This window comes from Dasypus novemcinctus, chromosome 20 (assembly GCF_030445035.2).
Source record: "Dasypus novemcinctus isolate mDasNov1 chromosome 20, mDasNov1.1.hap2, whole genome shotgun sequence".
Taxonomy (NCBI): domain Eukaryota; kingdom Metazoa; phylum Chordata; class Mammalia; order Cingulata; family Dasypodidae; genus Dasypus; species Dasypus novemcinctus.
Window position 1 is genome coordinate 20,203,132 of NC_080692.1, and position 236,268 is coordinate 20,439,399.

Genomic DNA, 236,268 nt, shown 5'->3' on the forward strand with positions numbered 1-236,268 from the left:
TTTAAAATTTTGAACCATTTTTGCATACCTGGGATAAAGCCCACTTGGTCATAGTGTGTACTTCTTTTAATGTGCTGTTGGATTCTATTTGCAAGTATTTATTGAGGACTTTTACATATATATTCAGAAGAATAATATAGGTCTATAATTTAATTTTCTTGTAGTATCTTTATCTGGTTTTGATATTAAGAGTGATGGCTCATAGAATGAGTTAGGTGGTGGTCCCGCCTCTTCATTGTTTGGAAGAGTTTGAGCAGGATTGGTATTAATTCTTCTTGGAATAGTTGGTAGAATTCACCTGTGAAGTCATCTGGTCCTGGGCTTTTCTTTCTTGGCATGTTTTTTGATTACTGATTCAATTTCTTTACTAGTGATTGGTCTATTGAAGTCTTCTAGTTCTTCTAGAGTCAGTATAGCCTATTTGTGTGTTTCTAGAAATTTGTCCATTTCATCTAGGTTGTCTAGTTTGGTGGCATACAGTTGTTCATAGTATCTTCTTATGATCCTTTTTATTTCTATGGGGTTAGTACTAATATTCCCATTGTTATTTCTGATTTTATTTATTTGCATCATCACTTTTTTGTCAAAAAACTGTAGCTAAGGGTTTGCCAATTTTATTGCTCTTCTCAAAGAACCAAATTTTTGTTTTGTTAATTCTATTGTTTTTCTATTCTCAATTTCATTTATTCCTCTTCTGATTCTTATTATTTCTTTCCTTCTCCTTACTTTGGAACTAGTTTGCTGTTCTTTTTTTTTAGCTCTTTCTTCTTTTCAAACGTTGGCATATAGGGCTATAAAGTTCCCTCTCAGCACTGATTTTGCTGTGTTCCCTAAGTTTTGATGTGTTGTGTCCTCATTTTCATTCATCTCAAGATATTTACTGATTCTCTTGTAATTTTTTCTTTGACCCAATGTTTAAGAGTGTTGTTTAACTTCCATATATTTGTGAATTTTCCAGTTCTCCAATTATTGCTTTCCAGTTTTCATTTCATTATGATCAGACAAAGTACTTTGCATAATTTGTCTTTTTAAATTTATTAAGACTTGTTTTGTGACCCAACATGTAGTCTATCCTGGAGGATGCACTTGAGAAAAACTTATATCCTGATGTTCTGAGGTGCAATGTTCTGTAAATGTCTGCTAGGTCTAGTTCCTTTATCATATTCAAGTTCTCTGTTTCCTTATTGATCTAGATGATCTACTTACTGCTGAGTGTGTTGTATTGAAGTCTCTATTATTTTAGCGATATCTATTTCTCCCTTCAGTTTTGCCAGTTTTCTTCAGGTATTTTGGGGCATTGTGGCTAGGTGCATAAATATTTGTGATTGTTATTTCTTCTTGGTGTATTGCCCCATTTATTAATATATAGTGTTGTTTTTGTGACTTATAGCAGCTTTTGACCTAAAGTCTATTTTGTCCAATATTAATATACCTACCTGAGCTTTTTTCCTTCTTCTTTTTTTTTTTACTATGTGGGTGGAATATCTTTTCCAACCCTTCACTTTCAGCTTATTTGTGTCTTTGAGTCTAAGGTGAGTCTGAACAACATATAGTTGGATCATGCTTTTTTAAAATCCATTCTGACACTTTGTGTCTTTTGGTTGGGGAGTAAATACATTAATATTCAGTGATTTCACTGTAAAGGCAGTACTTAATTTATTCATTTTGTCCTTTTTTTAAAAAAAAGAAAAGTTTCATTGAGATATATTTACACACTAAAAAATCTATCCAAAGTGCACAATCAATGACCTTCAGTACAATCACAGTGCTGTGCATTCCTCACCACAAGAAACTTTAGAACAATTTCATTACTACAAAGAGAAAAACTCCACATTCCTTAGCAGTCACCTCTCAATCTCTCTATCCTTCCCCAGCCCTACATAAACACTAATCTAATTCCATCTCTATAAATTGATTTATATTTACATTTTATATAAATAGAGTCACACAATATGTAGTACTTTGTGTCTGGTTTCTTTCACTTAGTATACAGTTGTGCAGGGTTTTTTTGTGTGTGTGTGTTTTTTTTCCCCCTTTTCTTAACATCTTGTAACATTAAATTACTTAGTCCAATTTCAAAGAAAAACAGTCTTATATATGCAGTATTATCCATATTCATATTTCACATGACATTTTAGTATGCTGTCAGTCCCGTTACATTTTTTAGCTTTCCTTTTAGTAATATACATGACCTTAGACTTTCCCTTTCATTCACTATCATACCCATATAATAGCACTGCTAGTTATAAACATTATGCTGTGCTTTCACCTTTTGTATTCATTTCCAAAGATTAACGCACAATTTTTTTTTAAACCAATTCTGCACAAGGTAACTCTCAGCTTTCCATTCTCTAAACTCATTCTACTTTCTGGTGCTCCATATTCTAGTTATTAACTCCATGTTTTTACCCAGTACATTTAGTTCACAATAGCCCAATCAAACCATATTTGTCCTTTTGTGTTTGGTTTGTTTCACCCAACATAATGCCCAGGTTCATCCATGTTGTTATATACTTCATGACTTCATTTTTTCTTACAGCTGCCTAATAGTCCATTGTGCATATACACCACAGTGTGTATACCCATTTATCAGCTGATGGACACCTGGGTTGTTTCCTTTTTTTTTTTTACGATTTACTTTTTCTCTCCCCTTCTACCCCAGTTGTCTGCTTTCTGTATCCATTCATTGTGTGTTCTTCTGTGATCGCGTCTATCCTTATCAGTGGCATGGGGAATCTGTTTCTTTTTGTTGCGTCATCTTGCTGTGTCAGCTCTCGGTATGTGTGGCGCCACTCCTGGGCAGGCTGCACTTTCTTTCATGCTGGGCAGCTCTCCTTATGGGGCACACTCCTTGTGCATGGGGCTCCCCTACATGGGGGACACCCCTGCGTGGCACGGCACTCGTGTGCATCAGCACTGCACATGAGCCAGCTCCACACGGGTCAAGGAGGCCCAGAGTTTGAACCGCGGACCTCCCATGTGGTAGGTGGACACCCTATCTATTGGGCCAAGTCTTCTTCCCTGTTTCCATCTTTTGGCAATCATGAATAATGCCGCTATGAACATCAATATGTAGATATCTGTTCGTGTTACTGCTCTCAGTTCTTCTGGGTATATACACAGTAGTGGTATTGCTGGGTCATGTGGCAAATGTATGTTCAACTTCTTTAGGACCTGCCAAATAGTCCTCCACAGTGGTTGTTCCATTCTGCATTCCCACCAACAGTGAAGAAGTGTTTCTATCTTTACATCTTCTCTAACACTTGTAGTTCTCTGTCTTTTTAATAGTGGCCATTCTGATAGGTGTGAAATGATATCTCATTGTAGCTTTGATTTGCATTTCCATAATTGCTAGTGATATTTAACATATTTTCAGTTTTTTTTCATTATTTGTATTTCTTCTTTGGACAAATGTCTAATCAAGTCTTGATCATGCTTTGGGTATAAGATCCAAGAAACCACCAATGACCACAAGATCTTTAATATGTTTCCCTACATTTTCTTCTAGTAGTTTTATGGTCCTGACTTTTATATTTAGGTCTTTGATCCATGTTGATTTGATTCTTGTATAGGGAGTGAGATGGGGTCCTTTTTCATTCTTTTGGTTATGGATAGCCAGTTCTCTCAGCACCATTTGTTGAAGAGACTGTTTTGTTCCATTAACATGGACTTGATAGGTTTTTTAAAAACCAGTTGGTTGTAGAGGTGAGGGTTTTCTTCTAGACCCTCAATTCTATTCCACTGATTGATGTGTCTATCTTTATGCCAATACCATGCTGTTTTGACCACTGTAGCCTTGTAATATGTTTCAAAGTCAGGCAGTGAAAGTCCTCTCACATCGCTTTTCTTATTAGAATGCATTTGGCTATTAGGGTGCACGTTCCCTTCCAAATGATAATTGTCTTTTCTATTTTCTGTAAAGTTAGGCTGTTGGAAATTTGACTAGTGTTGCATTGAATCTATAAATCATTTTAGGTAGGATTGACATCTTCACAGTATTTAGTCTTCCAATCCAAAAACATGGAATGTCTTTCCATATGTTTGTCTTCTTTGATTTTTTTAGCATTGTTTTGTAGTTTTCTGAATATAGTCCAAGCTTCATTGGGACCAAGTGAGGGAGAAGGAAGTAGAATGGTGGGTATGGGATGGTGCTGGTTTCCTGCCTGTCGTTTTTTTCTTCAATTCAGCATTTGTGAACTCCTTGTCAATCTCTACCATCCTCCAGAGTTCTAAGCAAGTGGGTTCTGTCCTCTTAGTCACAGAATCTCTGGGGAGTTTTTTTCCAGGGGATGTCTCATGTCACCATGTTGATGATGTCACTCCAACCCTAATTTTTAAGAGAGTTTGCATTTCAAATTCTGATTTTTCTTGCAAGAATTGACATTACTAAATATTTCAGATTTTGGCTATTATATTTTCTCCATTTTAAGCTAAATCCAAAAGTTTGTATTTGATGTAAAAGGTCTTGTTATATTTTCCAATGAGTTTGTATAATTATATTAAATGAAATTTCACACTACTTTTTGTTTCTGGTGTGTTTCTTAGTTAAAATTTTTTGTTACAGCAGGCATAAGTTTACAGAAAAATCATGCAGAAAATATAGAATTCCTATATACCACCACCTTTGACAGTTTCCCCTATTTTTAACATTTTTCGTTAGTGTGGTTCCTTTGTTACAATTGATGAACCAATATTGTGATAATTAATATTATCATGGACCATAGGTTACATTAGAGATCCCTCTGTGTGTTGTACAATTTTTGGATTTTCAAAAGTTTTTATTCTGATAACATATAAAACCTAAAATTTCCCATTTAATCACTTTCAATTGCACAATTCAGTGGTTTTAATTACATTCACCATGTTGTTCTACCATCACTACCATCCATACCAAAACTTTTCCATCACCTCAAATAGAAACACTGTTCCAATTAAGCCTTTTTTTAAAAAGATTTATTTTTCTCCCTGCCCCCCTACCCAGTTGTCTGCTCTCTGTGTCCATTCACTGTGTGTTCTTCTGTGTCTGCCTGTATCTTGTCAGTGGCACTGGGAAACTGTGTCTCTTTTTTGTTGTGTCATCTTGTTTTATCAGCTCTCTGTGTGTGCAGCACCACTCCTGGGCAGACTGCACTTTTGTGCTGGGCGGCTCTCCTTACAGGGTACACTCCTTGCACGTGGGACCCCCCTACGCAGGGGACACCCTTGCGTGGCACAGCACTCCTTGTGTACATCAGCACTGCCATGGGCCAGCTCACCACATGGGTCAGGAGGCCCTGGGTTTGAACCCTGGACCTCCCATTGGTAGACAGACACTCTATCCATTGAGCCAAATCCGCTTCCCCCAATTAAGCCTTAACTCCCCAGTTCCCATCACATATCACTATATTCTCATTTTTTACTATATTCTATATTCTATATACCTATATTCTAATGTTTTACTATAAATTTGCATATCCTAATTATTTCATATAAATGAAACAATCCAGTATTTGTCCTTTTGAATTTGGGTTATTTCAATCAGCATAATGTCTTCAAAATTCACCTAGTTGTAGCATTCCTTTCCTTTTTATGGCTGACTAGTATTCTATTGTATTCCTTCCTTTCTTCATTCCTTTTTATGGCTGACTAGTATTCTATTGTATGTTGTATTAGCTATCAAGGCTGCTGAATACAGATACCATGAGATGGGTTGGCTTAACAATGGTAGTTTATTAACTTACAGTTTTGAGGATTAGGAAAAAAGGTCCAAATTCAGTCATCATCAAGGCAATGCTTTCTTCCTGAAGACTGGCTTGCGGGCGATCCTTGACTCCTCTGCCACATGGCAAGGCACAAGGCAGCTTCTGCTGGTCTTTTCTCTCAGGTTTGATTTCAGCATCTTACCTCTGTGGCTTTCTCTCTCTCTCTCTCTGTATTCATCCTGCTTATAAAGGACTCCAGTAAGAGGATTAAGTACCACACCGGGCCATGCCTTCACTGAAATAATCTCATCAAGAGGTTTATACCTACAAGAAAGGGTTTTTGTTTTGTTTTTTTTTTAAGATTTATTTATTTATTTAATTCCCCCCCCTCCCCTGGTTATCTGTTCTTGGTGTCTATTTGCTGCGTCTTGTTTCTTTGTCCGCTTCTGTTGTCAGTGGCACGGGAAGTGTGGGCGGCGCCATTCCTGGGCAGGCTGCTCTTTCTTTTCACGCTGGGCGGCTTTCCTCACGGGCGCACTCCTTGCGCGTGGGGCTCCCTCACGCGGGGGACACCCTTGCGTGGCACGGCACTCCTTGCGCGACGCATGGCCAGCTCCACACGGGTCAAGGAGGCCCGGGGTTTGAACCGCGGACCTCCCATGTGGTAGACGGACGCCCTAACCACTGGGGCAAAGTCCGTTTCCCTACGATTAGTTTTAAGAACCTGATTTTCTTGTTCATACAGTTCCATATCAGCATGCGTTCTGTTTAGCCATTCATCCGTTGATGGACTCTTGGGTTGTTCCCATCTTTTGACAATTGTTTTTTTTTTAATTTTTATTTTTTTAAAGACATTTATCCATTTAATTCCTCCCCCTCCCCCGGTTGTCTGTTCTCTGTGTCTATTTGCTGCGTCTTGTTTCTTTGTCCGCTTCTGTTGTCGTCAGTGGCACGGGAAGTGTGGGCGGCGCCATTCCTGGGCAGGCTGCACTTTCTTTCGCACTGGGCAGCTCTCCCCACGGGGCGCACTCCTTGCGCGTGGGACTCCCCTATGCGTGGGACACCCCTGCATGGCAGGGCACTCCTGCGCGCATCAGCACCGCGCATGGGCCAGCTCCACACCGGTCAAGGAGGCCCGGGGTTTGAACCGTGGACCTCCCAGGTGGTAGACGGACACCCTAACCACTGGGCCAAGTCCACTTCCCTCTTTTGACAATTGTGAATAATGCTATGAACATCAGAGGGCAAATATCTTTTCAAGGTCCTGCTTTCAATTCCTTGGGGGTATATACCTAGAAAGGGTTTGCAAGGTCATATGGCAATTCTATCCTTGTTTTTGATGAATCACCAAACTTTTCCAAAGTGGCAACCCCATTTTATGTTCCCAACCAATGTCTGAAGCTTTCTTATTTCTCCACAACCTCACCAATGCTTGTTATTTTCCATGGGTGTGAAGTGGTATCTCATTATGATTTTCATTTTCATTTCCCTAATGACTAATAATATTGAGCATCTTTTCATGTGCTTATTGGCCATTTGTATATCTTCTTTGGAGAATTATCTTTTCAAATTGTTTGCCCATTTTTAAATTTGGTCGTCTTTTTACAGTTGCGTTTTAAGACTACTTTATATATTCTGAATACTAAATTTTCTTTCTTAACTCATAATAATCCTGCTGAAGTTGGTAATTTATCCCCCATTTATAGATGAATAAACTAGAGGCCAGAGAGTCTTAATAACTGCTTGTTTTCATTGTTGTAAGAGGCAGGATTTGAATCTAGATCTGTGATTCTCCAAAGCCCATTCTCTTTCCATTATTCTGTGCTGCTTCTAGGTGATGGAATACTTTGAAGTTTGGAGAGTGGCCAAACCAGTGGGTGGTTAATATGATGAATGTCATTGGAATCGAGGCCAGCATGTTAGAAACGTTACTGCTGAACTATCAATGGTCGTAGGCCTCAGAGTTATATATAAAATAAGCTGGATCATATGATCTCTTAAGGTTCCTTCTTACTCTAAAATTCTATGATTAACTAAGAGTTTTTGTTTAGCCAGCATCAAAAAAAGCTAATGTTACCAAAAGTCATTTCCTTAATAGGACAAAGGGAAGAACCACCCACTTAATGCAAATTCCCTTAAGAACTAGGACTGATCTCTCTGAAAGTATCCATGTCAAGTTATCAATTGAAAAACTGATCTGCTACCATAGGCTTTTTTTAAAAAAAGATTTATTTTATTTATTCCTCACTCCCCTTGTTGTTTGCGCTCGCTCTCTGCTCTCTGTGTCCATTTGTTGTGTGGCTGTCTTTTCAGAAGGCACTGGGAACTGAACCAAGGATCTCCCGTGTGGGAGGGAGGCGCAGAATGGCTTGAGCAGCCTCTGCTCCCCACTTGCTCTCTCATTGTGTTTCTCTGTTATATCTCTCCATTGCATCATCTTGTTGCATCAGCTCAGTGTCTGGCTTGTCTTCTTTAGGAGGCACTGGGAAATGAACCCAGGACCTCCGATGTGGGAGGTGGGCACCTGTGTTAGTCAGCCAAAGGGGTGCTGATGCAAAATACCAGAAATGGGTTGTTTTTTATAAAGGGTATTTATTTGGGATAGGAGCTTACAGATACCAGGCCATAAAGCACAAGTTCTTCCCTCACCAAAGTCTATCTGGAGCAAGATGTCGGCCAACGACTACGAGGGTTCAGGCTTCCTGGGTTCCTACGTTCCTGGGGCTTGCTTTACTCTGGCTTCAAGGTTCCTTCCTTCTTGGTGCTGGCTTCTCTTTCCTCTGGGTGCTGACTCCCCTGGTCTTCAGCATCAAACTCTAACATCAGAAATCTCCAACCCTGTTCTTCACCATGCCTTTCATCTGTGAGTCTCCACCCACCAAGGGGTGGGGACTGGGTGTGGACTCCATGCCCTAATGATAACTCAATCATGCCCAGGTACAGATCAGATTACAAACATAATCCAATATTTCTTTTTGGAATTCATCAATTTTATCAAACTCCTACAGCAACTACAGCAACAGCAACTGCTTGAGCCATGCCACATCAGCTTTCCTATCACAGGCTTTTAAAAAAAAGGTAATATCTTTTTACTAGCAGTTCAATCTGCACTTTCCCCAATACAAATATGAAAACCTGAGTTCTTTTCTTTGTCCTGGGTAAATCAGGATGATGCTAAACTAAGCTAAGACCAACTTACTTCTCAGAGGCTGTCCAAAAACACAAACAATTATTATGTCCCAAATGTACAGTAATTTGTCTAAAGGAAACATTCAGAGATTCACAAAAAGGATAAAGTTTTAGTAACATCACTATTGTACTATTCCTGCTAACTCCAATGCCAGAAGATTTGAAGGGAATCGTTTAGGAAAACTTTCACACTTGTATAGAACTGCACAGACCATGGAACAAGAGAGTGAACTGGGATGAATGAGTCAGCAAAAAGGTATAAATGTGATTTTAATAAGAAATTATAGAAAACTCAGAATATTTCCTACTATATATTTTATTGAAAAATAATTTAAAATATAAAAATTAAAAAAAAAATAACATGTTATTGGTAAAATGTCCAGCTTCTTAAACAAGGATCATTTAAGTTTCATTCACTCTTGCCAAAGGATTACTTTTATTTTTCTAGATGAAAAACTTTTTTGAAATGGGTTTCTAGTGCCCTCTGGTGAAACTTCCTGGGACTGGATGCTCCAAAAAGGTGATTCAGGCCTTATACTCGAATGTGACTGAACAATGTGAAATAGCAGAATTACTGCCTATTCTAATTTGGCAAGTTGTGATTTGCTGCCTTTTCCACTCTTCCTAGGAGAAAGACAACCTTAGTGGGTATCTTCATCTCCTGAGAAAAGGTAAGGTGTCCCTCTCACTGACACCTTGCCACGCCCACAGCAAAAATACTTTCACCATCATCATCTTTTTAAAAACACAAACAAAAGTATCCATATAAATGGGAGAAATAATATGGGAAAGCCTGTAAGTAATCCAGACTCCTCCCCTCCCCCCAAAAAAGGTTAAGAGGACGGCAAAAACTGCAAGAAAAGGTTTCTTAGTCATCCCTGATTCTTCACCCTGTCTTCATAATTATGGATACCATTACTCTACTCAATTCCATCCACACCTTTTCAGGAAGCATCTTCCAGATGGAGGCCATTTCCAAAATCAGACCTCAACAGAGTCTAAGTTCATTCTCCAAACCAAACACTTTGGACTTCAGGTTCTTCAGTTCTCCTTGTATCTTCTGTGCCCTTCTGTTGCCCTCACGGACCTCATGCAGAATGGCAAGGTCCTGGTCTCCCCGGGCATTAAGTGTTGTCTGGAGATTTGAAAAAAAAGAAGAAATGATTAAGGCATAGGCCAGATGGAGAGAAATCAGTCATAAAGCCCAAGCAATGCTGGCCCCTTTTTATGGGGCTTCTAGCATGTAGGGTAAATTCAGTTATTTTTTTGTTGCTATTTTTTACCCAAAAATGCTCTCATGTTGCATCTATTCTTCCCTCTCTCTCCCCTCAGAACTTCTGGTGGCTACTGCCTTTATATCAATGATGCAAGTTCTTCCATTGCTAGAATAATAAGAAGTCTTAATTTGAAAGGAGAATTTAGAATTTAAGCAATAAAAGGCATGGAACTCTTTGTTTTCTCATACAATAGTAAAGGAGCCTTGGTAAGGAGCTCAATAAACAAGTAATGATGGGTAAAAAGAAGATACCATATGAAAAACGTTATTAGTAAATTCGTTAAAGAAGAAAAGAAAGCATCTCTCTCTTTTTTTAATAAACTTTGGAACATAGTGATCATTAGGATATGAGGATGGCTGGCTAAATCACTTTAAGAAGACTCTTGAGGCAAATTGGATTCTAAATAAAGCTGGATCTGATTGGGAAAATTACTTTATTACCTCAATTACTCACTTTCCCCATTTGTAAAACAGACATATTTCTTTTAATCTACTTCTTAAATTGGGAGAGATGATAATTTCTCTCAGATTTATCTTAGATGGAAGTACAGTGATGTAGTCATTCAAGTATATCGGTCTATTTTTGTTTTCCTGCTAGTGTGTGCTTGTTGAACTGATTTTTAGTGAGGCCTAAAGTATGGTGACCCATAGTATCTACCATCAGGGAAAGCACACTCCCTTCTTTTGAGCGGCCCTCGTGACCTCGTTTCCTCACTTTCATCCCTTTCTCCATTTTTCATAAGGATCAGCAATTACCTTATACAACATTTGCTCCAAGTCTTTCAGTTTCTGCCGGAGAGCCTTAACATCTGTCTTAAAGCCTTCTACTTCTAAGACACGTCGATTTTCCAGGGCCTCATAGCGTTTTGTCATTACCTGTAAACGCTTTCCCATCTTGGTAGTACGATCCTAAACATGGAGAAAGGGGAAGCCATTTCTAAGACAAGGGAAGCAGTCCCCCGAGCCTCTGCACCTCTCCACCATAACTGGCAGGGAATATTCTACCTTGAAGATCTCTCTTCTTACTCCTTCTTCCTCACGAATTCGGGAAAGCTCTTCTTCTAGGGAAATGCACTGCTCTTGGTACATGTTAGACAGCTTTTTCTCTTGTGCTAACTTATCCTTAAGTGACTGCAGGTCAAAAAGGGGGAAAAAAACCAAGCCATTAATACCTGGTTCTATAATTTAGGTAATTCAAATAGCACTTAGGTAAAGAATGAAAGAAAAGGAAAGGGGATTTCCAGAAGTACAAAATGAGTTAAGGAGCAAGAAAGCAAGGAATTTTATCTGGAGGAAAACTTGGAAAACTCCTATTTCTAGAGGTTTCTTGTAGCCTTTTTTCTTATATATATATATATATATATATATATATTCTTTAAAATAAAATATATATATATATAATATATATATATTTTAAATATGTATATATATTTATATAAAAATATATATATATTTTAAAATAAAATATATATATATACTCATATATATATATATACACTTTAAAATAAAACAATTACTTTTGGCTCTGTGAATAGTTAAATAATGGAGCCTAAAATTTGTCCTAAGATGTTGTAATATGTGTTTTGGGGGCACATTTCTGAAGAAACATCAACAACAGCAACACTTATTATCCATGTTCCACTGAGCAGCCAGAGTGATTTTTTAAAATACATATACAACCTAAAATTTCCTCCCTTTAACCACATTCAAATATATAATTAAGTACAGAACTATCTTTTAAAAATCTAGGGGAGCCAAGTGGTTGAGTGCTGGCTTCCCACATATGAGGTCCTAAGTTTAACCCCCGGCTCTGGTACGTCAAAACAAAATGAAAAAACAAAAACAAAAACAAAAACAAAAAAACCCCAAAAAACAACAAACACAAAGTCATCATAAAAAAAAATTGAAATCAGATCATGTCATTTCTTTGCAAACAATCCTTCAAAGATGCATCGATGTTTAGACCTAACTTCACATTCTTTACCATGAGCTAAAAGGTCCCTCCTAATTGGAGGTGCCTACCTCTCCAACCTCCTTCTTGCTTGTTCCTCCACAACCACACGGTGTCCTTCCTGCTCCCTGAATGTTCCAGGGCCTTAAAACCTGCTCTTCTCTTTGCCCAGAACGCTGTTCCCTCAGATCTGCATGGCAAGTTTAAGTTCCCTGTCCTCCCTTTCCTAAAGCAGATTTCCAGCAATGACTTTTCTTCATACAATCCTATTTGTTCCCTTAATGTCACTTTTAAAAATAATCTGTAATTTTCTTTATTGTTAATGTTTCTGTCCTTTCTACTCTATTAAAATTAAAGCTCCATAAGAGTAGAACTTGTCTGGCTTATTTAATGCTGTAGCCCTCGGGTCTAACCCATAAGAGGAATACAATGTTTGTTGATTGAATGATAAATTGTCTGCTTTTCTAAATCCCCAAAAATATGATGAGCTACTCCTTGAGGCCTATCTCTTGAGGTTGCTGCTAAAACAGCTTAGACCAAATAAATCTGTGACATCTACTCTTTTCCTTTTCATTAATTATCAGAGTTCTTTCAAATCTTCTAGAAAAATAAGCAATTTTTGTAAGATGCGAAGAAACTACCTTAATATATTCATTTTGGTTATGATTACTTTCATGTACAGTGGGCCAAATTCTTCCAATTTTATCTTCTTTTTTCTTATGTTGCATCTTGCATTGCTTAATCTTTGATACCAAACAATCCTTTTCAAGCATCCATGCCTTTTCTTTATGTTGGTTTTCAAATCTGAGTTGCAAAAAATCTTTGGTGCTCTCATAGAGCAGTTCTTGAGTCTGATGGAGACTATGAAACAAGCACAAATATAGGCATAAAGATGCGTACACGGCACTGACAAAGGATTATGACAAACAAAGGGAAAATACAGGCTCTTCTAAAATTGTGTGATATATGAATTCTATAAAATATTAATAGCACCTTTAAAAAATATATTTAGTCTGATCATGTATAATCTTTCATGTTTTATTGGACAAAGTGTAATATACCCCCCATGCTCACTGGTTCTCAGACTGGTCTTTGCAGATATTTTCCTAAGTGCTAATTTCAGGTTATATAATTAGAAGGGCTACCAAAATAGTTGTACACACCCTGCACAGACAGGTAGGGACTATTCCTAGGAATTGGAACTAGACTGTTCCAATGAAGAACTAAATCATGGTCTTCTGACTGTGGGATAATACAAGTTCTAAAAACTTTGCCTTTGTTTGTGCTGTGCTCTTGGTGTGAATGCCCACTACCAAATCTCTTTTTTTTTTAAGACCAATATCCTCTATGAAGTCATCCCATACAACTTCAGCCATTTTAATTCCTCATTCTCCGACATTCCATATCAGTTTTAATGCACAATACATAGTTCAACACTTAGGCACATACTATAATATGTTTTAACTGTCAACACACGTGTATTCCCAAACTGACTGAAGGCATATATCTTATTTTCCATTGATTTTTGCCCCACTACCACCAGACTGTCAAGGATAGTACCAACTACTGGACATACAGAAGGCACTAAACAGATTCCTACTATTTCATGAGATTTAAGTATAGACAAATGATGTTTCTATCTTTAAAAAAGAATACCCCTAGAAGTTAGAAATTCAGTTTAACATCAACACCTAGAAAAATACTATGTCAAATGATCAAATTGCTTGTAAGAATATTAAATGCCACAAAGCAATCACTAGTTTTCCACTGAATAAATGATGTCAGAGTCACTTAGTTCTTTTTACAAGTAAAAGAGTACACAAGGAAAATGAGCATAGTGCCTGACACCAAGGTGATGAAAATATATATTTATTCAGGTATATGTTTGTGTGTGTATATATATAAAGAGGGTGAAACAGTTTCTTCAACAAATGGTGCTGGGAGAACTGGATCTCTATTACCAAAAGCATGAGAAAGGACCTCTATCTCACTCCCTATATAAGAATCAACTGAAAAATGGACCAAAGACCTAAATATAAAAGTCAGGACCATAAAACTACTAGAAGATAATGTAGGGAAACACCTACAAGACCTTGCAGTAGGTGGGGGTCTCTTAAGCCTTACACCCAAAGCACAAGCAACAAAAGAAAAAATAGATAAATGGGACCTCCTGAAAATTAGACACTTCTACAACACAATTGACTTTGAGTTGAAGGTTTAAAATACCGATTACTCAATTGGAGAAAATATTTGGAAATCACACATCTGACATATAGAGATATGATACATAAAGAGATCCTAAACTGAACAATAAAAAGACAAATAACCCAATTTAAAAATGGGCAAGGAAGCAGATGTAGCTCAGCGGTTGAGAGCCTGACTCTCCCATGGGAGGTCCCAGGTTTAGTTTCCACCCAGTTCCTCCTGAAAACAAAAAAACAAAAACAAACAACAAGCAAAACAAATGAAAACAAACAACTCAGGGAAGCCAATGTGGCTCAGCGGTTGAGTGCTAGCTTCCTACATCTGAAGTTCCAGGTTCAATTCCCAGCCCCCAGTACCTCAAAAAAAAAAAAAAAAAAAAAAAAGGTGCAAAAGATCTGAATAGACATCTTTCTAAAGAAGAGATACAAATGGAAAAAAAACTCACATGAAAAATGTTTAACATCACTGGCTAAATGCAAATAAAAACTAAAATGAGATAACATTTCACGCCTACTAGAATGGCCACTATTAACAAAACAGAAAACTACAAGTGTTGGAGAGGATGTAAAGAGATAGGAATGCTTATTCACTGTTGGTGGGAACGCAGAATGGTACAGCCACTGTGGAATTCTGTTTGGCAGTTCCCAAGGAAGTTAGATACAGATCTACCATGTGATCTGTTACGAGATTATACCCAGAAGAACTGAGAGCAGTGACACGAACAAACATCTGCACGGCCATGTTCATAGTGACATTATTGCAACTACCAAAATATGGAAACAAACCTGGTGCCTGCCCATCAACTGAAGAATGGATAAGCAAACTGTGGTACAGACACACAATGCAATATTATTCAGCTTTAAGAAGAAACGAAGTCATGAAGTATATGAGAACATGGAAGAACCTGGAGGAAATTATGTTGAGTGAAGTAAGCCAGGTACAAAAGGAAAAATATTGTATGACCTTGCTATTATAAACTAAATATAATGAGCAAACCCATGGAGTTAATTCCTCGAATATAAGTCACCACAGAAAAGAATGTGGTTAGAGAATGGAAAGCTGAGAATTGGTAAAAAGTTGTTTGTAAATGTTTGGAATAGAATAGAAATGGTGAAAGAACATCAAAGGATTTGTAATTAGTAGTGTTAACATATGGGTATGATAGAAGTTTGTTTTTGTTGTTTTTCTTTTCTTTTTTTTTTTTGGAGTAATGAAAATGTGCTAATACTGATTAAAGTAATGAATTGATGAATGTACAACTTGGTGATTTTACCAAATGCCACTGATTATACACTTTAAATTATATGGGGAAGCGGTTGTGGCTCAACAGATAGAGCATTCGCCTACCATACAGGAGGTCCAGGGTTCGATACCCAAGACACCTCCTGACCCATGTGGTGAGAAGGCCCACATGCAGTGCTGCCGTGTGCACAGAGTGCCATGCCATGCAGGGGTGTCCCCTGCGTAGGGGAGTCCCACGTGCAAGGAGAGCCGCCCCATACGAAAAAAGCACAGCCTGCCCAGGAGTGGCACCACACACGGAGAGCTGACACAGCATGATGATGCAACAAAAAAAGCGACATAGTTTCCTGGTGCCACATGACAAGAATGAAAGCGGACATAGAAGAGTGCACAGTGAATGGACACAGAGAGCAAACAACAGGGGATGGGGGAGAGGAATAAATAAAATAAATCTTAAAAAAAAAATCATATGGTTTATGAACAAAAAAATAATAGGGTAGGTTTGGGAAAAAATACACCAAATATAAGATACAGACTATGGTTAGTAGTAATAGTTTGATGATGCTTTTTCATAATTTGCTACAAATGTTTCACAACAATGCAAAGTATGTGTGATAGGGTGATGTATGGGAGCCTAGTATGAACTTATGCATATGTAAGTTCACGTGTGAATGATACATTTCAATAAATTGTTTTTTTTCCCTTCTATATGGTTGCATCATTGTCTTTTTGATGCTTTGCTTCGCCGTGCGGGGGCCTGCACCTCACCACGTAGGTCTGGGATGCCTTTTTTTTTTTTTTTTACCCAGGAAGTCCTGGGGATCGAACCTGGGTCTTCCATATGGTAAATGGGAGCTCAATTACTTGAACTACAGCCACTTTCCAATAAATCATTTTCAAAATGAAAAAAAAAAAAAGAGTGGGAACTGATTCAGTTACCATGAGGGTCCCTCCTGCCTTAAATAGTTATTTTGTTCTTTCTCACATTGTTTTTAAATACAAACTGGGAAAGTACGATCCTGTTAATGTACCAAATGGTTTGCAAGTGACGCCCAAAGGACAGTCATTCAAAGCCTTAAATATTGTGCCATTCAGAATCCTTAAACTACCTAATGGAAGGCTCTGATCATGTGCTCAGGTCTGCAGATAATATAATGGTAAACAGGATTGCTACTGATATTCTGGAAGACAGAAACGAGTTACAAATTATTATGACAATGTAATATATTAGTCCCCTAAAAGACAGCTAAAATCTGATGAGACGAGGGGCAAGAAGGTGGCAGAGTAAGGATCTCCAAGAGTCAGCTCATCCCACAGGGCCATTAGTAATCACCCAGAGCTACCTAAATCACCTGTCTGAGAGGCCCAGGAGACCATAAGAGCATCTTGCAACATCTTTGGAAGAATGGAAAGAAAAGACTGCCCACTTGCAGTGAAGATTCATGAGTATAGTACCACATGCCTCAGAGACTGGTGTCCATGTCCAGCTGACGGCTCAGGACACCTCAGGAGCTATTCCCTGGCTGGAACTGGAAGTTCCATTTCCCAAAAATGGGGTAGGAAGAGACAGTTGGGCACTGACTTCAGCTACTGATAAGTAAAATTCGACTGCCTGAAGTCCAATCCTAAGAAGAGCTTAAGTTTGAACCTGTCCCAGCTGGAAAGAGGCCAGGAGCCTCGTTTAAGTACAGCGCCAGCATGAAGGGAAGAGGGAATAACTGAAAATCACAGTGACGGTAGAGACTGGATTCTTTTCACCCAGGTCAGACTGCTGCCCTAGCCTAGGCTTCAGCCCCACCTCTGGCAGGGAGGAAGCTGAGGAGATCTGCACCAGCCTCTCTGGGCAACTGTACTCACTTGTGGCCCATACAGAGATTTTAGGGTACCCATGTGGCTACATCTCCGCCCCCAATAGGCTAGGAGGGAGAGGGGTGTTTCCTCAGGGTCTCCAGACAACTGTAGGCACTTTTGGCCTGCATGGACTGGGCTATTACACACACCTGTGGGCTCCATCCCCACTCCTGGAAGGAGGGAGGGGGCTGGTCCTTTGTCAGTCTATCTGGGAAACTATGGTCAGTTTGACTAGCTTAGCTTAGATTGCTGCCCACATCTGCATCTCCATCCCCAGTCCCAGGTAGGGGAGGAAGGGGCTTGGAGCTTCAGCAGTCTCGCCAGGCAACTACAAATGGTCTTGACCTACACAACTTGGGTTACTGGACATAACTGCAGCTCTGTCCCTACCCTGGCAGGGAGGAAAGGTGGGAGAAGCTTCACTGGTTCCTGGGGCAAGGCTGGCAGCTTCAGCCTCCATGGCTAACAGTACCAACGGCATCCTCGGCTCCTACTCCACAAGCAGCAAGGAAGAAAGGGCAAGAAATAGGGATGGAAAAGAGCTGGAAAAATTCAGATTGGCTAAATATGAACCACTATGAAGTTCCAAATTAAGTTGAACAAGGTATCAAAGAAGGGCTGCAGCACAAATTCAATCTACTAGAAGGCCCTAGACTAAAGAAAGACACTGAGCCCAGAATAAATACATCTAGTAAATCAGATGCAGAGACACCAACAAAAAATTACAATCCATACCAAGAAACGGGAAGACATGGCTCAGTCAATGGAACAAACTAAGCCTCCAGATGACATAATGGAGTTGAAATAACGAATCATAAGTGTTCAAATAAACCTCCTTATTAAATTCATTGAAATGGCTGAAGAGATTAAGGACATTAAGAAGACATTAGTGGGAAGAGGATATGACTCAAGTGATAGGGCCTACCATATGGGAGGACCCGGGTTCAATTCCTGGGGCCTCCTGGTGAAAAAGAAGAAGAGAAATTATGCCTGCACAGCAAGCCAGTGCCCGCACAAGTGAGTCATGCAGCAATATGATGATGCAACAAAAGAGAGATGAAGGGGAGAGTCAGGGTAAAGCACAGCAGAGATCTGAACTTAGGCGGTGCAGCTAACAGGGACCCTCTCTCCACATCAGAGGTCCCCAGAATCAAATCCTAATAAATCTTAGAGGAGAAAAAATGAGATGACCAAAAAGAAATAGATACAGAAGATCACACAGTGAATGGATACAGACAGTAAAAACAGCAGGACAGGGAGAAGGGGAGGGGAATAAAAGCAATCAATCAATCAATCTTAAAAACAAAAAAAGAGAAGACATTAGGACTTCCATGAAGACAGAGGATTAGAGAAGCAAAGGGATATTTTGCTCCCAGAAAAAAAAAGTTAGAGGACAGGCGGAACTTTCTGGAGGGCTGATCTGGGGCTCAGTACACCAGCAGGTGAGACACCACCCAGAAGAGAGAGGGGTGAAGGAAAGGAGTCTCAGCTGGCTGAAAAATCCCATGAGTAAAGCTTCAGAAGCAGCAGTTAGTGCCCATACCCCACCCTAGGAGCAACTACAGCAGCTGCGGACCAAGGGTGCTGCCAGGGTCCTCTTCTCTGAGAGAGGGGAAAGGGTGGGGAACAACCTACAGCAAATTCGGATTTTGACCAGCAAACTTGGTCTGCTGTATTGGAGTGGTTGCACACTTCCAGACTGGGGGGACACTGCCCTCAGAGCAGGCAGGGAGCTAAAGATAATTTGCTTTCTCAAACACCCTCCCCACTGCCCTAGGCTGGATGCTGAGGGGGCAGAGGGAGGGAGGGTGCAGCCAGCCAAGGGAGAACAGCTTCTGAGAAAATCTGTGAGGCTTGGCTGGCCCTGACAACATTGCTTCTGTACCACCCTCCTGTGGATTATGCCAAACGAATTTCCCCCTAACATCTGGAATCTCAGCTTAGAGGTCTGCCAAAGAGTACCGTCTGATGGCAGACCAGAAAACTGCATGAAAAGAAGGGAAGAATAATAAATAAAAGAGGCAATCAGGTACCTTTGCTGACCCCTCTCCAAGGCCCATGGAAACTGGCCTGCATCCCATTACAAGTCCTTAGCCCTGGTCTGAGCAGTTAAAGAGGGGCAATCCTAAATATATGGAACAAGTTGAACCAAGAGTCGAAAAACAGTGGTAGCATACAGCTACTTAACAGTAAATCCCTAGGTAAGAAAGAGAAATTGAGCATCAGAGTAAACTCAGTATCATAATAAGATGCCTAGATATGAGCAAAAAATTACGTTTTACCAAGAAAAAGGAAGATATGATTCAGGCAAAGGATCAAATCAAAGCTCTAGATGAGACACAGGACTTGACACAGCTGATCAATGAGGTCTGTACAAATCTCCTAAATCAAATCATGGAATTGAAAGACCATGGCTACGGAAAAAGAAGACATAAAGAGGACACTAAGTGAGCACACAGAAAAATCTGAAACTTTGGATAGAAAAAAAAAAGCTTATGAGAATGAAAGACACAATAAGTGAGATTAAAAATACAACAGAGGCACATAGTAGCAGATTTGAAATCATCGAAGAAAGAATCAGTGACAGAGAGGACAGAACAGCTGAAATTTAAAATAGGTAAGAACCAAGAGGGAAAAGAATGGAAAAAATTGAGCAGGGTATGAGGGAGCTGAATGATAGCATGAAGCACAGCAATATTTGTGTTATGGGAGTTTCAGAAGGAAAAGAGAAGGGAAAGCAGGCAGAAAGAGTATTTGAGGAAATAATGGCCGAAAATTTCCCAACTCTCAAGAAAGACGTGAATATATGTCTAGGAAAAGCACAGTGAATTCTACTTAAACTAAATCCAACTAGGCCTACCACAGGACATAATATTCAGAATGCCAAGTGCCAAAGATAAAAAGAAATTTCTGAAAGCAGCAAGAGAAAAGTGAAACATCACAATACAAGGGATGGTCAATAAGACTTAGAAACCATGTAGGCAAGAAGGCAGTGGTATGATATAATTAAGATACTGAGAAAGAAAAACCGACAGGCAAAAATTCTTTTATTGGGCAAAACTGTCATTCAGATATGTCAGTGAGTTTAAAATATTCACAGAGAAACAGAAGCTAAGAGAGTTCATAAACAAGAATCCACCTCTGCAGGAAACACTAAAGGGAGTTCTACAGCCGGAAAAGAAAAGACAAGAGAGAGAGGCTTGGAGGAGAGGGTATCAGAAAGGGTAACTAAAAAGGTAAAAAGAACAAAAATAGGATATGACATATGAAAGCCAAAGGATAAAATGGTTGAAGTAATGCCTTTACAGTAATAACATTGAATGTTAATGTATTAAATTTTCCAATCAAAAGATATAGGCTGAAGGGAGCAGACGTAGTCCAAATGGTTGAGCACCAGCTTCCCATGTAAAAGATATAATCTGTGATGTTTAGGCTATTGTGTCAACTTGGCCAGGTAATTGTGGTCAATTGTTTTGTCAATTAAGCACTGGGCTAACTGTAATACAAGGGCATTTATGGGCTTTAGTCACCACTGACTTTACTGCAGTGGTAAATCATAGATAGCTGATTACAATGACATCAATCAGGGAGATTGCCATCAGCAATGAGTGACGCTTTATCCAATCAGTTAAATGCCTTAAAAGGGGAAGTGATTCCAGCAATGAGTGAGAATTTCCCAGCTCATCTTTGGACAGTTAACATCTCCCAGAACTTTTCAAGAACCTTCACTGGACTTTCATTGGAGCTCCTGGTTGTAGCCTGCCTGCAGAACCTGGACTTGTGCATCCCCATGGCAGCATGAGAGACTTATAATCTGACACAAAACATAAGCCATCCGTATGCTCTCTGCAGATGACTCACCACAGACCCAAGGATGCAAACAGACTGAAAGTGAAAGGTTGGAAAGATAGTCCCTGCAAATAGTAACCACAAAAGAGAAGGGGTAGCTATACTAATATCAGACAAAAGGGACTTTAAATGCAAAAAAAGTGTTAAGAGATGCAGAAGGCCATTATATACAAATAAAAGGGACAATCCGCCAGGAAGATATAACAGTGATAAATATCTATGTACACAGCCAGGCTATCCCAAAATACATTAGGCAAATACTGGTAAAACTGAACAGAGAAATAGATGTCTCTACAATAATAGAGATTTCAACACGTCACTCACATCAATAGATAGATCAATTAGACAGAAGATCAAGAGTGCAGGGAACATATGTCTTCTGAAAACAAGAAATTGCCTGGCACAATGTGTCTCAATATTTCATGTGTCTGTGTCTTCACAGACTGAATACTGTAGGGGCTGCTTAGAAGAAATTATTCAGCCTATTACAGGTAACAGACATTCCACTCCATAATCAGGCAATTGTTTTTTCCTTGTTAATCTCATACTGCTTTAGTTACCTCAAGTATTTGTACTATTACAAAAACAGAAACACCTCATTTGTCTTTTTCGGCTCGACTTTTGGAGTTGGGATTTAAATATTTGAGGGGAAAGAAGTATCCAAGGGTAGACAAATAATATGGACTATTTGAGAAATGGCCATATCTACATTCAGAACTGTGAGGTCCTTCCTCATTGGGAGTGGAGGTATACATTGTGTTTTTTTTTTTTTGTTTACAAATGTAAAATAAAATAATCATGCTAAAAAAACAAACAAACAAAACAAGAAAAAACCCCAAGGAAATAGAGAATTTGAACAATATGATAAATGAGCTGGATCTGAATACATATATAGAACACTGTACCCCAAATCAGGAGGTTATACATTCTGCTCGAATGCTCATGGATCTTTCTCTAGCTTGTTTATCACATAAAACGGACAGATTCCTAGAAACGTACTGATAACCTATTCTGATTCTACAAGAGATATAGAAACTCAACAAACCAATCACAAATAAAGAGACTAAATCAGTTATCAAAAATCATCCAGTTGGGGGAACAGATGTGGCTCAAGCAGTTGAATAGCCTGCTTACCACATGTGAGATTCCAGGTTCAGTTCCCGGTGCCTCCTAAAAACAAAACACAAAAACAAACAAGAAGCAAGCAAACAAGCAAACAAAAAACACCAACTCAGGGAAGCTGATGTTGCTCAGTGGTTGAGCACTGGCTTCCCAAATACAAGGTCCTGGGTTCAATCCCCGGCCCTGATACCTTAAAAAAAAAATCTTCCAGCAAAGTAAAGTCCAGAATCAGATGTCTTCACAGTGAATTCTACCAAACATTTTGACAAAAATTAGTACCAATCCTGTTTAAACACTTCCAAAAAAAAACTGAAGAGGAGAAAAAACTTCCCAACACATTTTATGAAGCCAACATCATCTAATACCAAAGCCAGATAAAGATACAAGAGAAGAAAATTACAGACCAATCTCTCTACTTAACAAAGATGCAAAAATTCTCAACATAATACCTGCAAATAGACTCCAACAGCATATTAAAAGAATTATACAGCATGACCAAGTGGGTTTTATTCCTGGTATGCAAGGGTGGTTCAACATAAGAAAAACAATTAATGTAATACATCATATTTAAAAATCAAAGAGAAAAAAACCATAAGATCCTCTCCCTTGATGCAGAAAAGGCATGACAAAATGCAACATGCATTCTTTTTTTTTTTTTTTAAAAGATTTATTTATTTATTTAATTTCCCCCCCTTCCCCTGGTTGTCTGTTCTTGGTGTCTGTTTGCTGCGTCTTGTTTCTTGTCTGCTTCTGTTGTCGTCAGCGGCACGGGAAGTGTGGGCGGCGCCATTCCTGGGCAGGCTGCTCTTTCTTTTCACGCTGGGCGGCTCTCCTCACAGGCGCACTCCTTGCGCGTGGGGCTCCCCCACGTGGGGGACACCCTTGCGTGGCACGGCACTCCTTGCGCGCATCAGCACTGCGCACGGCCAGCTCCACACGGGTCAAGGAGGCCCGGGATTTGAACCGCGGACCTCCCATATGGTAGACGGACGCCCTAACCACTGGGCCAAAGTCCGTTTCCCGCAACATGCATTCTTAATAAAAACACTTCAAAAGATAAGTATAGAAGAGAAGTTCCTCAACATAATAAAGGGCATGTAAGAAAATCCCACAGCCAACATCATAGTCAATGGAGAGAGATTGAAACCGTTCCCTCTAAGATAAGGAACAAGACAACGATGTCCACTGTCACCAGTGTTATTCAACATTGTGCTAGAAGTTCTAGCTAGAGCAATTAGGCAAGAAAAGGAAATAAAAGGCATCCAAATTGGAAAAGAGGAAGTAAACTCTCACTATTCGCAGATGACATGATCCTATATTTAGAAAATCCTGAAATATCTACAACAAAGCTATTAACACTAATCTATGAGTTCAGTAAAGTGGCAGGATACAAGATCAACATGCAAAAAGCAGGAGCGCTTCTATATACTAGTAATGAGCAAGCTGAGGAGGACATAAGAAAAAAAAATTCCATTTACAATAGCAACAAAAAGACTTAAAATATTAGGAATTAATTTGACCAGGAATGAAAAGGATCTGTATTCAGAAAACTACAAAACACTGCTAAAAGAAATTAAAGAACACCTAAACTAATGGAAGGACATTCCATGTTCATGGATTGAAAGACTACAAACATCATGAAGATCTCAATTCTCCCCAAATTGACTAACAGATTTAATACAACACCAATCAGAATTCCAAAAGCCTACTTTACAGAAATATTATCAATGGGGGTGTATGGAAAAAGAGTGCCAAATGTATGCTATGGGCCATGACTGGTGGTAATAGTCTGATGATATTATGTCATAATCTGTAACAAATGTTCCACCATGGTGTGGTGTTGTATGGGAAATCTACACATCTGTATGATTGTTTTGCAATTTTACAATATCTGTAACAAAAATATATATTTATAAAAAATAATCTGGGTTCGGAGAAAATACACCAAATATAAGATAAGGACTATAGTTGGTAGTAATATTTTGACAATGCTCTTGCATAGTTTGTAACAAATGTTTTACAACAACGCAAAATGTTGGTGGATAGGTGATGTATGAGATCCCTGTGTGATGTTATGTATGTTTATTTTGTAAGTTCACGATCTTTACTACACACTTAGTGTTTATGCGTGTTCATGTATAAATGATATACTTTGATAAAAAATATATTTAAAAAAACAGAAAAACAAAAAACAAAACAAAGTCAATTACCAAATTTATTTGGAAGGGAAAGGGGTTCCAAATAGCTAAAAACATCCTAAAAAAGAAGAGCTAAGTCAGAGGACCCAAACTTCCTGATCTTAAGTGCATTATAAAGCTACAATAGTCAAAAGAGCATGGTATTAGCATAAGGATAGATACACTGATCAATGGAATTGAATTAAGAATTCAGAAAATGACCCTCACCTCTATGGTCAACTGATTCTTTATAAGCCTACCAAGTCCACTTCTCTGGGATAGAACCGTCTCTTCAACAAATAGTGCTGCGAGAAACGGATATCCATAACCAAAATAATGAACAAGGACCTCTATTCCTAACTCATTCCCTGTTCAAGAATCAACTCAAAATGGATCAAAGACCTAAACATAAGAGCCAGGACCATAAGACTCCTAGAAGACAAAGTAGGGAAACACCAGAGTTCCCAGATTTGGCTCTGGCTCCAGGTGCCTTCTAAAGAAACAAGGAAGATGAACAGACACAGCAAGTACAAAAACAAGGGGGATGGGGAGAAATAAATAAAATGTTTAAAACAAACAAACAAAAAACCTGCATGGTACTGTCATAAAGATAGGCAAATCACACTGAATAGTGGAATAGAATTGACAGTCCAGAAATAAACACTCACCTCTATGGCCAACTGGTTTTTGTCAAACCTACCAAATCCAAGTTAATGGGACAAAATAGCCTCTTCAACAAATGGTACTGGGAGAATCTATATGCAGAAGAAAGAGGACCCCTATCTTACTCCATATATAAGAATCAACTCAAAATGGATCATAGACCTAAATACAAAAGCAGGACCTTAAAACTAGTAGGGGAGCTGATGTGGCTCAGTGGTTGAGCACTGGCTTCTCACATATGAGGTCCCGGGTTCAATCCCCAGTCCCGCTACCTCAAAAAAAATAAAACAAAACAAAATCCTTTCAGGGAAGTGGACTTGGCCCAATGGACAGGGCGTCTGCCTACCACATGGGAGGTCCAGGGTTCAAACCCAGGGCCTCCTGACCCGTGTGCTAAGCTGGCTCACGCACAGTGCTGATGCACCCAAGGAGTGTGTCATGCCATGCAGTGGTGTCCCTCGCCCAGGGGAGCCCCACGTGCAAGGAGCACGCCCTGTAAGGAGAGCCACCCGGTGCAAACAAAGCGCAGCCTGCCCAGGAGTGGCACTGCATGCACAGAGAGCTGACACAGCAAGATGATGCAACAAAAAGAGACACAGATTCCCGGTGCCGCTGATAAGAATACAAACAGACACAGAAGAACACACAGTGAATACACACAGAGAGCAGACAACTGGGGAGGGGGGAATAAATAAATAATAATAATAATAAATCTTAAAAAAAAAAAACAACTAGTAGAAGAAAAGGCAGGAAAGCAACTTAAAGACCTTGTGGTAGGTGGTGGTTTTTTGTTGCTTACACCCAAAGCATACGCAACAAAAGAAAAAATAGATAAATAAGACCTCCTCAGAATTAAAAACTTTTGCAACTCACAGGACTTTGTCAAAAGGGTAAAAAGGCTGCTGACCCAGCCAGAAGCTATTGGAAATCACATGTCTGATAAGGGTTTAATATTCAGGATATAAAAAGAGATGTTACAACTCAATAATAAAAAGAATGGCCCAATTAAAAAATGGAGAAAATACTTGAATAGACATTTGTCCAAAAAAATACAAATGCAAAAAAACACATGAAAAAATGTTCAAAATCACTCATGATTAGGGAAATGCAAATCAAAACTACAGTAAGGTATCATTTCACACCTATGAGAATGGCTGCTATTAAAAAGACAGTGAATTACAAGTGTTGGAGAGGATGTGGAGAGATAGGAACACTTATTCACTATTGGTGGGAATGCAGAATGGTACAGCCACTGTGGAGGACTGTTTGGCAGGTTCTAAAGAAGATGAATATAGATTTGCCACATGACTCGGCAATACCACTACTGGAAATATACCAAGAACTGAGGAGCAGTAGTGACACAGACATCTGCACACCAATATTCATAGTAGCATTATTGACAACTGTCTTAACTTGGAAACAACTCAGGGGTCTCGCAACCACTGAATGGATAAACAAATTGTGGTACATCCACATGATGGAATACTATGCAGCTGTAAGAAGAAATGAAGTTGGAAAACATTGACAACATGGATAAATCTGGAGGACATTATGTTGAGTAAAGTAAGCCAGACACAAAAGGACAAATACTGTATGATTGCGTTACTATGAACTAAATATACTGCATAACATATTATATAATTCCATTCACATAAAATGTAAATATAAATCAATTCATAATGATGAAATTAGATTAATGGTTAGACAGGGCTGGGGAAGGCATGCTAAAAGCTGTGGGGTTTTCCTTTTTGGAGTAATGAAATGGTTCTAAAATTTTTTGTGGTGATGACTATACAACATTGCGATTATACTAAAAGCCATTGATATACACTTTGGATAGATTGTATGGTATGTGAATATATCTCAATAAAACTGCTTAATAAATACATATTTGTGCAGGAACAGCTAGGAATAGCAGCTATGTACAGCAGGAGAAACAGAGAGATTGAGAGGTGAAGAATTTTCTCCTTTATTTGTTTGCTTTTCGTTTGTTACTATTATTATTGAAATAGTGAAAATGCACTAATAATGATTGAAGTGATGAATGCAGAACTAGGCGATTACACTGAATATCATTGGTTGTATACTCTGGATGAATTGTATGTATTATTAAAATGTAGCAATAAAATTGATTTGTTAAAAAATTTTTCAAAAAGGTGAAATTAAAAAAAAAGAATACACAAAAAATCAGTAGTGTTTCTATACATTAGTAATGAGCCATCTGAGGAGGAAGTTAGGAAAAAAATTCCGTTTGCAATAGTGAATACAAGAATCAAATATTTAGGAATAAACTTAACCAAGGATGTAAAGCTCTTGGATTCAGAAAACTAAAATTCATTGCTAAAATAAATAAAAGCACTAAATAAATGGAAGAACCTTCTGTGTTCATGGATTGGGAAGATGTGAATTCTACCCAAATTGATATACAGATTCAATGCAATCTCAATAAAAATTCCAACAGCCTTTTTTAAAGAAAAGGAAAACACAATTATCAAATTTATTCAGAAGGGTAAAGGACCCTGAATAGTCAGAAACACCTTAAAAAGGAAGAATGAAGTTGGAGGACTCTTACTTCTGGACTTCAAATCCTATTACTTACTCTAGTGATGAAAACAGCATGGTACTGGCATGAAGATGGACATATAGACCAAATTAATCAAATTGATTGTTCAGAAGCAGACCTTCACATCTATGATCAATTCATTTTTGACAAGGCTGTCTGGGGCAGAACAGTCTGTTCCAAAAACAGTCCTTGGAGAACAAAGAAAGAGGATCCTATCTCATACCTTACATAGAAATTAACCCAAAATGAATCAAAGACCTAAATATAGAAGGTAGAACCATAAAACTCCTAGAAGAAAAATGTAGGGAAACATCTTCAACTCCAGGTGGTAGGTGGTGGTTTCTTAAACCTTACACTGAAATTACAAGCACCAAGAGAAAAAATGGATAAATGGTACCTCCTCAAACTTAAACACGTTTGTGCTTAAAAGGACTTTGTCAAGAAGGTGAAAAGGCAGTCCATTCTATGGCAGAAAATATTTAGAAACCACATATCTGCTAAAGGTTTGATTTCTGTGCTATAAAGAAATCATACTACTCAACAACAAAAGAGCAAGCAATCCAATTAAAAAATGGGTAAGAGACTTAAAGAGCTATTTCTCCAAAGAGGAAATACAAATGGTGAAAAAAGCACATGAAAAAATGTTCAACATCACTAGCTGTTAGGGAAAGGCAAATCAAAACTACAATGAGGTATCACCTCATACCTCATAGAATATCCATTATTAAAAAACAGAAAACAGTTAAGTGCTGGAAAGCATGCAGGGAAAATAGAAACAGTCATTCACTGTTGGTAGGAATGTAGAATGGTGCAGCCTCTGTGGTATACTGTTGGTGATTCCTCAGGAAGCTAAATATAGAATTGTCATATGGTCCGGCAATCCCTTTACTAGGAATATATCCAGAAGAACTGCAAACAGTGACGTAAAAAGACACTTACACACCGATGTTCATAGTGATGTTATTCACAATTGCCAAAAGATGGAAAAAACCCAAGTGTCCATCAACCGATGAATGGATAAACAAAATGTGGTTTATATATATCACAGAGGGGAAGCGAACTTGGCCAATGGATAGGGCGTCCGTCTACCAGATGGGAGGTCCGTGGTTCAAACCCCAGGCCTCCTTGACCCGTGTGGAGCTGGCCCATGCGCAGTGCTGATGCGCGCAAGGAGTGCCCTGCCATGCAGGGGTGCCCCCTGCGTAGGGGAGCCCCACACGCAAGAAGTGCACCCCATAAGGAGAGCTGCCCAGCGCAAAAGAAAGTGCAGCTTGCCCAGGAATGGTGCCGCACACACAGAGATCTGATGCAGCAAGATGACACAACAAAAAGAAACATGGATTCCCGTGCTGCTGGCAACAAAAGAAGCAAAAAGAAGAACACGCACCAAATGGACACAGAGAACAGACAACTGGGGCGAGGGGTGGGGGAAGGGGGTAAAAATAAATAAAATAAATCTTAAAAAAAAAAAAAAATATATATATATATATATGATAGAATACTATGCTGCAGTAAGAAGAAATGAAATTGGGACACATATGACAACGTGGATGAACCCTGGGGACATTATGCTAAGTGAAATAAGCCAGACACAAAAGGACAAATATTGCATGGTCTCACTAATTATGAACTAAATACAAAGAATAAGAACATAAGAGTTAAAAACTGGAGTATAGGTTACTGGGCGATAGGATGAGGCCTGAGAAGGAGGACTGATGCTTAATGTTATGTAGAATTTTTAATTAGCTTGATTGTAAAAGTGTGGGAATGGAGAGAGTTGATGGTAACACATTACAGTGAGTATAACTAACATGGCTGGTTTAAAAATACATTGTGGCTGAAAGGAGTAGTCTAGGGATGTAAATGTCAATTAAAAGAAATCTAGAGAATAATGTAGGAACTGATTAAAATAGTGAACCTGGAGATGGATGAAGATTGTGGTTGATAGCACAAATACAAGACTATTATTCTATGAACTAGAACAAATGTACAGCAGTTACAAGGTGGTAAGAATATGGTGATACATGGGAAAAATACAATTAATGTAACTTATGGGCTATAATTAACAGCAATATGATAATATTCTTGCATCAATGTCAAAGAAAGTACTATATCAACGCTAAGGGTTAATAAAGGAAGTTATGGGATTTCTTCTTTTGGACTAAGGAAGATGTTCAAAAATTTACTGAGGTGATGACTGCACAACTCTGTGATGAAAGTGAGAGCCACTGAGTGTAGACTTTGGATAGACTGACAAGGCATGGGACTGCATAACACAGTGAACCATGTGGTGGAAGATGGACTGTGGTTAACAGTAAAAATATGAGAGTTTTGTTACAGCTCTTTCATGAGCTGTAACAAATGTACAATAGTAATACATGGTTTTAATAGGGGGTGTATGGAAAAAATACACCAAATGTAAGCTATGGACCAGTTAGTGATAAGAGCCTGATGATGTTCTTTCATAATCTATAATAAATATTCCACAACAATGTAAGGTGTTGGTGGAGGGATGATGTATGAGAATCAAAAAATGATTGTTTCGTGAGCTATAAACTTCTCTAATTAAAAACTATATATTTTAAAAAAAAACAATGAAAAGTCAGGATGTTATGCTAACGTACAAAATACCAAAAATAAAAATCAAGATGGAGAAGTACTGGCCAAATACAACTATATCACACTATGTTAAAAGAAAATATTTTCTACCCTGCATTGGTCAGAGATCCTAATTTGAGTATCATGTGCAGTTTTAATCACCACACTTTAAAATGGAGGAAGACAAACTAAGGAAGTTTGAGAAGACAATTAATAAAATAATAAAGGGATAAAGAAAGTAACATGAAAACACTATTTTAAGTTTAGAGTGTTTAGTGCAACAAAGAGGTAGTGAGATATAACTTCATAAAGATCAAGTACTCCACAAATATTTATTGTGTCTATTACACAAAGGGCAGGGCAGAGGATACAGCAAGAACCTGGTAAACAACAACATAAATACAACATGTGGTAACAAGTGTCATCTCAGAGACATGCCAATCATTGTAAGAATTTAGAGGAGGAAGAACTAAAGTCAGCCTGGGAAGGTGATCAGAGAAGAGGTGACAGTACTTAGCATAGTGCCTGTCACAAAGCAAGTGTCCCATAAGTCATAGTTTTTGGTCTAGCTGAAGCATAAAGTGAACTATAGCAAGTGGGGTTGAGTTGAGGCTGAAAAGGTACATGTGGTGCCAGATGAAGACGTTCACAGAAATTCATGTTAAGGTATCAGACTTCATCATAAAGGCTAATGGGGAGTTATCAAATATTTTTAAACAGTTGATAATGCCTAACAGAGGAGCTAACTCACAGCAATGAGGAAGACTATAGAAAACAAAGGGACCAGTGGTAGGAAGAACAATTAGATTACTGCAGTAAATTAAACAAAGAAGAAAGTTTGAACCAATGTAGCAAGAATGGATGAGCAAAGAATAGATTTGAGAGGCTTTTCAGGCATACACTGGTAGGATTTTAGAATTAAGATAAGTGACAGTGGTGAGTTGAGGATGACCTTGAAGTTTCAATCAAGTCTAGGAAGCAGGATGGATATGATGCCATTAAACTAAATGGAAAAAGGAAATAGTAGGTTTGAGATGGGGGGAGGAGTGTTTGTTGTGGAGATAAACAGTTTATGTTTATTCACAGTAAGTTTGAGGGATTCAAACATATTCAACTGAGGCAAAGGTCTGGTCACTGGAACCAGGTGGAAGGTTGAGGAGGGTTAGACAGGGAGAAGAACCAAGAAAGATCTGCGATGCAGAAATCAAGGTAGATTAATTTCAAGGAGAGGGTGATCAATGGAACCAAATATGCAGACAGACTAAAAGAGGGAAATGGTCTCATAATTGAAAAAGTCAATAATGACCTTAGAAAGGGCATGTTTCTAAGTAAAATGGCGGGGATAAAATCAGGCCACAAAAAGGAAAGGAGTGGCAGGCATATCAGGAAGAAAAACAGTGAGTAGAAAAGAGTTTGTGCTTCCTTATTTTTAGTACAAATATGTAAAGTCATATTTTTCCATATTCATGATGGGTCAAGCAAGAAGAAAAAGTGCCTAGTGTATTCATTCAAATAATGTATTAGTGGATGAAAGAACATTCTTTAAACACTAGAATCAAGGTAAAACACTAAACTAGGTTCAAAGGAAGTATAGAATACAAGTTTAGCTATTTGATACGGTTATGAATTCCAAAAATAGATATTGGATTATGTTTGTAATCTGGTCTGTAACTGGGTGTGATTAAGTTATGATTAGTTAGGGCTTTGATTGGGCCATGTTATTAGGACATTGAGTTCCCATCCTTTGGTGGGTGGGGACTCACAGATAAAAGACATGGTAAAGGACAGAATTGAGTGTTTTTGATGTTGGAGTTTTGATGCTGGAGTTTGATGCTGAAGCCTTATGCTAGAGCCCCAGGAAGTAAGCTCACAGAGGAAAGAGAGGCCAGCCCCAGGAAGAGAGGAACCCTGAGCCCAGGAAGAAGCAAGTCCTGGGAAGACAGGAACCCAGGAAGCCTGAACTCTTGCAGATGTCTGTAGCCATCTTGCTCTAACATGTGAAAATAGACTTTGGTGAGGGAAGTAACTTATGCTTGTGGTCTGGTATTTGTAAGCTCATATCCTAAATAAATGCCCTTTATGAAAACCAACCAATTTCTGGTATTCTGCATCAGCACCCCTTGGGCTGATTAATACAACAAGTGTGTGGAATACAAAGACAGAAGTAACAGCACTCCTGGATAAAGCCTGGTCACTCACCAAATAGAGGCAAGGGGGTCTAAAGAAGACAACTTTTCAAGGTCCCTTTCAGTTCTATGGTTCTGTGCTGCTAACAGGACTCTTAACTTTTAAGCAACTAAGAAAAAAATAAGAAGTATGTTAGGTATAGCCTTCTAAGAACACTTACTTTTTAGTTAGCTCTTTGATTTTGTCCTGATTTCTCTGGTGTTGAACTTGTATTTCCTCAATGCGGATCCGTCTATCCTCCATGAGTCCTTCCACCTGTTCCTTAGAAAGCTTGGTCTGTTCTTCCAGCTGCGCCTGAAGTGCCTCCACCTAGGACAGGTCAACAAGGGCTGAAATTACTTCTTACCTGTAGCAATTTTGCAGATGTAACCTCTACAAGTGAGCTGTTCTTCAGAAAAAAATTTAACACAATGGCAAAATAAATACAGAAAAATCTCAGCTGTACTTTTCTTTAGTTAATGTCTTACAGGGCTAGGCTACACAAAAGCAAACTCTTTGTCCACACTAAGCCCAGGAGCCACATCACACAGAAAACTAGATTATCCAATTGTCCCTTAACCTAGGATTCTCCCTTTTCACTGTCTCCCTTCTAGGACTTCTAGGACTGTCTCTCTGTTAAGGCTCTTTAGTTGCAGAGAACACAATAACTCTTTTCATAGGTTTAGTTTCTAAAAAGTGGTACAAAATGAATATAATGTAATTTCCTTCTTGGAGGCTGGCAATACAACAATTGGCAATAATGACCAAAGGGAGAAACCATGATTTAAATCAGTGGGCTCCTTTGATAAGGACAGGACCTTTAGTACAAAATTGTGGCTCCAAACGACACACAATTAGCAGGTGGCAAGAGGATGATTCATCACTTTCCTAGATTTTAGAAACACCTACTAAATAAGTGGACATGCTCCCAGATGACGATCCCTCAGAATAGACAAGCTTCCCTCTGCAACTCTCTGTGTATCCCCTAGGCCAGTAACAAAGAGATTTCTTATTTATAATGGTTTTGTGGGGTAGGGCTTCATATATAACTGATGAACTCAAGGTTCAGATTAGTGCTTCTAGAATGGCCAAATGGAAAAAATAGTTTTAAAATATAAACTCTTGGAAATTAGGAACAACCTCAATTTTATTAATTTCATGATATGCAAGGAGATACTTATCAGATGATAGTGAAGGTATGTTCTACAAAGCTAAGCCTGTACAGAAAACCATCCTGGTTTGCCACAGTAAATGCTTTACCTGTAAGGTAAGTGTCTGTATGTCTCTTTGGTATTTCTCAGGACTGTCTTCTTTCTCTCTCATTGCTGATCTTCTTTTACTTACTTTAGGGTATAAAATAGAAAACAAAAACTAGTCAAGAAAAAACTTTACTTGGCTTTTCTTTCTGCCGTACAGGTATGAGCATTACCATTGTAGAAAGGTTTGGTTTCATTCATCTATAAGAGAAGGAAAGGAAGGAAAAAGAAAATAGATAAAAATGCTAGGAATCTCTATAAGGGAACTCTGCAGGATTCCACCTGGATAATATTCATCCCTTTCTTCACAATGAACTCTGGGACTGTGTTTATTTTCTTACCACAATCTTACTTTTTCAGAAAGGATAAGGAATGAGAAAAATTAAAAATCTAAACATTTGGTTATAATGTTATCACCTAATTTTCAAAAGGTAAAATTATTTTAAAATAAGCAACACTAAAATTGTGCTGAATAAAATTAACTCCTTGGATGATCAAGCAGCTCGGTAGGATCTTAGACTACCAGATTCATCCTTATGAGCATTAATTATCGTTATATAGGAGGGAAAAAATTCTAATTATTTGAACTAGGATTTTGAATTCTAGATCAACGAGAATTTAAAATAAGATGGCTGTTACCTGCTTTGAAAGTTGAGGATTCATTCTGTTCACATACATTTACAGCCTGAATAGTTTTTTGGGGAATGCTCACCTGAAGAAACAAAAAGGTATAGAAGTCCCCCTCTAATATTCATAATAAAGCCCTCTGACAAGGGCTTTTAGGAAAGTATCTAATGGAATACATATGCTAATTGAGTCACTATTTATAAAAGTGAAAAAATGAAAACAGTATACACACACACACAATACTGCTATATGAATGGAAAAGAGCTGGAACTATATATTCCAAACTACTAATAATGGCTTATCTCTGGGGCACAGGATTATGGGGGATTGACACTTGTATATGACACACTTTGTACTTGGTATTTGTTTCTGATATTTATCAGTATAAACAAAGATTTAAAAAGAAACTTAAGTACTCAAACTTGCTCCCACATTATGTCTGCTCCTGCTTTGCTCTCTAATCTCAGCCAAAACATCAATCCCTCTGTGTTTCAGGCTTCTATGGGAAATGCAATAAATGATGCTACTTCCTAAGGTTCTTGAAGACAAGGAATAAAATCATAAAGCTCTCTGTAATTAGAGATAACACTGTGAAAACTCAGGTAAATTTGGGACTTTGATGGCCGATTCTCCATTTGTCTTCTTTAACAAGGACCAAAGTTGTTCTGATTATGGATTCTAGCCTATATTTGTAAAAGCCACACCTACCATGCTATAACAAAGATTACTTACTTTGTGGGGAGGTTCCTTATAAAAATAAGTTACTTCTCCAGTGTCTGTTCCCACAAGAGCCAAGAGATTTTGAATCTTTTTCTTATCTTCTACCTCCCTGAAATTGTCATAGAAAGTAAGCACAATTATTTGCCGAGAATAAGCTCTATTTTCTATTTACAGAATCTCCCTTCTATTTTTTTAAAACAATAATAACCTCAAATTAATATTTTATAGCTTTGTCTAGGGCTTAGGTCTAAATTTAAAAATGTCAGTTACTTACATTCAAGAAATCAGAGAGAAGAGGCCAGGAAATTATTTCTTTGCTGGTTCTAGAAGGGAACTGTAGTGGATGCTGGGGCACTGCCTAGAGCCCACTTTTCAGGACTGATGGGTTCATTCACTCAACTGCCAGGAGAGCTGCCACTGATGGCTCACAGTGGAGTCTCCTCCCAAATTGCCCCAGCTGAGGGTGACTACCTCACCTGAGTTTATGCTTCCTGACTTTAAAGCATATTAAGGGAAGCAGATGTGGCTCAGATGATAAGGCCTCCACCTACCATATGGGGCCTCTTAGTGAAAAAGAAGAGAAAGCATGCCTGTGCGGTGAGCCAGTGCCTGCGCAGTGAGCCAAGTACCCGTGCAGCGAGCCAAGTACACATGCGGGTGCCCATGTGGCGAGCAGAGTGCCCACATGGTGAGCCAGTGCCCGTGTGGTGAGCCAGTGCCTGCAAGGTGAGCCCAGTGCCCACACAGGAAGCTGAGTGCCCGCACGGTGAGCCAGTGCTTGTGCAAGTGAGTCACGAAGCAAGATGATGACACAACAAAAGAGAGGCGAAGGAGAGAATCAAGATGAACTGTAGTGGAGACCAGGAACTGAGGTGGTATAATTGATAGGGAACCTCTCTCCACATCAAAGGTCCCCAGGATCAAATCCTGGTGAATCCTAGAGGAGAAAGACAATAAGAGAAGACAAAAAGAGAAACAGATACTGAAGGTCACACAGCAAATAGACAAAGACAGCAAAAACAGCAGGGTGGGGAAAGGGGAGGAGAAGGAAAAAAAGTATGTGTTAAAATTTGGTGTTTAAAAAAAATAAAGGTAAGAAAAGGCAAAAAAAAAAATAAGGCATATTAAAAATCTACAGTGGTCAAAACAGCATGGAACTGGCGTAAGAACAGATACATTGATCAAAGGAATCAAACTGAGAGTTCAGAAACAGATCCTCACATTTATGGCCAATTGATAAGATAAGGCTGCCAAGTCTATGCAACTGGAAAAAATAGTCTCTTCAACAAATGGTGCTAGAACCGGATATCCATATGCAAAAGAATGAAAAAGGACCCCTATCTCACACCATATACAAAAATTAACTCAAAATGGATCAAAGACCTAAATTTATGAAATCAGTCCTATAAAACTCCTAGAAGAAAATGTAGGTTAGCACCTTCAAATCATGTGGTAGGCAATGGTTTCTTAGACTTTACACCCAAAGCAAAAGCAACAAATGAAAAAAAAGATAAATGGGACCTCCTCAAATTTAAAAACTTCTTTCTATCAAAGGACTTTGTTAAAGTGAAAAGACCACCTACTCACTGGGAGAAAATATGTGGGAACCACATATCCAATATGGATTTAACATCCAGATTATATAAGAAATGCTACAACTCAACAATAAACAGCCCAATTAAAAAATGGGTGAAAGACTGAAAGACAATTCTCCAAAGAGGAAATAGAAATAGCTAAAGAGCACATGAAAAGATGCTCAACATCACTAGCTATTAGGGAAATACAAATCAAGACCACAACAAGAGGGAAGTGGGTATATCTCAGTGATTGAGCACCTGCTTCTCATATATTAGTTCCCTGGTTCAATCCCTAGTACCTCCTTAAAAAAACAAAACAAAACAAAAAACAGTGAGATATTATTTCACACCAATTAGAATGGCTACTATTAAAAAAAAAAAACAAGAAAACTCTAAGTGTTGGAGAGGATGTGGAGAAATACAAACTCATTCATTGCTGGCAGGCATGTAATATGGTACAGTGGCTGTGGAAGACAGTTTGGCAGTTTCTCAGGAAGTTAAGTATAGAATTACCTTATGATCCAGCAATCCTGCTACTAGGTACATATCCAGAAGAACTAAAAGCAGGGATTCAAACAGATATTTGTACACTGATGCTCACAGCAGCATTATTCACAACTGCCAAAAGATGGAAGCAGCCCAAGTGTTCATTAACCAATTGAAGGATAAGCAAAATGTGGTCTCTACATATGATGCAATATTATTCAGCTGTAAAAAGAAATGAAGTCCAGATGCATGCAATAAAATGAATGAATCTTGAGGACATTATGTTGTGTGAAATAAGCCGGAAACAAGAGGACAAATATTATATGATATCACTCTTATGAACTAATTAGAAAAGACAGACTCATAGAGTTAGAGTCTAGAATATGGGTTACCAGGAGCTAGATGGGGGTTAGAGAATGGGGAGTTGAGATGATGGTAAAGGTTTAGAAATGGATGGTGGTGAGGGTAGCACATTATTCTGAGTGTACTCAACAGCACTGAACTGTATAGGTGAATGTGGGTAAAAGGGGAAACTTTAAGATGTATATGTTACTAGAATAAAAATTTAAGGATGAAACAGGACTGTACAACACAGTGACCCGTATGGTAGGTGAAAGACTATAGTCAACAGTACAAGTATCTTGACTAGCGTATTAGTCAGCCAAAGGGGTGCTAATGCAAAATACCAGAAACTGGTTGATTTCTATAAAGGGTACTTATTTGGGGTAAGAGCTTACAGATACCAGGCCATAAAGCATAAGTTACTTCCCTCAACAATGTCTATTTCCATATGTTGGAGCAAGATGACAGGCAACGTCTGCTAGGGTTCCTCTTTTCCCAGGTCTTGCTTCTCTCTGGGCTCAGGTCCTCTGTTTTCACAAAGCCAGCTATAGACTATGTAGACTATGAGGCTCTCTAGGCTTTCCCTTCTCCACAAGGTCAGCTGTAAACAGCTTAGTATCTCTCCCCAGTGTTTCTGCCGTGTCTCAGGAGTCATCTCTACGTCCTCTCTCCCTGGGGCTCCCGTTCAAGACTCCAGCATCAAACTCCAACATCAAAACTCCAACAGTAAAATGCCCTCAACTGTCCTTTGACATAGACCAATCAAAGCCCTAATCATAACTTAATCATGCCCAGGTTCAGAATAGTTTACAAACATAACTCAATATCTATTTTTGGAATTCGTATCTATGTCAAACTGCTACAACTAGTGTAATTTAGAACTGTAACTCCATCAGTTACTTTCTTCTGTTGGTACCTGATTCTCAGTCGGTCATTTTCTGAGTAGAGGAGTAAAACATGTTCCCGCTCCTGGAAGAGGCAGATCTGCATATCACTAAGAGCTTTCTGCAATTCAGCAATCTCTTCTTCCCTCTGCTGCAAATCCCAATCTAGTTTATGCTGGAAAAAATTAAAAAGTTAAGGTAGTTGAAAATATATCGGACCTCACCTGAGTATCTCTTACTGGATATGGAAGAGTCAGTTTATGTAGAAATATTCCAAAGTGAAATGTTTCACTAATATAGAATTCAAATGACAGCAACAGTCTGCGTATAGATAGGATAAGCTTGAAGTTTGCATATAATGCCAAAGCTTTCATATCTTCCTTCTAGAGACTTTAGACCCCAAAATGCCATCTGATTCACTTATTCTACTTATATTTTTAAAATGCTTTCTATATAATAAGTATTATTATATATAGGAAAACAAAGAAAAAAATATGATTTCTGCCTACAAAGAGCTTTAGAATTTCATGGGGATATAGAAACTGCAGTTAATTAAAATAAAACAATTATTTAATGGGGGAACATGCTTGGTAAAATGATTTAAGGGAAAAGTGTGGCAGAATTAAAATCTCTGAGGCCTGTTTGGGAAGTCAGAGTACATCCCCAAGAGCTGAAACCTGAAAGATGATTTGAAGACTTCTAGAGGGACAAGCAAAGGGTGGGTATTCTCAGAAAAGAGCAGTAAATACAGAACCATGAAAGAGCCTCATATGTTTGGACAACTGCAGACATTTCAACATTGCCAGAGTGAAAAGTATAACGTGGACCAGAGAATTATGAGACTGGAGATCAGAGAGTGGTTAGGAGGGTAAGTTCAGTGAAGTATTTAAAGGTCTGAAGTAGTGTTACAGCAATAGTAACAGAGATATGGGACTGGATTAAGTAATATTTAGGAATCAATAGGACTTGCCAAATGACTGAATGTAGGGCAATGGGCAGAATTGTAGATAGTTTACTGTGTATGTCAGAACTTAGAAGAAAGAAAAATCAAGGAAAAGGAATGTGGGTGTGGGCATGGCACCAGTGGTATATATGTATGTGTAAAGGGTCAGGAAGTTAAAAGGGAGATAAGTTCAGAAACAGATTTAAGTCCATATAATAACTTATTAACTTTCAGAAGAAAAGTCTGAGTTGCGGTGATTTATAAGATTGTCTATGCTATAATCTGGAGGAACTTCTACATTTAAGACTATGGAAGTTTACCCTTCCCTGGTCTTAAATGGAAACAGAAAAGGTGAGAGAGGAGAAATAGAAACCTGGAGGGAAATGGACTTGGCCCAGTGGTGAGGGTGTCCGTCTACCACACGGGAGGTTCGCGGTTCAAACCCCAGGCCTCCTTGACCGGTGTGGAGCTGGCCCATGCGCAGTGCTGATGCGCGCAAGGAGTGCCGTGCCATGCAGGGGTGTTCCCCATGTAGGGGAGCCACACGCGCAAGGAATGTGTCCCATAAGGAGAGCTGCCCAGGGCCAAAGAAAGTGTTGCCTGCCTAAGAATGGTGCCACCCACAACAAGATGATGCAACAAAAAGAAACACAGATTCCCGTGCCGCTGACAACAACAGGAGCGGACAAAGAAGAAGATGCAGCAAATAGACACAGAGAACAGAGAACTGGGGTGGGGCGGGGCGGGGGGTGAGAAATAAATAAATAAATCTTAAAAAAAAAAAAAAAAAGAAGAAGAAGAAAGAAACCTGGAAAGAAAAATAGCAGAGAAATCAAGAAAGGAAGAGAGTTTTAGGAAAGGAAAAGTCAGTAGTGGCAAACACTGCATAGGTCAAAAAGGGAAGGGCTGACTTTGGCAAGTAGGCACTTGGAAATCACAGGAGATGCATTTTTAGTGGAGAGGTGAGGACAGAAACCAAACTGCAGTCAAGGAGCTTTGAGTGGGAAGCAGACTTGGCTCAGTGGTTAGGGCGTCCGTCTACCACATGGGAGATCTGCGGTTCAAACCCCGGGCCTCCTTGACCCAGTGGAGCTGGCCCACGTGCAGTGCTGATGCGCGCAAGGAGTGCCGCCCCATGCAGGGGTGTCTCCCACGTAGGAGAGCCCCACGCTCAAGGAGTGCACCCCATTAGGAGAGCTGCCCAGCACAGAAAAAATTTCAGCCTGCCCAGGGGCGGCGCCACACACACGGAGAGCTGACACAGCAAGATGACGTTAACAGAGAGACACGGATTCCAGTGCCACTGACAACAACAGAAGTGGACAAAAAGAAGAACACGCAGCAAATGGACACAGAGAACAGACAACCGGGGCGGGGAAGGAAGGGGAAATAAAAAAATACATCTTTAAAAAAAATAAAAAATAAAAAAGAGCTTTGAGTGAGTGACAAAGTCAAAGTCAAACTACTCTGGAAGTGTGGTTGGGAAAACCAGGGCCATCTATACAAGGGAGGGAAGCACAACCAAGGAAGGGTGGTTTCTGGGATGTTTTTTTTTTAACTTTAAAGTTGGGAGAGACTTCAGTATGTTTATTTACTGAGGGGAAAAAGTCAATGTTAAGCAAGAGGTTAAAATTACAAGAAAGTGAGGAAAGAAATGATGAAGCAGGGTTCTTAGGAGCAAGGGATGGCGGCCAGAGTAAGTGTTGGATCAATTCAGCTGAAGCGATGAGGAAGGAGAGATGGCTGTAGATGCAAGTAACCATGTGAGGAAGGCAGTTCATCCATGATAACCTCTACTTCCTCTGCGAACTAGGAAGCAAGGCTGGAGGAGAGCAGTGAAGGTATGGCACAGAGGTAGAAAGGAAGGAGCATGGGAGAGGGTACTGGTTATGGGGAAGTAGGAAAACTGGAGTGATTATACTAAAAGCCATTGATTGTATACTTTGCATGAGTACAGCTGAATTCATTTATCATTAATTTATTCTTTAATGACTTTTGACATTTCTAGGACCATGGAGACATTTTTGATTCTCACAGCTGAGGGAGTATGCTCCTGGCATCTAGTGGGTGGAGGTCAGGGATGCTGCTAAACATCCTACGAGGTACAAGACAGTCCCTACAACAAAGAATTACCCAGGCCAAAATTTCAGCCATAACTTTGTTGAGAAATCCTGCTCTAAGAGCATCGTTGGTGGACAGCTGGATTAAGTCATGGCTAGGGTTTTGGCTATGCAGGTGGAGCAGAAGAATAACTGAGTAAGAGGTCATGTGCAGGCAGTACAGTTACTAAAGTTAGGCAAGATGGAGTTTAGGCTAGAAGGGAAGGACATGATGTCAGAAGCTGATATACACCACATAGAAAAAAGTCAAGGAGTTATGGAGGTACCAATAAAGTTATAGTAGTCAGGTATATCAGGGGTAGAGGGACTGGAAATATGAGGGAGACCAAGATGTCAGAGTTTAAGATGTTAGAGCAGTTGTGGGGATTCTGGTCCAGGGAATCAAAAAGGAATATTTTAAAATAAAATACTTGCTTGTGATACAAGCTGACACTTCTAGACCTATTTTCATTAATAAAAAGACTTAATCAGAGACTTAAATGGGCACGCATCATTTCCTTTTTACCTGTCCTTCACAAGCTTCTTTGTATTGCTCCAGTTTCTTCAATAGCTCCTCATTTTCTGTCTCACACTCTGCCATCTTCTTTTGATAATATTCCAGAAGCTCCTGAGAAGGGCATAGGACAGCCAGACGATCTTCAACGGAAGGCAAAGGAGTTGATTCCACTGAGTCTGAGAAAGATACTCCCCGCCACCGCATGGAACCAATGGACCTGGAGGAGACACTGTGTTTGGAAAGAGTTGTAAGCCTATGTGAAATTACAAAGGATACACTCATTAAAGTGTCTGAACAATTCTGATACATCATTTTTTAAAAATAAAGGAATGTTTTAAAAATGTTTATAATTAAGTGCTCATAAATCTTCAAAATTTGATATTGCAAGTTAGTGAATTAGCTTATTAAATCCTTCCAAATACTAAGAGTTTAACGCTGGATTCAAAATACATGTTAGAGACTAAAAAGGTCATTCAAAAAATAGGATATAAACTAGGTAAGAGCAGATACTTATATTAAAATATTTAATACTATAAGGCACACAGCAATGGAAACGTTTATATGCTGCTGGTAGAATGTAAATTGGTAAAACTACAGACAGCAAATTGGCAGAATCTAGTAAAACTCCTAAAGGAACTCATTGCATGTAAGTACAAGGCAGCATATATGAAAATGTTCACAGTAATACTATATGTTATAACAAAAACAATAAATTACCCAAATGTCCATGCTATTAGGGCAATGGCTAAATAAACCATGCTATATCCATTCAATGGAAAATTATTCAGTTATTAGAAACTATGAATTAGAGTTATGTATATGAATATGAATCAGACAATATTAAATGGGAAAATGTATGTAGATGCATATAAAAGATTCTACCATTTACTTAAGATTAAAATGGTAAAATTACTAAGGAGGGGAGTGATAAATATAAAATTCAGGATTGGAAAATATGGCCTACTTAGCAACCACACAACTATATCAGATTCTACTTAATTTCTAGTATCTGGGACATTAGAATTTCACAGACTAGGACTGGATGTTACAAATAGTAAAAGACTGATCAAAGGCTGGACAGTATGTTTTTTGGCTTTTTGTTTGTTTTTAGCAAACAAGAGACAAGCTAATACAATGAAAGAAAACAAATGATGTCAAAGTAGAGAAAAACCTCATGTAAAAATTAATCCAATTTGGCTGTCTACAATTTACAACACAGGAAAATAGTTAACAGAGTAGAGAAACTTTATACCGGGTGCCCGGAATTACAGTTAATGAAGGTTATGGTCAGCACTTTAATAAGGGAGCATGTATAGAAGAGATATTACAATTTACTTTTAGCCAGCATTAAGGAAAATACCCTCACATTTTATCAGTCATTAAAAGCTTAAGATTAAAAAAAAGGTTTAAGATGGAAATATTTTACTTAATGATTCATATTTTAAAAGGGGGCTGCCTTATAACAACTGTGGGAAGTAGATTAATATTAGAGGTATTTCTAATATTTTGCAGATGAGAGCTATGGAAATGAGGATGAGGATGATGTGTCATGCAGTAGACTGATAGCAGAACCAGAATTAAAAGACCCCTGTGGTTGTATGCTGGTTGTTTCTTCTGTGATCCATTATCCACTGGCACTGGCCTAGGCCTGCCCAAACTGCCTGAATGCTGGTATTACTTTTAATACACACTATTTTTTAATTCAAATTCTGCATCATAAGAATACAGATATGAGGTCCAATACAGTTCAAATAAAGATTGAGGAAACAGATTTCTAAAACTTTTTTAGCTGTTATGCTAATTTTGGATTAAGATGACAAAAGTCTTGACTCCTTCTAAGAACTCAAAAATAAGCAAATGTCTTACGTTCGGCAGACAGGGGAATATGTGGGAGTAAAGTTCATGTTGTCTTTTCCACACCTGTGAAATACACAAAATTTCAGAATGAGAGGTCAGGAACAGAAAAAAACAAAACAAAACACTATAGAATATACAGACTGGTTGCTTCTCCATCATATTTGCCTGCAAGTCAGAATGTGATATTTTAACATTCACAATCATTTCACTGAAATTACAGGAGAGGGAGATAATATGCAAGAGATAGTAAATGGAGATAGAGGTAGAATATCCCTCTCTGCCAAAAAAAATCTTTTCCCCGAGGTATTTGCGGCTGGTGATTGAACCCGGCACCTCACATATGGGAAGCCAGCGCTTAACCACTGAGCTGCATTGGCTTCCCGGACTTGTTTTTTTCATTTGTTCTGCTTTTGTTTTTTTTCAGGAGGCATTGGGAATCCAACTCAGGACCTCTCATGTGGGAGGTGGGCGCTCAACCACTTGAACCACATCCACTCCCTCTGTCGAATTTAAGATGAATACAATGCCACTTAGGGCTGGGGAAGGATAGAGGGCTTGAGAGGTGACTGCTAAGGGGTATGGAGTTTTTCTTTTTGGAATAATTAAATTGTTCTAAAATTTTTTGTGGTGATGAATGCACAACACTGTGATTATAGTAAAAGTCATTGACTGCATACTTTGCATAGACTGTATGCAACATATCTGAATAAAACTGCTTTAAAAAAATAAAAAAGCTTTAACATCTACTTAGTCCTCGAAAAAAATAAAAAGCCACTATTACCTTTTATTTGGTGTGCTGCCTCTCTTGTTTTATCATAGCAAAAGAAGATATTTGGGAAGCAGATGTGGCTCAAGTGATAAGAGCTTCCGCCTACCAGGGATCTAACCTGGGGCCTCCTGGTGAAAAAGGAGAGAAAGCGTGCCCATGCAGCAAGCCAGTGACCAAGTGAGTGCCCATGTGGTGAGCCAGTGCCCGTGCCAAGTGAGTCACACGGCAAGATGATGACACATCAAAAAGAGAGACAAGGGGAGAGTCAAGGTGAAGTGCAGTAGAAACCTGGAACTGAGGTGGCGCAATTGACAGGGAACCTCTCTCCACATCAGAGGTCCCCAGGATCAAAACCTAGTGAATCCTAGAGAAGAGAAAATAAGAGAAGACAACACAGACAGCAAAAACAATAGGGCGAGAGGAGGGGAAGGGGGAAAATTAATCTTTTTTAAAAAATGTACCTATAAGCTTTAAATAGTTCATTCACAATCTCAAGCTCCATTCATAACATAAGATGTTGAGTTCCTCTACCTTGAACAATCTTATCATAGAAATTTCCAGGAAGATAAACCTCACAGCTGGGGAGGGAATACCATGTTATCAGCAAGAGACAGAGACAGAGAGAGAAGGAGGGAGGAGGAGCGAGAGAATAGTGTTTTCTATTAAGTTTCTTTTTAAAGATTTATTTATCACCCCCCCTTCCCGCCCCATTGTCTGCTCTCTGTGTCCATTTGCTGTGTGTTCTTCTGTGTTTGCTTGTATTCTCGTTAGGCAGCTCCAGGAATAGATCCTGGGACATTCCACAGAGGGAGAGGGGCAGTCATTCTCTTGTGCCAACTTAGGTCCCTGTTCTGCTACGTCTCTTATTATTTCTCCTGTGTCTCTTGTTGCATCATCTTGCTGTGCCAGCTTTCCACGTAGGCTGGCACTCCATGCGGGCCAGCTCGCTGCGCGGGCCAGCTTGCCTTTACCAGGAGGCCCTGGGCATTGAATCCTGGACCTCCTATATGGTAGACGGGAGCCTAACTGCTTAAGCCATATCCATTTCTCTTCTATTAGTTTTGATGAAGGCTTTTTTTTGGTTTTGTTTTAAGGAGATACTGGAGATTGAATCCAGGACCTTGTACATGGGAAGCAGGCACTCAACCACTTGAGCTACATCTGTTCCCTGAAAGCTTTCTTATCAAGCATGCTTTGTCAATCCATTCTGATTTTGAGCAAGAGAAGAGATGATGTAATGCTCTGGTCTTTTTTCTACATGGTGTATGTGTTTGTGTGTGTATCTGCTTACCATCTTCAGTCCTTTAAGGAAACATTTTGTGAAAAAGAGTTAAGAGATAACCACTACTGTTAATTCCATATTCCATTTTCCTGCTCAGAACCCCATAGTGCCTTTCCTGCCTTTTTTTTTTTTAAGGATGTACCTGTGCTTGAACACAGGATGTCTTATGTGGGAGGCAGGCACCCAACCACTGAGCTACATTTGCTCCCTCTCCTTTTTTATTTAATTAGAGAAGTTGTAAGACAACAGGAAAATCATGCTAACAATAGAGTTCCCATATACCCATCCCTATTAACATTTTGTTTTAGGGTGGTATCTTTGTTACAATTGATGAGAATATTAATTACACTCACAATGTTATGCCACCATCACCACTACCATCCATTACTAAAACTTTTGCATCACCCCAAACAGAAACTCTGTACCAATTAAGTATTAACCCCCTATTCCCTACATCCACTCCAGCCCCTGGTACCTGTAGACTTAGTTTCCGACTCTATGAATATGCTGATTCTAAGTATTTCATATCTGTGAGATCACAGAGTATTTGTTCGGTTGTGTTTGACTTATTTCACTCAACATAATGTCTTTAAGGGGATGTCACATGTATTAGAACTTTGTTCCTTTTCACAGCTGAATAATATTTTATATGTACACCAGATTTTTTTTATCCACTCATCTGATGGACACTAGGGTTACTTCCATCCATGGGCAGCTGAGAATAATGCCATTATGAACATCGGTGTGCAAGTATCTGTTCAAGCTCCTGCTTTCAAATCTTTTGAGAATATATGTAGAAGGAGGATTGCTGGGTCACAAGGTAATTGTGGCATATATGACTTTGGATTTTCTCCCCCAAACCTTCCAGTTCTTTTCCTCTCCAGTCACAGCAACATTCCATTCCTATATAACTAGGCTTAGGAAATGATCACTTGCTAACTTGCAAATGATTAGTAAAGCTTGTAACACTGCATTCTTTAGAAGTCCTGCTATCCCTAACTCATGTGCCTTCCCAATCTATTCATAGACATTCATTATAAAAGATCCCTCTATGGTTTGTGGTGAGAATAGACGATTGAGTTCGGAAAATGCTGTCTCTCCTCCTGCCACCAAATATGAGGACCCCACATAAGCCCCCTAAATAAATGCTCATTACTTGCCAAGCTGGACTTGTCTAAGTCTTTTTTTGTTCTGACATATTCATTCTCAGTTTGGCAGGAAGCTGTCATTTCACAGAGCTCCTCACCATACTCAAGACAGTAAACCTATACTTAACTTTCTGAGACTCAATAACTTTTCCACAGCAACCATTACACGTTCTGTACCCCACTAGGAACAAGTGTTTCTATTTTTCCATATCCTCTCCCATCCTCTCCAACACTTGCTATTTTTCATTTGTTTTTTTTTAATTTTTAAATAATAGCCATTCTAGTGGGGGTAAAATTGTTATCTCCTTATGGCTTTGATTTGCACTTTCCTAATCACTAATGAGGTTGAGCATATTTTCATAAGCTTTTTTAGCCATCTGTATCTCCTCTTTGGAGAAATGGCTATTCACGTCTTCTGTCCATTCTTAAATCGCGTTGTCTTTTTTTTGTTGAGTTGTAGGGCATCTTTATATGTTTTAGATATTAAGCCTTTATCAGGTATTTGGTCTCCAAATATTTTCTCCCATTCTGTAGGTTGTCTTTTTATTTTCATGATAAAGCCTTTTGATGCACAAAAGTTTTAAATTTTGATGAAGTCCCACATACCTATTTTTTCTTTCATTGCTCATACTTTTTTTTTTAATTTATTTCTCTCCCCTTCCCGCCCCCCCCCCCCCCCACCCCGGTTGTCTGTTCTCTGTGTCTATTTGCTGCATCTTCTTTGTCCACTTCTGTTGTTGTCAGCGGCACGGGAATCTGTGTTTCTTTTTGTTGCATCATCTTGTTGTGTCAGTTCTGTGTGTATGTGGCACCATTGCTGGGCAGGCTGCACTTTCTTTTGCGCTGGGCAGCTCTCCTTACAGGGTGCACTCCTTGCGCTGGGGACACCCCTGCGTGGCAGGGCACTCCTTGCGTGCATCAGCACTGCGCATGGGCCAGCTCCACACGGGTCAAGGAGGCCCAGGGTTTGAACCGTGGACCTCCCATGTAGTAGATGGACGCCCTAACCACTGGGCCAAGTCCACTGCCATTGCTCATACTTTTGGTGTAAAGTCTCAGAAACTGTTGCCTAACCCCAGGTCCTGAAGATGCTTCTCTGTTTTCTTCTAGTTTTTATAGTCCTGGTTCTTATATTTCAGTTTTTGATCCATTCTTAATTTTATCTGGTATGAGGTAGGGGACCTCCTTATTCTTTTGCATATGGATATCCAGTTTACACAGCATGACTTGGTAAAGGCTTATTCTTTCTCAATTCAGGGACTTGGCACCCTTATCAACTGGTCATAGATATGAGGATCTATTTCAGAACTCTCAATTTGATTCCACTGATCTATATGTCTGTCCTTTCCCCAGTATCACTGTTTTGATTACTGTAGCTCTGCAGTCAGTTTTGAAATTGGGAAGTGTAAGTCCTTCAATTTCATTCTTTATCAAAATGGTTAAAGGCTCCTTATCCCTCCATATAAATTTGATGATTGGCATTTCAATTTCTGCAAAGGTTTTTGGAATTTTGATTGGAATTGTGTTAAATATTTGTAAATCGCTTTGGGTAGAACTGATATTTTGACAGTATTAAGTCATCCAACCCATGAGCACGAAATGTCCCTCTACTTATTTAGGTATTCTTTGATTTCCTTTAGTCATGTTTTGTAGTTTTCCATGTATAAGTCCTTTATATCTCTGGTTAGATTTATTCCTATACATTTGATTCTTTTAGTTGCTGGTGTAAATAGATTTTTCCCTTAATTTCCTCTACAGATTTTTCATTACTTATGTATAGAAACACTACTGAGTTTTGTTTTTTTTTAACAAATCAATTTTGCTGATACATATTAATAAAGCATGCAATTCATCCAATAGGGACAGTCAATGGTATTTGGTATAATCACATAATTGTGCATTTATCACTTTAATCATTATTAGAGCCTTTAATTATTTCAATAATAATAAACAAAAAAGACAAGAAAAGTCTTCACTTCTCTAGCTATGCTTCCCCTGATGTACACAGCTGCTATTTCTGGATATTCTTGCATATTTTTAAAGCAGTTTTACTGAGATATACCCATATATATGAGTTTTACATGCTGATCATGTATGCTACCAGTGTGCTCAATTAGATCTAGTAGCTCTAATGTGAACTTTTCAGGATTTTCTCTACATAGGGTCATGTAATCTGCAAAATGGGGAAGTTTTGTTTCTTACTTTCCAATTTGGATGCCTTTTGTTTCTTGCCTAATTGCTCTGGCTAGAACTTCCAGCACAATGCTGAATAACACTGGTGATAGCAGGCATCATTGTCTTATTCCAGATCTCAGAGGGAAAGCTTTCTGTTTTCACCATTGAGCAGGATATTAACTGTGGGTTTTTCAAATATGCCCTATATACCATGTTGATGAAGTTTCCTTCTGTTCCTGTTTTTCTGTTTTTATTATTAAGAATGGATGCTGTATTTTGTCAAATGCCTTTTCTGCATCAAGGTGATCATGTGTGTTTTCCTCCCTTTGTTCTATTAATATGGTGTATTAAATTAACTGATTTTCTTATGTTGAACCATCTTTACATGCCTGAGATAAATACCACTTGATTATATTGTATAATTTGTGTAGCGTGCTACAGGATTCAATTTGCTAGCATTTTGTTGAGGATTTTTGCATCTATATTTGTTAGGGATATTGGCCTGTAATTTTCTTTTCTTATGGTTTCTTTACCTGGCATTGGTGTTAGGGTGATGTTGGCCTCATAATATTAGTTAGGGAGTGTTCCTTACTCTTCAATTTCTTGCAAGTAGTTACCATTCAAATCCTCCATTTCCTTACTGATCTATCTAGATGTTCTTTCCATTATTGAAATTGCTATATTGAAGTCTCTTACTATTAATACAGGACCATGTTTTCTCCCTTCATATGTTAAAATTTGTTTCATATTCTTTGGGGCTCTGCCATTAGGTTCATACATATTTATAATCATTATGTCTTCCTGTTGAATTGACCCATTATTTTCTTTGTCCCTTGTAACAGTTTTTTGACATTCCATTTTATGTGATCTTACTATAGCTACCCCAGCTTTCTTTTAGGTACTATTTGCATGGTATATATTTTTTCCATCCTTTCAGTTTCAGCCTTACTTGTGTTTTTGAATTTAAGATGAGCCTCCTGTCACAGCTAATAGTTCATGCTTTTTAAAATCCATTCTGCCCATCTCTGCCTTTTGACTGGTTAAACCATTTACACTTAAAGTAACTACTGATAATACAGGACTTTCTTCTGTCATTTTGCTATATGGTCTTTGTAAATCTTATACCTTTATTGTCCCTCAATTTTTCCATTAATGCCTACTTTCATATTTATTTGATTTTTTTGTATTGCTCCATTTTGAGTTCCTGCTCATTTCTTTGATATAGTTTCTTTGTGGTGACCATGGAGCTACAATTTTAAATCCTAATTCTATAACAATGATGTTTGATTAATACCAACTTAACTTCATTAGTACACACATACACTGTTTCTATTCCCCTTCTTCCTTGCAACATTTTATTGTACTTGTTACAGATTATATCTTTATATACTATGGGTCTCAAACCATAGATTTATCATTATTTTTTATGCATTTGCATTTTAGAACCTGTAAGAATTAAAAAGTAAAGTTACATTAAATATACATATATATAGTACAATAGCTTACTGTGTCTGTATGTGTTTCTCTTTGAGTTATACTGTTTGGGGTTTGTTGAGCTTCTAGAATGTACATATTTATGTCTTTTGTTAAATTTTTTCTGCCATTATTTCTTTGAATATTCCTTTTGCCCTTTATCTTTCTTCTCCCTTAAGACATATATTGGTATGCTTGCTGCTGTCCAACAGGTATCTCAGTTTATGTTCATTCTAATTCTTTTTTTCTTTCTGCTCCAAAGTCTGACTCATTTCCATTGTCTTGTCTTTGAGTTTACTGATTCTTTCTTCTGCCACCTCCAATCTGCTGTTGAAACCCTTTAGGGAATTTTAAATTTTAGTTATTGTGGTCTTTAACTCTATTATTTGGTTCCTTTTTAAAAACTTCTCTTTATTGAGATTCTCATATTGATCCTTGTTTTCCTGATATCCTTCAGTTCTTTCTCTGTTTTCCTTTAGCACCTTGAGCATATTGAGGATCATTCTTTTAAAAGTTTTTTCCAGTATGTCCAAAGTCTGGAATTCTTTGTTGATGTTTTCTGAATTTTCATACTGTTCTTTTGGATGGGCCATTATTTTCTGTATCTTTGTCTTGTACTCTTTTGTTGCATTTTACATCTTATTATTTTAAAACACTAATTCTGGGACTTAGTCCCTGAGCAATTTGTTCCTTAAGTTTGTAGGTAGCTAGTGATATGATACAGATTACCTTGAATACCAGGAATTAATAAAACCAAACAAACCAAGTAAAAAATACCTTTTACAGTCTTTGCAAAGATTCTGAAAGACTGCCTTGGACTGGTGCTCTCCTTCAGAATTTAGCCTCCCATCAAGATCAGCAATGACTGAAGTAATGAATGCACAACTTTGTGTGATTATACCAAATATCACTGATTGTACACTTTTAAATTTTTGTCTTGGGAAACAGACTTTGGCCCAGTGGTTAGGGCGTCCATCTACCATATGGGAGGTCCGCAGTTCAAACCCCGGGCCTCCTTGACCCGTGTGGAGCTGGCCACAAGCAGCGCTGATGCGCGCAAGGAGTGCCGTGCCACGCAAGGGTGTCCCCTGCGTGGGGGAGCCCCACGCGCAAGGAGTGCACCCGTGAGGAAAGCCGCCCAGCGTGAAAAGAAAGAGCAGCCTGCCCAGGAATGGCGCTGCCCACACTTCCCGTGCCGCTGACGACAACAGAAGCGGACAAAGAAACAAGACGCAGCAAACAGACACCAAGAACAGACAACCAGGGGAGGGGGGGGAAATTAAATAAATAAATCTTAAAAAAAAAATTTTTTTTTGTCTTTATTCATTTCTCCAATATTATTAAAAAAACACGAGGTCCCCACACACCCTCCCCCCACCCCTCCCCTCACAGCACCCCCCCCCATCATCATGAGACACCCACTGCACCCGGTGAACACATCTCTGAGAACCGCTGCACTTTGTACACTTTGGATGAATTGTATGTTTTATTAATATGCATCAAAAAATTTGATTTGTTTAAAAAAGATCAGTCTGAGATGAATGCAAAGTATACAGGGTCCTCTCCATCTTTCGGTGAAAACCTATGTCTTGTCCTGGGTTTGTGCTTGCTAGTACTTCAGGAATTACCCCATTTAAGGAATTCAAATGCCTCCTCTACCCCCCATGATATTGACTTTCTCCCCTCCTTGTTGCTCTAGTATATCACTTAAAGCAGGAAATCCTTTGCCTCAGACTGCTTTGACTGATTTCTTACCCTGCTTTAGCTATCTGCAAGCCGCTTCTGTCTGTAGGGCAAGTTATGGGAGAGGGAGCTACAGAGGAGTTTCTTGAGTACAGGCTGGCTCCACAAGGTAGAGGGAAGAGGGTTGCAGGGGGCTAGCAAGGGTGCCAGGGGCTTTTCCCTCTGCTTTGATAGCTGTATTTTCTTGCTTTGCTCCTCTCCCAGTTGCTACAACCCTTTAAACTATTTTCTGTAATTTCAAGGACGGGTACTATCTTTGAGGCTCCTCTTCTGCCTGAAGGGGTGTTGGAACAATGGCCACCCTCAGAGCTGGCCCGCAGCAGGTCAAAAGCAGTGATCTGTGATCAGACCACACATAACCGCATTTTGGAAGACTAGGTTCTCATAGCCCACTCTGGCACCAGAAAGCTGCACCAAAAGCTGGGGCTGCAGTCCCCATTGCTGCCTGCCACGATGCTGGGGGATGGTAGTTGCTGCATGGCGGGTGAAATTCACTGGTATTTACTGCAATTTACCAGTCTCTTCCTCCAGCTAGTTGATTCAAACAGTTCCTGCCAGTCAATAGTTGTTTTTGTGGATCACCTGAGTCCTGGGAGCTTCCTACCCTGCCATCTTCCCACAATCCTTCCTTTCCCTCCTTCCTGAAACCGTTCTTCATTTGGTTTCTAAGACACTACACATTCCTGGTTTTCCTCTTTTCAGTCATGACTACTTCTTCCTTATCTCTATCTAAACTCACTGCCTTCCTGATCTCATGAAGTCTCATGATTTCAAATACCACATTCGCAATACTGGTTTTCAAATTATGCCTCCAGTCCTAACTCCGATCTAGATTCAGGTCTGACCTCCCACTCTGATCTCTACTGATAAGTCCAACAGGTCTTGCAAACTTAACAAGTTCAAAACTGAGCTCCTGGTATATACCTCCCATCATCAAAACCTCCTCTCAGAATTCTACATTCTAGTAATTATTAATTTATCCTGTCAGTTGCTTAAGACAAAAAAAAAACAACAAAAAAGTAGAATCTGATGACTTCTTAGCACCTGGTCATTACTATTCTGTTCTGCCCACTATTATCTCTTGTGGGGATGACTACAAGTCTCTCAACTGATATCCCTCCTCAACTTATCTTCTGCCCTCAATCCCATCCCCTGCTTTTTTTTTTTTTTAAAGATTTATTTATTTATACCCCCCCTTTGTGGCTTATTTTTGCTGTCTGTTCTGTGTCCATTTGCTGTGAGTTTTTTCTGTGCGTGCTTGTCTCCCTTTGTTTGCTTCATCTTGCTGCATCAGCTCTCCATAGCGTAGGCCGTCAGCTCTCGGCAGTGTGGAAAAGCTTGCCTTCACTAGGAGGCTCTGGGATGCGAACCCAGGGCCTCCCACATGGTAGATGGGGGTCCAACTGAGCCACAGCTGCTTCGCTCCCTGCTCTTACCACAGCAAATAGAGGGATTCCTTATAAGTCAAAATAGGAAACTCCTTTGCTCAAAAGTCTCAGAAGGGGAAGCAGACTTGGCCCAATGGATAGGGCGTCCAAATACCACATGGGAGGTCCACGGTTCAAACCCTGGGCCTCCTTGACCCGTGTGGAGCTGGCCCATGTGCAGTGCTGATGCACGCAAAGAGTGCCGTGCCACGCAGGGGTATCCTCCTGCATAGGGGAGCCCCATGCACAAGGAGTGCGCCCCATAAGGAGAGCTGCCCAGCACAAAGGAAAGTGCAGCCTGCCCAAGAATGGCGCTGTGCACACGGAGAGCTGACACAACAAGATGACACAACAAAAAGAAACACAGATTCCAGGTACTGCTAATAAGGACAGAAGTGGTCACAGAAGAACACACAGCGAATGGACACAGAGACAGACAACTGGGCGGGGGAAGGGGAGAGAGAGAAAAAAAAAAGTCTCAGATGATTTTTCCTCTTACTCAGAATGTCAGTCTTCATAATGGCCTACAAGATCCTGCATGATCTGGCTGCCTCATTACTTCTGGGCCCTCATCTACTACTCTCTTCTTGCTCGCTACTCCAATAACACTGTCCTCCTTGTTGTTCCTCAAATATGCCAGGCAAACTTCTACTTCAGTGCTATTGCTTTTGCAGTTTGCTTTGCCTATATGTTCTCCCATTTATGTGTCTTGCTTCCTCTCCTCCTTCTGGACTCAAATGATACCTTCTTGGTGAAGTCTCCCCTGACCACTCTGGCATTCACTTATCCACTTTCTCTGCTTAGTTTTTACCTATTACCATCTGATACACTATCTATTTTATTTATTTGTTCTCTGTCTGCTCCATTGGAATGAGGAAACTCCCTAAGGGCAAAGATTTTTATCTATTGCAAAGATTTTTATCTATTGCATCCACAGTGGTATCCCTAGTACCTGAAATAATACCTGGCTCACAGTAGATGACTGATAAATATTTACTGAATATTTTTTAAAATTCCTCAGTAAGAATTTGACTCTGTTAAACATCTTTTTCTTTCAATGGTCAGTCTATCCAATCTAGCTAGAAAATGTGTTCCTGCTTTCTACTTGCTTTCTCCCACAGTCATCCCTTCATATATGCCATCTCTTTTCTTCTAGAGTGCCATCCCTAATTCGCTCCTTTAAAATGATTAATCTCCTTCAAACTTCCTCCCTTCCACAAAGCTTCTCGAAACTGGGCCAATTTGCCTCCTGCCAAAAAGAACCTATAAAATAAAAGCAGTTATTGGATTGGTATGGTAGGATCATGGGTGACATCTTAAAGATAAATTCCAATGTTCTCAAACTACTAACTAGGAACTTTAAGATAGTCTTCCTTGTAACAACCTGTAACCTCTCTTCTCCTTCAAAGTGACTATTCTTACTCCTCCTTCCTGACTACATTCACCTTTTATTTCGTTTCATAATCCCTAATGATCTGGCTTCTACTACAACATGAGAACTGATGTACTTCTAGGACAGCTAACAAGCAAATTAAAAAATCCAATTGTTCTTTTCAGTTCCCATATTCCTTCATTCGGTAAGTCACTTCCTGACTTGTATGCTTAATTTGACAGGGGGCTACCACCCTTTTTAAAAAATATTCCTTTCAGTTGACAGTGTAGACTCTGCAATCAAACAGACTTGGGTCTGAGTCAAATTTCTGTCCCTTATTAGCTGTATGACCTCAAGCAAGTTATTTAACCTCTCTAAGCCTCGGTTACTTACTAGAAAATGAAGAGAATAATAGTATGTCTGTCATAGGTTGTTATCAAGATCAAAAAAGCTCAGTGTCTGACACATACAAGATTCAGTAAATACAGGCAATTATTATTACTGAAAAGTTTACTCCCGTGGCTCAAAAGGTTGTTTCAACTTTCTTTAGCACTCCCTCTAGCCATCATTTTTCCCACTGCTTTTATGATTATCTCTACCATCTAAAACACTATATGGCATAGTGTTTTAGATGAATTATTCACAACTTTTTATTTCCTAATTTTCCTAATTTTATCTCCAAATTTCCAAGGGCAAACTAGACATTTTCACCTATTCATCCCAGTGAACTTCTAATGTCTAACTTAAAAAAAAACATCCAAGTACACATGATGCTTTAGCATCTCAAATACAATAGTACCCAAACATGACAAATCATCTTTTTCACCCACACATGCTCCTTCTGACTTCCCTGTTTTAGTGTAATTCACTATCTTCTGAGCAACCTGGGCTTGAAAAACTTAAATTCATATTCTTCCTGACCCAACCACTCAGTCATATGGAAGTCCTATATGGGAAGGGGACTTGGCCCAGTGGTTAGGGCATCCGCCTACCACATGGGAGGTCCATGGTTCAAACCCCAGGCCTCCTTGACCCGTGTGCAGCTGGCCCATGCACAGTGCTGATGCACACAAGGAGTGCCCTGCCAAGCAGGGGTGTCCCCGTGTAAGGGAGCCCCATGTGCAAGGAGTGTGCCCCGTAAGGATAGCCGCCCAGCACGAAAGAAAGTGCAGCCTGCCCAGGAATGGCGCCGCCCACACGGAGAGTTGACACAGCAAGATGACGCAACAAAAAGAAACACAGATTCCCAGTGCTGCTGACAACAGAAGCAGACAAAGAAGAACACACAGCAAATAGAGAGAGCAGACAACTGTGGTGGTGGTGGTGGTGGTGGGGGGAATAAATAAATAAATAAATGTTTGTTTGTTTTTTTAAAAAGAAAGTCCTATATATTCTCTCTCCAAAACTACCATGTTAATTCAAGATCTCAATACCTTCTTACACAAACTATTAAAATAGCTTAACTGTTCTACCCACCACTTGGCTTCCCTGGACCATCTTCCCCAAAATCATAAAATTCAATTGATACATTATAAACTCCTTAGCTTAGAATTCACAACTTTCTATACAAGAGCCAAACCCATCTCCTCTCCTACCTAAATTTCCCCTAAATGTATCCTGTGTTTCCGGATAATTTTCTTACCTCAATGACTTGGTTCATATGCTTCCCTTCAGCTGGAAGACAGCTGCACCCAATCCCCAACCCTCAGGATCTCACTTATTGAAATCCAGTCCGTACATGAAAACTCATCTGAAATGCTACCTCTTTCATCTCTTCATCCAAAACGATGTCGAAATGATCTAACCGCCAAAGAAATGCAGCATTTTTAATTCTCCAAAAGATAGTAACATATTAGAATTCTTTGCTATTATTTTTCCACGATAGTGTATTTTTCTTGCAGTCAGATATTGTGTCTTATTCATCATTCTATCTTCCAGAGGGCCAAGCACAATCGTCTTGTTTATAGATAAACTTTCAGCTAGCTCCTGCTCCTCCATCTCTATGCTATCCTCCTTTAGGTACATTCCTTTATAGCTGGTCTACTTACAATTAGCACTTGCTTAGTTAGCATTTTGACGCTTAGTCTCTTATTTACCCTTCACAACTCTGTTACATATTTTTATTACCCCTTATTTTACCAACGAGAAAACAGGTTTAGAGAGGCCTGAAGTGAGGGAATACAGCACCCAGATCCAGGACGCCCAAATGCTATACTACTTTTTTCACTTTACCTCTTCTATAGTCCCTCATTGCTACAGCTCCCCAGCCCTCCGGCACCTCCGAGGTCTCTTTCCAAAATCTAATTTCACACTTCCCGTCCCAACCGCTCTTACTAGCCCATATTTCAGGCTGACGTCCCTCTCTTCCGCATTGCTTACGCAGTTTCTTCTTCACCAGGTTTTCTTTTCAAGGGCCCATTCCCTACCCCTTCACAGTTAACCCGAAACTTTATACTCACGCCAAGCGAAGCCTCGGAGTCAGAGTAGCCAACGGAAAAACAAAAATTAAATCCGCGACAGCCGCGGCGCCATCGAGGATCCACGAACCCGACCAATCGCTCACGAGGTTACACGACCCTTTGAATTGCACACCAATAGGAGAGCGGCGCACACAGAGGCACGCCCTCCTTCCCGTGCCTCGCCAGGAGCCCTGCAAAGCAGAGATTGCCGGGAAATGTAGTTTTTCTTCTGCAGGCTGCACTCGGAGCGGAGTGGAAACGTGCTGTTTGGAATCAGAAGGCCCTAGTTCTGGGCACCCCAAGAGTAATCTTGTTCAACTACTCTGTTTTCATGAAAAACGACGCAGAAATGCGATGTATAGTCATGGAATGGATCGCAGGAGTACTTCAGCGATCCGAAGTACTTGTATGTGGTGTAATTGAAAAGATGTCTCAAGAAGGTAAAGATTCCAAGAGAACGGTTCTCCTTCACTGACTTTGTGGCCTGGAGCTACGGTAGGACCTGAGATTCAATTTCTACAATCAGGGGATTATGAATTTAAATGATCCTGTTTTTGACAGCAGATGCTGCTTCCTTTTCCTGAGGGGTATGAGAAACCGGCTTCAATCATAAAAGCTATTTTAAAATTGAACTTTCTTTTCAGAAAAGCAAGGTGATGTGTTTCTGGCATTTCACACTGTAGCCAATTTTTTCCTTGAAATTTTAATTCTCTTGAATTTTGTGACAACATTCTCACATCTCTCCACCATTCTTAGTATCATGTGCTGGTTTTTCTTTTTCTACTGGTGAAGGAACTAGTATTTTTCTGGGAAACTTAATTAGCTCAGTACCAATAACTGAATAGAAAACTTTTGCTTTTCCTGCTTGTACAGGAGAAATCATAGGTTTCACAGCCATAGTAGAACATATGTAGCCATCTCAGAACAAAAATTAATATACTGGCAGGAGCATGTATTTATCATGCTCCCACCTTCTGTTAATGCTAAATTTAAGAAGTAACAGCTCTTGCCCTCTGAGAGAAAACAGGCAATACACATGCAAATACATTATAGGAAATATGAGCACTCAGAAAGTACATACCTGTCCAGGGAGCTTATACCAAGAACACAAGTAAATAATTAGTACCATATTTTCATTTTGTAAAACTACAGGGCAGAGAGAGAGTAGAAGACTGATATTTATTATCCTCCTCTCTATTATTATAATTTGGGGTTTTAATGTCACGTCTAGGATGGTATAAAATAGAGAATAAGGACTGTGCCATCTGTCACCTGTGAAGGCATATGTGGTATATAAGATTATTGAGAAAGACTTTACAATAAATTTGGACTAATCCAAACCAATTATGAGAGAATAATTGACTCTTGTTTTTTATTTAGACAGTTCAGGAAATACAAACTTCCTTCAAAAGGCAACTGTGATGATTAGATTCATATGTCAACTTAGCCAGGTAATGGTGTCCAGTTGTTTGGTCAAGCAACCACTGGCCTAATTGGTATTGTGAGGACATTTTGTGGATTTAAATCATCAGTAAGTTGATTGCATCTATGGCTAATTACCTCTGTAGTCAGCTGAGTAGATTGCCTTCAGCAATGAGAAATGCACCCATCAGCTGAAGGCCTTAAAAGGCAAAGTGATTATTTCAGCAGTCAGAAGAGAGAATTTCCATCTCTACTTCAGCCAGCCAGCTTCTCCTGGGGAATTCATTGATGATCTTCATCAGAGTTCCTAGCTTGCAGCCTGCCCTACAGAATTTGGACTTGTGCATCCCCTCAGTCATGTGAGACAATTTTATGAAATCTCATAATATTTACAGATCTTTCCTGTAATAGAGAATCCTAATATAGCAACTGAATAGTGTTTTCAGTCAAGCCATGTAAACTGGCTTATTACAAATTATACAAATATTTTGGTAAACAGAGGTTTAGAGAGTCAAATGATATGTTTCGCCTGCTAAATACTTTAATTTTTTTGAGGTACAGGGGTCAGAGATTGAACCCGTGACCTTATATGTGGGAAGCCAGTGCTCAACCACTGAGCCACATCGGCTTCTTTGAGTTGGTCTTTCATTTGTTTTGCTTTTTTGTTTTTGTTTTTTCTGAAGGCACTGGGAACTGAACCCAGGACCTCCCATATGGTAGGTGGGAGCTCAGTCGCTTGAGCCACATCTGCTTCCCCCTAAATACTTTCTTTTTTTAAAAATTTTTAAAAAAATTTTAGTTAGTTATTTTTATTGTCTTTTTAAAAAAGATAAATAGATCACATAAAACGTTATATTAAAAAACAAGAGGGAAGCGGACGGGGCTCAACTGATAGAGCGTCCGCCTACCATATGGGAGGTCCGTCCAGGGTTCAAACCCAGGGCCTCCTGGCCCATGTGGTGAGCTGGCCCACATGCAGTGCTGATGCGCGCAAGGAGTGCCATGCCACGCAGGATGTCCCCTGCATAGGGGAACCCCACGCACGAGAGTGCACCCCGCATTAAGCTGCTCCACACGAAAAAGTGCAGCCCGCCCAGGAGTGGCGCCACACACGCGGAGAGCTGATGCAGGAAGATGACACAACAAAAAGAGACACAGATTTCCAAGTGCTGCTGAGAATGCAAGCAGACACAGAAGAACACACAACAAATGGACACAAGAGAGCAGACCACTTGGGGGGGGGGAGGAAGAGGGGAGAGAAATAAATTAAAAAAAAAAAAAAGCAAACCCTAATTTGTTTAAAAAAAACAAAAAATCAGAAGAGGTTCCCATATACCCCACTCCCCCCGCCTCCCACTCCTCCCATATCAACATCTGCTTTCATCAGTGAGGCACATTCATTGCATTTGGTGAACACACCCTGGAGCACTGCCACACTGCATGGACCATAGTTTATATTGCAGTTCACACTCTCCCCCAGTCCATCCAGTGGGTTATGTCAGGATATACAATGTCCTGCATCTGTCCCTGCAATATCATTCAAGACAACTCCAAGTCCTGAAAATGCCCCATATCTTAGCGCTTCTTCCCTCTCCCTGCCCTCAGGAACTCCTGTGACCACTGTCTCCACATCAATGATACAATTTCTTCCATTGCTAGAATCACAACAGTTCTATAGTAGAATACCAGCAAGTCCACTCCAATCCATATTATATTCCTCCATCCTGTGGACCCTGGGATGGCAATGTCCACTCCACCTCTAAATCGAGAAGGGGCTTAGATTCCACATGGCTGATGGATGCGATTCTCCTGCTTGCAGTTGTAGGCACTCTTGGTTCCCTGTTACGGTGGTTGACCACCCTAAATACTTTCTAAAAGTACACTTTGAGGGGAGCCATGTGGTTCAGTGGTTGAATGCTGGTTTCCCACATATGAGGTTCTGGCTTTAATCCCTGACCCTGATAACGCAAAAAAATTAAATAAATAATTAAAAAATAAATAAAGGTACACTTTTAAGGGTCAACTAGTTATTCTAAGAAATACATGCAATTTGTCATTTAACTCTCCCCTTTGGAATAGAGGATATCAAATTAAAACCCAGAACTAATTCATAATCTAGGAAAGATGGCAGAGGATAAACTGATAAACTGAAAAATACCTGATACTTTCATAGAAGCAATAACAAGGTGTTCATTTCCATAACATCATATATTTGGTCTTGTTGCTGAAGAGAACAATTTACAATGCACTTAAATTCACTGATAATGTTATACCTTGCCTTACAACAATTCTTTATCTGTCAATAGAAAAGAACAGGTGATTAGGAATCCATAAAAATTCAGATAAACGCAAATCATGTTCAAGGAAATAGTACTAATATCTTGGGTAAAATAAAAGCTGTGGTTACTTTGAGTGAATGTAGAGAGGACTGAGTATGTGTGTTCAAATAATCTGACTGGAAGGTAGTTGTCAATACTTTAATTATGGGAAGACAATAGAGAGGGGTAATTAGTTTCTGTTGACCTCAATTTTTAGGTACAAATATTTTCACCAAAGATCTCCAAGAAGAGATAAAATAAAACTACCAGTTACATGTTAAGAATATGTCAAGGCTGCTTTTTTATTTTTTATTTATTTTTTGTATTCACAGACCTTTAAGGACATAGTGACCATCTAATAATAAAATTCAATTAGTGTGGGGTAATATTCCAGGAGAAGAAAAAATGCACATATGGAAGAGCTTTTGCTTAAAAGATTATTTTACACCAGGATTTCAAACATGGTAACCAAAAGGTCTTTCATTTAAACATCAAGAAACATAAAAGAAAGTTATAAAGGAAAGAGTAAATTGAATAACACATGGCAGCATTTCATAAGAATTTGGAGACGTAGATCTCAGGGCAACCTTGGGTTCAATGACTCCGGTAGGTAAAGTGATCTAAAAATTTTTAAATGTGACATTTCAAATGATCATTTCATTAAAATAATGACAAAGGAAGAAGGAATTATTTAAAATATATTTTTATTAAAGAAGTTAATATATAAAACAATCATACATTTGTGTAGAATTTATATACAACCCCCTTCAGCAACACACCACACCATTGTGGAAACTTTGTTACAGATTATGAGATATTATCAGACTATTACTGCTAACTATGGTCCGTAGCATACATTTAGTATTTTTTTTTTCAGATTTATTTATTTTACTTTACTTATTTATTCCCTCCCCCTTGTTGTTTGCGCTTGCTGTCTGCTGTCAGCTCTCAGCAGTGGTGCAGGCCAGCTTACCTTCACCAGAAGGCCCCAGGAACTGAACCTGGTGCCTCCTATATGGTAGACAGGAGCCCAGTCGCTTGAGTCATATCTGCTTCCCTGGCATATTTTTCTATACCACCTTACTTAATTAATACAGTACGTCTTTGGCATTGATGCAAGAATATTACAGTGCTGCTGTTAACAATAGTCCATAGGTTATATTCATTGTGTTTTCCCCATGCTTCTCCACATTCCCATCACCCTGCAATAGTGACGTACGTCTGTTCTACTTCACAGAAAGACATTCTTGCCTTTGTACTATTAGCCACAATTCTCATCCACCTCTGGTACACTGTGTTATTCAGTCCTTAGATTTCAGTCTCTAGCTTTCTTTCAATTGACATTTACATCCCTAGACTACCCTTTTCCATCACAATCCCATTTATAAACCAGCTGCTGCTCACTATAATGTGTCACCATTATTCTATCCATTTCCACAATTTTTTAAAAAAAGATTTTTAAAAATGTATTTCTCTCCCCTTCCCCCCCCCCCTTGTCTGCTCTCTGTGTCCATTGGCTGTGTGTTCTGTGTCTGCTTATATTCTTGTCTGTGGCACCAGGAATCTGTGTCTCTTTTTGTTGCGTCATCTTGCTGTGTCAGCTCTCTGTGTGTGCAGCGCCATCCCTGGGCAGGCTGCGCTTTTTTTCACGCAGGGCGGCTTTCCTTACAGGGCTCACTCCTTGCGCGTGGGGCTCCCCTACGTGGGGGACACCCCTGTGTGGCACGGCTCTCCTTATGCACATCAGCACTGCCATGGGCCAGCTCACCATGCGGATCAGGAAGCCCTGGGCTTGAACCCTGGATCTCCCATATGGCAGGTGGATGCTCTATCAGTCGACCCAAGTCTGCTTCCCTATTTCCACACTTTTACAGTCAAATTAATTAAAACTTCTACATACATTAAGCATAAATTCCCCTTCACAGCCCTCCTCTTATCTCCTAATACCCTGTACTCTAAGTTTTAACTCCATGTGTTTATTCTTCATATTTAGTTCATTTTAGTGAGGCAGTATGATATTTGTCCTTTTGTATCTGGTTTATTTCACTTAGCATAATGTCTTCAAGATTCATCCATGTTTTTATCATATGTGTCCCAATTTCATTTCCTCTTACTGTAGAGAGTATTCCATCATATGTATATACCACATTTTGTTTATCCATTCATTGGTTAAGGGACATTTGGGTTTTTTCCATCTTTGGCAATTTTACATAACACCACTATGAACATTGGTGTGCAAATGTCTTTTTACATCACTTTTCAATTCTTCTGCATATATTCCTAGTAGAGGAATTGCTGGATCGTATGGCAGTTTTATATTTAGCTTCCTGAGGAATCACCAAACTGTCTTCCATAGAGGCTGTACCATTTTACAATCCCACCAACAGAGGAGTGTTCCTGTTTCTCCATATCATCTCCAGCATGTATTGTTTTCTGTTTTTCAATAATGGCCATTCTGTGTGGTATGAGATGATACCTCATTGTTTTGATTTGCATTTCCCTAATAGCTAGTGATACTGAACATTTTTTCATATGCTTTTTGGCCATTTGTATTTCCTCTTTGGAGAAATGTCTGAGTCTTTTACCCATTTTTTAATTGGATTGCTTGCTCTTTTAATGTTGAGTTGTATAAGAAGAAATATTTTAAGTCATAGTTTTTCAACCTTTATATCATAAAAATTTAATCTCTCCTTTCTATTCTGATTTGCCCCTATGAAATATTTGAAGACTATCTTCCCCAACTCTTCATAAAAATGCATCTTAAGTGTATTGTATATGCATCCCTATTAATTGAATCTGTTGACTTTTATTTTCTGTAGTTTGAAGTATGAACAACAAATCTTGTCTGTTTTTTAAATACTGAATATTGTTTTTTCAAACTATACATCCCTCTTGCAACCCCAATCTGAAACACTAAAAAGCACTGGTTTATAGTGATGTTCAGGCGCAGCACTGGGTGGAAGCTCAATAGAAATGTCTCCTCAGTTAAATTGTTGACCTTAATTTTTTAAAAAAAGATTTATTTATTTATTTATTTTTCTCCCCTCCCCTCCCCCACCCTGGTTGTCTGTTTTCTTTGTCTATTTGCTGCATCGTCATCTTTTGTCTGCTTCTGTTGTTGTCAGTGGCACGGGAATCTGTTTCTTTTTGTTGTGTCATCTTGTTGTGTCAGCTCTCCATGTGGGTGGCACCATTCCTGGGCAGGCTGCACTTTCTTTCGCGCTGGGCGGCTCTCCTAATGGGGCGCACTCCTTGCACGTGGGGCTCCCCTATGTGGTGGACACCCCTGCGTGGCAGGGCACTCCTTGCACGCATCAGCACTGCGCATGGGCCAGCTGCACACGGGTGTTGACCTTAATTGAATTCAATTACAGATTACCAGATACAGAAGAAACTACTATCATTTTGGCCGACATGAATTTAGGGGTGTTTTTAACTATATCTTATTTCCTGTAATGTTAAAATATTTAAGAGAACCATGGACCTCAGGGAAGATGGCAGACTAGAAAGACACAGGACTCTCCTCAGAAAAATAGCTAGGGGACAGACAGAAAAAATGTTATAGTTTGGGACACCATGGGAAGGCTGGCCACCACCCGGAAGAGAGAGGGGGATAGGAAAAGAATCTTGAAAGCAAAACTGAGTTAATGCTGCAGCTGTAGCTGCAGGCATCCTCCTCCACCCTATAGACAATTTTGAATGCTCAAGTGTTGGGCTGGCGGCTACAGACAAAGGGAGCTGCAGGGATCCATCTCCCCAGGATGGGACAGAGAGGGACACAGCATACGGCTGACTCAGCTTTTGATCCACAAATTTGGTCAGCTGTGTTCCATGACAGTTCAGGCTGGGAGGGGCCATGCTGTTGTTTGCCCCGGCCAGCACTGGTTGTTGAGGACATAGAGGGGAGAGGAATTATTTCCTACCTAGGAAAGAGAGGCTGCTGCCAGCAAGACTGGAGAACAACCCCTGGGAAAGTTTGAATTATGAGGCTCTTTGCCTGTAGGCACGATCTTTTATCACATTGATCTTGTCCAACTTGCAGCTAACACGCGCTGACCAAGCTTTGAACTGAGAGGGCTTTTGAAGAGTGCCATCTGCTGGCAGACCAAGCGAGTGCATGAGAGAAAATGAAAAGTAAATAATTTAGAGAGGCTTTTTCCAGCCTTTACAACCTCCTTCCCCAAGGCCCTTGCAAGTGGAACTGCAACCCATTACTGGGTCCAGGACCCAGATTTGAGCAACTAACAAGGACAATCTTAAAGACCCAGAAGAGGTTGAACGAAGAATGAAAGAATGGCAGTAACACACAGCCTCCCAACCAACACTCAATCCTTACGAAACAGAGAAATTGAGCATCAGTGTAAACTCACCACCAAAATCAGATGCCTAGACATCGGCAAAAAATTACAAGCCATACTAAGAAAATGGAAGAGATAGTTCAAGTAAAGGATTATATCAAAGCCTCAGATGAGACCCAGGACTTGAGAAAACTTCCAAAATCAAATTTATGAGTTGAAAGACAATATGGCTAAAGAGATAAAGGACATCAAGAAGACACCAGGTAAGCACAAAGAAGAATTTGAAAACCTAAATAGAAAAATAACAGAGCTCTTGGGAATGAAAGACATGATGGGTGAGATAAAAAACACATTAAAGGAAGTGGATGTGGCTCAGGCAGTTGGGCGCCTAGCCTCTCACATGGGAGGTCCAAACGTCTGATTCTTGGTGACTCCTAAAGAAGACAAACAAACAATGAGCAGACATTGAGCAAAAAACAAAACAAAAAAAGACCAAAAAAACACCAATGAGCAGACAAGAAAAAAACAATGAGCAAAGAATGAGCAGACAGTGAGCAAAAACAAAACGAGCATGGACAGAAGTAGCTAAAGCAGTTGGGTACCCACCTCCCATATGGGAGATCCCAGTTCGATTACCAGTGCCTCCTAAAGCAGAAACAAACAGACTATGACCATACAACAAGCAAAAACAATGAGCAAAGGGACAAGGGAGCCATGTCAGGGGAGAAGGGGGGAATTTAAAAAAACACATTAGAGGGAGTGGATGTAGCTCTGTTGAGTGCCTGCTTTCCACATCCCAATGTCCCAGGCTCAATCCCTGGTACCTCCTAAAAACAGAAACAAAACAAGCAAGCAAGAAAATGAAAAAACCAACTTGGAGGAGCTGGTGTTGCTCAGTGGTTAAGCATCAGCTTCCCACATATGAGATCCTGGGTTCAATCCCCGGCCCTGGTGCCACAAAACAACCAACCAACCACACTAGAGGCATACAACAGCAGACTTGAAATGATAGAAGAAAGAATAATGATACAGAAGGCAGAACAGCTGAAAGCAAAGAGAGAACAGAGAGAGAAAAGATTGGAAGATACTGAGTAGGGGCTTAGGGTGTTGAATATTAACACGAAGTATCTTGACATACATGTCATTGGAGCTCCAGAAGGAGAAGAGAAGGAAAAGGGGAAGAAAGGGTATTTGAGGAAATAATTGCTGAAAATTTCCCAACTCTCAAGAAGGAACTTAATTTACATGTCCCAGAGGTGTAGCAAACGCTAATCAGAATAAATCTGACAGATTCTACTCAGAATGTCAAACGTCAAAGACAAAGAGAAAATTCTGAGAGCAGCAAGGGAGAAGCAAATCATCACATACAAGGGATGCCCAGTAACAGTTAGTGCAGATTTCTCATCAGAAACCATGGAGGTGAGAAGACAGTAGTAGGATACAGTTAGATACTGAAAGAGAAAAACTGCCACTGAGAATGCTTTACTGGTAAAATTGTCCTTCAAATATGAGGGTGAGTTTAAAATATTCACAAACAGAAACTAAGATCATCAAAAAGGATCTGCCTTTGTAGGAAGTATTAAGGGAGCCTTATATCCTGAAAGAAAAGGGAGAGAGAGACTTAGAGGAGTGTGTAGAAGGGAAGAATAGCAGAACGGATAACGAAAAGAGTAAAAAGAGAGAAGAAAATATGATAAGACATATGGAAACCAAAGAATAAAATGGTGGAAGTAAATAATGAATTTACAATAATATCATTGAATGAGAATGGATTAAACTCCCCAATCAAAAGATACAGGTTGACAGAATGGATAAAAAAACATGAGCCAGGGAGAGGATTTGGCTCAAGGAGTTGAGCGCCAGCTTCCCACATACAAAATCACAGGTTCAGGCCCTAGCCCCCTGTACCTCAAACAAACGAACAAAAAAACCTAAGCCATCCATACGCTGCCTACAAGAGACTCACCATAGACCCAGGGATACAAACAGGATACTCCATGCAAACAATAACCAAAAAAAGTGCAGGGATAGCTATACTAATATTAGACAAAAAAGATGTAAATGCAATAAAGTTATAAGAGATACAGAAGGCCATTACATACTAATAAAAGGGACAATCGACCAGGAATAAGTAATAGTCATAAATATCTCTGCACCAAATCAGGGTGCCCCAAAATACATGAGGCAACCTCTGACAAAACTGAAGGGAGAAATAGATATCTCTACAATAATCTTTGGAGATGTCAACATACCACTCACATCATTAGATAGAACAGCTAGACAGAAGATAACAAGGAAACAGAGAACATGAACAATATGATAAAGGAGCAAGACCTAATAGAAATATATAGAACATTGCATCCCAAATCAGTGGGTTATACATTCTCAAGTGCTAATAGATCTTTCTCCATAATAGACCACAAGTTAGGTCACAAGGCAGGTCTCGATAAATATTAAAAGACTGAAATTACACAAAGCACTTTCTCATATCATAATGGAATAAAACTAATTCAGCTAGAAAGGGGAAATTTTGCAAATGTATGGGGGCTAAACAACACACTCCTAAACAATCAGTGGGTGAAAGATGAAATTGTAAGTGAAATTAGTAAACATAATGAGAGGAGTGAAAACAAGAACACAACATCAAAATTCATGGGGTACAGTGAAGCAGTGCTGGGAGAGAAATTTATAGCCCTAAACAACTATATTTAAAAAAAAGAGCTAAAATCAAAGATCACACTGAACAACTGGAGAGAATTAAAAAAACAGCAAACTATTCCCAAAGCAAGCAGAAGGAAAGAAATAGATTAGAGCAGAAGTAAATGAAACTGAGAAGAAGAAAAAAAAAATAGAGAAAATCAACAAAACCAAATGCTGGTTCTTGGAGAAGATAAATAAAATCGATAAACCCCTAGCAAGACTAAGAAAGAAAAAAAAGAAAATGCAAATAAATACTATCACTAATGAAAGACTGCACAGAAATAAAAAAGGATCATAAGAGGATATTATGAGAAACTATATGCCAACAAACTAGAACCTAGATGAAATGGACAAATACCTAGAAATGCATAACAACCTACACTGACGCTACAAGAAATACAATAACGTAACAAACCAATTATATTTAAAGAGATTGAATCCATCATCAAAGATCTCCCAGCAAGGAGCAGATGTGGCTCAAGCAGTTGAGTGCCTGCTTCTCCCCTGGGAGCTCCCAGGTTCAGTTCTGATGCCTCCTAAAAATAAAACAAAACCAAAAAACAGAAAGTGAACAACAAGCAAAACAAACAGAAGAAAACACAAAACCCAATTCTGGGAAGCCAATGTGGCTTGGGTTGAAGTGCCAACCTCACACATACAAGGTCCTGGTTTTACTAATCCCTGGCCCCTGTTACCTCAAAAAAAAAAAAAAAAAAAAATTAAATAACTAATTCCCCAAAAAAGAAAAGTCCAGGACCAGATGGCTTAACAGGTGAATTCTACCTAGCATTTTGAGAAGAATTAACACCAGTTCTATTTAAACTCTTCCAAAGAATTGAAATGGAGGGAAAATTGCCCAACATATTCTGTGAAGTCAACATCACCATAATACCAAAGCCAGATAAAGATACTGCAAGAAAAGAAAATTACAGACCAATCTCTCTAATGAACGTAGATGCAAAAATTCTCAATAAAATAATTGCAAATAGAATCCAATAGGATATCAAAAGAATTATACACTACAACCGGTGTGGGATTTATTTCTGGTATGCAAGTGTGGTTCAACAGAGAAATTCAATTAATGTATTATGCCACATTAAAAAATTCAAGGGAAAAAATACATGATTATTTCTATAGATGCAGAAAAGGCATTTGAAAAAATCCTTTCTTGATTAAAAACAGCTTTGAGGGAAGTGGATTTGGCTCAGCTGATAGAGCGTCCACCTACCACATGGAAGGTCCAGGGTTCAAACCCAGGGCTTCCTGACCCATGTGGTGAGCTGGCCTGTGTGCAGTGCTGACATGCACAAGGAGTGCTGTGCCATGCAGGGAGCCCCACGCACAAGGAGTGCACTCCGTAAGGAGAGCTGCCCTGCATGAAAGTGCAGCCTGCCCAGGAGTGGCGCTGCACACACGGAGAGCTGCAGCAAGATAATGCAGCAAAAAGAGACACAGATTCCCGGTGCTGCTAACAAGAATGCAAGCGGACACAGAAGAACACACAGCGAATGGACACAGGGAGCAGACAATGGGGGGGGGGGGGGGAGGAAAAAAATCAAAACAACTTAGATAGGACTAGAACAAAAGTTCCTCAATATGATAAAGGGCGTATATGAAAAACTCACAGGGAACATCCTACTCAATGGGGAAAGTAGAAACTTTCCCTCTCATCAGGAACAGGACAAGGATGTTCACTGTCACCACTGTGACTCAACATTGTGCTAGAAGTTCTAGCTAAACCAATTAGACGAGAAAAAAAAAAGACATCCAAATAGGAAAACAAGAAGTAAAACTCTCACTATTTGCAGGTGACATGATCCTGTTTTTAGAAAATTGTGAAATGTCTTCCACAAAGCTACTTGAGCTAATAAACGAGTTCAGCAAAGTGGCAGGATACAAGATCAACATGCAAAAATCAATAATGTTTTTGTACACTAGTACTGAACAATCTGAGGAGGTAATCACGGAAAAAAATTCGTTTACAATAGCAACAAAAGACTCAGATACCTAGGAATCAATGTAACCGAAGAAGTAGAACCTATATGCAGAAAACTACAAAATTGCTAAAGGAAATCAATGAAGACCTAATGGAAAGCCATTCTATGTTCTTGGACTTGAAGACTAAATATCATGAAGATGTCAATCCTACCCAAACTCCTGTATAGATTCAATGCAATCCCAATCAAAATTCCAAAAGCCTACTTTACAGAAATAGAAAAGGCAATTACTGAATGTATTTGGAAGGGAAAGTGCACCCGAATAGCCAAAAGCATTCTAAAAAAGAATAGTGATGAAGGAGGAGTCTTGCTGCCTGACCTTGAAGCATATTAGAAAGCTTCAGTGGTCAAAACAGCATGGTCTTTTATAAAGATAGATACATTGATAAGTGGAATAGAATTGAGGGTCCAGAAAGAAACACTCACCTCTACCAAATCTACCAAGTCCATGTTAATGGATCAAAACAGTCTCTTCAACAAATGGTGCTGGGGCAACTGGATATCCTTAACCAAAAGAATAAAAGAGGACCCCTATCTCACTTCCTATATAAGAATCAACTCAAAATGGATCAAAGACCTAAATATAAAAGCCAGTACCATAAAGCTACTAGAAGAAAATGTAGGGAAACTTCTTAAAAACCTTGTGGTAGGTGGTGGCTTTTTTGGACCTTACCCCCAAAGCAGGAGCAACAAAAGAAAAAAAAAACAGGTAAATGGAACCTCCTCAAAGTTAAACACTTTTGCATCTCAAAGGTCTTTGTCAAAAGGGTGAAAAAGCAGCTAATTCAATGGGAGAAAATATTTGAAAATCACATGTCAGATAAAGATCTACTATCCATGATATATAAAGAGATGCTACAACTCAACAATAAAAAGACAAACAACACAATTAAAAAGTGGGCAAAAGACTTGAATAGCCATTTGTTTAAAGAAAATAAATACAAATGGCAAAAAAAAAAACCACTTATGAAAAATGTTCAAAAACACTAGTGATTATGGAAATACAAATCAAAGCTGCAATGAGATATCACTTCACACCTATTACAATGGCCATTATTAAAAAGACAGAGATCTACAAGTGTTGGAGAGGATGAAGAGAGATAGGAACACTTGTTCACTGTTGGGAATGTTGAATGGTACAGCCACTGTGGGGAGGACTGTTTGGCAGTTTCTAAAGAAGCTGAACATAGATTTGCCACATGACCTGGCAATACCACTTCTAGGTATATACCCAGAAGAACTGAGAGCAATGATATGAACAGACAACTGCACACCAAGTGTTAACAGTTTGATTTGGTTATGAATTCCAAAAATAGATATTGGATTATGTTCATAATCTGGTCTGTACCTGGGTGTGATTGAGTTATGATTGGGACTTTGATTGGGCTACATCATTAGGGCATTGAGTCCCCACCCCTTGGTAAGTGGGGACTCACAGATAAAAGGCATGGCGAAAGACAGAGTTGGAGGGTTTATTGATGTTGGAGTTTTGATGTTGGAGTTTGATGCTGAAGCCTTAAGCAGGAGCCCTGGAAACTAAGCTCACAGAAGAAAGAGAAGCAAGCCAGGAAAAAGAAGCAAGCCCCAGGAAGACAGGAACTCTGAACCCAGAGAGAAGCAAGATGCTGGAAGGGAGGAACCCAGGAAGTCTGAACCCTCACAGACATCAGCAGCCATGTTATGCCAACCTGTGAAAATAGACTTTGGTGAGGGAAGTAACATGCTTTATGGCCTGATATCTGTAAGCTCCTACCCCAAATAAATACCCTTTATAAAAACCAAGCAATTTCTGGTATTTTGCATCAGCATGTCTTTGGCTGACTAATACACGAATATTCATAGTGGCGTTATTCACAGTTGCCAAAAGATAGAAACAACTTAGGTGTCCATTGACCAATGAATGGATAAACAAACTGTGGTGTAGTCCCACAGTAGAATATTATGCAGCTATGAGAAGAGAGGATGTCATGAAACACATGACATCCATGATGAACCTGGAGGACATTATGTTGAGTGAAACAAGACAGACACAAAAGGACAAATAGGGTATGACTGTGCTATTATGAACTAAATATATTGTATAATTTCATGGAGTTACTAACTTGACTATGAGTCACCAAAAAAATAGAATGAGATTAGAGAATGGAAACCTGAGGGTTACCTTGTGTAGAATTGGTAAAAAAAGTTGTGTGTTAATCTTCGGAAATGAATAGAAAAGGTGAAAGCACAACATAATGTTTGTAACTAGCAGTGTGATTATATGGATATGACAGTGGTTGATAGGGAAAGTCTAAGGTCATGTATGTTACAAAAAGGAAAGATAAATATAACATGGGACTGTATAGCATAATAAAGCCTCTTGTGAAATATGAGTAATATTGCCTATATAAGACTTTTTCTTTGAAACTTAACAAATGTATGTTAATGTTACAAGATGGCAATATCAAAACAAAGAAAAACATTATCCTAAGTGAAAGAAACCAGACACAAAGTACTATATATTGTATGATTCCGTTTGTATAAATTGTAAATATAAATTAATTTATAAAGATGAGATTAGATTAGGGCTTATGTAGGGATGGGGAAGGATAGAGGGATTGAGAGGTGACTGCTAAGGGGTATAGAGTTTTTTCTTTTGAAATAAAGAAATTGTTCTAAAGTTTTTGTGGTGATGAGTGCACAATGTGATCATACTAAAAGCCATTGATTGCACTCAATGGATGGACTGTATGGTATGTAACTATATCTCAATAAAACTGCTTTGAAAAAACAACAAAAATATTTAAGAGAACCAAACCATTTTATAGCATTTTAGAAGAACCTAGTAACATACATTGTTAAACCTTAAATAATTAGCTAATGCCTCTTTTTTTTTTTTTAATATTTATTTATTTCTCTCCCCTTCTCCCCCCACCCAGTTGTCCATTCTCTGTGTCTATTTGCTGAGTCTTCTTATTTGTCTGCTTCTGTTGTCAGCGGCACGGGAATCTGTGTTTCTTTTTGTTGTGTCATCTTGTTGTGTCAGCTTTCTGTGTGTGCAGTGGCATTCTTAGGCTGCACTTTCTTTCGCACTGGGCAGCTCTCCTTATGGGGCGCACTCCTTGCGCATGGAGCTCCCCTACGCGGGGGACACCCTTGCGTGGCAGGGCACTATTTGTGTGCATCAGCACTGCACATGGGCCAGCTACACATGGGTCAAGGAGGCCCGGGGTTTGAACTGCGGACCTCCCATGTGGTAGGCAGATGCCCTATCCATTGGGCCAGGTCCACTTCCCCTGAAAAATTCTTAATTCTTAATTTTAATAAAACTTGTCTCTTGAAATCATCTGAATAATGAGGTTGGAAGTACACGTAAAACACTTCTGCTACATACTGAAGTAACAGGATTTTCTTAAGGAGAATCACTTGTGAGGTAAACTAGCCAATGTTTTCTTGGAACACCATTTTACTTGAAAGAAGAACTATTAGACGAACTATGATTATTCATATTTGGTATTTGACAGGCAATTTCTTGAAAATGAGTGAAGTATGCCTGTCTTTTCAATGGAAATAACTGACAGCATTTGTTGGCAATGATACAACCTAGGCTTTCAAGTGAAAAATTATAATTTTGGAAAACTTGTATCTGCCAATGTGATTGACAGTTTCACAATACTTAGACTCTTCTGATGAGATTGGTGGTAATATTTTTGTGATTTAAAAATGTCATGTAATGATATGTGCTAACATTTGGAAGATATGTCTAACTCAGTGAACAAATACATTCCAAATGACCAACATGTGATGTTACAAAGTAATGAATACCCCAAGGGATTACTACCAATCACTAACTGGAGAAGCAACTAGAAAGAGACCTTGAATAAAAGGGTCAACTCAGACCAGCAGAATATCTCAGCCTACATGTTGGATCAAGTGTTAAAAACTGCTCTTTGACCTTGAATAAAAGGGGGAAACGGCTAAGACAAATGAGTTGATATGGCTAAGAGTCTTCCAAAAAGAGTCAGGAGGTCATCAGAGGGGTCGCGCTTATGCACACCTCAGCAGGACCCCAGAAAAAGCCAAAATAGATAAAACCCTAGGTCCTGGTTCTCCTGAAGGCTATGGAGATCCACAGGGTATATAGTCATGGCAGATGGATTTGGAGCTCTGTGCCATGTCAGAGGGCCCTACTTTGGAATTTGTGCTCCTGAGTGTGACAGAGTTGGACTCAGATGTGACTTTTCTACACATGCCTCTTCTGTCACTTTTACTGAACCTGTGCTTGGTGCTAGGGATGGTCCATACTCAGGAGACTTGAATCCCTGGACTGCCCATGTGCCAGCTGGGCCCTGAACCTCAGCAGAGTGGTGACTCCTACTCTCTGGTTTGTTGGTCTTACCTAGGTCAGCTAACAGGGAGGTGAAGATGGTCAACCACCACATCAGGGAATCAAGAGTGCCTACAACTGCAAGCAGAGGAACTGCATCCATCATCCATGTGGAATCTAAGCCCCCTCTTGATCTAGAGGTGGAGAGGACATCGCCATCCCAGGTCCACAGAATGGAGGAATAAAATATGGACTAGAGTGGACTTACTGATATTCTACTATAAACCTATTGTGACAAGTAATAGAAGAAATTTTAGCAACGAGGTGGAGAAAGTGGCCACAATAGTTGCTGAGGGCAGGGGGAGGGAAGAAGAGATGTGATGTGGGGGCTTTCTTGGGATTTTGAGTTGTCCTTAATGATATTGCAGGGTCAGTTGCTGGGCTTTATATATCCTGCCATAACCCACTGAATGTACTGGGGAAGAGTGAGAACTACAGGGTAAACTATTATCTGTGTAGTGCAGCAGTGCCCCCAAATGTGTTCACCGAGTGCGATGAGGGTGCCGCAATGATGAGGGAGGTTGTTGGTGTCGGAGGAGTGGGGTGGTGGTGGGGGTGGGAGGTATACAGGAACCTCTTACATTTTTTAGTGTAACTTTTTTTGTGTGATATATATATCTTCAAAAAATAGAATTTACAAATTGATGTGAGGCGTGGGTTATATGGGAAACTTTTATGTTTTTTGTTTTTTTTAATGTTTTTTAATGTAACATTCCTTATGATCTATTAACTTTAATTTTTTAAAAAAGCTAAAAAAACCACAAAGTAATGAATAGGTAAAAATCTGTTCAAGGACAAGGCTGACTACCATTTCAAAATAAGGGTACAAAAATTTAATTGACATAATTTTAGATACCACATTGCTATTCTTTAAGAAACTAATTATCTGAAATGGCTATTAAAATACTTCTCTTTCTTTTCCAACTATGTACCTATGTGATGCTGGATTTTCTTCATATATTGCAGCCCAAACACTGTATTATAAAAGAATTTATGCATTAGCAGATATGGTCATCCAACTAGATCCTACTATGCCAAATGTTAAAGAAATTTTTAAAAAATGTAAATTAATGCCATTCTTCTCACAAAATTCTGATTAGGAAAATGTAGTTATTATTCATAAAAGGCATTTACATTAAAATTAATTGGTTTATTATTTTTATTTTTAAATTGATAAATATCTTAAACATTTCTTTGTTTTAATATCTAATGTGATAAATATCAAATATATAATCCACATAGATAAGTAGTTTTGAGGGTTCTCATAATTTTTTTTTTCTTCCTGAGGTACCAGCTGCTGGGGAAAGAAACCTGGGACCTCATATGTGGGAAGCTGACGCTCAACCACATAGCCATATCAGCTTCCCCAAGTTGGTTTTTTGTTTTTTGTTTATTGTTTGTTTTTGTTTTTTCAGGAGGCATTGGGACTTGAACCTAGGAGGCAGGCACTCAACTGCTTGAGCCACGTAATTTTTTTATGATTATAATGTGGTTCTGTAAAGTGGTACTAAAATCACTGCTAAAAACTATACTTGAAATAAATGTTAGTTATTTACAAAATTCAGTAATTTTGAATTTTCACTATCTGAAATTAGCCAGGCCTCAATTTATCTGAATTTGTGAGGTTTTATTGAATTTAAAGAAAATTTGGATATCACAGCTAGCCATTTAATTGCCAGAGATAAGTATTCATTTTAATGTATTCTAGCACTTAGGGTAGTAAATTTTTGATAAATACACAATACTATAATATTTAATAGTGTTTTCCTGAGAAACTATTTTCAAGGAATATTTAATGAAAAACAACAACTACAGCAACAAAAAACAAAACCTATAACTATGGTCTCATTCGTTTTGCCCAGAAACTCACATACTATTGTTGTAACTGTCAATTTAACATCCTGTGTGTAGAATGGTGTCATAGGAACTGATAAAACACACGTTTCAGATCTTTACAATAATAATCCCTAAAGGGATTGGTATGGAGGGGCTCACTTTCCCTTAGGGAAGCATCAGAATCTGGCATTCGTAAAACTGGACTTTTTTTTCACCCTCACCACAGATTGATTCACTGCCCTTCTCTTACAGACTCACTGCTAGAGGGACTGTTACAGATTTCTCATGAGTATTGAGGCAGATAAAAATAAGTTTGAGATATGACCTGGCAGTTCCAAGTCTAGGGTATGTACCCCAAATAATTGAAAGCTGGGTTCCAAAAAGATATTTGCACACCAATGTTCATAGCAGCATTTTTCTCACTAGCCAAAAGATGGAAGCAACCCAAGTGTCCTGTCCATCAACAGATGAATGCATAAACAAAATGTGGTAGGTAGACACAATGGATTATTATTCATCAATGAAAAGGAATGAAGTTCTGATACATGCAACAACATGGATGAACCTTGAAGACAACATCCTGAGTGAAATAAGATGCAAAAGGATAAGTAATATTGTATGATTTCCTTGATATGAAGCAATTAGAATAAATTCATAGAATCAGAAACTAGAATATGGGTTACCAGAGGCTTGGGTGGGAATGAAGAATTCATGTCTTACTGGCAGTTTTTCTGTTTGGGGTGATGGTAAAGTTTTGGTAATGGATGTGGTGATGGTAGCACAACATTGTAAATGTAATTAACAGCACTGAGTTATATATTTGAATGTGGTTAAAAGTGGAATTGTTTGTTACAAGAATAAAAAATATTTAAATTGATTGAGAGGCATTATCCAGTGAATATTTTTAACTTACTAGTTACTTTATTTTATTATTATTATTATTATTATTTTTTTTTTAAGATTTATTTATTTATTTAATTTCCCCCCCTCCCCTGGTTGTCTGTTCTTGGTGTCTATTTGCTGCGTCTTGTTTCTTTGTCCGCTTCTGTTGTCGTCAGCGGCACGGGAAGTGTGGGCGGCGCCATTCCTGGGCAGGCTGCTCTTTCTTTTCACGCTGGGCGGCTTTCCTCACGGGCGCACTCCTTGCGCGTGGGGCTCCCCCACGCAGGGGACACCCTTGCGTGGCACGGCACTCCTTGCGCGCATCAGCACTGCGCATGGCCAGCTCCACACCAGTCAAGGAGGCCCGGGGTTTGAACCGTGGACCTCCCATATGGTAGACGGACGCCCTAACCACTGGGCCAAAGTCCGTTTCCCGTTATTTTTTAATGTTACATTCAAATCCAGTGACTTTATATTCTACCAGTGTTCTGCTTACAATAAATAGGTAAATATACCTTGAAAGAATAACAGGGAAAAAATAGGGATGGTCAAAGCTTTTAGGGGTTTGCACTATACTGAGGGTCTATCAGGATCTCACTGCTCTATTAATAATTTTAAAGCAAAACCATTATATTTTAACTGAAAGTTTAATCAAATGAATTATTTATTTTTTTATTTAAAATTCCGATATTATTCCTTTTTTTTTTTTTTGGTGAATAATATGACTTTCCAAGTTTAAGTAGTATAAATCTCAGACTTTTTTTTTTTTAAATTTATTTCTCTTCCCTTCTGCCCCCCAGTTGTCTGCTCTCTGTGTGCATTCATTGTGTGTTCTTCTGTGACCGCTTCTATCCTTAGCAGCAGCACTGGGAATCTGTGTTTCTTTTTGTTGCATCATCTTGTTGTGTCAGCTCTCCGTGTGTGTGGCGCCATTCCTGGGCAGGCTGAACTTTCTTTTGTGCTGGGTGGCTCTCCTTACGGGGTGCACTCCTTGCGCATGGGACTCCCCTGCGTGGCACAGCACTCCTTGTGCGCATCAGCGGGTGCACTCCTTGCGCGTGGGACTCCCCTGCGTGGCACAGCACTCCTTGTGTGCATCAGCAGTGCACATGGGCCAGCTCCACACGGGTCAAGGAGGCCCGGGGTTTGAACCGCGGACCTCCCATGTGGTAGGCGGACGCCCTCACCACTGGGCCAACTCCACTTCCCCAGAACTTTTGCTTTAAATCATTCTAATTGTATGTATTCAATCACACTTCCCTGGGTCCATATCTCTTTTCAATGGGATATTGTTGCTTTTCTCATCAAGAAATGGAGTTTATTTCATAGTCTTCTGAACCTGGACTAGACTTATGACTTGCTTTGGTCAAGAAAATGTGGCAGAAGTGAACTTGTTCATTTTGAAATCAAGGCCTTAGGCCTAGGCTTCCACTCTTATTCTCTTGGAACCCTGAACCATAATGCTGTAAAAAAGCACAGGCTAACTGTAATGGTTAATTTCCTGTGTCAACTTGTCTAGGTTATGATATCCAGTTGTTTGGTCAAATGAACACTGGCCTGATTGTTACTGTGAGGGTATTTCATGGATTTAAATAATTAGTCAGTTGAGTGCATGTACAGCTGACTACATCTACAATCAATAAAAGAGATTGCTTTCTGCAATGAGAGAAGTCTCATTCAATCAGTTGAAGGCCTCCAAGGGAGAACTGATGATTTCAGCAGTCAGCAAGGAAAATTTCTATCTCTACTTCATCAAGCCAACTTCTACTGGGGAATTCATGTTGAAATCTTTGTCAGAGTTTCCAACTTGTGTTCTGTCATACAGAATTTGGACTTGTCAATCCTCAGTTTTATGTCAATTCCTATATAATAAATCTGGTACATATTTACTAACACACACCTATACATATATAGTAGTATATTATATCTACTCTCAAAGGAGCTTGCTTATAGGAGATAAATGAGAGGAATCTCCTCATCCTGTCAGTTGGAGACAGTGGCAGTTTGGCATTGTTAATGAATTCCAAAAATAGATATTGGATTATACTAGTAAACTGGCCTGTTTCTCTGGGCGTGATTAAATTATGGTTAGGGCTTTGACTGGGCCACATCAGTAGGATATTGAGTCCCCGCCCCCTCAGAGAAACCCCACAGCAGAGATGGGAGGTTATAGAGTTTTGAGGTACAGTCTGAGAGGTAAACACACGGGAGAGAGCAGAGCAGCTGAGCCTGGAGAGAATCGAGCCCCAGGAAAGAGATGTGACTTATCCCAGCCTACAGCTGATACTGGAAGAAGTTGGGACCATGGTGCCTTAAAAGGAAGAGGCAGGCTGAATGTCGGCAGCCATCTTGCTCTAACATGTGGCAACAGACTTTGGTGAAGGAAATAACTTACGCTTTATGGCCTGGTAACTGGAAGCTTCTACACCAAACACCCTTTATAAAAGCCAAAAGATTTCTGGTATTTTGTATCAGCACCCTTTTGGCTGATTAATACAGAGAACTTAAAGGGAGACCTGAGGATTTTAGGAGTCAGAAAGTTTTTATTTCTACTTAAGCCAGCCCTCTTCCTCTTCATCAGAGTTCTCAACTTACAGCTTCTCCTGGGGAATTTCAACATTACCATCAAGTTCCCAACTTTTGGGCTGCCCTACAGAATCCAGACTTGTCAATTCCCATGGTTGGTATTGTGAGCCGGTTCCTATACTAATTCTCTTAACATTTGGATATATATATACACACATATACATAGACATATACATATATGTCCTGTCAGTTCTGTTTCTCTGGTGAACCTTGATGAATCCACTATCTTTCTGAGGATGAGTGGCTATATGGAAAACTGAGGTTTCCCAGCCAACGGTCACTACCACCTGGCAGACATGTGAGTGAGACCATCATACCCTCCAACCCCAGTCAAGCCGTCAGGTGACTATAGCTGCATGAGTGATTCTAGACAAGACCACGAGAATATCAGAAAGCCAATTCATAGAGCTGTGATGACAGTTTATTTCAGTCACTAAGTTCTGAGATGGTTTGTTATACAACGAACAGAAATATCCCCTGTAAGTGTTTGTGTATGGGATTTAGGTTGGTGGGTATGGTAACTGGTATTAAGTGTTTTCTGGAGACGTTAATCAAATGGAGGGATATTATGTATTCCTGGTATAGGCTTAAATATAATTTGGTATATGTAAACCTAGGATGAGGCAATGAAACTCAAGGCAGGTTATTGGGTGAATCTATTTATTTATTTAACATATTTATTGCACTCCTTCTATGCACCAAGCACTATTCCAGGAGCTGGGGATACACTTTCCAGAGATATTGGTATTTAAGCTGATGTATGAAGGATGAATAGGAATTTAGCGAGGAAAGGGATATATCAGACTGTGGGATGAAGTGGGGTCAGCAGAGTACAAAAATGTTCCAGAGAGAGGAAACATTACCTGTGAAGGCTTGAAGGTAAGAGAAAGCATGGTGCATTAAAGCTATCATAGAAACTTCTGTGGTGTACATGGAGAAGCATGAGACATGAAGGTGGAAGGTAAAACAGCAAATAATATAGAAGGAGTTTGAAGTTGTTAAGTTTGGATATGAAAGTGACAAGACCAATTCTGAATTTTAGACAAAGCAATCTAGAGACTGAATTTGAGAGGGATTTGAGAAGGGACAAAAACTGAACAGTTAAAAGTTCAGGGTAGAGAAAACATAAATTAGGATAGTGGTAATGACGATGGAGACACATGGGTGGATTTAAGATTTTGGGGTGATAGAATCTTCAGCCTTCACATACCATTGAACATGAGGCAGAAGGTAGGATGAGGAGTTAAGGATTATTTCTAGATTTCTGACTCAAGCAATTGGGTAAATGGATGAAGTCATTCACAGAAACCAGAAATACTGAAGAAATGGTGGGGAACTGAGTACAAGGGACCTTTGAGTTACCCAAGTGGACTTGTCTAACGGGTAGCTGAAGGTCCTGGCTTGAAACTCGGGAGAGGAGTCTTAGGCTGGAAAGCAGATTTGGGAGCTTATAATTGGCAATTGAGGTTTAGGGAGTAGCTGAGACTGCATGGGAAGTATGCATATCTGAGAAGGATCTAGGGAGGAAATTTGCCTTCCAGTAAGTATTTAATAATAAGAACTTACCCTTTAACGGTTTTTCCATATGTCTTTTCTACTTTACTCTCTACAATTTGGAGAAAGTGGGAGATAGACAGTGACACAGAGGTTTTTGACAAGATGGGTCACAAAAGTTGCCACGGCTTTTACAGCAAATTGAGGAGGCTTAACGCGGCTCCTGGTGTCAGACGGAAGCAGTTGCTGTTAGGTGCGAAGACTTGGGGCACTACGGACAGTTACTGGAAAAACAATGAAAAGAACTGTTGCTTCTACGTGGGACAAAAAGCAATTCCTGGATGGTGGCGAAAGCCATGCGGCATGATTTGCGGGATGAATTCGATCACAAGTTACCATGGAGAAGGGGCGGGGAGAAAGTGGCCGAGTGAGATTACACGAAAGAGATACTAGCAATCAAAGGAACAAAAAAGAGATGCTGGAAAGGCTAGATATTTGGTAAAAGGAAAACAAATAGGTTAAAAAAAAAAAGCCGCAAAATACAAAGACAGGGTGGGGAAACTGGTTAGATACAGCTGGCTTTCCTGCCCTTATAATACACAAAGGGGAACTGGACCCTCCACACCGGAAGCAGAACCTCTGCCCTCTGGGACATTACACATTCCTCCGCGCCGGAAGAACGCGTCTCGCCTCCGCCCCGACAGCTCCCCGCCACTCCTACCTCTTCTAGAGGATTGATCGTAGAGGCATCGAGGGTGGGCCGTCTGGACTTAATCGGACTGCGCGGAACTTTCGCCAGCGAGGAGAGAAAGAGCGACACTGAGTTTCTAGGCAAGGGAGGAGGAAGAAAGGGTCGCATCGCGAGGCGTCACGGCGGAGGGATTTGCCAGTACGCTGACTTCCGGAAAAGCCCTGGCTCTGAGAGGAAAAGCCCCGAAGGAAACAATAACAAACGAGAGGAGGAAGCGGTTCTGGTGTTCCTCTATTGAGCTGTTCGTGTCCGAGAAGATGCGCTTCGGCCCCTGTCAGGGGACGTGAGAAGCTTGGTGGGCTTCAAACGGTTTTTCTCCACGTGTTCGCCCACGGGGTCCCCTGGGTATTGCCATGGCGGGTGTGGGGCCGGGGGGCTACGCGGCGGAGTTCGTGCCACCCCCGGAGTGCCCAGTATTTGAGCCCAGCTGGGAGGAGTTCACAGACCCACTCAGCTTTATCGGTCGCATCCGTCCTCTGGCCGAGAAAACCGGCATCTGCAAGATCCGACCGCCTAAGGTACTAGAGTCTGTGAGGACACTTGATTTAGCTTTGCTTTTCCGGTCTTTCAGTCCTCACGTATTTACTCTCTTTCATTTCTCAGCAGTTCCAGGCCAAGTTTCTTGATATTTTTATCTTGGTTTCTTTTGCGGTGATATGTGGTGTCCTTGGGAGCTTTTCCTCCACTACTTGTGAACTGATACTTTTCTCCTTTGGATTAAGGACATGGGTAACAAAAGACTTTAGGCCTTTCGTTGCTAGAAGTATTAAAAGTATGGCCTTAGAAGTATTGGAAGTATTTGGTTTTAGAAGTATTATGACAGGAAATGCCCTGTAAAATCCTCGCCATGAGATTGTAAAAACTGCCCTCTGCTAATTTTTTTTTTCAATCCACGTCCCATTAGTGCTTGGTTTATTAAATATTCGTGGACTTCATTTCTGGGTTTGGTTCTTAAAAGGTAATCTGAGCTCTAGTTGCACCTTAGAATGGTATCATGACACTAGAACCCCAGACTGAATTGTTCTGTATTGAACAAGTCTTCCCGGGGGAGGAGAAGGAGCAGCATATATTTTTAAAATTTAGAGACTTTGGAAGAACTGGTTGTGTCAATAATGGAGGTGGAAGAAAATGTTGAAATTTCTTCATAGAAGGAACTAAGGGTCAAAGATTTACGAATCGCATTAATTACAAATGACTAGTCTTGTTTCAGGTTTATTTCCATTATTAATCTCTAATGTAAGTTAAGGAAAGCAGATACTTCCTCTTGTTTGGGGGAATTAGAGTCCCAAGAGGTTAAGTGATTTGCTCAAGGTCACAAGGTTTTTTTGGTGGCTTGAGTCGTACTGGAGCTCAGGTGTTCCAGGTCTTGTCTTTACCCTATTAGACCAGTGCTTTCCAAATGGTCTTCCTGGACCACCTACACCAGAATCAACTGGATGTTTGCTAAAATACAGATCCCTAGGCCTCATTCCAGACTAGGATGAATCAGTTTCTGAAGTGTAATTTCTGGAATCTGCTTTTCTAGCCGATGCACTCAAATGATTCTTAATGCACCCACATAGAGAGATCATTATAGTTAAATTCTTCTGCCCTCACTGTAGACCACCACAGGGAATAAAGGAGCTTAGATGGGGAGAAAGGGAATGATGGGCAGGCAGGAGGAACTAATTTAGCCTTACTATATGGCAACTGCTTTGTATAGATTGTTTTATTTAACGGTCTGTGAAGCCTTTTTAGGTAAATGAAGTTCTCATATTGTAGATGAGGCAAGTTCAGATAAGTTAAATCACTTATTAAATGTGTGGTCTTGGGTAAATTGCAAAGTAGATTTTTGAGTCTAGATCTATCTATCTGATTCTAAAGTCCGTGCATGCTACTCCTACTACGCTGAATGAATTTGATTTATGATCTTGGACTATCAGTTTTAAGCAAATGATTAAAAGGTAATTGCTCTGATGATAATGCACTGCCATCTTCCAAAAGCTTCTTATGTGTGAATTTCCTAATATTGACAAAATCTTCAGCTTTAACATTTTTATCATTTTTGTTTTATTTAGGGTTCCTTTTGGTAAAAAAGTTAGGTTTTTAAAATTATTTTTTTTTAAATGTTGAAATAGTGTACCTTCTCTAGTATATTACATTATTATTATAGAAAATCTTGTTTACAAGAATTTAATTTTAATAAATATAGTTTTCAAGGCAAGTAGCTTTTTAAGCTAATATCTTTTAAGTGGATTTACGGTTATTTAGGTCAAATCAAACCATGTTCTCTAGAACTCCATTTGAAATATGCTGCCTTATTTCAGTTATTCCACAGTTTCTACCTAGAGATTTTCCTTGTTCTGTGGGTTTGCTTTACTTTTGGGGGGTAGAGGGGGAAAGGGGTGCCCAGAAGCTGGCTTTGATTTGAACAAAGTATTTACATAACATGCACTGTAAAGTGCTGTGTCACATTACACATAAATGAAAAAGCTTATTTACAAATATATATTAAGTACTTTAAAAGTTAGTTTTTAACCTTTAATTTTACTCTTCAGTTTCTTTCAAATTGTTTTATTTTTCATTTGGCAAACTTGGATATTTAGTGGTACATGAGCTCATTGCATTCCGCTTGAAAAATTAGGGAAAGCATAATTGTGGGAAGTAAACAGACTGGTAAAATTTGAAGAGGATTGCTTCCTTCACATTAAAATTATTTTGTCTAAAAAATACACCTCTTTCTGCCTCTATAATAAAGAGGGTTTGTAAGTTGATCTCTTGTCATGATTTGTGACAACTCACCCCTTAAAATAAGGGAATGGATAATGTATTTCTTGCTTATATACCACTGTGTTAAAAAAAACAATTTTGTCTTTTTAGGATTGGCAGCCTCCTTTCGCATGTGAAGTAAAAAGCTTTCGCTTCACTCCCCGAGTCCAGCGCCTAAATGAACTTGAGGTGAGTGTTATGTCACCATTTCTTTCTCCTGATTCATTCATTATGTGAGAGCTCCAGAAAGAGAAATTTGAGAAGCTCATATACTAGGACCCAGAGTTAGTGTTAATTGGAATTGAGGTTTAGTGGAAGTATCTGATATTTATTTTTTACTTTCTACTTTTTAATTATTTATTTATTTTTAGGCAGTATCAGAGATTGAACCCAGGACCTTGTATATGAGAAGCAGGCACTCAATCACTGAGCTACATCCAGTCCCCTCATTTTTTTAAATTATATAAAGTTATTCTTATATTTTTCCCACTTTACTGGGATTATGGAAAATTATCTCTAGCCATGTTTTTCGTAATGGGAATAGTCAGTGCTTAGCTTTCTGAGACCTTGAATTCTTAAGTTCCAATTTTCTCTGCTAAAAATTTTTGTGAATCTTGAAATCTCTGTCTCCCATGGTCTTTGGAAATAGGTTTTTAAATTCTGTGAAAATGCTACTTAAAAACCTATTTTTCATAGCTTTTTGGCTTTAACAGAGCTTTTCCAGGACTGTTAAATCAGATTTATTACGACCTCTCTGTAAATATTGCAACTATCTCAGGCATTTTATTAATTGAAATCTATTTAAATATTGCTGTTCTTCATATTTGTCTGATTTGCAAAAGATTCTTCAGTGAGTTCCAAAACTGTTTTACAATACAAAGGAAAATCTTCCATAGCTAAGGTTTGATGTGTCATGCTGTTTTTCTCTTGGATGATTCTAAAACATTTACCTTCTGAGATTTTAATACTTATTTTTTTTCCTTTAGTCCATTGTAATTAGATACTGAGTGAAGAATCTTAATATCAGTGAGGTAGAGAGTTGGTGCACTTGAAGTAAGGATATTATCTACCCATGAAATTACAGAATTAGAATTTTTTGAAACTGGGAATAATCTGATTAAATTTTCTGGGTAGCTTAGAGTTAAGTCAACTTTTTAAAAAATTGCTTTGTTGATATGAGAACTTTTTACATACATTAGAATAACTTACTGTCTTAATCTTGTCGAAGAATTTTTTTCTCTTTATTGTTGGTTTATTTTTTAGGGTTGAAATAAACTAATGAAAAGTCTTTGGGTTTCTTTATAGAAATGAAGTTTTTTGTTGTTTTTTAAATTTGAGGATTTAATACCAATGGGGGGAACAAGATTTTTTAAAAAGTCAGTGAAGGGAGGGCTCATGGATACCTTTGCTTCAGCAATTCCGACAACTACACGTCTTCAGTTAGGCTGACTGCATCAGTGTGCTGATACTTTCTGCTCTCTTTGAGAGCTTCAGAAGTTTGTTGACCTTGACCTCATCCAGTTCTAAACAGAGAAATTTCAGATTCTTGTCCACTTTTCCCTAATTCCACTATGGCAAATGGGTTATGTATTTGAGCTGAGTGCTTTGACTGTGACTTGCCATTGACTCTCCAGCTCAGACCTCAAAACCTGTTGTCCCAACAGCTCTGGTTCATGACACTCTCTCAGATTTTTGTCTTGTGGTTCTTCCAGAATTTGGCCAGATGCGTTCCCACCTTGCTTTTTGGTTTAAGCAGTCAAGAATGCCTCCAGGTGGTTGAAGTTCATGTCTCTAGATGCAACAGACTCAAGAATCTCCCTCATCTTTGCCAGGAAGGGGCGGAATTACTTGGGTGGCTCCTCTAAGTAGAGCTGGCTGTATAGCATCTCCTCTGTGATTCCTGGGTATCTGTGGAAGACAGCCTGGGTTAGGGTGCTCAGCAGTCTGCCCAGAGGCTTGCAGTTCTCATGCTTGCCTTAGAAATGAGTGCTTTTTAATGCAAAACTAAATATTTATTTTCAGTCATAACTTATTTCGTGTTTTTGATTTCTATGCTTAAATAATCTTAGGCAATGACCAGAGTGAGGCTGGACTTCTTGGATCAATTAGCAAAGTTTTGGGAACTTCAGGGATCTACTTTGAAGATCCCCGTGGTGGAGAGAAAAATCCTGGATCTGTATGCTTTGAGCAAGGTGAGTCTTGTACTTGGTTTAGAAATTGGAGAAGAGGCTGGTGAATATATAAAATTAGGAATTTCAGATAAACTTGGTGGGTTTCCTCTGTAGGATTTGTTTGGTAATTAAATGCAAGCATGAATAAATGGAAATGCCAGATCTCAAATCTGTTTTTAAAAGCTATTTTATATTTTCGGATGTGATTAAAATTTAATGACTCAGATAAGTAGGCTGTGTGATCTACACTATGCAAGGAAATGACAATCTGGTAATAATACCTTGTATTTAGTGTATGAGGGCCTATGTTGAGTTCATCATCTGTTATTTTACTACTTAATTGAAAATCTGGCATATTAAAAGACCCATTTCTTTCATTCATCCCTCTCTGTGTGGTACATGAAAGTTTTATTAATATCTTTTAAGAAGTGTTATGCCTGAGTCAGGCCTACGTTATCCAGTAGAAAGGACAATAGGTTGAAAACTTAAGGGTGAAGAGAGTGACTCTTTTTGCCCAAGCTTATGTTAACTTTGTAACATTACATTCCCTAGTGTGAAAAAAACCACTGACCTGCAGTAGAGATGATTATAATAATTACCTTGAAAACATGTTTTGTTAATACAGTAATTAAAATCTATGGTGGTAACAATCAAAAACAAAAACAAACAAACACAAAAAAATCTATGGTGGGTGGAGAGGGTATAAGCTCAGTGGTTGAGCACCTGTTTCACACATATAGGGTCCTGTGTTTAATCCCCAGTGCCTCTAAAAAAAATCGATGGATACCTCTGACCTGTGGGTGAAGACAGCTTGGTTATACAAGGAATTAGGCATAACAGCTTATTTTGTGGCCTTTTATACCGTGTGATTGATATATTGAAATAATTTTTTCTCAGTTGCAGAGTTAATTTTGAAAGGTTTTATTTTCAAAGAAAAAAGTGAGAATAATTGTGTTTAAATTAGTTTGTACAATACATTTAAAAATTAATGTCAGGTCAGAATTCTCTTGCTAAAAAATGTGGGAAATACGGTCTTACGCTAAAATACAGTTTAGACTTGTGCTTGTTTTACCAGTCAGAAAATGTGTGCCATGAAATGTCTCATGGGAGCGGATGTGGCTCAAGTGCTTCAGCGTCTGTTTCCCACATGTGAGATCCTGAGTTTGGTTCCCAGTGCCTCCTAAAAAAAAACAACAAACAAGCAAAAAAATGAAAAACAAAAAACCCTCAGGGTGCAGTTGTTTGCAAATCTGATAACAAAGAGAACATTATGGTTAATTAGCGGGTGGATTTGTGTCTTTGTGGGAACCATTAGGATAAAAATTTATTTTAAGTTTCTTTTTTGACATTTTCATTCAAAATCGATGAATTTTTGCTATATGATGCTGTTTAAGGTTTTAAATATGTTTGATTTGAATTGTGTAGTTTGAATAAAGTACAAAAATATTTTTAAAAATTATCATTAATAGCAGTACTGTTACGGTAATTGCCTTAGTTTGCCACAGGGTTGTTACTGCAAAGTACCAGAAATGTGTTGGCTTTTATAACGGGAATTTTAGTAGGGAAAAAAGCTTACAGTTCAAGACCGTGAAATGTCCAAATCAGGGCAACATCAGAGATGCTTTCTTACCAAAGGCATGTACTGCTGATCCTGGTATCCTGCCACGTGGCAAAAATGGAAGCCAATTATCTCTGCCCAGGTCCCTCCCTGCCTTCCCTCAAGAATCGCCTGTCTCTGGAGCTCGGGTGTGGGCAATCAGGCATACGGCTTGTCTATTTCTAGGCCTTCTCTCTAAGTCTGGGCTGCTCTGCTCTTTTCTCAAGTCTAGCTGTGGGCTATCAGGAATATGGCTCATCTCTTCAGCTTTGAGCTGCTTCATGGGCCCAGCCTCTTGAGGACTTAGTGCTTAAGCTTTGGCTGCTAGCGATCCTCATGTCCTCTCTCACATGGCAGAATAAAAGTGGTAGCTTCCTTTTTCTGTATCTCTCTGTGTCTCCATTTATTTAAAGCTCCAGTAAGAGGACTGAGACCAAACCTGAGTCATACTTCACTGATGTAGTCCAGTCAAAAGGGCCCCATGCCAACAGGAATGGATTAGTTCAAGAACGTGATATTTTTCTTTTTGGGATTCATAAATAACTTCAACTGTCACATTAATCTTCAGGCAATGTATAGGTCAGTTTTATTTCTATAAATACTCTACGGAATTTGCTAGAAGAAATATTTTATATAAGCAGATAATATATTATAATAAATTGAAACTATTCCTGTATGAGTAATTTTCCAGTTAAAAGGTAAATATTAAGTTTAATCTAGGTGTTGGTTAGATTGCATTCCTAGTACTATCCTGGCATAGAATTTCAAAACTAGTGTTTCACAATTCTCCTTAATAACATTTGTTATCCAGACTGTTAAACTAACTCCATCTGTAGAAGCTCACTTCCTTTTTACTGTCCCGGCCGCCCTCAGATGGCTACCTTATCTATCTGCTTGTCTTCTTTAGGAGGCACTGGGACCTCCCATGTGGGAGGCAGGTGCCTAACTGCTTGAGCCACATCCACTTCCCACTTCCTTTTTATTAAAAGGGCAGTTCTACCAATAAAATATATCCTTACTTAGAGAACTTAGAAAATATGTCATGATTAAAGATTAAGACTGATTGTTCTGGGGTGTATTGTAATCTTAAGGTTTGTGCATTTTTTTTGGTGTGCCCTTGGACATCTCTTTCCCCTAATGTGAAAAAAATGCTTATGAAATAGATTTAAAGCTAAGTGACAGACACACTTTGATGTTTGTGCTACTTTTTGTTCCCTAAATGTCATAGCAAGACTACCGTTCTCACCGCAATAACTTTTTTCTTTAACAATGAAGTGTAACACTGCTATGCACAAATCTTAAATATATAATCTGATAAATGCTTATGTACATATATACCCATGTAACCGCCACCCAGATTGAGAGATAGAACATTTACAGCTCCTAGCAGTGATGATATTTCTTTTGACAGTGGTGTGATAAATTGCATGGCAAATGTTTGAAATAAATGGTTTTTATTTTGAAATAATGCTTGATAATACTTGAGTCTGATAGCTGAAAGAAAACAAGTATACGATTTTGTGTGTTTTTGTTGTATTATGCCTGGTTAGAATTTTTGATAGAGTATTGTACCTAAGTCAGGGTTTTGATTTCTTTATGAGATAGTTTTGTCCTATTTTATGGCCATATGCTGGCAGGGCTGGTTCTCCTTTTCACATTGCATGCCACTAATAACTAGTAGAACTGGGTGGGAAAGTGTGACTAGATTCTTGCAGGTATATTGTTACTAATGAAAAGTAGTAACTAATGAAAATAGTTACCCTATTGTGTAATAGTGATAATTGTATAGGATATAAAGATGATTGATAGGGCCTCTGTTATCTTTCTGACATCCTTTACCACTCTTTCTCTTGTTCACTCTGCTTAAGCCATACTAGCTTCCTTGCTGTTTCTTAAAATAGTCTAGTCATGCTTTTAGGGCCTTTGCTCTTGCTGTTCTATCTGGAACACTCTTCTCCTGTCTGTCTGCCTGGCCAACTGCTTCACCTTCTTAAGTCTTGCTCAGATTTCCGTATATAATGAGGCTTTTCATTGAATAACACCTCAATTTTTTTTTCCTAAGGTACCAGGGCTGGAGATTGAATCTGGGACCTTGTTTTGGGAAGCAAGGAAATTGGTGCTCAACCACTGAGCCATGTCAAGCTCCCCTGAGTTGGTTTTTGTGTTTGTTTACTTTTTGTTGTTTTTTTCTTTCGTTTTTAGGAGGCACCTGCTGTCAAATCCAGGACCTCCCATGTGGGAAGCAGACCCTCAACTGCTTGAGTCACCTCTGCTCCCCTCAATATTATTAAATCTAAGCACTTGTGAAGACCCTTAACTGTTCTTCTAAGTTTTTTTCCCACAATATTTATCACTTCAAAATTTACTTACTTTTGTTTAATCTCTTCCCGCACTAGGATATAAGCTCCATGAGGGCAAAGATCTTTGTCTTGCTCATTCTTTCTCTCGCTCTCTCCTTGCCTCCCATCCCCCTATACATACAGACACATATTCCAAGCATCTACAAAGGTACCTGGCAGTGTATAGGCACTGGAAAGATACGTGTTAAGTGAAAGGCACTGTATATCGTCCATTTGCTTCTGGACAGCTATTTATTGTGTCTTCTATATTATAACATTTGAAAAGTCATTTTTTTTATCTTGATAATTTTCCTCCACAATCTTGCATATAAAACTTTTCTCATTTTGACAAATTAGCCTTTTTTCAAAACTGTTCTCTAAATTTATTGTTTACTTGACATTTTTTGTAAAATTCTCTAAGTTACTTGGTGTGTTTTCTAAATTCCAGTATTTATGTTCACCTTGTATTATTTAAATTGTATTGTGTTTTCATGTCTATTTTTGTATGTTTTTTATTCTTACATCATATTGAGTTTTTTGAGGATGTAGACTGTATATGTATGGTTACTTTTGTCAGTGCATAATGTACGAAGTACTTAATGATTAAATGTTTTGAATGCCTGGTTTGAAGGTACACACAATAACAATAATTGAAGAGTTTAAAACCATCGGCTCTGTTCTTTACTTTCAATGTTGGCAAATCTCAGTTTTGTCAGATACATGTTGAAATGAACTTTGAAATCTAAGCCCAAAATAACTTCTGTATTTAGCACGCAGTATAAAGAGTCAGAATGCTTGAATATAGCTTCTTTTCCTAAATAATTTTTGTTTTCTTTTCAGATTGTTGCCAGCAAAGGAGGTTTTGAAATGGTCACCAAAGAGAAGAAATGGTCTAAAGTGGGTAGCCGCTTGGGATATATGCCAGGCAAAGGAACTGGGTCTCTTTTGAAGTCACACTATGAAAGAATTCTCTACCCATATGAGCTTTTCCAGTCTGGTGTCAGCCTTATGGTGAGACGCATCATTTTTAGGAGTGGGTAAATCGAGTTTGTCAGTTATAAACTTTTAAATTGTATTCACCACAAAAAGTTAGTTGTCTGTACATAGCAAGGTAAGATCAATTTCTATGGGCACTATAATTTGGTGGAGCCAGGTGTATAGCAGTTTAAAAATCACAGTAATTTTTGGTGGTTTACAAGTAAAGAATAATGTGAACAAAGGGCATTTTCTTATTTAAAATAAATCTTGAAACATTTTTTTCCCCTTGTTTTCATGTATTTTTTTTACAGCTTTTTTGATGTTTAATTTACCCACCATAAAACTCACTTATTGTAGGTACACAGAAAAGCATTAGTAGATTTATATCTTTATGCAACAATCACCACAATCCACGTTTAGAACATTTCCTTAACTCCAGAAGGTTCATGGTGCTCAATTGCAGTCAGTTCTTGCTCTTCTCAGACCCGAGCAACTCCAGATCTGCTTTTTTTTTTTTTTGTCTATATAGTTTTGCCTCTTCTAGAAATTTCTTATAAATAGAATCAGTTTGATTTTGTGTCTGGGTTTGATTTAGCATAATATTTTGAGTGTTCTTTCATATTGTAGCATATATCAGTACTTCCTTTATTTTTGGCTAAATAACTTCTTTGCATGGGTATACCATATTTATTATTTTATTTATATACCATATTTTTTCCCATTTACCAGTTCCTGGGCAGTTGGATTGTTTCCAGTTTAGGGCTATTATGAATAATACTGCATGAATATTTGTGTACAAGTCCTTTTGTGGACATACGTTTTCATTACTCTTAGGTAGATATGTAGGAGTGGAATTGCTGGGTTATACAGTAAGTTTATATTTTAACTTTTTGAGACACTGCCAAGTGTTTTGCCAAGTGGCTTCACCATTTCATATTCCCACCATTAATGTATAAGGTTTCCAGTTTCTCCACATCCTCTCCAATACTTGTTATTGTCTTTTTATTTTTATAAAGCAGTTTTATTAAGATATAGTCACATAACAATCTATCCAAAGTGTGCAATCAATGACTTTTAGTATAATCACAGTATTGGGGATTCATCATCACAGAAAATTTTAGAACAATTTCATTACTCCAAAAGAAAAACTCCATACCCCTTAGCTGTCACCTCTCAATCCCTCTATCCTTCCCCAGCCCTACATAAGAGTATAATCTAATTCCATCTTTATAAATTAATTTATATTTGCATTTTATATAAATGGAACCATACAATACGTAGTATTTTGTGTCTGATTTCTTTCACTTAGCATAATGTATATATATTTTTTGCTTATTTTAATGTCATAACATTAACATACGTTTGTTCAGTTTCAAAGAAAAAGTCTTAAATATGCAATATTACCCATTTTTATATTTCACATGAGGTTTTACTATTCTGTACACTTTACCTTTTTTGTTCCTTCTAGTAATATGTATGACCTTAGACTTTCCCTTTCAACCACTCTCATACCTAGATAATAACACTGCTACTTACAAACACTATGTTGTGATTTCACCTTTTCTATTCATTTCCAAAGATGAACGAACAACCTTTTTAGCAATTCTGCACAGGTTGACCCTCAGTTTTCCATTCTCTAACCTCATTGTATTTTCTTATGACCTGTATTCTAGTTATTAATTCCATAAGTTTGCATAATATATTTAGTTCATAATAGTGCAGTCTTACAGTATTTGTCCTTTTGTGTCTGACTTGCTTCACTCAATGTATTGTCGTCCAGGTTCATCCATACTATCATAAACTTCACAACTTCCATTTCTTCTTAAGCTGCATAATCCATCATATATATACTACAGTTTATCCATTCAGATGATGGACACCTGGGTTGTTTCCATCTTTTGGCAATTGTGAATAATGCCACTGTGCAGATGTCTGTGTGTGTCACTGCTCTCAGTCCTTCTGAGTATATGTCTAGTAGTGGTGTGGCCGGGTCAAATGGCAAATCTATATTCACCTTCTTTAGGAACTGCCAGACAGTCCTCTGCAGTGGCTGACCATTTAACATTCCTACCAGCAGTGACTGTGTATTCCTATATTTCCACATCCTCCCTAATACTTCAAATTTTCTGTCTTTTAATAGTGGCCTTTCTAGTAGGTGTGAAATGATACCTCATTGTAGCTTTGATTTGCAATTCCCTAAATGCTAAGTGAATTTGAACATTTTTTCATGTGTTTTTTTTGCCATTTGTGTATCTTTGGAAAAATGTCTATTCTATTCTTTGGCCCATTTTTTAATTGGGTTTGTCTTTTTATTCTTGAGTTGTAGTATCTCCTTATATATTGTGGCTATTAGACCTTTGTTGGATGTGTGATTTCCAAATATTTTCTCCCATTGAGTAAGCTCCCTTTTTACCTTCTTTACAAAGACCTTTGAGGCGCAGAAGTGTTTAATTTTGAGAAGGTCCACTTATCTATTTTTTTTGTTGTTGCTAGTGCTTTGGGTGTAAGATCCAGGAAATCACCACCTACCATAAGATCTTTAAGATGTTTCCCTACATTTTCTTCTAGTAGTTTTATGGTCCTGGCTTTTATATTTAGGCCTTTGGTCAGTGTTGAGTTGATTTTTGTATAGGGAGTGAGATAGAGGCTCTCTTCCATTCTTTTGGTTATGGATCTCCAGTTCTCCCAGCACCATTTGTTGAAGAGCTGTTTTGTCCCAAAATGTGGGCTTGATGGGTTTGTCAAAAACCAGGTGACTCTAGAGGTGAGGGTTAATTTTGTACCTTCTATCATGGTTTTAATGTTGATATTTTTTCCCTTTGTGTTCCTATCTCTTCTGGGTGGTGTCCAGCCTTCCCTTGGTGTCCTATATCCTAGGACATTTTTTGAGGCTGTTTCTGCCTGTTCTTTAGCTGTTTTTCTTTGAGAGAAGAGAGTCCTGTGTCTTTCTAACCACCACCTTCCGAAGTCGCTGATGCTGTATTTTTGATCATAGCCATTCTAGTGGTATATGTTGGTATCTAATTGTGGGTTTCTGTTTTTGTTTTTTTTTCTTTTTTAAAGATTTATCTTTTATTTATTCCCCCCACCCTCCCTTGTGGCTTGCTTGCTGTCTGTTCTGTGTCCATTCGCTACGTGTTCTTCTGTGTCTGCTTGTCTCCCTTTGTTGTGTCACCTTGCTGCATCAGCTCTCCATGGGCCAGCTTGCCTTCACAAGGAGGCCCTGGGACACGAACCCATGTAGATGGAAGCCCAGTCATTTGAGCCACAGCTGCTTCCCTCTAGAATTGTGGTTTTAATTTGCGTTTCCCTAATGACTAGTGATGTTGTGTACCTTTTCATGTATGTATCGGCTATTTATGTATCTTCCTTAATGAAATGTCTGTTAAAATTTTTTTTTAATTGGGTTGTTTTTCCTCTTGTATTTGAATTGTAAGAGTTCTTTTATATATTTTGGATATAAGTCCTTTATCATATATATAATTTGCAAATATTTTCTCCTATTCTGTGACTTCTTTTCATTTTTATAGCCATGTATATTTGAAGAATGAAAGTTTCAAATTTTGAAGGGGAGCCAGTGTAGCTTACTGGTTGAGCACTGACTTGCCACATACGACATCCCAGGTTCAAACCCTGGTCCTAGCACCTCCAAAAATAAATAAATAAAATAACTCTGGCCTTTTTAAAAAAAAAAATTTTTTTTATGAAATCCGATTTATAAATTCCCCCACCCAGTATGAGTTGTGCTTTTGGCGTTATATCTAAGAAATCTTTTTCCTAACCTAAGGTTATTTTCATCTAGAAGTTTTACTTTTAGCTCTTATATTTAGGCCTGTCATCCATTTTGAGTTAATTTTTATGTATCGTGTGAGGTAAGTTTTTTTTTTTTTTTTTGCAATTGGTTATCCAATTTTACCAGCACCATTTGTTGAAATGATTTGTCTTTTCTTACTGATTTACTTTGGCATCTTTGTCAAAAATCAGTCAGTCCTCAATTTGTGGTTTTATGTCCATACTCTTATTTTTTCCATTGATGTATATGTGTCCTTACCTATTTCCACACTATTTTGATTACTGTAGTTGTGTAGTAGGTTTTAATATTTGGTAATGTGATCTTCCAACTATGCTATTCTTTTTCAAAATGGTTTTGATTATTTCCAAACAATTTGTATTTCCACATGATAGGATCAGCTTTGCAATTTCTGCAATACAGGCTTGCTGGGATTTTGATAGGGATAGGCTTCAATCAATAGATCAGTTTGCGGAGAATTGCCATCTTGTTCCCTGTTTTATTCTGTTAGGGATTTAATGGAAATTTGTCATTTACTGACTGATTCTCAAACCTGGTTTCTTATCAGTGAATCGTGTCTCTTTCTATGCTCTGATCCTTTAGGGAGTACAGATGCCCAATTTAGATCTTAAGGAGAAAGTTGAGCCCGAGGTTCTTGGCGCTGATATTCAAGCTTCTCCAGAGCCGGGTACAAGAATGAACATTCTCCCGAAGAGAACAAGACGTGTCAAGTCACAGGTATCGATGTCTGTGACACATTTTAACAAGAATTTTAAGAGCATTTATGGTACAGAATGGTTGTCTGGTTATGGGAGGCTGTTTACATACAGTTCTTTAAAACTTGAAGAGACATATCTTTCTCAATGACTTTGAGGTGAATGGGGAAGAAATTGTGAAATTACATCTCATTTGATTTGAAAAGCTCTTTTTAATTTTGAGTGGTTTTGTTGACAGAGATGGCAAATTAGAGGGTGTCTCAGGGTACTGTAGAGTCCATTTCAGAGACATGTTAATTAATTTTGGTGTATTTTATTTTCATGGTGAGTAGGAAAGAATGCTTTTGTTTTTTAACTATCATTCCTTTAAAAAACAGAATATAAATTTCTTAGTGTTTGAGCCATTCAATTTAGTTTGCATTTAGTTTCTATAGTGTTCCTATAACCTAAAATAATTTCAAAGCCTAATAATACATAAATATAAAAAATCACACTTACTTCCTTTTCTTAATCTGCCTTTCTTTCCTGTTCTCTTTTCTTTGTAGTCTTAAGGGTTGTATGTTTTTAGGGGTTTTGTAAAAACAGGTCTTTAGGCTGGGACAGTGAGGGCCATTAGAAACCTAGATTTGGTTCATTTAAATCAACATAAGATGCCAGCTGGATAGCTCAGTTGGTTAGAGCGTCGTGCTGATAAATCATCATTTCTGTCTTGGTGAATAAGAATAGCAACTTAACTGGATCCTAATATTTATTTTAACCCGTCTAAAGAAAAAAATGGTAACAAACAAATAAGAATGGTTAACGTTGAAAGTGGGACTCTGAGAAGCGAAACAAGTGCATGACTATCTAAGCTGAGAGACTGACTCTGGGGTTTGAGGAGTCCTGTCAACTGGAGAGGCAATCTAGTGATACTTCATCTTGCTTTTCTAGAGCTCATGACATTTTTGCTTTTCTTATTTGAGTTTATGCTCAGTAACCTCCTGATTCAACTTTTTAGATATTTAGATAGCAGAAAAATACATGCTATTAATAGAAAATATGAATTTAATGAAAATTCATTGGAAAGTGATAGCCCCGTTACAAACTGGGAGGCTCTTGTTTAGTCATTAAGTGATTTTTATTAGTGGAAGTTGGTATCAGGAGTTCTGATCATCTTTGGGTATATAGGTTGATTCTGTTTCTGGACCTGAAACATTGAGGACAACTCATTTTTGACACGGTGACTTGACTTTGAAGAGGTCCAACCCAGAGCCAGGTTGTGATAAAATACTATTTATTTATTTATTCCCACCCCATTGTTGTTTGTACTTGCTGTGTCTGCCTTCCTTGTTTCTTTAGGAGGCCCTGGGAGCCGAACCTGGCACCTCCAACATGAGAGGGAGATGCCTTATTGCCTGAGCCGCCTCCACCCCCTGCCTTGTTGTGTCTCTCATTGTGTTTTTCCCTCCCATGTCTCTTGTTGCATCATCTTGTGCCAGCTTACCGTACCTGCCCTTTGTATCAGCTCGCTGTCTTTGGGAGGCACTGGGAACCTCTGCTCCCTGCTTTGTTTTGTCTCATATTTTTTCTTCTTGTGACTTTTGTGTCTTCTTCTTGTGTCAGCTTGCCGTGCCTGCCCATTGTGCAAGCTCACTGCCTTCTTTAGGAGGCACTGGGAAAAGAACCACGGACCTCCCATTTGGTAGGCAGGAGCTCAGTTGCCTGAGCCACATCACCTTTCCGATAAAATACCTTTTGGTGCTCCCCATGAAATGAAAAAGTCTGCCTATTTCTATTTCTTGATATGTTGGGACCACATATAATGCATTTACCCATTGTAATAATGGTCTCTGTGATCATATTGGTTGGATTCAGGAAGAAACTAGAGTCATTTTAGGAGTTGTAATTAAGAATTTTTTGATACAGAAACTAATAAAATATTCTCTAAATTTAAAGAAAAAAAGAAATTTTCAACTCAGTTTATCATTAATTGCTATAATGCCAGTCTCCCTCTCACTATTCGCAGTCTTTTTCAGAGAGAAAATATAATTTTTCTTTCAACTTCTTGCCCCATACATGAAACTGTTGGTATCCAGCCTTAATCTCTGCCTATCTCTGTGGGCAAAGTATATCTTTGTCTCCAGGGCTAATTCTTCCACTTCTATGCTTTTTGGCTTTAGTGATTTCAGTACATCAATTGAATTCTCTTCTTTGAAATCTTTCTCTCCTACCTCTTTCTTCTGCTAGATTCTTGTCTATCCTTCTCCATATAGATGTGTTCTAATCTCTTTAACATTTTAAAAACAAAAGTCTTCTTTCTAGTTAATGCCTTACTCCTTGACTTTTCAGAGAAGTTTCTTGAAAAATAGTCTAGACTTGTCTTATTTTCATAAGACAATGTGTTTAGTTTTTAGTTCCTAAACTCTGTAATCTGACTTGAGATGAATAATCTCATTGAAACTGCACTATCCAAATTACCACTGACTTTTTAATTGTCAATTCTGTAGACCCCTTTTCATTTATCTTACTTGATTTCTGGTTATTTATACATTTAATACTGTTGTTAACTCTTCTTCTGGAAATTTCATTAACTTGATTGTTCTGTGGCTTCTGTGATACTGCTTTTGTCAGCTTTGACCACTCTGCAGTCGCCTTCATCTCTCTTTTTTTTGAAGATTTATTCCACCCTCCACCATTGTCTGCTCTCTGCCTCTCTGTGTCCATTCGCTGTGTGTTCTTCTGTGTCTGCTTGTATTCTCATCAGGCAGCACTGGAGAATCTGTATCTCTTTTTGTTGCATCATCTTGCTTTGTCAGCTCTCTGTGTGTGTGGCACCACTCCTGGGCAGGCTGTGGTTTTGCACGGGGCGGCTATCCTTGCGCAGGGGCCACTCCTTGTGCAGGGGCATCCCTGCATGGGCTGACATCCCTTGCATGCAGCAGCACTGCGCATGGGCCAGCTCACCACAAAAGCCAGGAGGCCCTGTGAACCCTTGGACTTCCTATGTGGTAGGCGGGTGCTCTGTCTGTTGAGCCACATCCGCTTCTCATCTTTATCTCTTTTGTTGGCCCTTTCCATGATATGTTTGGTCCTGTCCTATCTTTACTATGCTTAGCTACACTGTGACTTCATTTACTATCTGCATACTCAGGATTTCCAAATCTGTCTTGACAATCCCATGCTTTTCTATTCGCCAGGTATATATATGTGTTTACTCGCTGAGTTGACCACAGCACAGGTATGCCAAATTCATTACTACTCAAACATAACACCCTTTCTAAATGTCTTCGGTATTTTCTAGCTTGGTGACAATGACAACCAACAGTGTCCTGAGCGAGAATCATAGAAGTTATGGACGTTACCCTGCTGTCCTTTCTTACTCTGTTACATCACTTGATGTACTCTGCTGTAATTTATTTTTTCATCTATGACCTCACTGAAGTGAGTTCCTTGCGAACTGGAATTGTATTTTGTTTATAGCAAGAAATACCAAACTCTGAATATGTTTTTACTCCTTAAAATGAAGCCCAGAATATCATTGTCCTATTACTGGTGATACTAGGTTTGAACACTTGGTTATGGTGGTGTATGTTAGATTTCTCCTTTGTAATAAGAGTAAACTCTGAGACAGTGTGAATAACCTGACATGTCCCCATCATTTGTTTTTCTTTTAAATTTTATTGTGGTAACATATAAAAAAACAAAATATCACCATCACCATCTATTACCAAGACTTTTTCCATCACCTCAAACAGAAACTCTACCTGTGAAGCGATAATCCCCTTCCCCCCTTTTCCGTGGCTCCTGGAAACCTCTGATCTACTTTGTCTCTATGAATTTGCTTATTCTAGATATTTCATATAAATGGAATCATACAATATTGGTCTTTTTGTATCTGGCTTATATCACCTACCGTAATGCTTTCAAGGTTCATCCATGTTGTAGCATGTGTCAGAATGTCATTTCCTTTTATGGCTGAATACTGTTCCCTTGTTAGGGGTGTGTGTGTGTGTGTGTGTGTATATATATCATTTTATAATCCATTTATCTGATAATGGACACTTGGGTTGTTTCCACCTTTTGGCTATTTGGATAATGCTCCTATGAAAATCAGTACACAAGTCTGTTTGAAACCCTTTTTCAAAATCTTTTATGTTTATACCGAGAGTAGAATTGCCAAGTCATGTGGTACTCTGTATTTGGCTTTTTTTTTTTAGATTTTTATTTTTATTTTTTTATTTCTCTACCCGCCTCCCCCCTCAAATGTCTACTCTCTGTGTCCATTCTGTGTGTTCCTCTGTGACCGCTTCCATCCTTATCAGCAGCACCGGGAATCTGTGTTTCTTTTTGTTGCATCTTCTTGTTGTTGTGTCAGCTCTCTGCCTGTGCAGCACCATTCTTGGGCAGGCTGCACTTTCTTTCGTGCTGGGCGGCTCTTCTTACAGGGGGCTCTCCTTGTGAGTGGGGTTCCCCTACACAGGGGACACCCCTACGCTGGGGACACCCCTGTGTGGCACGGCATTCCTTGTGCGCATCAGCGCTGTGCATGGGCCAGCTCCACACGGGTCAAGGAGGCCCAGGGTTTGAACCCCGGACCTCACATGTGGTAGGCCAGATGCTCTATTCATTCGGCCAAGTCTGCTTCCCTGTGTTTAGCTTTTTGAGGAATGCCATTTTACATTCCCATCAGTAGCGTGTGAGGGTTCTGATTTCTGTGCCTTTTAACCAACACTCATTTCCCATTTTTTAAATAGTCATTTTAGTGAGTGAAGTGTGGTACCTCATTGTGATTTTGATTTGTATTTCTCAAGTTACTAATGATGCTGTGCATCTTTTCATATGCTTATTGGCCATTTGTATATCTTTAGAGAAATAACTTTTCCTGTTCCATGTCAAGCTTTTTGTTGTTGTTGTTGTTTGCTTTTTTTCTTTTTCTTTTCTATGCCAAGTTTTTAATTGGGTTGTCTTTTTGTTTTTGAGTTGTGAGAATTTTTTATATTCCACATATTAAACTCTTAAATGATTTCCAAATATTTTCTTCCTTTTTGTTTGTTGTGTTTTCATTTTCTTGATATTGTCCTTTGCATAAAAGTTTTAACTTTAAAGAAGTCCAATTTATTATTATTTTCATTTGTTCCTCTTGCTTTTGGTGTCATATCTAAAAATCCTTTGCCAAATCCACAGTCATGTAGATTTTCCCATATGTTAACTTTTAAGAGTTTTTATGGTTTTAGCTCATATATTTAGATCCTTTATGTAATTTTAGGTAGTTTTGTGTTTGTGTTTGTGTGTGTGTGTGTGTGATTAGGAGTCATTCTTTGGCCTATGGAAATCCAGCACCTTTTTTTTTTTTTTTAAGGTACTGTGGCTGGGGATTGAACCCAGGACCTCGTATGTGGGAAGCCAGTGCTCAACCACTGAACTCCCCTGAGTTGGTTTTTTCATTCGTTTGCTTGTTGTTTGTTTTTTTGTTGGTTTGTTTTTAGGAGGCGCTGGGGACTGAGCCCCATTTCTTCTATGAGGGAAACAGGCACCCAACCGCTTAAGCACATCCACTTCCACCAGCACCATTTTTTGAATAGACTTTTCTTTCCCCAGTGAGTGGACTTGGCACCCTTGTTGAAAATCAGTTGACTGTACACATGTGGGTTTATTTCTGTACTCTACTTTGGTTTACATGCCTGTCCTTTTATCAGTAACGTACTGTTTTGATTACGTTAGCTTTGTGTAGTGAATTTTGAAATCAGGAATTGAGTCCTTCAACTATGGTCTTCATTTTTAAGGGTATTTTGACTTTTCAGGGTTCCTTGCAGTTCCATATGAATTAGAGGTTTGAATTTTCCATTTCTGCAAAAAAGGATGCTGGCATTTTTTTTTAATGTAATAAACTTTATTTTTAAGGCGGTTTTAGATTACAGAAAAGGTACATTGAAAGTATACGGGTTTTCCTTATATCCCACCCCTGCCCCCTCCCACATCTTCCCCTATTAATAGTGTCTTATAATTTGTGGTATCTTTCTTACAATTGATGAATAAATATCAATGCATTGATGCTAACCAATGTCTGTAGTTTTCATTGTGGTTTACACTTAATTCTAGTGCTGTGAAAATGCTATATTCCATTTCAGCAAAAAAAAACGCTGCTGGAAATTTGATCGGGATTGTGTTGGGTCTGTAGATTGCTTTGGGTGGTAGCAACATCTTAACACTCTTTAATTCCATGAATATGGGATATCTTTCCATTTATTTAGATCTTTCATTTCTTTCACCAGTGTTTTGTAGGTTTCAGTATACAAGACTTTCACCTCCTTAGATTTATTCTTAGATATTTTTGTCCCTTTTTTAATTAGAGAAGTTATAGGTTGACAGAAAAATCATGAAAAGAATATAGAGTTCCCATATATCACCATTATTATGAACATCTTGTATTCCTAGATACTTTATTCTTTTAGATGCTATTGTAATTAGGGTTGTTTTCTTAATCTCGTCTTTATTCATTACTGATGTATAGAAGATACAACTGGTATTTGTATGTTCATCTTCTGTTTTTGTTTTCTAACTTGTAATGTGAAAATGTTCTAACATACCCCAAAGTGAAGAAAATAGTATAATGTACCATCACCTAGATCCAAATATTACCAGATTTTGCCTTAATTGCTTTGTCTGTTCCTTTTTCCCCCTGAAATATTTTAAAGCAGATCTTAACCATAATTTCATTTTATCTAAAATACTTCAGTTATGTATCCCTGAAAAATAAGCTCTGTTTGTGTCATTTTGCTAACTTTTCTATTGGGTAATTATGCTTTTTTCCCCCCCGTTTGTCATTTGACTTTGTTTATGGATTTTTTTCTTTATAAAATTTTATGGAAGTATATCATACATACATGCACATACATAAAAAGTGTATAGTGAAAGCTGTGAACTTACAAAACAATCATGTGTATCATCTTATTGGGCTCTCATACATCACCAGCCAACACCTTGCATTGTTTGAAACATTTATTACAAACTATGAACTACTATAGCCCGTATCTTAAATTTGGTGTATTTTTCCCCAGCCCACCTGATTATTAACACCTGTACTAATATATAATATTTGGTATAGTTCATGAGAGAACGTTTCAATATTATTTTAACCACAGTCCTCCTTCCACTGCTAGATTGTGTTATATAGTCCCATGCTTTGTACAGTCCATTGAAAGTATACAATCAGTGACTCTCATTTTCATTACAGAGTTATGCTGTCATCACCCCAGTCAATTTTAGACGTTTTTATTAATCCCAAAGGAAAGATTCCATACCTCCTTATATCCCACATTGTTGTGCCTGAGGATGGATATATTTTCTTTGCCATTGCTGGAAAATAATGCAGTATCTTTGCTAACTGTTGTCCAGAAGTTGAATTAGTTGTAATTTTCCCATGTATCACCATATTCTTAACACTTTGTAAAAGAGCATTCTTATATTTATACAATTAACCACAGTCTTTATCTACCACTGAAATCTGTTATACATTCCCTAGATAATTCTCTAGGTTCCTTTCAATTGAAATATCAATAGTTTGTCCCTTTCAGCCTCAATAACATTTATGAATCAGCAGTGTTAGTTATGCTCAGTATCATGGTTTCCCATCAACTCTAATCATTTCCGCACTTTTACAATAAAACTTATTAAAAACTCCACATACATTAAACACCAGCCTCCTTTCTTGCCCATATTCTATCTTCTAGTAACCTATATTCTAGGGTTTACCTCCATGAATTTACTTGTTGTATTTAGTTCATATTGTTGAGCCCTTACACTATTTTTCCTTTTGTGTCTGACTTATTTCACTCAGCATAATATCCTCAAGGTTCATCATGTTGTCATATTCATCCTGATTTCATTTCTTCTTAACAGCTGAATAGTATTCCATTGTATGTATATACCACATTTTGTTTATACTTTCCTTGGTTGATGGATACTTGGGTTGTTGACATATTTTAGCAATCGTGAATAATGCTGCTATGAACATGGGTGTGTACATGTCATTTTGTGTCCTTGGTTTCAGTTCTTCTGAATATATTCCAAGAAATGGGATTGCTGGATCATAGGGCATTTCTATATTCAGCTTCTTGAGGTACTGCCAAACTGTTTTCCACGGAGGCTGCACCATTCTACATTTCCACCACCAGTGAAGGAGTGTTCCTATTTCTCCACATCCTCTCCAGGACTTGTTGTTTTCTAAACTTTTTTTTTTTTTAAATAATGGCCTTTCCATAAGGTGAGAAATGGTATCTCATTGTAGTTTTGATCTGCGTTTCCCTAATCGCTAGTGATGTTGAACATTTTTCATGTTCTTTTTGTACTTTTGTATTTCCTCTTTGGAGAAATGTCCATTCAAGACTTTTGCCCATTTTTAGATTGGGTTTCTTGTCATTTTATTGTTGAGTTGTATGATCTCTTTATATAATATGGTTATCAAACCTTTATTGGATATGTGATTTCCATATATTTTTTCCCATCGAATAGACTGCCTTTTTACTTTCTTGGCAAAGTCTTTTGAAGAACAAAAATTAACTTTGAGGAGGTCACATTTATCTATTTCATTGCTTGTGCTTTGTGTGTAAGGTTTAAGAAACTGCTGCTCACCACAAGATCTTGAAGATGTTTCCCTGCATTTTCTTTTAGGAATTTTATAGTTGCTGCTTTTTTATGTAGGCGCTTGATCCATTTTGAGTAATATTTGTATAAATTGTGAGGTAGGCATCCTTTTTCTTTGTTTTTGAATAAGGAGATCCAGTTCTTCCAGCACCTTTTGTTGAATAGACTGTTCTGGCCGATAGGGGCAAGGTTGACAGCCTTGTCAAAAATCGCTTGGCCATAAATGTGAGGTTCTATTTCTGAGTTCTCAATTTTGGTTCCATTGGTTAATATGTCTGTCTTTATGTCCTTACCGTGTGGTTTTTGTTTTTGTTTTTGTTTTTGTTTTTGTTTTGCCACTGTAGGTAATTCAGGAAGTGAGAGAAATTCGTTATTTTTAAGGGGATCTTTGTGTTTTTAAAGGCATTTTTGGCTATTTTGGGCCCCTTACCCTTCCAAATAAATTTGATAATTGACCTTTCCATTTCTGCAGAAAAGGTTGTTGGTATTTTTATTGGGATTGCATTGAATCTGTAAATCATTTTGGGTAGAATTGACATCTTATAGATGCTCAGTCTTAAGTGCGCCGAATATCCTTCCATTTATTTAGGTTGTCTTTGATTTCTTTAAGCAGTATTTTATAGTTTTCTGAATATAGGTCCTTTATGTTCTTGGTTATGTTTATTCTTAAATATTTGACTTTTTTAGTAGCTAATATAAATGGAATTTTTTTTCTGACTTCCTCCTCGGGTTGCTCAGCACTAGTGTATAGAAATGATACTGATATTTGTGCATTAATCTTGTGTCCCACCACTTTGCTGAATTTTTCTTTTAGTTCTAGTAACTTTGTTTTGGATTTTTTTGGGTTTTCCACATAAAGGATCATGTCATCAGCAAATAGCGCGAGTTTTACTTCTTCCTTTCCTGTTTAGGTGCATTTTATTTCTTTTTCTTGCCTAATTGCTCTTCCTAGAACTTACAGCACAATATTGAATAACTGAATTGACAGTGGGCATCCTTGTCTTGTTCCTAATTTCAGTGGGAAAGCTTTCAATCTTTTACTATTGAGTACAGTGCTAGCTGTGGGGTTTTCATATTATGTGCTTTACCATGTTGAAAAAGCGTCTTTCTGTTCCTATATTTTGGAATGTTTTTATCAAGAAAAGATGCTGTATTTTATCAAATGCCTTTTCTGCATCAATCAAGAGGATCATATGATTTTTCTATTAATGTGATTTATTATATTGGTCGATTTTCTTGTGTTATATCACCCTTTCATACCTGGAATAAAACCCACTTGATCATGGTGTATAAATTTTTTTTTTTTTTTTTAATGGTACTTGGGCCGGAGAATGAATGGCACCAGGACCTTGTATTTTGGAAGCTGGTACCCAGCCACTGAGCTGGTTTTTTTCATTTGCTTGCTTGTTTTTGTTTTTAGGAGGCACTGGGCACCAAATCCAGGACCTCCCATGTGGGAAGCAGGTGCTTAACTGTTTGAGCCACACCTACTCCCTGTATAATTCCTTTATTATTTTTACTTTAAAAAAGATTTATTTATTTATTTATCCCCCCTCCCCATTGTCTGCTTTCTTGTGTCCATCGCTGTGTGTTCTTCTGTGTCCAGTTCCATTCTGGTGGCACCAAGAATCCGTGTCTCTTTTTTGTTGTGTCATATTGCTGCGTCAGCTCTCAGTGTGTGTGGCGCCACTCCTGGGAGGCTGCGCTTTTTTCACACAGGGCAGCTCTCCTTCCAGAGTGCACTCCTTGCGCATGGGCCTTCCCTACGCAGGGGACACCCCTGTGTGGCATGGCACTCCTTGGTGCGGCAACACCACGTGACCACACAGGCCAGAAGGCCCTGGGTTCAAACCCTGGACCTCCTGTGTAGTAGGTGGATGCTCTATCAGTTGAGCCACATCTGCTTCCCAGTATAATTCTTTTAACATGCCTTTGGATTTGGTTTGCATGTATTTTGTTACATCTATATTCATTAGAGAAATTGGTCTGTAATTTTCTTTTTTCATAGTAAAGTCATACAATATTTGTCCTTTTGTGCCTGGTTTGTGTCACTCAACATAAAGTCCTCCAGGTTCATCCACGTTGTCATGTGTTTCACAACTTCATTTCTTCTTACAGCTCAATATTACTCCTTCATGTGCATGTTCCACAGTTTATCCATTTGTCAGGTGATAGGCACCTGGGTTGTTTCCATCTTTTGGCAATTGTAAATAATATAGCTTTGAACAGTGTCTAGATGTCTGTGTCACTACTCTCAGTCCTTCTGAGTATATACCTAGTAGTGGTATTGCCGGATCACATGGTAGGTCTGTATCTAACTTCCTTAGGAACCGCCAAACAGACTTCCACAGGGGCTGTATCATTCTACATTCCCACCAGCAGTGAATAAACGTCCTATCGCTCCATATTCTCTCCAACACTTGTAGTTTTTGTTTTGTTAATAGTGGCCATTAGGGAAGCGGACTTGGCCCAATGGATAGGGTGTACGCTTACCACATGGGAGGTTCATGGTTCAAACCCTGGGCCTTCTTGACCCGTGTGGAGCTGGTGCATGCGCAGTGCTGATGCGCGCAAGGAGTGCCGTGCCACGCAGGGGTGTCCCCTGCATAGGGGAGCCCCACGCGCAAGGAGTACGCCCCGTAAGGAGAGCCGCCCAGTGCGAAAGAAAGCGCAGCCTGCCCAAGAATGGTGCCACACACACGGAGAGCCGACACAACAAGATGACGCAACAAAAGAAACATAGATTCCCGGTGCTGCTTATAAAGATACAAGCGGTCACAGAAGAACACACAGCGAATGGACACAGAGAGCAGCCGGGGGGGGGAGGGCGGGGATAGAAATTATTAAAAAAAAAAAAAGAATAATGGCCATTCTAGTAGGTGTGAAATGATATCTCATTATAGCTTTGACTTGCATTTCCATAATGGCCAGTGATGCTGAGCACTTTTTCATGTGTTTTTTTTTTTCATTTGATTTCTTTTTTTTAGAAAGATGTCTATTTAGATCTCATGCCTATTTTTTAATTGGGTCATTTGTCTTTTTTGTTTGTTTTGAAGGGTAGATTTTTATTTTTTATTTTTCTCTATTTTTTTAAAATGTTACATTAAAAAAATGAGGTCCCATATACTCCCCCACCCCCCTCACCCCACTGCTCTACATCAACAACCTCTTTCATCATCGTGACATTCATTGCATTTGGTGAATACATCTCTGAGCACTGCTGCACCACACGGTCAGTGGTCCACGTTATAGCTTACACTCTCCCTCGGTCCACCCAGTGGGCCACGGGAGGACATACGATGTTCAGTAACTGTTCCTGCAGTACCACCCAGGACAACTCCAAGTCCTCAAAATGCCCCCACATCACATCTCTTCTTCCCACTCCCCACCTTCAGCAGCTACGATGGACATTTTCTCCATCTCAATGCTACATTTACTTCCATTACTAATCACATTTGTTCTAGAATAGAGTATCAGTAAGTCCACTCTAATCCACACTCTATTCCTCCATTCTGTGGACCCTGGGGTGGTTATGTCTGCTCCACCTCTGTATCGAGAGGGTGCTTAGATTCCACTTGGATGATGGATGCAATTGTTCTGCTTGCAGCTGTAGGCACACTTGGCTCCCTGGTGTGATGGTTGACCTTCTTCATCTCCCCGTTAGCCGGCTAGGGTAAGTCTAGTAAACCAGAGGCTAGGAGTTGCAAGTTTGCAGAGGCTCAGGGCCTAACTGTCACATGGACAGTCCAGAGATTGAGGTCTCCTGAGTATACACCAACCCCAGTGCCAACCACAGGTCCGGTAAAAGTAACAGAAGAGGCATGTGTAGATAGGTCACATCTGAGTCCAATTCCATCACACTCAGGAATATAAACTCCAAAGTAGGACCAACTGACATGGCATTGAACTCCAGAGTCATCTGCCATTCTGCCATGACCATAGAACCTGTGGGTCTCTGGAGCTCTCAGAAGAACCAGTACCTGGGCTTCTATCTACTTTGGCTGTCTCTGGGACCCTGCTGTCATTTGTCTTTTTATTGTTGAGTTCTAGGATCTCTTTATATTTTGTTATTAGATCTTGCTGCATGTGGGATTTCCAAATATTTTCTCACATTGAGTAAGCTTCCTGTTTACCCTCTTTACAAAAACCTTTGAGGTACAGAAGTGTTTTCATTTTGAGAAGGTCCATGTATCTATTTTTTCTTTTGTTGCTTGTGCTTTGGGTGTAAGCTTTAAGAGAACACCCATTTTTGGGAGATTTTTGAGGCTGTTTCAATACCTTGTGATAGGTTTGTTGAAGTCTTTTATTTATTCTAGAGTCAGTGTAGGTTGCATTTCTAGGAATTTGTCCATTTCATTTAGGTTGTCTTGCTGGTGTACAGTTGTTCATAGTATTCTCTTTTATCTGTGGGGTCAGTGGTAATGTCCCCGCTCTTATTTCCTACTTTATTTTTTTGCATCTTTTTTTTTTTTTTGTCATCTAGCTAAGGGCTTGTTGATTTTGTTAAATCTTGAAAAACCAACTTTGGTTTTGCTGGGTCTCTCTTTTGTGCTTTTGTTCTCAATTTCATTTATTTCTGCTCTACTCTTTATTATTTCTCCCCTTCAGCTTGGTTTGTCATTAGTTTGCACTTTTTCTGGTTCCTCCAGGTGTGCAGTTAGGTCTTTAATTTTAGCTTGTTCTTTTTTAATGTACATTAAGGGCTCTAAATTTCCTTCTCAGTACTGCCTTTGCTGTATTCCATTCCCCCCACTTTACCTCTTTGCTTCACTTTTTATTGCTCATTGTCTGCTTGTTTTTTTCTTTAGGAAGTACCAGGAACCAAACCTTGGCCCTTCCATGTGGGAGGCAGTTGCTCAACTGCTTGAGCCACATCTGTTCTCCCCAATGTTTTTTCCCAAAAGATTTATTTTTATTTATCCCCGCCACCTCATTGTTTGTACTTGCTGTCTGCTTTCTGTGTCTGTTCGTTGTGTGTTCATTGTCTTTTTTAGGAAACACTGGGAACCAAACTTGGGATCTTCCATGTGGGAAGGAGGCACCCATTCGCCACCTCTGCTCCCTGCTAGTTGTGTCTCTCATTATATTTCCTTACTGAGTCATCTTGTTGCGTCAGTTTGCTGTCTTGCTCGTTGTCTTTAGGAGGCACAGGGAACCAAACCCAGGACCTCCCATTTGGGAGGCAGGCACCCACCTGCCTGAGCCACACCTATTTCCCTCTAATGTATTTTTTTAAGATTAATTTTTAAAATTTTTTATTATTATTTTTACTTTTATTTCTTTACCTTTCCTCTCTCTCCTCACTTGTTTGCTGTCTCTGTCGATTGGCTGTATGTTCGTCTGTGTCCGCTTGTATTCTTATCAGCGGCACTGGGAATCTGTGCCTCATTTTGTTGCGTCATCTTGCTGCGTTAGCACTCCATGTGTGCGGCACCACTCCTGGGCAGGCTGTGCTTTTTTTCCCCCACACGGGGCAGCTCTCCTTACGGGGTGCACTCCTTGAGTATGGGGCTCCCCTACGCGGGGGACCCCTCTGCATGGCAAGGCACTCCTTGTGTGCCTCAGCACTACGCGTGGGCCAGCTCACCACACAGGTCAGGAAACCTGGGGTTTGAACCCTGGACCTCCTATGTGGTAGGCAGACGCTCCATCAGTTGAGCCAAATCTGCTTCCCCCTCTAATGTATTTTTAATCTCATTCATTGTGTCCCTCATTCCCATAAAATGTTACTTTTCTTTGCATACTTTCAGTTTTTTTTTTTTTTTTTCAAAGATTTATTTTTTATTTATTCCCTCCCCCGCCGAGTTGTCTGCTCTCTGTGTCCATTCACTGTGTGTTCTTTTGTGACCGCCTCTATCCTTATCAGTGGCACCGGGAATCTGCGTTTCTTTTTGTTGCGTCATCTTGCTGTGTCAGCTCTCCATGTGTGCAGTGCCACTCCTGGGCAGGCCGCACTTTCTTTTGCGCTGGGTGACTCTCTTTACGGGGCACACTCCTTGCGCATGGGGCTCCCCTACGCGGGGGACACCCCTGCGTGGCATGGCAGTCCTTGTGCATATCAGCGTGGGTCAGCTGCACACGGGTCAAGGAGGCCTGGGGTTTGAATCGCGGACCTCCCATGTGGTAGACGGACGCCCTAACCACTGGGCCAAGTCCGCTTCCCGCCAGTGTATTCTTAATATCCTTTTATCTTTTTGGTCAAATTTTCCTTCAGCTTCTTGAATTGATTTAGATTTGTGTGATTATTATTGATGTCTTACATCCTTGTCTTGTCAAAATTTTTTGTTCCTTTGGGTGTACCATGTCTTCTTGTTTTTTAGTATGACTTGTGTTATTTTTGTTGATGTCTGTGCATGTGATTATGTTGAGTTTACTGTAATGGTCAATTTCTGTCTTGCCTAGTGGTTTTGTTTCACAGCTCTTCTTTCATTTTGGGTTCAACTTACTCTAGGACTTTAAAATTCCCCAGCCTGGGAGTGTCTTCCTCCCACATGGGAGGTTGTTTAATCTCCCACATACGAGGTCTTGGTTTCAATCCCCGGTACCTTGGAAAACAAAAACAAAAAAGTACAAATAAAATAACCCAGCATAAATGATCAAAATAGAACCAGGAACTCACTAATGGGGCACAGATTTTCTCCAGGCAGACTGGGATAAGAGACTCTTAAAGGTGATTTTTCTCTTTGCAGTTTTCCAACCAGCCAGCAGAAGGTGCTCGTTGGCAAATCTTTCCTTGGAGGTATCTCTTGTTGCAAACTCCACTTGGTGGTGATTCTGGTCTGGCCAGACCTGAGATTCAAAGCGGGCTTTGCTGGCCAAATTCAATGAAGAGAAACCACTTCCCTCTCTGCTGCACCTTCCCTTTTCCCAGGGAAGAAGACATCTGCTTCCCTCTCACTGTGAGCCGCAGATTTTATCTAGGCTCTTCACCCTGAGGGTGGAGAATAGTTGCTCTTCCCAACCACAGGGGTTAGCAACTCATGGTTTTCATTTCAGCTTCTTCTCTCTGTCCCTCACCCTCTTGGAGGATGCATAGCATCCCCAAAGCAGCTCCCTCAGGCATCTATTTACCCTTTCTCCACTTACTTTTATTTATTTCTCTCCCCCTCCCCGCGCCCCCCCTCCCCCCCCCCCAGTTGTCTGCTCACTGTGTCCATTTGCTGTGTGTTCTTCTGTGTCTGCTTGGGTCAGTGGCATCCGGAATCTGTCTCGTTTTGTTGCGTCATCTTGCTGCATCAGCTCTTCGTGCTGCAAGTGGTGCCACTTTTTTCACGCTGGGCAGCTCTCCTTATGGGGCGCACTTCTTGCACGTGGGGCTCCCTTACGTGGGGGACACCCCTGTGTGGCACAGCACTCCTTGCGCGCAGCAGCACTACGCGTCGGCCTGCTCATCACACGACTCAGGAGGTCCTGGGTTTGAACCTTGAACCTCCCAGGTGGTAGGCGGACGCCCTATCCGGTGTGCCAAATCTGCTTCCCCCTTCCTCTACTTTTGTGAGTCAGTTAGGCCCTGCCTGCCTACTCTGATGCCATCTTCCTGAGTCTCCTGGAACTTTTGGTTTGTTTAATTTTTGCCATGAAATGTTCAACTTTTTAAAAAATAAAATACTTTTTCAGTTTTTTCTTTTGGAGTCATTGTTACAAATTGTTACAAATTCTTTTTTGTATATATGGTAAAATTTTACCAGTGAATCCATCTGGTACCACACTTTTCTTTAATTTGATTACCGATTCAATCTCTTGTTACTGGTCTGTTATGATCTTCTATTCTTGAGTTAGTTTAGGTAGTTTGTGTGTTTCTAGCAATTTGTTAATTTCATCTGGGTTGTCTAATTTGTCACTTACAATTTTTTTTTTTAAGATTTATTTTTTATTTATTTCTCTCCCCTTCCCTGCCCAACCCCCCCACACACATACACACAGTTGTCTGCTCTCTGTATTCATTCGCTGTGTGTTCTTCTGTCTGTGCTTTGCTTTCTTGTCAGCGGCACTGGGAATCTGTGTCTCTTTTGTTGCATCATCTTGCTGCATCAGCTCTCCATGTGCGTGGCGTCACTTCTGGGCAGGCTGCACTTTTCCACACTAGGCGGCTCTCTTCACAGGGTGCACTCCTTGCATGTGGGGCTTCTCTGTGCGAGGGACACCCTACGTGGCACAGCACTCCTTGCATGCATCAGCACTGCGCTTTGGGCCAGCTCATCACCTGGGTCCAGGAGGCCCTGGGTTTGAACCCTGGACCTCCCGTGTGGGAGGCAGATTGCTCTATCCATTTAGCCAAATCCGCTTCCCTACAATTGTTTTTAATGTCCTTTTGTAATTCTTTTTATTTCTGTAAGATCTCTAGTATAATGTTTCCTTTCATTTCTGAATATATGCTTCCTATCTCTATTTTTCTTTGTCAGTCTAGCTAAAGGTTTGTTAATTTTCAAATAATAAACTTTTGTGTTCTTTGAATTTTTTTTAAGATTATTTCATTTATATCTTATCTTTTTTTTTTAGATTTATTTTATTTCTCTCCCCTTCTCTCCCCGCCCCCCCCCCCCCCCCCATTGTCTGCTCTCTGTCCATTTACTGTGCGTTCTTCTGTGTCCACTTGCATTCTTGTTAGGTGGCACTGGGAATCTGTGTATCTTTTTGTTGTGACATCTTACTGTGTTAGCTCTCCATGTGTGTGGCACCACTCCTGGATGGGCTGCATTTTTCATGCGTAGCAGCTCTCCCTCGGGGTGCGCTCCTTGCGCGTGGGGAACCGCTATGCATAGGCACCTCTGAATGGCACGGCAGCTCCTTGCATGCAGCAGCACTGCGCATGGGCCATCTCACCACGTGGGCCAGGAGGCCCTGGGTACTGAACCCTGGACCCCTCCTATATGGTGGACAGACTATCAGTTGAGCCACATTTACTTTCCTCTTATCTAATCTTTATTCATTCTTCTACTCACTTTGGGTTTGCTTTGTTCTTTTTACAGTGCCTTCAGGTATGAGGTTGGGTTACTGATTTGTAATCTCTCTTCTTTTCTAATGCAGGCTTTTAGAGCTATAAATTTCCCACTGAACTCTGCTTTTTGCTGTATCCCGTAAATTTTATGTTGCATCCTTGTCTTCATTTTTTTTCAAGATACTTCCCAATTTCCCTTGTGAATTCTATGACCCATTGCTTGCTTAAGAGTGTAATGTTGGGCGATGGATGTGGCTCCATGGTTGAGTGCCCGTTTCATGTGTATAAGGTCCCAGGTTCAATTCCCTATACCTCCTTAAAAAGAAAAGGTGTGTTGTTTAATTTAGGCTTGTATGTGAATTTTCCAGTTCTCCCTCTGTCATTGATTTCTAGTTTCATACCATTGCTATTTGAGAACATACTTCGCATGATTTCTGTCTTAAATTTTTGAGACTGACTTTTTCACCTAATGTATGGTCTACCCCAGAGAATGATCCTTGTACACTTGAAAGTATTTTGCTGCTGTTGGATGATGTGTTCTATTTGTTTGGTAGGTCTAGATGGTTTATAGTATTATTTAAGTTCTCTCTTTCCTTATTAATCTTCTCTCTAGATGGTCTGTCAGTTCTTAAAAGTGCTGTATTGAAGTCTTCTATTATTAATCTAGGACTGTCTAATTCTCCCTTCATATCTTAACAGTGTTTACTTTGTATATTTAGGGCCCTGTTGTTTGTTGCATATATGCTTTATAACCATTATATCTTCTTGGTAAATTGACTCTATTATCACTGTTTAGTGCTTTTGCGTGTCCCTTATGATAGATTTTGACTTAAGGTCTATTTTGTCTGATATTAGTTATAGCCACCCTTGCTTTTTTTTTTTTTTTTTTTTTTTTATTTCTCTCCCCTTCCCCGCCCCACCCTGGTTGTCTGTTCTCTTTGTCTATTTGCTGCATCTTCTTTGTCCACTTCTGTTGTTGTCAGCGGCATGGGAATCTGTGTCTCTTTTTGTTGCGTCATCGTCAGTTCTCCGTGTGTACGGCACCATTCCTGGACAGGCTGCACTTTCTTTCGCGCTGGGCGGCTCTCCTTACGGGGTGCACTCCTTGTGCGTAGGGCTCCCCTATGCCGGGACAGCCCTGTGTGGCACGGCACTCCTTGAGCGCATCAGCACTGCACATGGACCAGCTCCACACGGGTCAAGGAGGCCCGGGGTTTGAATCGCCTACCTCCCATGTGGTAGACGGATGCCCTAACCACTGGGCCAAGTCTGCCGCCCACCCTTGCTTTCTTTTGATCACTATTTGCAAGGAATGTTTTTCCCTCTTTTCACTTTCAGTATACTGTGTCTTGGAATTTAAGGTGAGTCTCTTTTAAATAGCATATATTTAGGTCATATTGTTTTATCTGTTCTGCCAGTCTGTCTTTTGACTGGAGAGTTTAATCCATTTACATTTAAGGTAACTACTGATTATGCAGTACATTCGGCCATTTTATTCTTTAGTTTTTGTAAGTCATACCTTGTTTTGTCCCTTAATTTTTCTTAATTGCCTCTTTTTGTATTTAGTTGATCTTATATAGTGACCCTTTAAAACTCCTTTTTGTTTCCTTCCATGCATGATTTCCCAACATTTTCTTTGTGGTTTCCATTGGGCTTAAATGTAACATCCTAAATCTATGACCATCTTGTTTGATTTCATACCATCTTAACTTCAGTAGCATACAGTAATTATGTTCTATACTCCTTTGTTTGCCCACCTCTGTGTGGTTCTTGTCACAATTACATAGTTACACATTATGAATCCAAAACTGTTGATTTATTAGTTTTTATGCATTTGCAATTTAGATCCTGTAGATAGTAAAAATTGGTTATAAGCCAAAAATTCAATAGTTATGGCATTTACATTTATTTACCCATGTTACTAACTTTTCTGGAGATCTTTATTTCTTCATGCAGCTTTAATCCACTGTCTAGTGACCTTTTCCTTCAGCCTGAAAAACTTCCCTTTGACGTTTCTTGTAGGGCTCATAGTAATGAACTCCCTCAGGTTTGAATTGTGAGCATCTTAATCTCTCCTATTTTGAATGACTACTTTGCTGGATGTAGAGTTCTTCGTTAGCAGTTATTTCCTTGCAGCACTTTGTCATCCTAGCCTTTTTATCTCCATAATTTCTGATGAGAAATTGGTATTTAATCTTACTTTGACTTCTCTCTCCTTGTTTTCAGGATTCTCTCTTTATCTATAGCATTTGACAGTTTGACTATAATGTCTCTGGGGGCTTCTATTTTATCCTGTTTGGATTTCCTTGAGCATCTTGGATGTGTATATTCATGTTTTTTGTTAAATTTAGAAAGTTTTCTGCCATTATTCTTTGAATATTCTTTCTGCCTTTCTCCCTCTTCTTCTGGGACTCCCATAATACATACATTGGAATACTTGATAGTGTACTACAGGTGTCTCAGGCTCTGTTCATTTTTCTTTTTTCTTTTTTTTCTTGGAGATACTGGGGATTGAACCTGGGACTTTGTACATGAGAAGGAGGTGCTCAGCCACTGAGCTACACCTGCTCCCTTTTCTTCATTCTTTTTTCTTTCTGCTCCTCGGACTGAATGATTTCAGTTGTCTTATCCTTGAGTTCACTGCTTTTTTCCTTTGCCAGTTCTAATCTGTGGTTGAAACTCTAGGAAAATTTTTTTTTTTTCTCTAGGGAATTTTTTGATCTGCTACTATGGTCTTTGTTTCCTTTTCATGATTTCTCTTCATTGAGATTATCTTTATGTTCATTTTCATTATACCATCATTTTCTTATTCTCTCTATGCTTTGTAACCTTTTGTTGCAACTTGAACATTTTGATATTTTAGTGTATTATTTATAGAACTTAGATACCCAGGTATCTATTCCTTAAGCGTCTAACAAAGCTTAAGAGCTTTTTTTAGAGGAAGCGGACTTGGCCCAGTGGTTAGGGCATCCGCCTACCACATGGGAGGTCCGCGGTTCAAACCCTGGGCCTCCTTGACCCGTGTGAAGCTGGCCCAGGCGCAGGGCTGATGCGTGCAAGGAGTGCCCTGCCACGCAGGGGTGTCCCCGCATAGGGGAGCCCCTCGCGCAAGGAGTGTGCCCCGTAAGGAGAGATGCCCAGTGCAAAAGAAAGTGCAGCCTGCCCAAGAATGGCGCCGCACACACGGAGAACTGACACAACAAGATGAAGCAACAAAAAGAAACACAAATTCCTGTGCCGCTGACAACAACAGAAGCGGAGAAAAGAACACGCAGCAAATAGACACAGAGAACAGACAACTGGGGCTGGTGGGGGAAGGGGAAATAAATAAATCTTAAAAAAAAAAAAAGCTTTTGTTAGGAGCTAACAACAAAAAAAGTGGGGGGAGAAGAAGACACCTTTCTCAGTCTTTAGAGAGCAGCCCAAAGAAAAAGCATAGTGTCATCCCTGGTCTTTTCCACGCGTAAGTCTTGTCCTAGGCATTTGCGCATGGCCATAGAAATTCCCTGTTTACAAGGATATGTGAATGTCCCCATTCCCTTGGAGACTGTTTCCTCAAGGTCCAGGACAGTACCTTGTATGTCCTAGAGCCAGTCATCTTTTGCCCTAGGCAGCTGCAATTTGACTGTTTTCCTTTAGGATTATTGAGGAGAACTCTGTGTGTCACCTCTACATGCACAGTAGATACTGGAATGGTGAGCCTGCAGTGAGTATAATGGCTCAGTCCTCAGGTGTCACCATAGTGCACAGACATACATGCATCTTAGTATGTGCACAAAGGTTACCCTGTTCCTTCCAGAACATGAACCAGGGACCTGAAGTGGAAGTATAGCTGGCTCTGCACCAAACCAGTGTGCAGATAGGGAAAAGCAGATAACACTCATTTTTAAGCTGCCTTTTTCTTGATTTGGGTCTTTCCCAGTTACTGCAACCCTTTAGCTTTGAGAAAGATAGTTTTGCTAGTTCTTGTTGCTGAAAGCTTCTGTGGGGGGACAGAGCCCTAGGACATCTCACTCTACCATCTTGATTATGGCCTCAGTTTTTTCTTTTATTGTATCTATATTTTGAGTTCTACTTAGAAAGCCTTTCTCCACATTCATATTATAAAAGAATTCACCTACCTTTTCTCCTACTTTTATGTGTTCTTTATTTATTTTTAAAGATTTGTTTATTTTAAAAATATATTTCTCTCCCCTCTCCCCCTCAGTTGTCTGTTCTCTGTGTCCATTTGCTGCGTGTTCTTCTTTGTCCGCTTCTGTTGTCAGCGGCACGGGAATCTGTCTCTTTTTGTTGTGTCATCTTGCTGCGTCAGCTCTCCAAGTGTACGGCGCCATTCTTGGGCAGGCTGCACTTTCTTTTGCGCTGGGCGGCTCTCCTTACGGGGCACACTCCTTGCACGTGGGGCTCCCCTATGCGGGGGCACCCCTGCGTGGCAGGGCACTCCTTGCACGCATCAGCCCTGCGCCTGGGCCAGCTCCACACGGGTCAAGGAGGCCTGGGGTTTGAACCACGGACCTCCCATGTAGTAGACTGATGCCCTAACCACTGAGCCAAGTCTGCTTCCCTCTATTCTTTAGATCTCTTGTCTATTTGGACTTAAGAACTAAACGTATCTTTTTTTTTTTTTTTTTCAAGATTTATTTATTCCCACCCACTGCCTGTGCTCTCTGTCTGCTCTCTGTGTCTGCTTGTCTTCTCTTCTCATCTTCTCTTTAGGAGGCACTGGGAAATGATCCTGGACCTTCTGATGTGGTAGAGAAGCCCCCAATTGCTTGAGCCACTTCGGCTCCCTGGTTTGTTGTGTCTCTCGTTGTCTCTCCTCTCTGCCTTTTTTTTGTTGTGTCATCTTGTTGTGTCAGTTTGTGGCACGGGCCAGCTCTCCACAGTGCAGGGACAGGAACCTGGGATCCCCTCTATGGTAGATGGGAGCCCAGTTGCTTGAGCCACATCCACTTCCCCAAGTTGTATCTTGATGCAAATGTCTATCCACTTGGTCCAACTTCATTTTTTAAAATTTAAATTTAATTTAGTTTTTAGTTTATACCCAGAACTCTTTATTGGGGAGGAGTGGGACTCTGGGAAACAGGCCCGGGCCTATCTCTGCATAGCTTGTTTGTTGGTGCTGCTTCCTTACCCTTCCTGAGTTCTGCAGCTTCGTCATGTTGAGCAGCTTGGGTGGGCTGGACAAGGGCTTAATGCACAGGGTCTCAAAAGTGTCACCTGCCCTTAAAGCCAGCCCCGTGGTGGCTGGGGCCTGAGATGGCACCATTTGCCTTGTGAAACCACACTCCCCTGTGCCAGTGTCTTGCTGTCGTCCAGGAGCTGGTCATCCTTGTACAGTGTTGGTCAAGAATCCTCTTCACAGTGCACTTTAATTTGAAGGGGGTGCTTGACTCTTTGGTGTCTGTGAAGATGGTGGTCTGGTGCCAGTTCATGAGGAACGAACACATCTGCTGCAGTGTCTGCCTTTCTCCCTCCATGTGTTGGCCCCCATATGTTTTTGTTAAAAATGCTGTTTAGCATTTACTTGAATTGCCCCCTTTATCATATATTAAATTTCTATATATGCTTATGTCTATTTCTGGATTTTCTGTTCTAGTTCCACTAGATTCTCTCTCAATTTACTTAATCATACCATGCTGTTTATGCTTCATTTATACAGAAATTTTAAGAACTAGGCTGGTCTCACCCTAGTGCTTAATTCTTTCTCTTAAAATGTTTTCTTAGCTATTTTTGCATATTTATTTTCTGTATGATCTTTAAAATCAACTTGTCTAGCTCTGTAAATAAGCTTTTTTTTAAAAAAAATATTGTGATTGTGTTGAATTGATATTATAGTGTGTGAATAATGGACATTTTAAAGATATTCATCCTGCTAGGAAGGAGATGTCTATTTGTTCAAGTCTACTTTGGTATATTTCAGGAGTATTTAAAAATTTTTACTATGTACATGATACATTTATTTATATCTAGTTTAAAATTTTTTGTATATTGTACATAAGGTTTTCTCATTCCTTTTTTTTTTTTTTTTTAAGTTTGAGGATTTTTTAAATCTATGTCTCCCCTTCTCCTTGTTGTTTTTCTCTTGCTGAGTCTGTTCGTTTTCTTGTTTCTTTAGGAGGCACTGGGAGCCTAACTTGGGACCTCTAATGTGGGAGGGAGGTGCCTACTCCCTTGAGCCATCTCCGCTCCCTGCTTTCTTGTGTCTCTCATTCTGTTTTTCTTTCCCCACATCTCTTGTTGCATCATCTTGTCACATCAGCTCACCATACTTGCCCATTGTGTCAGCTTGCTGTCTTTGGGAGGCAGCAGAATCTGAACCAGTGACCTCCCATGCGGCACGCAGGAGTAGTCGCCTGAGCCACATCCACTTCCCCCTTATTTTTTTAACTGATTTTTTTTTTGTATACATAAAGGCTATTAGTTTTATTTGAAAAGTAATCAATGAAATGATTTTAGATTCATAAGAAGTGTAAAAATAGTACATAGAGGTCCTGAGTACCCTGTCCTTAGTTACCACCAAAAGTAACATCTTATGTAATTATGGTATATCACTAAAACCAGGAATGTGACACTGATATAAGACTATTCACTAGACTACACACTGAAAGCTGTTGGGCTTTTTTGTTAGTTTTATATCTTAGTTATCTTATAGAATTTTCTTTTATTTGAGTTAGTTTTATCATTGATTTTCTTCACTTTTCCTTTTCTAGTTCTTTGTTCTTTTCTTACTTGCATTAGGTAATACTGCTAGCAGTTTTATTTTTTATTTTTTATTTTTTATTTTTCTTTCCAACAGTTTTAATAGTAGTGGAGCTAGTTGCCCTCCTTCTCTTAATCTTTTTTTTTTTTTTAGTAAAGATTTATTTCCTCCCTTCCCCTCCTCCCATCCTGCTGTTTTTGCTTTCTGTGTTGTCTTCTCTTCTCATTTTCTCTCATCTAGGATTCACCAGGGTTCTATCCTGTGGACCTCTGATGGGGAGAGAAGTTCCCTGTTAATTGCGCCACCTCCTGGTTTCTGCTGCACTTCACCTTGGCTCTCCCCTTCTCTTTTGATGCATCGTCATTTTGCTGAGTGACTCACTTGCATGGGGCACTGGCTTACCACACGGGCACTCGTGCTGGCTCTGGCTCACCGCATGGGCAAACTTTCTTTTCTTTTTCGCCAGGAGGCCCCAGGGATTGAACCCAAGTCCTCCCATATGATAGGCAGAAGCTCTATCAAGTGAGCCACATCTGCTTTCCCTTCTCTTACTCTTGACCTTAGTGGGAATGCTTTTAAATACTTCACCATTAAGTGAAATTCTGACTTTAATATACTTTATTAAATACATCATTTTTACTATATATTTATCATATTAAGTAAAGGTCCACTAATTCCTATTCTCTTTGTCACCAGGAATGGACGTTGAATTTTGTCCAAGGAATTCATCAATGGAGGTTACCATGTGGTTTTTCTTCTTAAGTCTATTAGTATGTTACATAACAGTTCCCATTTTCAACCCCTTTTAAGAATTCACTGGTATTAATTACATTCAGTATGTGGTCCTGTCATCTCCACCACCATCCACCACCAAAGCTTTTCCGTCACTCTGAACAGAATAATAGAGTTAATAGATTTTCCTATTAATAGTTAATAATAGGAGAGCCTTTTTATTATTATTTTTTTAAATTTTGTTTCTTTCCCCCTCCTCATCCACCCCCCAGTTGTCTGCTCTCTGTGTCCATTCGCTGTGTGTCCTTCTGTGACCGCTTCTATCCTTATCAGCGGCATCTGGAATTTGTGTTTCTTTTTGTTGTGTCGTTTTGTTGTGTCAGCTCTCCATGTGTGTGGCACCATTCTTGGGCAAGGCTGCACTTTATTTCGCACTGGGTGGCTCTCCTTACGGGGCACACTACTCGCGCGAGGGGCTCCCCTACGCAGGGGACACCCCTGCGTGGCAGGGCACTCCTTGCGCACATCAGTGCCGCTTATGGCCCAGCTCCACACAGGTCAAGGAGACCCAGAGTTTGAACCGCAGACCTCCCATGTGGTAGGCGGACGGCCTATCCGTTGGGCCAAGTCCACTTCCCAGGAGAGCTTTTTTGATGTTTGATTTCATTATTTCTAGTTTTAATTTATTCCCCCCTCCCCCCATGAGATGACTCCCTTGTGTGTGTGCTCGTTGTCGGTGGTTTTGTTTTCTCTTTAGGAGGCACTGGGAACTGAACCTGGGACCTCCTGTGTGGGATGTGGATGACCAACTGCTTGAGGCACATCTGCTCCTTGCTCATTTTTTTTTTTTTTTGCTCATTTTCTGCTTCTTGTTTTGCTCATTGTCTTGTTCATTGTTTTTGTTTTTTTTTCTGTCATTGTGTGCTTGTTGTTTGCTAGTCTTCTTTAGGAGATATCAGGAACCGAACCCGGGACTTCCCATGTGGGAGGCAGATGCTCAACCATTTGAGCCACATCTGCTCCTCAGGTTTTAATTTATGGAGTTCAGAAAAGGTTTTATTATTTCTACCTTTTTAAAAAAAGTTATTGAAGTATATCCACTTATACATAAACAATCAGTGTATAATAATAGTTGTGAACTTACAAAGCAAACATGCATAACATCATACAGGGGTCCCATACATCATCCCTCCACCAACACCTTGCGTTGTTGTGAGATGTTTATTACAAATTATGAAAGAATATTGTCAAAATCTTACTAATCATAGTCCTTATCTTACATTTGGTGTGTTTTTACCCCAACCTACCCTATTATTATTTTTTAAGTATGTGTTTTATGACAGAAGTTGTAAACTTATAAAACAATCATGCACATGTGCAGAATTCCCAAACAACACCCCTCCATCAACACACCACACTGTGGTGGAACATTTACTACAGATAAGATAATGTCTTCTGATTGTTGCCATGTCCATACTGTACATTTGGCTCGAATTTTCCATACTGCCTCATTATCAACACAGTACGTCTTTTGCATAGATGCAAGAATATTACATTATTTCTGTTAGCAGCAGTCCAGGGGTCATTCCAGCTGTATTTTCCCCATGATTCTCTACATTGCCCACACCCTGCAATAGGGATGTACATTTGCTCTAGCTCACAAAAGACACTCTTGTGTCTGGACCATCAACCACAGTTCTCTTGGTTTAATGTGCTATTCAGTTTCTAGATTATTCTCTAGCATTCTGTCAGTTGGCATTTATATAGCTAGACTACCATTTTCAGCCACATCCCCATATATAAACAAGCTGTTACTATGTGTTAGCATTCACTCTTTACATTTCCACACTTTTACAGTAAAGCTAATTAAAACTTCTACATACACTAAACATCAGTAGTCCATCTCAGTCCTCCTCTTATCTCCTTTAAGAATCCACCACCTACCACCAGGTCTTGAAGATATTTTCCTACAATATTTTCTAGAAGTTTTATGGTTCTTTTATTTTTAGGCTTTTGAACCATTTTGAGTTAATTTTTGGATAAGGTGTGAGAGAGAGGTCTTCTTTCCTTCTTTCAGCTATGGCTGTCCTATTCTTTCAGCACCATTTGTTGAATGGACTGTTCTGCCCGAGCTTTGTGGGTTTGACAGGCTAGTCAAAAATCATTTGACCATACATGTGAGGGTCTGTTTCTGAACCATCAGTTTGGTTCCATTGGTCTGTGTGTCTGTCTTCATGCCAGTACCATGCTTTTTTTTTTTTTAACCACTATTGGTAATACGATTTAAAGTCTGGAGATGAAGGTTCACTTTACCTTTTCGTGTTGTTTCTGGCTATTGAGGATCCCTTACCATTCTAAATAAATTTGATATCATGTTTTCAATTTAAAAAAAAAATGCTGGTGGAATTTTTATCAGGATCGCATTGAATCTGTATATCAATTTGAGTAGTATTAACATATTAATGATATTTGGTCTTCGAATCCATGAGCGCTGAATGGTCTTCCAGTTATTTAGGGCTTTTTTAATTTCTTTTAATATTGAGCTGCAGTTTTCTGAATACAAGTGTTTTGCATCGTTGGTTGTTTATTCCTATTTTCCTTTTTTTTAAAAAAAGATTGATTTATTTATTTTCCCCCCCACCCCCACCCCAAGTTGTCTGCTCTCCCTGTCCATCTGCTGTGTTTTCTTCTGTGTCTGCTTGCATTCTTGTCAGCGGCACCAGTAATCTGCGTCTCTTTTTGTTGTGTCATCTTGCTGCATCAGCTCTCGGTGTGTTCATTGCCACTCCTGGGCAGGCTGCGTTTTCTTTGCATGGATGGGGCAGCTCTCCTTGTGGGGTGCACTCCTTGCGCGTAGGGTTCCCCTACGCGGGGGACACCCCTGTGTGGCATGGCACTCCTTGCGAGCTTCAGCACTGCAAGTGGGTACCTCACCACACGGGTCAGGAGGCCCCAGGTTCGAACCCTGGGCCTCCCAATATGGTAGGCGAATGCTCAATCAGTTGAGCCACATCCGCTTTCCTATTTCTGACTATTAGAGTTTTATCTGTCACATTGTATTTTCACCACACTTTTGACACTTTCAGTTACTTTAATGATACAATCTTCATTTCTAGAGTCTCTTCCAGGCCCCTCTCTCCTGTCTTTTCTTTCCAGGCTGTAGCACACCCTTTTGTATTTCCTGAAAATCTGGTCTTTTGCTTAGAAATTCTCAGTTTTTGTTAATCTGTGAATATTTTAATCTCACCCTTGTTTTTGAAAGACACTCTTGCTGAATGTAAGATTCTTGGCAGAAAGGTTTTTCTCTTAAATATATCATACCACTCTTCTTCTTGCCTCCGTGTTTTCTGGTGAGAAATCAGCACTTAATCTTATTGGATATCCCTAATATGTTATGCATTGCTTTTCTCTTACTGTTCTCAGATTTCTCTCTCTGTCTTTGGTGTTTGACACGCTGATGAGTACGTGCCTCAGAGTTGGTCTGTTTGGAATTTTTAGGATGAGAGTACGTTGTGCTTCTTGGACATGGATATCTCTGTCCTTCAGTAGGGTTGGAAAACTTTCTACCGTTATTTCTTCAAATATTCCTTCTGCCCCTTTTCCTTTCTCTTCTCCTTCTGGGACACTTATGACATGTTTCCATGCCTTTTGCTGTCATTTAGTTCCCTGAGACCTTGTTCAATTTTTTCCATTCTTTTGCATGTTCACTTTCAGAGACCATGTCTATAGGCTCACCAATCCTTTCTTCTGCCTCCTCAAATCTGCTATTACATGATTCCAAAGTTTTTTAAATTTCATTTATTGCATCTTTCATTCCTATAAGATCTGCTATTTTTCTAGGTATGCTTTCAAATTCTTCTTAGTGCTCATCCAGTTTCTTCTTAATATTTTTTTCTTTAGTCATCTCATTGAATTTATTAAGGAAATTGGTTTAAACATATATGATTACTTGTCTCAACTCCTTTATGTCATGTGGAGGTTTATCTTCTTCCTTTAATTGGGCCATAGCTTCCTGTTTCTTGGTGTGGATTGTAATTTTTGTTGGTGTCTTCGCATCTGGGTTACTAGAGTATTCTGGGTGCAGTTTTTCTCTTTAGTTTAGGGCTTCCTGCCCTTTCTCCCTTGCTGGTTGTGCAGTAGGAGCCAAGGTTTTAATTAGTGCTGTATTGTGGAGGCTCAAGCTGCCCCTCATTTCCCCAGGGACCAATGAATCTTCTCCCAATTTTCTCCTTTGCCAGGGGTAGAGACAGAGTCACAGCTGTGTGGAATAATCCAAGTCATGCAGGCCTAGACTGTAGTTGCCCAGTGAGACTGATGAAGCTCGACACTCCTTTTTTCCCTGCCTAGGTCAGGGATGGAACTGCAAGTGTGGGCAGCAGTCTATGCAGTGCGGGTCTAAGATGACCACAGTAGCCCTCGTAGACTTCCAATATTTTAGTCTCTGCCATCCAAAGTTACCTGCAGTTACCCGGATAGGCTGGTGGAGGGCCCACCAACCCCCTCCCTGCCAGAGGCAGGGCTGAAGCCTAGTCTAGGACTGCAGGCCAATCTGGGTGAAAGAAACTGGTTCCTACCATCACTGTGATTTTTGGTCAGCCCAGCTTCCCCTTAAGCTGGGGGTAGAGTCAAAATGGTGGCCACTGTCCTCTTTCCAATTTACATTCATACTTCAGCTGTTCTTAGGGTTATACTTTAGCCAGCTGAATTTACTAATCAGTAGCTGAAATTGGTGGCCAGCTGTCTCCTTCTCCCCTGTTTTTGGGAAATGGAGCTTCCAGTTCCAGCCACAGAATAGGTCCTGGGGCAGCTTATGCTGCCAAAGTAGGATGATCACTGGCCTCCACAGCTTAGCCGATAATTTCCCGGAGAGGCTGATACAGGTCCCCGCAGCTTCCTCCCTCCTGAAGGTGGCACTGGGGCCTAGGCTAGAACTGCAATCTGATCTGGATGGATAGAAGCCAGTCTGCACTAGCACTGGGATTTTCAGTCTGCACTGCTACCCCTCATACCAGGCATGTACTTAAGATGGCAGTCACCAGCCTCTTTCTGACTTGGACAGGCTCAAACTTTAGCTGTTCTTAGGATTATACTTAAGCCCACTGAATTAACTCATCGGTAGCTGAAGTTGGTGCCCAACCGTGTCTTCCTCCCCTGTTTTTGGGAAGTGGAGCTTTCAATTCCATCAGCAGAACAGCTCCCGAGGTGACTTGTGCCTCCAGTGGAGGATGGGCACCGGCCTCCATGGCATGGAGCACTCTTCTTACGAGTCTTCTCTGCAGGTGGGCAGTCTCCTCATTCAATTCCTTCAAGTATGTTGCAGAATGCTCTTCTGGTCTCCTGATTCTCCCAAACAGGTGCTCCAGCTAGCTCCACACAACTCTGGGTGTTTTCTAACTGTCCTGTAGCAAGAGCTGTAGTAAGTTCCTTACTCTGCTGCCATCTTACTAATTGTCCTATTACTTCTACTTTTAAAAAAAAAAACTTTTGCCTGTCTCACAAGTTTGTTGTAAGGATTGATTGATTATAATACTGATACGGCACTTACTATATAGTCCGTGTATGTTAGCTTTTAATATTATTTTATTACTATATATGGGTTTTGTTTGTTTTTTTTTTTTTGTTGTTGTTGTTGTTGTTGTGTTTTTTTGATGTACTGGGCTTGGGGATTGAGCCCAGGAACTCATTTGTGGGAAGTTGATGTTCAACCACTGAGCCACATTGGCCCTCCTGAGTTGGTTTTGTTTTTTTTTTTTTCCTTTCATTTGTTTGCTTGGTTTTTGTTTGTTTGTTTTTAGGAGGCTCTGGGGAGCAAACCTGTTACTTCCATGTGGGAGGCAGGTGCTCATCTGCTTGAGCCTCATCTGTTCCCCTGTATGTTGTTTTAAAAGCAGTAAAGACTATTTCATGTTATTTTTGTCATTGGGCTTACTCTTAGAGGTTGTTTATTATAACCAAGTCAGTCTACTGATGTTTAAAGATAAATTTTGGCATTTCTTTTTAGTTGGTTTGATTCTTTTATGATCTTTTTTTATTAAGTTCACACTACACATGTTATCTGTTATTTAGCCATATACTTGTATATTAGTCTGCCTTTTACCCTGGTTTATTTTTATTCCTGTTGATAGACATTTTAAATAAATTTTGTTTTTTTACTTAGTCTGCATTCAGAGACTATGGTCCATCTGTATTCAAGATTTAGCACCAGTGTCTTGTCAGGATGCTGTTAATCTTGCAATAATAGAATGCCAAATGATAGTAGCTTAAACATTAAAGATACATTTTTTTCCCAGAAGGACATAATTTTCATATAAGATTTCCAGAGATAGGTAGTTCTAGGATTAGTACAGTATCTTCACGTTGCCATCAAGGACCTGGGCTCTTTCCATCTTTCTGCATTGTTTTCTTCAATGTGTTGGTGTTTGAGCCCCTCCTTGTTGTATTGTGGCTGCTACAGAATCAGACACCATGTGTTTACCACACAGTTTTGTAAAAAAAAGAAGAAACTTTCTTTTTTATTAAAAAATGAAAATCTTTTTCAGAGGCATCCAGTAGACTTTCCCTTATGTCTTATTTGCTAGAATTGTATCTTATTCCCACCTACAGCTAAGTCATCACCAACAGAGTGGTGGGATTGGCATGATGTACTTGGGACAGTTTATGATTCATGCTCTTGGGTGGGCATATTACTCACTCATTAAAGAATAGTGTCTATCAGCAAGGTAAAAGTGAGAGGATTTCTATTGAGTTAAAACTAGCAGTATCTGAACAGAACCTAAATGACAACTGTTTCAATGAAAGATATATAGTTTTTCTTTGTGGAAAGGAATCTGGATATTATATGATTTATTCAACTAATATAATGAAGCAGTGTATAGATTTAAAGAGAAGAAATATGTTTTTTCACTAGAAAAGAATCCTGAGACTTTTCTTTGGTAAAAAAAAAATAAGTGTGTGAATTGGGATAATTATGCTGACATGAATTTTATTAATTTTTAGTCGGAATCTGGACAAGTGAATAGAAACACAGAATTGAAGAAACTTCAGATTTTTGGAGCTGGACCTAAGGTTGTGGGCCTGGCAATGGGAACAAAAGATAAAGAAGGTAATATCTTTTATTCCTGTCATGAAAAGAAATAAGGTACAACAAGATGGTTGTAACAAGATTAAAATGATAGTTGAATACAGTTTACCTTGGGAGTTTAAGAATTATAAATATGCAGCATGGTTCCTAGGCATCTTGCCCTTTAAAAAAAAAAAAAAGAACGAATGCCCTTAGGTTAATAGTGTGAAGAGCCATACTATATTAATTATATAGCTCTTATGTGATAATTTGGAAGAGAGGATTTCCCTCTTCTGGGGATCAGGAAGTTTATTGCAGTTTCTAAAGGCTAGCTTTCAGAAAATGGTAAAATTAGTGTTTCTCAGTGATTTAAAGCTTGTAACTTTTAAATGCAGAAGGAATTAGAAGGACCTTTATTACTGAAGTATATTGGGAAGAGCTTACAACTTTTAAGTTCTAACCATATTTATGGTCTTTTTCTATAATTGCCTTTGACATATTGTGACACCGCATTTAAATAAACTCCGTGTGTGAGGAAAGCCTAATTCTCTCAACCTCACATATTTGAAATTTTATTTGTGAGTAAAAATTGCTAATGCAGATGTCAAGTTCCTTTATTCTTTGTATGGACCATGACAGTTTTTACTTTTTGTTGTTGTTCTTTTAGGAGGTACCAGGGAATTGAACCCAGGACCTCTTACATGAGAAGCAGGAACTCAGCTACATTCATTCCGTATTGTTTCAGTTTTAAAACTCAGTTCAACAAAGATTAGATATGTTTTGACTGTATAAAAAACAAATGAAATCACAAATTGTATTAATTATTCCCATTATAATATGAGTGGTTAAGTCTTTAGTTCATATTGTAGATTGAACTCTAGAGGATTAGATAATATTGTTCTATCACTCTCAGACATTCATTGTGATAGGGCTTACTAAATACTTTATAGTGTTTGTTAACTACTCAAAGAATTAAGTACTGTGACTATCATTTTTATTCTTGTATTGACTGGAAGAGACCTTAAAACTTTATTCTCAAATTAGTCCCTAAGTAGCAGTATAGCATTGGTAATTAAACTCTCTGGACTGGATTGCTTGGGTAGGAATCTGCCACTGGCTGGCAATGTGGTTTTTGGGGTAAGTTATCTAACTCTTTATCTCAGATTCTTTATTTTAAAATAGGGATAATATATCTACCATGTAGTGTTGTCACCAGATTTTTTTTTTTTTTAAGATTTCTTTATCTCTGTCCCCCAGTCATTGGGTTTTAACTAATTTAATTTAAAAATAGTGTCTGGTTCTTAATAAGCTCTCAACATTAGTTTTTACTATTATTAAATAACTTTTTATTTTTCAAGATGAGGTCTCCCGAAGACGAAAAGTTACCAACAGGCCAGACGCATTTAACATGCAAATGAGACAACGGAAGGGAACTCTCTCTGTTAACTTTGTAAGTGTTCTGGGATGGTTGAGAGAAAGGATTTATTTTTGTTTTAGTTTTGCCCTTATTATGTTGGTATTCCAGTTGGTTAGCTCATTTGGTTAGAAGCCTAGATGGTGAATCTAAGTGGAAGGTTTGACTTACGATTACATAACCTTGCTTAATCCCCTATTTGTCAGCTGTTTCCCCACGCCATATACCTTAATGGGTAACCTAGTGAAAAAAATGAATATGAATCTGTGTAACTCCTTCAGTAATATTGCAGACAATGGTCGGTATTCATTTTCTACCAAATAGTATATTATATATATATAGGAAGGATGCTGTGGTCTATTTTATTTATATAAATAGATTTTCAAGTACCCCAAATTTGTAGTCTTTATCCTAACAACTTGATATGCGTTCTAAACAAGAATCTGATGACATGGATAGTTATATAGCATGAGAATTGTGGCAAGGTGATTTTGTAGTTTTATACTTTGAACCAAAACATTGAATTAATTTTTGTTACCTTGGTTCCTTCATGCATCATAGAGAGTGTATTAGTAAGTCTCTTACATAAAATAGTTTGTTTTATTTTGTTTGTTTTTTAACAGGTGGATCTCTATGTTTGTATGTTTTGTGGTCGGGGAAACAATGAGGATAAATTGCTTTTATGTGATGGATGTGATGACAGCTATCATACATTTTGTCTAATTCCTCCGCTGCCTGATGTGCCCAAAGGAGACTGGAGGTGTCCTAAATGTGTCGCTGAGGTACAGATCTAACTTTTTATATTTTAAAAAATTAAAAACAATATGCATACATAGACACATACATGTACACACACCCCCAAAAGCTTCTTCCATCCATCTTCATTCTTCAGTTTGAAAATTTCCAGAATTTTTAAGAGCTGTATTGAATGGAAATGTAATATATTGTGGAAGCTTGCCTATCAAAGGTTCTTCTCCTCATACTTTGTTAGTTAATTCTCTTTATTGCTGCAGATGAATGATACTTCTATTCTCAGTATTGAGGTTTCTGGACAATAATAGAAATGAAGGAAGGCTGTAGGCTTTTTTTTCATTTTTAATTGAAGAAAAAAGTCAGGCATGAAGCTTTAGTATTTAGGATTTATGATTCTTTATTTCATGCTTCCAAGGAAACCTTGTGGTGTCTCTTGAACTTAGCTTGTCCAGATTGTGACTTGATGATGCTGAATTTTTCTTTAAAGATTTATTTTCATTTATTTCTCCTCCCCACTTGTTTGAACTTGCTCTCTGCTTTCTGTGTCTGTTCATTGTGTGTTTTTTTTAGGAGGCACCAGAAACCAAACCCGGGACCTCCCATGTGGGAGGGAGGCGCACACTCACTGGAACCACCTCTGCTCCCTGCTTGTTGTATCTCTCATTGTGTTTCCTTGTTGTGTCTCTTTGTTGTGTCATCTTGCTATATCATCTTGTTGAGTTAGCTTGCTGCCCATTGTGTCACCACACTGACTTGCTAGTTTTCTTTAAAAGGCCCTGGGGGAAGCAGATGTGGCTCAGGTGATTGGGGTCCTGTATACCATATGGGATGTCCAGGGTTCGATTCCCAGGGTCTCCTGGTGAAGGCAAGCTGGCCTGAGTGGAGAGCTGGCCCATGTGGAGTGCTGGCCCATGCAGTGAGCTGGCCCAAGCAAAATGCTGGCCCTCGCAGGAGTGCTGGCCTATGCAGGGGTGCTGGCACTCATGGCAAGCTGGCCTGAGTGGAGAGCTGGCGCAGCAGGATCACGCAACAAAAAGAGGCACAGAGGAGAGACAATGAGAGATGCAGCGGATCAGGGAGCTGAGGTGGTGCAGGAGATTGGGCACCTCTCCTCCACTCTGGAAGGTCCCTGGATCAGTTCCTGGTGCCACTCAAAGAGAAGACAAGCAATCACAGAAGAATGCACAGTGAATGAACACAGAGAGCAGACAACGGGTGGTGGGGTGAGGGTGGAGAAATAAATAAATAAATAAATAAATAAATCCTTTTCTTTTTTTAAAGAGGCACTTGGAATAAACCTGGGACCTCCCATGTGATAGGTTGGCACCCAACTGCTGGAATCACATCTGATATCCTGAGTTTTTCTTACTAAAAAATTATTTTTAAAAATTTTATTATCCTGAAATACCTATCCTGTTTACTTATCTTAATGAGATATTATGGTAGATAGGGTGTCTTATGACAAAATATTAGGATATTGAAGGGAACAGTTGGCTGTGTGTATTTAGATGTCTTCAAAGGTCTTTTGTTGCCCACTTAGATTTATTATACTCAGAGTTAGATAATTCAGAGAGATTTGTGTCTAAATGAATAGTTGCGTTAAGACATAGGTCGTGGTACACAAACGGTTCTCCTAGACAGATATCCTAGCAGCCCAATGGATATCACTTTATTCATTATTAACCCTTCCTTCTTTTGTGAGCATTTTTTCTTCTTCTTGGCCAAATTCACTAGTATGCTAAGAATAAGAGGCAACCATGGGCTTGATTCCAAGTCAGTAGTCTTCCAGATACTTGTCTTGGTGCCAGATCTTAATGCCAACTCCAGAGTCCAAAGCTGTCTCATGAACACCTTCCTACTGAAAGTCTGTGAAAATGCAGTTCAGGTTCTAGAACAATATGTCCTGTTACCATATTTCAAGTAGCTAGTGCTTTATTTACTATCTGTGATTGAATGGATTTGTTTCACCTAGGAAAATGACAGGAGAAGATAATATCTGAGAGTGTTAACACTTTATTTCCATTTCAATTAGTTAATCTTAAATATGTTTTCTTCTCAGGAATGTAACAAACCTCGAGAAGCCTTTGGATTTGAACAAGCTGTACGAGAGTATACCCTTCAGAGCTTTGGAGAGATGGCAGATAATTTTAAGTCTGATTATTTCAACATGCCGGTCCATGTGAGTTTCTTATTAGTTTGAGGAGGTGTGAAGATCTATTTGAACCAAAGATTTTGGCTTGCCTTTTCTACCATTATTTTGTAGAAAGGAGGGACCATATAAGAAAGATCACAGAACACTATATCCAGGTATTAGGAACTTTTACTCTCTCATATGGCAGTATTCACTCTCCTGTTGAGGAAGCTGTTTTGATGCTTGAATTTTTTGTTTTTAAAGATACATAGATCACACAAAATGTTACATAAAAAAATATAAGAGGTTCCCATCTACCCCACTCCCCACACCCCCCACTCCTCCCACATCAACAACTTCTTTCATTAGTGTGGTACATTCATTTGAATTGCTTTTTAGTAGCTTTTTCTGAGTAATCCTTTACAGAAAAGTATGGTGTATTTGGTAGCTGCTGCTTTTGTTTAGTTATATGTAATATAGGGTTTGCTTTTTTCTCTAGGGAAAGGCTTTTTTAGCCTCTATGAAAAAATTTTGCCAAAGCTATTAAAATTCAGCCTTGATTTTTTATACATCCTTTCTCCTTCTTGATGTCCTGGTTTGTCTTTTTCCTTCTTAGTTGGGGAGCAGCTTCTTGAAGAAAAGTTCATTATGTTTTTCTCAACATCCAAATTGTATTTACTTTTCCCCATCCTCAGTGGCTTTGAGGAAGAAAAGTTTTCTCTTTTATCATGAGTTTGTATTCACTTGCCCTGTGGGTTAATAATCTTTGTTCTCCTTATGTATAGATGGTTCCCACAGAACTAGTAGAAAAGGAATTCTGGCGACTTGTGAGCAGTATTGAAGAAGATGTTATTGTAGAGTATGGGGCTGATATTTCCTCAAAAGACTTTGGAAGTGGATTTCCTACAAAAGATGGCCGAAGAAAGATGCTGCCAGAAGAAGAGGTGCAGATAGTATTATCTAAACTTTAGTTTATCCCCAGTCTGACTTAGCCTTTGCATAGTAGAAAATTACCTTTCTCTATCCTTAAGAGATCCATGTTAATTTAAAACAATAATGTAGGATGTGGACAATATGACTATCTTTCAGTTTTTAGAACAATGAATTCAGATACTTTTAAATACTATTTAACTCAATTTAAAATTTAAAACTTTAACTCCAGTTTTAAAAGCTAGCCTAGTTCTTTTTGTTTTAACATCTAGAACGTAGTTTAAGTGTTTCAAAAATTATATTTCATTCAAAAATTGTTTCCTTCAATATGTGAACCAGGTAGGTTTTCAAATATGTTTGTAAACTGTAATATATACACAAAATCTCTCACATGTGAGATAACCTATATATATAAAGGCAAATTAAGATGAATGTTCATTTCTTTTCAGAGTTTTAATCTTTTAAAAGTTATACGTTGTTGTTTTTTTTTTACGTTACATAGTACAGAGGATATACAATTAAAAAGTATAGTCCTACCCACCTCTCTTTAAGTTATTATTTCATGGTATGTATTTTTCCTTTCTTTTACTTTGAAGCTGAGTCTTAGAATCCAAGGTTATATCTCTTGAGGACAGCATGTTGTCGAATCTTGGTTTTTTATCAAGTCTGACAATTTCCAACTTTTGGTTGGAGTATTCTTAGTCCATTTACATCTAAAGTAATTATTGATATGGCTGAATTATTCCTGTGATTTTGTTGTTTGTTTCCTATGTTTCATGTCTTTTTTATTCCTCTATTTCTTCTTTATGACCTTTCGGTGTTAAAAATATTTTTTCTTTTTCTTTTCTTTTTTTTTTTAGCTGTATATATTTTCTGAGTTATTATTTTTTAATGGTTGCTCTAGGGATCACATTATGCATCTTTAACTTCAGGTTAATATTGACTTAGTTTTGGTAAATATAGCAACTTTGCACAAGTTTCTCTTCTTTTACTCCCCCACTAAATTATTATTATGTACTTTGTGTCTGTCTTATAAACACAATACAGTATTATACTTTTGCTTTAAATAAAGTCTTATGTGCAAAAATGCACATTGTAGAAGCAATCTAGGCGCAGTGGGCCACTCTTTTCACTTAGGGAAAGTTATATCAGTGTAGGGAACTGTTTATCATTTACATTCCTGGATGACTGCCATAGCCAGCCTTGGAATTGAAAGATAGCAGTTTCAGTCCTGCTCAAAGTCTTTTCTGCACATTACTTCTTTCTGCTGTCTTTCTCATACAGGCATACTGGTTTTCTTGCACTTCTCAGAAATCTTTTTTTTTTTTTTTTTTTAACAAATTGAAGGTTTTTTAGCAACACTGCATTGAATAAGTCTTATCAGCCCCATTTTTCCAACAGCATATGCTCACTTTATGTCTGTTACATTTTAGTTAAGGTATGTACATTGTTTTTATAGACATAATGCTATTATATACTTAATAGACTACAGTATGCATAAGCATGACTTTTATATACACTGTGAAACCAAAAAATTTGTATGACTCACTTTATTGCCCTGTTCACCTTATTGTGGTAGTCTGGACTTGAGCCCATAGTATCTCCAAGGAATGTCTGTACACTGTTTTCACTTAAAATGTTAAGTAGGATTGATGGTCATTGAGAGTTCATTATGCCATTCTCTTTACTTTTCTTTGTTTGAAATTTTCCATAATCATAAATTTTAAAGATTTTAAGTTACTACGTTTATCATATTGCTTCATTTTCAACAATTTGATTACTTTTTGAATACAGGATAAAATATAAACTCCTTAGTCTGAAACGTAAGATTGACGATCCAGTCTTCCTTTCTAGTCCTAATTTCCTGTATTTCTAAATATGATTTCCATTCTGCCCCTTCCCCAGATTAGTATATTCTGTCTCTTTGTAATTAATTATTTACGTTCCTGCAGCTCTCCTTTCTAGAATGCTTATTCAAATCTTACCTATCATTCAAAGCTTAATTCAGATTTTTCCTTTTCCATGAAGTTCTCTTTTTTTTAATAAAAGATTATTTATTTATGTATGTATGTATGTATTTATTTCTCTCCCCACCCCACCCTCCAGTTGTCTGCTCTCTGTTTCCACTCGCTGTGCTCTCTTCTGTGACCGCTTCTATCCTTATCAGCGGCACTGGAAATCTGTGTTTCTTTTTTTGTTGCATCATCTTGTGTAAGCTCTCCGTTTGTGCGGCACCATTCTTGGGCAGGCTGCACTTTCTTTCATGCTGGGTGGCTCTCCTTACGGGGGGCACTCCTTGCGCGTGGGGCTCCCCTACGTGGGGGACATCTCTGCGTGGCGCGGCACTCATTGCATGCATCAGCACTGAACATGGGCCAGCTCCACACGGGTCAAGGAGGCCCGGGGTTTGAACCGTGGACCTCCCATGTGATAGGCAGACGCCCTATCCATTGGGCCAAGTCTACTTCCCAGAAGTTTTCTTAACTATTCAAATCAAGATGGTTATTGTTTTACTGTCTTCTAAAGTATTTATAATTTACTTTTTTTTTTTAAGGTTTTATTTATTCCCACCTCCTTGTTTGCAGTCTCTGTCTGCTTTCTGTGTCCATTTGCTGTGTACTCTCTGTATCTGCTCATCTTCTCTTTAGGAGGCACCAGAACAGAACCTGGGACCTCACATGTGGAAAACAGGTGCGCAGTCACTTGAGCAACCTCAGCTCCCTGGTTTGTTGTGTCTCTTGTTGCCTTTCCTCTTTGTGTCTCTTTTATTGCATCATCTTGTTGCGTCACCTTGCTGTGCCTGACCATTGCGCCAGCTCACCTTCTTCAGGAGGCACTGGGAACTGAACCTGGGACAGTAGGTGAAGCCCAATCTCTTGAGCCACATCCACTTCCCCTCTGTAATTTACTCTTGCATCCTATATTTGGAATTTAGTCAATATTGCCTTATGTTGTTGTAACTTTGTGTAGGTCTTTTTTCTTCAACTAGATTCGTGACTTTTTCAGTGAAGCAGCTGACCAACTGGCTAAAATACATACTGAGTAGTATCTTTTGAAAGCCTCTTTTTTGTTTGTTTCTTATTGAAGGTAAAAATCATGCCTCTATGTTATCTTATTGGAATTCCTAGTCAAATCTGTATTGAACTTTTTATTCCATCCTCCATGATTTAACTATACTTTCATAATTTCCTATCTCTTTGCTGCGTTATGGATGATATTTTCAAATCTGTGTTCTAGTTCACAAATTCTCTCTTCATCTGTCATTGGCTCTTTAACCTCCTACTTTGTGGGTTTTTTAGCTTTTTATTATAGAAAATATCCACATGTATACAAAACATGTTAGTGAACCTCCCCCTCCCTTTAAAACCTGGCATCCAGGTTCAACAGTGGTCAGCTTTCTGCTATTCCTGTATTATCTTTATTTCCATTAAATCTTACAATTTTTTTCCTGAACCTTTTTTTTCCCTTGAAAACTACAAACCTGGTTCTACCATTGAACCAGTGTACAAATCTTAGTTACATTTGAAAAATGGAATATTTATTATTTTATACCTCTATTATGATATAGAACATTTTCATCCCTTCTGAAGTTCTCTCTTGTCTCTTCTCATTTACCACCATCTATCCTCTCACACAATCACTGTTTGGATTTTTATTCCACCTTAGTTTAATTTTTGTCTGTTCTAGAACTTTATGTAGATCTTCTTTGATTTCTGTCATCATTTTGTAGTTTTCAGCATACAAATCCTGTACATGATTCGTTAGATTTACATCTAAGTCTTTTTTTTTTTTTTTTTAATGATATGGTACTGGGCATTGAACCAGGACCTCATATGGGGAAAGCAGGCTGTATTCGTCAGCCAAAGGGGTGTTGGTACAAAGTACCAGAAATCTGTTGACTTTTTAAAGGGTATTATTTGGGGTAAAAGCTTGCAGTCGCAAGGCCTAAAGAGTCCAACTCAAGATTGCTTTCTCACCAAAGTCAGTTGCCACTTGTTGAAGCAAGATAGGGGCGATTCTTTGCCTGGTCTGTCAGGGCGTCCTGTATCAGTCTTTGGCACAGGGCTTGTTTCTTTCTGGGCCTGCTCAGCTGCTCTGTTCTCTTCAGTTGCAAGCTATCAGATGAATGGTTCATCTCTCCCTGGGCCTTAGCTGTTTGAGCCTTCTCCTTTGTGTCACATGACAAAAGTTCTCTCCTCTGACATCTGTGGAGCTCTCTCTCTTCCTGTGTGTCTTCTTGAGTGAGTGTCTATTTATTTCAGCCCACCAAGATGGGGGACGACTCATTGTGAGTCTTGCCTTTCTGATATGACTCAGCATCCTGATCTTAAAAGTAATTTAGTCAAGATATGCCAGCTGAATCTAATGCATTCAAAGGGTAGCACACCCAGAGGAATAGATTAGTGTACAAACAATCTTTTTTTTTGGTTTCATAAATAATCTCGAACTGCCACACAGGCACTCAGCCACTGAGCCACACCTGCTTCCTGGTATTATAGTTTTAATTTTGGTGTCTGTGTGACTAGAACTTCTACTACTATGTTGAATAAGAATGGTGGGAACAGACATTTTTGCCTTGTTGCCAGTCTTAGAGGGAAAGCATTCAGTCTTTCACCGTTAAGTATAATGTTAGTTGTATGTCTTTAAAAAAATTTTTTTTTAATTTATTGAATTATACCTACGTAAACAATAAGTGTATAGTAATAGTTGTGAACTTACAAAACAAATATACCATCATACAGGGCTCTCATACCTCACCCTACCACCAATACCTTGCATTGTTGTGAAACATTTTAAATTATTGATTAAAGAGCATTCTCAAAATATTACTACTAACAAAGCTTTCTTACATTCGGTGTCTTTTCCCCCAGCCCACCCTGTTGTTGTTGTTGTTGTTATAGGATTTATACACAAACATACATAAACAATGTTAATAAAAGTAAGTTTACAAAGCACACATAATATACAGGGGTCCCATAAATTAGCCCTCCACCAACACACCTTGCATTGTTGTGAGATATTCGTTACAAATTATGAAAAAGTACCATCAAAATCTTCCTACTGGGAAGCGGATGTAGCTCAAGTGATAAGGCCTCTGCGTACCATATGGGAGGACCCAGTTTCAATCCCTGGGGCCTCCTGGTGAAAAAGAAGATGAGAAAGCATGCCTGCATGGCGAGTGAGTGCTCGCCCCGTAAGCCCGGTACCTGTGTGGTGAGCCAAGTGCCCACACTACTAACTGAGTGCCTATGTGGGTGCCCCTGCAGCAAACTGAGTGCCTGTGTGGTGAGCTGAGTGTGCACATGGTGAGCCAGTGCCTGCGCAGTGAGCCAGTGCCCACGCTCTGAGCAGAGTGCCTATGTGGTGAGCCGAGTGCCCATGCGGTGAGCCAGTGCCCGCACAAGTGAGTCACACAGCAAGATGATGATGCAACAAAAGAGAGACCAAGGGGAGAGTCAAGGTGAAGCACAGCAGAGACCAGGAACTGAGGTGGCGCAATTGACAGGGAAACTTTCTCCACATCACATGTCCCCAGGATCAAATCCCGGTGAATCCTTGAAGACAAGAAGAGAAGACAAAAAAAGAGAAATAGATACAGAAGATCACACAGCAAATAGATACAGACAGCAGAAACAGCAGGGTAGGGGCAGGGGCAGGGAGGGGAAGAAAAAAAAATAACTACAATCCATATCTTACATTTGGTGTACTCCCCCCCAACCCATCCTATTACTATTTTTTGAAATATATTTTTATCACAGAAGTTGTAAACTTACAAAACAATCCCGCACATGCACAGAATTCCCATACAACACCCCTCCAACAACACATCACACAATGGTGGAACATGTTAGATTATGAGATAATACCATCAGACTATTATTGCTAACCATGATCCATAGTGTACATTTGGCACACAATTTCCACACCTCCCCCCATTATCAACATTGTACATGTTTGGCATACATGCATGGATATTACAGTATTGCTGTTAATCACTGTCTGTAGGTCACTCCGGTTGTCTTTTTCCCATTTTCCACATTCTCCTCACCCTGCAATAGTGATGTGCATCTGCTCAAGCTCACAAAGGACACTCTTGCATCTGTACCATCAGCCACAATTCTCATCTACCTCCGGATTTATTGTGTTCTTCAGTCCCTAGATTATTCTCTACCTTTCTGTCAACTGGTATTTATATCCCTAGACTACCCTTTTCAGCCACATTGCAATTTGTAAACCAGCTGTTACTCAGTATAATGTGTTCCTATCAACTGTGTACATTTTCACGCTTCTAGAAGAAAATGTAGGAAAGCATTGTCAAAACCTGACGATGGTTTTGGTGGCAGCTGGTAGATTCTTAAAGGAGATAAACAGGAGGGCTGAGATGGAATACCGATGCTTAATCTATATAGAGGTGTTTTTTGTTAAAGATTTATTTTTTATTTATTTCTCTCCCCTTGCCTGCCCGCCTCCCGCGGTTGTCTGCTCTCTGTGTCCATTCACTGTGTGTTCTTCTGTGTCCACTTGTCTTGTCAGCAGCACTGGGAATCTGTGTCTCGTTTTGTTATGTCATCTTGCTGCATCAGCTCTCCATGTTTGCAGTGCCATTCCTGGACAGGCTGCACTATTTTTCGCGCTGGGCGCCTCTCTTTGCAGGGCTTACTCCTTGCGCATGGGGCTCCCCTACGCGGGGAACACCCCTGCGTGGTGCAGCACTCCTTGTGCTCATCAGCATTGTACGTGGGCCAGCTCATCACACGGGTCAGGAGGCCCTGGGTTTGAACGTTGGACCTCCCATGTGGTAGGCGAATGCCCTATCTGTTGGGCCAAATCTGCTTCCCTATATAGAGGTTTTAATGAACTTTACTGTAGAAGTGTGGAAATATATAGAGTTTTTTTTTTTTAGGTACTGGGGACCGGGGATTAAATGTGGGACTCTGTATGTGGGAAGCTGGCACTCAACCTCTGAGCCACATCTGCTTCCCTGAGTTGGTTTTCTCATTTGTTTTCCTTGTTCATTTTGTTTTTTTCAGAAGGCACTGGGAACCTAACCTGGGACCTCCCATGTGAGAGGTGGGAGCTCAACCACTTGTCACATCCACTCCCAGAGAGCATTGCTTTATCTTTGTCCCATGCATTTTGTTGTTATGTTTTCATTTTCATTCAGTTCATGTATTTTCCCCCTTTAGAAGTATGTTTAGTTTCTTAATGTTTGGAGATTTTCTTATCTTTCTATTGTTGAGTTCTAGTTTGATTCCAGTATGGTTGGAGAGCACACACTGTATGATTTCATTTTTTTTTTCTATTGGTTGAGGCTTGTTTATGGCCCTTGATATCTGGTCTGGTTTCCATGAGTGTGTGAAAAGAATATGCATTCTGCTCTTGTTGGGTGCAGTGTCTTATAAACATCAGTTACATCCTGTTAGTTGATGGTGTTGTAGAGTTCTACATCCAGTTCTACATCCTTGTTGATTTTCTGTCTTTTTGTTCTGTCAGTTGAGGACTGTTGAAATATCCAATTAAAATTTTGGATTTTTCATTCTCTTCTTTCAGTTCTATTAGTTTTTGTTTTAAATATTTTGCAGCTCTGTTTGTTGCATACACATTTAGGTTTGCTGTGTCTTGGTGGATTAACCATTTTATCATTATATACTATCCCTTTCTCTGGAAATTTTCTTTGCTCTAAAGCATACTCTATCTAATCAGTGGTATTTGGTATAATCACATAGTTATGCATTCATCACTTCAGTTGTTATTAGAGCACTTTCATTATTACAATAATAATAAACAGACAAAAATGCTCTACTCCTTAATAATCACCTCTCAATCTCTCTATGCTTCCTTTGCCATACATAGCTCGTGTGTGGCTGAGTATACATGACCTTAGAATTTCCCTTTCAACAAGTGTCATACCCATATATTAGCACTGCTAGTTACAAACATTATACTGTGCTTTCACCATTTCTATTCATTTCCAAAGATATAAAAACAACCTTTTTCCAATTATGCACAGATTAATCCTTAGCTTTCCAGTCTCTAATCTCTTTTTATATTATTGTTATTAACTCCGTGAATTTACACAATATATTTAGTCCATAATAGTGCAGTAATACAGTATTTGTCGTTTTGTGTCTGGCTTCCTTGATGGACATAATGTCATCCAGGTTCATTTATGTTGTCAGTGCTTCATAACTTCATGTCTTCTTACAGCTGCATAACATTCCATTGTGTGTATACACCACAGTTTGTTTATCCATTCGTCCATCAATGGACACCTGGGTTGTTCCATCTTTTGTCAATCATGAATAATGTTGCTGTGAGCATCGGTGTGCAGACATCTATTGTATCATTGTTCTTAGTTCTTCTTAAGACAAATCTATATTCAATTTCCTTAGGAACTGCTAACAGTCCTCCACAGTGGCCAACCTTTTTACATTCCTACCAGTAGTGAATAAGTGTTCCTGTATTTCCACATCCTCTCCAACACTTGTAGTTTTCTCTCTCTTTAATAGTGGCCATTCTGGTGGGTGTGAAATGATATCTCATTGTAGCTTTGATTTATTTATTTGTTTATTTTTTAATGTTACATTAAAAAAATACGAGGCCCCCTTATAACCCCCACCCCCCTTATCCCCACTCCTCCCATAACCACAACCTCTTCATCATCATGGGACATTCTTTGCATTTGGTGAATACATCTCTGAGCACTGCTGCACCACATGGTCAGTGGTCCACATTCTAGTTTACACTGTCCCCAGTCTACACAGTGGGCCATGGGAGGACATACAGTGCCCAGTAACTGTCCCTGTAGTACCACCTAGAACAACCCCAAGTCCTTAAAACGCCCCCACATCCCATTTCTTCTTCACATTCCCCACCCTCAGCAGCTACCATGGCCACTTTCTCTAGCTCAGCGCTACATTTATTTCCATTACTAATCACATTAGTTCCAGAATAGAGTGTCAGTAAGTCTACTCTAATCCATACTCTATTCCTTCATTCTGTGTACCCTGGGATGGTTATGTCTGCTCCACCTCTGTATCGAGAGGGTGCTTAGATTCCACTTGGATGATGGATGCAATTCTCCTGTTTGTAGTTATAGGCACTCTTGGTTCCCTGGTGTGGTGGTTGACCTTCTTCACCTCCCTGTTAGCTGGCTGGGGTAAGTCCAATAAACTAGAGGGTAGGAGGTAGCTTTGATTTATAATTCCCTAATTGCTAGTGATGTTGAACAATTTTAATGTGTTTTTATTTGCTATCTGTATTTCTTTGGGGCTAATATCTATTCAAGTCTGGTTTTGTTTTGTTTTTTTTTTTTTTGGTTGGGGCTTGGTGTTCAAGTCTTCTGCCCATTTTTTTATTCAGGTCATTTTTTTTTTTTTTTTTTTTATTGTTGTGCTGTAGTATCTCTTTGTATATCATGGATATTAAACCCTTATCAGATACGTGGTTTCCAAATATTTCTCCCATTGAATTGGCCCCATTTTCACCTTTTTTGACAAAGTCCTTTGAGGTGCAAAAGTGTTTAATTTTGAGGAGATCCCAATTATCTATTTTTTTCTTTTATTGCTTGTGCTTTGGGTGTAATGTCCAAGAAAATGCCACCTACCACAAGATCTTTAAGATTTTCCACTATGTTTTCTTCTAGTAATTTTATGGTCCTGGCTTTTATGTTTCGGTCTTTGCTCCATTTTGAGTTAATTCTTGAGTAGGGAGTGAGAATAGGGATCTTCTTTTATTCATTTGTTTCAGCACCATTTGTTGAAGAAACTGTTTTTACCCAGTAATGTGGACTTGTTGGGTTTGTCTAAAACCAGTTGGCTGTAGAGGTGAGGGTTTGTTTCTGGACTCTGATTTCTAATCCACTGATTGATGTGTCTATCTTTATGCCAAGACCGTGCTGTATCTTTGCTGACACCAGTATCTTTGTAATATGTTTCAAGATGAGAAGCCTCCCACATTGCTCTTCTTTTTTAGGATGTTTTTTTGCTATTTGGGTGCACTTTCCCTTCCCAAATAAATTTGGGAGTTGCCTTTTCTTTTTCTGTAAAGTAGGCTGTTAGAATTTTGACTGGTATTGCATTGAATGTATAAATTAGTTTGGGTAGGATTGACAGCTTCACAATAGTCTTATACAATCCATGTACATGGAATGTCTTTCTATTTGTTTAGGTCTTTGCTTTCTTTTAGCATTGTTTTGTAGTTTTCTGAATATAGGTGCTGTACTTCTTTGGTTACATTGATTCCTAGGTATTTGAGTCTTTCTTTGCTATTGTAAATGGAATTTTTCCCCTCATTCCCTCCTCAGATTGTTCAGTACTTGTATACTTGTGTACAGAAACATTACTGACTTTTGTGTGTTGATTTTGTATCCTTCCACTTTGCTGAACTCATTTATTAGCTTCAAGCAGCTTCGTGGAAGACATTTCAGAAATTTCTGAAGATAGGATCATGTCATCTGCTAACAGTAAGAGTTTTAATTCCTCTTTTGCTATTTGGATGCCTTTTTTTTTTTTTAACTTATTGCTCTAGCTAAAACTAGTACAATGTTGAATAACAGTTGTGACAGTGATCATCTTGTTTCTGATCTTAGAGGAAAAGCTTTCAACTTCTCCCCATTGAATATTATGTTGGCATGGGTGTTTCATGTATGCTCTTTATCATATTGAGGAGCCTTCCTACTATTCCTGTCTTTTGCAGTGTTCTTATCAAGAAAGGAACTGGATTTTGTCAAATACCTTTTCTGCACAAAATGATCATGTGGTTTTTTTTTCTTCAATTTGTTAACGTGGAGTATTATGATCATTTTTTCCCCTAAAGATTTATTATTCATTCCCCCCACCCCCCCATCTGCTGTCTCTGTCCATTCCGTGTGTTCTGTGTCCGCTTGTGTTTTTGTCAGTGGCACGGGGAATCTTTGTCTCTTTTTGTTGGGTCATCTTGCTGCATCAGCTCTCCGTGTGTGCAGCACCACTCCTGGGCATGCTGCACTTTTTTCGTGCGGGATGGCAGTATTCCTTGCGTGCATCAGCACTGCGCGTGGGCCAGCTCATCACATGGGTCAGGTGGCCCTGGGTTTGAACCCTGGACCTCCCATGTGGTAGGTGGGACACTCTATCAGTTGAGCCAGTTCAGCTTCCCAATAATTGATTTTTTAAATGTTGAACCAAGCTTGCATGCCAGGAATAAATCCACTTGGTCATGGTGTATTATTCTTTTGATATGCTGTTGGATTCTATTTGCGATTATTTTGTTGAGAATTTTTTATCTGTGTTCATTAGCGAGATTGGGCTGTAATTTTCTTTTCTTGTAGTATTTTTATTTGGCTTTGCTATTAAGGTGATGTTAGTTTCATAGAATGTGTTGGGTACTTTTCCCTCTTCAAATTTTTGGAAGAGTTTAAACAGGATTGGTATTTAATTTTCTTGAAATGCTTGGTAGAATTCACCTGTGAAGCCATCTGGTCCTGGACTTTTCTTTGTTGAGAGATTTTTAATAACTGATAATCTCTTTAAATGTGATTGGTTGTTAAGTTCCTGTGTTTCTTGAAGAGTGGGTGTAGATTGTGCTTTTCTAAGAATTTGTTCATTTCATCTAAGTTTTCTAATTTGTTGTCAGTTTCTCATAATGTCTTATTATGATCCTTTTAATTTCTGTGGGGTCATTCATAACATCCCACTTTGGTTTCTGGTTTATTTACATCTTCTCTTTCTTTTTGCTGTTATTCAGCTAGGGATTTGCCAATTTTATTGATCTTTTCAAAAGAACCAGCTTTTGATTTTGTTGATTTTTCTCTATTTGTTCTCAATTTCATTTATTTCTGCTCTAATCATTATCATTTTTCTTTCCTTTGCTTCCTTTAGGATTGGTTTGCTGTTCAGTTAGGTCTTCGATTTTAGCTCTTTCTTCTTTTTTAATATAGTCCATTTTAGGGCTCTAAATTTCCTCAGTACTACCTTTCCTGTATTCCATAAATTTTGGTAAGTTGTGTACTTTTCATTCGTTTCAAGATATTTACTAATGTATTTTACTATTCTTTGATCCACTGATTGTTCAGGAGTATGTTGTTTAGCCTCCTCACATTTCCTCTCTATTATTGATGTCTGGCCTCATTCTGTTATGATTAGAGAAGGTGCTTTGTATAATTTCAGTCTTTTTATGTTCATTGAGACCTGCTTTGTGACCTAGCATCTGGTCTCTCCTGTAGAAAGATACATGAGAATGAGAAGAATGTATAACCCACATATTTGGGATGTAAAATTTTTATTGATCATCCTTTTTTCATTCACTTTGAGATCTTTCTGTTTCTTTATATGGCAGATGATTTTTTTAATTGAAAATTGGCCATTTTAGGTGTTACACATCTTTGGATCTTCCTTAAATCTTCAGTTTTAGCTTGATTTCTCTGACATTTTTCCAGAAGCTGAGGGGATAGGGGTGGTGCTTCCTCCTTACTGCTAGGTGAAGATTGAAGTCTAGCTTCTTGACTTAGCCTCCATTGATACCTGAAGAGAGAGGCAGGGAGGGGGAGGGATTCCTTTTACTACTGGGCATGTGTGGGAGTTCTAGATCCCTTTAGGGTTTCCACTGATCCTCTCTGGCTGAGAGGGGTAGGAGTGCCTTGTTACTGCTCCCCACATGACCTCCACTGCTGCCATGAAGGGGAAATGGCACCATTACTGCTGGGCTGTTGTGAATGCCTTGGTTCTCTGCCAGGCTTTCTCTCATACCACCCCATTGGGGAGGGGAAGGTGCCTTGTTACTGCTGAGTAGACTGACAGGGTTCAGTCTTCTTCACACATTTTTTCACTGACATCACAGGGTAATGGAGGGGAAGGGAGGCTACAGGCAGCAGGCTGGTTATGCCAGGTGTGTGAAAGTCCTAGATTCTTCACCAGCCTTCTTGGAGCATACCCTGGTGGCTGATTGTGGTGCCATGTGGCCTGGCAGTTTTGGAAGTCTAAGCTTTCTACTTCACCTTCGGTGGTATGGGAGGGGGTGGGACCACAGTTTTTTTTCTGTGGCATTTGGCTAGAATAGAAGAGCTATCTAAAAGTTTTCTGTCTTGCTTAGCTGTTCCCCTTATGGTCCTCTGACCAGAGAGAATGACCACTTGCTGGGGCTTGTGTGTATGCGTGTGTGCCCCTGTAGATGTTTTCTGGGTTTTCAGCTTATTTGGCCCCAAGTCTATTATAAATATATAAGGTGGAAAGGAAATCCAGGGAACTCGTCTTTGTGTTGCTCTTTGGGTCCTATCCCTAGATCAATGGTCTCCCTTTTTCTCTCTACCTTTCAGAGTCTTCTCATGTTTTTTTTTTTTAAATATTATGTCCGGGAATAGGGAAGAATACATATTTATCGTCCCCCAAGCAGAAATTTTAAGCCTTTAATTTTATGTGTTTTCTTTCTGTTCTCTATCTCTCCATCATTTACTTCTATTTTTTTAGAGGATTTTTCAGCTTTTCTATTTCAACCCTTTCGTTGAATTTTTAAAATTGTGCTGTTGTTAAATATATAATTTTCGCAGTGGCAAATCCCTAGTCTTCTGCTTGGGAGTGTAATATACCTGACTGCCAGTGTTTTGGGAGGAGGACAATTTATTTCCCAGTTTTCAGTATTGAGTCTCATTCTGTGCTTTGTTTTGTCTGGTGTTCCTGGGTCTGGAACTTTTATGGTTCAGTTTCCCCAAAGACTTAACTTCCCATTTCCTGTCGGGGATGGAGAACAAGGATGGGAGAGAGTCTTCAAGCCAAATTCCTTATTCTCAGTTTTTTTCCTTGCCCCTGCCTTCTGTGATATTGACAGTCTTCGTGCGCTCGCTGACCCTTTCGGATTTTTTTTAAAAGGACTGGTTTACTTGCTGGTCCCCATCCCTTTCTGCAGGAACTTTAGTTTGAAATTTCTCTACTATGTCTGTTACCATACATCTGCTTTCCATTTTTCAAAAATTGTTTGACAGGTTCACTGCTACCTTTTTTCTTTCATTCTTTTTTTGGTGGAGGGGCTAGTAGCTTTTAAAACGTGTTTATTGTGATTTTAATGGTCTCTAAGGAGGGCCTAGAAATCAACATGTGACCATCCAAGATTATTTTACAGTTTCTTTAATATTTTCTATAATTTTGCATTCTTGGGTATCCATTCTGTTATATCAGCTGACTTTTCATTGTGGTTCATTTTCTTCTGTGCTTTGTAATTTTTTATTGTGAGTTTATCTTCAGCAAGAATATCCTGTATTTTAAAACTTCAGTGCAAAGTTATTTTTACTTTGTTTAGAAGCTTTAGCATGCCAGTGGCCCTGGACCACTTTTTAAATTAAAAAATACAAGAGATTCCCGTATACCCCCCAACCCCCACCCCCACTCCTCCCACACCAACACCTCCTCCATCATTGTGGCACACTCATCGCACTTGGTGAACACGTTTTGGAGTACTGCTGCATCATATAGATAATAGTTTACCCTTTTGTTCACACTCTCCCCTGGTACATTCAGTGGGTTCTGGCAGGATATATAAAGTCCAGCATCTGACCCTGCAATATCATTTAGGACAACTCAAAGTCCCAAAAATGCCCCCACATCTCATCTCTTCTTCCCTCTCCCTGCCGTCAGCAACTACTCTGTCCACTTTCTCCATCTCAAGGTTGCAGTTTCTTTTATTACTATTCACAGTAGTTTTATAGTAGAATATCAGTAAGTCCACTTGGACCACTTTTCATGCTAATTTCTAAGGTCATAGTTCTCACATTATGCAGAGAATGTGCATTTGGACTCCATACTTGAGAGTGGCAAAAGCTTGGGGTTTCAGTTTGTTATGGGTAATTTTTCCCCCTTCTCCCAAAAGTCCTGGCAAAAACAAGCTTCCTTGCTCCTTCCAAAAGCTGGTGAGTGGTTTTTCTAATTGAACACTTCTCAGACTTCTTTGCCATAGGAGCCTTTTATTATTATTGAAGACCTTAAATAATTGAATTCCTTAAAGAGCTTTTGTTTTTGTATTAGATATATATCATTATTTGCTATATTAGAATAAAACCTGAGAAATTGTTAAAATATTTATTCCATTAAAAATAATAGTAAACCCATCATAGATTAACACAAATAACATTTTTTAAATTAAAATTAAATGAATTTCCAAAACAGTGACACTGTTTTTACAAATATCATTAATGTCTGGCTTAATAGTATCTGTTTCTTCATTGTCACTGGCAGGGGTTCCTAACCTTTTTTGTTCCACAGACCCCTTTGCCAGTCACGTGAAAACCACGGACCTCTTACTAATCCACACTATACTATGAATTGTTTAATAAATATATCACATCCACACATATCCCCACAAGAATAACGTTTCTTTTGAATTTCAATTCAAGCTCACAGTTAAGAACCCTTGGTCTATTGTGATATATATCATGTATCCTCTGAAAACTCACACTATACTTCTGCAAGAAAGAGAATGGAGATGGCAAATAATGTCTCTGGATTATTATGAAAATAATTTTCATTCTGTAGAATCTGAAATGATCTTGAGGTTCAGAGACCCCAGTTGGAGAATTGTCCTCCAAAAGCATGATAAGCATTTTAAGTCTCTACCTCATATGGCCTCGCGGATGGATATTTGAAACTCATTGTCTAGTGATTGTATCCAGTTGGAAACCCCCATGAAAACTCTGCCAACAGCTTCCCATTTTCATACTGTCTTTGCTTCCTTTCTTTGTTTTTAGGAGTTGGGAATTGCGCTCTCTCTTGCATTCAGATATGAAACAATTTTATTTTTAATTGTTAAAATTTATCCAGTATTTCTAGAAGGGTTTTTAGTGGAGTTTGGCGGTGGTGGCCTTTTGCATAATCTCATTTTTCTGTGTTTGTACAAGTACAGGATTATATTTTTTATTATGCTTTGTCTCCACAATATTAGCATCATTCTATAAACATAGTGATAAAAATTTTGGATAGTTATGCTACTGGGGATGAAGTAGAAATAGAATCGTGACCTATTAAGATTGGTCTCACATTATTTTACTGGTAACTTGGGGAGAAATAAAAAAGCTCATGTGCTTCAGAGTATCCAGGGTATCTGAAATAATTAAGGGAACTTCAAATAGAACTTAGACAAGAGATATGATTAAATATTCAGTTATATGAGTTACGTGTAGTGGTGAACAAAGAGCATAGGTTCTATGCACTGGATTATTGTACGTATTATGAGGTTTTTATGTTTTTGGAGATCCCTTTGAGATTTTTGCTGGACACTTGTTATTTGTGATCTCTTATTTGCCACCCCCACCCCCCTTATTTTTAATAGGAATATGCACTTTCTGGTTGGAACTTGAATAACATGCCTGTCCTGGAGCAGTCTGTTCTTGCTCATATCAATGTGGACATTTCTGGTATGAAGGTGCCATGGCTCTATGTAGGAATGTGTTTCTCTTCTTTCTGCTGGCACATTGAAGATCACTGGAGTTACTCCATTAACTACTTGCACTGGTATGCACAGCTTTCTCCTGTATACATGTCTTGTGACCATTTTACATTGTAATACTAGGTGATCTGTTAAGGAGGAGCTGACTCTACCAAAAGTAGAATAATATATTGAGGAGAGAAAAGTGGAGGTCTGAGGGTATATAGCATTTCAGACTCTTCCCTTTTAATGTGTCTGTGTGCATCGGAATATATTGTTTAAACCAGAGAATTTATACTTGCTGGTATACATGATAATTATTGGGTCTGTCTTTTGTTGTGGAAGGTAGGAAGTTTAAGATCTCAGTAACCTTAAGTGTTTGAAATTTTCAAATGTTTTTTTTTCTTTTCAATAATATTCCCCCCCGCCAAACTCCTGTATTATATATGCAGTTCATTGAGTTCTTTTGCTGAATTTTTGGTTTAGCTTTACTTGTCCAGTATTACGATAGCTTAAATAAATGATATTTTTCTCCATTTGGAAGATATTGCCAAGATCACAGTATGCAGTAAAAAAGTCTAATAGTTTTCTTGCTCTACTTTCATTGCTTCACTGATTGCTATGGTAGCCACTAGCCACATGTGACTAAATTTAAATTAGTCAAGATTAAGTAAATTAAAAATTCTTCAGTCACATTTCAAGTACTTCATAGCCACTTGTGCCTAGGGCCTGCTGTATTGGCCAGCCCAGATACAGAACGTTTTCATCATCTCCGATGTTATTGGGGGCAGCACTGCTCTATATAGCCTTGTGAATTGTATTAGGATTAAGAAATTCAGATATCCAATAAAGTAGCATGTCTAAATCCATTTCCTAGGAGTACAACTTAGTATAATAAATGAGCTCTAGTCCACTAGAGTTTAGTGGATTCATAATGCCAAATTTTTGGTCCTTACAGTTTTAAACTATTTTTAAGGTGTCAACAAGTTCAAACCTTGACTTATTTTCTTGGATACTAAAATGGAACTCAATACGTTTATTTAAAGGCTTTCTAGAAACATTGACTTTTATTTTGATTATTGTGATAATTGGAAAGTCCTGTGGACTTGTTCATTGAAACAGTGCTTACATTTCAAGTAGTTTCCTTCCCATATGAAGATAACTATTACTGATTCACCTTAAAGAGTTCATCTTCTTTGAGATGCTTTTCTAATTGTAGTGATAAATTATGTATCCATCTGTCCATATATTCTTGCCTTACCTCCTGTTATGAACAATATCACAGGTTTATGAGATGTTTGCCAGGATTCAGGTCATATAGTCTATAGCCATGGAACAAGACAAAGTTAAGTATAATTAAGATCCCCTGGCCTCTGTGGCACCACACTGTACTTAGCTAATCATTTCTTTCTTTTGCTAGGGGGGAGCCAAAGACATGGTATGGTGTGCCATCTCATGCTGCAGAACAACTGGAGGAGGTGATGAGAGAGCTAGCCCCTGAGTTATTTGAATCCCAGCCTGATCTCCTACATCAGTTAGTCACCATCATGAACCCCAATGTCCTCATGGAACATGGTGTGCCTGTGAGTCTTTTGTGTCTCCTTTAATAGTTTTAATTTATGCTAGTGTTTGATTAGATAAAATCACAGTATATGCTTTGTTTTGTAACTGGCGAGGTGAAAGTTCATATTATCGTCTAACCAAGTTGGAACTTACACTCTCCTGAAGGGAGGGAATTTTATCTATTTAAAAGAGTTGTTTTAAATCATGAGTTACACATTTTGAATAGCTACCTATTAAAATGACTTTCTGCTTTCAGTAAAGGATTATATGCTAACTTTAACAAAAATCTTATATTCTTTATTATTTCTAATGAACAAAATATTGCTATTTTGGCAACTCTAATGCTTATCCTTTTAGAGATTATGTTTCATATAAAGATCGCACAGCTTTTAATACATGATATAATAAAGTAAAAATTACAGCTATCTTTTCTATTTTCAGTGGTGTCGAAAATTCTTAAATTTAAGTTAAAATTACCTGATAAAGTACATATTAATAAATGTATCAAGTATTCATCATTATCTTAATGGGAAAATGGATTGTGTAATAGTAGTATTACTTGGTCTTTAAAGAGTGAATTTATAGTAGAATCTTGGACCTTTCAAAAGTTAAGTAGTAATATTATTATAAAGCAAAGTAAGATTCAGGGAAAAAACGTGATTTGAGAATATCACTATATGAGCTAATCAGTTTAATTTCTAAAAATTATTACAAAGGTAGGAGGAAATTGTGTCCTGTATTGTTAATTATAACACAGGAGTAAAAGAAACAAAAGAAAAAGTTTCTCTTTTTTTTTTTTAACACTTCTATAATTGACTTATATTTGTGCATTTCTTTCCCTTTTTCTTGCTTTTTTTGTTAGAGAAGTTGTAGGTTTACAGAAATATGCATAAAATACAGTTTCTTAATACCACCCTATTATTAACACCATGCTTTAGTGAGGTACATTTGTTACAATTCGTGGAAAAACATTTTTATAAATAACTATTAACTGTAGTCCATCATTTACAATAGGGTTTATTGTGTTGTACAGTCCTATTATTTTAGTAACATACATGACCAAAAATTTCCCCTATCAGTGACATTCACATATATAATTCGGTGCTGTTAATTACATTCACAGTGTTGTGCTACCATCACCGCCATCCATTACCAAAACTTTGCAGTCTACTCAAATAGAACTGCTGTAAAATTTTAAGTGTTGACTCCCTATTCTTTATCCCCAACTCAGTCCCTGGTAACCTATATTCTAGATTCAGAAACTCTTAAGTTTGCTTGTTCTAATTATTTCATAGAGATCATACACTATTTGTCCTTTTGTGTCTGGCTTATTTCACACAACATAATGTCTTCTGGGTTCATCCCTGTTGTCACATGAATCAGAATTTCATGCCATTTTAATGCTGAATGATATTCCATTGTATGTATATAGCACATTTTGTTTCTCCAGTTTATCACTTGATGGGCACTTGGGTTGCTTCCATCTTTTGGCAGTTGTGAAGAAAAGTTCTCTTAAGTTAGGAAATTAGTAGCTAAATGAGAGTAACATTTTCTGTTTGAGAATTTGTTTTGGCTGTTAATTCTGGTCCTAAATTATAATTTATTACCAGTGACTATTTTCAGAGTGTGAAATTGTGGCTACTTAAACCCTGATATTTTCTGGTTTATGTAGTTTAATGCTTTATTATTTTCAATTTTAAAAAAATGCTTCTGAAACTAGCTGACTGATAAAATCTGTTTCTCTCATTTTGCTCTTTTTGTTTTGTTTTGTTTTGTTTTGTATCTTTGTTCCCAATTTGCATTTAGGTGTACAGGACCAATCAGTGCGCTGGCGAGTTTGTTGTGACATTTCCTCGTGCCTATCACTCAGGATTTAACCAGGGCTACAACTTTGCTGAAGCTGTGAACTTCTGTACTGCTGACTGGGTCTGTTCTATAGCAAGTGGCTGTTGTACGTCTACTAACACCCCCGTAAAATGCACTTTAGTTGCCGTATTAGTTTGGTTGAACTCAGGGTTCATGAATACTTCAGTGGAGACTGGGTGGTGGTTCTGTAGAAAGTTCATTTAGTTTCCAGCACCATGTTATTTTGAGGATTCTCTATTTCTTTACTTCTCATCCATTCATTATTTTCCTTTGTTCTGTTTAAATGGATAATTGGTACTCTGTGACTCCTTCCTTCTTTTCAGAGGGAATGTGATTTCTCTCCATTGTGTTCTCTGAGCACTTCTGGATCTTAAAAAGATGACCTGATTTATATAGATCATTTTGAATGTTAATTTTGCCACATTTTCATGTGTTTAGCTCTGTGATTTTTGTTTAAAAAAAAAATCCCTTCTTTATTTTCCTTCTGAGAGATTAGATGATTTTATTCTTCCTGCCATTTAAGTTTTTGTATTCCTTTTTAACTTTTAAAGATTAACTGTAATATTGAGATCTTTATGGGTTATACTTTTGTGTAAATGATAACGCTAGTGATTGTGTTTGCTTTTGTGTGAGATATCAAAAAGTAATTAGTTATGGTTATATCATGTTGGTTGGGGAAAGATACATATTTATAATATACTGTTTAACTTCGTTTTTCTTTCAGTGATGCCCTTTTTAATTGCTTCCCAACATTTGGGAAAAATTCTTTAATAATGTTAGATCTATGTTTTTTATAGGCATCTTAATTTTTAAAATTTCATGGTTAAACAAAGAGGTCATTTTTGTTTCCTTGGCTAGTGAGTTAAATTATATAATGAATCTTTTTTGACCCAGTAATTTAAAATTTCTCCCTTTTTAGGCCTAAGAAGGAACATAATTTGGCAAGAACAAGACTGAGCTTAGGACTTTTCTTGGGTTTGAGTCCTAGTTTCCAAAATATAGCTAACATTTATTGAGTGCCTGTGGTTTACATGTTACTTGACCTAGGTGTAGGGTGGAAAACGGATGATTTAGAGATGAGTTAGAAATGATTTCTGTCGTAAAGATGCTCATTGTGTTACCTTGAGTAGCTCTTTTAATTTCACTGGGCCTGAGATTTTTACCTGGTAGATGGATGGTAATTGATTCCCTTAATAACCTCATACAAGTAAGATGATCCATGTGAAAGCCTTTGGTACTCTTTAGAAGAAATATGTGATAAAATGGAAAGTTGTAGCAGCTTTATCTGTGGAAAAATGTAATGGGACTAATTTTTATATGCCATAATGGGTAATCACTTGTTTTATGTAGTCTCCTTAAATATTGTAATAATTAAGAACTGCAAATCCTACACTTCGTTTTTCTTGCCCTTATCTTGAGGCTATGTGTGAAATATTTAACAGGTAAGTATTTAAGAAATAAGAAATACAAGAATTATATATAGACAAGATAACTACTAATCATAAGTTGAATCTATATATATTTTATTGGGAAAGATGTTTTTTTGCAAGAGTAGAGAAATACTACTTAATTCACAGTGTTCAAGTGTTATTCCTCTGATTCCTTCTATCTTTTTCAAAATGGAGTTTGAATTCTAAAAGTTTCTTAAAGTTTCCATTTTCTTATTTTTTCTTTTTTACATTACAGTTCCCAAATCCAAACAAAACTCCTTTAGCTGCTAAGTTTTTCCACCTTGGTAGTAGGAAAGAGTTAGAGCGAGTATGTGTAGAGTTACCTAGTATCATAGTTTGACTCAAAGTTTGCTAGTTATAGAAATAAAAGTTTATCTTAAAGAATGTATTTGTTGATTTATGAAAAGGAATCATTTAGTCATTTGTTCATTTCACTGTTGGGAAAGATAAAGGATATAATTTCATGATTTCATGGTTTTGCATTCTCTTTGGATCAGACTGGTTATTTTAAAAAGATTTCTAGATGTTAAAATCTAAAATCATCTTTTCTGCAAAAAAATAAAATGTCAGTTTTTGAATTTGAAATGCAAGGTGGATTGCTTAGTGCTTTCCCATTTCCCTGTTTTCTTTTTTTCTTCCAATAATACCTGGTTTTTTTTTTGTTCTATGGAAACTTGAATGCCCAGTACCTCTGACTTTAACCCTTTATAGCCTTTTTTTTTTTTTTTTTCCCTTTTTCCTATAAGAGCCTCTTTTTAAACTGGTATAAAAGTGTTTTGGGGCCTCACTTATATACTAAGGAGCTCCTGCTTCTTGATGTACATAATGAATTTAAAAATCAACAGTTTAGGCCAGCATCTAAGCTTGTCCTTTCTTTCTCATTTTTTTTTTTTTGAAGGAGGTACTTGGAATTGATCCTGATACCTCTTTCATGTGAAGCAGGTGTTCAACCACTCAGCTCCATGATGGGAATTTTTTATGGGAAAGGCCTTTGAAATTCTTCCTGAGCCATAAATGGTTAATATTTGCAGCGGTCTCTTATATTCAAATGGGATTTGTTATTCTCTCTACTTTCTAATAACAGAGAATTTGGAGGGTCAATAGTGGATCTTGAATGTTGTAAACAAGTGATTTAATTTGGTAATCTTCTTGTCTTCAGTTGCCCATTGGACGTCAGTGTGTAAATCATTATCGACGGCTAAGGCGCCATTGTGTCTTTTCACATGAGGAGCTCATTTTCAAAATGGCAGCAGATCCAGAATGCTTAGATGTGGGGTTGGCTGCTATGGTCTGCAAAGAATTGACTCTCATGACTGAAGAAGAGACACGATTAAGAGAGTCTGTTGTACAAATGGTGAGATTGCTGAGCACATTTCCAATATTTGATACTTCTTATGGAATATAAAAATTGAACCCATAAAAATTAATTTGGGGAAGCACTATGGCAGTTGAGTTCCCATTTACCATACAGAGGACCCAGGTTTGATCCCTAGGACCTCTTAGTAAAAAAAATGCACCAAAAAAGACGACAATGCCACCAGATAGGGGGGAAAAATTAATCTGTTGTCTTCACATCCTTTAAGAGTTGAACATAGACATCACTCATTTGGAAAGTGTTTGTATTTTTAAAATTGCCATTTTGATTTCTTTAGGTTGAAATAGTTTTAGGAATCTTTTTTATTTTGTTTCACTTTCTTTTTATTATTGGAATCTTGATATCATCTCTAGATTTTCATTAATGAAATCCCATCAGGCAGAATTTCTTAAGTTTATCTTTGAGATCTTTTACAATATAGTGATATTTCTTTAAACAAATTTAAAGTCTTTGTTTTTTCTCTAGGCTTTGTATTGAATAGAAGTTGTGTTTCTGGTGATTGTAGAATGTCAGAGTGAATTAAGGGCAATGATTTGAACAGATACTTCCCCAGAGATATACAGAAAGCAAATGAAAACAAAAGAAGATGCTTAATATCTTTAGTAATTAAGGAAATGCAAATTAAAACCACAATGAAATAAAACTACAAACCTACTAGAATGCCTAAATTAAAAAGACAGACTGTATCAAGTATGTTTGAGGATGCAGAGCAACTGAACTCTCATTCTCATACACAATGCTGGTGGAAATGTAAAATAGGTAAAACCACTTTGGAAAAAAAAATTTTTTTTTGTTTTCATTTGCTTTCTGTATATCTTTGGGGAAGTGTTCAAATCATTGCCCTTTTTCTTTTTTTTTTTTTTAAAGATACTTAGATTACATAAATTTTACATAAAAAATATAGGACATTCCCACGTGCCCCACTCTGCACATCTCCCACACTTTCCCATATTAATAACATCCCTTATTAGTGTGGTACATTCATTGCAAATGATGAACATGTTTTTGGAGCATTGCCACAAAGCATAGATTACAGTTTCCATTGTAGTTTACACTCTCTCCACCCAATTCTGTAGGTTCTGGCAAGATATATAATGGCCTGTATCTGTCACTGTAGTGTCATTTAGGACAATTCCCACATCTCAAAAATCCCCCTGTATTACCCTGTTTTTCCGTCTCCGTCCCCTCAGAACCCAGTGACCACTACCTCCACATCAATGATACAGTTTCTTGCATTGCTAGAATCACAGGTAGTCTATAGTAGAATAGTCCATAGTTCTTTCCTCAATCCTGAGGATTCTGGCATGGTGATGTCCACTCCACCTCTAATTGAGAGGGGACTTTGATCCCATAGGGCCAATGGATGGGACTCTTTTCCTTTCAGTTGTAGAATCTCTCAGTTCCTTGTTATGGTGGCTGTCCATCTGCCCATATTTTTAAAAATTGGATTGTTTACTTTATTATTGTTGAGTTTTAACTGTTCTTTATATATTCTGGATAAAATAATTTATCAGATAGGTGATTTGCTCTAGTTGGTGGCTTGTCTTTTCCTTTTCTCAGCAATGTCTTTTGAAGAAACAGTTTCTTAATTTTAGGACAGTTTAATTTATCAGTTTTTTCTTCTTCGCTCATGCTTTTGGTTATATGTCAGAAACCATTGCCTACTCCAGACTCACAAAGATTTTCTCCTATGATTTGCAGATGTTTCATAGTTTTAGCTCTCATTTAGGTATATGACATACTTCAAGTTCATTTTTGCCTGTGGTTTGAGGTACGGTTCAAAGTTCATTTTCTTGCATATGTTACTACCATTTCAAGCCCACTTAATAGAATACAAGTTTGGAGATCTCCCAAACTTGGGAGAATATATGCTCAATGTAATAACTAAAAATAATTAGTAGGTTGAGAAGACACTTTATTTTTTACGTACTCTAAATGGTGGAATGTCATAGAATCCTGTTTTTCTGACTAAAATCACAATTTCCTTGATAATAAAATTTTCAGACAGGTAAGATTGTATAATCATAAAATTTAGGAGTTTGTGTATATTTCTAAACAATCTATTTCAATTATAATGGGTTGTATAAGGTTTTAAAGGTCTTAAGAGAAGGAATATAGACATAGACTACGGAAAAATAATACAGTTGACTAGAGATTTGGGTTTGAAGAGTAAATCTGATGTAGTTTTCACTGTTCTCCACTACTCTGTTTTGATAGGCGAAGATGGGAAAAAAGTATAAACCAAAATGTAATATGCTATACATGTTTAAAATACAAATGGTATAAATATTATTTCAAAATATTTGAAACTAGTTCTTTTTTCAGAATTTAGGTTAGCTTAGAAATAAAAATTTTGACTAGGTGGTCGTATTTCTTTTTCTAGTTGTTTCAGTTACCTATGAACTAACAGTAAGTACCTTTTGTTTTTGATTTTACTTTTTGAGATGTGTGAACATACGGCCTTGATAATAAAATTCCAAGTTCTTAAAAGTCTTGTTTTCATTATATTTATTAAAAATAGGATTCCTTTTCTCTTAGCCTGGTATCTTTCTTTTGGAATTAAAGTTCATTGGTGAACACTAATGCAAGGTGTTTTTGTGCTGTATTCCCATACTTCAGGATCAACCTGTGTTGTTATTTGGACATTAATTATTTTCCCTTGTTCTACAGTAATTCGTTTTGTTTTTGTTTTTTGTTTTTTACTTTATTTTGTACATTTAATAATTGAAAAAAGAAAACAGTTGAATAAAGACATACATTTCTCAATTAAATGTACTAGATACATACAATTTCTTTAATCATACAGTATATTACACAGTGTATTAGATTTATAGTAATGCAATCATACAGTATTTGTCCTTTTGTGCCTGACTTGCTTCACCCAACATAATGTCGTCCAGGTTCATCCATGTTGTCATTTGCTTTATGACTTACATTTTTTTCTTACAGCTCCATAATGTTCCATCATGGGAATAAACCACACTTTGTTTATCCATTCATCTGTTGATGAACACCGCGGTTGTTTCCAACTTTGGGCAATAGTGAATAGTGCCACTATGAATATTGGTGTGCAAATGTCTGTTCGTGTCATTGCTCTCAGTTCTTCAGGGTATATACCCAGTAGTGGTATTGCAGGGTCACGTGCAACTCTATATTCAACTTCTTTAGGCACTGCCAAATAGCCCTCTACAGTGGTTGTACCATTATTCATTCCCACTGACAGTGAATAAGTGATCCTATCTCTCCACATCCTAACACTTGTAGTTCTCTGTCTTTTTAATAGTGGCCTTTCTGATAGGTGTGAAATGATATCTCATTGTGGTTTTTTTTTCTTTTAAAGATTTATTTATTATTCATTCCCCACCCCCACCCCCCCGGTTGTCTGTTCTCTGTGTCTATTTGTTGCGTCTTCTTTGTCCGCTTCTGTTGTTGTCAGCGGCACGGGAATCTGTGTTTCTTTTTGTTGCGTCATCTTGTTGTGTCAGCTCTCTGTGTGTGCGGCGCCATTCCTGGGCAGGCTGAACTTTCTTTTGTGCTGGGTGGCTCTCCTTACGGGGCGCACTCCTTGCATGTGGGGCTCCCCTACGCCAGGGACACCCCTGCATGGCATGGCACTCCTTGCATGCATCAGCACTGCGCATAGGCCAACTCCACACAGGTCAAGGAGGCCCGGGGTTTGAACTACAGACCTCCCATGTGGTAGATGGATGCCCTAAGCACTGGGCCAAGTACACTGCCTCATTGTAGTTTTGATTTGCATTTCCCTAATCATTAGTGATGTTGAGCATTTCTTCATATGTTTTTTCCCATTTGTATTTCTTTGGACAAATGTCTGTTCAAGTCTTTTGCCATTTTTAAATTGGATTGTCTTTTTATTGTTGAGTTGTAATAATCTCTTTATATATCCTGGATATTAAACTCTTATCAGATAAGTGATATCCAAATATTTTCTCCCATTGGTTGACTGCCTTTTCACCCTTCTGACAAAAAGTCCTGTGAGATGCAAAAGTGTTTTAATTTTGAGGAGGTCCCATTTTTTTGTTGTTGTTGCACATGCTTTGGGTATAAGGTCCAAGAAACCACCACCTACTACAAGGTCTTAAAGATATTTCCCTATATTTTCTTCTAGTAGTTTTATGGTCCTGGCTTTTATTTTTAAGTCTTTGATCCATTTTGAGTTATTGTCTTATAGGGAGTGAGATAGGAGTCTTTTCATTGTTTTGGTTATAGATACCTAATTGTCCCAGCACCATTTGTTGAAGAAACTGTTCGACAATAATTTGAATATCACATTTCCTGATCCCCTGTCATATTATGGTACTTTAAAAAAATTTCTTTCTAAACTCTCTTTAAACTTACCTCCCATCTGTGCACTTTCTTTGCATATGCACTGATTTTCCCTATCTTGAGAAAAGTTTTCACTTCTTCCTAAAAAACTTCTTGTGTAATTTTTCTGTGGTTAGTGCCCTCACTTCTTATTCCTTCATCATCACTGTCATTCTGTTCCCATGATACTTATGAAAATCTCAGAGCTTACTGGTGACAACTTTATTGCCAAGTCCAGTAGTCTTTTCTCTTGTCTTCCATTCCCATGACCTTTTTATTGTATTATATATGGGGTTTTTGGTTTCTTTTCCTAACACTTGCTCTGCTGTTTCTTCAGCCTCTTGGGTTACATTTGGCAGTCACTTTTGATGTTCTCTTTTTCTTTATTTTCCTTAACTTCCAGTGTTTGCAGAGTTCAGCTTTATGCTACTTTTCAAGGAATTCTTATCCATTCTTAAGATTGTAACTCTCAGCTGTTATCACTCTTGGTGGTTTCAGTTCTTACCTCTTAATGTTTCTTCCTGTTTATTGAAATGCAGGTATTATTGTCACTTTGAAAGACAAATGTGTAATATATCCAGTCACCCATTTGTAGTCTGCATCTTCAGGTGCTAACTGTACATTTCTATTTAGATTGTTGTCATTTCAGTTTCAGCATCCAAAATAGAATTTCATCTCCACCTCCACCCTTTTCACAAACCACTTGCCTATCTTATTAAGTGCCAGAACCATTATATAAAAACTTTAGTGCGCTTCTTGACTCATCCTCTCCTTCAGAGTCCTCTGTTATCTGGTTTTTAAAAAGTTTTTGCTTGTTCGTGTATTTGGCAGTGTATCTCATCATTTCCTCTCCTTTTTTCTTTACTATTACCATCCTGTTCCATCCCTTAATTTTATCCTGTGGATAACTTTAAGTAGCCTTTTTGTTTCTCTGACTTTGTTCTTCTCTCTATTCCTTACTGATAATTCAGGATTTTCCAGAGTATATTTTCAGGAACATAAGCATTTTATTATGTTAAGGCATTAAAAGGAAAAAATATTCTGTGGTAAAGAAAGTTTGGGAAATGGTGAGTTAAGAAAAGATGAAAGTGTGGAGTTCTTCACTACAGAATTTCTCTAATCCTTTAATATGCTAGGATACACTATTAATCTCTAAGGTAGGAGAAATATAGTATACGGCATTTTCCATAAAGGTATCTTTTTTTTCCCCACACATATTATCTTCCAGGACTTTGTTAGTTGCCACATTAGCATCCTATTTGAAGCTGTGCAAATTCTTGTGAACTACAAAACACCTGCAGTGTTTCTTTTGGAATCGTTTTTGCATGAAAATGATTTTTAAGTAAATACTGAATGCTAATATGAATACATTGAAAGTTAGAGTATAGCCAGCAGAAATCTAGATTAAACCAACAAAACCAAAAAGTATGATGAAAGAAATAGTTGTGTCTGCCAGTGAATAAATTATCTGATTCCTACCTTAAGTGAAAAAAGCTGGCTGTCATAGAATTGATTTAACAGTACCTTGCCTAAGAAAGCAGAAACTGTAAAGGGAGCCCTTGTATATTAAATAGTAGACTTTGTAAAATGTACTTGAAACCCTCTTACCTTCTTGAACTCTGGTATATTGAGTGTGATTTAATTTTCTTTTTCATGACTTGCTGAAATAGTTTTTTTCCCCAAACATTTTAATCTTTCCCCAAAGCTCCCTTATACATAAAATTATATTTGTAACAAGGACTACTATCAACCTTCCACTCATTGGGTCAGAGACCCTTGTGGTATTAGTGAAAAACTTGTCCATCATGTAGCATACTACCTTCACTTGAGAGTTCATTGGCTAGCCAGTGGGCTCAGCTCCAAGCTCTAACATGTGCACTGAAGAAGATTGTATTTTGATTTGAGGAGAGTACTTTTACTCTTCTTTGTCCTTGCATGCATTTATACATATCAATGTAATTTTCAGATCATCGATTACTAATGTATCTGGTTGAAGGGTGCATTGTTTTGGGGGACAATAATACTTTTAAAAAATTAATCTCGTTTACTTTTAAAAAGACAAAACTTACATGAAATAAATACATAGCTTCATGAATTATATTATATGTTAAACATTCTTGTCATCATCACCCAGGTCAAAAAACAGAACTTTTTGTAGCCACCCCAAAAAGCACCTCCCAATTATAACTTCCTTCCTTCCCCTCAATAACCTATCATCTTAAGTGTTGTAGTAATCAGTTCCTGGCATTTCTTTATAGTTTTATCATTCATATTTGCATTCTTAGACATTCAGGTTTAGTTTTGTCCATTTTTAAAAAAAAAGTAATGATTATTTTTGGAAAGTATTTTGATGGTGTGCCATTGTACCTTCATGTTTACCTTAAGTAAGTATTTACCCACAGAACATGTTCTAATTAAGTTCTTTGTTGCTTAGAAGACTTGATCTTGTGGCATAACTTGTATTTCAGGGTGTCCTGATGTCGGAAGAAGAAGTGTTTGAACTTGTTCCTGACGATGAGCGACAGTGCTCAGCATGTAGAACCACATGTTTCCTCTCTGCCCTCACGTGTTCCTGTAATCCTGAGCGACTTGTGTGTCTCTACCATCCAACAGATCTGTGCCCATGCCCCATGCAGAAGAAATGTCTTAGGTATCCAGAAGTATCTCATTAAACTTCCATTACCATCTTTTAAAACCAGGTCTTAATGTCCTTAGTTATTCCCTCCCCCATCTCTAGACTGGTAATTTCTCCTTGTTTATCTGCCTTCTTTGCTCTGAGACCTAAACTTGGCAGCTAACATTAGTTTATCAGTTGATTTCACTTGTTCCTTGTCTCTCTCTGAATTAGCTCTGGGGTTCTTTGATTTTCTCTTTATGTGTCCCAGATCCCATTTCTGTGGCTATTGTACTTTTCTCAGGCTGAATGTACATAAAATTTATTATTCTCAAGTTGATGGTTTTTGAGTTTTTCATTCTGTATTTTTTCCTAGATACCGCTACCCCTTAGAAGACCTTCCTTCTCTGCTGTATGGTGTGAAAGTCAGGGCACAGGCCTATGACACTTGGGTCAGTCGGGTTACAGAAGCATTATCTGCCAACTTTAACCACAAGAAAGGTTAAGTGTCCTCCTATTGTTGCAAAAACTGAAATTGTTACTTTAAAAGAGGTCTTGCTTTGTTTTATGTGTTTTTCTACTATTAAGGAAAAAATCCCTAGGCTTCAAAATGAGATTTTGAGACTAATTTCATGAATTGTGGTTGAGTTTTCTAATTGATCATCTTTTAAATGAAAAGGTTGATATAATTTGCAATAGACAAATCATGTATTTTTGGGGAGCCATAGTTTCCAGTGGACTAACTCACAAGATTTATTTAGAAAAAGAGTCTTACCTGAGAGAAATTGTCTATAGGTATTAGGAATGAGCACCTAGTCCTAAATTTTATTGGATTGGAGAGATTTTCATAGCTGCAGTAGGTTTCTGTGAATAGTTTGGTGACTTTTACCGAGCAGGTAAAGGTTTTATGATGGCTTTTTATGCTGGAGCTAATGGTGTTTAGCATTTATTTACTTTTATTTTTACAGATTTAATTGAATTACGAGTAATGCTGGAAGATGCTGAGGATAGAAAATACCCAGAGAATGATCTCTTTAGGAAACTCAGGGATGCTGTAAAAGAAGCTGAGACCTGTGCTTCTGTGGCTCAGCTGCTTCTGAGCAAAAAGCAGAAACACAGGTAAGACCAAGAAGAATTTAATTCTCCAGTTTTTCCAGTTTCTTTCAGAGTAAAAGCCAAATTTTTTTACTGTGGTATGTGAACCACCCCAGTACTGCCCCAGTCTTACCTCCTCCTACTTTCCTTTTTTTCTCCGTGCACTTTGGCAATCCTCTTCCCCTTGCTGCTCTTCGTACACACCAGGCGAGTTCCTGCTTCGGGGCTTCACACATTTTTGCCCTGCTTGGAATTCTCTTCTTTGCAGATAATCAGGTGAAATGCCCCCTTCTTATAAGTCTTTTTTCAAAAATCACATTTTTGGTGAGACCTTCTTTGACAGTTCCTTTTAGAATTGCAGCCTTCTTTCCAGCTTTGTTTTTCTCCTGGTCCATATCACCTCCTAATAAGCTAGATGATTTACCTGTTAATCGTCTGTCTCTCTTTCCCACCTTCACTAGAATGTAGGCTAGACTAAAATGTCAGCGATTTCCCCCTATTTTTCCATTGCTGTATTTCTTATGTTTTGAACAATGCCTGGCACGTAGTAGGTTTTCTATAAATATTTGTAAATTTAAAAAATGAAGTGAACTAAGGTTATCGGGGAAAATGAAAGGTATCAGGTGTCTTGCTACTAGATAAAACAGGCTGAAACAGGTGGCAGCAAAGAGTTGTTGTTTTTTTGAGGTATCAGGCCTGGGGATTGAACACAGGGCCTCGTGTGAGAGGCTGGTGCTTAACCACTGAGCCACATGGGCTGGCTCCCTTGAGTTGGTTTTTCGTGTGTTTATTTAGGAGGCATTGGGGATTGAACCTAGGACCTCCCTGTGGGAAGCAGGCACTCAACTGCTTGAGCCACATCTGCTCCCAAGAGTAATCTTGAATACGAGAGTAAAGGGAGCTGAGGAGACTGTTAAGCTGCATAACATAAGTTGTATGTGTTAAATTTTCTGTGATTTTTTTTTTAATTCATTCCAGTATGTTCCTTGTATCTGAATGACCTTTTTTCTGTAGCAGTTCCCATGGATTTGAAATTATTTTGTAAATATTTTTTATCTGCAATTTTATCAGAGAACCTTTCTTAGAGACACTGATCAGTGAATCTTAAATTGTCATTGGTTACTGACCTCTTGGACAGTCTGGTGAAGGCTTAGGGATTCTCTTCTTAAAAAAAAATGCATATATATAAATGAGTTGCAGGGGGTTCATTGTCTTCTAAACCAGGTTCAAGACCCTAATTCTACCTTAAAAGTTTCTTGAAATACAGGCTTTTGTTTTATCAGTGAACACTCTACTGTCAGGAAGTTATCAAATTTGAAATGTTTAACACTTGTAAAAACACCCCTTGATTATTATTGGAGGAACCATAACTTGGAAAGTTAGATATTTGAGTCCTCAACTAAAGACTTACAAAATTTATTTTGATGTCATCATCTTGGCAATCAAATCCCTTAAATAGTAAGTTTAGATTAGAACACTAAAAACAGTAGGATCCCCTTTAATTAATCAGAATGATTGTCAGTTTTTCTTATGTCTCAATATTATTTCACATCAGGCAGAGCCCAGATGGTGGAAGAACTCGGACGAAACTTACAGTGGAGGAATTGAAGGCCTTTGTTCAACAACTTTTTAGTCTTCCATGTGTCATCAGCCAAGCCCGACAAGTAAAGGTAATATCCTTGGTGGTATGGTTTTTTTTTTTTTGTATTTGTTTCTTTTCTTTTCTTTTCTTTTTAAGATTTATTTATTTTGCACTTGCTGTCTGCTTTCTGTGTCCATTTGTTGTGTGTTCTTCTTTGTCTGCTTGTCTTTTCTTTAGGTGGCACTCAGAACCAATCCTGGGACCTTCCAGAGTGAGAGAGAGGCGCTCAATCTCTTGCTCCACCTCAGCCCCCTGATGCTGCATCTCTTATTGTCTGTTCTCTCTGTCTCTTTGTGTTGCGTGTTCTTGCTGCGCCCGCTCTCCACTTGGGCCAGCATTCCTGCACAGGCCAGCTCACCTTCACCAGGAGGCCCCGGAAATTAAACTCTAGACATCCTATATGATAGATGGGAGCCCAGTTTTTTTGAGCCACATCTGCTTCCCCTGTTTCTTTTCTCACAAAAGTGCTTAGCCTTTATTCCCCATTTAAAATTCTGGGACCAAGACTTCTTGAGAATTATTTTTTTCTTTATTAATTTAAAGTAGAATACATATTGAGATTCCAGGTTTAGCTGAAATGCAAGAAATTAGTTAAAAGAATGAACATATCAATGAGTTTTTAGTACATGAAATTGTAAAACTACAGAGCTCTAAAATCACCAGGGTGATGGTTTACTGAATATATGAAATCTCAAAAATACCTCCTGAGAGAGAGCCTCCAGGTTGCTCAAATGTGGCCAGTCTAGAAGCCAAACTCAGCATATAAATGCATTGCCTTCCCCCAGTGTGGGACATGACTCCTGGGGTTGTGCCTCACTGGTGCTGAGGGATTACTACCAAGTACCAGTTGATGTAACTATAAAATGACCTTGAATAAAAGGATCAACTCAGACCAGCAGAATATCTCAGCCTATATGTAATATCAGGAGTTAAAAATGCTTTTTGACCTTGAATAGAAGGGGGAAATGGAAAGGACAAATGAGTTTATATGGCTGAGAGTCTCCAAAAAAGAGCCGGGAGGTCATCAAAGGGGACTCCCTTATGCACACCTCAGCAGAGTCCCAGAGACAGCTAAAGTAGATACAACCCCATATATTGGTTCTTCTGAGGGCTACAGAGACCCACAGGTTCTATAGTCATGGCATATGGACTTCAGTGCCATGTCAGTTGGCCCTACTTTAGAGTTTGTGTTCCTGAGTGTGATGGAGTTAGATTCAGATGTGATCTTTGTTCACAAGCCTCTCCTATCACTTTCACTGGACCTGTGGTTGGCGCTGGGGTTTAGTGTATACTCAGGGGACCTGAATCTCTTTACTGTTGATGTGATAGCCAGGCCCTGAACCTCAACAGACTTGCAACTCCTACCCTCTGGTTTATTGGACTTACCCCGGCCAGCTAACAGGGAGGTGAAGGTGATCAACCACCATACCACGGAGCCAAGAGTGCCTACAGCTGCAAGCAGGAAAATTGCATCCATCATCCAAGTGCAATCTAAGCACCTTCTCGATATAGAGGTGGAGTGGACATAACCATCCCAGGGTCCACAGAATGGAGGAATAGAGTATGGAGTAAAGTGGACTTACTTAAATTCTATTCTGGAACTATTGTGATTAGTAATGGAAGTAAATGTAGCATTGATGTGGAGAAAGTGGCCATGGTAGCTGCTAAGGGTAGGGAGTGGGAAGAAGAGATGTGTGTGGGGGCATTTTCAGGACTTGGAGTTGTCCTGGGTGGTACTGCAGGGACAGTTACTGGACATTGTATGTCCTCCCATGGCCCACTATGTGAACTGGGGGACAGTGTAAACTATAATGTGGACCACTGACCATGTGGTGCAGCAGTGCTCAGAGATGTATTCACCAATGCAATGAATGTCCCATGATGATGGATGAGGTTGTTGTTATGGGAGGAGTGGGGTGAGGGGGTGTGGGGGGTATATGGGGACCTCATATTTTTTTAATGTAACATTAAAATAGACAAATACATAAGTATATTGATATATGCAAGGTTAATTCATAATCTATCTTTTTTTAAAATTCTCTCCCTACCCGCCCCCCCCCCCCCCAAATTGTCTGCTCTCTGTGTCCATCCGCTGTGTGTTCTTCTGTGACCACTTCTATCCTTATGTTTCTTTTTGTTGTGTCATCTTGTTGTTTGTGCGGAGCCATTCTTGGGCAGGCTGCACTTTCTTTCGGGCTGGGTGGCTCTCCTTACGGGGTGCACTCCTTGTGCGTGGGGCTCCCCTACACGGGAGGGACACCCCCTACATGGCACGGCACTCCTTGTGCCCATCAGCACTGTGCATGGGCCAGCTCCACACAGGTCAAGGAGGCCCGGGGTTTGAACCGCGGACCTCCCGTGTGGTAGGCAGATGGATGCCCTATCCATTGGGCCAAGTCTGGGATGTGTTTTTGTGTTCTGGAGGGTGGATAAGGTGTCTCAAACAGTTTTTATTAAGATTACCAATTGGTGGAATCCAATGTCAATTGTATTCTTACCTTCTTAACTTAATTTCGCAAGAGCGTTTTGGTAGTTGACCACTCTTTCCTTTTTGAAATATTTTCTTTAAACATCTGGGCCACCACACTTCACTGGTTTTCTTCTTGGCTTATTGGCAATTCCAACTCTTTAGTCTATTGGGTTTTTGTTTTTTGTTTTGTTCTTTATTTTCTCCTTTGGCTTGACTTCTAAGTGCTAGAGTAAATTAGGAATCTCTGTCCTTTCTTTACTATAGTTCATCCTCTCTTGATATTTTATTTGCCGTCTCACATTTAGTATCACCCTTATCCTGTTGACTCCTAAACCTCCAGTTTTGACTTCCTTTCTTCTTCTCTACTGATTCCTATGGAGTTACATTCTCTACATTTCCATTTGGCTGACTAAAAGGCATCTTAAATTCCTTTTAATGAATCAAATGAATCAAAATTCTTAGTTCATTTCCCTTATATCTCACATCTAGTTTCTGAACAAGTGCTGCTATTACCTTCAAAATACATCCCAAAAACAACCTTTTGTCATTATCTCAATTGCTTACACGTGCTCTAAGCCGTTAGACTCTGTCCCTTAGATTACTGCAGCAGCTTCTTAACTGGACTCTCTTCTACTTTTGTCTCCTACAATATATTTTTCTTTTAATAGGCAGAATGGTCATAAAATACGAGTCAGATCATTGCATTCCCCTGTAGTTAAAAACCCTCCCAGTGGGTTGCCAAAGCCATTAGAATGAAATCCAAACTCTTTATTATAATTTACAAGGCACCATAAAATCTGACCTCTGCTTATTCTCCAGTTAATTTCTCTCATCTACTTAAAGCAAACGTGCCAACCTACTCTCTCTTTCAAAGCTTTTATGCTTACTATTTGCTCTGCCTGAACTGTTCTTCCTCCAGATCTTCACATGGTCCCCATCTCCACTTCTCCCTCCTCTTCATTTTAGTTTTAGTTCTTCTATCTTTTTTAACTACACTGGCTAAATAGCACACCTCTCTTTGTCTGTGGTCATTCTCTGTCATGTGCCTTATTTTATGTTCATAGCACTTAACACTAACTGAAACATTTTACTTGTATGTCCACTCTCTGGCCACCTATTTTAGAATGTATGTCTCTTGAGGACAGGGACTTTAGTATGTCTTGTTTAATACTTGTTCATTTTAATATTTTAATTCTTAATATTGTTTTGTGTACTACTGTGTGATAAGAAGAATAGTGCCTGCATCTAAGTCAGCAGTCATTAAATATTTATTAAATGAATTAATCATACTTTAAAAGTGGGACTATAGAAGTAATTACAGCAAATGCATGCCTTTAAGTGTCATGTCTGACTATTCGATGGTAAGATTATAGAATGGTCCAGAATTGATAAATCAGTCATCCTTTAGTTTGCCTGAACTATGTCTATTTCATACTCATTTTGTTTGTTTTAAATGTGTTTTTATTTTTATTTTTTTGGCCTTTTCAGAATCTGTTGGATGATGTAGAAGAGTTTCATGAACGTGCTCAGGAGGCCATGATGGATGAAACCCCAGATTCTTCCAAACTCCAGATGTTGATAGATATGGGCTCTAGTCTCTACGTGGAGCTACCTGAATTACCCCAACTGAAGCAGGAGCTACAGCAGGCTCGATGGTTGGATGAAGTAAGACTGACTCTGTCAGATCCACAGCAAGTCACTTTGGATGTCATGAAGAAATTGATAGACTCTGGGGTGGGGTTGGCACCCCACCATGCTGTGGAAAAAGCAATGGCTGAACTACAGGAGCTCCTTACAGTCTCTGAGCGATGGGAAGAAAAGGCTAAGGTCTGCCTACAGGCAAGGTGAGCACGTGTTTTGGTGATGGTTGTTTTTTTAATAACTAGATCAGAGGATAGACTGGAAAGGAGGAACATAAGGATCTGTTCCAGTAAAGGCATCATAAAATGTTTGTGCCTTCCTTAACCTATCAGTCACTAAATTATCTAATGGATCTGCATCTAGACTGTTTCAGAAGTTGTGTGCACATTATGTACTTTGTTAGGTACTTTTAAGTAATACATAGAGTATTTCATTTAGAGCCTATTAATGATACTACAGTTAGTGCTATTTGAGAAGTCTAGGTAAATTTATTAGGATTTCAGAGATCATTGGTAGCATGTATGGTCAGTAGAGAAGCTTGACAGAAAAGTATGAACTTAGAGCTCTAAAGAATGAGCAGGATTGGCAGTTAACAGAAATGTCATAAACCAACTTTGAAGGAATGTGTAGGTTATGTTTGGGTGACAGAAAATAAATGGGCTTTACAGGAATAGAGGATTTATGCAGGAAAGTGGTGGGAGATAAGGCTTATTCATGAGAATGTTGAAGCAGTTGCATTAGCATTGGCACCACATTGGATTTAGGAGATTTAAGTAAAGTGTTCATCATATTTGATTGTATATCCCTTAATTTGGCTTATAATTGACTAAAGTATTCTTTATGAAAGCATTTCTTTAGCAGCTAAGATGAATATTTATGTAATTTCTATTGTAAAGACGAACTAGGATTCTTAAAGAAATCACAAAGCTCTTAAGTGACACAGCTGAAATTTGAAGCTTTTCCACTTTACTTTGAAGACTTGATGCACTTAACCCCTTTGCTGGCCACTTCTTTGGATGCATTTGATATAGAAAGCCTTGGGTGATCTTAATCACTAAAGGTCTGCTCAGCTGAAAGGAGCCTCAGTGTAGTCTGGATATTTTGTTTTCCTGATGCCATACAGAATACTTAGTATAATTTATCCACAGTTTTTCCTATCTGAAGTATTCATTTTACTCTGTGTCTTCAGATTCATGACAGGTCCAGGAGATGGGAGCATATTAAATGGGCAACGCTAAATAACTCTTTGGCTTGTAAAACTGATTTGGTATACCTGAACTAACTGATAGCAGTCTACTGGATAAAATTTTGTTGGAGTAATATTTGAAAACCTTTTTCCTCAATCTCCTACATTTAATAAGTCATTACGTTCTAATGATTTTGCCTTTCTTCAATTCTTTTGTCACTGATCTAGTTATAGTCCTCTTACATCTTCCCTTGATCTTTATAGTTCAAAAAGTATTAATGGGGGAAACTGATGTGACCCAACCAATTAGGCTCCTGTCTACCATATAGGAGGTGTCCAGGGTTCAATGCCCAAGGCCTCTTGGTGAGGGCAAGCTGGCCCTTGCAGTGAGCTGGCCCACATGGAGTGCCATCCCACACTGGAATGCCACCCCACGCAGGAGTGCCCCCCCTACGTGGGAAAGCCACCTTGTGCAGGAATGCCGTCCGACACTAAGAGCTGGCATAACAAGATGACGCAATAAGAGATGTAGAGGAGAGAAAATAAGAAGACGTAGCAGAATAGGGAGCTGAGGTTTGGCAAAAGAGTAATCACCTCTCTCCCACTCCGGAAAGGTCCCAGGATCGGTTCCCAGAGCTGCCTAATGAGAATACAAGCAGACACAGAAGAACACACAGCGAAGGGACATAGGGAGCAGACAATGGGGGGAATGGGGATGGGGAGAAATAAATACATCTTTTTTTTTTTAAGATTTATTTAATTTAATTTAATTCTCCCCCTCCCCCACTTGTCTGTTCTCTGTGTCTATTTGATGCATCTTGTTTCTTTGTCCGCTTCTGTTGTCGTCAGCGGCACGGGAAGTGTGGGCGGTGCCATTCCTGGGCGGGCTGCACTTTCTTTCGCGCTGGGAGGCTCTCTTTAGGGCGCACTCCTTGCACGTGGGGCTCCCCTATGCGGGGGACACACCTGCTTGGCAGGGTACTCCTTGTGCGCATCAGCACTGCGCATGGGCCAGCTCCACACGGGTCAAGGAGGCCCGGGGTTTGAACCGCGGACCTCCCATGTGGTAGACGACGCCCTAACCACTGGGCCAAGTCCGTTTCCCTACATCTTTAAAAAAAGGAAAAAGTGTTGATGTGGAGCAGATGTGTCTGAAGCAGTTGAGTGCCTGCTTCCCACATGGGAGGTCCCTGGTTCAGTTCCTGGTGCCTCCTAAAGAAGACAGCAAGCTGGCGCAACAGGCAGGTGCAGCAAGCTGACCCAGCAAGAGATACATAAGAAAAACATAATGAGAGACAAAACAAAGCAGGGAATAGAGGTGGCTCAAACAATTAGGTGCCTCCCTCCCACATTGGAGATTCCAGGTTTGGTTCCCAGTGCCTCCTAAAGAAACAAAGAAGACGAACAGATACAGCAAGTGCAAAACAAGGAGAGGGTAGGGAGAAAGAAAAAGAAAAATCTTTTTAGAAAGAGAAAAAACGACAAGCTGACAACAACCAAAAAACAATCAGCAGACAACAAGGAGATGAGGGAGCCTTGGAAGGGGGCAGTATTGATGAATTACCTAATTTTTAACTATATACATACATATACACATAACTATATTCTAAGCACTAACTGTGTATGTATATATTTGGAGATACTTGGGATTGAACCCAGTACCTCACACCTCAACCACTGAATTCCATCCCTCCCCAGTGAGAGTTGTTTTTTTTTTCTTTTGTTTGTTTTGTTTTTAGGTGGTACTGGGGATCAAACCCAGGACCTTGTACATGGGAAGCAGGCACTCAACCACTTGAGCTACATTCTTTCCCCCAAGCACTCTTTCTAAATGCTATGGAGACAGTAAAGAACAAGGCACTGTTCATTATTCTAGCTCACTATTCTAGTGGGGGGAGAGAGATGAATAAGTGAATAAATGAATTTCATGTAATTAGTGTCAGGAAGAAAATAAAAATTGGTTTGAGAGAGGGTGATGGGATTGGTAGAGAGTGGGAGGTAGAGTGTTCTGTTTTCTAACTCCTGTTGGCATTATCTTTCTGAAACATATCCTTAATATTCTTGTTCTCTTAGCCTTGGTTAACTACTGACCATTTCTTTCTTGATATCTTCCTCCTTTGGCTTCAGCCTTCTCTCTCTCCTTCTTAAATATTGGCTTTCCTCATGATACTGGTCTAGATGCCTTTCTCTTCTCACTGTAATTTCCTGGATCTGTTTGCCATCTTTATGCTAATTAGCTCCTAACTTTTCACCTGTAACTTAAGATTTCTTTCATAGATGCCAGCTACCTACTAGATAACTCCATTGGATGTCCCACAGGTAGGTACCTTAAATTCTCTTTTTCCAAAATTGGACTTACTGACTTCTTCCTGTACCCTCTTCCTATGTTCCTTTGTTCTTTGGATATTACCATCTTTGATTCATTTCAATAAGCCTGTACTTTGGAAGTTACCTTTGACCCCTCCTTCCCATTTCTTTCTTTTTTTTTTTTTTTTTTTAATAAGTCATGTTGATATCTTTTTTTTTTTTTTTTTTTTTTTTAAGATTTATTTATTTATTTAATTCCCCCCCTCCCTTGGTTGTCTGTTCTTGGTGTCTATTTGCTGCGTCTTGTTTCTTTGTCCGCTTCTGTTGTCGTCAGCGGCACGGGAAGTGTGGGTGGCGCCATTCCTGGGCAGGCTGCACTTTCTTTTCACGCTGGGCGGCTCTCCTCACGGGCGCACTCCTTGCGCGTGGGGCTCCCCCACGCGGGGGACACCCTTGCGTGGCACGGCACTCCTTGCGCGCATCAGCACTGCGCATGGCCAGCTCCACACGGGTCAAGGAGGCCCGGGGTTTGAACCGCGGACCTCCCATATGGTAGACGGACGCCCTAACCACTGGGCCAAAGTCCGTTTCCCTCCCTCCCATTTCTTTATGCCAAAACCCTCAAGTCATGCTGATAATCTTCCATTCCCCTCAGGGTGCTATCATAGCTGACTTAGATCATAGCAACAGATTCTGCCTGTTTCCCCCCCACCCCAATCCATTCTCCATACTGCCACTAGTAATTTTCCTAAAATGCAGGTGTGATTATTTCACTGCCTTATTTAGGACACTTCACTAGTTTCCCAGGTCCCTCAGGGTGAAGTCTAAGCTCCTTAACATTATTTATTAGGCCGTCAGCCATCTAGCCCCTTGCTTAAATACCCAGCCTCGTCTCTTGTCATTCTTCTCTGGCATTCAGTGTTTCAAACATAGTGGAGTGTTTTCCCTAGTTCTTCAAACATGCCATGTTCCTTCTTGTCTCTGGACCTTTGTGCATATTTTCTCCTGTGGAACCCTCTTTCCTCTGCCCTTCTCTTTGGTACACCTCAACTTTACTAACTCCTATCCAGTAAAGGATGAGATAGCAAGAGGTTACTTCTGGGAAGACTTCCTTCACCTGCCAAGTCAGTTTGGTACTCCTGCTCTGGATTCCAGTGGCCCTTAGCCTTGTGTTATCATTGCACTTACCACAGTGCATCATTCTTTATTAAAGAATCCCCCTCCCCCACACACCCAAGATTTAAGAAGTTTCGTGAGGCAAGGACTGTATCACCCTTTTTTTTTTTTTTTTTAGATTTATTTGTTTAACTTTATTTATTTATCCCCCCACCCTTGTTTGTGCTCAACGTCTGTTCTCAGCACTCTGCAGCGGCACAGGCCATCTTGCCTTCACCAGGAGGCCCCGGGAATCAAACCCGGGGCCTTCGCCATATCACTCTTGTTTGTTAAATCTCTAGGACCTAGTACATTGCCACGCACATAGTAGGTTTCAGGAAAGATGAAACCACTCCCGCCATCAGCTTCCCCTTACTTGTATGGTAAAGTTCATCACTCTCAAGGGTCTTACGCTGTTTGCATCTTACTTTCTTGCCCATTCCCCCCTATATCCTCCTATAGTCTCCTTCCCACCTCCTCCACTTTATATCTCATCTCCCATCTCTTAGCCCCTTATCACCCTAGAAGTCCTCCAGCTACTCTGGCCAAATTGGACTACCAACTTGTTTTTAGATGTTTTCCATGCCTTGATTCATTATATTCCTGGTTTCTTTAATCTTTCACTGGTCAGAATCACTTCTGTAAGGACTAGCTCTAAAGCCTTTCTCATCTCTCCTAGGCAGACTTAATGACTGCTTCCCATAGTAGTGAGTTCATAGTAATTTGTTCTTAGTTCCCATTATAATATTAATACTTATACTTTGGTTAGTTGAGGTTAGGGTCTATGTTTTATTTATCTTTGTTTAACTAGAACTTAAATTGAGTTGAAGTGATATATATCGTCACCATCAGTAGATTTCAAGTCTCTTGCTTTTTACATTGCTGTCCAATATGCATCTCTGACAACTTCCAATATTGTGCTAAATTATATTAGAGATAGAGTAGTGTAATGAATAGAGTATGGGTTTTGGGAATCATCATGAATCCACATTTTAGGTGAGCCATTTTATTACATTAAATGACTTTGGGGAAAATAACTTATTTTCTTTAAGTTACAGTTTTCTTACCTGTAAAATGAAAATAAAGTAATAATTACTTTGCCTCCCTTACAGGATTATGGTAAGAATCAAATGATATTGTGTATGTGAACATTCTCTGTAGACTCTAAAATGTAATTTAAACATTGGTAGCATTTGGACATTTCCTCATGCATCCCACCCTATTTTTATGTTCTTTAGACCACGGCACAGTATGACAAGTTTAGAAAGCATTGTGAACGAAGCCAAGAACATTCCGGCCTTTCTACCCAATGTGTTGTCGCTGAAGGAAGCCTTACAGAAGGCTCGAGAATGGACAGCTAAAGTGGAAGCTATTCAGGTAAGTAGACATCATCCTACCATTCAAATGCTATGTCACAGATGAATCCTTTAGTTCTTTAGATTAAAATAGTCATAATAAAAATATTTAAAGTACCTGAAATCAACTTATTCTTCCACCCATTTTTGTAAACCAAAGCAAATAGTACCTATTCAAAGATTACTTGTCAGTTGATTCCTTGCTGTGAAAGATGAGGGAATTAGCTATTTATTTAACTCTTGGCAGTAGGGAGTTTATTTTCTGCTGTATTTTTAAAATCTGTTTCATGTGCATGACTTACTTTTATAATAAGGGACAGAAAAAGAAAATGAAACTAACATTCACTAGATACCGCAGTTTTCACGGTATTTTTCTAGGTGTTTGTGAGCAGAGATGTAAGAGACGTATGTGCAGATAGGTAGAATATGTTTCTGGAATTCAAATTAGTGTATTCACTAGCCGGAGAGACATTATCCATCTGTAATTCAAAACAGAATGACATAAGTGCTAGATAGAAATGAAAGTATGTTTGAACATGTGTTTCTTCTGAATTATTAAAACTATTAAGCAGCATTTATGTTATTGAGTATATACATAACCTTTACTGGAGAACCATAGTCAAATTAAAAGGAAACCACTTCTCTTTCACTAAACTGCTACCCCAAGAAAACATATTTCTAAGTGTAAAAGTTCCAATGACTTCTTAAAATTTCTTTTCATTTTCCTTTTTCTAGGACCTGCTTTTTTGCCACTGTTTCTCTTCTGTTTTTTCTGACTTACCTGTTTTCACCTATACTTCCCCTGTTTCATCTTTGGTCTATTTCAGGCAGTTGGTTGTCCTCAAATGTTTGGTAATCCTTAGTTAGCTGTTTATTTATAATTAGCATAAGTTGACAGATATAGGTAGCTGTCATGTGTTTCCTCTGTAAGTTTGAAGGACTATTTCCCCACCAGTCCCTTCTTTTCATGGAAAGACCATTTTGTAGGCTATGAGCAAGTGGGCAGCCTTTGCTGACAGGCAAAATTTCTTTTAGGATACGTGGGTTGGGAGCAGGCTGAGTCTAGGCTTAGCCAGAAGATATTTTGTAGTCAGATAGCTATTGTTGGACATAAGAAGGAATAGTAGTAAATACTGTATTTCTTGACTCTTCGAACTTTCTTGTCTGTTCCAGTTAGCCATCTATTCTTTTCTCAGTGCCATGGTGATTTAATTCTATCATTATAATACCTGCTAGAGCTAGAACCACCTCATTATTCTTTTTAAAAACTGATTTAGGTTTCTTACCTTTTCACTTTTCTAGATGCTTCAGTGTATATCTTTCTAAAGGAATTTACAGTCAAATTAATCACTTAACAGATAGGCAGTAACCTTTTACTGGAATATCAACACCTAGTGCCTAAAACTGTGCCCTGCTTTCATAGGCTTTGAAAAGCAGTTAATGTTACGGGGATATATACATTTCATACAGGTATGGCTACACATTATGGCTGTCGGGGTATTTATCTGATCAAAAAATGCTAGTATGAATTACTGTAAAGTTCAGTTTCCGTCCCCATTTCAAGTGTACTTGCCACTTGTTAATAGAGTACTAGAATGGATTACTTGATAGTAACCTTCACACCTCCATAATTACTCAAGCATTTAGTAAATTTAAAGCAGTATATAAGTTCTAAAAGCAGTAATGACTTCATTAACCAGGAAATCTTGAAACATTGTGACTTAGGAGGAAAATATCAATCTCATCTCTGTTTATATAACAAAGTGGAGGTGCTCACCAGAAAAATTGTGAAGGGCTTTGAAATGGGCAAAAGAGATTACTGGATGTCCTTTCAGTGGAAAACTGAATGCTGTATAGTGAACCCTACAGGATTACCTGATTCCAGGGATGTGTAGACCTTGGATTTTCTTTGGCTAAGCTATTTTACAACCCTGCAGTTGTAACAAATGAGAGCAATACAAATTAATTATGTCTATAGGAAGGCAAATAAATTTGCCTGTAGTGGTACAATTGATTTCCACACTGTAGAAAAGATGAGTGCAATAATTTTATTGTCTGGTAATGATATTACAGTTTTACATCCAATTCATTTCTTCATGCCTAATTGCATTTACATGTCTCTTCTTCAGATTGGTCTTTGAACTGGTTTTAACATCTTACTGGTTCCACTCTTAATAAAGTAAATGAAATCTGAGGCAACACATTGATTTTCTTTTAGAAGTGAATTTAAACAAACATTTTCTGTAGGACAGTGGAAGTTATATTTATTTAAGAGCTGCAATTCAGACTTTTTCTTTAAGGAGGTACTGGGATTGAACTCAGGACCTTGTACATGGGAAGTAGGCACTTGAGCTACATCTGCTTCCTTGCAATCAGATTTAAAGAATATTTAATAATGTGTTTAGTGTTAATTTTAACACTAAACCCTTTGTAGAGTTTTCCAGTAATATATTGTCTGGCTCCATTAGAGAACTCAGATTATGTGAAATTGTCCTTTCATTTTCCAGAGTGGCAGCAACTATGCTTACTTGGAGCAACTGGAGAGCTTATCTACTAAAGGACGCCCTATCCCTGTGCGTCTTGATGCACTGCCCCAAGTGGAGTCACAGGTAGCAGCAGCACGCGCATGGAGAGAACGAACTGGGCGGACCTTTCTTAAGAAGAATTCTAGCCATACGTTGTTACAGGTAAAAGTGGTTTTGCTGTATCTGCACATACTGAAATAGTAGTTGATAATTTAACACACCTATAGGTAATAGTACTAATGTTTGATGAGGGTTATTTTCAGTTTATCTGGTCACAGATATACAAGTGCTTCATTTTAGGTAATATCAGATGTTAACCTGAAATCTGGAGCCTTAAGCATACTCATTTCCAGTTCATCTTGTCCTGTGTCCAGACAAGGCAATCAGCCTGGATGTTATCACTGTTGTTATTAGACTCTGTCACTGAAAGATCTTATTTCTCAGAAGCAAAATTGAAATATCCATTCTCATTTTCAACTTGGAATGGTTGAATGGGTTTGAGGACTGGCTCTCTAATTGCCGACCCTGTGTTCTTGGGCAAGTTGTTGCCTTTCTAAGCCTCAGTGTCCCTTGTTTGTAAAATGAGGATAATGCCTACTTCTTAGGGTTTTTGTGAGGGTTGAATTAGATAATGTGTGCAAAGGCCTTTGGGGGGTGTCTGATTCATGGTGAGTGCTCAGTAAATGGTGCCTTTATTATTTTCACTTTTAAGATTTTTTCTTTAACCAGAGTTCATATTTGGTTTTATTTTTATAGGTGTTAAGTCCCCGAACTGACATTGGTATTTATGGAAGTGGTAAAAATAGAAGGAAAAAAGTAAAAGAGCTATTAGAAAAAGAAAAAGAAAAGGATCTAGACCTTGAGCCTCTGAGTGATCTGGAGGAAGGATTGGAGGAAACCAGAGATACAGCCATGGTGGTAAGAAATTATGTAATGGATCTTGATTGTTCTTGGTGAATACAAAATTCTGTGAGGACATTAGCATATTCACTGTTTCTGTGTTTATCATTTAATCATTCCTTTCCATCTCAAAGGATGTAGTTTCTCCCTCTAACTAACTTTTAAATCTGTACTGCAGACCCAGTTCCTTTCACATATACTCTGGTACCTTACTCCTATAATTACTGTCTCACTTTCAAACATCTTCAATTACTTTTTTCTCTACAGGTACGTTCTAGCATGATTGAGTATTTCTTCTCTTAGAAACAAAATATAAGAGCTATAATAGCAATAATCATCACTTTATCTTTACTTCCCTTCTGTTTTCTTTGAACTGGTGATTCTGGGCCTTGCTCCCTGATCCCCCCCCCCCCCGTTGTTTGTTTTTTTTTTAAGATTTATTTTAGTTATTTCTCCCCCCCCCCCCCCCCCCCATTGTCTGCTCTCTTGTGTCCATTTGTGTCCTCTCACTATGCGTTCTTCTTTGTCCGCTTGTGTTCTTGGCAGCACCGGGAATCTCTTTTTATTGCGTCATCTTGCTGCATCAGCTCTGTGTGCGGTGCCACTCCTGGGCAGGCTGTGCTTTTTTTCACACGGGGTGGCTCTCCTTGCAGGGCACACTCCTTGCATGTGGGGCTCCCCTACACGGGAGACACCCCTGTGTGGCATGGCACTCCTTGTGCATGGCAGCACTGTGCGTGGGCCAGCCAGCTCACCACACTTTTTTCTTTTTTAATAAGCCTGATCCCTATTCTTAATCATCCTCTTTCAGGCTCATCCCCTTGCATTGTTTCAGCTATCACCTTGGTAGAAATGACCCTCACATTATTATCTCCATCCCTCATCTCTTACCTTGTCACCAATGTTGTCTGTCTAATCACATTAAGATCATTTTCACTTGGATTTCCACTGTGGTGTCAGATTGAAAAACTGACACTCATCCCTTTTATCTCTTCTTTTCCCTTTAAACTCTTTCCCTACTCCCTGCCCCTCCATCTGTTTCCTTTCTGACAGTTATACCTTTTTCTTTGAAGTCAACTTTAGTCCTTTCCTCTCCATCAAGTTTATCCATATGTTTCTGAACACTTAGAGGAAGTATTGATTTCAAGGAACCGTCATGGGTTTCAATAAGAATATCAGTCCCATCAAGCCCATCAATACCTATCAAGCTGTTGATACCTATTCAATACTTCATTTCCTTTTTTTGTTGGGCCCTTAAATTGGGGGACTGCTGGAGACATAGTTCTGCAGTTGAGCAAACCATTCCAAGTTCTAGTGGCTGAGATGACTAAAAAAACAGCTGGATGATAAAATAGGTGAAGTAATAATTATTTGAAAATCAGAACCAAAGAGCTGAAAAAACGGGTCACATCAATCTAAAAGGAAGCCTAGGATAATGTGCAAAAGAATTACGCCTGGGGAGTGAATATAGCTCAGTGCTTGAGCACCTGCTTCCCATGTATGCGTTATCTTATTTAATCTTTTTTGTTTTTGTTTTTTTTAAAGATTTATTTATTTCTCTCCCCTCCCTCTACCTCCCACTGTTGTCTACTCTTTTGTGTCCATTTGCTATGTGTTCTTCTGTGTCCACTTGCATTCTTGGCGGCACCTGGAATCTGTGTCTCTTTTTGTTGCATCATCTTCCTGTGTCAGCTCTTCGTGTGTGTGCGGCACCACTCCTGGGCAGGCAGTGCTTTTTTTGCATGGGGCAGCTCTCATTTCAGGGCATGCTCCTTACGTGTGGGGTTCCCCTACGTGGGGGACACCCCTGCGTGGCATGGTACTCCTTGCGTGCGGCAACACTGCGCGTGGGCCAGCTCACCACACAGGCCAGGAAACCCTGGGTTTGAACCCTGGACCTCTTATATGGTAGGCAGACATGCTATCAGTTGAGCACATCCACTTCCCCTTATTTAATCTTTAAAACAACAAATGAGATTGGCATTATCTTTTTTTCAAAAATGTATCTCTCTGAGATTCAGAGAGTTTGTGTCATGTCCCATATCAACAGCTTATAAATACTCGAGTTAGGCTTCTTAATTTTCTTGACTTCAAAGTATGCTATATTAAAACTGTCTTCAAAGAGTTTAAAGTAGGGAAATGGATGTGGCTCAGGGAGTTGGGCTCCCATTTACCATATAGGAGGTCCAGGGTTTGATGCCCAGGGCCTCCTGGTGAAGGCAAGCTGGCCCATGTGGAGTGCCGGCCCACACGGGAGTGCCACCCTGAGCAGGAATGCTGGCGGACATAGAGAGCTGGCACAGCAAGATGATGCAACAAGAGACACAGGAGAGAGAATAAGAGTTGTAGCAGGAAAGGGAGCTGAGGTGGTGCAAGAGAATGATTGCCTCTCTCCCACTCTGGAAGGTCCCAGGATTGGTTCCTAGAGCCATCTAATGAGAATACAAGCAGACACAGAAGACACAGCGAGTGGGCACAGAGAGCAGACAACTGGGGTGGGGCAGGGGAGTGGGGAGAAAGAAATGAATTATTTTATTTTATTTTTAAAAAGAGTTTAAAGTACTCTACTGATATAAATTATCAAATATGGTAGCACTTTGCCTGTTTCACAAATGAGGAATGTTTGCATGGAAATTGCCAGGTGTTCCCAAAATTTAGGCAATTGTTGATACAACTGATATTTTTTAAAGGACCATGTTTTGTCACTGTTGAGACCACAGCTTGGGTATTGGGGGCGCAGGGGGAGGAGAAGGTTTTGCAGTGACTCCTTTCAGTTAAATGTTTGTTGTATACAGGTGGCAGTTTTCAAAGAACGAGAACAAAAAGAGATTGAAGCCATGCATTCTCTTAGAGCAGCCAACCTAGCCAAGATGACAATGGTGGACCGCATAGAAGAAGTAAAATTTTGTGTTTGCCGCAAGACAGCCAGTGGGTTTATGCTACAGTGTGAGCTCTGCAAAGACTGGTTCCATAACAGCTGTGTGCCTCTTCCTAAATCAAGTTCCCAGAAAAAAGGGTCTACCTGGCAGGCTAAAGAAGTAAAATTCCTTTGTCCTCTTTGTATGCGGTCTCGAAGGCCCAGGCTAGAGACTATTTTGTCACTCCTGGTATCCCTTCAGAAGTTACCTGTACGGTTGCCTGAAGGAGAAGCCCTACAATGTTTGACAGAACGTGCTATGAGTTGGCAGGATAGAGCACGTCAGGCCCTAGCTACAGATGAACTGTCCTCTGCACTGGCAAAACTGTCAGTTTTGAGCCAGCGTATGGTGGAACAGGCAGCTCGAGAGAAAACGGAAAAGATCATCAGTGCAGAACTCCAAAAAGCAGCTGCCAATCCTGACTTACAGGCAAGTTTAGGATTTACATTCTTTTTTATTTTGTTGGGTAATACTTGTCAGCATGTCAATAGTAAATCACATCTGTCTTACCAATTGATTAAAAAGACAACAGTAACTTGCCAGAAACTATGCTATCCATAGCATCTTCTTCCAACACACACACATAGCATTTTCTTTGATATATACTTCGGTCATTTTACCTGGAAATATGCAAGTGGACCTTATATCCTAACCAAATAATGTGATCTCTGTTAAACTGTTGAAGAATAAGAGTTCATTATATTTTGGTAGTCTTAAGCACATATGAATTACCCATGTTTGTTTTGTAGGTGTATCTGTTCATCCTGTAATTGTTTGTTGTTTAGGGACACTTGACTAGTTTCCAGCAGTCTGCTTTTAACCGGGCAGTGAGCAGTGTATCATCTTCCCCTCGGCAAACAATGGACTATGATGATGAAGAAACAGATTCTGATGAAGATATTAGGGAAACATATGGCTATGACATGAAGGTACTGTGGGCAGTCTGTGTGGGTACCTGCCTCGTCATTGGATTTGTTATCACAGCTATTGGACCCTGATAAGGCTGCAAGTGGAAGAGAAAGCTAGTCATCTCTCTATCCTGATTTATGATACTAGCATTTTTTCAAAATTTCAAATATTATGGTTTCCTAGAACAACAATTTTTATAGGAATATATATCCCCCCTTCTCCTGCCATGGATCCCTCTCTGTTTGCTTTTTGTTTTTTTGCTCGTTGTCTGTTTGTTGTTTTCTTGAAGAGGTACCAGGAACTGAACACAGGACCTCTTGAGCTACATCCACTCCCAGCTCGTTTTGGGTTTTTTTTTGCTCGTCTGCTTGTTGTTGTTTTTTATTTTGCTAATGATCTGATCTCGTTGTTTTTGCTTGATGTCTGCTCCTTGTCTGCTCATTGTTTGTCTTCTTTAGGAGGCACCCGGACTTGCCCTGTGCAAGGCAGGTTCTCAACTGCTTGAGCCATATCTGCTTCCCTCTGTATATATGGTTTTTAAATATGGGCCTGGGATACATATGGATGTAACTTTAACAACAAAAAAAAAAGATTTATTTTTATTTTTCTTTCTCCCTACCTCTTCATTGTTTGCACTTGTTATGTCTTTTCATTGTGTGCCTGTCTTCTCTTTTAGAGGCACCAGGAACTGAACCCTGGACCTCCCATGTGGAAGGGAGGTGTCTAATGGCTTGAGACACCTCTGCTTCCTGCTTTGTCGTGTCTCTCATTGTTTATCTCCTTGTATCTCTTGTGTCAGCTTGCCATTCCAGCCTGTCACGTCAGCTCGCTGTCTTGTTTGTCTTCTTTAGGAGGCACTGGGAATCAAACCCGGGTTCTCCCATGTGGTAGGAGGGAGCTCAATCGCCTGAGCCACATCTGCTTCCCTATATATATTTTTTAAATCTGTCTCTTGTGACTCTTAGGGCTTAGAGGAATTAGAAAAAAATACGTATTTAGGTTATTGAAAGCCTTCATGACTGATTTCAGATTTTTTTTTTCTTAGATTGTTAAAGTCTGACTGGTTGTGCTTTCAGAATCCCATTCTAACTGCTTTGAGTCTTTCTAATTTCACATCTTGGTGGTGTACGATGAGATGTCATATTCAGAGATGCGTGAAATTCTTAGTCTCATGGTTAGAATTTGCAGTTATCGTTACAGCTAGAGTAAATTATTTCCTGTCAATATTATTTTGAATAATGACCCCACACTGATAGTAAAGAGAAGGTTTGGCAAGTTTGTTTTGTGTTGGATCCTTTTGGCCTTTCATTGTCATTTCATGTCACTTACAAGTCAGGTGCAAATTTTTTATCTTTTTATCTAACATCATGATCTGGGTAGAAATCCTGCCAAGTCACAGTTAATCCATTGATCTGTTTTATATTATTCTTAGTTGCTCTGTTTAAAATCTATACCTGAAACTAGGTAGTTCCTACCCTGATGAAAGAAATTGCCTCCAAAGAACTACAGGGAGGGGAGATCCTTTTCCATACCCCTTAACTATCTTATCTTTGTCTTTTAGCATGTAAATCAGGTAGGAACTGCTCAATTTTTAGTACATGAATCTGTCACCATTAAAACTCCTGGAATGTAAAAAATATCCATCATAAAGTCTTATAAATTCATCCTTTGGAAAATATTTTTCTCAAGGTAAGCATGAATTCTTAATTCCAGGGACCGTTTTAATGAGGGAATTTTCATGCTTTGAGGAAATTTGAAACTTGAATTAGCATGTTGAAGTAAGTTTTAAGCACCTTGTTACCCAGAAATTAAAGACCATCTTTGTTTATAAGGTTGCTATGTAGGCTGACTGAGAGCAGCTAAAAGGAAATGTATCCTGTGCCAGGTATGAGTTAGTTAACTTTTTACTTAAATACTAGAAACACCTGTTTGCTGTAGCTTAGAGGCCTCTGATACTTGTGTTTTCCTTTTTAGTTTTCCTTTGTCCCCTCATGCCCTAGGGATAGTAATTCTTTTCCTGCAATTATTGTCCTGTTACTGCAGTGTTTCCCTTTTCAGTCTTTCATTGTGTGTGTAACCAATTCCCTACATTAAATTCTGTGTGTTGAAATACCTGGTGTGGTTTCTGTCTTCCTGTCTGCGCCCTGACCATTAAATGGCTGTACAAGTGAGGTTATGGAAATGAACTCCATGGGATCATCATCTCACTCCTCAGGTTTTCATTAGAACTGTCAAGAGGAGAGTAGTATAATTTGTATATTATTAGTCCGTGTCTTCATTGTATTAAGTAAGAGTAATTGGTAAGCTTTTAGGGTTTGAAAACTTTTGGAGGATTAAATGGTTTGTGTCTTTAAGATGTCACATCTAAACCCTTCTTTAGCATCCCCCCTCCCTTTTTTTTTTCCTTTTCTTTTAAAGAGTCGAGGTTCCTTGTTGGTACAGGAGTTTTTATGGGCTTGGACTATAGAAGATAGTAATTTCTTAGAATTTTATTATCACTATGGTGTTTTGTTTTGTTTTGTTTTGTGTTTGAACTTTGTGGTGCTCCCCTTGTCTTGAAACTATAATTAATGTTCATTTCGTCCCAGTGGACACTTTCTATCTTATTTAATCTCATATATATTAATATATTTTTAATATCATATTTTTAGTATATTAGAAGCTTTAATCTGAATGCCTGCATTTAGATCTTTGGCATAGGTTAAATTAAGTGATTCTAACTCTGATATACCCATCCTTTTTTCTTCTTCAGGACACAGCCAGTGTGAAGTCCTCTAGTAGTTTGGAACCCAACCTTTTTTGTGATGAGGAGATTCCCATTAAGTCTGAGGAGGTGGTGACCCACATGTGGACAGCACCTTCATTTTGTGCAGAACATGCTTATTCTTCTGCTTCTAAGAGTTGCTCTCAAGGTATTACTCTTTTATAAAAAGTGGAGAAGATAAATCTAAAGCCAGTGAGAAGAAGCATTGTATTAATCAAAAATAATTATAGTCTCTCCTAAATTAAATATAATTCCTGGTCATGAAATGCTGACAGAATCTGAAAATGCTATTTGGTTAGGGAAAGTCAAACCCTTATTTACGTTTTCTATCACTAGATTATAACTTTAAAACTTACATAAATTATAGAATCTTAATCAGAAGATCTTTAAAGGTTATCTAGTCCAATATCTCATCTCTGTAACATCCCTGAAAGGTAGTCATTTAACCCCTTATTTGATCATTACCAATTGTTGAGGAACTCACTGCTTTTTAAATGCAGTTGTTCTGGTTTTGGATAATTCTTCCTTGCTTTGGTAGATGATTTCTCCATTATGTTCACTTTCTGTTTCCCCAAAGAAGATAAGTCACACTGCTTTAGGTCACACATCTAGAAGAAGATAGAGGGTGATTCTTTCTTCATAATAAAATTGAAAATTTTATGAAATTTTATTTTATTTTTCTATTAGGAACATAACTATTCATAAGGGATAGCTATATGCTTAATTTTCTCAATAGTCCCTAAAACGGAGAGAGTATGGATTAGATTCCTCCCTACCTGCCCCCCTCCCAGTGTGTGTATGCACACTTGCACTGCCCTTGCCCACAGGATAAAGAATTTGATAAAAGAACCCTTTTTTTAGAATGGGCCTTGGAATTCCATATTTTTTTTTTGTTTTCTGTCTTTAATTTCATTTTTGCTTTTATATTGATGCAGCCAATCCAGGTATCTAAATAAAGCCAGTATTGGGGAAGGAGGAGCCATTCCCCTAAATATTTACTTTGAAAACAGTTTTTCCATAGTTTTCATTTTTTTGTTTAGTCTTAGGGTTTTTTGTTTTGTTTTTTTCTTTTGGGAAAGGTTCTAGCACCCCTAGGAAACAACCTCGAAAAAGCCCTTTGGTGCCCCGAAGTTTGGAACCCCCAGTGTTGGAGTTGTCACCTGGAGCTAAAGCCCAGCTGGAAGAACTTATGATGGTTGGAGATCTCCTAGAAGTATCTCTAGATGAGACTCAACATATATGGCGGATTTTACAGGCCACACACCCACCCTCTGAAGACAGATTCCTGCATATCATGGAGGTATGGATTTTAAACTTACTTAAACAGTGGTTTTAAAACTGTTTAGAATGCTTAGTTTCTTTGAGGTACCCCAAATGATGGCAGGAGAACAGCTGAGTGGCCAATATTTCGGCGTTCTTACTCTTCCACTTAAGCCAAGGTAATTCTGCTTTTTGGTTTTCTTTATCGAGATTTTATATAACATAAATTTCTTCAAAATCCGTTTTTTGCTAAAGAGAAATGGGGGGTGATGCGGATGTGGCTCAACTGATAAAGCATCCTCCTACCGTGTAGGAGGTCCAGGGTTCAAACCCAGGGCCTCCTGGCCCGTGTGGTGAGCTAGCCCACTATGTACAGTGCTGCCACATGCAAGGAATACCATGCCATGCAGGGGTGTCCCTTGCATAGGGGAGTCCTGCACGCGAGGAGTTTGCCCCACAAGGAGAGCCACCCCACACGAAAAAAACACAGCCTGCTCAGAAGTGGTGCCACATGGACAGCTGGCACAGCAAGATGAGGCAACAAAAAGTGACAGATTCCTGGTGCCGCCAAGAAAGCAACCAGACACACAAGAACACACAGCAAATAGACACAGAGCAGGCAGCGGGGGGAGGGGGGGGCATAAATAAAAATCAATCTTTACTGAAAAAAAAATAGAAGAAATGGGGGGAAGGCAGGAAGCTACCAGTTTAGAACAGCCTCTTTAGCTCAGACTCCTACAGTTGGAGGGCCCAGAGTTAGTCGGGAGAATATAGTGGTTTAAAAAAGAAAGAGGGTGGTTAAATAGTAACTAGGTTGGGGTGGGAGGAAAAGTCCACATTCATGTTACACTTGTATAGCAGTGAGTAAATGTCTGTGTTTTTTTATCTGTGGTCTCATTTGATCCTCACCATAATCCTGAAGGGAGGTAGGAGAGGGATAGTCAGGGCAAGTTTTTACGCCATTCTACATATGAGGAAATTAAAAATCAGAGAGGTAGAAACTTGCCAAGATCACACATCTAGTAAAAACCAAGACTTGGGTGCTAACTCTAGGAACTCTGGCATCTGGCTTCTAGTATTCATTAGCCCCCTTGTTTCCATTTAATGGCATGTACAGTGGCACCAACAGTGACATATTTAGCATATTGTAGTTTCTGGTTTTGGTTTACAAATGAAATTGAAGGTAGCTTAATTTATTGTTTTCCATTGTACATTGAGTGTATCTCACCTGACTCTCTCTTACATAGAAGGAACAAAGTATTAAGAGGTTAAATGTCATCTTCAAGATATGATAGATTAAAGGCATTTATAATCCAATATTCTTCCAGGTTTTGCTAATTTTTAAGCTTCTGTCAAAGATTCTCAGGTCTCAAATCTGTGGAAAAATGAATTCTCAGATGTTACTTCCTTTTTTTTTTTTTTTCCCGTGGGGGGAGAAAGGTTATCATATATTCCAAGGTAGGGCCCACTGACAGGGTGCTGAATTCCTGGGATTGTGTCACCCTGCCTATAGTGCCCAGATGTCTCTAGAGCCTTCAGGAACTGAGGCAGTCAGTGACATCCTCCTAAGACGTGCATAAGCATAACCTCTGAAATGGTCTCCCTTCTCAGTTTGAAATCTCATAGCTGTAAAACTCATTTGTATTTAAATCCCCCCCCTCCCCCCCGCTTTTTGGTCAAGGTCCTTTTCCAAATGCATCGCTAGTTGTCACTTGGTAATAATCCCTCAGTGCCAGGGAGGCTCATCCCTTGGTGTCATGTTCCATGCTAGGGAAAGGTAGAGAGTTTACATGTTGAGTTTGGCTTAAAGGCCACATTGGAGCAACAAGGAGGCTTTCAGGAGGTAACTCTTAGGCAGTATATAATACTAGGCTAAGTTTCAATTTCACTAGAACAAGATTTATAAATACAGGCATCAATATTAAGGGTCTGCCATATTGATCTCTCCTCTTTCACTAGGCACTGCCCATGTACTCTTGGGATTCTTGCCACTCTATTAGAGAATGTAGCAGGACTCCCCAGGAAGGGAATTCAGTATTATTTGGATTATTGTGTGGGTCTCAATCCACTGAGGCATCAACCCATGACCACTCGAACACATTCATATTCCATAGAGGCATGCCCCAGGTGCACCCCTCCCCACACATCTCCCACCATCAATACCCCACACCAGTGATCCTCCCCTGCCATAGTTACAACTTTTCTGCAATCCAGAATCTCCCCAAAACAGAGCCAAATTAAAAAAATAAATAAATACAATAAAAGACTAATCAGAAGTTATTGCCTAAGTAGTTATCTAGTTATATTTTGTTTTTCAGTATTTCTTTTTCTAGCTCCACCATTTCTTCGTTATTAGATGCACTTTTACTGTTAAGATTTTTAATGTTTATTACACTGGTATAAAACAGCATCAATATTAGAAAGCTGAAAAGAAAATTCTTTCACTTTATCACATCAGCTATAGTCTGCTCCTTGTCAGAGTAACTACACACCCTTTGTAATGAGATTATAGATGCAGTTGTGTATATTTTCCTGACATTTTTCATAGCTTCTTAACCACCAAGAATTTAATAATTGAATTAATAAAGAATTTTGTTAGTGGTAAATGAGATCCAAATTATTGGGTAATTTAGAAGATTCTTAGATTTCTGTTTATGTTTTCATGTCATTTAGAGAGAGATCCTAAAGGGGAGCAGATATAGCTGAAATGGTTGAGTGCCTGCTTCCCACGTACAAGGTGTCCTGGGTTCGATCTCCGGTATCTCCTAAAATCAAACAAACCAACAAATGGAAAAACAGACTCTCATTGGGGAGTGGATATAGCTCAGTGGTACCTCCTTAAAAAAAAGAGAGAGATGCCACAGACTAGATTAATATATGCTAACACTGAATGTTTTTGCCTTTTTTTTCCCTAGGAGGCTAAAAATATGATACATGTCTTAGAGCTTGTCATTAGTTTCTACTGTTATCTTCATTTAAGAACAGCACTATTTTTAAATGTCTTGCTTTAAAATTGTTTCTAATTTTATATTTTTGAAGGATGACAGCATGGAAGAGAAACCATTAAAAATAAAAGGAAAGGAGTCTTCAGAGAAGAAACGGAAACGGAAGCTAGAAAAAGTAGAACAGCTTTTTGGAGAAGGCAAACCAAAGTCCAAAGAGTTGAAGAAAATGGACAAACCTAAAAAGAAAAAACTAAAATTAAGTGCAGACAAATCAAAGGAGCTGAACAAACTGGCCAAGAAACTGGCAAAAGAAGAAGAGAGAAAGAAAAAGAAGGAGAAGGCTGCTGCAGCCAAAGTTGAACTTGTAAAAGAGAACACTGAGAAGAAGAGAGAGAAAAAAGTGCTAGACATCCCCTCAAAATATGACTGGTCAGGAGCAGAGGAATCTGATGATGAGAATGCAGTATGTGCAGCACAAAACTGTCAAAGGCCCTGCAAGGACAAGGTGAGTTCTAACTATATATAGTCAAATGTGAGAGAGGACAAAGATCAACAGTCATGGAGACATATGTGTGATATGGCGGTAGTCTGTTTTTGATCCCAGGGTTTGAGCCTCTGGGATAATCTACTTTCTACAGTTTCTATAAATGGTTTTGAATAATGAGGCTCCTAGGTCAGTGAGGTTAATAGAAGTATTGTGTTTTAAAAATCCTGTATCTAGTGAAATTAATGAGACCAGAGAGAGAGGCTATATGATAATCCCTGGAGGCAGTGCATTTCGTATACAGGGGGTATGAGTTTCAGAATAGTCTGTGCCAGCCACGTAGGGTGAGTGAGAGAACTAAATACCTTGTCAGTTAGCCACAGAGGCCTGAAAAAAAAAAATCCTGGGTCAATGTTCCTAAGAACTCTGGCAAATTGCAATAAGATTGAGGTGTTGAAAGACCTAAAACTAAGGAGTTAGTTCTTCCCTTTTGGTTCATATCTTCTCCATGCTCAGGCCTATGTGCACTCTCCTGAAAAGAATATATTTTTTTCAAATTCCTGGCATAAAGCCTGTGATAGTTATAGGTCTGACCAAATCCAGAGACTGTATTGCTCTGCTTTCGCTTGGGACGCAAATCTTAAGTGGCCTTAAAATTGATCAGCTTAAGTACAGGAAATCCTGTCTTTGGTTTTTAGCTTTTAATTTTTTCTTCTTAAATGAGTAAGATTTTAAGAATTCAAATATGCTAGATGAAATGTAAATTATTCAGATGACTTAACTATAATCAACCCTAAATTTTATTATCTTTACCTAAGTTTTTAGATTAACTTCTCAAATTCTGCCTTTTAAAGGTGTTATTTAAAATTTCTCAGCCCTAAATTATAGGTTTATTAATTATGTGATTGTTATTCTTTAGGTAATATTTGTTTTATGAACTTCTATAAAAGATAGACTTTATGAAAAATCCCAGTTCATTGAATGACTATAGAGGCATGCATTATAGTTCCTATCAAGATTATGAATAGATTCATCATTTTAATTTTGTTTATTCTTATGTCACTTGATATTTAGGATTTTTGTAGCCCCTCAATTTTAAAATATGAACAGAATAAATACAGCTGCCTCACTGATCCCTGCAGTATACTCTTGATTCCCTTCTCAAACACAAATTTTTAGAGCTTGAAAAGGAGGGTACCAAGAGATCACCTTGTTCAGGCTCTTTATCTTACAAATGATGAAACAGACACAATGAAGATTAATGATGTGGCCAGAGTCACAGAGTGGCAGAACCAAAAGTAAAACCCTGGTTCACTGGCTCCCAGACCAGACGGTCTCCAGTAATATTGGTGCCATATTGAGGTCCACTATTGACCTCACCAATTATATGAAATATAAGTAAAAACAAATCAAAACAAAAAAATTTTCTTATAACCAAATGACACATCTTTAAATCACTTTTATTAGGGGTTTTCCATTCATTTTTGGAAAATAAACATATATCTCATAGTCCAACCTTCGAAGGACAACAGCTATAGATATTTTAGTGTCTAACCTTCCAGTCCTTTTTTTATATGTTCATTTTATGTAGTTGTCATACTGTCTGTTCTTGGTGTCTTGCTTTATCCATTAAGCATTTTATATGTGTATGTGTTATTTTTATCTTTTATTTTGAATTTATTAACATCTGAACTTGTTTATCAAAGAGACTGATGGAGGGTTAACTCTTTTTGGGTGCCTAAGTATTAGCAACTCAGTATTGCCAGAACCTACCCCATTTTCTTTCTCTTAATTAATTTTATAGCATTCTCAGAGCCAGCAGCAAGATATAGTGATTTTTTTTTTAGGCTTTCCTACTTATTGTATCTTATATCCATCTGTACCTTTCACCTTCTCTTTTTTCTCCTTTTTCACTGTCCCTCTCCAATAATCTTTCCCCTCCCCGGCATCGTAAACATGGTTCAGTTCATTTATTATCCCATTGTCTTCTTACACATATAAACTCTACCATCAGTTTTTTTTTTTCATCTGCTATAAAACTGTTAAATTGATACTTGCCTTGCTTACTTCACAGGGTTATGAGGATAGGATGAGGTACTCTCTATGAAAGTACTTGTTAACTAAAATGTGATATAAAAGTGAAAATGTGATCATCTTTTTTAAGTGAGCCCTGAGATTTGCTCTCCTAATATTATAAATAATTTCTTTAAAATCTAGAAAGGAATCATCTACACTTTAATGGGGCAAAAGGAGATTTAGCTGAGTATTCAAAGAAAATGTCTATTTTAAACTGTTTAAAAACTTAAAAGTGATCAGTATGTGCCATAACCTATCATAAGCTTGTATAAAGGAAATTTACTAAGTGTTGTATTTCTCTAATGTGCTCAATTTTAAATAGAAATTATTTCATATTATAGACATTCTCTTGTAGTTGCTATTTTGTAGTTTTTATGCTTCTCCAAGTCTGTTCCTAACAGCAGTTTAGCTAAATAAAAATTGTGTTTCTTTGAAAATTCTTTGGAAAGAATTTTACAGCTTTCTCAATTTGAAATATAGTGTTTCTCCAAGAAAACCAAATTAATGTCTGGCACATATTTTCAGAACAAATATGATAAAGAATGCTTTTTCAGGGATATTCTATGTTCTTTAAAATATCATATAACAAAAGTAACTTCTAGTACTCATTCTTACTTAGATAAATTTGCCTTTACCACTTTTTAACCAGTAATTATTTTGACTTTCCCAAAAAAATGTGTAGATTTTCTTGTAAAAATTAGAGGAAAGAGTGCTTGAATCTACCTAGCCTCAAGCTCAAGATGTTTGAGAAAGAGAAAAGAAAAATAGAATAATGTAAAAGGGTTTTTAAAAAAACTATGTCTCTTGCATCAGTTATAAAATTAAGTTCAAGCTGAAAGGAATTTTAAAAATAACAGAACTGGGAAGTGGACTTGGCCCGATGGATGGGGTGTCCGCCTACCACATGGGAGTTTTGACCTATAATATAGTCAGTCTGTTACCCTTCTGTGGATTCATTTGACCCCCAAAACTTTCATTTTGCCCTATGAATTTATGGGCATTTTTAAACAAAAGTAGAATTCAAGTTTGATTGTTAGTAGAGGAATATGCTAAAAAGATATTGGTAAGAGAAAGTTGTTTTTTTTTCCATTCCAGATTATCAGGGTAATTGTAATATAACCTATAGGCTCGAATAGAATCTGTGTACCAAAGAATATCTCAAAAGGGAAGTTATATACTCTTTTGGAATGATGGAAGAGCTAGGCTTAGAATCGGAACTCTCTAGGCATTTTCACAAAAGTGAAAATGTTTTATTTGAAAGAGAATGATAGATTTAACTTTGAGAAACTGGAAGCAAATGAATATAGGGCAGAGTTGGGTCTTGCCAGACATGGGACATTTCATGGCAGCAAATACCAATAAATTGGTAATTTTCTTGTTGTATAGATGGGCATGAAAGGGGACTGGATTGGATTAAGCAAGATAGTGGTAGTAGGGTTAGAGGTAGTTAGTCCATGGTGGCATTAGAAACAGGATAACACCTCACACCTGAGCAACCCAAAGAACCACAGTTCATCTTCCCAGTTGGATATACTGTTTCTTTTCCAGCTTCAAACAACCGAAACACTCATCCTGTGTTTCTTATTTGTGTTCATCTACTACCCAGCTAGCACTTCATAAATCTCTACCTGCTTGCAATGCCTGTATTTTTACTTTACTTTGTTGCACAGAAGTCGTTGTCTGCCTTTTCTAGCTCTTTACAGTTTTGCCACAACAAGAACATTCTGATCTTATTTTTTTTTTTGCCATACAGACTTGAGAATCTAGACATTGCCCTAACACAGAACAAAAAATCAGATTCAGTTTAGGAAGGAATTGTTAAATTGCTCTGAATTTACAGGAAGAAATATTACAAAGGACAGATGATTAAGTTTAGAATATATAAGAATCACCTGTGATTAAAAATGTAGTCATTTGGTCCTTACTTCCCAGATATTCTGAGTTAGTGATTTGGGGATGGATCTCAGCTATATTTTTAACAAACACAGCAGGTGGTTCTGATACAACATTTGAGATGCACAACTGCAGGCAGTTATATCAAGGTGAATATTTTGAGTAAAATCAGGTAATTAGTAAATCCATGAGACTTTGATCTCTAAAAGTGCCAAAACCCTGTGTTGCCATACAGTATTTCATTTGATCTTCTTCTGTATTTCTGTAAATGAGATGTTATCTCCAGTTTACAGAAGAGGAACCTGGAGTCTCAAAGAGGTTTAAGTGACTTGCCTTAAATTCATGACTTCTGAGTTCATTAATCCTTACACTACACAACACTGTCTTTAAGATCTAGATCTCTTGGAATAGGAACAATAAGAGCAAAAAGATTATTTTGACAAATGATTTCCCCCATCTCTTTATTACAGCCCTAAAATTACTAATAAAACTATGATTTTGGTAATTTTTAAGTTTTAAAAAATCATTAACAAATTTTTTATAATTTTTAAGAAACTAATTATGAAAACCACTCACTTAGTCTGAAACTCATTTACTTGGGCAAAGTGTCTCTCCTTTGTTCTTTCTTATATCTGTACTGAGGTACTTCTTTGATATTTTCTTACCCTTTACCTTGCTCTGAAATCTGGCAAAGCTCGTTGTTTTAAGTGGCTACCTATGTTGCCAGTGAAGTTATCAGCCTTTGGATTGGATAGAGGAAAAGTAGCTCTTTAATCTTAAAAAGTTCTGTTGTCTGCCATGACATTAGCTATAAAAATCAACACAGTCATCCTCCAGATATAAAAGCTAAGTCACTTTATTGTTAACTCTAGGTCCAAGGCTTAAGGTCACCAAGTACAGTCCCTTTCCAGCCTCCTATGGTCATAGTATTCTCTGAGGGGTCAAGTTTGCCTGGCATTTGCCACTGACCCATCAGTTTTCCAGACTTTAATTTTAAGCCCCAGAGTGATCTATTGACCTGTGACTTTGACTGTTATAATTGGTTAATTTGTAAGACTTGACCTCTGATATTTGCTAACTTTTTATAGGGAGTTGTATTTGTAACGGAAGAAGAGAAGAATAAAAAATATTAGTTTTAAAAGTGGCCTATGTGACTGCTTTTCTAAAAAGGTATTTAATGTTCTTAGTATTTTGGCTTATCTCTTTGAAATAAAGCTAATACACAGGATTGCCTTCACATTATTGTACTCTTCCTTTCTTGATTGTTAATTGCATTGTCTTAGAGCCTAGAAATTGTTAATATTAGCTAAAACTACTTAGCTGCTCTATTAGAAGTTCCTTTTTCGTCAAGTTTTTCTTAAACATGTTTCTGCCTCACAAGGAGCCCCAGATATTCATGAGGAAATGGAGTACCTAAGAGGCCTAATTTTGTGGACACACTATGGTAAAATATAATTTGGGGGTATTAACTTCCCAGCTTCTTTCTTTAAGAAATAACCCCATAAGAAGTTACTGTCTTTCTCTGGACATCCCAACTGTTTGCTATCATTTAAGCCAAGAAAGCTCTTTGGTTTGCTTCTGTTCCAGGCGTAATATTTATGTGACCTAAACATTCCCCACTCTTGTCTCCTACAGGTAGACTGGGTACAGTGTGATGGTGGCTGTGATGAGTGGTTTCATCAAGTTTGTGTGGGTGTATCTCCAGAAATGGCTGAAAATGAAGATTACATCTGTAAAAACTGTGCAAAGAAGCAGGGGCCAGATAGCCCAGGTCAAGCACCACCTCCTTCCTTCATAATGAGCTACAAACTACCAATGGAGGATCTTAAGGAGACCAGTTAGCAAATGCTTTGTTAGTTTGGGACATGGAGGGAAATGGACCACATGGAGATCTTAGTTGTCAAGTAGAGTGGTTTAGATCCACTCAGAAAGTTGTTTCCAAAGACAAATGGCCTTCAGAGAAAGTCTTCTTAGTGTTGGCTTCCTCTTTGCATAGACTGTGTGAGCTACTTTATCTATTAACACATCTGTGCAGAGAGTGTTTTCTTTGGTATTGCAGCCAATATTTCAACTCAGATGTTTCCTCTGAGTATGGTTTGCCACATTAAGGTCAGACACTTGATTGAGCTCTGGGGTGGCTGGTTAGCATTATTAGTACATTGGTGTGCTAGCAGATGCTGTGGGATGTGGCTTGTGACTAGTTGATATTAGCTAGATGCTTACAACCTAGGGGGAGCACTATCTGGAGGCATACATGGTGCTGATTGCTTGGATCTCCTTAGTTGGAATAGTTGGAAAGGAGGCAAAGTTCCACTGTTACTGGGCACCCAATGTTCTACAGATCCAACTAGGAGGAAGAGGGCTGAAATTATTCCTGTTAGAAGTCATGGGATAGTAAGTAGCACAGTCATAGACATCAGCTACTTTGTGCTTGTTTGTGTCAAGAAGAAAAGATCCTCTCACCACCTGAGGCAGATCACCCTGTCTTCCTAAGGGAAGAGGATGTCATCTTGTTCAGAAATATGACAAGACTGAATTCTGGGAAGAAGAATTTTTTTAAAATTTCAAGGCAAAGGAGCCTTTTAGCTTTATAAAGTCTTGCTGTCTTGGGTCTACATCTTAGAGAAGAGCAGGTACATGGATCCAGGCTTCTGCAAAAGAAAAGAAGACAAGTCAGAATTTCTTACAGAGCAGCGGTAATGCATGCTTTTGGGGGAAACCTTCATTCACAAGTATTCCAGATATCACCAGGCTTCAGGCATGGCCGTGAGCAAGACCAGCAAATAACAGCTTTTCCCTGCAACCCCAACCCCAATGTCTGCTGTTTCCAACACTGGCAATATCTGATTGTGGTCCTTGAGCAACAGCAGATGCTCTTGAGCATCATCCTGGCTTATACAGAGGATATGGGGTTGTAGTACTTCTGGGTGATGAGGTTGTTTTAGTAAATCCATTTAAAAAAAAAAAAAGGACTTGTTTTTACTTTTTTCTAAATGTCTCTGACTACTGACTGTTCTATAAATAGATTATTTTTCCTTTTTTAATATACATATATGAATATATAAATATATAAATATATATATATTTACTGTTACCAGCAACATAAGACAGAGTTTTGGCATCAAAAATCCATTTGGGGGCTTGCTTTTTATTTTTCGCTTTTTAATAAAGAATTCAATTCCTTCCTTGTAGTACAAGGAGTTACCACGTCCTTTTCCATCCTTTTCTGACCAGAGCTTCCATCTTGTTTTTGTTCAAATAGATAATTATATTTCTTTTTATGTGTTGGGACTTTTCCCTGTTTGTTGGGAAACTTGGACTCTAGTCTGTGCTGGCTTTTTTGTTTTTGTTTTTGTTTTGGTATGTGAATGTTTGAAACTACGGTGCTCTGTCTTTTCCCTCCTGTTGTGTTCCTGTTCTTGTTCAGGTATTAAGCAAGCTGTACATAAGCTCTTAGTAGAAGGGACTAATTTTTTTATAAAGGACAAAAAAAAAAACCCTACTAAAAATAGTGTTTTTCTTTTGTCTTTACTATCTTGTGACTCTTTATTTTGGTGTGAAAATTGTGTTTTGACTTAAATTCATCAGTTTTCCTTTAAAAGGGGGGAGGTAAGTTGACCCATAGGACAGCTTACAGTGTCTTCTTCCCCATTTGGCCCAGTCTCTTTTAAGGAAATGTCTTCTAGTAACTAGAAGTGAAATGTACTGTCCAGTTACAGTTTGAATGGGTATGAGATTTAACTCAAAAGGCATCTTGCTAAAAAAAAAAGTAAAAGCTTTCCTATAAAATCCAGTTTCTATAAATGCATTCTCTGTGGTTCATGCTACCTATTTTTTAGTCACTCTCCCCTTAATTCTATATAACATTTTTTTGACCTGTTAAGAGAGTGTTGTATTGCTATGCTTGTATCTTGAGACATTATCTCAGGTATGGGTGTACAAGTTAAAATTTCAATGGAGATTATTGCAAGGTAATTAACCAATTTTCATAAGTTTTCGTTTTGGCAAACTATATAAAGATATTTAAGAATTTCATTTGGTTGACATTATGGAAGAAAGCACAATATATTTTGCCTTTTGTTCTTTGTAAAAGTCTTCAAATATTTGTAGGCTAAAAATTGAATGCAGTTTTTAAGTGATGGCTGCCTGGATTACATTTTAAATTTTTATTTTCCCTTCCTAATCATCTGCTAACTCTTCTGCCATCAGAAGAGGGTCATGAGGATGCTGGAAAAGTTGGCTTCAACTTTTCTTTCTTAGCTTCTTGAATGGATATGGGTGGCAGTTTGGGAAATAATTTATGTCCTTGATATGGTAGGTACCTGCTGGAGACCTGTTAGAAATTGTGAGGCAGTTTTCAACCAGTGATTATCTTCCTATAAGTTTATTTTCTGACATTTTAAAACTTAAATGTATTGTTTAATTGAATTTGTGGGATTTTCTGTATTTATTTGAAAGCCATGGGTTCAGTCTGACTCTACCCACCCCAGATTTAGACCAAGGCTGAGAAGAACAGATGAGAGAAATTAGTATTTAAAAAAAGGGTGGAGTGGGGTATGTGGAGCAGATGTGGCTTACGTGGTTGAGCATCTGCTTCCCATGTACGAGGTCCTGGTTTCAATCCCTACTACCTCCTTTAAAAAAAAACAAAAAAAACTAGAAATATGCTGTATTGGAATTAATGAAATAAGATTGATCTATTTAAAGAAATGCAGGTATTCTAAATCATTTTCAGTTAGGAGAAATTACTTATTTACAACCTATTCCTTTCTACATTATTTTCACATTTTGTTGTAAAACTTTAAAATGTTCTCTACCTTTCTTATCCCCTCAAAATTGCATTTCTTTACCATTAGTATTTTAACTTACATTTGATGCTTTTCAAAGGTATTTCTCACTGTCTTCAATTATAAACTATTTTGGCAAAGGCTGCAGCAAGAAATATGAAAAAATGTTAGATTGTTGATATTCTCAAAGGATAAGTCATTAAGAATTATGAATATCAGTAAATATGCAGGTAACTATAGCATTGGTAATTAGAATTCTTGATGGGAATGCATCCTTCACCACACACACAAATATTTAGTTCACTTTCTGTTCATTTCTGCATCCAAGCCATGTTTAAAGATTATAGGTGTTGGGCAATCAACTGGGCTCCCTCAGTAGCTTCTGAAAACCAGCCTTGCACTGCATGATTCAAATTTGTGCCTCAGTACAATTATATATAACTGCATGTCATACTTTTAATAGTTGAAAAGGCAAACATCTGTGTCTGCCCACCACCTCCTTTAATAATAATAAAAAAACATGCTGAAGGCTGATGAACCTGTAAGATTTGCATGATTTTGACCTTTTCACTTCTCTACTTTTGTCTTTAACAGGTGTCCAAGACCTGTTAGTTACATTGGTTTTTTTCTTAATTTTAGATTCTGGATGCAATCCAAAGCATGTAAAGAAACTCTGCTTGTTGGTATTTTAATTATATAGTACATTTGTGTGAATATCAGTGCTGAAAGTGGGAGGATGAAAGAAAAATGTGGAGGATGAAAGAAAGGGTGGGATAATCTACCTTTTTAAAGAGAAAGTGACCGTTTGGAATGGGGTTTGAAAATTGTAATCTGTGGGAAAATTAATCTGTTAAAGTCCAGTATATAACCAGGTTCAATAAAGTTTGACATGTGAATTAGCTTCATAGGTGTGTAGAAAGTTGCTTTTGCAGTAGGTCTTTAAACATTAATTTAGATAGAAAAGCAGGCAGCTGATTTGCCTTTTACTTTTTAAAATTCTTCACTCCTTTTGTTAAATTAAAGCATATCTTCTTTGGATATGGATGTACCAAGTGCTATTTACAGCATGAGAGGGAAAGAATGGATGTTAATATATTCTGGGATTTGTCTCCTCTTGGCCTGGATCATATCCAGTCACCACTATGCAACAAATGATGTGCCCTGGGAAAGGATGTGACGGGTTTGTAAAGATGTATCCTACTTGTTCGTTCTTTTACAGTGCTCCAGGTTCTAAATAGGAATGTTTTTTGTAAACCTCAAGACACCCTATTGTTTATTCCCTTACATATTTATTTACATGTTAGTTGGACACTTAAATATAATATGGACTCTGATTTACCAGGGTGCCTTATGAAAAGAATAACGTTAATTTTTTGTTTTTTGAGCATGTTTTGTGTTTCTTTTGTTTTCTAAAAGATTATTAGATATGGTTAATTGCTTTACATCAAAAAAATAAAAGTAAAAAATTTGCGTCCTCAGGTTCCCTCCCATTTAGGTCAGTGGCAACCACTGGTAACCAAGTAAAGGTAAACTTAGGTAAATGAGTATTTTGAGGAAAACTAACAAGCATATGGGAGCCACATTTAATTAGTGGCAAAACAATTTCTAATACTTCATTTGCTCTCTACCTATAAAATAAACTGAGCTCAAATAATTTGATCAGTGGTGTGAGTAGCCTTTTATAATTGCTGAGAATATTGTTATCAGAAAATGCAAAGTGGGGAAAGTGATTCCTGAAGATTTTACCTGTCGTCTCTTTTCAGCAAGAATCCAGTTATCTGATAACCATCAAACATTTCCCTACCTCTGATTTTTGAGAAATGCATCCCTTTGCAATGAACTGTAATAGGGAAAATGAGAAAATGCTTTGCTTTTTATTTTGGCCTCCCAATGCTTACAACTAGTTCAAACCCAAAGTTATTTCAGACAAGTAAATGGTACTTTTTTCTCATTGCCAAGGCTACCAGGTAGGTCATGCAGGTTTGAGGGCCCAACCATTGCTGGAAATGTTAAGGTTCTGCTGACAGTGAAATCGGCCTTAAGCATTTTCATGAAGCACACGGCCCTATGTGTTTTCGTGTTGGGGAGGAGAGGGCGTGGGAAGAGGGCGGAAAAATTCTGATTCCCTGTCAACTTGGAAAAGAATTTCTTGATAACAAAAAAAGACCGTACAAATAGCTTTCTTTTTAAAAATGCTATGGGATTCTTCCACTTTAGATCAAGTATTTCTTGAGGCCTTGGCTTTGTAGTTGATACCAAAAATGAAGATTCAGAATCTCTTCTTGGAAAGCTTAAGCGTTAATCGGGAAAATCACACGATACAAGTAGGAAACAATACAAGAGAATATATACTCAAATACTATATTATGTGAATAAACTTAGAGTGTTTTTGGAATTTCTTGAGTCTTCTTCACCTGTAAATGTTTTCAAAGTGATTTTCTGCACTACTTTTGATAGAAGATTTAATTAATTTTTTCGTAAAGTTCCACGAAATATCTTGACTAGTCAACTTGCCTCTAACCTTGTTTTTGGAGTTGGGTTGAGTATGTTGTTCATGGGGAAAAGGCACAACAGGAAGTTTTAGGATGACTTGATGGTTTAGGCTGGTGAACCTTAGTATTAAGGAAACCATGTGAGTTGCTGGGGACATAGGGATGAAGTCAACATTTCCTTTAGTTTCAAATTTTAAAAAATTCAGAATCCCAGATAGGGATTTAAGGATTACATAATGTAAAGAACACTGGATTTAGGAGTCTAATATGAGCTTTAGTTCTGTGTAGACCTTATGCTAGTTACTCAGCTTTTCTGGACCCCAGTTTTGTAACTATATGCAGATTAATTCACAAATACAAAGACAAACGTTTACGTCACAGTTGCTATCCTTGAGAGGGCAGGACAAACTGACTTCAGGATGCTTCTTACTAAAATATTTACAAAATTTAAAGAGGAGGAAGATAATAGAGGCCAGGTAGTCCAAATCCCCATGCAATGGTAGAAAAACGTATTAGTACCCCTGAGGAGGGAACATCCAGCTTATATCAAAAACTTCTATCTTTAGAAAATGTAAGTAGTGATCACTAACATCCTTACTAGAGTTTACCCGCAGTCTTTCCTTCACCTAGGACAGAATTTCACAGAGTTCATAAACCCAGGCAAGCACTCCCAAGTATGCCCCACCCAAGAAAGAGGCATATCTGCATCTCACTATTTTCTTAAAGTGCTGAACTCCGAGATAGGAGGGTTGTGGAACACATTGTGAAAGAACTACCATGCCATTCCCTATTTTGGAATTGACACTTGGGCCTAGTGAGTAATGCTTGGTTTTTGTATTTTCCACCAAAACGTGGGCCCCTTACCTCTCCATGCTAGACTGCACTCTGCTGAAACCAGAAGACCACCTGGGCCCTAGCAGCTTTAGTTCTCTATCTGGTCTAACCCTGCCATTTTCTCTACTTGGAGCTGAGATTTGTTGAGACCCCAAACAACCTTTCATCAATATTCTTTGGAACCCAGGACAATCATTCAAACATTTTTAGAAGTCTTGGTCACTCCCAGTGCTACTGTTTGTCACAGAAACATCTTTACTCCAGAGTTCCAGTTGGAGCATTGTAACAGATTTAATTCACTTTGTTTTCCATCCCAGTAATTCATTGGTGTCATCCAAAATAAAAGCCCATCCAGTCATCAATCCTATTACCTTATATCCCAGTACTGGTACCTGCTTTCCTCAATTCATTTTCCCATTGCTATCCTCCCTGCCAATTCTTTACATTATAGATACCCTTGCTTCCTCCTTCCTTTATAAAAAAGCTTTATACTCTTTTAACTTTTTCTTTAACTGGAATCTGGCTCACTCTCAGCGACACTTAACCTAATGGCTCTTTCAAGGGGAAGGCTCTCTTTAGCACATGGTTGCTGTGTGAATGGATTATAGGAGCTGTTGTAGCAGTACTCCTATGTTTATTTCTTTTGCTACTGCCATTGTTCCTACGCTTGAGGCCTCCGATGTTTAATTGGACCATTTATCCTTGTTAATGTCATCTAGTATCCTACTCTGCATTCATTGGGGACTTTGATGATTCCCTATGCCCAACCCTACCATCATTCTGGACTTTAGTTAGCAACACAGTTCTAAGGCCTATCAGAAACTTATCTCAGATGTTAAATTCTCGGATCCTATTTTTACTCTGATTTTTGTGTTCTGTTCTTTATTCTGTTCCTCTTAATATGCTTACTCATTGTCCTCAAGAAATCTCTAACTCCTTAACCACTTTTTTTTTCCCAATCTTGCAGTTCACTCAGGCTTCACCTCCTGAGCCCCCATTTATCATGGACTGCATAGCCTGTTACTTTAATTACTCATTCACTCACTCACTTTTGGTCTGTTTCCCTATCACTCTGCCCCTGCAGAAAACATTAGCTCTGGATCAGGTTAGCCATCTGATTTCTTTGTTCTTATGGGCTGCGAGTACTATTGAGTACACACCATTGGTTGTGGTAGCACCATGAATACACTCAAGCAAGCAGGCCTCTCAGAGCAATTCAGCAGTGCCAGTGGTACAGCAACCTCTCCCATTCTTAAAGATTACTGCAAACTTTCATCTCTTGTTAAATCCCTATCCTCCTACCCCTCCCCATAAAGAAAGGGCCTAAACTCCTAGCAGTGAGGACATTGAAGCCAACGGGAGAGCTCTAAGCCTCCTTTGTCATCTTCACCTTCAGCTTGAAGCCTATCTCTGTCTCATCTGTCTTCAGAAGAGGCATCTGTCTTCTGGCCAAGGCTATGAAAGTACAGGTGAGTGAGTGGGCCAGTGAATGCCATCCCATATTTAGAAACATTGTTCCATTAATCAGCCCCTCTATCGTCACCGTCTCTTCTCTCCATTTAACATATAAACATGCTCAAGCCTCCTATATTATTCCCTCTTGAACCTGTCTTCTTGTTTTCCTGCTCTATTTTTCCTCTTCATTGCTAAGCCCCACTTGTTTTCTCTCCTACATGTTCAAATCATTCTTCAGCCTCTTATAATCTGGATTCTAACCCCACCCTTCCACTGAAAGTGCTCCTACTAAAGTCAACTAGCAATGTATTCTAAATCCAGTGACCTTCAGCATTTGACACTGTTGTCTACTCCTTTCTTAAAACTTCTCAGTTGGCTTCCCCGCCACTACCTTTTATCAGTTTTGCTTCTCTTTAGCTGCTCTTTATCAGTCTTCTGTTTACCCTTTTAAAATACTGTTATCAATCAGAGATTTCATTCCATGCCCTTGATCCATTCTTCATTACCATTTTTATGTAGATGATTCCCAAGTTGGTATATTTAACCAACTATTTGCCTGGTAAGCATTTCCACTTGTATTTTGTTTTAATCATTTCAATTTCATTGTGTCAACAGCCATAATTGGCCCTTTCCCACCCCCACACCTGTTCTTTTATTTCCTATCCAAAAGAACGACTAGTTGCCTAAGCCAATATCCTGTGAGTGATTCTATATTCTTTTCTGCCTAGTCATTCCTTGTATGCAATTAGCCACCAAATCCTTTAGATTCACCTTTCTTCTTTTATGTCAATCTCTTCTGTTCTGCTCATCAGTGTATTAATTCAAACCTTATCATTTCTCATCTGGGTTTCTGAAAATGCCTTTAGTCTGGTCACTTTCTAGTTTATCTTCCAAATTGCTACTAGAATGAACTACCCAAAGAGCCAGAGACTGTTTCCTTTTTCTCTCTAGCAACTAAAGAGTAGAGCAATACCCTGTACAGTAAACATTCAATAACTGTTGAATGATTGTTTTATGCCTTTGTTCCTCCCTAAATATTATGCTCTATGTCTGGCCTGCCATGCTCTCATCCCTACCCTTTCTCCTTTCTATCTCCTCACCCTTCAAAATTCAGCTCATACCAACAACTCCTCTGACAAGTCTTTCAGGTTACTCCTTTCTTCCTTATCTGATTTAGGTGTCCTTTCATGGAGCTCTGAAACATTTCAACTATACAGTACTTAAAATGTGGTCTGGACCAGCAGCTTCAGCAGCATCTGGAAACTTGTCAGAAATGCAAATTGTTGGGCCCTACATCTGACATACTAAATCAGAAACATGGAGGGTGGGACCAACAACCTGTGTTTTAATGAACTTTCCAGGTGATTCTGTTGCGTGCTAAACTTTGAGAACCACTATACTATGGTTGCTGCGTTTTTAATCTCCAGGATTTGGCACATTGCCTAGGACAAGATTATTGTAAAGGTGTTCCTTACAAAGAATCCATCTTCCTGTAGCCTCATACGGCAATCTTGGTTCTTTTAAGAATTCATAAAGCTAGTTTAAGTCCCTCTCTGGCAGCCTCTGCCTCTGTTTATTTGAGAATAGCCATTTTCTTTACCTCCCAACCCTCCCCCCCATCCTCAATCTGGCTTAATATCATTAATTCTTTCTCATATGCTATGACTTTGAGTCCCCTTACCTTCCTCATAGAATTTATCTGAACAAACCCTTGTTTTTTCAGCTTACTTCATGTCCGTTTTCAATTTATATTCAGAACATCCTTTTTATCTTCTATAGTTCTGAAAGGAAGAACTATAACTCTGCACAGCCACCTTAAGACTGAAAATGACTAGGAACGGGCATGAAGTTTCTCATGCGGATATGGAAAAGTTCTGAAATTAGATTGTGGCAATGGTTGCACAATTCGTAAATTTATTAAAAAGCATTGAATAGTACATTAAAATTGGTGGCTTTTATGGTATGTAGATTATACATTGAACATGGTTAACATTCTATTTGTACAGCTAGAGGTGTACAGTTGAAATCAAAGTTGGTCCAAAACTGTTTGTTCTTTATTCAAAAGACCTGGTTTTGGTAACATGCAAGTAATTCTATAAAGTGGTTTCAGATAACTCTGAACTGGGGGCTCCTGACCCGATGGCACATGACTCACCTGGAGAACTTTTTAAAAAAATCCACTCCCACCCCTGACCAATTGAATCAATATCTGGGGGTTGAGCCCAACCATGAGAATTTTTTAAAAACAGCTTTACTGAAGTAAACTTTACATACCATAAAACCCACCCTTTTTAACGTACAATTCAATGCTTTTTAGTAAATTTATGAATTATGCCACCACTGCCACAATCAAACTTTAGAACTTTTACATCACTCCAAAAAGAAACTTACTGTCCATTCATAGTCACTTCCTGTTTCCACTGGCAACCTCAGGTGCTCTAATCTACTTTTTGTCTCTGTAGATTTGCCTCTTCTGGATCCAAGCATCAGAATTGCTTTAAAGATCCAGATGGTTTTAATAGGCAGTCAGGGTTGATTATAACGAATTTTTGAAGTTTTTTTTAAAGAACTGTGTTTAATGAGGTTATTTCACATTTGTACCCCCACTTCCTATGCCAGTACATGTAATTGTCACCAGTATGACAATATAGTTAATGTGATAATGGGACATATTCTGTTATTTCCCTCTTACACATTTTAGTATCATATTCCAAATTCTTCCTGCTATCTCCCCAAAGTTATTTTAAACTTCTCTAGTCTGCTTTGTTCCCTTTAGCTCATTAATTAACAGGGCTGGAAGGGATCTCAGGAGCATCCTACCCATCTCTAGAAATAACTGCAACATATTGATGCTGACCCTATCCTTAAAATTATTCTTCCTATGTCTAATATATTGGTGTTTTTTCACTGATGCTTTCCAATTAACTTCTTTGTCAAATAATTGGTTTTTGCTTTATAAATACACTAATATTTCCAAATTTTGAGGGGAAAATATACTTCTTATTTTTAAAAAAAAAGTACATGCACACTTTTTAGAAATACTAAAAAGAAATAAATGAAAAAACCATCCTCCCCTCCAAAAATGACCACCGTTTAGATTTAACTGAATTTACTTTCAGGCATTTCTCTGTGCATATTTATGTATGCATATATACAAATATGTACACTTTCCATAAATGAGATTCACTATATTCTATATTACTACTTTGTAATTTGCTTTTACTTAATATTGTGAACATTTGTACATGACAATAAATATAGATTTGTATTATTTTTAATGGCTATATACTTTTTCATTATATGGAATCCTAATTTTTAAGAGGTATATATATTGAGGATATTATTTCTTTGCTTTGTGTTACAATTTTTGACAACCTTGTTATTAGTCTTTTAACCTTATTTATAGTTTTATTTCCCCTCTTTAGGAAGTATTACACTTTGTAATGTAAACTTAACTGTCTTTAATTTTATAATTCTTCATTTTCCTGACATGCTTAGAATGATCTTCCCCTCTACAAGATAATAAAAATACCTCCGTGATTTTGCTGAATGCTTCTATTCTTTATATTAAATCTTTGTTCCATCTTGAATTAATTGGTGTGAGGGATGCTAAGTTTCTTTAAACTATTCCTCTTTTGACTACATAATTTCCTTACAGCACAATTCCCTCTTTTGAATATTTCAGTATATGCCTTGAATTTCTTTGTATGTGTACACATACTCATTCCAAAACCTATATGCAAACACAACTTTATGTATATACTTTCAATATACTCATTGTAGTCATTATTTCTGTGCAACATTACCACAAACTTAGTGGCTTAAAAAAAATACACATTTATTACCTCAACAATTTCTATGGGTCAGGAATAGGGCACAACTTACCTGGGTCCTCCCCTTCAGGGTCTCACAAGGGATACAAATGAGGCATTAGTCAAGGCTGGGAAGGATTTCACTTCCAAACTCATGTGGTTGTTGGTAACATTTAGTTCCCTGTGGATTGTCAGATTGAGAGCCTCCATTTTTGATTGGCTAATAGTTAGAGGCCATCCCCGTTCCTTGCTACATGGGTTTTCCTAACATGGGCATTTGCTTCCTCAACACCAGCAAGAGTCTCCATGCAAGCCAAATGTTACAATCTTATGTAATTATATACATATAATCACATATATCCCGTGGCCTTTGCTTTGTTAGAAGTATTGGGTCCTACTCACACTTGGGAGATGATCACACAAGGGCTTGAGTACTATGTCTGCATCTGGTTAAGACTGAAGTGCCTAAGAAAAGAAACTAGCTTCTTTAGGCTTTACATAATTTTCTCTATCCAAACTTTCCTATTTAAGTTTGATTGAAAAAGGAGTGTGATGTTTTTGTTTTTCTAATATTTATGAGAGGAAAGCAATAACTTTTCATTTGGGCTAAAATTTTATGAGCCTTTCAATTTGGGATAATTATGACTGTACTTTGGCCAATCCCCTGTGTGCAATAAAACAACCTTCTTTTGCTTCTTAGAAAAATAGAAATCTCTAGATCTTTCCCATCATGTCTGTCTCTATGCATGCTGATTATTCTCTTCTAAATACACTCCAAATTGTTCATATCCATTTTAATATCCATGCAAAGCATTCTTTTAAACTTTAAGCTACAATTCTGGACAGAGGAATAGGAGTCACATTATGGATGATGTGATGGTCAACTTAGCTAGGTTATGGTGTCCAGCTGTTTGGCCAAGCAAGTACTAGCCTGATTGTTATTGTGTGAGTATTTCATAGACGGACTTAAATAATCAGTTGATTGCATCTACAATCAAAGAAGACTGACCTCCGCAATGAGAGAAGTCTCCTCATGCATTCAGTAGAGGACTTTAAAGGGAGAACTAATGATTTCAGCAGTCAGAAGAATTTATATCTACTTCAGCCAGCCAGCTTCGCCTGGGGAATTCAACATCATTATCAAACTCCCAACTGGTGGCCTGCCTTATAAAATTTGGAGTTGCCAGTCCCCATGGTTGGTTCTGTTTCTCTGTAGAACCCTGGCTAATACACATGGTTAAAAAGTCTTTGCAGATTTGTTTCATCTCCAAACATTTGTTTTCCTTCTACAGCATCATGCTTTTGGAGGTTGCCAGCAAAAATTGCTATATTTTCCTTTCACAAATACAGAAATGTGAGGGTTCCCTCATCATTGAAATTATTCTTTTTTATCTTTCCCATGCATCATGAGAGTTTCTCTTTTGTCTCTAGGGAGAGTAAACTGGGAGGTTAGAAAACTGGTTTTTAGATATGTGGTAAGGAGAGATAGGGGGTCAGGGAAGAAACCAGAAGCAGAATACAGAGTGTAAAAGTATCTCACCCCAGGTTTTTAAAGCAATAAATAATTCCTTTCCTAGATAATAAGATTACCAACTCTACTACCAACAGGTGATTTATGTATATATATATACACACGCCTAAAGACTTGTTTACAGCTCTGTAAGGACATGGGTTAATGATGGCTTTGTGTGTTTGCTTTTTAGTTCTCATCTGGGAAATATTTAATATTCTGCTTTATGTTCTGTGGATTAATATATATCCTAAATAATGTCTTAAAATTACATAAACCTAAGATTTTGAGGCATCCTAGGATGTCAATTTAGATAAAACCATTCCTAGAAGATGGCTAATGCCTCATGAAAAACGTGTTGGGGAAATATTATGTATAAATAATCTAGTTCTATCCCATTTTTTCTAATATTAGTAAATAAGTTACTGTTGCACAATGAATACTCTCATTTGTGCAGCTGTGGGTGGTATTGAGACTATAGGAGATGATGATTGAGCAGGCAAGTGGGAAGATATCCTGTGTTGATTTCACGTGAAATTTCCAGTTTCCAAGCTATTTCTTTGCTAATCTGTTTTTCTAAAGTTGTATCTCTATGGTTTGCAGAGAGAAGAGGAAAAATGGAAACATATCAGACAGAGTTCTGAAAACTAAGGTCAAGATGAAGGGAAGGAGTAGTAGATAAAAAATAGTGTTGGAATATTTTGATGGGTGTATATAAGTCAGGATTCTTCAGAGAAACAGAGGGCAAAGATGGGGTTATAGAAGGAGCTGAAATTTTAAAAAATAAGATAAATTCTGGCACTCAAGCTTATCTAATGGAAATTGAGATATTAAATGTTCCCTCTCCTCTTTTCAAATCATTCTTTTCCAACTGATCCACAGCACTGCTTTTTTAAAAAATTTACAGCCCCCCCATAGCTTTGTGTGTGTGTGTGTGTGCTGTCTGCTCTCTCTGTCCATTCGCTGTGTGTTCTTCTGTGTATTTATTTATTTTATAAAACAAATATTTTATAAAAGCCTCCCTTGTGGCTTGCTTGCTGTCTGCTCTTTCTGTCCATTCACTGTTTGCTCTTCTGTGTTTTTGCTTGTCTCCCTTTTTTGTTGCATCACCTTGCTGAATCAGCTCTCTGCAGTGCTTGTGGGCCAGGCAGCTCTCCGCAGCGTGTGGGCGAGCCTGCCTCCCATATGGTAGACGGGAGCCCAACCGATTGAGCCACAGCCACTTCCCAGCACTGCCTTTATGGCTGCAAAAAGTAGCTCAAGCGATTGGGCTCCCATTTACCATACAGGGTGTCCAGGATTTGATTTCCAGGGCCTCCTGGTGAAGACAAACTGGCCCACGCAGAGTGCTGGCCTGTGTGGAGAGCTGGTGCGGCAAGATGATGCAGCAAAAAGAGACAACAGAAAAGAGACAATAAAAGATGCAGCAGACCAGGGAGCTGAGGTGGTGTAAGAGATTGAGTGCCTCTGTCCCACTCCAAAAGGTCCCAGGATTGGTTCCTGGTGCTGCCTAAAGAGAAGACAAGCAGACACAGGAGAACACACAGTGAATGGACATAGAGAACAGACAGCAAGCACAAAACTATGAGGTGGGAGGGGGTAATAAATAAATAAAATCTTTAAAAAAAAAAAAAGGTGAGGTCCAATACCAAAGCAGCTGCAGGGTCCAAACAGCAGACTGTGGACCCAGCAGGAGTAGCAGAACAGAAGCAATACCACCAATGGAGTGGAGAATAAAGCCATCTGTGGAAAGCCAGAATGGAGGGGTGTGCCACAGGATGAAACCAAAGTCTCTAGCAGCCTGCCAACAAGGGAGAGAGGAAACCCACAGCCCAACATGGGAGAAGAGTACCATGTACAATGTAAAAATGGGATAAGAATGAGTAATGAGTGACCCATGTTCACGTGGCTTGAGGTGAAATCAGGCTACTTCTTTAAAGTACCAGCATAGGTTCCAGAGCAAAAAGCCAGCAAATGTTCTTTTTGAATTCATGTTTGAAAAATACCTTCAGACTGAAATTACTAAATGAGAAGAAGTGTTTCTGTTAATTTGGGAAACCAAGTTGAGGAGTGGCTCCAGGTTTTGTGGGACATGAAGCCTAGATAACTGTAAGAGGGAGTGGGGTGTGCTTTATGAAAAATAGTGCAAAATTAAGATCAAATCAAGGCATGGGGCATTAGGTAAGAGGCTCTGAGGCTTAAGCTGATTAACTTCATGGTCAGTCTACCTCAGCTAGGGTGTGGAGAAGAAGGATCTGAAGGAAACCCAAATTCAAATCCTGATTGTGTTTCTTAGTAGCTTTGGAATCTTGGGCAATTTACTGCCCAAGTGAGGCTTAGTTTCTTTTCTATAAAACAGGAATAATGTCCACCTTTCTGGACTGTTAATGAAGACTAAATGAGATAATGTATTTGAAAGTGCCCAGCACAGTGCCATAAAATACCAATATTGGTGGCTTTATGTGGTTCTAAGTTTTAGAAGGGATGGTTGTTGATGAAAAGGTGAACATTAATTATGTTGATTATTGCTGTAACTCTTGGAATTTGAGAAAGATATCTTTAACTCATTTGATGTTTCAGTATCTGCTAAGTAGACCAAGTTCTCTAAGATTTTTATCTATATTCAGAGGATGGCATTGTACTGTCTTCAAGAAACCAACAATCTAGTGGTGCTAGATCTGAACTATAATCATTGACTATCAGAATTTGGAAAATAGCTCTTGGAATAACTAAAGTTGCTGGGAGAAAGAATTAAGAGCAGAGTAAATAGAAGGGGAATGATCAGACTGGCTTTTTCCTTTCTCTATCAGAGCCTGAGATCAGCTGTGCAAGACTCAAAGCTGGAGTGAAATGTAGAGATGATCTAGTCTTTGAGTGTGTGTGTGTTTTCCAATAAAGCTTTATTTATGAACACTGAAATTTGAATTTCCTTTAGTTTTTGTACATCACAAAATTATATTCTTTTAAATTAATTTATTTTTAGTTGTAAAATATAACAAAAAATTTTAACCATTTTAAGTGAACAGTTCTTTGACATTAAAAATGTTTGCAATACTGTGTAAGTTTTACCACTCAATATTTCCAGACTATTTTCATCATACTAAACCAAAACCCTTACTCATTGGTGGCCTGCCTTATGGAATTTGGCAGTTTCCAAAACTCCTCCCCATTCCCTGGTAACCATTATTCTACTTTCTATCTCTATGAATTTGTATTCATATGAGTATTCTAAGTATTTCATATGAGAAAAATCATACAATATTGTCCTCTGGCATCTCGCTTTTTTCACTCAACATGATGACTTCAAGGATCATCCATATTGTAACATGTACAAGCACATCACTTGCTTTATGGCTGAATAATATTTCATTGTAGATATACCACATTTTATTAGCCATTCATCTATTGATGGACAATTGGGTGGCTTCCACATTTTGGCTATTGTGAATAAGGCTGTACATTGGTATAGAAATATGTCTGAGTGCCTGCTTTCAGTACTTCTGGGTGTATACCTAGAAGTAGTATTGCCAGGTCGTATGGTAATCCTATGTTTAACTTTCTGAGGAACTGCCAAACTTTTTCCCTCAGTGGCTGCACCATTTTATATTCCCACCAACAATGTATGAGGATTCCTCCTTCTCTGAATCCTTGCCAACACATATTATTTTCCATTTGTTTACTTAAAAATAGTAGCCATTCTAGTGGGTATGAAATGGTAACCCACTGAAGTTTTAACTTCTGTTTCTCTAATGGCTAATGATGTTGAACATCTTTTCATATACTTATTGGCTGTTTGAATATCTTCTTTGGAGAAATATCTTTTCAAAAACTTAGCCCATTTTTAAATTGGGTTGCATTTTTATTGTTGAGCTGTAGGAGTTCTTTATATATTGTGGTTATTAAGGCCTTATCAGATTTATAGATTCCAAATATTTTTTCCCATTCTTTAGTTTGTCTTTTCAATTTCTTGATAATGTCCTTTGATGTAGTTCATTTTATCTGTTTTTCCTTTTGTTGCTTGTGCTTTTGGTTAAAATCCAAAAATCCATTGCCTACTACCAGGTCCTGAAGATGTGTCTCCATGTTTTCTTGTAACAGCTTTATAGTATTGGCTCCTTTTTTTTTTTTTCAATTTTTTTATTTTTTAAAAGATACTTCAATTACATAAATGTTATAGAGAATATATAGGGAATTCCCATATGCCCTGCCCCCCACACCTCCCACATTTTCCCACATTAGCAATATCTTTAATCAGTGTGGTACATTCATTGCAATTGATAAACACCTTTTGGAGCATTGCCACTAAACATGAATTATAGTTTACAATGTAGTCCATACTCTCCCATTTGACCTGTAGGTCATGGCCATATATACAGTGGCCTATATCTGTTGTCACAGTGTCATTCAGGATGACTCCCAAGTCCCAAAAATGCTCCCCTCTCCCATTATACCTGTTTTCCCTCTTCCCAACCCCAGAACACCCATGGGTCACTGCCTCCACAGCAATGGTACTTCTTCCATTGCTAGAATCACAACAAATCTACTAGTAAGTTTATTTTACTCCATAGTTCATTTCCCATTCCTGAGGACTCTGGGATGGTGATGCCCACTCGACCATTTATTGAGGGGACTTTGATCCCATACATCCACTGGATGGGACTGTCTTGTTTGCAGTTGTAGGCACTCTCCATTCCTTGGTATGTTGTTTGTCCATCATCTCCTCCCCATTAATTGCCCTGGGTGAGTCCATTGAACTGGAGAGTAGGTGTTGCAACTCCATTGAGATTCAGGACTCAGTTGGCACATGGACAGCCCAAAGATTTAAGTCTTTGGATGTTCACCTACCAACTCTAGAACTAATTATAGGTTCATATAGAAGGACAGAAAAGTCATGCATTGGGAAACTACTGCTGAGTCTGTCACACTGGGAAGCCTAAATACCAGATTAGGGCCTTCTGGCAAGGGGTCAAATTCCTGAGCTATCTGCCCTAACTACAGTGTCTGGATGTCTCTATTTCTCTGAGGAGCTTTACTGTTTGGGGTAGTAGCTGCTTTGACTGACAATGAGATCCTGTTGAGATGTGCTTAAGCGCTACCTTTCAGATGGCCTCCTGACTCACTTTGAAGTCTCTTAGCCATACAAACTCACTTGTCTTTAGTTTTCCCTCTTGTGTTCAAGGTCTTTTTTCCCCCCAGATGCATTGCTTGTTACTTGGTAGCAATCTCTCAGTGCCAGGGAGGCTCATCCCCAGGAGTCATGTTGTACACTGGAGGAATGTTATTGGTTTTATATGCTGAGTTCGGCTTAGAGAGAGGCCACATTTGAACAACAAGGAGGCTCCCAGTAGGTAACTCTTAGGCACCCTGTGTCACTAAGCTTCAATTTCAATTTCAAGAGCAAAGGCCTGCAAGCGTAGGAATCAACATCAAGGGTCCTTCTATGGACCATCCTCCTTCACAAGTCATTGTCCCTGTTCTTGGGGCATTCTTGCTATTCCATTAGAGAATGTGGCAGAGCTCCTCCAGATGGGAATTTGATATTCTTTTGGTTATTGTTTGACTCTCCACCCACCATGACAATGCCCTATGAACATTTGAACACATTCATATGCCTTCTATGTATATCCTGGTGAACTTCCTCCCCTCACTGACACCCACATCAATGATTTTCCCCTGCCACAGCTGTAGCCCTTCTGTGATCTAAAACCTCTTTAAAAATGAAGCCAATAAAATAGCCAAAATTAATAAGAAAATAAAATAATGACAGTTTTATACATAAAAAATAAAATACAGAAAAAATTAATAAAAAGCAAAAAAAATTTTTAATTGGGATATTAAAAGACAATGAAAAAATATTTTTAAAAACTTCTTTTTGACATTTTGCCTTTCATCACTGTAAGACTGTTGTCTTGTGTGTACAGTGACATTTTCTGCCATTTATTCCCCCAGTGTCTTTTTTTTAATTTTTAAAAATTTATTGAAATATATCACCCATACATAAACATACATAAACAATAAGTGTATAATACTTGTGAACTTACAAAACAAACATATATAACATCAAACAAACATATATAACATCTCACCCTACCACCAATAACTTGCATTGTTTTTTAACCTTTTTAACTAATGATTAAAGAGCATTGTCAAAATATTACTACAAAACACAGTATTTTTCCCCTAACCAATCCGTTTATTATTATCTTTTTATCATTTATATATGAACATACATAAACAATTAAGTGTATAGTAAAAATTGTGAACTTACAAAGCAAACATGCATAACATCATACAGGGGTCCCCTACATCAATCCTCCACCAACACCTTGCATTGTCATGAGACGTTTATTACAAACTATGAAAGAACCCTGTCAAAAAACCTTACTACTAATAATAGTCTTTATCTTACATTTGGTGTGTTTTCCCCCAACCCACCCTATTATTATTTTTTAAATATATATTTTTATGACAGAAGTCATGCCAGTGTCTTACTTTTCAAAAATTTTTTTCTTCAAAGAAGTTTTAGGGCATGGCAGAGTCATGTACAGAATACAGGGGATTCCCATATACCTAACATCCTTCCCCTTTTCCCTCTTCCTTCATCAATAACATTTTATGTGTGGATGGTACATTTGTTACAATTGTTGCACAAATACTGAACTATAGCTACTAACCATGTTTAATGGCTCAAAATATGGTTTACATTTTGGACCATATACTTTTTAAAAATCTGATAAAAATTTAACATGGCCTGTATCCCTCATTGCAATATCATGCAGAACACTTCCATCACCCTCAAAATACACCCTGTTCCATTTTATTCCTCCCTCCTGATAGTATTGGCTCTTATATCTAGGTCACTGATCCTTTGAATTAATTTTTTGTGTGTGGTGAAAAGTAGGGGCTTACATCTCTTCTTTAGAATGTGGATTTCCAGTTGTCCTAGCACCATTTGTTGAAGATACTTATTTCCCCATTGAATGAACTTGGCACCCTTGTTGAAATGTCATCTCTAGACTCTCAATTTTATTCTGTTGGTCTATATGTCTATGCTTATGCCAATACCACACTTTTTAAATTACTGTAGCTTTGTAGTCAGTTTTAAAGTAAGGAAGCGTGAGTCCTCCAACTTTGTTCTTCTGTTTCAAAATTGTTTTGGCTATTTGGGCCCCTTGAAATTCCATATGAGTTTGAGGATCAGTTTTCCATATCTCCACAAAAGTATGCTGGAATTTTGAATAGAGTTTGCATTGAATTTGTAGATCAACATCTTAACAATATTAAATCTTCTAATCCATGAACATGGGATATCTGTCCATTTATTTAGGTCTTCTTTAATTTCTTTCAGTAATGCTTTGTAGTTTTCAATGTACAAGTCTTTCACTTTCTTGTTTAAATTTATTCCTGGGTATTTTACTCTTTTAGGTGCTATTGTAAATGTAACTTTTTTCTTGATTTCCTTTTCAGATTGTTCATTACTGGTGTACGGAGAACCAACTGACTTTTGCATGTTTATTTTATATCCTGCAACTTTGCTGAATTCATTTATTAGTTCTTCTGGTGGATTCTTTAAGATTTTCTATATGTAGGATTATGTTATCTTCAAACAGGGGTAATTTCACTTCTTCCTTTCCAATATGGATGCCTTTTTTTTTTTTAAAGATTTACTTAATTTATTTTTCTCCCCTTCCCCTGCATTGTCTGCTCTCTGGGTCCATTCACTGTGTGTTCTTCTGTGTCCACTTGCATTATCCAGTGGCACTGGGAAACTGTGTCACTTTTTTGTTGCATCATCTTGCTGCATCAGCTTTCCATGTGCACAGTGCCACTCCTGAGCAGGCTGTACTTTTTTCATGAGCGGCGGCTCTCCTTGCAGGGCTTGATGAACAAAACATGTTGGAATTATGAGACCTTCACACTGGATAATTTCAAATGTCTTGCCTTCAAGTTTACCAATCCTTTCTTCTGCCTATTCAAATCTGGTGTTGAATCTATCTAATGAGTTTTTCGTTTCAGTTATTATAACTTGTAGCTCCAATTTTTTTTTGTTTGGTTCTTTTTTATAATTTCTATCTCTTTATTTTCTTTAGACAATGCTTTCCTAGTTTCCTTTGGTTCTTAGTATATGGATTTCTTTAGCTCACTGAACATATATAAGACAGTTAAGGGAAACGGACTTGGCCCAGTGGTTAGGGCGTCTGTCTACCACATGGGAGGTCCACGGTTCAAACCCCAGGTCTCCTTGTCCCGTGTGGAGCTGGCCCATGCGCAGTGCTGATGTGCGCAAGGAGTGCCCTGCCCTGCAGGGGTGTCCCATGCGTAGGGGAGCCCCACGCTCAGGGAGTGTGCCCCGTAAGGAGAGCCACCCAGTGCGAAAGAAAGTGCAGCCTGCCCAGGAATGGCGCCGCCCACACTTCCTGTGCTGCTGACGACAACAGAAGCGGACAAAGAAACAAGACGCAGCAAATAGACACAAAGAACAGACAACAGGGGGAGGGGGAGGAATTAAATAAATAAAAAAATCTTAAAAAAAAAAAAAAGACAGTTAAAGTATTTGACTAATAGTTCTGATGCTCGAGTTCCTCAGGGATGGTTTCTGGCATTTTGTTTCTTTTTACTGTGAATGGGCAATAGTTTTCTGTTTCTTTGTGTGCTGTGTAATTTTCTGTTGAGAACTGGACATTCTGAATATTATGTTATTAGTAATCTGGAAATCTAATTCTCCACTTCCTCTGCATTTGCTAGGAATTTTTTGTTTTGTTTTATTTGTTTGTTTTGAGGGTTAGAGCCATCAATCTGTGACTTTCTAAATTATTTTTGCTCCCAAATGAGGAATGGAAAGAGACAAGGAAAAATAGGTACTTCCTTTTTAAGACTACTCTGCCACTTTGCCTAAAGGGGGTTGACACAAAGGCCAACATCAGAGACAGCCCCCAACAATATGAAGTAGCTGATCAAAAGCACTGATTGACAAGCTTATCAAACATCCCCAGATTTTGGAGGACTAGGTCCTTTTGCCCACCCTGGCAACAGCAAGCTGTACCTACCATGGTTGGGAGACAGGGGGTAGAGGTTGGTAGCCACTGCTCAGAGAGTGAAATTCACCAAATTGATTGCAATTTACCAGCCTCTTCCTCCAGCCTTTCCTTGCATGCTTTACAATATTCCACATAGATGTCAGTGTTTCAAAAAAGCTGATTCAGACAGTTCCTGCTAGTTCAATAGTTGTTTTGATGGAGGGACTAATTCCTGAAGCTTCTTCCTACTCCACCATCTTCCCACAGTCCTCTCAAGATGATCCAGTCTTATCCTCTTATTTTACATATGAAAAAACAAGACCTAGAAAGGTGAAATGGATCACCCAAGGTTATGTGACTGATTAGGGTCATATTGAGAACCAGAATTTTGGTGTTCTGCCTCCCAGATTATCCATTTTTTTCATCACACTAAAGTTTACTCTGTCCTCATTCTCTATTTATGCCCTTACTTTTTGCCTTTTTCTTCCCCCTTCTTCGGTCATCTTGCAGAACTCTATGGAAGGCCAACACCCTATTGCAGTAGGCACTTCTTCACCTGGCTTCTGCTTCTTAGCTTACTAGTGTTATGTGACATACTCTCAATTGCTGAATTTCTCGATTGGTGGGAACTAAGAACTAAGTCATCAGTGCAGAGTCAATGTTGAGGTAAACACAACACTAGTTAGTCAACAGGAGTATAGTGTGGAGGAACCATGAGGATCCCAACTTCACAACAATGCTGAGAACCTGGAAAGCATCTGGAGGGAAGCAATGAAAACAATGGTTGGGGTGAGAAATACGAATAGGAAAGATAAAAGGATTTGTGATTATTTATCTTGGAGATGAAAAGTCTTTGAAAAAGATCTTCAAATATAAAATCAGCTGTAGTACATATTCCCTGAGGATAAAATGAGAAATAAGCTAACAGCAGGGAGAGGATTTAGGCTACAGAGGTTTTCAACTTTGGCTGTCTGTTGGAGTCATCCAGGGAGCTTTAAAAGAAAACCCCAATGTCCAAGTCACACTGTAGAGCAATTAAATTGGAGTCTTTAGGGGTGGGAACCAAGCGTCCTTTTTTGTTTTGTTTTATTTTTAATGCTTCCCAGTTTATTCTAATGAGCAACAAGGTTGACAACCATTGGGCTAAATCTGAAGATAAAAGCTTCCTAATTGCTGAGGGAACTCTGAGTGGTGTGTACAATCTTCTTACCTTGGAGACTGTTGTCCTCCTGGGGTATTTAGTACAGAGTCTCTTCTGGAGATAGGATTTGATGTAGTTTAGTCTTCAGACGCAGTGGTTCTCAGCCCTGGTTGTGCGTCAGGATCACCTGTAGAGTTTCAAAAAAAATGTAGTTATTTAGGTCCCAACCCAGACATACTGAATCAAAATCTCCTTGAGGGACGTCCAGGCTTCTGTAAATTTATAACAGCTCCATAGGTGCTTCTGATGCACAACACTAAGAATCACTTTCTAGGAAAGAAACCCATGCTCCTTACTTCCTGGTTGAGCTGCTTTCTTATTAGCATCCACTCTGTGAAAGATATTGTGGATTTTGACAGCATTAACTTTGCCTTGAAAAGACCATGAACTGTATCTCTGGGAAGAAATACACATTGACCTATTTCTTTCCTTTCCCAATATGCACACCTAAATGCTAGCCTGAGGTAGAAGTTTGACACCAAATCACTCAGCAAATATGTTCTAAGCACTTACTATATGCTCAGCAGTATTGAATTCCTTGGGATTAGAGAAAAGAGATTTTTTTTTTCCTTAAGGATTTCACAAACTCCTGTACTGGAACCTATTAGAGAGCAACGCAGTTTGGTGAAATTGTTTCATTTGATGGTATAGACAGCCTTAGAATTGCAGTTGAGAGGGAGGTCAGCAAGGGCTGAAATAACTGGGGATGACTTCGTAGAAGGTGTGGAACTTGGGCTGGGCCTCAAAGAGCAGGTAGGATTTGGAAAGAGAGTGAATGAAGGAGGGCATGCCAAGTGAGGCAGACACAAACTGTATCTTTATTTATTTATTTTTAATTGATTTTGTAAAAATGTTACAGTAAAATATATATATATATATATATATATATATATGAGGTCCCATTCAGCCCCACCACCACCACCCCACCACTCCCCCCACCAGCAACACTCACTCCCCTCATCATGACACATCCATTGCACCCGGCAAGTACATCTCTGGGCATCTCTGCACCTCATGGTCAATGGTCCACATCATGGCCCATACTCTCCCACATTCCATCCAGTGGGCCCTGGGAGGATTTACAATGTCCGGTGATTGCGCCTGAAGCACCATCCAGGGCAACTCCAAGTCCCAAAGGCGCCTCCACATCTCATCTCTTCCTGCCACTCCCCATATCCATCAGCCACCATGTCCATTTTTCCCACTCCAATGCCACCTTTTCTCTGTGGGCCTTGGATTGGTTGTGTCCGTTGCACCTCTATGTCAGGAGGAGGCTCAGATTCCACATGGATACTGGATGCAATCCTCCTGCTTTCAGTTGTAGGCACTCTAGGCTCCATGGTGTGGTGGTTGTCCTTCTTCAGCGCCATCTTAGCTGAGTGAGGTGAGTCCAATAAATCAGATTGTAGGAGCTGGAGTCTGTTGACGCTCAGGGCCTGGCTATCCTATTGTCAGTCCAGAGATTCAAATCCCCTAAATATATCTTAAACCCCAACACCAACTACAATTCCAGTAAAGTAGGATGAAAGTCTTATGAAAAGAGATCCCATCTGAGTCCAGTTCCATCACGCAGAAACACCAGCTCCAAAGAAGGGCCATCTGACATGACAGTGAACCCCGTCTGCCATGACCATAGTACCTGTGGGTCTCTTTAGCCCTCAAAGGAACCAATACCTGGGGATTGTATCTACTTTATCTGTCTCTTAGACTCTGCTCAGTTGTGCATAAGGGCAATCCTTCTGACAGCCTCCAGACTCTTTTTTAGAGACTCGTAGCCATATAAACTCATTTCTGCTTTCCATTTCCCCCTTACATTAGATCAAACAGCATTTTAAAGTCATGTTATTATATGTAGACAGGGATATTCTGCTGATCCACATTGAACCTTTAATTCAAGGTCATTTACTAGTTCCATCTTCAGCTAGTATTTGGTAGTGATCCCTCGGTGCCAGGGAGGCTCATCCCCGGGTGTCATGTCCCACGCTGGGGGGGAATGCACTGCATCTACATGCTGAGTTTGGCTTCGAGACTGGCCACATTTGAGTAACATGAAGGCTGTCAGGAGGAAATTCCCAGGCACAGTGCTGCTCTAGGCCTTGTTCTTATTTCAGGCATATAGGCTCACAAGCATAGTCATTAGTATCATGCTCTCACTGTTGGACCCTCATTCCTTCCTGGTCCTTACCGTTGCACCTGGGGGACTGCTGCTGTTCCCCTAGGGACCTAGACAGAGCACCTCCAGCCAGGAACTCAGTAACCCCCCAGCTGTAGTTTTTAATTGTTGCCACTATGAGTATATCCAAACATTACCATGCACCCTGGGCATATGCCCTGTACAGCTCGCTGTCAGCCATATATCACCTGTCAATAGTATCCTATACCAGTATTCCTCCACTGCCATTGTTGAACCACTCTGTGATCCAAAACTTCCTGAAAATTGAAGTCCAGTATAATGTCAGGGTCCCTTACTAGTAAAATGGCATATAGCAATGGGTTTAAAGGTTAGATATAGAATACGTGTTGACTTGGAAAAATTCTACATCCTATCTTTTTTTTTTTCCCCCTAATTATTGAATTTCTCTTCACAAGAGCCCTAGACCACAGTAATTCATATATACAATATACAGTACTCCCCCACATCTACCATTAAACCTTTTCCCTTCCACAGCAATATTCTTATAACTTATTCATATCATATTTACTTAAAGTGATGTACAGACTCTGAGACAATAGCTTTCAAACAAGGTGACATCTGTGCTTACATTGTGTTCCATACTTTAGGATATACTGTTTTCTAAATTTTTAGTTATCCTATGTTTTACATTATGGTTTACTTTATTAGTCTGTCGTCCCCTATATGTTTATGGTGTAATATTACATGTTTTATATCCATCCTTGTGTACTCTCATGAAAGTCCTCTCTTACCCCACATTTACTTTGGTTCCACACATTTAACATCCATTTTCCCATCCTCTTGGTGCCCACAGTGACAGCCAGCCTCCGTTTCCCGAGGAGCCCCGTCCAGAGACACTTGCAACATTGTTCAGGGCCTAACTTGGTCAATTACCTCAATGCCCTGGGAGCCACCCTTTCTCTCGAGAGATACAGTTCCCTCTATCTGATGGCGTTAGTCTTCCCCAGGATGTGGGTCCACCCCCACTCTCATTACTTGGGTCTCTACCCAATGGTAGCACCCACTCTGGCAAAATGAGCATTCAGACATTCCCCAGGAGCCCATCCCGCATCCGACCATCCCCTCCGAGCATCCTAAACAGGTAACCCTCTAATTATATTTTGATATGATTTTCTCAGCATTTTACTCTCGACCAACACCTGACACTCTCCTATGTTCGTAAACTACCCTTCCCTCCCCCCACTTTTTGGGCAATATTACCCATCCGCCCATCCCCAGCCCCCCTCAAACCCAGAAAACCCCATTTTGTCCCTTCTTTGTGCTCATACTTACCGCCAGCTCATCACAGATTCCACCCCTGCAGACATTAACTCACATCCTTCCTCCACCCCCCGATTTCCTGTAAGCCACTTTTCCAGACTTTAGCTCTCTGAGGCAGTTAACTTATTTCAAATCATTGAGGTCATATAGTATTTGTCCTTCAATGCCTGGGTTGCTTCACTCAACATAAGATTCTCAAGGTTCATCCATGTTATCACGTGCGATTGTAGTGTATTGGTTCTTACAGCTGAGTAGTATTCCATTGTGTGTATATACCACATTTTATTGATCCACTCATCTGTTGATGGGCATTTGGATTGATTCCAACTTTTGGCGATAGTGAACAATGCTGCTATGAACATTGGTGTACATATATCGGTTTGTGTCCTTGTTTTCAGATCTGATGGGTATATACCCAGCAGTGGTATTGCTGGGTCATATGGCAAATCTATGGTTAGTTTTTTGAGAAACCGCCAAACTGTCCTCCAGAATGGTTGGATCCTTCTGCATTCCCACCAGCAGTGGATGAGTGTTCCCCTTTCTTCACATCCTCTCCAGCATTTGTATTCTTCTGTTTTTTTCATAGCTGCCAATCTTATGGGAGTAAGATGGTATCTCATTGTAGTTTTGATTTGTATTTCCCTGATAGCTAGAGATTTGGAGCATTTTTTCATGTGCTTTTTAGCCATTTGTATTTCTTCTTTGGAGAAGTGTCTGTTTAAATCTTTTTCCCATTTTTTCAATGGGTTGTTTATCTTTTTATTTTCAAGATACAGAAGTTCTTTATATATGCAAGTTATAAGTTTCTTATCAGATATATGGTTGCCAAATATTTTCTCCCACTGTGTTGACTCCCTTTTTACTTTCTTGACAAACTCCTTTGAGGTGCAGAAGGATTTAATTTTGAGGAAGTCCCATTTATCTATTAGTTCTTTTGCTGCTCGTGCTTTTGGTGTGATATTCATGAATCCATTTCCTATTACAAGGTCCTGTAGATGTTTCCCTACACTGCTTTCCAAGGTTTTTATGGTCTTGGCTCTTATATTTAGGTCTTTGATCCATCTTGAGTTGATCTTTGTATAAGGTGTGAGATGGTAATCCTCTTTCATTCTTCTACATATGGCTATCCAGTTCTCCAGGCACCATTTGTTGAATAGGCCACTCTCTCCCAGTTGAGAGGGTTTGATGGCTTTATCGAATATTATATGGCTATATATGTGAGGTTCTATATCTGAGCTTTCAATTTGATTCCATTGGTCTGTGTGTCTCTCCTTATGCCAATACCATGCTGTTTTCACTACTGTAGCTTTGTAGTATGTTTTGAAGTCAGGTAGTGTGATTCCTCCAATTTCGCTTTTCTTTTTCAGTATGTCTTTGGCTATTCGGGGTCTCTTTCCTTTCCAAATAAATTTCATAGTTAGTTTTTCTAGTTCCTTAAAGAAGGCTGTGTTGATTTTTATTGGGATTGCATTGAATGTGTAGATCAGTTTTGGTAGGATAGACATCTTAATAATATTCAGTCTTCCTATCCATGAACAAGGAATATTCTTCCATTTATTTAGGTCTTCTTTGATTTCCTTGAACAGTCTTGTATAGTTCTCGGTGTGTAAGTTTTTTACCTCTTTAGTTAAATTTATTTCTAAGTATTTGATTTGTTTATTTACTATTGTGAATGGTATTTGTTTCTTGATTTCCTCCTGATCTTGCTCATTATTGGAGTACAGAAATGCTACTGATTTTTGCGCATTGATCTTATAACCTGCGACTTTACTAAACTCATTTATGAGTTCTAGAAGCTTTGTTGTAGATCTCTCAGGGTTTTCTATGTATAGGATCAAGTCATCTGCAAATAGTGAAATTTTGACTTCTTCCTTTCTGATCTAACTGCCTTTTATATCTGGTTCTTGTCTCAGTGCCCGAGCAAGTACTTCTAAGACAATGTTAAATAGGAGCGGAGACAATGGGCATCCTTGTCTTGTTCCTGAGTTTAGAGGGAAGGATTTTAGGATTTCTCCATTGTAAACAATGTTGGCTTTAGGTTTTTCGTATATACTCTTTATCATGTTCAAAAATTTTCCTTGTATTCCAATCTTTTGGAGTGTTTTTATCAAGAAAGGGTGCTGTATTTTGTCAAATGCTTTTTCTGCATCTATAGATATAATCATGTGATTTTTTTCCTTCAGTCTGTTTATATGGTGTATTACATTGATTGATTTTCTTATGTTGAACCATCCTTGCATACCTGGAATAAATCCCACTTGGTTGTGGCGTATAATTCGTTTAATGTGTTGTTGGATACGATTAGCAAGTATTTTGTTAAGTATTTTTGCTCCTAGTTTCATTAGAGAAATTGGTCTGTAATTTTCCTTTCTTGTGGTGTCTTTATTTGGCTTTGGTACTAGGGTAATGTTGGCGTCATAGAAGGAGTTCGGCAATGTTCCTTCTGTTTCGATTTTTTGGAATAGTTTCAGCAGGATTGGTGTTAGTTCTTTCCGGAATGTTTTGTAGAATTCACCTGTGAAGCCGTCTGGCCCTGGGCTCTTCTTAGTTGGGAGATTTTTAATGACTGATTCTATCTCTCTGCTTGTGATTGGTTTGTTAAGATCATCAATTTCTTTTTTCGTCAATATGGGTTGCTTATGTGTTTCTAGGAATTTGTCCATTTCCTCTAAATTGTCATTTTTGTTGGAATATAGTTTTTCAAAGTATCCTCTTATGATAGTCTTTATTTCTGTGGGGTCAGTGGTGATATCGCCTTTCTCATTTCTTATTTTGTGTATTTGCATCTTCTCTCTTTTTTTCTTTGTTAGTCTCGCTAAAGGTTTGTCAATTTTGTTGATCTTCTCAAAAAACCAGCTCTTGGTCTTATTTATCTTTTCAAGTGCTTTCTTATTTTCTATTTCATTTAGTTCTGCTCTTATCTTTGTTATTTCCTTCCTTCTTCTTCCTGTTGGGTTACTTTGTTGTTGTTTTTCTAATTCCTTCAAATGTGCAGTTAGTTCTTCAATTTTTGCTCTTTCTTCTTTTTTGATATATGAATTTATGGCTATAAATTTCCCTCTCAGTACTGCTTTTGCTGCATCCCATAAATTTTGGTATGTTGTGTTATCATTATCATTTGTTTCAAGGTAGTCATTGATTTCTTTTGAGAGTTCCTCTTTGACCCACTGTTTTTCTAAGATTGTGCTGTTTAATTTCCACATATTGGTGTGAAACAAAATGAAACGGTTAAGAAAAAATGCAAACATTGAAGGCTAGGGCATTCAAGGACCTCAGATGGACCTCAGGGCATGATGGATTCAGGGGTGGAAAGTCTGAGATATTGAAGACTCAAGAGGTGTGAGTCTCTGGGGTGTGGGCCACCAGAGTTTAGGGGATTCAGACCTGGCAACCTCAAATCTGGTCAACAGGAAGCCTAGGAGCCCCACAGTGTAGCACAGCCCTCAGGGATCCCCGCAGCTGGGTGCCAGCCCTATGGGGGAAGTCAGATCCGCAGACTCTATATTATGTCTGAACCCTGCAATTGACTTACTCACTAGGGTTTATTTATGTGGATATTTCGTCAATTCAGCTATCTAATTCCGTTGCAGATCGGCAGCCGGGCCTGTGGGGGCGGGGCTCCAGGCGGAAGCGCTATTATTTGTGTCCGCAATCAAAAATTCCCCTGCTTCACAGCAAAACATCGTCTGTCTCCCCAAATCAATCCGCAAAGGCGTCCTGTCCCATCAACCCCCCAACAGCCCGCCCAGGACTCTCGAATTCCCCTGCACCGCAGAGCCACCAAAAAGCTCGGCCGAAGTGCGGGTTCCACGGCTCCGCCCACCCCCAAGGAGGGAGCAGCCCGTGTGCAGGTCTCACCTCCGGGCAATAGAACCCTAATTATATCTTATAGACCAATCCTCTCCGTTACCTTCCCACCAAATCTATGTCCAGACACTTCCTGCCCTGCAAAAATCCCGAAAAAGCCTGGTCCCGGAGAACCTCCAGCGGCGCCCAGCTGCCTCTTCCCAGGAGAGACGACAAGGCAAGCTCACTCAGCCACCATCTTGCCGGAAGTCCCAAGACAAGGTTCTGATCAAGCCTCTCAAACTGTATCTTTAGAGGGCCTTGGGAACAGTTTGAATAGAGCAGAGGGCTATGTTGGAGAGTAGAGGAAAGTAAAGTTAGGAGGATGGATGGGGCCAGATTATGTGTGTAGTCATCAGCTGTAATTTAACATGTAATGAAGCAGGCAATCTACTGAAATAGAGGAGCTATTAGTGTAAAAGAAGGGTTAGAAACACTCTTTTAAGGAGGTCATCCCCTTATAATCTTTTCTTTCCTAGTTGACACCAGGTCCACTGAAACAGGGTTTCCTTCAGAGTGTGATTTCTGATTCAGAAAGTTCTACATTTTAACTTTCTTGGAAGAATTGGTAGGAAAATGATCCAATGACATCAATCTATTCTAGAAAAAAATTTTAATGGAGAAAGTAAAGATAAGATACACTACGAGTGAGGAAAGTTGGGATTGGTATTAGTTTGAAGGATAGAGGATATAGGGATTAGGAAGTGAAAATTTATTGTCAAGGCCTTGAGATTAGGTATAGGTTCCTTCCCACCTTCCATTATCTCAGTTCACTTCTCTATTTGAATATGCGTAGATATTATGGCTGAGAAAGAGAAAAGAAGCTCCTGGCAGCTAGAAATTGAACTGACACTACCAATTAGGCCTTGGTGTTGCTAGGGGCTGGCCTGACACAAAGAGACCTTGGCATTTTCCTGCTGAACATAAACAATTTCACACGCCAACATCAGACAAGGCTGTTTTGTGATCACAATGGACCAAGACAAAAATAATAACACTCTGTGATCATGTCTGAACAAACACATCATGAACACTGTCCGAACCACAAAAATGACCATCCATCCCCCTATCCTGGCTAACATGAGTGACTGCTGCTGCTTTATCAATCACAGATTTTATCTTTACTTCTTTCTTGCTGCCTTCTAGCTCAGATTCTTTAAGAAACCCAAACACACACATGCACAAACCAAACCAGAATAAAACAAAAGAAACAAAACAAAAGAGGAACCCAATCACAGCATCGTGACCTGACAGCATCCAACCCAGGGCAAACCCTTGCTTCCTGAACTCTCCTTAAAATGACCTAACACAAACTCATCCTACAATAAACCCTTTCTCAACACCCTCTTACTGAGCAGACCCATGGTTCTCCATGGTTGGCATTCTTCTTTGTTGCAAGGAGCAATAAACCCAGTTTGTTTTCAGGTGTGTCCCGGTCGTTTTCAACTGGAGGGTACCAGTTTGGGTGGGCCCTGTCTTTTTTCTTTTTCTTTTTTTCTTTTTCATGTGGAGAAACCAGGATATGTTCATGCTCCTTTCTATATAGTCATGTTCCTTTCTGTGTCTCCTCACATCACACGCACATATCCACACCAGGCAGTCAAGTGATCAAGGCATCAAGGTGTTTTTTTTGTCCCTCATATTACAGATAAGCTCCTATGGTGATGTTTTAAAAATCTTTAGGACAAAAGACTGTCCAAAGCCTGAAGTTGCTCTTTTTTTTTTTTAAAGATTTATTTATTTATTTAATTCCCCCCCTCCCCTGGTTGTCTGTTCTTGGTGTCTATTCGCTGCGTCTTGTTTCTTTGTCCGCTTCTGTTGTCGTCAGCGGCTCGGGAAGTGTGGGCGGCGCCATTCCTCGGCAGGCTGCTCTTTCTTTTCACGCTGGGCGGCTTTCCTCACGGGCGCACTCCTTGCGCGTGGGGCTCCCCCACGCGGGGGACACCCTTGCGTGGCACGGCACTCCTTGCGCGCATCAGCGCTGCGCATGGCCAGCTCCACACGGGTCAAGGAGGCCCGGGGTTTGAACCGCGGACCTCCCATGTGGTAGACGGACGCCCTAACCACTGGGCCAAAGTCCCTGAAGTTGCTCTTTTTATATGTTGTCACTCTGCCCTGTCTCTTACCCTTTCTCTGGGCTAGAGTTCAGGGTATGGGAATGATGTTGAGAATTCCTCCTTTTACTTACAGCTCACTAACTGTTAATCAGCCAAGAGCTTCCTGCTGAGTCTAGTTACAGAAATGTTGCAAATTCTCTGTGCTTTGAGTTAGACAAGAAATCAAGGACAAAGGGACTGGGAAAGAACTACGATTAATTTTCTGGAATTAAAAAAGAAATGTATGATTTTTTTTTTCTTTTATACTAAGGAGAGCGGGCAGAGTAGTCAGGGAGGATGATAGAACACATTGGGATAGAAAACAGAAACTTTTAATTAAATGTTTAAAATATTCCTCAGGACTGATGAAATTTTCAGTGAAAGTAGATTTTTCTTGTCACTTTCATTACTCACCTCTGTCCTAAGAAAGGTGTTTAGTCCTATCAGTCAGCAATAGCCAAAATAAATATAGCACTAGAGTTGACTTTTCTTGTTTTTGTTTTTGTTTTTTCTTTTCTTGGAGTGGAAATGTAGCATGGTGGCTATAAATAATCGACTTTAAAATACTACGAATCTGAGTTCAAATCCTAGCTCTACTATTTACTAGCTATTTATGGCCTTGAGCAGGACATTTAATTCTCTCCAAACCTCTGTTTTCTCATCTTGAAAATGGTCACAATAGTAATCCCTCTTTCATAGAGTTATGATGTGAATAAAATGCGCCTGGCACATTGTCAGAGCTCAATAAATGTTAGTAATGGCGAAGGTGATTTTACAATATTTTTTGTAAAACTGTAGGCTTATAGAATTTAGGTTAGTTATCATACCTAAAATCAAACACAATGCAAGAGAAAAGTCACCAGCCTTGGGTAGGAATGTAAAATGATGCAACCACTGTGGAAACAATATGGCAGGTCCTCAAAAAGTTAAATATAGAATTTCCATATATACCCAAGGAGTGAAAATGGGGTTGCAAACAGATACTTACATACCAGTGTATATGGCAGCATTATTCACAATGGCCAAAAGCTGGAAACAACCCAAGCATCCAACAATGAATGAATGGATAAACAAAAAGTGATACACATACACAATAGGATATTATTCGACCATAAGAAAAAAATGAAGTTATGAGACATGCTGCAACATGGAGGAACCTTGAAAACATTCTCAGTGAAATAAGCATAAAAAATAATGCATAAAAACAAAAAATTGTATGATATCACTTAAAACAGATGATTAGAAAGAGCAAATTTGCAGAGATAAGAAAGCAGATTAGAAGTGACTGGAGGAGAGGGGAATGAGAACTGTTTGTAAATTTTTTTAAAAAAAATTAAAATGAAACATGGGGAAGAAAACATTTACAAAGATATGGGCAGTTTTGGGAAATCAACAAGGAACAATACAGTCTCCAGCGTCAACCCCAGGATGCCTGGCGGGGAAAGGGGAGGGAAAGAGCAGAAGCTGGACAGCGTAGCTATACAGCAACAGAGGCTCTAAAAGGGGAGCGGAGGCCTGCAGTTGAGGAACTCAGCCACCCTGTGTTGCTCCTGCAGTGGGGTGGAACGGGGGAGACAAATAAGTAAAACCTCTACCCCTTTCTTTTTCCATCCTCTGATCTGCTGGTGCCTCTCCACTGGGAAAACCAGATGTCAGAGGACAAGTTGTTGCTTTGGGGCACAGAATAAGGTGGAAAGTGGATATGGAGGTGCCTTTAAATACTGTCCAGTGCATTATGATTACTAATATTTATTTCACAACATACCTCCAAAAAAAAGGCATTAAAATTTTCAGTGACACCTCTGGTGTCTGAGTGCAATGTCTTGGAGATTTTCATAGCAGGATCAAGCACTTGAACTGGAATAGCCAAAGAGAAAGCATTTTTTAAAACTAATTTTGGATTGACAGAAAAGTTGCAAAGATAGTAGGGTTTCCATATACCCCTCACTCAGTTTCCCCTAATGTAACATCTTGTGTAACCCTCCATAATTTTCAGAACCAGGAAATTGACAATACTGTTGAACTAAACTAAAGACCTTATTCAAATTTCACCAATTTTTGCATTAATGTACTTTTTATGTTCCAGGATCCTAGCCTTGATCCCACGTTGCATTTAGCTGTTATTTTTCTTTAGCCTTCTGAATTCCTCAGTCTTTCCTTGTTTTTTATCATCTTGACACTTTCCAAGATCAATTATTTTGTAGAATGGTCCTTACTTTGGGTTTTTCTGACATTTTCCTGTGATTGAACTGCATTTTTGACAAGATTACTAGAGAAATAATATTATTTTCCTCTTACTGCTTTGTATCGCAGGGTTCATGATATGGATATTGATATGTCTTATTACTGTTTTATTACTGGTGGTGTCGACCTTGATCACTTGGTTGAGGTGGCATCTGTCTGGTTTCTTTACTGTAGAGTTACTATCTTTCCCTGTGTGGTTAATAAATACCTTGGGGGAGATACTTTGAGACTATATAAATAGTCCTTCTCAAACTTTCATCATGGTGTGAAATTTTAGCATTCATTGGTGGGTTTGTCTTTAATAATTAAAAAAAAAGAGATTTATTTATTTATTTCTCTCCCTTTCGCCCCCACCCCACCCCACTTGTCTGTTTTCTGTGTCTATTTGCTGCGTCGTCTTCTTTGTCCGCTTCTGTTGTTGTCAGCGGCACAGGAATGTGTGTTTGTTTTTGTTGCGTCATCTTGCTGTGTCAGCTCTCCGTGTGGGCGGCGCCATTCCTGGGCAGGCTGCACTTTCTTTCGCGCTGGGCGGCTCTCCTTACGGGTGCACTCCCTGCGCATGGGGCTCCCCTACGTGGGGGACACCCCTGTGTGGCAGGGCACTCCTTGTGCGCATCAGCACTGCGCATGGGCCAGCTCCACACGGGTCAAGGAGGCCCGGGGTTTGAACCACGGACCTCCCATGTGGTAGACGGACGCCCTATCCACTGGGCCAAGTCCGCTTCCCTTTAATAATTATTATTGTGGTGTTTGCCTAATGTTGACTTTCTATTTCTCTTTTTCCTTCTACATTGATTGATTGGAATTCTACTGTAGGAAGGAGCTGCCCTTGCTCCCCCACTTATTTATTTCATTGATTATTATATTAGCATGGACTCATAAACATATTTTATATTTTGGGTTATAATTAAATACTATATTTATTTTGCTCAAATTGCTCCAGCTTTAGCAAGCCATAATTTGTTGTTTAGTTTATTCCACTTGTGCCTTTCTTCCCTTTCAGTGTGATATATGAAAAGGGACTGAAAAAATTCAACAGGTTCCTCACTTCTGTGCTTAAACAGAACTATGCCTATTATTTAAAAATATCCAGAGAAGAAGAACCCACCACTTCCTTCCAAATCCATTCCAGTGTTGAAATTGCGGTTGCTCAGAAATATCCTTTTGAAATGAATCATGCTACTTTTAACATTTATTTGTTTTTGTTCCATTCCTAATAGAGGCAAAACAAAAAATTATTGGGAGAGTTAATCATGGCATATTGGCATTTAAATATGTCTAGGGTTAATTCAATACAAACCAACACCTCCCTGGCCTGCTTCTTTGTGGTTCACTTTGTTTTCTACATCCTGTTTGGGGGAACACATCCTCTCGTTTTCCTCACCACCAATCTCGAGTGGGTCTTAAAACTTACGTAGCTTCTTGAGTAAGAGTTCCTATATATTGATTCTGTTCCCAAGTTTCTCGACTCTGTATCCAGAAGACCAAAGGATGATGGTGACACGAGGTAGAGGCAAGGCTAGTCTTGTCTAATTTGTGCTGAACCCCAGCTGGGAATTGTGAGGGACTGCCACCAACATCCATCTACCAGTGGTTCTCCAACCTTTTTTCCTCCTTTGTCAAACTATGCAGGGCAAAAGACCTACCATATCCATTCCTAATTTATATAGAAAAAAAAATTGGATATAACAAAGTTTTAGAGAGGAATAGAGTAATAAAATGATAATATTGCAGCAGTGATGTAAAAATAAAAATCAACAAGTAAAACCAAACATTCCTTAATACAACAGCAACTTAAAATCAATTCAGAATAACCCTGATGATACCTTGATAACTCTTTCCTGAAAACTGAGGATTTGACCTGTTGAATGGGATTTCTCAGTAAACTCCCAACTGTTTGCTCATTTTAGGTTACAAAAGTCAAAGCTTACAATGCTTAGTAGCTCAGTTAGTAGGCGAGTAGTAAGTACGCTTCAAGGATAAGTAAAAATGGAAGCCAATGGCATTACATTTGAGGACCGGCTTTTTTGCATGAGTTTGCAGTCCCTCTCCGAGTGTCCTCTCAGTCTATTGCTTCAAGATGGATGAATGGTTAGATGGATGGCTAGAAGAGGAGAGGGAAAGGGCACCCAAGACATAGGATAATAATCTCCACGAAACTTCCTAGCTGTTAAGATGAGGTGCTTCCCTGCCCCTGCTTCCGGTCCTTACATGCCAAGGAGGGCTGAGAAACAAACGACCTTAGACTCTCTTTACCTTCCTCTCCACTCCTGTCTGTCCTTTCAGGCACATTTCTATCGTCTCATTCACTCATTCCGCTCCTTCCCTTTCATTCCTACAGCCTGGCTGGCGCCCTCCTTTGCTCAGGGGTCTCTCCATCCCACCCTTTTCAAGAGGACTTCCCTGCTCACTGTGAAGAATTCCTCACAGATAGATAGTGGCTACCTTTGGAAGACTTGCCATGGATTCAGTCCTTTAACATGTACTCATTATCTCCTGAAACCTTCCACAACCTTGCAAGTTAAGTAATAGCCTCCCCATTTTACAGGTGAGAAAACAAGACTCTCAAAGCCTGAATACCTTGCTCAAGTCACCAGTTAGAGTGTGAAAGAGCAGGACTCTGGACCTGGTTTATTTGTCTTCAAAGCACAAGCAGTTTTCCACTGCAGGACTCTAACTTTCAGTGAGTGTCTGAGTTGAGACTTTACCCCAGGCCCCCCCAAGCTGAGGAAATGATGCTCTGCTCTCCCCAGCTGCCCCATGGGCTGTTCCTAAAGGCTAAATTTGCCTCATAGTCTCTGCCTCTGCTTCACTTATGCAAACAGGTGTTACGGTTTTGTTGTTTTAAATCTTGGCAATTCTTTGTCTTTATTGGTTTAAGAAAATTATAAAAGTAATTCTAGGGACACAGATGTGGCTCAAGTGATAGAGCTTCTGCCTGTCATATGAGAGGACGCAGGTTTGATCTCTGGGGCCTCCTGGTGAAAAAGAAGAAGAGAAAGTGTGCCTGCGTGGTGAGCCAGTGCCTGTGTGGCAAGCCGAGTGCCTGCATGGCAAACCAAGAGCCTGCGTGGTGAGCCAGTGCCTGTGCAAGTGAGTCATGTAGCAAGATGATGACGCAAAAGAGAGAGACAAAGGGGAGAGTCAAGGTGAAGTGCAGCAGAGATCAGGAACTGAGGTGGCACAGCTGACGGGAACCTCTGTCCACATCAGTGGTACCCAGGATCGAATCCTGGGGAATCCTAGAAGAGAAATAGATACAGAAAATCACACAGGGAATGGACACAGACAGCAAAGACAGCAAGGGGGGCGGGGGAAGGAGGAAATAAATAAATAATAAATAAATCTTTTTTTAAAAAAGTAATTCTAGCACATTATTTAAAAATCCAACCAATCCTGCAGCTTAGAAAGTAGAAATTGGAAAATCTCCCTCCCTGCCACCTCCTGACCTCAATACCACTGCCCAAATATAACTGCTATTAGCCATTTAGTGAATATTCTTTTTCACTTTTTCTTTATGTATATAAATATGTGTGTGTGTTTAGGAAGTGTTCCTGACTTCTTAAAGTTCTATAACCTGTGTGTTTATTCTCAATCATTATGGTTGATTTCAGATGGTAAACTGCAAAAGATGTACTTTGTTTTTTTTTAAATTTTTTTATTTTTTTATTGACTTTGTAATAATATTACATTAAAAATATATATATATGAGGTCCCATTGAACCCTACCACCCCCACCCCACCTCTCCCCCCCCCCCAGCAACACTCCCTCCCATCATCATGACACATCCATTGCATTTGGTAAGTACATCTCTGGGCACCCCCGCACCCCATGGTCAACGGTCCACACCATGGCCCACACTCTCCCCCATTCCATCCAGTGGGCCCTGTGAGGATTTACAATGTCCGGTGATTGCCCCTGAAGCACCATCCAGGGCAGCTCCATGTCCCAAAGATGCCTCCACCTCTCATCTCTTCCTGCCTTTCCCCATACCCATCAGCCATCATGTCCACTTTTCTCAATCCACTGCCACCTTTTCTATGTGGACATTGGATTGGTTGTGTCCATTGCACCTCTATGTCAAGAGGAGGCTCAGATTCCACATGGATGCTGGATGCAATCCTCCCACTTTCAGTTGTAGGCACTGTAGGCTCCATGGTGTGGTGGTTGTCCTTCTTCAACTCCATCTTAGCTGAGTGTGGTGAGCCCAATAAGTCAGATTGTAGGTGCTGGAGTCTGTTGAGGCTCAGGACCTGGCTATCACATTGTCAGTCCAGAGATTCAAATCCCCTAAATATATCTTAAACCCCGACACTAACTGCACCTCCAGCACATTAGCATGAAAGTCTTATGAAGGGAGATCCCATCTGAGTCCAGATTCATCACACATAAACACCAGTTCCAAAGAGGGGCCATCTGAACTGGTAGTTAACCCCATCAGCCATGACC

The 236,268-nt window shown here is 38.8% G+C and overlaps 2 protein-coding genes, 1 long non-coding RNA gene, 1 other non-coding gene and 1 pseudogene across 4 annotated transcripts; 2 read left to right on the plus strand and 3 right to left on the minus strand.

The window, feature by feature from the left end:
• Positions 1-9,170: 9,170 nt before the first annotated feature.
• Positions 9,171-57,803, minus strand: CCDC77 (coiled-coil domain containing 77). The gene is made up of 12 exons (XM_004457674.5): positions 57,690-57,803; positions 43,851-43,904; positions 41,994-42,213; positions 38,458-38,600; positions 35,149-35,245; positions 34,429-34,501; positions 33,794-33,876; positions 32,715-32,863; positions 12,739-12,958; positions 11,152-11,277; positions 10,903-11,055; positions 9,171-10,005 (listed from the first exon to the last, which is right to left on the minus strand). Exons 2-12 carry the CDS (start codon positions 43,886-43,888, stop codon positions 9,859-9,861), a joined length of 1,449 nt encoding a protein of 482 aa, XP_004457731.1. The 5' UTR covers positions 43,889-43,904; positions 57,690-57,803; the 3' UTR covers positions 9,171-9,858.
• A 105-nt stretch (positions 57,804-57,908) lies between these two features.
• Positions 57,909-77,503, plus strand: LOC131274775 (uncharacterized). Its single transcript, XR_009182051.1, has 2 exons — positions 57,909-58,184; positions 74,807-77,503. It is a non-coding gene; the product is annotated as an uncharacterized lncRNA (long non-coding RNA).
• A 4,543-nt stretch (positions 77,504-82,046) lies between these two features.
• KDM5A (lysine demethylase 5A) lies at positions 82,047-198,040 on the plus strand. The gene is made up of 28 exons (XM_071210118.1): positions 82,047-82,857; positions 85,199-85,276; positions 87,157-87,279; positions 92,035-92,205; positions 96,566-96,700; positions 128,670-128,775; positions 130,092-130,183; positions 130,771-130,929; positions 132,960-133,079; positions 133,817-133,975; positions 150,255-150,436; positions 151,771-151,933; positions 153,720-153,839; positions 156,390-156,584; positions 163,400-163,581; positions 163,922-164,046; positions 164,514-164,664; positions 166,196-166,310; positions 170,241-170,596; positions 176,280-176,418; positions 178,904-179,083; positions 179,678-179,839; positions 182,617-183,168; positions 183,525-183,668; positions 186,401-186,560; positions 187,492-187,712; positions 190,712-191,122; positions 196,706-198,040. Exons 1-28 carry the CDS (start codon positions 82,693-82,695, stop codon positions 196,910-196,912), a joined length of 5,073 nt encoding a protein of 1,690 aa, XP_071066219.1. The 5' UTR covers positions 82,047-82,692; the 3' UTR covers positions 196,913-198,040.
• On the minus strand, positions 86,528-87,063 carry LOC139437058 (COMM domain-containing protein 1 pseudogene; annotated as a pseudogene).
• LOC111763951 (small nucleolar RNA SNORA62/SNORA6 family) lies at positions 162,658-162,811 on the minus strand. The gene has a single exon (XR_002796673.1). It is a non-coding gene; the product is annotated as a small nucleolar RNA SNORA62/SNORA6 family (small nucleolar RNA).
• Positions 198,041-236,268: the final 38,228 nt, after the last annotated feature.

Bases quoted from the DNA above. Each gene is read 5' to 3' on its own strand.
- CCDC77 (XM_004457674.5), bottom strand. From the start codon at position 43,888: ATGAACTTTACTCCCACATATTCCCCTGTCTGCCGAAC. The intron at 12,959-32,714 runs GTAAGTGTTCTT...CTTGTTTCATAG, and splicing joins ATCAAAGAGCTAACTAAAAA to TCTCCATCAGACTCAAGAAC. The intron at 11,056-11,151 runs GTAGAATATTCC...CTCCATGTTTAG, and splicing joins TAAGAAGAGAGATCTTCAAG to GATCGTACTACCAAGATGGG.
- KDM5A (XM_071210118.1), top strand. From the start codon at position 82,693: ATGGCGGGTGTGGGGCCGGGGGGCTACGCGGCGGAGTTCGTGCCACCC. The intron at 151,934-153,719 runs GTGAGTCTTTTG...ATTTGCATTTAG, and splicing joins TCATGGAACATGGTGTGCCT to GTGTACAGGACCAATCAGTG. The intron at 164,047-164,513 runs GTTAAGTGTCCT...TTATTTTTACAG, and splicing joins CAACTTTAACCACAAGAAAG to ATTTAATTGAATTACGAGTA.